The sequence below is a fragment of the Perissodus microlepis genome, chromosome 23 (genome assembly GCF_051167445.1).
Source record: "Perissodus microlepis isolate ML-2025 ecotype Zambia chromosome 23, ASM5116744v1, whole genome shotgun sequence".
NCBI lineage: Eukaryota > Metazoa > Chordata > Actinopteri > Cichliformes > Cichlidae > Perissodus > Perissodus microlepis.
In genome coordinates this window covers 6050405-6286979 of record NC_140482.1, presented here as the reverse complement: position 1 = coordinate 6286979, position 236575 = coordinate 6050405, and the positions used below count along the sequence as shown (strand labels likewise).

At 41.1% G+C, this 236575-nt stretch overlaps 7 protein-coding genes across 15 annotated transcripts in view; 4 read left to right on the top strand and 3 right to left on the bottom strand.

Annotated features, from left to right (window-relative positions):
- LOC146360873 (putative ribonuclease ZC3H12C) overlaps nucleotides 1-8785 on the top strand; it is a 22279-nt gene extending 13494 nt beyond the window's left edge. For all 3 annotated transcript variants that reach the window (XM_084920800.1, XM_084920801.1, XM_084920802.1), the window contains exons 2-6: nucleotides 1424-2295; nucleotides 2413-2552; nucleotides 2738-2972; nucleotides 3225-3331; nucleotides 3760-8785. In XM_084920800.1, the coding sequence (XP_084776926.1) occupies nucleotides 1493-2295; nucleotides 2413-2552; nucleotides 2738-2972; nucleotides 3225-3331; nucleotides 3760-5366 (2892 nt within the window). In that variant the 5' untranslated portion in view covers nucleotides 1424-1492 and the 3' untranslated portion in view covers nucleotides 5367-8785. The remainder of the gene's footprint in view (nucleotides 1-1423; nucleotides 2296-2412; nucleotides 2553-2737; nucleotides 2973-3224; nucleotides 3332-3759) is intronic.
- A 279-nt stretch (nucleotides 8786-9064) lies between these two features.
- Nucleotides 9065-31775, bottom strand: LOC146360872 (radixin-like). The gene is made up of 15 exons (XM_084920803.1): nucleotides 31587-31775; nucleotides 29033-29126; nucleotides 18954-19037; nucleotides 18477-18572; nucleotides 17449-17571; nucleotides 17113-17264; nucleotides 16870-16953; nucleotides 16502-16648; nucleotides 15518-15614; nucleotides 15259-15422; nucleotides 14737-14867; nucleotides 14163-14323; nucleotides 13905-13997; nucleotides 13059-13295; nucleotides 9065-12038 (listed from the first exon to the last, which is right to left on the bottom strand). The coding sequence occupies exons 2-15, from the start codon at nucleotides 29042-29044 to the stop codon at nucleotides 11874-11876; spliced, it is 1746 nt and encodes a 581-aa protein (XP_084776929.1). The 5' UTR covers nucleotides 29045-29126; nucleotides 31587-31775; the 3' UTR covers nucleotides 9065-11873.
- Nucleotides 31776-43472: 11697 nt separating this feature from the next.
- On the top strand, nucleotides 43473-86885 carry mcf2la (mcf.2 cell line derived transforming sequence-like a). 5 transcript variants are annotated; one of them, XM_084922664.1, is made up of 33 exons: nucleotides 50553-50797; nucleotides 62405-62488; nucleotides 65010-65124; nucleotides 67318-67408; nucleotides 74418-74531; nucleotides 74732-74848; nucleotides 74970-75119; nucleotides 75208-75332; nucleotides 75447-75561; nucleotides 75639-75758; nucleotides 75984-76175; nucleotides 76264-76455; nucleotides 76547-76700; nucleotides 76858-76910; nucleotides 77021-77100; nucleotides 77219-77285; nucleotides 77380-77495; nucleotides 77583-77652; nucleotides 77770-77862; nucleotides 77957-78049; nucleotides 78131-78256; nucleotides 78984-79205; nucleotides 79296-79388; nucleotides 79466-79544; nucleotides 79663-79738; nucleotides 79842-79948; nucleotides 80159-80251; nucleotides 80981-81055; nucleotides 81609-81683; nucleotides 82438-82547; nucleotides 82662-82774; nucleotides 84020-84123; nucleotides 84285-86885. In XM_084922664.1, exons 1-33 carry the CDS (start codon nucleotides 50725-50727, stop codon nucleotides 84362-84364), a joined length of 3567 nt encoding a protein of 1188 aa, XP_084778790.1. In that variant the 5' UTR covers nucleotides 50553-50724; the 3' UTR covers nucleotides 84365-86885. The 5 variants fall into 5 exon arrangements, with proteins under 5 accessions (XP_084778786.1, XP_084778785.1, XP_084778789.1 ...); XM_084922660.1 differs by lacking the exons at nucleotides 50553-50797; nucleotides 81609-81683 and adding an exon at nucleotides 43473-43626 and having other exon boundaries at nucleotides 80162-80251; XM_084922659.1 differs by lacking the exons at nucleotides 50553-50797; nucleotides 81609-81683 and adding an exon at nucleotides 43473-43626.
- A 251-nt stretch (nucleotides 86886-87136) lies between these two features.
- cab39l (calcium binding protein 39-like) lies at nucleotides 87137-107960 on the top strand. 2 transcript variants are annotated; one of them, XM_084922667.1, is made up of 10 exons: nucleotides 87137-87822; nucleotides 91071-91122; nucleotides 97892-98023; nucleotides 98304-98468; nucleotides 98862-98980; nucleotides 99102-99270; nucleotides 99774-99833; nucleotides 103976-104041; nucleotides 104194-104337; nucleotides 105886-107960. In XM_084922667.1, the coding sequence occupies exons 3-10, from the start codon at nucleotides 97922-97924 to the stop codon at nucleotides 106063-106065; spliced, it is 1005 nt and encodes a 334-aa protein (XP_084778793.1). In that variant the 5' UTR covers nucleotides 87137-87822; nucleotides 91071-91122; nucleotides 97892-97921; the 3' UTR covers nucleotides 106066-107960. The 2 variants fall into 2 exon arrangements, with proteins under 2 accessions (XP_084778793.1, XP_084778792.1); XM_084922666.1 differs by lacking the exon at nucleotides 91071-91122 and having other exon boundaries at nucleotides 87142-87822.
- A 69-nt stretch (nucleotides 107961-108029) lies between these two features.
- Nucleotides 108030-115132, bottom strand: cdadc1 (cytidine and dCMP deaminase domain containing 1). The gene is made up of 11 exons (XM_084922665.1): nucleotides 114372-115132; nucleotides 113825-113925; nucleotides 113512-113689; nucleotides 112630-112927; nucleotides 111519-111725; nucleotides 111325-111425; nucleotides 111072-111121; nucleotides 110290-110459; nucleotides 110009-110198; nucleotides 109641-109689; nucleotides 108030-109514 (listed from the first exon to the last, which is right to left on the bottom strand). Exons 1-11 carry the CDS (start codon nucleotides 114469-114471, stop codon nucleotides 109408-109410), a joined length of 1551 nt encoding a protein of 516 aa, XP_084778791.1. The 5' UTR covers nucleotides 114472-115132; the 3' UTR covers nucleotides 108030-109407.
- A 793-nt stretch (nucleotides 115133-115925) lies between these two features.
- On the bottom strand, nucleotides 115926-125195 carry rcbtb1 (regulator of chromosome condensation (RCC1) and BTB (POZ) domain containing protein 1). Its single transcript, XM_084922134.1, has 13 exons — nucleotides 125092-125195; nucleotides 124058-124346; nucleotides 123437-123587; nucleotides 121798-121964; nucleotides 120826-120984; nucleotides 120635-120742; nucleotides 120358-120500; nucleotides 120034-120097; nucleotides 119779-119905; nucleotides 119545-119671; nucleotides 119212-119363; nucleotides 118986-119116; nucleotides 115926-118220 (listed from the first exon to the last, which is right to left on the bottom strand). The coding sequence occupies exons 1-13, from the start codon at nucleotides 125175-125177 to the stop codon at nucleotides 118080-118082; spliced, it is 1845 nt and encodes a 614-aa protein (XP_084778260.1). The 5' UTR covers nucleotides 125178-125195; the 3' UTR covers nucleotides 115926-118079.
- Nucleotides 125196-134706: 9511 nt separating this feature from the next.
- LOC146360867 (fibroblast growth factor 14-like) lies at nucleotides 134707-206435 on the top strand. 2 transcript variants are annotated; one of them, XM_084921299.1, is made up of 5 exons: nucleotides 134707-136051; nucleotides 171735-171845; nucleotides 177504-177607; nucleotides 198901-199099; nucleotides 199208-206435. In XM_084921299.1, exons 1-5 carry the CDS (start codon nucleotides 135376-135378, stop codon nucleotides 199354-199356), a joined length of 1239 nt encoding a protein of 412 aa, XP_084777425.1. In that variant the 5' UTR covers nucleotides 134707-135375; the 3' UTR covers nucleotides 199357-206435. The 2 variants fall into 2 exon arrangements, with proteins under 2 accessions (XP_084777425.1, XP_084777426.1); XM_084921300.1 differs by lacking the exon at nucleotides 134707-136051 and adding an exon at nucleotides 163730-164474.
- Nucleotides 206436-236575: the final 30140 nt, after the last annotated feature.

Sequence of the window (236575 nt, the reverse complement as noted above, 5' to 3'; positions counted from 1 at the left end):
CTTGTGATGGAGCATTGTCCTGCATGAAAATCATGTTTTTCTTGAAGGATGCAGACTTCTTCCTGTACCACTGCTTGAAGAAGGTGTCTTCCAGAAACTGGCAGTAGGACTGGGAGTTGAGCTTGACTCCATCCTCAACCCGAAAAGGCCCCACAAGCTCATCTTTGATGATACCAGCCCAAACCAGTACTCCACCTCCACCTTGCTGGTGTCTGAGTCGGACTGGAGCTCTCTGCCCTTTACCAATCCAGCCACGGGCCCATCCATCTGGCCCATCAAGACTCACTCTCATTTCATCAGTCCATAAAACCTTAGAAAAATCAGTCTTGAGATATTTCTTGGCCCAGTCTTGACGTTTCAGCTTGTGTGTCTTGTTCAGTGGTGGTCGTCTTTCAGCCTTTCTTACCTTGGCCATGTCTCTGAGTATTGCACACCTTGTGCTTTTGGGCACTCCAGTGATGTTGCAGCTCTGAAATATGGCCAAACTGGTGGCAAGTGGCATCTTGGCAGCTGCACGCTTGACTTTTCTCAGTTCATGGGCAGTTATTTTGCGCCTTGGTTTTTCCACACGCTTCTTGCGACCCTGTTGACTATTTTGAATGAAACGCTTGATTGTTCGATGATCACGCTTCAGAAGCTTTGCAATTTTGAGACTGCTGCATCCCTCTGCAAGATATCTCACTTTTTTTGACTTTTCTGAGCCTGTCAAGTCCTTCTTTTGACCCATTTTGCCAAAAGAAAGGACGTTGCCTAATAATTATGCACACCTGATATAGGGTGTTGATGTCATTAGACCACACCCCTTCTCATTACAGAGATGCACATCACCTAATATGCTTAATTGGTAGTAGGCTTTCGAGCATATACAGCTTGGAGTAAGACAACATGCATGAAGAGGATGATGTGGACAAAATACTCATTTGCCTAATAATTCTGCACTCCCTGTACATGTGCATATATACATGTGTATATATATATATACATACATGTATGTATGTATACATGTATGTATATATATATGTAATATAAATGACACATTTGCATTTGAGTACCAATGTGTGTATCATTAGCAGAGAAGAAAGTAACGTTTTCTTCTGTTTCCCGTCTTTAAATGCTTCTTCTAACTGGTCTCAGAGTTATTAGACTTTAGTATTATTATTATTATTTTATTTACTTTGTCTTCATTTTTTAAAATTCCCTTAGTTTCAGTCAGCTTCCAAAGTGGGTTTGCTTATGTTAGTTTATCTTAGCTACATGGAGTCGTCTGACAATCATGCAGACTATAAAATTAAAAATATGAACCAACGCCAGTCAAATGTAGTCAAATCCAGGAGCCAGGATTTGACTACATTGGGCACGGTTTGACAGCTAAATCCATCTTTTATCTACAGTTTACTCACTCGCTCCACCTTTCTTCCTTTAGGCACCAATGAGTCAAGTTTTGTGAGTGGGCAGCAGTCAGCCCAGTGTGCTGGATGTCTGTGACAGACCCATGGGTCAGAAGGACCATGTGGAGGCAGGTTCAGGCCATATCCTCGACCTGGGGCTGGATTTGGAGTATCTACACGTAGCGGGGGGTGACCGGCAGGCTGGCGGCGCTGACGGGCCCCCTGCTATGGAGGAGCAGGGGGAGAGCACCGCTGGCTCCCCTCCACTGACCGTCCTAGAGGAAAACAGTGGGTCCGACGCAGAGGGCGAGTCAGCGTTGACCTCCAGCTCCACCCTCGCTCCAGGTACCGACTCGGACGGAGGAGACGGAGGGTCGACTCACAGTAAGAACACCCACCAGCCCCTCTGCCGGACCCAGTGTGTGGACTTAGGCACCGAAGGCCCTCCCGAGCCCCCATCTGAACTTCTAGCAGAGCTTGAATGTGACGCCCATGCCCAGTCCACACTCGGCTCCCCATCCGAGCACCTGCCTGAACCTCCACCCAGTCTGTCTGCTTCAGAGCCTGGCTATGAGGCTGGTGGGAAAGAGTACCAGGCTAAGCTCGAGTTTGCCCTCAAACTCGGCTACTCCGAGGAGACGGTGCGACTGGTGCTGTCTAAGCTCGGCCCTGACACCCTAATCAATGACATACTGGGAGAGCTGGTCAAGCTGGGCACCAAGTCAGACAGTGAGCAGCCGGCTGGATTATTAGCCTCTACCTCATCCTCTTCATCTTCCTCATCCTCCTGTGGATGTTCTGATTTGCTGGAAGGCCAGAGGCCAGACTCACCCTGTCATTCAGACTCTTTGTGTGACCAGGACAACCTGCGGCCAGTCGTGATAGATGGCAGCAATGTAGCCATGAGGTGAGCTCTATTATTATATATGTGTATATGTTTGTCAGTGGAAACTGCTGTAAAGAAACACATTAAAATCATAAATGTTTATTTACGCTGTCTTTTACCTTTTCACCGTTTTCACAGCCATGGCAACAAGGAAGTGTTTTCCTGTCAGGGCATCCAGCTGGCTGTAGATTGGTTCCTCGAGCGCGGCCATCAAGACATCACAGTTTTTGTGCCTGCGTGGCGGAAAGAGCAGTCCCGACCCGATGCCCCTATAACAGGTCAGTAGAAGACGCGGTTTAACTAAAATCCATTTTTCTTAACTGCTTATCCACCTTAGGGTCGTGGGGTGATAGGCCCCGAACACATCAGCAAGAACTCACAGGGCTAAAGATCCAAAATAGGTAATAATGGTTTTCTAGCACTGCATTTCCCCCCAGCCTTACTATAATCCTTTCCTTCACAGATCAGGACATCTTACGTCGCCTAGAGAAGGAAAAAATCCTGGTGTTCACGCCTTCACGGCGTGTCCAAGGTCGACGCGTGGTCTGCTATGACGACCGCTTCATTGTCAAGCTGGCCTATGAGTCAGACGGCATTATCGTCTCCAACGACAACTACAGAGACCTGGCTAACGAGAAGCCCGAGTGGAAGAAGTTCATAGATGAGCGGCTTCTCATGTATTCCTTTGTCAATGATAAGTGAGTAGGGGAGGATGTTATGAGGACATTCATAACTCTTATCTTTGAATCAGAGTGATGTTTAAATAAATAAAATCTCACACTCTGCTATAAAGAAGGCATTTTTCACTTTGCTATATGTGGGGAATCAATTATATTCTGTGTGCCTCTTTTAAAGCTTCCACACTTGAAGCAGCTTTAAAGAATGTGGATGGACACCATCGTATTTCCTCTAATAGCGAATTAATGCTCTCATCCTTTCTAATCTCGCAGATTCATGCCGCCAGATGACCCTCTTGGTCGTCACGGCCCCAGCTTAGACAACTTCCTGAGAAAAAGGCCCGTCATGCCTGAGCAGAAGAAGCAGCCTTGTCCATACGGTGAGAAGAAAGTCACGAAATACACGTCGAAATAACGCACATGAAACATTTTGTGCTTTTTAAGAACAACGTAATAATTTATATTGGATTAGAATCTCTCTCACAGTGTGTGGTGACATTGGACCTCATTTGCAAATGCGTTAGTGGAGACTTTCTTATCCTGCAGAAAGTTATCGTCAGATTTATGACGTGTGCACCAGCCCATTTGTTTCTCACCTCTGTGCATATGCTGCTAAATCTAAATCAGTTGAAATACTGCCACACTGCCATTTCTCTATATTTCTCTGGATCTGTATATTTACCAGGAGGTGAAGTGGACAGAGCGGTGATGATGTCGTGCAGTTAGTTAGTAAATGAGCTCCCCTTTCTCTGCCCACTCTGTGTGTTTACTTGTTTACTGAAGCGCACGTTGTGTCTCTTTGCTTCAGGAAAGAAGTGTACTTACGGTCACAAATGTAAGTACTACCACCCGGAGCGAGGCGCCCAACCACAGCGTGCCGTGGCTGATGAGCTGCGTGCCAGCGCCAAGACTTGCGTCGTCTCAAAGAACCAGGGCGACGCCGGGCTGGTGAAGAGCCACAGCGTGCCAGCTGGCAGCATCGACGCCAAGAAAGGCGTCCCGAAAAGGCAGTCGGACCCCAGCATCCGAGCTCTGTCATACAGCGACGCTGAAGAAAAGCTGCTGGCCAAAGGGAGGCTGGAGGTGCAGAAGAATACTGTGTGTGGCAGCAGCAGTAGCAGCTCCACTAGCGGTAGCTGCGGTGGGAGTATAAGCATGTCCCCGGCCCCAGGAGGCCCACCATCCACTCTAGGTCTCCCACAAGAGCAGCAAGCGAGACCAGTGATGGCTCATGGTCACTTACCAGCCCCCAGCCATGACCTTTACCCTCACTGTGAGTCTCCAGACTTAAGCTACTATTCAGTAACACGTGCTTACACTGGCCTGAGTCTCTCCTCCAGACGGAGCCCAGACTGTCGCTTCCCCAATGACACAGACCTGCGGCTGGGCTCAGCCGGCTCCGAGTGCAGCAGCGAAAGCAGCGTCAGTTGCGGCAGCAGCTGCGACTCGTACGGCGAGAGGCAGTGTCCCGGATGCCCCCCGGACCCCTTACTGGAAGACGCTGTCCATTTTCCTAATCCCCACAGCCGACTGTACTCCCATCATGCCACATCTAGCCATGAACTTTGTGGCCTGCATCCTGCCGAATACACAAACATTCAGCACAGCCACACGCCGAGCACAGGACTACACCCTTACCACCTGAGCGCCGCACGCGGGCAGAGCTGCGCTCATGATCCGCCTCCACTAGAGGCTCCCCCAAAGCGGCCCCTCTACCCCCTGCCCCCTCATCTCCAGCACCAACCGCTGACCGCACGGTCCAGCTGCCCAGGCGACTACCACTCTCTGCCGCAGTCCAACCCCGCACCCCCTGGCTCACCCCTTGGCCGCTGCCTCGCCCCAACGCGAGCAGAAAGTGTGTCCGACTCACACCTGTACGAACACCTCTCCACACCACACCATCGCCACAGACCAAAAGCCCTGCCCAGCTGGGACAAGTACTACAGGCAGCCACCGCTGCCGCCATCCAGATACGAGCCGCCTACCTACCAAAGCCTGCCAGACACACGCCAGTCGTCCTGGCACACTCCTCCATGGACACAAGACGGCTACGGCCAGCATCACTCCTCTCACCCAGCTCTCCACCCATCCCCAACTCATTACCTCAGCCACCCACCGCCCCCAGCCCACTCTCCTTGCCCGCCTCATCCATCCAGCACCCCTCTCCCGCCGTACCCACCTCACAGCTCTCACCTTACCGTGCCGTCTCATGCCCCTCCCTCCTACATGTCACAGCACCCAGAATCCCCTTCGCACAGTCGCTACGGCGATGCAAGGGAGAAAGTGTACATAAACCTGTGCAACATCTTCCCCTCGGAGCTGGTAAGCCGGGTTATGGCCAGAAGCCCCCACATCACAGACCCCCAGCAGCTGGCAGCTGCCATCCTTGCAGAAAAAGCCCAAACAGGCTACTGAGGAGGGAAGGTAAAGACGAGCTAAGTAACTGCTTCGCATAGCAACACTGGTAAATGGACTGGTACTTGCAGTGCGCCTTTCTACTCAATTTAAGCACTCAAAGTGCTTTCTCACTCCCTCAGACTTCTGATTGGTAGACGACCTGCTCTACCACCTGAAACACAGCCGTCCTCACACTGCTGGGATTACACTTTCAGATTGTCTGTGAGGAGAGCCGTTTCATTTCTTATATTAATAATCGAACAATGCAAAAGTCTCCAGGACATAAAAAGCTGAAGATAATCCAAATCCAGGTCTGGTCACTGTGCAGCAACAACTTTTACCAGGTGTGGAAAGAGAGCGAGACACTGGACGAAGTCTGTGATTTTGACTTAACCTGCGACAAATGGAGATGTGTTCTAGACCCCGCCCCCCAGCTGTTGTTTTTATTTGTACTGTAGCTTTGCATACAGGACGTTTATACAAGGGCACCTTTGGTTTTACACCCAAACCATAATCTGGTGAGTTGGTTTCACAAAAATACATCGAAAATGTGATTGAATTTAAGAGTTATTTATACATAAACACACATTATGTGTATTGTACACTGAGTCAAACGGAGCCACCACACGGACCAGGTCTTGTCCTGTGTCAACTGTCATCGGGTACTCAGTTATCACTCAGTGGTTTCAAACTTCTGTTTGTCCAAGGTCTGTTCCATGAATTTCTGTGTGTCTGTGTGTGTGTGTGTGTGTGGGGGGGGGGGGGGTGTTTGTGGATTTTTGTTCCCATGTTGGTAAACACGGGAAGATGGTCATCTTATTTGAGATGACGCCAGTTTTTTGGTCAGAGTTGTAGCTGCAGAGATGGGTGACCCTGTCGTGTGTACCTTAGTTTTAGTAAGGGACATCTCTCTCGCTCTTTCTCTCTGGCCCTTTCTTTTGGGTCAACTCTGGTATCTGCTACAGACAGAACATCCAGCCACCGGTAAATAAACCATGTACATATTGTAAATATATTTATCAGATCCCTCTGCTGTGCTTTTGGCTAACAGCGTGTACTGTCGTCTGTAGCAGATCCCAGCTGAATCCATGCTTGACAGAGAAAACCTTGTTTGATACAAATTGTATCATTAACTAAGTCGCTGATGTTATATACAGTACATGGACTCGATGATCCGTATCTATCAAACACTCTTGATGTATTGCTGTATGATAAAAGTGCAGTGACAAAACTTTTGTTCCAATCAAAATGTTCCAACTTTTAATCTTGTGGAAATAGCTTTGAGACAATTATTTCAAATATATTTTAATCAAAAGGAGTTGGGTGCCTACTATGTTTAGGCGTCGCAGCTTCGTTACCTTTTGGGTTTAAAGCTGGCTTATTGTTTTGTTTTGTTTTTTATACAGGAGCTCTGGTTAACAAATACTTGCTGGGTACTCATCGGAAAATAAGAAAAGGTTTAGGTTTCAGCGTGAGGTTTGGGCCAGTTCATGTTAGGATTTTTTAGCCTCTTCTTTAAGTCAGGATATAATGTTAAATTATGCTTTAAATAACATAAAATTGGGGCAAGGACAATTTATTGTCTCTATTAAAAGGGACCTTTTATGCGAATTTCCAGTAATGTATTTTTATTCTGGGAGTCTACTAGAGTAGCTTTGCATGATTTGTAGTTCTTAAAAAACAACAACAATAAAACAAAAAACTATCCATACAGTTCATTCTGGATCTTAGACATTTTTGCTCCCTGCTCTTTGAGGCTCCTCCTCCCTAAAAGGCTACTTTGTTCTGATTGGCTAGCTCTCATCAGACTTTGGGAAACAGAACCCAGTGCTTGACCATATTAGGACATCTTCCAGAGTTGACGTCAGCTCAGCAGAAAAGTAAAAAAAAAATAAAAATTTTTTTTTTAAAAATCAAGCATCGGGAGCAGCCTGAGGCCTGGAGTTTATGCTAGCAGACAAGTGTATACAGTGACCTCAGTAAAAACATTGATCATGTTTAATTGCAGTCAACATTGTAGCAGTGTTTATGTATGGCAGAATATAAGGAAAAGCGTAAAAAGGTCGCCTTTTTTTCCTGAGTTGAGTGCACAGACCCCAGCCTTGTTTTAAAGGGGACTTTTATATTTAGGTCTATACGAAATCCTATGGCGGCCATTTTGAATGTATCCAAAGTTCTACTGAAGCTCTAGTCAGAGTGTCTGCCATAGCAAACCGGTGTGGTCTTCATGTAACAATAATTCATCACCTCACTAGTGAATTATTTGAAATAACGATATAAAACAAATTTAGCAAAGGTTAGCGAGCTAAGCTGCTAGCTGCTTTCTAGTAGTCAAATGTTGAAAACTTCTGTCTGATATTTTAATACAAAATATTAAAACTCCTTTAGCCTCAGTGCATTAGTGCCTGGTAGCTCAACAAATGAAGACAATATTTCAGTTTCAGCATTTGGAGGTTAAATTACAGCTGCCTTGGCAACCCGAGCACTTCCTTAGCTAATGCTAACACTTTTTTCTATGCGTTCAAGATGCTACCTGCCTGTGGGACTATTGAGGAAGACATACTTCTAATAGTAGGATGCAGCATTAAGTAAAATGTTCACCGACTTTATATTTTTTTTATTTTCCTTTCAATGTTAATGTTGCTGGAGTTCTTCAGAACACAAGTTTGGTTGTTTTCTGTCGACTGGAGGCCCTAAACTGTAAAGTTCAAAATGGCCACCGAGGAAGTAAAAGTCTAGCACTTGAGCTCATCGTACCATTAATCACAAGCCAGCTACATATAGCCCACTGGTTTCTTTCCTGTCCAACACATGCTGTTGATGAGAGAGAACCTCTGTGTGTATTGAAGAAGCGCCTTCTCTCTGGCCTCCTGGCACTGTGTGTCAGCGTGGCACCTGAGGGTGGGCCCAAAGTAATGCCTCTTCGTGGCATTGTGCTTATGACACATCCAATAATCTGAACTATGTTCAGCAAACTTTTATGCATGTTTTTGATTTGTTTAGTTTCTGCATGTGTTCTTGTTTAATTTATGTACATATCCGTGTTCCTGAGAGGCGTGTCTTGCCGTTATTGTGATGTAATGCTAGTTGTTGTTTAAGTGTTGTTTTTAGGTTTAACTGTACACATAACAAGCTTTTTTCTTTTTGGTGTGTGAATTTTTCACTTATTGTCCGGTCTTGATTTCTACAACACTGGATATTTACTTGTTGGGATGAAGAAGCCTGTGATGGATGACGTCCCATTTTTCTCCAACTGTTGTTTCCTTTGGAAGTGCACTCAGCCATATATAGCAATATGCTGACTTGCGGATATCATAACTCTTACCTATTATTTCACATAGTATTTACATTGTGCCAGTAGAATACTAAGTACTTCAATATTGTAACACTTTCTGCTGTAACTGTGATTATTCATTAAAGAGAGTACTGCTATAAAAGCTGGTGAGTCACAGAGGGTCGTTTTAAGTGTTTTATAGCACCATTGTTGGGTCGTTACTCAGAAAAAGTATTGTATTACACAGTAGTCTGAACTTTTTTTAAAAAAAGTAACGAGTACATTACTTAATTACTCCCTAGAGAAAGTAATTATAGTACTTTGTATTTCAAATCATGTTAATGAATGTCACATAATTACCATTGCAACTAAAAATAATTGATCTGATCCAAGTGTGCCACTGTATATAATCACAAGTATGCAAAGTGACCAAAACACATGCTGAAAATTTAAAACTTTTATTTGTGAACCAATGAAATAGACCAAAATCCACTTGTGCCTTCTATCTTACAGAGTACTAACATGAACATAAGGATGAGGAGGAGGGGGGGACTCCAAAACAAAAGCAAAGCAAATCATGACAGCTGGTGCCAGAGCAGGCGTCATCACAGACACCGGCTTCATTGGAGGGGACAGATGCGCCAATAACTGCTGCTGTGAAGAAAAACAGTCTAACTGAAGCCTTGTAGCATCGATGTGGAGGGGGGGGGGGGGGGGGGGGAAGAGATATGTCAGCAAGAGTTTTCCCCTCCAGTGAAGCTGGCCAATACACGATGCATGCTGCTGCTTTACGGTCTTTGAACACATTACAAAAAAAAAAAAAAAAAAAATGGGCTGGAAGCGCAGGATCATTTTTTTCACCTGCTATGGCAAACACAATAGTAACAACGGACACTGAAGTTAAACACAAAAGACAGGCTTATGTCATACAAATGTGTTACCGTCAAAACTCCAGGGCATTTAAAACAAAACAAAACCCCCCCGAAAAACTACCTACACCAGCTGTCAAGTATAGCAATAACATACTATAAACATATTCATCATATTGTTAATAAAAAAAAAAAAAAGGACAAAAACAAAATAAAATTAATGTTTACTCATTTCAAAAATGCACCCTGGAACATGTTTCCCACACCACAAAAGGTGGACTCCATTTGTTGTCTTATGTTGGATATGAATTGAAAGATTTCAGGGAACTTTTGACCTCCCCTCTACTTGAATTCCATGAGTCATGATAGGGAGGTCTGTTTGCATTAAGAGCTTCCAGTAAATCATCTCTCAGTCCCATTATTCTGCTGCACATCCTGAAACTGTCTCCTTGAAGTCAACATTTTGGGCTTCTTTAACTCACAAGAGCCTTTTAAAACCTCTGGAGTTCAGAGTGGTTCTGTGGACCGAGCCCACTATCGCTCGCCGCTTCTAAGAAGACCCTGAATGCTTCAATGGACCCTGGCAGACTGACCTACGCTCTGCACAGAGCACACCTTTATCAGCAGCATTTGTTCACTTATCTTCCTCATTTTTTGGGAGTTTTTTTTGGGGGGAAACAAAAAGCAATAAAAAAAACCAAAAAAAAAAAACCAAACAAACATCTGAGCAAGGCCAGGAGAAACTGCTGTGTAAAACTAGCTTGATATGTAAAAAATAACACTTTTCTAACCAGATTTCACATGAATCCTCAATATTTTCAAGCAATCGTAACCAAAATACAGCCAGAAAGTAACTGACAACACGTAGCCTGCCCGGGAGCAATGCCGCAAAATGTAACAGTAACCAAGTAAAATAATTTTTGTTCATTTTTTTCTCATTTTATTTTGGGAGGGAGGGAGCATCCTAAGTGTTTGACTGTCAGTCACCACTGTTATTATTACTGAGGTAGAGATTTGTCCCGAACTGAGACAGATGTTTTCATAAGCTCCCCAGCCAGAGAGGTGCCAGGCCTCAGCTTCCATAGCTGAACGAACACACACACACACACACACACACACACACACACACACACACACACACACACCATTGGACAGGCGGAGAAAAGGCCCGGCTGCAGTGCGGTTCCTCTGCCCGTCCTTATTTTCGGTCCCTGGGATCCTCTGTGAGCTGGCAGGCAGAGAAAACCATCTATGGTGACTGGGAATGAAACACTGGGACGCAACGCCTACACTACCAATTAGCTTATCTTCACAATACTTTTAAGCTTGAGGGCGAGAGCTCAAAGTGGCACAAGTTGATATCCTATGACTTCTGTAAATTTAAAGAAAAACATTTTGTTTTTCCCTTTGTTACCTTTGCTACATTCGTTCGTCAAAACCTGCCATGTGACAAGTTGGGTGGCTCTTTCCCCTACGAGGGTCAGTTCAATTTTATTCACAGAAATATCTTATATCAAAAATTGCAATTATTGATTTTAGCCTGTAATGACACTATTAAAATACTGCAGTGTTATCTTTTTTTGTATAAATCTATAAATGTCATGTTTAAACTATAGTTTGACTTTAGTAAGTAGAGTTAAATTCTCTCTAACGACTTAGAGATGGTGAGAGTGTTAGAACATCTACCAGGTGATATGCTTCGACATGCTAATATAGAAGTGCTTTGACACCAAATGAAAACAATGACCTAATTTGTCCCTAAACTCCAGTCCTTATTTGTAAACCTGGGGTTAAACCCGGCCTCAACAGACAACTAAAAAGATGGGCATCATCAATAAAACGAATCAAACAAAAGCAGAAGGAAGAAACGTAAAAACAAGAAGAGGACAGAAAATCTTTTAACTGGAAACATAGAATCATACTAAAGCTTTGCATACAAAGTTTTCAAGCGAAAGAAGAAAACAACAACAACAACAACAAAATCGCTCTATGGCCATGTTTACCCAAAATTAAAAAAAATAAAAAAAAATAAATCCAACTGCTTCCATTTTTGGTTTTTACAGTTTCACTTCCCCCATTCGAGTAAGAGGTACAGATGATCTCTCCAACACGATAATTTGCTTGTTCAGAGTGGCGTGTATGCAGCTCCACATCAGGGAGAAATCCAAACTCAGATAAGGAAGTGGAGCAGGACTTTGGCAAAATTGGATAAGATGATTTCTTGAGACAGCCTGGGTGTTGGGGGAGGTGTTGAGGGAGACTCGATAGGCTTACGAGGACGGAAGCGTCAGTTGTCCATGAAGACAAAAAATCAAAAATTAAAAAAAAAATAAAAAATCAAGCAGCCGTTAAGGAGAGCGGGGTAACCCTGAGGTGCTGTTCTCACATAGACTCGAACTCGTCGATGCGCTGCTTCGTGTTGCCCTGTCGGATCTGCCGCAGAGTTTTGTATTTGTCTCGGCCTGCTTTCACGTTCTCGGCGTGCAGCACGTCGTTCTGGGTCTTCTTGGTGTCGTCTCTGGCTTCGGCCAACTCTGAACTCAATGTCTGTGAGAAGAGAAGAGAGGATAACAGGTTGAGGAGGGCGAAAGAACAGGAGGAGAAGACGCGGCCCAAAAAATAATAATTAAAGCCAAGAGGAGAGAAAACTGTCTGATGATCAGGGTGGCACAGACGTTGCAGACAAGACAAACGAAACAGGACGTGCGCGGAAGAGAAAACGGGATCACGCACCATTTCAAAACTAAACATCTGATTGACGCAAAGCCACTTATCTTTAGCTTTTGGTTCTCTGTGTGCGATCTTTAGTCTTCACTGACAACTAAATCAAAAGCGTGTTTGTCTCCGCTTTATTGAAAACAACACACAAGCAGGGATCAGCAATGGCTGGACCAAAGTATGTTCCTTCAGCAGTCATCTTTGGAGGAAGCCGATACAAAGTGCAGGCCTGGGTGTGAGGTTCCTGCCTTTCTTTATGTAAAACTATTCTAACTCTTCTTGCATTAGCTTCAGTATTAGTCCTGGCCTATGCAGTAGCCAGGCTTCATAGCAGTCTTTGGAATTTACTTAACAATATAAAAACTATGATTAGGTTGGACATTATCCATCTGATTACTTAATTTCCAGAAAGTCTGTTTTAAAGCCAGGCTGCAGTATAAGCCAGCACATCTCCTGTGACAAGCAGGAGTTTAAAGAAGAACGGACACAGAAGTATGCCTCATCTTACCCTTATCTGCCATTTCTTGGCCCGTGTTTCTTCTTTGCAACAAAACTGCTGTTATAAATAACAATGAGATGATATTATTTTCTGTTTGTGTATCGCAAACCTCCTTTGGTTACATGAAACTACAGCTTATTTTGTATATATATAAGTTTGTTCTAAAATTAATCTGGCAATTTTTGGCTTTAGACTTCATTTCAGCGCAAGATGCACACCACAGTGGTGGAATTTCTTTATATAGGACTAGTTTTGATAAAGAGTAATATCAGGCTTCTTGTGGAGGCTAAATCTGAACAACGAGTTGTCATTTTAACCCTGCCCTAAAGGTTTTCACTTCTTGCTCCTACCTGCAGCTGCTGCTTGACCCTCTCATTCTTCTGTGCTTCAGTGACGCGAGCCTCTTCGCTGCGGAGGTCAACATGGCTGACGCCCTCATTGGAGAGCTCGGCGCTGGCCTCTGCGTGGTTCTCATCGTGTTCATCGTGCTCGTTCTCAGCATGACCGCCCGGAGGCGCTGGCACCACCGTCATGGCGGTCTTCAGCTCCTCCTTGGTTTTCTCCAGGTCCTGCTGGGCTGACAGAGCCTGCAGGTGGAGGCACGAGGAAGGAGAGATTAGGACAGACAGCTCACGGAGTCACGCTAGACAGGTGAGAGCAAAGGATGCCACACAGAACAGCTGTGGTTAAAGATCTAGGCCATCAGACCAAAAATAATCACAGTGGCATTAAGCCTAATCTGCATCCATCATGAACTGACCCATCTATGCAAAACTGCATGATCATTTGTAAAAGAAACTCATTACAGGAAGGAGTTGGGGAAAGATTTAATTATTTAGATTAATTAAAAACACATTTTTTAAACTATGTAAATATTAACTAATGTTTAGTGAAGCCAATCAAAATGTAGACACCATCTCATTATGAGTGATGTGGAAGACAAGCGATGGGTATGCTGTATGGATCCATGTAAAATAGGATTCCCGATCACTCTAATCCTCCATCACAGTGGGTGTAGTAGTCCATACCATTTGATTTACAAATATTATGATGAGAAATATTAAAAATTAACCAATTTAATTCTTGTTTCAGTGTCCACTGCTGGACAAAATTCAGTCACATCATGCACAAGTTGGAAAGTTTTCCACATGTTTATCTCATCTGGTGTATGAAGTCATCAATGAAGTCTGCGTTACCTTGTGCTGCCACTCTGTGGCCTCATCCTCTTTCTTCCTCTTGGCATCTTCTAGGAGAGAGATCTTTGCTGTGAATTCAGCCAGTTCAGAAGCCTGCAATGAAAGCAGTCCCTGCTGTTACTCATACAGAAGAATCTATGGCTTCAAACAATCCGAAATAATCAGACAGACACCAGAGCCTTGTAAGTGCAGGAGCATAAAGCATATACACATATGACAGTCTGGCACTGCTCCCAGCATCAGTCAAACAACACACACCAGTTGCTCTTGAGTCTTCTGCTGGTCTGCAGCCTGTCTGGCCAGCTCCGCCTTGGCCTCCTCGGCTGCTTGTCTGTCTCGCTCCAGCCGCTCAGCCTCCTCCCTCGCTTTCTTTCTTTCTTGCTCGAGCTCCATGGCGCGGCGAGTCTGTTCCTCGAGCTCTGTGGAAGAGCAGACGCGAACGTGTCATAAATAAGCTCCGATTTATGTTGTAAACATTCAGAGTCCAACCTCAGAATGAACTCTGGTGATGGCAACTGAAGACTTTAATGTAAAACAGAAGCTGCAAGAGCGCAACTTATAATTAATTAATTGTGTTTTGAAAGTTTCCTCTTATTTCAACTATTGAAAAATGGGTTTCTAAATAAGTTTTCGTGTTTTTAAAATGAAAAATAAAAGCACAAAAGCTTTGCTCAATCTTTATATATTCTGGTCACACAAACATAATGAAATATGTAATTGGTCTTGATCTAAAGCCCTAGAGAGATTCTCCAGTTTGACATACAGGAGGGAAGGAGGAAGTAAGAGCTACAGTAAGAAAACGGATGAGAGAATGAAAAAGAAAACGGGATACCTCTCTGAGCTTTCATCGTCTGCTCTTCAATCTGTTTCAGCCTCTCCATGAGCTCTTCTTTCTCACGCTCTATCCTTTCCTTCTCTTTCTCTGCATGCTCTCGCTTCTTCTTTTCATTCTCCAGCTGGGCCCTGAGACGGTTGCAGATTACATGTTTCAGATCACTTTTTGTGTATATTTTAACTATGAAACATCTATTTTAATACTGTATATATACATAGATGAAGTACTCTCACCATGATCTGAATTAAGTTAAATGAAGCTTCAGAATGAATACATGAACATGCCTCATTTTTGTGTAGCAGAGGAGACACTGCCCTCTAATGGAAATGCTCTGCTGTAGCAGTGACTCGTCATCAGTGTAAGCCTTGGTCTGATACAATTTTGTGCATTTGTTTTAATGGGAAAGTGATAATCAAATGTTATCAAGTCCTGGCACACTCAACATGCATAGCTTTGTATAATGACATGGAACAAAAAAAAAATGTATGTGTATGTGGCCAAGTCATCCCTCTGCAGTACCTCTCCATCTGTTTGTGGTGCTTCTCCTCCCGGGCTTGAGCTTTCATCTGCTGCACCTCGATGGTGTCGGGCTTTCTTCTCCTCATGTACAACTCGTGGTTACCCATACACAATGCCAAAATGCGCTTGTTGATGCGCAGACGTGGGGCATAAAACACAAAGTCCTAAAGGCATGGATAAAAGAGAGCAAAACAGAAGCGTGTGAAGCATTTATATAAAGCTGAAGGATGAATATTTGTGGACTGAGTGCGACACTCACAGGTGCTTTCTTGTCGATGGGTTTGATGACAAACTTCTTGTCATTGAAAGAGATGTTTCGAATCTCACTCCAGGGGAATCCAATCTTTGGTGTCAATCTGGATGAAATATCAAAAAACTGGTTAATTGTGCAGACTTTTAACAGCCTGTTAAAAGTAACCCAATACAACGTGGTATAAAATTCAGCCAGCAGATGGTGCCCAGTATAAACAGACCAGCTTACAGGAAATGATGACACTGAAGCGTCTTTCAGGTCCTATTACCATTTATGTCACACAGCTAGATACACTTGTGATGTATTTTCCCCCATGAAATACATCACAACTCTAACAACATCAGAGCTAAACAACCACTTGTTTAGAGGGGTCTGTCTGATTAAATCAAATTGATTTGAGTTTAACAGTATGTGCTCCGTGGGCCCATGAACCAAAATCCACTGGGTATATGAACCCTTTGTCAGTGAGTTTGGATTATTAAAGTTGTTGAAAATCTCTTAAATATATTAAATGCCACACTCAAGATTCAAACATTATGAATATTAATTTTTTTTTTTAAAGCACCCCACTAAATGTTTCCAGAGTGGGTTGCACAGTTATTCCTGTCAGCTAAGCTTCTAGAAAATCTGACGTTTTTTTTCCATTTCATATTTAATTCAATATGAGTTTTGATCTTGTGATGAGGCTGTGTAACACAGCAGGTATACCAGGCACGTCGACACACATCTATCAGTTGATTGTGACACACTGTGTAGTAACGCCTCCAACTGCTCACTGTTCAAGGCTGTTGCTGTTTAGCAACCAACTGCAAACCGCAGCTCTGAGGCTCTTTGTCTGTGTGAGGAGATTCATGCAAAAACTTCCACTTGGTAATGTCAAAATGCTGGCCTCATACTGAGATTAAACAAAAACCCATCAGCACTACAAGGCTAATAGCTGTAGAATTAGTCAGAAAATTCGTTTTTCCAAGGATTATGTATATTCCTTACTTGTCCTCGTGTTCGTAGATGTTGAGTCCAAGAGCATCCACGCCCAGCCATAGCTGTGTGCCCTTCTTGTTTTTAATCTCAAAGTAGTTGACTCCATACATCTCCAAGTCTTGGGCGATTTTAAGATACTCCATCATTGAGTCCTCTCTAGAGTAGAGAAAAAGAGGCATTATATTATATTATGTTTAGAAATTTAACACAATCACATGTTCAAAACAATAGCATTCAGTTAGCGTACATTTTCTTCTAGAAGAAGAAAAAAAGCACACATTCGAATTTAAGTTAAGTGGGTTTAAATCTTTGGTACTTTATGGCAAATCCAAACATGTCTACAAAGGGTTTCATCGTGATAAAGGTCTGACACACACCTGAGCATTCCTCTGTGTTCTTCGTGCCAGGTCTGTATCCTGTCCTCCCATTGCTCCTTAGTCAGCTTGTGCTGCTCCAGGACTCTACACACACACACACACACACACACACACACACAATGACGTTCATCTGAAGGAATGTCAAACAGCACAGAATTGCTTCCTCAAAGAGGAAATCATAAATACTCCAGCAGGCAAAGATATAGATTTTGAAAAATGAAATATATATATATATATATATACCTCTGAGGGAGCAGTCTGTCATGAGTAAGGTACCCAGCCTTGTGCACCTCTTTGTTATAGTCTCCATACTTGGCCTGGACAGCGTATGAACCCAGCAACACAGCCGTTTCTGGGGGACAGTAGTTCTCATCATTCAGGATGGCCTCTTTCACCTGGCAGAAAATGTGTGAGTGACTTTAAATTTACTCAACACTGTAAGATTTAGTTAGCACTTATGCTGAGAACAGAGCAAGCTAAATAATAGTAACATAAAAATGTGATATTTTGAGGTTTTGAAAATAACTGGAAAAATAATTATTTGCTAAAAGTGTTGATGTCCTGAGTGTGTGGAGTTACCTGCAAGAAGAAGAGTCTCTGGGTGATCTCCTGGATTAGTTCCTCTGAGACATCTTCAGGGAAGAACTTGGCTCTGAACTTAAACTGCAGAGGACTCTCTTTCTTTACATCTTGCTGGGTCACCTGGATTCAAAAAAATAATAATAGCTCCATTAAGTACTGGAATTGTTCAATACTATTTTTCTGTAGCCTCTGCCTTTTGTCTCTGTCTTGCTCACATGCTTGTTGAGCGTGAGGATATTTTTTTTGTAATGCACACTTGGAAATGTAGAGACACACTGTAATAGCAGGGGTGCTAGGACTGGGGATTGTTTTGGGGTGAGTGAAAGAAGAAGCCTGTTGAAAGACCACATCTGAGGCTTCAGTACCACAGTACTGCTTCTAGGCAAATACCAGACAAACAATAGACACAGACACTGGAGGAAACATGAAAGTGAGAGCTAAAGAGAAAGACCGCGACAAACAATTTAAGAAAATCAGTTGAAGTCCACGCGCTTAAATTAATAATAATATTAATAATGGAATTTTGGTTTTAAGCTTCTCCATCAATCGATCTTCTTCCCCTTATCTGGGGCCAGGTCCTGGGGGCAGCAGCCTAAGCAGAGAAGCCCAGACCCCCACCTCCCGTCCACCTCCTCTAGCCATTCTGTGGGAACACCAAAGGGTTCCCAGGCCAGCTGAGAAATATAATCTCTCCATTGTGTTCTGGTTCTGCTGTAGGGTCTCCTCAGGTTGGGACATGCCCAGAACACCTCACCCAGGAGGCATTCTAGTCAGATGCCCGAGCCACCTCAACTGGCTCCTTTCGATTAGGAGGAGCAGCGGCTCTACTCTGATCCCCTCCCGGATGGCCGAAATCCTCACCCTATCCCTAACGGAGAGGCCAGCCATTTTTCGGAGAAAGATCATTTCCGACACTTGTATCTGCGATCTTGTTCTTTCGGTCACTACCCAAAGCTCGTGATGATAGGTGAGGGTAGGGACATAGACCAAGCTTCTACTTTCCCACAAAACAAAGTGATATTTACCTTTTTATTGAGTTTCAGCCATGTGATGTAGCCTTTACTGTCCACATACTGTAGTCCAAAGAACCACACCTCTCGCAGGCCCACAGTCTTTACCACCTAAAAGCAGAAAAAAAGAAAAATGGATTTTCAGAGTTTATCCTTCCTTTTGATAGCGTTTTTTCTTTGATGTCTGAGAAGTACAAATCTGTGATCTGTGGTAAGTGGCAGAGACATTTAAGAGAGAAGGGAGACGACTGTTAGAACTTAAAGAAATCATATTTATCTTCTGCCTGTTTAACAAACTGTTGTAGGGAGCGTTTTTGATTTCAGTTCTTATTATTCTGGCACTGACTAAACTCTTTCTGAAGGCACCAAAAATTCCTGTGCTGGGAGGTGGGGACTGACAGTATAAGAATACAGGAAACAAAGTGTCAACTTCTCAAGCACCCACACTCCTACCTGCCAGGTTTTTGTCCTCAAAATACTTTTTTTGCTCACCTGGTCAAACAGCTGTTTTCCTGTGGTATTTGGCTGGATTGCAAACTCCAGCTCTGCATCCATGGTGGTCACACGGACATTGATCTAGGGGGAAAAAAAAGAAGAAAAAAAAAAAAAGGGGAGGAAGTTCACTTTTCTTGCAAATATTACACAAGTGAAGACATGAAAATAAGTTGCAATTATTCATGTGTGCGTGTTATTCCCTTTTTTCTGCTCCTGTTTTAGGCAGTTAAATACCACTTAAACCTATGAGTTTGAACAAATACTTTAACTGCAAGAACAGGTCAAGAAATCCCTAAAGAACAATTTTTTAAGCGTGTTATGGACAGATGAGATTCAGAGGAACTCGTGAAGCACTAGGGAGGTGGGAACCAAAAGCATATCTATCTATATTTATCCAATCAACCAGTCTTCTGAAAGACAGCTTCTTCAAACTGTTGTACAAAATAAAGTGTGCAACATTCAAAGAATTTATGCACTTTATGCGCACGCTTCATCTCATGTGCCTGACTATGCCACTAGTCTAAACTAGTCAGCAAAGCAATCAAATGATAACTTGATCCACTTGCGCTCATGATTTAAATCCTACTGAAAACTTCTGCTACCATCTTAAGTGAGAGATTCACACGAAGGGAAAACTGTACAATACTTTATCACAACCAGTATTCAACTTCCGTCTGTTTAAAGTGAGGTGGCTCACAAAACACTGAGGCAATACTGGCAAAAAGTATTTTTTTATACAACCTTTACTTTTCACACAATAGTTATGGTTCTCTTAGAATACAGGATGTGGTGCACTGCACGTATGCACCAGTACTACTGACAGCTCGTGTCAAGTGCTGCTTTCCAACTTTTCCTCAGTTGAGCAAAAATATTCCAGGAAATTGCAGAATTTCTAAAGAGGACAATAGAAGAACATTTTCCCCCATATGTGGGCAATGTGTCAGATCCTTTCAATCCTACCCTCTCAGCACTCTGCCAGTGAGTGAAGCCACACCTTTTCAAGGCAAAGACCTCTGTTGGGGTGGAGCAGAGGATAAAACTCAGTCATTGGCTGTTCCTCTTTAAGCAGCACTGGCAGTAGGCCTAGAAGCAGCTGATGGCACAGAACAGAGCGGGGTTGACCTCCGTGGCATCTGACATCCTTCCGTCCACACCTACTCATATATTGAGCCGTGCATTGCCTCAGTGGTAGTTAACAGGACGAGAAGAGAGACGGAGGAAAACACAGAGTAGAGAGGAAGACGAGAAGCAAGCTGAGAGGCGGGGTGCAAAAAGCAAAGTTTAGCAAGAACGTGAAGGGAGGAGAGAAAAAAAAAAAGAGCGTGGCTATGAAGCGCAACAGGAAGTTTGAGAGATGATCTGGGGTATACTCCTTTTGAGATTAAATTACAGCGTTGTTGCTGTAGATGAGAAGAAGAAGAAGAAACTGAGGGAATGAACCATCCTTTTCCTCTCAGTACTTATATATAAAACCTCAGGAATGCTTACTTTGCATTTCTTTTTCTCCCCTCTTGTTTTTGACACACTCTCCTGTCTTCATCTTTTTCACTCAATATCCCTGCAATGAATAATCCGTCGAAACCAGCACATAACTGGACCCCCACATGGAACTCAGCCCATAATGTATCTTGCTGGATCACCTCATTAATTACCCAATAAATACTGCAGGACATGCCCACAATATAGATATCTTGCATGATGTTTTGTTGTTTACGTTTTGTTGCACTAAAACACAAATTTAGTCTGCTTTGCACTGAAATTTTACTTGGTTGTTGCTAAAGATGCATTCAAGGAGGATTTTGCATATGTATGCAGAATCCTCTGGCTTCTACTGCCACAATTAGGCGATAACGTATCTAAAAGCTGCTTGACAACCACAATTAAACAACAAAAACTAAAGGAGCATGTGCTACTGACTTCCAGGGGTCAGACCAGTAAAACATGCAAATCACAGTGAGATTGCTTATTGCTGTACAAACAGGTAAAATTTCAAATCCAGCCTTCAAAAATTCTTGTGTGGAATGAAAAGTCTTTACCACTACTATCCGAGACTACAGATGAAACATGAAGAGAAGCTCTGAATGGGACTTGACTATGTTTAGTGACTGAATTAAGATTATAAGTTCACAAATCACATCCATCCTTTTCTTCTTTTGTGGTTGCGGCTTGAAATTTATGGAACGTGAAATGTTTGTGCTGCAGTTCATTGAGTTTTCTATCGACACCGGGGGAAGTGTTTTCAGTCCAAAATACAAAATCCATCACGAGAGGGAAGAGAAAAAAAACAAAAAACAAACAGACTCCAACAAGCTGAGAACACAGTTCAGTTCAATTTCATTTATATAGCACTAAATCACAACAACAATCACCTCGACTTCCTTGAGGCGACTGTTGCCGAGTCTCTCAGCTGGCTTGGGAAGCTAGACTACACTGATGACTATTTACATATTAGGGCACAGGAGGGTAACAATAAGACAAGGAAGGAAGACACCAGAAACACACGTTTACCAGAATAAAGCAGAAAATGACCCAAAACATGAATTAAGAGGGGGGATAACACAGGAAATACTGAAGGGATGAGCAGAATTCTAGAATTCCAATTAGTAGCTAGAACAAAACAACCAGGCAAAAATAAGAAACATGAAATCTAGTGAAATCTACACAGAGCACTTAAAAATAAGAATATCAAACTAAAAGATCAGTATTTTAATAGGAGAATATGGAGGGATTCAGGGATGCTTTATGAATGGGGTCACTATGGGAACTTGACACCAATGGCTGGGATCCAATAACATAAGCTACTTATGACACCACAACCCTGTCAACATTTCAATGTAGACACTAAGGATAATATTACATGAAACAGGGGCTACTGATATCCAGCTCTTTACCTTGCTTGGCTTTGCTTAGATGCAGATACTTCAAACAATAGTCGGTGTTGGGAAGGTTACTTTTAAAATGTATTCCACTACAGATTACATGCCGCAAAATGTATTTTGTAACGAGGAAAACACGAACACAGTGTACAGTCGAGTCTTAATAGCTTACTTACAACTGGGCTACACTGCCCGTGAGGCTACATTCTTTAAGGCTATGCCTGTAACACTCTGCCTATTGCATTCATATTAAATAATTTTTTGAACAATAATTCGACAAAAAAAAAAAACCCAACAACTTCTTCACGTCATTATGTTGCCTGCAAGTAGAGGTGACATGGGCTGTGAGATTGAGACACAGGCATTAGAGCCTCTTAATGCGTGTTTTGTTTGGGTTTCCACCGGCATGGAATTACCAAAAATAGAGGGGACAGCCTAACATACGAAACAGGAAAAGACCGCTGTGTAATCCATTTATTGAATACCACATTTTAAACGGTAACTGTAACGGAATAGTTACTCATATTTTGTATTTTAAATACGTAACGCCAGTACATGTATTCCATTACTCCCAAACACTGACAATAGTAACAGACTGAAGATAACTCAATTTTAAAACAAACTAATGTGGACATACTGAGGTTAAGAGTTTTAAAAGATGAAAAAGAAACAAGAACACTCACTGATTTTTTTTGATGTAATGTTTACTTCTGTGTGCCTGTCGATCTGATCTCCCTTATAAAATAACCTTTGTATAACAATAACCTCTTCCTGTTACTGAACATCAATTGCATTTGGATAACTGTAACTAACTAGTTAGGTAACATTTGGATCTACTCTTGCAGGTGCACAGATCTAGCCACAAACAAGGTAACCACAGCAACATAATCTATTCATGGTTCACTGAATATAGACTTTGTGTTGATTTCACTGCCTTGGTGACTTTATAAGAAAAGTTATACAGAATGTAGTGCTAAGTTTGAGTTTCCAAAGGACTGGAATAGACTGTGAGTTCTCCTCTGTTTGTGTGGGGCCCGCCATCAGCCACGATAGAGCCAACCTTTGTGCTACGTGTGTGTGTGTGTGTGTGTGTGTGTGTGTGTGTGTGTGTGTGTGTGTGTGTGTGTGAAAACATAGCAAACCCACAGGGTGGAAAGAGGTGGAATCCTTTATGGACCAGACGGTTAGTTAATCCTGTCTCTCGTACAGAGTGGGGGGGGGAGGAGAAGAGGGACAGCAACATGCCAAAGCAATGACACAGCTAATCAGACACTGACAACTGACATGCCTTGAAGGAGTGACTTTTGCAAGCCTGTCCTTAAACAACACTATTTGGTGACACAAGACACGCTGACTGGGCAACCTGTCCTTAAAAGGACAGTGTTAAGCATTTAAGGAAAGACCTGGAATGGGAATAAATTCCAAAAAAGGACATTCACAACAATCAACACAATCCAGGTACTCAATTCCATCACACTGCCATAAGAGGATGCCTTGCAAGCATGTGAACTGACAGGCCTTGAAAGTTCCTAAAAGCACAACATAAACACTAAAATTAGTATGACACTGGATATCCTCTTGATGAGTCAAGTTCCAGTTGGAGCACTGGCCCGACATGTCTCAGAAGCAGTTCCAACATCTAGCGGAAAGATTTTAGAAGCTTCCAGTAAATGTTATACTGGAAGTACTAATACTTTCATCATTCCTTCTTTTCAGTTCTCTTTCTTACTACTGACCTAAAAATATTAACTACTAGTTTTACTTGTGTTAAGAGGAGCCAATAATGAAATAAATGATAAACTGGTACACTGACACTAGCTTTAACCTCAGTGCACAGCGTCCTTCTGCACAGATGGACAGAGAAAGATCTGCCTGAGGTTGGACAGCAAAATCTTGTGAAACAATGTTGGCTAAAGATTTTCTTATTCAGGAAGAAAGGGGGAAAACAAAACAAAACAAAAAAAGTGGCTTAAGTGGTCTAGAAAATTGAAAAATGTATATAATTGGAAGTAAAGTGTGGTAATCACTGTTGTGATTTTCCCATTAAAAACCCCCCAAAAAGATCCAAAAATCAATCTGTAATCCAATCATGAAAACTGACTACCTTTCCAGATATCAGAACAGGCAACTATACAAGTCAAGCAATCAGCTGGGAGTAACCAGCTGATTGTGGTGGACTGCAGTTTGCCATCTTCTTTACTTTCCCTCAGACCTAGTCAGTTGTGTCAAAAAAGTCACAATGCTTATGGTCCACACTGAGACCAAGATTATTTGACAGAATAATTCAGCTTTTGGGAAAATTGTACAAATACTTAACTTGACTCCTATTTATTTATTGAAAGTTGCCTGAATATGACAACCTGGTGGGGAATCAATTTGGAAAGGTGTGCACTCAAAGACAAGCAGGAGCATGATCTGTGAAATAGACCGCATCACAATAATCATTTTACTTCGATTAATATGATTTAGTCATAACTGAAAGTGTAACAATTTTATCAATTGCACTGCGCTGCTCTTGCTCTCATCTATAAAAACTAATGAGCACACATGATCAGACTGGCTGCTCAATACAGAGCAGAGAGGCTCAAATTACAACACACATACAGAGAGTGTGATTTAACTAACTGCTGAGGACATGCTATTAATAAGCACACCTGAGTGCTGCTATAATATAATACAGACACCAATATTTATCACTGTATCTTGTTAAGTTTACAAGTTGTGAAGAATCCAAGAGCTCTATCATTAGTGTTTTGTTTAAAGGAAGATGCCATTTTGGGATGTTTCTAAATCCTCCTCTCAATTTCAATTGCAAAGACAAGTTCTCACTCAAATGGGCCCCTTGTTAAATGTACAGCTGTTTAGTAACTGTAAGCTGTTTAGAGGAGCTTTGCTGAGAGGCCTTAAGACACACACATCAATCAGTAGAGCCGCTAATCTGGCCTGCTGGGCTCCGAGCAACTGTCTGTCCCTCTGATTAACCTCCCCTGCAGAGTAAGACAGTCCTCAACGGAGGAGTGGAAGGAGGCGTGAGAGCGGATAAGGAATCAAAACTACCTGCAAACAACAACATTATTGCTTTGGGGGAAGAGAAGGTGAATGTTGTGTTGCAAGTATTATTTATTTATTCGTTGTACGAAAGAGTGAGAAACTTGAGAAAATACAATAGAGGGAAAATAAAAGCTGGACCTTACCCTACTTATTATTGACCTAGCACAGTTTCAGAAATAACTGCCATCTGTGCCAAACGTGCCTGAAAACACATTAGTAAAAATTAAAAGACTCCTTTGCTGGTTCTGCTCATCTTAATTTGATTGTAATACTGGGATTTCGAATTGAAATAGGGTCAGCATCAATTTCAAAAGTCTTAATTAAGCCAACCAATTAAAGTCCAAAAGTTTCAAAGTGCTGTTATCACAGTTTTTCCAGCACCAACTCCAGGGTTTACAATACTCCAGTGTATGTGGCAGTATCACAAGCCTAGCCGCCAGTCAGGCATACGCTAAGCCCTTGCGGGGCTGGTGTTAGTGTTATTGGTGTCTTCATGAAAAGTGGTTCACTAGTTTGTGAAATACATTCCAGGCAATTTAACACAAGAGTCTATTAGGACTGACTTATTTTTTCCAGCTGGCCTCAAACTGGCTACACCATGAACTACAGCTTTTGGTACTTATATATATATATATATATATATATATCCTCTTGTCATAACCCCCCTTGCTTTCCAACCTCTTAAAATTCCTAAAGACTATCTCTTGAGGACCACAAATTCCTGCTTCCCACATTTACAAATTATTCCCCATCCTTCTGGCTGCTTCCTCTCCTGACAGCCCCTTAGCAGTGTGATTATATTTTTCTCTTAAATCTCTGCTCCTCACTGTGACAGAGCCAGGATGTTGACGTAGACTGGGCCCCCCCAAAGTATATAGCAGGCCACCTCTTCAGCAAACAGGAAAACAGCTACAAGCTAGGAAACCAGTGAGGGCCCTCTTCCTTTCCCCTCATGATTACCCTGCCCCCAGCACAAAGAGTACACCAGGCAGAGAGAGTAGGATATAGGTGTCAGTGGAACTAGGAGTGGGCGATATATCGAATGTATGTATATCGATATATACTCGATGTATCGCAAGTTTTTCCACATACGATGGTTAAAATGGCTTTATCGTAACCATTGAGTATAAACTGCCACCGTAATATTCCCCAAACCGGAATATTTTTTTTATCATCTTCTGGCATACAAGCATGCGTGTTTATATACTACCAGATAGGGGGGAAAAAAAAATATGATGACAGCGGGAGTTTCAGACGAACGACGGAATGAGACTCACTTTCGTTTGGATTTCACAAGCAGGATGTTGAACAAAATGCGGTAATATGCAAAACATGTTGTAAAACTACTGCAGCAAAAGGTAGCAGTACCATGAATTAGGGCTGTGCGATATGACCAAAATCTCATATCCCGATATAAGACTTCTATCGTCCCGATAACGATATAAATCACAAATATTTCACATTTTCTGAAAATTCTGTGAATCTCGGGCAGCTCGACTTGCGTGAAGTGTTTCCAGCTGGTGTTTTAACCGATGTATGAAACTATACATTTTTAGACATAAGTTGTAACGGCCTCCGTTTTCTTTGTGAGTATTTATTACACGGCGTGCTGCGGAGAAAAGCCTGTTCTAACGTTTGAGTCTAAGGTTTATTTTTTAGCATCTGACGGCTCTTTTTTGCTTCTCATCCGTAAACACTGCATACTCTTTCACGTGATTTCGTTTTTTTAAAGGTCTCAACAGGATCTTGAGCTTTATTCTGAAAGGTTTATGTGGAAAATAAACAAGCGGACACGCGATGGTTTTATCGTCGTTGTTGCTAACGACAACGCATAAAAACAGGCTCTTGTCCGTCCATAGTGTGGTTATATTAAATATAAGAGAAAGAGAGAACTTTAAGAAATTAATATAGCCACTAAAACGGTGAAAAAAATATTGCCGTAAAGTTTATTTTGCGACACCACGAAACAAACGATAACGTAAAATGAAACGACAGACGTTTTCATATCGTCATCCGATATATATCGTTATATCGAACAGCCCTACCATGAATTTATTCCACCAGCTGAAAAGTCATCCACTGCAAAATTAAGACTGTTTTAAACTCAGCATGTCAACGTCCCGTCACACACCAAAGAAAACGTTAAATAAACCAGCTGTGATACCCGTGACTGTTCTTAGTCAGTCGTTTTTATAGTCACCGTCTAGACTTGTGTTTCGGTCATTTGAGTTTATCGCATTTTTTATTTTACAATTTTTATATGTTATGATATGAAAAGTTGAATGAATGATTTGAATACCAGTGCAATTTTGGGAACTATATAGTGAATAATAACATTTGTTTTTGGAGGTTATTTGAACATACCGTGATATATATCATGTATTGTGATATGACCAGAAAATATTGTGATATTAGATGTTCCTCATATCGCCCAATTAGGGCTGAGTATAAGGATACTTAACCCGATTCATGATCAGTTAATCACCATCTATTTAAAAATAGCTATATTAACTGATCAATGATTCTTCAATTACCATAAACTTCACTTGCAGCCTTGGTGCATTTTCTTAAAAACATTGTGTCAACTTTATCGCTAAAAGTAACTTAATGGGGCGTCCACATGGGTGACTGTAAAAGTCTTACTGTGAACAAAAACATTTGTTTCCGTTTTAAAATAAACTTTGAAAATCTGCAGAGTCCTGTGACTGAAAATGTACTCTCTTCCAAGTCAGCCAACGCTGTCACTGACCCCTGCAAATATTTTTAAGCTTGCGTATGAATACTGACATTCAGATATAAGAGACTGTTCCAAAAGGTTTTTATGTCATACACTAGTCCCAGAGGAGGTCATGTCTGACGGACCCTGCTTTTGTTTCCTCTGTTTATTATGTCAGCGCTTCCCTGCGACAAGCTGCACTTTCTCTGTCAGATATTGTCTTTGACACAAACGTCACTCTCAGCAAAGTTGGCATGCTGTCCCAGAAGCCGTTTTTGGGATTTTGCCCTGGTGACTCAGGGGACGAGAGGGGGAAGTGAAGGATGACATCAGTGCCTGGCTGTCCTTCTTTTGTATCTTCCTAACTCATCCAAGGACACACACAAACACCCACTGCCTAAAGAGGCAGACAAGAGATGTGTTTCACTTGTGGGACGGCCTGGAACTCGTTGCCATTTCCTTGGAAAGTTTCTGATGCAATCTTCAGCAACTGGATTTTGATTTTTGTCCAAGCAAGACACAGAATGCAAATTTAGTCGAATTAGGCAACTAAAAATACAAATTACACAGTAAACCTGCCATAAATCCCTTACTGTGCAGGGAAGACCACAGGGTTGGACACTGATTGGATGCCAAAATGCTGGCTAAATAAATACACTGTTAAAAATTATTAAAAACGCCACGGAAAGACAGAAGTGAAACTGAAAGTCAACTTTTCTCTGACAGTTACTACATGAATAGTTTGTCAACACTTAGAATAAGGGTGACGGCTGTCTCATGACTTTGTCCAGTGTTGAGTAAACCTGCATCATTGGTGGGTAGACTACCTAAAAGTGGCATAACTCGGCATCGTTTAATATCCCCAGACTACTTCCTGCTCTTGCCAAGTCTGTTCATGATGGAAAAGCAGCAACGGTGAGAAGCAGACAGCCATGAAGGGACTGCATCAAATTGGTTTTGTTTTGGCGTTGTTCACATCCTAGGAGTCTGGCATTCTCTCCACCCTTTAAGCAACAATGGCAGCAGTGTTGCAGTTGTGAGGCCTGTGGGCCAGGCAGTTCACTTCACACTCTGGCTGTTGTTTACTTGAAAGAGGCGTATGAGGAGTGGGAGCAGCCGTGGGGATGAAACTGCCACTTTTCAGATTATTCAAAATGAGGATTTCGGTAGCAGAGCATGCCGACTGTTATGACAACTCACAAGCAGCTCTAAAGAGTCGGTTTACATGAGCAGAACTAGCAGGGAAGAAAAACAAGCCTCTTTCACGTGCCTGATTCATATCATACTTCCTAAACCAGCCACATTATGTCGATCAAACAATCAGATTTAAGTGGCAAAAAAATAAGCAGATTTTCTGGCTTCTTCCCCTAACGCTGCATTACTGTAATAATCTGTAGACAAAAGCAGCTTGAAGTTTACTGTCAGTTCCTTACCGGCTTAGGCATCTTTGCTTCCTCTCCTCCTTAAACCCAACAGCTGAGAGGAAAAACCCGTCACTGGACGGCAGAAAGACCTTTACCACAGGACCTGAAAAAAAGGAAGAAAACATTTTGTAACATAAGTCCCCAGTGTTCATGGGTGAAACCAGAGACATTATTATAAAGAGCTATTGATTCCAGTCACAGAAGACCAAATCTAGAGCAAGGAAGCATGTAGACCTATTTGCACTGACGCATGACGTTATCATCCCAGTCTAGCTGTAGGAATTTGCGCTTATTGATTTTTTCGGTTAACCATATACATAAAGTAAAGTACATAAGTAGCCTGGGTTTTGCCCAGTGATCTCACAGGATGAGCCAGAGACCTATGCAGCACTAGAGGGTTAAACAGGCCTTTGTGGGTGGTGGCCAGACTGTATATAATGTCACATAAAGTCAACGCGAGCGTCTTAAGCATTTTCCTTTTATTTTTTGGCCATTTGATAACAATGGCAATAATGGTTAAAAATATTTTCATCACATTCCTGGTGATTTCCCTTTGTTTAAAAAAAGGCCCAAAACTCTTTAAGCGGCACCAAAATTATTATGGATAAAAAACCCTAAAATAAAAGTTATAGCCTTCTCACTATTCATTTATACAATAGTTTCAGCTTGATTGGAGGGGTTGCAAAACTGGCTTCAGTGTAACCAGGCTGATTTCTACAAAAAGTCAAAACTTCTAAGCAACTGCTGTCTGAGCACAGTATTTATTTTATTGTTTTTGGTATTCTGTAACTCAACAATCTGACAAGAAACACTACCATTTAATTTCAGCAAACATCTGTTACATTTAGCCAACAATATTTTCTAAATGTGACAAATTAATATAATGAGAACAAGATTATTCTGTCAAGCTCTAAATTTAGTCCTGTGGATGACAAAACTGTACACCAGAAAAAACAGAAATAACAACCAAAGGAAAGCACTGAAAAACACTGAAAGGAATAGTATTGCTAAATCTGTTAATGACAACAAGCCACAAAACCCCCAAAACAGCCATAGGCACAGTGATGCGGTTTTCCATTCAATCACAACATGCAAAACCACTTTTCTTAAGTGTACATATGTTAACTATTGCAGAAGTGCAGTGAGAACACTGCTTTAAACAATTCTGCAGGAGAGAAGGCTGTAAGACAATCGAGACATTATGCTGCGACACATAAAATAAAAAAGGTTTACATGACAAAGACCATGCACTCTCATGTCAAAAGAACTGATAGGACAAAGAAATATGCCAATCAACAGTTTTCTTGCTGACATCCAATAGTGATCATTTTCAGATGGTGAACTACAGAGGGCCCCATCCATTCATAACCAGATTGCTTTACTTTCTTCTACTATGGACTGCAGAAAACAAAGCAGGGGAGGCACAATGTAAAGCAATGTGTCACAGCACCAGGTATACTTTACTAGAAACACAAGTCTAAAATAGAATGGTAATGACCCATGATGAACTTAAATAGGATAGTGAAAACATTCAACTCAAGAGTTTCTCTCGTGTGAATCACACGTAGGAGTTTCAGTATGGTTTAATGGTATGAAGCTAAACTTCGTAAAGTTTAATAATACACCCCAGCCTGACTGAATGGAGAACTGTGCATCACGACTGGCATAAGCTTGCTAAACGCCATTTAATACAAACGGAGAGCAGCCAGGTGTCTGGCATGGGTTTAAAAATACTTTTAGCAGCCATTACATTTTAGTCTCAGCTATTTTGTAGTGCAGGTTCAGGATACAAATCGACTAGCACCACCACTCTTCTCAGTTTTGGAAATTAAAGAAATTATTAGGAACAATGATAGTTTCCATATACAACTGTAATCGTGCGATACGTCTGCTTTACAGAATGTGCAATGTAAAAATAAGAATTTGTAAAACCCACTGAACATCGGAGCTGTAGCGTTTGTAGTCCTCATAAAGTGAAACCCACTTGTAGCTTGTGAGCAATTAGCTTTACCCGCCGAGAGTTGTTGGCTTCCGTTACGTTGAACTATAACCAAAATTTAACGCCTAAAATATTGGCTACACGAGCGTTGCACAACGGAAAAATAAGTCAGAGGCGTCAAATCCCAATTTTAAAAATTTATCTTAAAGGAACACTAACATTAGTCACTATACCCCCCCCCCCCAAAAAATGGTCTTCATGAAGCCCAAAGTTTGCGCGTTGAAAGGCTGACATTATCAAGCTAGTGGGTGTAGTCCGTATAACGGGACGAGCCTAGCCGACTGTTGCCTCGCTCGCGCTCGTGAAGTTTTAACGCCTTAAAAATGTTAGCCCTCATTTATTCACCACACTTGCCACTAAAACGAATAAATATAAAACAAATATCTTAACAATTTCCGACTTAAGACTACGTAAAGCAGAGTGGGGTGCGTTTACACACAGTTTAAGGGGCACAACTTGACAGAAGTCGGCCCTTCTGTGACACATGAATCGGTCGAACACGAGGAAATCCGCTGCATCAAAGTTGAAGAGAAGCTCCTCTCTTTTTGGGGAGAGGCAACTCACCGGGGGACGATGTCTGTCTTTAATTTGATAGAAGAGCCTCGTATCTTCAACTGTAGCAAAATATTCACGATGAAAAATGCCTTTTTACTCCGGGTGCTTGTCTCTCAGTGCGTCTGCCGTCATAAATTCCCGCAGACATGGAAAAACCCTTCAAGTCTAAACCATAAGGCGATTTGGGGGGGAGTCGCTGTAGAGTCAGCCAGAATAAAGTAACACAGCTTCCGGGCTTAACTATAAAAATAAAACTACATAGTTAACTGGGCAATATTATCATAAGGCGGTTTACATCTGTCGATATAGACCCTTTACAGTTCATGAACATACTCTTAGATTTGATATCTTCCGTAACTTTGCATATAAAACAGCCAACATCTTTCACATTGCAATGATCCTGAATATTTAATACTTATTTTAAACTTAAGTTTGATTGTTTTCTTTATTTTTCTTTCTTTACTTACTCTATTGTTCGATTAGGTTTTTTAAAGCATGAGTCTGTACATTATTTTTTTTCTAGACATAATGTGCTTTCCCTTTTTTGTTTCTGTAGTTTCCTGTCATATAGCTAAAGTTAGCTGACAAAAACAAGGGGAAAACCACAACAAAATTAATGAGGAAAACATGAATAAACACAGAAGGAGTAATTAATAGTTAATCATCCCCCCACAGTCATTTTCCCTAATGTATCCATACAAGTGTTTCCAGAAAATTTAAATATGTAAGAGAATTAGGTAGCCTGCAGACCGCTTTCAGCCCTTCAGCTCGAACTTTATTTTGAAGAAAAAACACAAATATCCGCCCATGTCTGCAGTTTTCCTCGCAAACCTGACACAGCTAACTGTAGAGATGTACAATATGGCTGTCAGTGGCCGAGGATCAGATGGAAGAAATGTATGGGGCATGCACCGTGCGATGAGATGCATTAGCGATGATTTATGCCAGTGTAAGCCTGCTCCTGTAGGTTGTTCCGATGGGAATCCAAATGGCACTTACACATAGGCTTTTGTCCTGTTTTATTTAAATGGCCTGCTCGTCTTCTGCAGTTTGAAACCTCCTAGATCAGTGGTATAGCTCCCCACTCTGGAAGTATGCATCAGTACATTCGTTTCAAAGTTTTGTATGTACTGCAGAGATAGTCCCAAACACACCCAGTCTGCAGTCACAGTCTGAGCTGTTCGCAGAACTGACTCAACCATCAAGGACGTGTCCTTTTTATGTCCTTTTTGACTAAAACAGCTATGAACTGATTTTTAGTCCATACAAATGGATATGGACGGATATCTAAGACTTCCAAACAATTGTGATGTCAAGCCCAGCTGATAACCTTTATCACTTAAAACTGTTTCCATCTATCTGTCCTGACACCTATCTTTGTAAAAAGATGACCAAAAAAGTATAAAATGCATCTTGATCATTAATTATCACTGAAAAGTTTGGGCTCCGAATTGTTCTTATGTTGCACAGGAAAATGAAGTTTTTGATTTTAAACAATCACACATTGACGACAAATGCTGTAAGTCACAGCTAAACTGGGATCAATAACCAAATATAATTAATAATTTTTAATAGAACAGCTGCTAAGTAGCTACATAGTAGTGCTACTGCAAATTATGTTAACCATCTGATACCAAGTAAATAGAGGGCCAGTATTGCCGAAACCATTAGTTTTTAATTATAAAGACAGTTTTTATAGAGAGCAATGTGTCCAGATTTATGAGATGAATCACCATCAATTTGCAAATTCTGAACACATTTTAATGACCACTAAATCATTGTGATTTTTACTTTCCGCAATCCACCAACTTATATCTAGTCTTCCACATCCTGATCAGTCCCAGTGGAAATCTTAACTTCAGCTCAGCCTTCCGTCTTTCTGTCAGTCTCACTGCTTCCAAACCACACAGCATACATCATAGCAGGTCTCACCATCTTCTAAAACCTTCCCTTTCACTCTTGCTGCTATCCTTCTGTCACAAATCAACCCTGACACTCATCTCCACCCATTGCTTCCACTCTCTTCTTTACCTCTCTTGTGCAGTGTCTGTTGCTTTGGACAATACAATATTCAATGTAGACATTATAATCTATGGAATGAACAGTATGTTAAAAATTGTGTATAATTATTTTGTATTTTTTGAGTAGTGAGAAGTTTTAGGCACAAGTGTGTTTTAATTTTTATCCCCATCTTTCATATTTTCTCCACAGAACAGAAAAAATACAGTGTGTCAAAAATATACAATATTTGTAGTGTTCTTTGTATTTTTTATATTCTGAACACTTATTTACAATATCATTTTTGTAATGTGACGTGGGTCTTCTGCACTGAATTATTCCGCCACTAGATGCCATTGTGTCCCTGTTGTTGGTGATCTACGGGGTAGGACACTTGAGCAAATCCTGCAAAATCAGCTGGTAGAGTGAATGAATGGAAATATTTCATATGCATGTAGTCCCACACCAAGAGGTGCATCCTTCGAGGCCGACTCACAAAGACTAAAAAATAGACACATCTGCTAAAAGTGAGTAATACTTTGGACAACACAATAAAAATCTCAGTTCGCGCAGTCACCTTGGAATTTATTACTGGAATAATGTCAACAAACATAATCCAGGGGACAGGGGTGTGTAGAGTTTAATCTGCTGCAAGATGAAGAAGGAAAAATGAGAGGAAGAGGAGGTAGCACTGGGACTTGGCTGGGTCCTGTTAATTGGCTTGGAGTGGGCGGAGCTGCTGGTTTGCAAACTTGCAGGTAGGACGTAACTTTCATCACAGGCATGCCCGGTATCGTCAGCTTACTGCGTATTTTATTCTACAAGTGTCAGTATTGCTGTATATCGGCGAGTTTCCTTTCCGGACGCTCGGAGGCAGCTCATCTGTCGGTAGGACAAATTCAGTTATTCTTCGAAAGTTTGGCATCCCTTCTTCCAAAAAGTGCGCAGTCCTCAGATTTGATTTCTTGGATCCTCTTAGTCACCACCTTAGACTGACAATTCGGCTCACACTGAGTGACTCATTTATGCACGAGTGTGAGTAAAATATGAATAAAATGTAAGTAGGAAAAATGTAAAATATAAGTAATTGCAAAGTGCTGTGCAAAAGTCTTGAACCACTTCTCAATTGCTTCAGTTTTGTTTCTAATGAGCCAGAATTACTTTTTAAAAAGTGCTCTTGAGCAATAGTTCAAGACTTTCTGATGGTCTTTCAAAGTTTTTCTTTGGACATTGGTTACTTTTTCACTCATTTTCAATCCAGTCCTTGTACCTGACCATTGTCAGAGGAATGGTTTTTTCTTGTAGTTTGTTTGTTAAGCCATGAATCATTCAAGCATAAAAAAGCCACCTAACTTAAGGCGTGGACCAGTGTTTAGAGGAAACGGGAGAAGTGGAAGACAAAAGAAGCAGAAAGGTATCTGAAAGTCATGTCCTTAAGAAATAGGAAGATATACAGCAAAGAACTGACACAGGACCTGACAGATGCATATGGTCCTTCAACACATCCATCTACTGTTCCCTGAGGACAAATGTTGTCAGTGGAAGAATGGCTGTCAAAAAAAAAAGGCTAAGGTATGATAAATTACAAAAGAAGTGTCATGAAAATCAGGGGCAACAGGTCTTATGGAGTGTTGAATCCAAACGTGGTTCAAATCAGATTGTAGATTGCATCTACAGCCATCTGTAAAACACGGTGGAGGCTGTATCATGTTTGGGGCTTAGTTTCATCCAGTGATGTTGGGGACCTTGTCAAAACTGAGAGATCCTCAACATCACAAAACACAGAAAAGTACTACCAGTAAGTAATGTCAGATTTTGATCCACCATGCTATATCATCTGTTGTCCGACTGACAACAGCTTCATTTTTCTGCATCGACTGCCAGTGCAGTAAAAGCATTTCTGGATAGAAAAACACAAAATGAACTCCCCATAGGCCGGACCTCATCATTATTGAAGCAGTGTGGGATAATCTTGACAGAGAACACAATAAAAGGCAGAAACATCCAAAGAAGAGCTTTGAATGTTCTCCAAGAAGCCTGGACAACTATTCCTGAGTTGAAATGATTAGAAAGCTTGCCTATTTTTCTTGAAAAATATTTGGAGAACCCTAAAAAGAATTCATTTTGGGACTCCATTCATGTGTGTTGTGATCTGATTTATTTCGCTATTATCGCCTACTTTTTTCTTTGCATTCAGGTGTACAGTTTGTTAAACCCTGGCAAAGTCCAGTCTGCCTGGCTTCCCTCCTTTTGTTCCGAAGACCAATATTAACCATGGCGGGAAAGTGAAATTGAAAGTGTGTTTTCTTGGGAAAACACATGAGCTTAAAACTGCCGATGCCTTTATTTCCACAAGCTCTGGACGTCCCCACCCCTCACACCCCACCCCAGGTCATGTCTGTGAACCTGGTTGTTAAAAGTGTCACATTGTATTGCATGTGGAACTCGCCTTGTCTTTATTTAGCTTGGCTTATTACCACGTCACAAGATCTCAGTCCATATGACTAAGAGCATGCTGTTCTATTGTCAAAGCAATGAAAGGAGCCTCTGTCAGGGGGGGACTGGTAATTGGAGAGGGAATTGACCAAATTTGCTTTGATTGTTCTACCAGAAGTCATCAGAGCTGTGCGTGTGTGTGGTGAAGAGAGGAGTCTGTGTTGCTGTAATATAGATCTCACCTGCCAGAAAACAGCCTGAAATTCTGACATTGACACTGTTTGATCTCACTTGATATCATAACTGAAACTAACCACTTCAGCTGAAGCAATATTTGCTTATAAAGTGCTGACTTGTGCTTTTAACTTGAATCGGTCAGCAGATCCTGACATGGATCACTGGATGTGTCGGTTTAAGGAAGACAGTTGTTAGGCTGGGCTTCCCACACAATCGTGCGATCAGTTTTAGACAATAACAACAGCATGCCGTGCCGAAAAGCCCCCGAAATCGAGTCTGTCATAAATAAACCGGGCGACCTAAGTTGAACACAAAATGCAAAAATAAACTGCTCACTGCACAGCACAGCTTAATGACAAGATAAAATTAGCAGTGGTAATGTCATTAACACCACTGAAGGCAGAAGTGTGTGTTTGCTACACAGAGGGATGGATGGTTTAAAATTGTGTTACGCAATTTCAAAACTGCCTTGTGGCCTGGGTGTCTCTTCCTTCCTCCCCCTCCCTCTCTGCTGACCAAATTAAATGGATAGTGCATCAGCCGGTTTCTGTTCTCACCATTTCTCCTTCGTTGTTTCACCTAAACTGCTGCTGAAGTATGTTCACAGTTTATTATTGTTGCTGTTTTCCTTTTTAAAAATAATTTTTATTTAAGCTGCAGATCTACTTGTTGTTCTTTTCTTTTTGGTAACGTTCAGCATCTGTGCCACTTTTTAGGAGCAGTCACGTACATGTGAGGAGGACAGTCTGCTGAGGTTTGGGTGTCCACGATAAGGATGGGGCAGGGAACGTCTGTTCCAGAAGACGTAGAGCAAGCCGTGGAGGTGCTGTCGACGATCAGCGGTAAGGAGAGCCTCGCGTTATTGGACGCTCCATCGCACCACATTACTGCTTATCACGTCTCATGTCATCTCATCTGTGGTTCTGTTGAAAGCAAAATGTACATTAACACATCTTTATAGTCTTCTCCAGGTATCCAAGTTAGCTTTTTCAGTCCTTTACATATGATATTTTGTAGAGAAGTCAATCTGTGCTTATTTATATTGTTCACAAATATGCACGTAGTGCTCGAAGCCAGTTTGCTTGAGAGGTTAGTCACAGCATTTATGAATTCTAAACAGCAGGTGTTGGAGTTAGTCAGCTGGGGCCAGTTTCACAAAAGCAATTTGCCAGCATCTGCAATTGATGCCAGTGTCCTGTCTCACAAATCATTGTCATTCGCAAATTACAGATACCGAGTTCACATGTTCACACAGTTGAGCATTTCACTGGAGCAGTCAAATTGCTAATTATTTATTAATACAAATCGCAGCTTATGTGTGAAGCAAATCTCGTGGTTTATTAAAAAAATAAATGATTTAGGAGCTTCTAGAAAAAGTAGGAGAACTGCAATTCTGCCCAGATATACTATATTTAATGAGTTTACACCCAATCACAGAGCAGACAGTTTGGCAGGATTTGCAGCAGATGAGCAGAAATACTAGAATCTATTGACATAATTTGCTCATATGATATTTTAAGACAAGATAACTGCGAAGAAGACTTTATTTAGTATGCCTAATGCAAGATTTTGTTTTGGTGAAAGGAGCTCTGTTTTTGAATACTTGTGCTCACGATTCACAGTGCAAAGTGATATTCATTTATCATGTACACTGGGTGTTGGTGCAGTGCCTCAGTTCATCTATAGACAAATGAGGCGTGAATGACAAAAACAAAACAAAAAGAACAACAAAAAATACTATTAGGCTACAAGAATTTGCCACAAAGGGGACATCAGTTTCCGTGCCACCACAGTGTAGTTAATGGTCTCAGCATTGCTCCTCTTATAAAGATCGTCTAGCTTTGCTACTGGTTATTAACCCTGTAATGCCAAATGTATCATCTTTGATACATAGTTTGTTTAGACCTCTACATCAGCAGTATGATGAGATTTATTCATTGCTTTTTTTAGTCCTAACTGACCTACATGTTTATGTTATGTTTTAATTTAAGACAAACTGTGAGCACATATTGCACAGAAATGCTGGATGTAGCACAAATGATACAAATTCAAACTCATATATGCAGTTAGATTTTATTTGTGATCAGACTATTCAATAAACACTCTGGTTTCACAAGAAAAACAAATAAATCATATATTTTTGGCAAATATTTCACAGTTCAGGCTTTACAGGGTTAGGTCCTCTGAGTTTACCCAGTTGGACTAAACTACCTGAGCTAGATACACCAATTTATTTTAGTTTACACAATTGTAATAGGAGTTGAATATGCAAATTTAAAATAATTACTTCACTAGCTTTTTAAATTTTAGATTTATTTTAATTTCAATTTCAATTTTTTTTTTACATTTATTTAAATTATTTTTTTCAATTTCAATTGTCATCTTCAAATGACGGCAAGGTGGTTAGCACTGTTGTCGCACAGCAAGAAGGTCCTGAGTTCAATTCCACCATCAGGCCGGGGTCTTTCTGTGTGGAGTTTGCATGTTCTCCCCGTGTTTGCGTGGGTTCCCTCCGGGTACTCCGGCATCCTCCCACCGTCCAAAGACATGCAGCTTGTGGGGATAGGTTAATTGGATAATCCAAATTGCCACTAGGTGTGAATGTGCGAGTGAATGTGAGTGCGAATGGTTGTCTGTCCCTGTGTGTTAGCCCTGCGACAGACTGGCGACCTGTCCAGAGTGTACCCCGCCTCTTACCCTATGACAGCTGGGATAGGCTCCAGCACCCCCCGCGACCCTGAAAAGGATAAGTGGAAGCGAATGGATGGATGGATGGATGGATCTTCAAATGACTTCAGCTATTGACTTGGTAATGGTCTTTAATACACGCCCTGTACCTCGTGCTGGACATAATGTTGTCTAATGTGTTGAGCCTGCAGCCTTTCTTTGCGTATTTAACTCTGCTTTTGCTTCAGCTTAAAAACTGCGCTCCTCTTATTTGGAAATGTAATGGTTACACAATAAGGACATGAAAGGTTGTAACATTGCTAAATATTATACCAAGTAATTGTCCCAAAGTTTCCAGGAGCACTTAAGTCGGACAATGGCCTTTACCAGGAATAAGGCGGGATAATTCAGTTTGTTGTCAGTGTGATTACGTCTGCAGACGGTTTCAGTTAGAGGGAATAGGTTTTTGATCTTTTGGATTGCTACTTGATTCATTAATAAATCTAATTGTGCAGAATGCCACATAATGAAAAGTGCATGACCACCTTTTGCTTGCGCGCTTTGTACTTTTTAAATTGGGAAATGCTTGTGCGATTGTGTGATGATGATTTAAGTGAAATAAAGGTAATGCGATACTCTAAAGGTGGTGGAGATCTTTGCAGATGGCACCAGTGTAATTTTAGTTTCCTTCCCTATCACCGGTACCACAGTGCCACAGTCAGAAGCTCCCATTGTCTGAGCTGCATGCTTATTAGAGCTTTTTGACTCCTCACGATCTATAAATGAATAATAATAAAAAAAAAAGCAGTTGAGGAATTTGGTTAAGAAAATGAAACTATGTGAGAGTTAAGTCCTTGTGTTGGATAGAAGTGGTGAAAAACACTGTGGTATGCTCATAAACCACTTGCTGCTATAGTAAATGTGTAGCAATCAATGCTACACATTTACGTGCAAGTATACTTGCACGTAAATGTGCAGTAAATAAATAGTTTGAGTTTACGTTTACCTCCAAACGGCAGGCCCAGAGTCAGTCTCAGCCTGTGATATATGACACCCGTGCACGTATTGCCGAGCCAGTTGCAATTAGCTGGAGAGGGATTTATGTCTTAACCCACCCTCCGCCCCTCTTTTCCTGCGATAAACGCAGCCCAGACATGGAGTGAGATAAATAATCACACACTCTGCAGTCTAATCGAGGAGAGGAAGAGGAAGGCAGCTTAAAAGACGCCTCACGAAAAAAAAGAAAAAGAAAGAAAGCTCAGAGAGATGGTACGAACTGCTCTCTGAAGGAAAGATGTCTCTATTTGAGATGGTTCAGGAGAGCCAAGAGGTGTTCAATAAACTGCTCCACAGTCTGTCTGTATCCATCAGCGTGTTGACCCGACAAACACACCACAGTCTGAGCCATCAGCCGACCTGGAGGAGAGGTTAGTGTTAGAGTGTGTGTGCTGATTTAAAGTCTGTATTTGGTTCTCCTTTTATTAATTGGAGTTTTCTCACTCTCACGCTAACTGGACGTGCTGTGTATGTATGATGTTCAGTGGTTCAGTCTCTGCTACTTAAATCAGTGTGACAGGATGATAGGACAGGATTTCCTACCGCTAACGGGGAGATTCCCTCTTCTGTTTTTCCCTCCTTCTTATTCAAGCATAATAAAAGAACCTGCCTGTTTAGTTTCCTGCTGAGGTTACAGTAAGTCCACAGTTGTCTGAGGGACTCGAAATTTGACCAAATGAGCTACAAAGGGAAACAAACATGACACGCTTTACAAATGATGCATGGTGTAGCTCGGTCCATAACTTTTTCTGTGCTGTTTACAACAAGTCAGGGTTATTGGGAACCTGGTTTAATTTAAATATCAATATATCCCAGAAAAAACAATTTTTGGTTTTGCTTTAGTTAGAGGCTAAAAGATAAATGACTTGACACCAGGTTTCTAAATAAACGCGTCAGATTTCATTGCCAGAGGTTTCTTCTTGTTAAAAGGGAGGTTTTCCTTTCTACTTGCTTACAAGGGATCGACTAATTGTTGGGGTTTCTTTCTATTTTTGTAGCGTCTTTATAGTCTAAAGCTTATTGAGGTAACTGTAGCTATGATTTGGTGCTGTTTAAGTAAAATGTAATCAATGCTACAGAAAATATATGAATATCTGACTGGAAAGTCCTCATTTAACATATGTAGTTGAAATTGTAAATTTGTTCTGCAGATATAATTCTTGATAAATTGCTAAAATCTCCTCTTTTTTTCTTGTGACCCATGACACTGTGACTTTATCTCTGCTGGGTTTGCATTCAGCATATATTTTCTCAATGCATTATACCAAAAAACTTTTCTTTTTTTAAAAAAAACCAAAACCCATCACTATCTCAGTCAGATACACCCTCATCTGTCTGTCAGTAAAACAGTAAACCAAAGCGCTAGTCACTTAGTTATCTTTTAACCCTGGCAGACCAGCTGCCACTTTAATGTGTGCTCTTGAACGCAACGCTCTTTGGTGTTTTGACCTTGGTAACTGATTAGCTGATAAGGCTGTGAGTTGCTAATCGACCTTAGGTCGTAACACACCGACGGTAGAAATGTGTGTAGTTTAAAAGGAGAAGCCAAAGTCAAGGGAACAGAGTAGAGCTGCTACATTCATCATGGCTACTAGTCTTTGCTGTGGCCGCCAAACAGTGGAAAGAAAAAGGAATCATAAGTCCACACAGACAGGTGAGTGTTGCCTGAGTGGGAAAAATTAGCTTCTTTAAAGTTTGGAACATTTTCTTGGGTCATAACTTGGTTAAGAGGTCATTTCAGGGTCACAGTTAAGGAAAAACCAGACTAGAAACAGTAATGTTTCTCAGAGAATTAGTTTTGTTGTCATGCAGATTAATTTAGAGGTTTATCTTTTAACCCCTTCACTCTTCATGTGTTACGAAGATGTGTGACTTGGAAATGCTGTGGATCCATTTCTGCTGTAGGGATACTGGGAGTTAGTCTCTGCCTCAGAGTTTATAGTGCAGGCTAAAGTAGCATATTCTTTGATAATAATCCATGTGGTAAAATTCAAGCTGAACAATGCTGACGACATAAAAATGAGTGTTTGTGAAGTTGTGATAATGCAGTTTTTAACACAAATGATGCACTCGAGTGAATCAAGTCGCTTCTGTGCTGAAGGAGCCAGGCTGACCAATCAAGCTCTGGCTGGACTGTGACGGTGACTTCTATTTAAATTTTGTTTAGCATTCATGAGGTTGTGTTTTTTCTCTTAGTTTTTAGTCTCAGTTTTATCCCAAAGAGTGTGAATCTGTAGATTTATGTCATGTTGACTTTTTCTAACACTGAACGGTGAGAGCAAATTGTCAGAATAGTTTTTTATTCTCTGTACTCAGATATTCAGTCATGAATGTTTCAACCTTGATTCTTTTGTTTTTCAGCCGTCCTGTTGTAAATTGTGCTTGGGATCACTGTCCTGTTGCATCATCCAGTTAGAGCCAAACTTTAGGTGTTGGATAGATGGCCCCTAAAATATTTTGGTATGCAGAGGAGTACTTCTCCACCATAACCCACCACCGTGCTTGACAGCCGGTATGATCTCTTTGTGCTAAAATGTCATTTGGTTTTCACCAACATGACGCTGTGCATTACGGTGAAACATTTCTACTTTCATCTCATCAGTCCAAAGGACATTGTTCCAGAAATCTTGTGGTTTGTTCAGATGTAACTTTGCAAACCTAAAACGTGCTGCCACATTTTAGAAAGAAGAGATTTTCTCCTGGAAATTCTTCCAAATAAGCCATACTTCAGTCTTATTTTTTGATTTTTGCCGCCATGACCTTTAACATTTAAGATATTGACAGAGGCCTGTGAAGTCTGGGATATAGCTCTTGGGGGTGTTTTTGCAGTTTTTCTGAGCATTGCACGGTCTGGCCTTTGGGGTGAATTTGCCGGGACATCCACTCCTGGGAAGACTCACCCACTTTTTTCCAATTGTGATTAATCTTTCTGATTAACTGCAGACTTCACATTGTTTGGAAATGGCGTTTTAACTCTATCCAGACTGATGGGCAGCAACAGTTGCTTCTTTAAGATTATTGCTGATGTCTTTCCTCCTTAGTGTTGTGTTAACACACACCCGAAAGCTTCAGACCAGCAGAAGTCCAAAGCTTGCTTTTAATCAGTGAATCAAGTGTATTTGTCTAGCAGCACTTGGCTAATACTTGCCCTCTATTCCTATGAAAGCAGTAAATGTGTATTTAAGTTTAACACAGTGCTTCTGCATTTCAACACAATGTAATATGTCATGCTGTTTTTCATCTGAGGTTGTATTTACCTAATTTTAAGCCCTGTTATGGATCTGATAATATTTATTATATCCACATAATTAAACCATAGAAATTAAAGAGGGTGCGCTTTCTTTTTACCACGACTGTTTGTACAGAGACTTTCTCAGTAGAAGGGAGGGGCTGAGGAAACAAGACGAGTGTAATCACTCAAGAAATGTTGACCGGTGTGCATATGAAAGAAATAGGGAGGGTCTAGAAATACAGCAGAGGATTAGGGAAGTGATATTCTGCTCCGTACCTGTGGAGATGAAGACGTTAAGCGAGGAAGAGGAGAATGGACAGAGAGTCAGGATGAAAGAATGCGCAGGAGAGAGGTTTGTCTGTATTTCGCTGGAGGAGATGGAGAGCTACTACAGATACAGCCGCTGCTGTCAACGGCTGCACAGTGAGTTTCGCAGAGGTGTTTCTGTAAGATTTAAGGTGTTCTGCTTCATGTCACTGAGCTCATGTAAGACAGGAACCTGGAGTTGTAATGTCACAGATGACAACTTTGAGCTACAGTTGGGTTTTGAAGTCTATTTTGGACATCAGAAATTCACTTACTGCAGCACACAGGTATAGGCCATTGCTTTTGCAGTGCAGGTAAATTGCAAGAAATGTAAAATAAGAAGCAACAAAAATGTGCCCCCTTTTTTTTTTTGCAAATGATGCATTTTCTCTTAAATGCTAAATCATCTCTTATGGAATAAGTTCCTGCCATTTTTAATGCCTCACGTTAGCATTAAATAGCCTAACCAGCCATCAGGGTTTAGAATGGCTTTTGTAAAGGTTTCACGGATTTCTTAAAATATTCACAAGAGCACGATGTTTAGTTTCTGCAGTGCTCTCAGGCTGCTCTGGAGAAAATCAGAACACATGACAAAATGAAACTAACCTTGCGCTCACAAAGTTAGTGGGTTCATTATAGGTTGACTTGGCTAAATCTTGGCTTCCCCCTCTTCACAATTTATTTTATAATAATAATAATGATAGAAGATTTATTTCTGCTGTCTTGATGGTCAAGCTTATAATTCACCCATAGCTGACCAGTTCATCTTTAGTCATTCGTCATACTTATAACTGTGTGAAGAAGGGGAATGAAGATGCACAAGAAAACATGGCAACACTGTCAAATGGCTCTTGAGACTCCTTGTTAGAGGAAGTACATGTGGCAGAAAGCATTACAGTATCTGCTTGGTCCTTATTTACACAAGGTGGTTCAGTAAGTTGGCGTCAGTACTCGAAAGTCTACGAGGTTGACAGAGAAAGGAGAGGTGTGTCTGTGTGTGTGTCTCCATCCAACATGTATGCATGTGGGAAGCGTGCAGCTTTTGATATTTTTTGTGTGTGTGTCTGTGTGTGTTTTTGATCTTTGCCTTTCAGTGGTATTTCAAGTCTATTTCGGGCCATTTTGATATGTATATTTTTAGTACAAGCTATTCTCGAAATACTTTATCACAAAGCTAGTGCTGTGTTTTGTTTTTTTCCTTCTTGATCCTGTTTTCCACCTTATTGTAGCTTTATCAAGTCATATTTCTATCCCCTGTCAAGATGGAGTGTTGGGGCCATTCGTCCAATGTCAGGATTGCTAAAGTTCTCTAAGATACAAAATCACAGCAGATATTCAAAGGTAGTAAGTGCTTGAAACGCATTTGCCACAATTGATAATCAGCTGTTTTCTTTATTACTTTATGTGGGAATTTCTTGAATCATTTCTTGTAATTTCTTGAATCCTCATGACAGAGATCAGTCTTCCCCTTAAGTACCAAGCCTTCCTCTTTCATGGCTTGTCTCATGATTGTGCAGCCCATTTCCCCCCCCCCCCCAAATAAAATCTCATTTAACCATTCAGTTCAGTTTAATCCAGTTTTATTTATATAGTATTAAATCACAGCAGTAGTCACTTCACTTGATATTGTAACATAAAGAACCCATAATAATAGAGACAGACCTCAACAATCAGACGACCTCTTATGAGCAAGCACTTGGCGACAGTGGGAAGGAAAAACTCCCTTTTAACAGGAAGAAACCTCCAGCAGAAGAGGGGAGGCCATGTGCTGCGACCGGTTGGGGGCAAGGGGAGAGAGACAGGACAAAAGACACTGTAAAAGTGAGCCAGAGATTGATAATGAAAAGAAGTGAGTAAAGAAGAAACACTCTGTGCATCATGGGAATCCCCTAACAGCCTAGGCCTACTGCAGAGTAACTAAGGGAGGGTTCAGGTTCACCTGATCCAGCCCTAACCATAAGCTTTGTCAAGTTTTAAGCCTAATCTTAAAAGTAGAGAGGGTGTCTGTCTCTTGAAAGTGGGAGCTGGTTCCACAGAAGAGGGGCCTGAAAGCTGAAGGCTTTGCCTCCCATTTTACTTTTAAATACTCTGGGAACAACAAGTAAACCTGCAGTGCGAGAGAGCGAAGAGCACTAATGGGGTGATGTGGTACTATGAGCTCTTCAAGATAAGATGGAGCCTGACAATTCAAGACCACGTATGTAAGGAGAAGGATTTTTAATTAGATTCTTCATTTACCAGGAAGCCAATGAAAAGAATTCAATATGAGAGAAATGTAATCCCTGTCAGTGTATTGAACCAAACAGTCCAGTTGGAAAATGTAAAAACTTCCTGTTATGGGGCAATACTGAGGTATAATGGGAACGATGTGAGTCTTCAATTATTGAAGTCTTCAAAGCAATAAAAGATAGCAGCAGTTTAAATGCAGTCTGTTTGATCAGCTGTAATGTTTTATTGATGTCTGAGTAAAATATTTTAAACTTGTTAGGTAGAGAACATAGTTGGCTTGCTTCACTCAATCGCTGGTTGTAATGCTGCTCTGCAGACAGCTCAGAGATTATGATAAACAATGCATCTGGAGCTCTGAAACAGTGGGATGATACCATGTTTATGTCCTCTGTGATAGGCTGACTGATATATCAGTTGGATGCCATAAAATACAGTCATATGAACAGTTAATTGATTAAATGAACCTGGCAGCAATACGGCACATCACGTTTTTACATAAACGATCTAACATATATAAACAGTGTAATGAGATAAGATAAGCCCCTCTTGATTGAAAGTGTGGAAATCCAGGTGTTGCAGCGACTGGCCCACTTAGGCGTTGATTTCTGCAGCATGAAAGAATTCCAGGGTGATGCTACACTTAACAGAAAAAAAGTAGCTTTAGCTTGCTGATGTTATTACTTTGTTCATAAACAAAAAAAATGTTGTGATGACTTCTAGGGGAATTTTAAATCTGAGTAACGTTTTCTGTGGAGCTAGTTTCAAATTGCTTTATCTAGAACTGCTCGAGTGATATTGAAATTTGCTTGAAAACGTGATGGTATGGCCTGCACTGCCATTGAAAGGCCTTAGAAAGAATAGCTTCAGAGATAGGGGCTGAACTGTAACACAGATTCCCAATTATGGGGTGTACTCAGGGCCAGGTAACTACATAAATTAGATGAATGGCTTTGAAAATATTAGAGCTTGAAAATGGAGGGAAAAGTGTATAAAAAAATGGCATCCTCTAACAACTTCAGTTTGACTTTTCTAGAAAGATTTAGTGTCTGATACAGCCTAAATGAGGCTGTAGTGAATTAGTTTTGCCTTAAATATTTAGATCACGTCAGCTTTTATCAGTGATATGCGCAGCTGTTTTTAACGAAGTTCCTTAAATCTCTTGATTCTCGCTGATGAATACTGATCATCACAGAAGTCACAGGTCAAACTAAGGGCTTGATATGCGTGCATTTGTTTCCTGTAGAGAAATGCACGCATAGCATGGTGATAAATTTTGCTTTGTGCTGGGATAAGTGCGACATCTATCACCATCTACAGATAAAATTGATCCTTTTGGCCTTCAGCCTTTAACTGAGCCACACGGCCTGCTTTCTGTCAAGTTTTGGTTGATGTTGAGTAAATACTGTCCACCATATGGAGAAGAGGTGACAGAAAACAGCAATGTGGAAAGTGAAGGAAGGGAGAGGAGTCCAGTGGACATGTGAATGTCTTTGTTTTTCAAACTGAATTTGTTAGTTTTGTTTTCTGTGCTTTTACACTGCGGACATTTATAATTCGGCGATCGCTTCTTAAATAAACAGCCCAGTATTTATCAAACTATAGAGATGTTCGCACCTTTTTATTTCCTTACTCTGCCTCCGCTGCTTTTTTGGGCCTATGAGTCATTTCACAATTGCCGTCTTCCTGTTTATGCTGTAGCCGGCCTATAGTGTTTGATCTCGAAGCGGAAGGATTCAATACTGTTCTCTTTGTAGGCACGGATGCTGGGGAGGAAAGTCTCAAAAAAATAATCAAGCTGTAAGTTATTCTAGCTGTAGTCTGCACTGCTTCCCTAATGCACACACATACAGGTACAACTAGTCTTCCTCTGCAACCGTATGCACACACTGATGTCTGCTCTGCATCCCATGTGCACAGATGCACATTTCCACAATTCAAAATTGACCCATTTTTTGCTTTATGGCCGCCATATTTTGCAGGCTGTTTTTCTTTCTAAGCCGTAATTTCAAAGAGGAAGTCCTGGAAATAACCTGATTTAAATTTGATTTGGCTGCTGCTTGTTTTTGATGATATGACATTTTCAAAAAGAGAAGCATGTGATGAAGTTCATCATGTGCTGATTTCAGAAGTTGGGAGTGTTTAGTCAGGCGATTGAGGTTATCAGCGGTTTTGGCAAGTTAACAAATTACATTACCAGGATCAAATACACAAAGACCAGCATTTTAAATAAAATGACCTTATTAGACGTCTAATATAATAATATTTTATTTATATCGATATTGATTAATAGATTGATAGAGCTGTGCATAGAAACACACCTTCTAGCACAGAACAGATGTGATACATATATGCAGTACTCACAGCTTTCCTGTAATTTCTCTAAGTAGTCTTAAGAAATAGTTCTGCAGGCTTCTTGAAGGACATTCAAAGCTCTTCTGTGGATGTTTCTGCCTTTTGTTCTGTTCTCTGTCAATATGATCTCACAGGGCTTCAATAATGTTGAGGTCTGGACTCTGGGGAGGCCAATCCATGACTGATAGTGTTTCACTGTGTGTTTTTCTATCCAAGTTTGCTTTTACTGCATTGGCACTGAGTTTAGGATCACTGTCGTGCTGGAAGATGTATCCCCACAGTAACAGCTGTTACAGGAGCCACCATTCACATATCAGTGAAAAAAACTGAAATGAAAGGTAATCAATATACATTTAGGAAATCTAAAGGCAGCTCACAATGATGGTGATAACTTTGCTGCGGACTTCATGTAAATTGTAAATGTTAAGGGGTGGAGGTGTAAACTGATGATGAGTGGGTGAAACTGCATGCATGATAAAGTGGTAGAGACAGGAAGTGAGCTATTAAAAATCCTCTGCCTTTTCCTGTGCAACAGCCAATGTGCTCTATCTTCTAAATCTGACATGATGTAAATGTACACGTACGCCCACAGGGCTCCATCCTGACACAGCTTCCTTCATGTATGCCAGCTCTTGAAGGACCTTTGGCCATTATTACACGAACATGTTTTAAAAAAGGCTCCAGCCTTTCATTTATTGATAATCTCATCTCAGACGAGACTGAGATTCATGTTTAATTTAATATTATTGTCAACCTTACACAACCATCATTTATGTCTATTTTGTGGAACTTTCACCACTCTCTCTATGATTTCTACCTGCTGAAATATTTTAATATTCGGCCTAAAAAACTTTTATAATTATATGTCTGGCCTGGTGTAGTGGTTGCGTGCGCTAGGAAAGTGAACACATGGCGTCCCCATTCCATTCATATGACATTATGACACTTTTTATGTAACATGAAAATTTTTTACTGCTATAATCACCAACAATCAGATGTGGCACAGCCCTAGTGTGGACTTTAGCCTTTGTAACCTTTTACATGCACAGAAGACTTTATAATAGTCTAAAGCAGGAATGTTGAACTCATTCAGAAGTTTAACTACATATTTAAAATACCTGACATACCCTAATGTGAGAAATATAATTACAGTTTCAGCAGAAGGTCTCAGTCTTTCTATGTGATGGCAACAGCATGAACACATAAGTTAGTAAAATGAAAGAAAACCTTCTCCTGTCATTAGAAAACTGTACTCTTACTTCACAAAAGTTGTCCTTCTGTATATTTTAATTTCAGGCCAATTACAAAAAGAACAACTTTAATTTAATCTATTACTTAATTACTTTAGTGTGGTATGAACGACTATTGTGGAGGTCTTTACCAGTAGGAAAAGCTCTAAAAAATGCAAAATCTATGCCCTCCTTCACATTTTCCAAAGCTAACCAGGGTCAGACTGGAGTCTTTGCCGGGCCGATTTTGGACCCCGAGCCTTATGTTTGACAGCCTTGCTCTAAAGGAAATGAGATAAATGTACAGTCACTTTCTGGCAGAGCAGCACATATTTCACTTTGAAAGAAGATACTGTTTTAAGGAGTTAATGAGTGTTTTTATCACAAATTTGAATTGATTACATTTGTTTCTCAGATTTTTTTGTATATAGAAATGAAGAGTAACGTAGCAGTAGTGGTAAAATAAGGCCTTAAAGGGCTGCTAAAGCATGTTGAAACCCACTAAATCTGAGACTGTTCAGCGGACGACCTTTCTGAAAACTGTACATGCTTGCTGTCGTCTGGTTGTGCTGTTGTGTTTGCCTCAGCAAGGCTGCCTTTACGTGAATTAAACTCCCCAGAGTCGAAATTTTCAGTTTGTGTGTGAGAGTGAAGCAGGGGGTCCCCCTGCTGACCCCAGTGGCATTATGTGTGTCTTTTGTGCCTGTACGATGGTGCGAGAGAAGCACAAGAAAACAGAGGCTTCCATTTCAAAGCGTGTTTGTTTTATTTGCTTACATTTGTGTACATACTCTGCTCTTGTTTTAAAGGAACCGGGTGCCAAAATCTGAAATTACATTTAAGCTAATTTATGTCTGTTTGGTTACACGAAGAGGCTGAATCAGGAAGACATGCAGAAGGGGGGGGGGGGGTGTAAACAGACTCCTAAAAGCTGATTAGCATTGGCCAAGAGATCCTTTGTTTACAGTGAATTTAGATCATATTACATACTGCCTGATATTCAAGACAAATATTACTGAAGGTAAATTGTACACTTAGTACAATTAAAAAGTGAAAGTATAATAATTTGATGATGATAATAATAATAATAATAATAATAATAATAATAATAGACTTCCATGTTCTCTTCCATGTTCTCAGCCAGGGGGCGGGCTGGATGCTCCAGAAGCTCCGCCCCCTGGCTGGCACAGACAGAGAGGGTGTGTGTGAGTGTGTGTGTGTGTGGGGGCTGTGCTGAGCAGTGACAGCTCAGTCAGCGGCTGGAGCAGAATGGACTCCCGTAACTTCCACCGAGATGTTCTCTGACAGAATATGCGGCCGTGCGTGAGCGTGTTTTAACTCTGTGTGTGTGTGTGTGTTAGAGGCGGGGAGGTGGACACACACACATGCACTGCCTAAACAAACAATGGCATTGAACAGAGTGTCTCAACTCTGCCACGAAATCACCAGGCTATGGCTGCAGCTGAAGATGATGACAGGTAGAGTGTGTCTGTATAAATGTGTGTGATTGTCTGGTTTTGGGCAAAGATAAGATTGTGGGAATTCTGCAGGTGTGTTTCTCTTTGTATGCATTTAGTTCTTGCTCTGTTGACTCAGTGCAGTTGTTACCTGTGCACTCTGGTATCAGAGGTAAACCTGGTGAGAAAGGAGAGCCATCTGTCCACTTAAGATCTTAGACAACAAAAAACAGACTAATGAGGGTAATAACTGACTGAGTTAGCCAATCAGACTTGATCATCATCTAGTGAAGACTGTAGCAGCCCTGAAACTGAGCCGAAGCACGTGCAAGATTGCTGAAAATATGTCTAGAGTAACCTGGTGTAGACCTAAAGTGTAGTAGATCCTATCCTCTGCACACAGAGGATTTCAACATGTTGCTGCTATGGTAAATGGCAACACATTGTCTTAAAAAATGTTGCTTTTTTTCATATTGATAAAACTAATGCAGAGATCAGCAGGGAAGTGAACTTTCAGAAAATAAAGACTATTGTAATAAAGGCTGTTGTTGTGGTAGAATAGAAACCTTTTTGACACATAAACCCATCAAAGTTAAGGCTGTGTGAGAGATCACTCATGTCATGAGGAGCTCTGCTGGTGAGGGTAACTCAATTTATGAATGAAGGAGATGAGTGAGCATGGTCTGACATTGATTTTTGTCTCACTGCACAAAGATGCTCTTACTGCTAAAGGCACTATGGTCCATCACACGGTTACATAATCGTTACAAAAAGTGGACAGTGCATTTTGTCCCGAGGTCCTGTTTGTGCGTTGAAGTGAGGTGTGTGTGTGTGTGTGTGTGTTTATGCAAGGTCTGTTTACCCACAGTTACAGTACTCAGTGGGGCACGCTGACAGCATGTTAATCACTTTCGTCCCATTAACTAACACAGTGCGTTTCCTCTTGTCAGTTGGAAGCAGCGTTGGGACAAAACGCTTTTGAGACTTTGAATGTCAACATCTCCTCCCCCTTATTTCCACCCTCTGTGCGTGATTGCGCGCACGTCATTTGACTCCATCTCATCTATTTGGCCTTTTTTTTTTTGTTTGCTCTGTTGTGGAATAATGGAAAACTAAAAAAAAGCCGCAGAGTTTATATGAATCCATAGAGATTTTGGTCGAGCCTTTTATGGCCCCTCAGGTGTGTGTGAAAAGTAGTGTTTGTTTTGTGAGCCTGTTTCGTGTTGCTGTGCAGAGAGTGAGCGTGTTTGATCTGCTGGCAGATGGGCTGAAGTTATCTCACGAGCTTAGCCCGTTCATGCACGGGCAAACACATCACAGAGGTATCAACCTTTCCTTTCTTACTTTTGCCAAGTTGAGATTAGAAATCGGCAAGTCGTGACTGTGTCCCCACAAGGCCACTGATATACGTGTGTATGTCAGTGCCTTATGATCTCAGAAACAGGAAGCATTAACATCGAGTTAAAATCCAGTGTTTGCGCTGGATTTAGCAGCAGTAGCTGCTTTTTTATAAAGTTGATTTGTTTGATCCTAGAGTGGCGCACACACACACACACACACACACACACACACACACACACACACACACACACTAAGCAAAACATATTTAATACAGTCAAAAAGCTAAATTAATCTTTCATGATCTCAGTGAGCAGGAGTTTGGGTTAATAATAAAATGCAACATATTAAGTGTATTGAATACAAGTGACACATTTGTCAGGCTAATACAATTTCGGTCAGCCTTTGGGACCTCTTGCTGTTTAATATTGCTTAGAAGATGCACCCCGAAATCCCAAAAAGTGTGTGTGTGTGCGTGTGTGGTCTAATTTTAATGTGACTTTTTGGTGAATTGACAGGCTTCTGTGTGTCTTTGAATGCAGCTTTCTATCTAAGCTTGCAAGCATTAGCTCATAACTTAGCACTCATTTCCATATCATTCAAATATGATCGCTTCTGACTCCAATAAAACGCCATGGTGATGGCCCGAAGGCCAGACTTCAGCCTTGAAAATGGGAGTCCATTAACAAACTGTTGATGTTCTTGTGGCTATGACCATCTGTTTTATACAGTCTATGACTTTTTGGTAAACATTTCCCATTCATGTAAAAAAACCCTGCAACTTTGCATTTGTTATAGTTATGTTACAAGTGCTAGAAGGTACAGATAGTGCATTTTAATGCGATAACAAAAAAAAAGGACACTGACACAAAGGCTCAGTCTGGATCCTGGACTTCCCGTGCTGTTTTGGTAGAGCCATTACTGGCCAACTCTTTTACATACTACACCGCAGAGCTTGTAGCCTCTTCTGACACTGCTGAAAAATGCATTCTGTCATACATGTAGTGCAAACTCACTGTCCTGGGTCAGGAAGAAGCAGAACTAAATTTCTGCCTCTTCAGCAGGCTCTACTAAGCTTTAAAAAGCATTCTAACTTCCTCTGAAGTATCGCTGACCTTTTAATCGTGACCCATTCGGCTTCAGATCAGATTTCTTTGCTAGCCAATATCACGGCACTGGATTACTCTTCAAAGTTGACTTTCCTCTGCGAATATCAGAGTTGAAGGGCTTTCGTCAAAAGTGGAGTATTAGACACCTATAATCACATGTAAATTATACTAAAGCATTCTGCAGAGTCATACAACCTTGACTACATGGAGAAACTACACCAGAGAGGGAAAAAATATCTGGAATCTGTGATGACTTAATGATGCTAAATCCATCTTGAAGTGAATCTGGCCCAGTGTTAGTGACTTTTAAGACTATTCTAAGAAATAAGGCTTACTTCCAGGGCGTGATGTCATTATATTTAAAAAAAAAAAAAGAAAAAAAGTGGTGGTGTTAGCTTTTCTCTGCAACTGGAGGGTCCTTTTCAGGCAAGTAAAAACACAGGGCTATTGGATTCCTTCCTTACTGGCTGCCTCCTTCTTTTTCTCTCCTAGTATGTAATTTCCCCCCCTTTTTTTTCTTCCTCCCCACTGTCTTTCACTTCTCATGTTCTTTGTTCTGTGTAGTGTAATGACTGGTAGCTATGGCCAGAGGCAACTAAAAAGGGTTGCTGTTATATCTGCTGGTTTTGCACTCAGCTTGTGCTATTACTGTATGTTTTCTTTTTTCCTCTCTAGTGGTGGGGAGAGGGGGAGAGGAAGGGAGGAGGACCTGGATTTCAAACCCACAAAATTGCGAGTACATGCTTTGTAGTTTAGTGAGGTGCACCACAGATTTACCGACGGCTCCCAGCCCGTTTGGGAGTTTCTAGATTCTGAAATTCCCACGACGGAGCTCAAGTCTGTAGCCAAGATCAGGTAATGTTTGTCACCTGGTGGGGTTCAGGAGGGTCACGTCAATTACTGAGCCACCTAGATGGCTCAATTATTCACAAATTACCTTATGGAATGGCGGGTCTGGTTCATGCTGACGCACTCAGACACTCGAGTCATTTCACACTGTTGCACTTGCTGCAAAAATAAAGGAAAGACATGGTCTGGTTGTTTTAACAGCGTGTGAGCGTAAATAGACTGAAATTACCTTTAACTAATAGGTGAATTCCTTTTCTTGTACTTGAAGGTGGTGCATAAACCCATTTGAAGCCTCAGCATTTTTTTATTTTGTATTTTTTGGAGCCAGACGTGACCATATGTGGATGAGAAGGTGGTGTGCTAATGTTAGCAGCTGGAACTAGAATACTTCCATGCTTGATTGGAAAGGAGCATCAGTGGGCCACATGGGTGCAGTTCAGTCACACACATGCTAATTAGTGCTAAGTTAACAGACTGATAAAAATAAGTTTCACTTGTCAAAGCCGATGTACATGTCCTTGATGCACCGTGCAAAAGTTGACGCTTTGCACGGTGCTTGAAGCTTCCTATTTTGGGCGCTTGCACTGAACAGCAGAAGCACATTTGCTGAATAAAGAACGATTCTGCACAAACTTGTCTTGACGTCAGCAGGCAATAAAGGGCTGCATTCACTTGTGTAACACAAATCAATATTATTATTGTTTCTTTAAAAAGCTTAATGCTGCCTGAAAGGGTACGTGTGTGTATTCATTTGCAGATTTTTGCGAGTGGCTTGAACGCACTTTGATTCGGTGCAGAGTGGGAACCATGCCTGAGAGGGATTGTGTGTCCGTGTGTGCGTTGTGATGGCAGCGCAGACTGTAGACAGAGGGACAGTAGTGTGTTGTTTTGCTGAGATGATGATGCCACCATCTATTCAGTAGATTGGGGCTCACTGCCAGTGACCGAGTAAAGCCTAAAGCCATTGTTCTGGATTTCTAACTGGACTGGACTCAGAGGACATCGCTTTCGTCTTCTTGGCCTTTTTAAGTTGAAGATTTAATCTTAAGAAGATTTCGCCAAGAAAAAGCTTGTAAAATGTACATTTGGTGATTTAAGGTGGCTGCAAGCGATTGGTTTGGAGAGTAGGTAAAAAATAAATCCAGAAATTGATATATTATTTTTTCACCACCAGTGAAACTATTTTTTCTTTACACTCCTAAATATAAATAACTTGTACACAAATCCAGTCGTGATAACCCTTTACAGCCAAATGAAACAGTTGCAAACCTGAAACATGATATGTCGGACCACCTGTGTCTGTAGGGTCTCCTTGGCAGGGCGTGGAGGTCCTGGAAAACACACATGTTGTTCAGCATTGGCAAATGTAAATAATAAGTAATAGCTCTATTCAGTGAAACCTAGGTGCTCCAGCTGACTGAACACTTACAGCTGTAGCTTCAGACATCAAATAAAAACATGTTTTTTGACCTGCTAATCTTTCTTGAGCCCCGGTAGTTGAAGCTTTGGGTGTGGGGATGGGCACCAAATTCACATGCATTCCAGATCACTGTTGGCCCTGTGACCCAGTTGTTTGGCACGGTGTGTGCATGCCAGCCCTTATCCTGTGTTGGGGTGTGTGTGTGTGTGTGTGTGTGTGTGTGTGTGTGTGTGTGTGTGGTAGAAGCACCAGAGCAGTGACAGATGGAGCGTTGGTAAACCCAGACTATAATGCCAGATAATAAAGCTTGGATTCCCTCACATGTACACACACACACATACACAGCTGCAGAATGGTTGTGTTGCTTCTCAGCATGTAACTCACACAAATGTGCACACAACTGGCCATCTCTCTGAGCTGGTATTTAACACCAATGCAACAACTTTTAGCCCTGCATGCCACGCCCTCACCGGATTCCCCTACCTAGTGCCTTCGAGTCTACATTCCAAGTCGGTCCTTTTCCATTTGGTGCATACCATAGCAGCAGATGCAGAGCTTAAGGTCTCAGTGACGTGCCTGAGTGCTGGTGGACATGTGTCTCAGTGAAATTCATCCTGTCTGCTTCAGGTTTTCCATCACTTTGATCCTTTTACAATCTAAATGATTAATTTTGTGTTAAGAATCTAAATCAAGTATCACTGGTCCATGGTTGAGTTCTTTCTCTTGTTGCAACCATAAACACGTAATCTGAAATGTACTAAAAGTTATAAACTGCATACTAGAAGAAGGTTAAAATGGGGTTAACAACATCTATAGATTGCAGCATCAACAACCAATCATTTACCAGTTTATCTGTAATGATGAGGGCAGCACAGAATTGGCGCAGGCTGAGATTTGAGCCCTAACAAAACACAGGCACAACATTAGGCGGAACAAAAGGTTTAAATGTTGCATTTTAAGTGGGACATATGGCCATCAGTGGACCGTAATAATACTTCTCCATTTGCTTATGTCTTGTTGTGTCTATCTAAGGTTCTCTCTGTATGTTGTGCACCTCTGTGTCCAACCACATCCTGGCTGTTTTTGTTTGCGCAGTCCTCAGTGAGGGTCATGTCTATGCACTTGTGTGTATAGTCACGTGTTTTTGACTGCACTCCAGTCAGCTATCTGGCTTCCTGCGGCTTTGAGCTTTGACAAGCCATCGATGCTGGCAGCCGTCAACAAGCAGAGAACAGCTGGCTGCCGTCTTTGAACCGACAATGTGTGTTTAGTGATGAAAACCTGTAGGAGCATGACTGCAGAACAAAGGAACAGGATGTGTGTGTCCATCTGGGTGATGGTAATACAATGTATTGGCGACAACAGTCTGGCTATTATAGGACTTAATTGGGCTGCTGCCTTTCATTCTCCTCAGAGTTGGGGTGACATGTTATTAATCCTGAGAATCATTTCTCATATGACAGACAAATAAACTTTTATCTTAATATGACATTGCGAACTTCCCCACACAGTAAATACAGTAAGCATAAAAGGAAGCTAAAGTTCAAACTCATGTGACAGTCTTCTTACTCGCATGTACTCTCTTCCTTTTTTAAAATATACTCCAATATATTTAGACTTTAAACTGCTGCCAACTGTGTCTGCTTATTTTGCTTTTGATTTGCACATCTGCAATAACCGCAATAACTCTATAGCAACAGCAACATTAATTCTTATAACAACAACAGTTTTACGGTTTTCATTGTGAGGTAAATGCTCTACAATAATACAGAGAACTCCAACAATCATCACCTACGGGCATGCATGTAGTGACCGGGCGAAGAAACCAAAACCCCTTTTGGTTGGGGCTCAATAACCTCAGTTTTATCTGAATTTAGGAGCAGGAGTTCAGGGGTCATGTAGGTCTTTATGTCTTTAAGGCAGTCTTGCAGTTTAATTAATCGTTGCGTGTCATCTGGCTTCGTTGAAAGATAAAATTGGGTGTCATCTGCATAGCACTGAAAATGCATGATGCCTTGTAATAATATTGCCTAAGCAAAGCATGTATAATGTAGATAGAACTGGTCCCAGGACAGAAACCTGTGGAACTGACAGAGCTGCCATCAAGGAGAACAAAACTATATGAACAAATGTAAAAGAAAGTTAATAGCTGTGATTTGAAAACATAAGCTGCGGCATGTGCAGCAGGTCAGTACTTTGCAGAATGTTTGACGCTTGAATAATATTCACGTCAGTGTTCTCCTCCCAACACTGGACTGTTTACAACCTTTCAGATCACGAGACTCCACATCATCTGTAGTGTGACGGTGATGCTGAGAGAACATGCTCAACATCGCATAATGTTGGATGCTGTGTGTTTTATGGTTTTAAACTGTGGCGCTCCTCCTGACCCTCTGCCACAGGGAGATCACATCCACGGTATCGGCTAGCACCAGGCCAACACATTAAATATGTAGGCATGTGTAAAGAAACCCTGTCCTCCATTTCATCTTATTGAGACGAGAGCACCTCTACAGTTTTTTTTCCCCAACTGCTTCCTTTTCCCTCTTTTCACCCCTTTAAATCCAGGTCTTTTCCTCCCTCATATATACAACCAAGAATACAGCTGGAGACATTTAGGAGTGTGAAATGATCCGATTTAGTAGACCGCAACTGCAGCTGCATATTAATCCTGAAATGATGCGTTCATGCAGCACATATGTCTTCATCCGAGTTGTACTTAACATTAACTTAAAAGTTATTTTAACTGCTGAATAGAGCCCTTTAGAAATACAATACACTTGATAAAAGTGAATAATGGTGTAATATTTTCCTAATGCATAAGATTGCTGGGATACATATTATTTGTCCTTCAGATAAGCCCCTGAGAGAAGGATGAATGAATTTGGGAAGGGGTGTCAGAGGCCTGGGGGGAAGGGTACAAGAGGGGGGGGGGCATTCTTTCGAGGCCCCCCATAATCACTATTTGTGTTTGGCTGCCTTGTCCCACTTCCAGTGTGTGTGTGTTGTTTGGTGGGTAAAAGGGTTTCGCTCGCAGCCTCGCCACTATAGTTTGATTTCATTCATTCCACTGAGGACAAAGCGAGCCGTTTGAGAGTTTCAGCAGCAGTGAAAAGCTGCCCGACGCCTGAATGTCTGATATATCTGCACCATAGTTCACAAACCATGAGCACTGTGCAGGTTATTTCAGCTAAATGAAATTGTTCTCTACAAATTTTCTTACATTTTCATAAAAATATGAGGTTCAATTGGGGGAGAAAAAAATGTCTTACAAAGTAGATTTTTGCATGCAGCAGGAAACTATTTCAAGCATTTAAAAAGGCATCTTCTTAGTTGGACGATCACTTACTGATGCTTTCACAGCTACTTTACTGACTTGTATTTAACACTAACAGCTGCAAGTACTCATCCTAAGGCATGGCTAATGTAGGAAATGACCGACTAAAGGAGCTTTAACTCCATCTGGTTGAAATGGCAAATCCATCCATGAACTGGACACACTGTGACATGAAGTATTGCAAATCGCATGATCGCATCGCTTGAGATTTAGTCTGAGAGTTGGTTTTATTTTGAAATAAAACCAACTCTCTTGCTGTAAGGTCAAAGATGCGGACACTTGCACGCTTAAAGTATATTCAGAGTCAGAGAGCGCTGCACATGTCTTGCTGTTAGTCAGAGCTTGGGCCTTAGCCAGAGCTTACTGCCTGACACATTGAACTGACAGCTGGCCCAGTGATCCCACAACACTCAAACACACACTCTGACATATGACAACACACTTGCTCACACACAGTTTGCCTCCTATACTGTATATCATATACAAATAAAACATTTCCTTTTGGATCCCCACCTCATTATCTCCTTTGTCCTTCCAGAAAACAAATTGTTCTTCATTCAGCACTCATTGCTTTGCTCAAAGGCACCATGAACTCAGATTTTAAAGCACGCCCCCTTCCTCTTTGTCTCTGCTGTAGTAGAAGCTAATTATATACAGTTTCTGGGTTTTTTTGTGTTAAATTACAGAGTGGTTGATTTTTGCTGGAAGCTCTGTGGTGTGTTTGAGTCTAATAAGTGGACCTGGATTAGTGCCAAGTCAACCATCTCTCTTTTTCCACTCTTAGACCGTTTACTTTTATCTTCCTCTGTCCTTTTTTTAAGCTGTTTCTTCTTCTGTCTTGACCCAGTCTCTGCTCCGATTCTCCTCTTCTTTTGTTGTTTTTTTCTGCAATAATCACTGCTTTTTTTTTTTTTGGATAATCTCCTAAAATCTGTAAAGCTTTACCTCTGACTTTACCAAAGTGTGTGTGAGTTATTGCTGTACACCCCCAGGACACCATGTTCCTTCCTGACCAGAGTTACTTACAGTATACTTAGTGTTTTACTTCTTTAATAATTTTTAAAGCAAGTTCCAAGAGCATCTCAAACACCCTGTGAACAGCTGCTCATACTGTAACATATGTTGACTTCACAAAATACATGAGACGTACAATCTGTAGTATGACTCACTGTCTAGCCAATCGTATGCTGACACAATGTATGTAGCATTACTGAAGCTTTAAGCTCTTAATCCCAGGGGGTTGCTGCATCATATGGAGCTGCTGCATAGACCGACGGTGCCACAGATTAAAGAAGGAAATGACCAACAAACATCAGCATGCGCACAGTTTTTACAGGTAGTCTGAGGATATTTGTGACAAAGAATGCCAATTATGTGATCACCTGCAGTGCTTTAGTCTGGTATGAGTGGATTGCTTTGTTCTCTGGTGTGGTCATTCTGTCTTATTTTCCCACAGACTAAAGGTTTCATGCTGTTACAGACTGTTTTTAGTTGTTTGGCTCAAGTGACTCACAAGTCCTGGTTTATGACCGCCTGATAACATCGCCGATGGCCTCAGCTGCACTTTGTGTTTACCGTAAAATGACGCATTCACACTTTGGTAATTAACAATAGACTCGCTGAACATATTGTTGTGCGTTAACATCTTTAATAACTACAGGATTAGATTTAGAGATTTAAAGAGGGAGCAAGTAAGGCACATTTCTAATGTGACATCAGATGCACATTGCTTAAGAGTTGTGTGCCATATTGGATGTGATAGAACCACCGGTTGCCTTGGGAGGCTGGCGAGTGGTTCCTGCAGTTTGCCGGCTCTTGCTGGGTGAAATCAGTTGCAGAGATGGTGCTTAACCAAAAACCTTCTAGTAATTGCTTTGATAGCTAGCCCATTGTTACGGTGGCCTGTAGTTTGTCAGGTTTTTTTTTTTTCATGTTTCATGCTGCAAACAACTCACTAACTACTAGATAAGTAGTAGTAAAACTTGAAGTTGAAGTTGTGCTTCCAGTGTTTCGAAAGGGCAGCTTTTACCATCAGGGAGGGCAGCAGGCCAGTGTTTGTAGACAAGCCCGTCACTTCCATTTACACTATGACCGCAGCAGCATGCTAGCGACCACAGCGATTACAAGGAGGTTTTTGCCATTTGGTTTGGAAATGCACATTTTTCCCTACTGACTGATGGCAATTAGGCAGTCACCGACTGGTCTCCAGGTTTGTGTGACGGGCATTATTCACATTATCCTACATTGCCATCATAATTGTCACATGTCCAAAATGTTAATGCCGCATGTTTAGCAGTCACATGTGTCAAAAACCTCCAAAAATGGGCATTGCACATATGAAAGTGCCTTAAAGCTCCATTCATTCTAATAGAACCGGGGGTTTCTGAAGCCAACTATATAGAAGTCTATGAGAGCATGACCTCAGTTCTCACTAGTGGTCTGCTAACACTGCAAATTTTGGTGTAACCAAGTAAATGCAGTGCTAGTATTGCTGTTCCCAATACAGATGTCGATACTTTTAACCTATAAAGGCTGCTTAGTCAAAAGATTTTGCTATGAATTATGAATGAAAAATATGCTCACTATGTCATGGTCATGGTAAATTATGGTCACCTTTGGTGTAAAATAGAAAATAAAACAGAGTGTGCTGTTGTCTATGGTTAGCTTGTGATTGTGAGTTGGAGACATCCAAAATGTTAACCTCACGGTGGCCTATTTCCATCTTTTATATGCAGTTTGTTATCAGAGAGAAAAGTGGAGCTTTTAAACCTCATCCATCAGGACACTTTCACCACAAAGCTTATCCTAGATGAGATTAAAACAGTGACTCTTCTAAAGATCCTATAATCAGTCTGGTGTTGCAATTTTTGGGTCGATGGTCCCTCTAAAAAAATGTGAACAGTTTGTTTGGGTTGCACTTGGATGGTAATTAATGCATCTCACTGCCAGTCCACACCATACTGCTAGTAAACCTTGCCACACTTTGCTCACACCAGCCGCGGTGCCAGCATTTGTCTGCACACACTCAGAGACACACACACACACGTAGCGATGCTCCATCATACACACTTAGATGACATTAGAAATTCTCAGTTTTCATTCACAGATGCACACATGATCGGACACAGTTAACAATCCAATCCCTGTTTTTGGCATACATGGCTCACACATGGCAACCAAATCAGAGGGGGGAGAGTGCTTTTTCTCTATCTCTCTGTCTCTACATGTCTCAAAGGGCTAAATGAGATTACTGTAATCCAGCCTGACCACAGGACAGAGGAAATCCAAATGGTGTTTACTTCATCTCCAGTCTACATTACTTTTACCCTTTTTCACTCTTTCTCCTTTTTGGATTTTCTCATTTTACTCCCTCCTTTTTTCATGTGCCCTGCCCTCTTTATTTCGCCCTACTTCCCATGCTCCTCCCCTTTTACACCTTCCACATATATATTTATATATAAACACACTTAAAAAAAAAAAGTTCAGCTGTTGGTTATATTGGCAAAAGAGTTGACAGTGCATTTTGGTTTGGAGACTTTGTTTTCTAACATGCTGTTTTCTGTTTCTTTGTTTAGATGACATCGTGCAAAAGGATGATACTCCTATGTATGCAGCACAAATCGGCTCTGAACTCCAGAAACAGTTTGCCATCCTGCCAGGTTGGTTTGATATTATACAGTGCACAAAGTGGCAGTTAATTATTTCAAGACATACATAACTTTCTCCTCCTTTTGATATGTAAAGAACATGCGAGTAGACCCGGCACTTTGAATCAGCTTATACATGTCAGTGACTTAGTGGTGAAACTCATGATGAACGAGTGACCCCAGAGAGATCTCGGTGTCTTTCCAAATGTGCAGCATGGATTAGATTAAACTGGACAATTGAGTTGCTAACAAACACATTCATGTGTGTGAACAGGGGAATTTATGTCGGGGCAGAGCTAATAGGGGTTATAAACATAGCGCAATTGGCCCAACTCTTTAGAGTCTAATTATATCTTTGTGTCTGTGTAGCTCAGTGAAACGCAGTCCTCTCTCTACTTGCGCTCTTCTATGTAACAAAACTGTTGGTGCAATTAAAAAAATATATAAATGTCTCTGGCAGCAAAAACACTTCCAGGACATGAAGGCGGATATGTCCAGCAGATTCCAAAAATAGTTCCGCTCATACTTACATGACAGCCAAAGCGACACTTTGTGAAAGGCTTTTAACCTTTTGATAATTTATTTGCTTCTGTTTGTGTAGTTACCAATATTTTAACTCATAAAATAAAAAAAATAAAAGTTTAAATAATTTTGATTTCATTGAAGCGTAATACCTTAAGGGTTTTGCTTTGCGCTGCAGATATATTTGGACCTTTCTGTGTCTGCAAAGCTATAAACTATATGTGGGACCAATTTACTATCCTTCACACTCGGGGAAAATGTTGATGCAGCACTAACAAAATTATTATGACCGTGTGCAATGAACTATATTATTGTCTTTGAAATTGGGACAACAATTGGGCTTCGAAGATGGGAACAAGGTCTATGTCTACTTGCAGTCAGTTGCCATGTTGAAAGGGACTTTGTTCCATCAAGACGCTGCTAAAACGGCAATAAGACGGAGTCAGATAGAATGGGGTCTGTGACAATATGGCATTAACTATGATTGATTTTCAGAAATTGCAAGTCTGTGGCTTCAGAAATTCTTCCACAAATATTGACATAGTTCCTGCAAAATAGTTGTTTAACTATAAAATGACTCAGACGCTCTGCAACCTTGCTCTTATACCAGAATACAACCAGCTGAGTTGAGTCCTCTGTTGCAAAGACACGTGACACTAGCAGTATGTTGACTTTTTTTTGTTTATAAATTAGATGACAGTTATGTGCAAACCTTGATCTGTCTGTCTGAGAGTGATTGCAGTGTTTCTAAATCAGACTGCAATTGCTTGGCGACAAGTTGCCTTCCACCAGGGAACCTGTGTAATCAAGCTCAACTTTGTAAATAGTTGTGTGCAACTCAAAGTAAAGAAATTCAATGCAATTTTGTCTTGTTATTTTTTTCCCTGGTTGCAAGGAGGTTGTTGTCATATTTTTACTCTAGTATGGAGGTGGTGTTTACTTAAAAACAAACAAACAAACAAAAAAAAACAAAGCAGGCATGGCAGGAAAGAACTGCTAAGAGAAGGAAAAAAAAAGGGGGAAAAAAGAAAAATATTCTCATTCATTACAAATCAGACTCATGAAAAACTGGGAGAGAGAGAGAGAGAGAGAGAGAGCAACGGCCCACAAAAACGCATGCATCACATGGTACCTGCCCCAAACAAAGGAAAAACAAAAAATCCCAACATGACCAAAAAAACTCATTTGAGACAACATGATGGAGTAGTGTACAAATCCACATGAAAATGCAGTGAAACTCTAGGGGCAGATTCAACCAGAATAAAGAAAAAGAGTTCTGATCCCAGCTGGTCCTGAACCCCTCTGTGGGACCCCAATGTGGTAAAAACTTGTCAGTTACTGATGATAGGTTGCCTGCATGGCTTCTATCTGGGCCAATCATAACCAGCCACTCACACAAAATGCACACAAAGCAACATGAAACAAACATGTCAGCACAGAAACCTACTCTTAGAGCTCTGTATTGGGTTACCATGACGATACTGCCTGACCAGTGACGGCATGTGAATAATTCATCGCCCCAATGTTCTGCTTTGAAACTTGACCTGCCAACCAAAGAGAAGTGTGTGTGTGTGTGTGTGTGTGTGTGTGTGTGTGTGTGTGTGTGTGTGTGTGTGTGTGTGTGTGTGAGAGGTCCTGTTTATTTTTATAAATGTGATTTTTGCTCCCTCTCTCCTCAGCCAGAGGGGTGGTAAACAATCACATTAAGGCTCCTCTTAATGCCTTTCTTTCATTCTGAATTAGATCCAAAATGAATTTGCATGACTTTCCAATTATGGAAACAGGACCATATGTAATTTATGATTTTTACCCTGCTGCACTTTATCAAGCAAGAAGTGGGTTTATTTGTGTCTGAGTGTATTTATATAAAGGAGGAAAAGTAGGGCAAAAATGAACCGCTACAACATAACTTTCAAGTTTTCAATCCAGCTGTCATCAAATCAATTAAAAGCATTGACAACACCAGGTCGACACCGTGCCTGACATTTCTGTGATTCCTGTCTGTCTCCAGGGGGGCGAGGGATGAATGGAAGCCCCGTCATTGTCTTCCCAGAATTCCCAACTTTCAGCGAGCTAGAAGAGGAGGAGCTCCAAAATGTCCTCAGCTACCTCACGAGTGTCCCCAGGTGAGTGTCTCTCACCCCTCCCCTCACACATATGCTGTGCTAACAGAGCTTGAGGTGTAATACCAGGCGGAGCCAACAGATGCCAGCACAACACCAAAGGCCTGACTCGAGGAGAAGTGACACAAAAGACACAAAGGTTTAGAGAAGAATGGAAGACTAAAGAATAAGTCACTGATAACTGGCAAATCAAAAATTGAAACTGTACTCTTTGATGTGGATATACTAACAGAATTTTTGTTACAATGTTAAAACATTGCTCATATGAACTCATATAGTAGAACTTAGGCCTGATGAAAGGTTTTGTATTTATAGTTTTTGTATATTTCTACAGTGGAGGTTTATTTTCCTAACTAGAATATTTTTTTTATTTATCTGTTCTCATTACTCCTCTGTCCTCCTTCTTTATGCTCCCTCTGCCCCTCCACCCTCTCACCTCCCCTCCCTTCCTTTCACCTTTCCTTTAGTGCTGAGTGCAGCACTCCCATCAAGCACAGACATGCTCTCACACACATAATTAAAGAGAGGAGAAAGGAAGATGCAGCTGTATATCTATCTGTGTGTGTGTGTGCGTGCGCGCATATGTTTGTGTGTGTGTCATGGCGGCCATTCAGTGGATCATCACCTTTCATATAACAGACACACGCTCACACCCCTCCCTCTCTGCCCACCAGCTATTTTGCACCCTGCTGCCAATCGGCTGAGCTCCCGGGTATCCGATTGGCTCTGAGCGGCAGAGCTCGGCTTTAATTGGCTGAGGGTGGGACGCGGGTGGTGGAGGTGCAGAGAGAGAGGCAAAAGGAGGAGGGAGATGCTCTGTGAGGATGTGAACGGTCACCTCGCTCCATCCGCGAGCTGCAAGCAGATGATTGTGGATGCACCGACTGGACATTGACATCAGCCGAATAGGGGAGAACTGAGGAAGACTGGACTATATTTGGATGATGACATTGGATTATTGAGGATTTTTGTTAGATTTCTTTTTCTTTGGGCTCTGGAATATCAAAGATTTTCTTCGCCCGGCTTTTTCATTTATGTGGATTGAATCTATTTAGCAGTAGCGATGGACTGAGGATTTGCCGCTTGCAGCGTCCACTGGGTAGTGTAACGCATTGCTTTTCTTAACATCTCTGTGTGTGATGATGAAAATTGGCTAATAATGACATCCAGATGGACCGACTCAGCAGTATTTGTATGGTTGGCCTCACAGTCGGGGTGTGTGTGTGTGTGTGTGTGTGTATGTGTGTGTCAGGCTTAAATATTCATCCTTCCTGCTTGTGTGTTTAGGTGTCAGGATACACGTCAGCTTATCCAGCAGGGACCTTTGCAGGAAAAAGCCATGTACACACACAAACTAGCTTAATGAGGCTGCTACATATGGCACTGCCTGTGGAATGAATGGCAAAATTTTTCACATGCACACATGCTAATGCAGAGCCAAGGTTGCCATGGTAATCACAAGGGTCGCTCTCTAATCGCCACTGAAGGCAAATGATGAAGAGGCAGTAGGTAGCAAGGTTTGAACAAGGGATACTTGACTTCCTTTGGCCAGGGGCCACTTGTGGAAAATGACCTGAGGCTAGTGGGGAGTACAAATATAATTTAATACCCTTTTTACCCTTTTTTTTTTTTCCAACTAAGTGAAGGACTGACAAAAGGCCCATTCAGCAGCTGCAACTGCATTTTAACTGTAAATTTGACATTTTTAAAAGGTTATATAGCACTAAACAAAGAAACTGCAACCTCTTCAGTTTTTTCCTTAGCTAATCAATGCTTTTGTATTATCCTGTGTCTACAGTGACCTACAGTGGGCCTGATTTGTCTGTAAGTTTCCTAAACCTCCTAGATAATAGACATAACCTATGCCATAATCTGTCAGCCAACAGTGAAACTGCCTAACGTATTCTTGATGCAAGCTGATTTGGAATTATTTTTTATAAAATAACTCAATTATTGCTTTAGCTGGAGCTCAAGGGCCCTCTCGATAATGTACAAGCCACCGCTGTGGAGGGCAAATTCTAGTTAAGGCCCCTTTTTTGGGGATATTCTGGTACCAAATTCAGTAGTTTGCCTTGTTATCGAGGCCTTGACTTAAACATACACACCCTCTTTTTCTTTCCTGCACACACAGGAAAAGCAAAGGTGTTTTTCTGTGGGGATTAACAGTGTGTGTATGTGTGTGTTTCTCTCCTGTAGTGTGGAAGCATCAGGAGTGGGTTTCATCCTGGTCATCGACAGACGGCTGGACCGATGGGCTGCTGTCAGGGCCACCCTGCTCCGCATCGCAGTAAGAACCTACTTGTTTGGTTATTTATTTCATTTTTGTGTGTGTGTTTCTATGTGTGTGAGTGTCGGAGGAAGATGGGAGAAACTGTCCTAGGACTTTACCGAACCAATTTTTCTGCATGCATCATTTGCTGACAAAATCCCTCTGATGACTCCAAATAGCTGTTTTGGAGTGTGTGCATTACTCTGCATGTGCTAATGCTTGTTTTAGTCCAGATCTGTGGGTGTAGTTGCTGGTATCAGCTGTCCGTGTGTATAATTTTCAGCTTAGCAGCATTTAGAATAATAGATGTTTTGGAGTTTTTAGTGTTTGTGAAATTGCGCATGCAGTAAGTGGTTGTTTTACCTCATTAACTTCATATGCACTGGGAGCTTGGACATTTTCCTTTTTCTGCATGTTGAAATGTGGCAGGATGAGGTTAAAAATAGCTTATTATGTTAGAGTGGGTGGTGGAATCTCTGAAAGTGCACTCGTAGCCTTTGTGTACGCTGAGACTTACTCAAAAAGCAGAAATAGAAGGTCCACGCAGTGCTGGCCATGAGTCTCATTCTGTAATTGTTTTTTAACCATCAGTGTATGCTCCATTAGCCTACTAGCCTACTTACTTCTTGGTAACTTTCACAACTCTATAAGATGATAAACTGAAGAGAGAGTGTGACATTAAAGAGGAAGGCAAGAGAGGGGGGACTAGTAGTATAAGAGAGGGGTTATATATCTTATTATTATAATAATACTTAATACGCATGTAAATTAGGCAGACTTGGTAAAAATAATCAATAGTCATGAAACTGAAATGTCCATACTTATTGTCATTTCTGACAATTAAAATTAAATGACATTAATACCATTATATTATAAACTGTTTGTATTAAATTCAAGTGAAACTCAATTCAATTCAATTTTATTTTTTCAGCATCAAATTATAACAAGTCACCTCAAGGCACTTTAAATAGTAAGGAAAAGGCCCTACAATAATACAGAGAAAAGCCCAACAATCAGAGGATCCACTTTGAGCAAGCGAGTGGCGACAGTGGGAAGGAAAAACTCCCTTTTAACGGGAAGGAATCTCCAGCAGAACCAGGGAGCAGGGAGGGAGGCCGGCCAAAATAAGTAAATAAATCGCTCCTCAGTAAAATCTAACATGTTGTGCCTGAGTTTTACCTTCCATCTTTTTGTCCTACCTACTGAGCTGAGGTCTGTGAGGTGACACGCCACAGCACTAAAAATCTTAGATTTTAAGACATTTGAAGATGCCAAGGTGGGAATTTAAGTATGTGTCTTTTTGCAGATCGACTGGTAGCAATCAGCAAGATGTTGGCCAATAGCAGTGTTCTCTATTTGGCTTTTCTTTGAGACAGAACTATTGCTTGGGCACCGACTTTAATTTTTCGTACTATACCATGTTTCACTTTGGTTTTCCCTTACTTAAATTTTTTTGTAAGCTGTCATCTGTAATCAGTACTCTATCTGTGAATCGTATTAACGTCGGCCAAAACAAGGATAAAGCTTCGCCACCCCCTTCACATCTGTTGTCAGGATGCTCTTCCTGTATTGTACCTTTTACCATGTCCAATGTATGCAAATTTATGCAAATGTATGCTAATTGGGCACTGGTTATCATCAGGCTTAACGGTTTTTCCATGGTATCTCTTGAAAACTATCCCCACTGTGGAAATAAGTCATTATGAGGCTGCTGGCTTTGGTAACTGAACGCAAAGTCAAGTTAACCTACACACAGAAAATATCCAGTACTAATAATGGTAATAATGAACCATTATTCCAGTCCATTGGCTCATTCAGTGTCCTGAAACAGGATGTTGATGAGCTGTGGAATTCCATGAACCAACAATCAATCTGCTTTATCAGGTGTAAAGCTACTTCAAGGTGCAAGCAAAACCACAGAGAGGTTCATCGAAACAAAAATGTTTTTTGAAGGAAAAGTGTGAATGTAATCATTGAGTATGGACTAAGCGCTGAAATCATATTATCTAAAAATAATAGTTTAATGTTTTTATCAGTAACGTCTTACTGGCAAGATGTTAACATTTTAAAAATATCCAGAAGACTGGCACCTGCTCTAGGAGAGCTGGGCAGAGCCGTTGAAGGCCTTAACCCATCAGCAGGACTGATATCTGCTCTTTTATGTGAGGAGGAACAGAATGAGCGCTGCCAGAGCTATAAAATTATCTCCAGCAGGACACTGGTGTGAATGTCTCTGACCAAACAGTTAGAAACAGAATTCATGAGGGCGGCCTGAGGACCTGAGATCCTTTAGTGGGCCCTGTGCTCAGTGCCCAGCACCACATAGTGCCATAGAATACCACAACTGACAGGTCCACACTGGCACCCTGTGCTTTTCATAGGTGAGAGCAGGTCCACCCTGTCCAGACATGAAAGGGTCTGGAGAAGCCATGGAGAAAACCTGTAACATCGTTCATTATGTCTTTGAATTCAGCTCTTCTAACACATTAAACAGTCCACGCGGGTGTAGATATTCAGCATGTGTTTTTTCCCATTGAGATCTGATGTATTTTCAAACTGTTCCTTTAAGTTTTTGTGCAGTGTGTAATTCTTTTGCCATTTTAGTCTTTTTTTAGGCCCATAAATAATGTTTGGCAAATGATACTCAGGTCTTAGTGAATTGTACATGTATGCTTTATGTATGTACATATAGGTATCCTGGAAATGACAGTCATTTAACTTAACACCACCATCTGCTTAGCTTCACTTCTACTCTCATGTATGAGCTGCAAACAGTGGTTCAGTGTATCGTAAACTGTGAAGCCAAAACCACCTTACTGACTAAATAATGTTATAAAACCACTTCTAAATTACCTAATGCATGTATTTCTGTATAGTGTTCTATATTCAGTTTTCATATCAGACAACATATGTGTTCAGACTGATATATTTGTGTCCAACCTTTATCAGTTAATAATATCAGCTCAGTGAGACATAGCTTTATTTGTGCAGTCCTTCCTGGAGCCTTGAGATGACCTCCTGTAAAATTCCATTTTATTTATAACAAAACATTTTCAGTACCACCACCGCATTTACACCACCACCACACTTCCAAAGCTACACAGTGAATAATCTTTATATATTTTCATTTTGGGTCTTTTTGTTCCCAGTCTTCTCTGTCTTTAAATTAAACAAAAGATTAAAAAAAGAAGAGAAATCAAGCCAAGATGACAAATGTGGCCTCCTATAATTTAGAGTGGTGGTAGAGTTTATCAGCGTGGTAGCAGAAGCTTCTCTGCTGGATATCCCTTCCTTCCTTTACCTCTCCCTCTCATTACCTCGTCTCTTTTCCCTTTGAATCATCCATCACTCCATTCCTCTGTTTAGCTCTCACCCCCCTCGGAGTTGCCTTCCTCACTTTAAAAAGGATTTTTTTTAACTCAGAAAGCTGAAATGTGTATTTTTATATTCAGTGCGGTGAAATGCTTTTTTTAAAATATATATATATATTCATGGCCTGCTCCCAAAAAGAATGATGTAATGGTTTGATGTAGTGGATATTTTGTGTGAATAAGATTCCAACTGGCAGTTTCAGCTGTTATGTGAATGCCTTTTCATGTTTCATGTAGGGAGGGAGGTAAAATATAAAAGGGTATGTCAAGTCCACACTGGAAGCAGGCAGCATTATAACCTAACCTGAAGGCATGAAGGCCAGGTGGTGAGACCGACTGTCTGACATGATCTCCTCCTCACTCGCCTGTGGTTGCATGTCCTTGCTGGACACGCCTGTTTTGTCCACTAGCCAGTGGCAGTCGGCCTCATTGGAGAATGAAAGTTGTTCATCGTCCCGTGAGATGCTCTATTCGTGAAGGCTGCTCAAGGTCACGTGCTGCCATTTGCTGGTTTGCCAGGGGGAACAAGGGACGGAAAAAAATAAAGGAGTGGGCAAGTGTTAGTAGTGTTACTGCAAAGCAAAGGCACAGATGCTCTTAGGCTGCTTTGTTGGTGCTTTCACCATCTAGACACAGTGCTGGGTTGTAAAATTAAGGTAGTGAGCTCATTGGATAGTTTGATTTTGATATTTATCAGTGCAGAAATAATTGGTTACTGTGAAGAGACACTCAGGTGTTGGGTTTAAAGATTTAAAGAAACACTCCACTGCCCTAGAGAGAATATTATTGCTCATGTCTGAAGTGTTACTTTCCTTTTCCCCCCACTTTGTGTAGTGAACATGGAGGACAATCTTACCATATATGCAAATGCCAGAATTTATCTAGTATTCTGGTTAAATTATGGGACACCTTCATGTCTGCTGCAGCTCGTCTTTGTGATTAGGGGTAATAAATACACAGGCATGCATGCATACGGAAACATTGCTGCAGGCGGAGGATGCAGATGGCTCAGTCAGCCGGTGCCAGTGAGAGGCTCGGGTTTGTTGCAACAGATCGTTTTTAACATCAGCTAAAAAGGCGTTCCAGTAAATTTCAGCACTCTCCCTGTCAAGATCTCAGCTGAGTGTCTTTGTCACAACTGGGACATTGTTCACGTCTAAAAGTGAGAGCAGTAATGCAGGCGGAGGAGGGGGGTTTGAGCACGTGGTGGATGGAGGTGGTTTAATATGGTGGCGGGCCAACTCCCGGGAGAGCAGTGTGGATGTGATTAGAGGACATGACTGAAGTGGTTTTTCCCGTTCCACCCATCCTTCTTCCCTTCCATCATCCCGTTCAAAAGAAAATTATATTCTAATTCTTATCATTTATTAATGCGCGCGGAAAATGTCTGTGCGTGCGCGTGCATGCATCGCTTTAATGTATATGCGGGGTATCGGTGTTCATCTGTCACGGGGAGTGCACCGAGCAGCACGTGTATTGTCATGTTAATGCAGAGCTACAAATTAAAACAGGACCTCTCAGGGTTTATTGAATTTAATGACCTCCAATTACACATGCGCTGCTCACTGATGTCTGGATGGTGTGTTATTGATGAGGGAAAAAAAAGGAAAAACTAAAAAAATACACAATGCATCATTTTTTTCTGTAGTTAACATGCACTGTCAACTGTCATTAATCCCAATAGGAAGCACTGTATGTAAAAGATATGCAGGCAGTATGGGTGGAAAGATGCTGTGTAGAGTGAGTGAATTTTCCAACCTGGCTGTCTCTCATCAACATCACAGCAAGCTCTGTCTTTCTGTGTGTGTGTGTGTGTGTGTGTGTGTGTGTGTGTGTGTGTGTGTGTGTGTGTGTGTGTGTGTGTGTGTGTGTGTGTGTGTGTGTGTGTGTGTGTGTAAGCCAAAAATAAATGACTGGAAGAGTAGAATGAGGCTGCGGCACCGGGAACACTCTTAGACGACTCCTCGTCTACTCTGTCTTTCCCGCTAAGGCTCTCCACGCGTTTCCATGACAACCCAATGCAGGCATTTCATGACGATGATGTATGCACGCTGGATGTGTGTGAGCGCCTCTGTACCAGTGCAGTCCTTTTCCTTGTAGACTAAATTGAAGCCATGCTTTACGGATGACTTATTTATCATAGGGCTCGTACTCTTTGCTGCGTGTTACCAGTGATTCCAATGAATAAGGCAGCCGTGGCGCTATTTTGTACAGACTGTCGTCACACACTCACTTTTGTCAGTGAATAAATCAACTAAAAATATTCCCAAATAACACAGGGCGCTGTATTTAGATATCATAAGTGCATGGCTCAGTGGGTTAAGCCTCAGCTGAAGTTTGATCAGCAGAAAAGACATGAATTTACCAAGAAAAGCAGTGTCAATTAAACCAGTTCTAAACCAAAAAACAACAGGAAAAAAGCTTTAATTTTTAAGCATCATTATCTTTCAGATTTTCTTTTGTCAGCAGATACAATTTATGGTTATGCTAAAAATGTCATGAGCTTGTCACAGAGCTCTAAGCTTGCCTCTGGTGGTGTGTGTGTGTGTGTGTGTGTGTGAGCACATGTCATCCTGCATTGATTTACGATGTCTAACAGGGCGGAGCAATTCACTCGGGGATTTAGAGGAAGCCACAACCGATATAGCCTTTCAGCTGAGTGGCCTCCTGAGCCGCTGCCTGTCTGAAGGCAGTTCTGTGTTTTTAACCTGCTAGTGTGGAGGTGGACAGACCAAATGCTACTGCTACTCCCCAAAGTCACAGGACTAATAACATTACATTGCAGTCACAGCTTTCCAGGTGAGAGCTGCTGCAGGGGAACTGCAGTGAAGAAACGCAGCAGATTTATTAGATGTTAAATGCTCTTAAATCTCTTTACTGCTGGTTTGGGATTGCAGCAGTGGGACAGTGGGCACAGATGTGAGGTTTGTTTAATGCCTCACTCAGGAGCTGCACCGTTAAACCAGGGCTTTGCCTTTATTACTGTCAGGATCGAGAGACTATACAGTTGGACTGGCACAACTGTGAACCTTATATCTCACAAATTTACAGTGTGTTAAAGCCAACTTTGCTTTAGGCTATGAGCACAGCATTGCTTCTGAGGTAGTTTTATAGCGAGGGCTGTTACAGGGACTTCAGTTTAACTGAGAGCCTTTTTCTGTTCTGTTCGGTCAAAGCCTCTGTGCCAAAATTTGCAGCACTTCATCTAGCAGGCACTCATCAGATGAACACACTTGACATGAAATGCATTTTATCTTGTGCACCTTGCTCTTCTTCATGGCTTCATGTCATAGATTCGATTTTAACCCTGTTGACACCAGTTTGAACCGCTGATACAAAGCAGGATGGATCCATGCTTTCATGTCATTTATGCCAAATTCTGACCCTACAGCAGATATGGAGAGTCATCAGAACAGGCAACGTTTTTTCAGTCTTCTATTATACAATTTTGTTAAGCTTGTGAATTGAAACCTCAGTTTCAAGTTTTGATTGTGGTCTTCTGCTGTTGTAGCCCGTATCTTTCAAGCTTTGACATTCAGAGATGCTCTTCTGCACACCTCAGTTATTGAAATTTCTTGGGATCATTTGTGGGTGGAAGTAAGCGTAAGGTATTGATCACTGTCTAATCCGACTCCCTGTCCTCCTTTCTCTGTAAGGGTTCATTTCCCGGGAACTTACACTTGGTTCTGGTGTTGCGTCCCACTACTTTGTTCCAGCGGACTCTGTCGGACTTCCTGTTCAAGTTCAACAGGGATGAGTTCAAAATGAAGGTATTCTATGACTTCATGACCGCAGCACTTTGTCTTTACGTAATGGCTCCCTTGTGAGTCACTGAGAGCACAATTATTATTTTAGCTAGTGTAGAGCTGTCGTCACTGTTGTAACTTATGTTTATGTTTGTATTCATCTCAAAATAAATGTGTGATAGTATTTCATTTAATCAGTTTGGGTGTGTGTGTGTGTGTGTCAGGTGGTGATGCTGAGTTCTGTGACTGAGCTCCATGCATATATCGATCCAGGACAACTAACCAAAGAGTTGGGAGGCACACAGGAATACCACCATGACAGCTGGATCTCACACCGCACTGTATGTACACACACATGACTATTTTGTCCCCGATTTCTTTAAATATATATATTTATATATATATGTTCTGACTTATTTTTTCTCTGCCACATACATATGCATACATGTATGCCCTCCACAGGCCATTGAGGCCTTCGCCCTCATGGTGAAGACCACGGCTCAGACCTTGCAAGCGTTTGGCACTGAGCTTGCAGAGACCGAGTTACCCAACGATGCTGAGGCCACCACCATCCTGCTGCAGACGCACACACTGAAAAAGGATATGATGAAGGTTGGAGATGCTTTTCTGTTTTTGTGGCAAACTTCTTTTTCTCTTTTTGTTGCTTTTAGAAAGTTTTTAAAATGGTTTGAATTTCCAGGAGGACCTGAGGGTGGCGCAGTCACAAGGAGGACGGCTGCTGGATTGCATCAACGAGCCTCTCAAAGCAGACCCCGAATACAACATGACGCATGATGAACAGGAAAACTTGGCCACTGTGCAGAGGTGGAGGACTAAACTGAAGGATGCATAAATAAAAATGAAGTTGCCCCTACATGCATGAATAAATGTCCTCTTTTGTCTCCCATCGCTTCTCATTTGCCTCCTTTCCCCTTTCAGACTCCTAGGTCAGCTGGATGAGACGGAGATGGCATTTGACGACTTCTGGGAGCGCCACCGTACCAAGCTGGAGCAGTGTTTGCACCTCCGCCATTTTGAGCAGCACTTCCGTGAAGTGAGTCAAGAGTCACCCTCTCATCTCCAATCCAAATCTCGGAAAATGACGTGCTTATCAATCCCTGTGCTCCTCAGGTGCGCGCCCAACTCGATGTGACGTCCGAGCGATTGTCAGGCTTCTCCGAGGTCAGCGTAAGCCCCGCCCATGCAGAGCACGTCCTCAGAGAGCTCAGCGGCCACGAGGATAAAGCCCGAGTAAGTACACACAATTGCACACGCAGTCTTGCTCATGTGGTTCAAAAAGACATGCTCAGCATTATCTGTCCTCTGTTCGTGCAGAATCTCTATAGATCTTCAAAATGCTGAATACCAGTATATAATATTGTGTCCCGCTCTGCTGCTGAGGCAGAATTCTGTATATTCTGACTTATAATAAAGATATATTCCAATAATTGCAATTGTTTTGGTGTGTTTTGAAAGGACATCTTAGACCTCGCCTTGTCCTTGGTCAGTGAAGGTGACAGGCTGATAGAAAACTCCCACTACGCCGAGGACTCCATCAGGCCAAAGTGCACCGAACTGAGAGGAGTGTGTGAGGAGATCAGCTCCACTCTGAGGAGCAAAAAGAGCCTCCTGCTAAGAGCCATGGAGCTCCACCACGCTCTGGAGGAGGTAAGAGTGTGAGGAAGTCTTCATTAATCGTCCACAACAAATCCGCTGTATCCTTAGAAGCACTCATGGGTATTTTCCCCCCTCAAAGGCGTCGCACTGGTGTGAGGAAGGCATCTTCCTGTTGGCTAACCAGCCAGTGGACCGCTGTCAGTCTCAGGACGGGGCAGAAGCAGCTCTACAAGAACTGGAGCGATACTTGGATACAGCATCCCTGCACACCCTCACTGACCGCAGCGCCATCTGCTGCCAGTACGAGGCGGTGCTCAACTCTCAGCTCAGGGTCCGTGAGAAGATTTTCAGTTAAATTTTTTAATGTGTGATACCTTTATCATATTTCACATTGAGCTGCAATATTTTCCATCCTCCTTTAGGACCAGATAGAGAGAGTTTTCCAGAAGCAAAGCTCTGTCCAGGAGATGTTCGAGAAGAGACGCGTCAGCCTGAAGAAACTCGCCGCTAAACAGACGAGACCAGTCCAGCCAGTAGCTCCAAGACCTGAAGTCAAGTCACCGCATTCTTCTCCCCGTAAGTAGCCATCTGTAATTGGTTTAAAGAAGAACAAGTGCCAGGAACTGATGTCAAACGAGGTATCTTTTACTCATTTAGTGGTGGTTTGATTAGGATGAGAAGGACGAATCTAAACTTGGATGAAAAAAACATAATGATGTTTTTTTCTAATCAGATCTAGAGAGAAAAGACAGGAGATACTCTGCTGATAATGCCCTCTCCAAAAAGGTAAATTCTTATAATTTCTACGAATGTTGTATGATACAATAAAGGTTTTAAGTGGGTGATAAATACTAAACATGCATGACTGTGTGTGATTTATTTATTTATTTTTTAAGGTGGAGTCTCCTGTACACAACGGTGGCACAAGACATGCTTCTCTTTCAGAAGAAGAAGAAAACTTGGCAGTGCTTCGCCGGTAAGGGGTCAAAGTTCTTTCCCCAGAGCCCTAGATAGGAAAGCAATTATTTGGCAATCATGCTGCTTGTTCTTTGTAGTCCGCATTGTATTTTGTGTTGTGTGTGTGTACATTTCAGTCACGTGATGAACGAGCTGCTGGAGACAGAGAGAGCTTATGTCGAGGAGCTGCTGTGTGTGCTGGAGGTGAGCGTTGTCGGTGTCGGTAATGATACCGTGACCTGACATTAATTGGTGACAAGGCTGAAGCTTTTACTAAATGTGTGATGTTAAAATCCAGGGCTACGCGGCAGAGATGGACCACCCTGCCATGGCTCACCTCATCCCCAGCAACCTGCACAGCAAGAAGGACATCCTGTTTGGGAACATGCCAGAAATCTACCAGTTTCACAAGAGGTACACTTTTAAGCTAATTGATTATATATGTGGGTGCTTTACAAATGTTGTTCATAGTTTGAGTATTTATACCTCTCTTTCCTCAAGGACATTTCTGAAGGAACTGGAAGCATACACTGACTGCCCAGAGCTGGTGGGCCGCTGCTTTTTAGAGCGGGTGAGCACTTTTATTTTCTTGTACATCGTCGTTTTGACAGGAATCGCATCAACAGTAATGTTTCCGTCAACAGCAGTTGAGCTCGTACTGACTTGCTAATGATTGTTTTCGCTGCAGATGAAGGACCTGCAGATCTACGAGGCTTACTGCCAAAATAAACCTCGCTCCGAGAGCTTGTGGAGACAGTGCTCCGACTGTGCCTTCTTCCAGGTCAGCCCTCACAGCTGTAGCACCGCCTTCCTTTTCACTGGCTTTTAAGAAATATAAAACTTAAATCTTAACCGGCTCATGTTTTATACACCAGGAGTGCCAGAAGAAGCTGGAACATAAACTTGGATTGGACTCCTACCTCCTTAAACCCGTCCAGAGAATCACCAAGTACCAGCTACTGCTTAAGGTTAGCTCTGTTCATGTATTATGTACACCTGTTATGTAAGAGGGGGAATGACTCACTGTTTTGTTTTTTCAATGTTTGCAGGAGATGTTGAAGTACAGCAAGGGCTGTGATGGTTGTGACGACCTACAGGAAGCGCTGTCCTCCATTCTTGGGATTCTCAAAGCCGTTAATGACTCCATGCATCTCATTGCCATCACAGGATATGAGGTTAGAAGAAGTACACTGCGTTTGCAAACTTTGCTGGAGGTGGTCAAATCATTTCAAACTGACTTGAATGGGATATCTAGCTGTGGGAAAATGGGTTGAGTTTGCAGTTTCGTGCGTTCTTTTAAAATACAGAGCAGGTTAATTATTCTTTAACAAGAGCTGCTGGGGTTTACAGGGCCTGGGCATGAGTACACCCCAGACTCTCAGGCCCTCTGCCAACTCTCTTCCCACTTTTCTTCTCTGCTTTTTCCATTTTCCCCTCCAGGCTAAAACGCTTCTTTGTTTTTTAAGTACATATAATCAAATATCTAAAAACATTAAAGGCTACAGAGCTGAAACACGGCTACCTGTGCAAAGGTGCAAAGCCAGAGTCAAAAACAGTTGCAATAGCTCCATCATGTGGCCAGTTTCAAAACTGCAATGCTGCAAAACTTTAACCAGGGGTGTGAAACATAAGGTCCAGGAGCCAGAATTTGCCCAGTAAAGGTTTTAGAAAATGTGAAGGAAGGTGTAAATGTTTTAATTGATTTAACTGTATGTATACTGTACTTGTCCCACTGACGAGTAATAGATAAACAATTAAATGCCAAAAAAGTAAATTAACAAAAATGTTCTGCTTTATAATTACAGGACAGTTTTGGCAATAAGCTACCAGAATTTTTTATTTATCGGCTTTCAGAGAGGTTGTGCAATGCAAAAACACGCATCTGTCTTTTCACCCTGTTAGGGTAACCTGTCAGAGCTGGGTCGTCTGCTGATGCAGGGCTCCTTCAGCGTGTGGACCGAGCATAAGAAAGGTCATGCCAAAGTGAAGGACCTGGCCAGGTTTAAGCCCATGCAGAGGCACCTGTTCCTGCACCAGAAGGCCCTGCTCTTCTGCAAGAGGAGAGAGGAGAACGGGGAGGGCTACGAGAAAGCTCCATCTTACAGCTTCAAACACTCCCTCAGTGTGAGCCTGCTTGCTCCATTTTTAAAAGGAAGGTCGATGCCGTGCCGTAGCAGTAAAGATTTAGTGTTTAAGTTTTCTATATTCTTTCAGATGAGTGCGGTGGGCATCACAGAGAATGCCAAGGGAGACAACAAGAAGTTTGAGATCTGGTGCAACTCGAGAGAAGAAGTTTTTATAGTGCAGGTAAGGGCGTTCGACCTGCTTTTATTAATCATACCTTTAGAGATGAGGAATGATTGTCCGCACTTGTTCTAATCTAGGCACCGACGCCGGAGATTAAAACGGCATGGGTGAACGAGATCCGCAAAGTTTTGACTCAGCAGCTCAAAGCCTGCAGAGGTATTGTGAAAACTTCTTTCTTAACTTTTCCAGAAGTTTTTATTTTATTTTTTAAACCTATTTTATTCCTTTTTAATACTTTTTGTTGTTGTTGTTGTTGTATGTTTGTATGTTTTAGATGCCAGCCAGCAGAAGAGCTCAGACTCTATGTCCCCAAGTCCCACCAGCAACAGCACTACTTCCATCTCTCTCAGGTTGGTGGCTTATATGTAACGTAAGGACTCATTAGACAGATTAGAGATAATAAGGAAAAAAAATCACACATACGTCTATTTTTTTCCTTTTTTCTTTTTGCAGCCCTTTCCGTAGCAGCGGTCAGAAGAACCAGAAGAAGCAAGAGGAGAAGAAGACTGAGCCAGCCCCGACCTCTGACAGCAACTCGTCATCCTCGCCGAAACACAAAGGTAGATGTTTGAGTTAAACAGCATCTTCGAAGACAATAACACTTTTATCTAAGTCCCTACTCTAAGCTGTGCTCTAAACTCCCACTAAACCAGGTTCTTTTTGTCTTCATCTATCATCTTTCTCTCTCCTCTCCACTCCCCTGTTTGGGGCTTCTTCTCTCTTTTCATGGCTGCCCTTGTCCTGCACTCATTTCAAATCATTGCTTCCAGAAGAGCCGGTGACCAGTCCGACCACTGACAGGTCCTCAGTGGCCAAAAAGCGTTTTACTTTGCAGGGCTTCAGCAATCTCAAGAGTCCCAAAGGTAACATTAGCGAATGCAAACATTTTTTTTAAAGGAAGGATAATGCTAAGAACAGCTCAGCGTGGCCCGTCACAGTATGTCGTTTGTCAGTGATGAAAAGTTCAATTGATTATCAGCAAGAAACACCCTTCGCTATATAAACTAAGAATACTAATATATTAAATAAAGGCTTTAGAATCCAGTTCTGAATGTGAGCCTCTGTCTGAGCTTTTACCCGGTGCCCAATAATTAATCGGCCTCCTCCAGTCTAACCTGCTTCACGGCCTAATGGAGCACACGTGATCCCCGATGGTTATGTTGGAGACAGTCTGCCTCCTGGTGGTAAAAGTTTAACACGGCCTTGTTGCACATGCTCACTTTGGCCTATCTGCTACAAGACTTTTTGTTTTTTTTGTTTTTTTTAAATAGCTCTACTGATTTTAAGACGACCTTCTTCTGATTGGCTGCTCTTCTAAAGCAGGAGTTTGGACAGCAGCTGAGTTGTGCTTGTGTGCTCACAGGGTTTAGCTTCATGCTTATCTTTACCTTTGACCAAATTTAATATGAGTATCCACCACTGTAATGGTGTGTGTGTGTGTGTGTGTGTTTGGCTATTGATTAGCTACGACTGTTCACATCATGTACAAACTTCTAACGTTAGTGTTAATTTCTTGCTTCCTTCTCACTTCTGTCCTCCCTCACTTTCCTTCTCTTCTTCCTCCTTCACATCTTTCCTTCCTGTGTGGCCAGGCTCGACTCTGAGCCCTGAGCACAGCTCCAAACGCCACCTGGTAAAGAGCGATCCCACACCGTTTGGGTTCAAAGGTATATTTCCGCCCCATTATGAGGGAGCATTTCATTTTAGAGGCCATCTCACTTGATCACGATGTACTCCTGCTTCGATTGTCTCCATAATGTAGATTTGACACATGTTTCGTTACAAACGGCGTGTAACGTTGTAGCAACCCATCGGTCCATCAATATAGAGGCTGTTCTTCATCCTCTTGCTGATCATAGAGACTATCTGCATGTCTTCAAATGAGTAATAGAAGCAGCTAAAATGGCAGTAATATATTTGTATTGTGTTGCTTTGTTTGCTAAAACTGCCCAATTGGAATCTGGTGCATTTACGATTTAGACCAATGAAATGTTTCCAAAGGCTGGTTTGAGTTTCACCCATGCAGATAGTCGCACAGCAGAGACCAACTTTGTAACCTTCATCCACAGGTCATCATCATCATCATCATCACTGTTACATGTCTGGTATCTTGTGCATTTCAGTGATGCTTGATCAGCTGACCCGTTGTCACCAACACCACAGGCTGGTTGTCACTGATTTTTATTTTTTTCATTTTGCTGGCCATTTCTTCCCCTTCAGAGCCGGCTCCCCACGTCACTCTGAGCAGAGTCAGATGGATGAGCACCTCTAGTCTGTTACAGAGCAAGCGGCGAGGTACAGCGCTGCTCTGAGCATCAGCAGCCACAGTGGGGTGTTTGCTGTTGTTTGTGGGTGCTCGTGATTGATTTGAACTGAGGTAAAGTGTCGCAGCGTGTATCTGCCGTAGGAGTCCTTTAGCCTTTTACTGCGTCTTACTGTCTTTTTGCACATTGGAGCGAGATCTAAAGATTCAAGCTGACTAAATCTGAAGTCTCAGTTCTAGGCTAAATCTTTTTGCACGGTGCCTACTCGACCTCAAATCAATCATTGCCCCTTCTTCTGCTTTCGGGTGTTTTTTGCTTGTTTGTTTGTTTGGGGTTGTTGTGGTGCTGTACACAGTACGCCACTTCAGCAACTATTTTTTGGCACTGGGAGTCAGAGCAGCCTTGTAACAAATGCAGGTGACTGAAATCTGTTTTCTGATCACAGGTCCTCCTTTTCTTTCTGTCTGATGATCTTCTCTGTGACGTTTGGAGGAGTGTGTGTGGTTTTTGTATCTAAACAGATAAATTTTTCATAATCTGATCGATCACATTTTTTGGGGGGGAGGGGGTTACCCTCCACACAGGAGATTTGTGTGGCTTTCGCAAATATTTGATCCATTCATGTCATTTTTCTGTACTTCACTATTGAGCTCAAACATCTAATCTCACTTGATTTAACATGGAGCTTTGTGATAAAGATCGACCTCACTTCTCTCCTTTTGCCCCTTTTTTTGTCTGTGTGTTGAACTTTTCTCTCTCTGATTTTCCCATCATCCAACCTACAGGCTGGAACAAGGCGTCTCTCTCAGCGGACGCCTCAGAAGAGAACGATGGGTACTCCAGCGGCGAGGACCCCATGAACTCTGACCCCGAGGACGAAGTAGGAAAGAAGCTGGTGAGCCTGAGAATGAAGAATTATTATTGATTTGTATTTTTATTTCTTTTTTAGCTTTAAAGTTAAAGCGTGGTTGTAAAAGTTGGTAAAGTTGTTAACATTTGATCCTTTTAGGCTCCAGGAAAGTATACTGTGGTAGCAGACTGCGAGAAAGCGGGACCTCAGGAGCTGTCTGTTAAGAGTGGAGACATGGTCCAGCTGATCAGAGAAGGAGAGGAGGGACAGTGGTAAAAAAAACAAAAGCAACCAACACTTAATTCAAATGGATTTTAATGGGACCCAGATGCATTTGAGCTGATAGGGAAGAAAGAGTAACTCAAATAACCACTTGTTACCAGCAAGGTGTGCAGAAGAGCATCTCTGAATGCACATGTCACACCTTGAAGCAGAAGACCACAGTGGGTGTCTTCTGGAGCAAATGTGTGACGCTATAGACCCAAGATTGAGGAATGTTTCCAGGACCGTGTCGAATCTGTGCCACAAAGAAAGAGTAAAAGTTGGTAATTTGTGACTGCACGCACTTCTCAGTATAGCCGCCAAATTTAAGGGCTCCAAATGCTAACACTGCTTTTAAGCAGACTACAAATGGACTAGAATAAAGAAAAGCTGATGGTATACACATCTAATTCTGCGAGGGAATATAATCTGAACTTTCATTCTTAAAGGAACAAGTTCACTCTGCTTTCATGATGTGACACATAACATAAATATGATAGTGAGTGGTACTTTAATCAGGCTTTTCTTCTATGACTGAGCACTCAAAATGCTTTTTACTACAAACCTCATTCTCCCAGTCTCTCTCTCACGCACACACACACACACACTAAGCACTTTGTCTAACATTCACACAAACACTCGCACTCGGGAGAATTTAGTGCTCGTACATGTAAATGGAGAGTAACTGTCATAGGTCTTCTATTTCGATCTTTGTTTATTAGCCACAATGTTAAAACTTCTCACCAAAACTAGCTGTAAGCAATCAGGATACTGGGTCGAATTGTGGAAATGTCCTGTGCTGTATGGTACCAGGATCCTTTGGGTCTTGTTCAGGGTGAGGTACAGTCAGTGCATTCCAGAATTGCTCAATCAGAATGGTATCTAATCTTGTCACAGCAGTTTTTAAATTATTTTTTATTTCATTTTGCTGTGGTAGGGAGCTGTATCCAGATGAGGGAGGCTGCTTTGCCCTGGGCGTGGGGATTGGAGGGGTTTGGTTGGTCGGTAGCAATGCTTACATATATGATTGATTGATATACCTTTATTAGTCCCACAAGGGGAAATTTCATGCTATGTGTCATCAGCAACCATATAAATACCAGGATCCAAGATTTTCTAACTAAGCATTGCTTTATAACAAGATCATCAGTGCTATATATTACACTTACAGTGGTTTTAATGTTGTGGCTTATTAATGTAAAATGTCCTGTAATTTTATCTCAAAAAATATATATATTTATTTAACTCCTTCACAGGTTCGTAAAGAACCTTCGCACCAGTAAGGAGGGCTGGGTGGCAGCAGCAAACCTCCTCAGCCTCATCTCAGAGTCCAAGTCGTCTCAATCACTCAGCAGCTCAGGTCGGTTACAACGAACAGGAAGTACACACATTCATATCTTTCCCTTAACGCTGCAGTATGGGTACCTGTTGCCTAGCAATGCGGCACAATGACGCTATTACTCTCCCCCCTGCAACGTCTGGCTCTAACAGAGCATTGCTGTTTGTGTGTTTGTCCTGCAGATGGCAGCGTCTCTGGGAACCTCAGCACTTCTTCCAGCTGCAGTGAGACCTACACCAGCTTCTCCGACATCAAACCCTGACCTGAGTCAGGTCTTCCCAGCTTTTTTTTTTTTTTTTTTTTTTTTTTTGTTAAATCACTGCACCTAAAATCATTTTGTACAGGTGGAAAATGCTTAAAAAACAAAGAAGAAAAAAAGCTGGAGTTTGGTCTGACAGGAGGACAGTCACCCACGTCACAGTTTCTAAATCCATCTGAAAACCAAAACTTTCTCTGCAGATCAGCCAGCGCTGGCTAAGTGCTAACTGCCCCCCTTTTTCCAGAGTATTTAGAAGAACTGCACTGTCATTTAAAATTGTTTTTATATTCAAAGGTGTCAGCATGTTGGTAGAATTTAAGTATAGATATTTTTTTTTTGCCGTTCCTTTGAGCGAGAGGGAAATATCAGGGATATCTGTCATTCCTCGGCACACAAGTCATGTGACGTATCACCTCCTGCGAGGCCTTCTTTAAAGCTAAATGTCCGCAGTCTAATAACTGACTGAACAGGCAGTCCAGGCCTAGTGATTATGTAGCATTAATGTGGAGAGGTTAGAAAGGACATCTGCACTAAACACGCGCCGTCTGCAGAGGGGACAGAACTGCTGGTTAGTCGAGCCCCTTCAAGTCGATGACGACATCGCAGCACGGCGACAGATTCTTGTGCAGGAGGATGTTATGTAGACAAACACCATCAGACCCCCGATAACGCTGGCTTTGGTGTCAGTCGCTGATCGCACACTGTGAAAAGTAGCAGGCGGCCGCAAGAGGAAAAATGCTTTCAGTACATCTGGGAGGAAAAGTGAGCAGGTTGATTGCATGCAGGTGTTTTGTGTTGTTGAAGCTACTAAAGAACGCTGTATTCCTCACACATGGATAATGAGCTTCCCTTAAAAGCTGTTTTTATGATATTAAGAACCGCACGCAGTCACTAGGTGAATGTCAACAACAGTACAACCTGGTGGTCAGGTGTCTTGCACTTCATTCTAAATGAATCTTTTTCCTCCTATGAGGGATTGAGCAACCCGCCAGTGCACTGCTCTGGATTTTTACCTCTCAGGAAGACGTTTCTGTAGGCAGACAGGTGTGACTGCATACCTGTCTTTGTGTCCGTGTGGGTGCGCACGCACACTCACCTGATTGTTTGTGTTGACAACAGACAGCAGTTCGATCAGAGTTTTTCAGACACATGTGCAGCCTCTGCTCAAACAGCCGTCGCGGCCCAAATCTCAGTGTTCTGAATGTGTGTCTGTTTTTTGTGTCACCGTGCTCACCTATCTTTGGTCTACACCGCAGCAACAAAAGCAGGCTTTGTCCCCCTCCTCCTCCCCCCCTCCTCTCTGTGCAACCAGCCCTATTCAAGCATGTGACAGTAGCTGCTTCTCCGCAAGCTGGGTTAATAATACCACGGCCCGGACCTGCTTGACATGTTTGGCCTGAGAGCAATACTTTGTGTACTTGACACCAAAATGTAGCTGAGTAAACGTCACAGTTAAGTAACTAGTTTAGAAAATGTGATACGTCCACTGTTCTCATGTAGATTGATGCCAACCGCCTTTGACGACCAGCTGTTCTGCACGCAACTTCTGAAACTTGTGCTATTCTGAACACTGAATGACACCTTGCTTTTTAAATGTTTTTTAAATATATATCCCAGGATTTTTACTGTATCCACGAGGTACACTGTAAAACAATCTCTCCTTTTTCCACCTGCGTTGTTGAATGTGTGACACTGTTTCAAACAGGAAACCAGCTTGTCCACCTGCTCGACAAAGCCATGATTAACAGTTTTTTTTTTTTTCTTTGATTTTTTTTTTCTTAATTGGACTAAAATCAGTGCTTGTGATCGTGATTGGCTTCTCAAGAACTTGCTGAGAAGTACTTTTTTTCTTTTAAGATCCTCCCACTGAACGTAAAGGAAGAGGAAACAAACCAGTTTACAGGCCTTTCGATGTCAAACTGTGAGCTAAACTGTGGCTTGCATAGCTGTGCGTCCACGTGCTGAGAAATAAATGTTACACTTGTACAGATGTGTCCTCTTATACCTCACACTGTTCCCCCTAAAGAGCATGTATATTGTTAAGAGGAGTCTCTCTCTTTCTCTCTGTATATCATCACTCTGTGTGGCATGTACTTCATAAGCCCCATGCTGTAAACCTCCTGGAGAACTATTTTTTACCTGTTGTACATTGTGAGAGTTTATATTCTGCCCTCTTGAGAAAGCTGACATGGGCACTAAAGTCGTCAGTTTTTTGTTTTTTTTTGTTTTTTTTTGGTCACCCAAATAAAATCTTACCGTGTAATTAGTACTTTTTCGACTCAGAGGCTGGAGACATGAGAAAGGATTCTATTTTTTAAGTTTGTTTTTATGCAGCACATTGCAGCACCCACTGTCTTTATTTTCCTATTGCACATCTACTGAATATGCTGTTGATATAACAGCATATTACGATTTAAAACTTGTTACAAGACATATCCATGTACATTTGTAAATATGTAATTCTGACTTGTATGTAAATTGAAAAGCAGCTTTAATAAAGTCTGAAATGGTTTCCTCTATTGAATTTAGCCTTTTTCTCTATTATTATGAATTTTAAAAATATCTTTAATGGTTAGCTGTTTATTTTTGAAGTCAGCTAAAAACAAAAAAAGGAAGAGAGAGAAATTGACAGTGGAATTAATTATTAATTGTGATCCGGAAGTGTAATTTCAACCACATGGTTCCTTTCCTCCAATGGGCTTTTATTCCAGTTTAGACTATCATGATTCAGTCTAGGGTTCGTTCCAATAAGTACTGCTGCCGACCTTGAGGTCTATTTTCCGCTTAATTTCCCTCTTGCACGTAAACCCTACGTCGCCAAAGTAGTTTTCAGATGTATTTCCTGGTAACTGTATTAAATATGTGCTTTTGTGAATATACACGATGCAGTAATACTTCAGTCAAGGCCGTAAGTAGCGCTTGAAGTCGGAGGATGTGAACGAGAATCAGCCGCGGCTGGAAAGATACAGATTTGTCAAGCTAGCAAGCGTGAGCCACACAGGAAGTGACGCGAGTTGCACTACAAATTACAAGTTTTTATGAAGCCCAGATGCAATAGAGGACTTCTTGGTTGAATTCATAAATACAACCTTATTTAAATTTCTCCATCGATGGCGTCCACTTTAGTTTACAGCACAATCGTGCTTCTCCTCCACCCTCCAAAGAAACAAGGGGCCGCCGATTATTTTACTACGACAGCGCAATCGGGAAGTCCTTAATCTCTCCGTTCTTGCTAACTTGGCAGCACACTGGAAAGCGACCAGATGGAATTCAGCACTGCCTTCTTAACAGATTCCACACATTTTAAATTGTTTCGTACACATTTTTAGCCGACTTTTGTGTCGACAAACAATCCTGGCGTGAGCACAGGCGTCTATCTGGGAGCTTCGGCTGCGCTGTGAACCGGGACAGAAGCGGTCAAGACATTTACAGATCCCCCCCCCACCAAACATCTTCCCACTGTAAGTATTATTTCTAGGCTCTACTGTCGAAGAGCAATAGCTTTCAGATAACCTAATATGACTGCCCTTTGTAACTTAAGTCGGTGTTGAAACGTCGGTTATGTTGATGCGTGAGAGAGCCCCAACGTCCTTTTCTGCAGTTGTTCATGAAATGATGCAGACAACTGTGGGTAGCTTTGGAAATCTGTCAAACAAAAAAGAGGGGAGTTTGGCCGGAGGCGAGAGGGGTGTAGCCTTGTTAAATCACATTGTCTGGCACTGTTAATGCGGCCTTGTGTGCTGTTTACTGCTGTCAGCGTTATAAGCTCTTATTCCTCTAAAGAGGGTAATTAGCGAGGTCTTTAATTCCTCGGGAGTTCATATACAGTGTGTGTATTTTGTTTTTGTTCCCCCCCCCTCCTCCCTCCTTTATTACTTTAAACGACTAGGACCAGGTTAACTCGAATGATCACAATCCAACTTCCGGGTTTGGATTTCAAAGTAAAATGCTAGTCATAAAGTCTCCATTGAGTCACTGCTTTATGCAGCTATAAACCTTATCAAGATCACAGTTTTGGCTAATTTTATTTTATTTTTTTCATTTTGTCATATGGCTTTTAACCAAAGACACTTAAATAGTGCCAATAGTTCCAATTCACAACAACAACAACCATAAGGTGCTTTATATTCTAGGGAAAAGATCCTACAAATGGGAAAGATCAGACAACCCCTTGATGGACAAACACTTGGTGACAGTGGGAAGAAAAAACTCCTGTTTAACAGGACGAAACCTTTGGCAGAACCCGGGTGAGGGAGGGGGCTGTGATCAGCTGGGAGTGATAGGAAAGAGAAGAGAGCAGGACAAAAGGCTAACTATAGGGAAAGAGAGCCTGAATTTCATAATTATTCATGTTTAAAAGGTAGTTATTTTGCAAAGTGAATAAATGATTGACAAGTTAAATGTCTGTTGAAATAATAGTTGCACTGATACTATTGCATGGACATTAGTAACCTACGAGCAATTAAATGACGTTCCCCAGTGGCATTGGCCAATGTTTATGTGCTGTATCAGATCAGGTCTGTGCCAGATAAATGTTCAAAGACAGTGTGATAAGGAGCTCAGAAACTTTAAATCTAGTAAGATAATCTGGAACAGAGATTATTTTGTTTTCCTGACACTGAATGAAGAATAAATAACAACAAAAAATGAAACAAAACAATATTAGCGAAATTTATAGATTATTTTTAAAATATTGCATTCTCCTAATAATGCATCCTTAATTGCTAGTTCCAGCCCTACATTTATCTTTGATGCTATACAACACTTTTTGACGTAGATTCTTTCACAAAGGTGTCTTCCATACAGTCTCGTTTCATGACTCACTCTCGTGCTTTTAATTTGAAAGCGGGCTACAATATATGCTTTACCATTATGAGTAAATCCACTGGCCTTGATATCTCAAGGTAAAAGCTTCTCATATAAGCTATTTCACACTTGATTGCAGTATTAACCTGTAATGACTCTGCATTTAAGTACAGCAATCTTCATATTGTCCTGAATAAAAAACTTGCACATTATAGTTGTGATTTCTCAGACTGTTACCTTTCACTACCAGCAGTCCATGTGAGCCATAAAGACTCCATCTAGTCTGGCTGTCATGTCCTCTGTGTCTTGCTTCTTAGTAGATCCACCAATCAAATGCTCAGGCTTGTTTTTAGGTTAGTGTCTGCCACCCGTAAGTAAGTAAATGTGATTGAAAAGGAAAGTTTGCCTTGCTGACAAAAAAGTCCCCACTTTAAGTATTGCAGTAGCTTTTCACAGCCATTCTTGATAACAACTGCTTCCTCCAGCCAGACATGCAGAATGTGCTAACCACTGAGAGCACAAAGACCTAAGTCAGTCTTAAATGTTACAGATGTGCCCTGTATGCTTCACTGAAGTGCATCAAGTGCAGTTGGGGATCAGAGTTTAAACTAATATCAGGTTGGTCCTACCTAACAATCGCTTTGTAAGTGAGATTTTGCTTGATGATGTCTGGTCTTTCACTTTGCCTTTCCTTGTGAATATAATTGAAGCAAACAACTCTTTGTAGGCGGAGGTGGGCATAGATTCGATCGTGGCTCAAAGAGTTGGCAGTTCATCTTGTAACCGGAAGGTTGCCGGTTCGAGCCCTGGCTCGGACAGTCTCGGTCGTTGTGTCCTTGGGCAAGACACTTCACCTGCCGCCTACTGGTGATGGCCAGAGGGGCCGATGGCACGATATGGCAGCCTCGCTTCTGTCAGTCTGTCCCAGGGCAGCTGTGGCTACAACTGTAGCTTGCCTCCACCAGCGTGTGAATGTGAGAGTGAATGAATAGTGGAATTGTAAAGTGCTTTGAGGGCCCCGAAATCCATTAGTATTATTATTATTTCTCTGTCAGGATGCTGACAGAGAAATTTCTCTGTCAGGATGCTGACAGAGAAATTTGACCAGCTTTGTCAAATTAACTTAAAAAGGCCTGAAACTGTGCTGCTATAAACTACAACCTGTGTGTCTTCACTCTGATCTTACGACTGATAGACGTGTTCCAGCTTCGTCAGACGTGAACCTTCCAGTCAATGCTTTGTCAGATTTATTGCAGTTGATGTTAATCACTTAGCTAATGCCAACAGCAATAATTCATGCTGAACGAGCGGGTTATTGTCCTTGCTGCTCCTCCTTCAGCGCTTGCATTCCTGTTGCATGTGTTAGTTGTACACCATGAATGACTCACATTCTAGGCAAAAATAATAGGATGTCACCTTTCTCCTTCATTGAAAAGGCTGTGGTAGATTCTTCGCATTGTTAGAAAACTTCTAGGCTTAATTAAATGAATTTGCCAAGAATTCCTGAGCACAAATTATCAAGTGTGTGACGAGCTGCCCCACTGCTTCCCCCTGGTCTTACCACAAGCCACGAAATGTCCAGCTTGTATTCCCTCTTCTGCCGCCTGAGTGGCCTGTAGGTGTGACAGATCGCTACGTCACCGTCTCTCCAGCTCCTGTCGTGGATCACTATCTTGCTGCGCTGGAATGTCACCGATTAGTCATCAGAGCCGCCCACTGCCATGCAGTTTGTTACAGTGAATGTTACTATAATCCAGCGCTGCAAAAGGAAGCTGTTTGATGAGGGCAGTGCCAAGAGAGTTATGACTAATATGACTGTTAGTCATTTTTTTAAATGTATTGCCATATGACACAAATTATTTAAAAGTGATTACTAATAGTTTCTCTGTTCGGTCTTGTTTAGTGTTTAAAAGAGAGCAAGTTCCTGCCTGGGGATCTGCCTGAAGCACTGATTCGTAAGTGGGCAGCAGTTCTGATATATTTTCTGGGGTTAGCCCATTAAAGGCTTGACATTAAGAGTAACTCTACTAATTAATTTGAAACAAATCAGCTAGGGTCATTAAAAATCTGATCAATATTTTTGCTTTTCTGTCTTTTGCTGTTTTATGTAAACTAGAGTTTATTATTTGATTTCTGATATATACCTTATTAAAGGACCTTTGCAGTACTCTAACCGAGAGGAAATAACAGCGTTAATGGTAGTTTGTGTATCAGTGATATTAACAATTCACAACAACAGCTGCCTCATAGTGTTTAAAATTTTAAGGTAAAGGTCTAACAATAAAAGGATGTGGTTAAAATGCCAAAATGACCAAATAATGATATCTGTAGTGGTCTTAAAGATCCAATATCAGTCAGGCTCTACTTTTATATCAGTTAGACAATTTGTAAGTGGTAGCATTATAGTGAAAATACAGTTGACCCTAGTATTGAACCTTGAGGGAATCCATACTTTGATAGTGAGGAGAGACATTTTTCATAAGAGCTGCAGTTCAATGATCAAACATTCAGTGGTCTACAAAAGGATTGCATAGTTCAGGAAAACTACACAACAAATAAATCTTTGATCAGTCAGATATGCATGTAGTGCATTAGGAAGGGAGTTGAATCAAATGTACTGAGTGACTCCTCAGCACAGCGGTGGTTAAGATGAGAGTAAAGGCCCATATGTCTGCAGCAGAGGTCATGCTTTCAGATAATCCAAGAGAAATCTGCTTATGGCGAGAATGTGCCGTCGTTCGGTGCTGTGTCTACACTCGGCTGAATATCGTGTCAGCGAGGCAGCACGAGAAGGCAATCGGCCTGTTTCTGTCAGGTCCTAACATAATTAGATTATCAGTATACTTTGATATGTCACAAGACGAGCCATACCCCTGATGACAGTCTTTATTGTATTATACCATACTATACCGATTTGATTTGGTTTGTACCTTAGGAACATAACGCAGGGATCTGATAAGTTTTAGAGCATGTGATATGAGTTTGGACTGAAGCTGAACAAATAGTTTTCATGTTCAAACGGACAGGCAAATATATCAAAGACTACAGACTGAACTCTAAAGATGATGTTTTTCTTATAGTGAACTGACTATTCAGCCAAAGAATCTACACAATGAACAGCCTTGGATTTGTATTTTTCATTCATTGGTTTACTAAAATAAGAGCCCGATAATCAATATTCCAGTAAATTATAGATTTAATATAAAATATATATAATATAAAAAAATAACTGTTTAGTTAAGCGATTTATCCTTGCAGTTACAAGACTATATAAAAGAATTGCTAAAGAGAAATTAAAGGATGCATTGTTTTCATGGAGTAGCAGTAGAAACATTAAAATATCTCCTTATTTACTTCTTAAAATATTGATGATTCTGATGCTGTTTTATGCAGGATTTATGGTCCTGCGTTGGTGTCCTAATGTGATGAAGAGAGAGGAATTGTGGGAGTCTGTGCAAATTATTTATATTTATATAAAACCTCTAATACTTTTAAAGGAATTCACTCGCTGTTTGAACCACACTGCTTACATAGGCAAGTTTAAATGGGGGTGCCAGTCCTTTAGAACAAGAATGCAAGTATGTCTGTGTAGGTTCTCAGCCAATCAGGTCGTGGCACTCTTAAGCGCTACTAATGAAGGCAGCTGAATGTCTTTTTGGTTTATGGAGACCTTTGACCTCTCATCCAAGAAGCTTCTTCAGCTCTAAAACCGATGGGGAGTCCCAGATGTTTAATCCCTAGTGGCATTGCCCCCCTTGGGGAGGTGGTCCTCAGAGTCATTGACCCATTCTGTAAAGTTATTAAGAGTCACATGAGACAAGATGTGAATCAAGGCATGGCTCATTTACCATCAGATCAAAAAGAAGTCCAGTTTCCTTAACTGTTTTAAGGGGACATACTGCTGTGCTGCAATGACAGATGCAAGCATTATTAACCCTGTTGCACATGCTTGTACCTGACTGTTGAAATAATGCCTCAAAATCTTTTTGAAATTATACTCCCTGTTCTGGGTAACCTTTACTTATATTCTGTACATCTGTATTTGGATTAAAGCTCATTTAGATTGCGATTAGTTGAAAAATTCATATTTGGGGCAACAAGGAACATCTCAGGTAAGCTTATACCTAAGCCGAGCAACTCGCAGTGTGCGCTCGAGCCCAGCGGGCACAAGATTAATTCCATTACATAACATTTAGTCAGTCTTAAGAAGGGTGCAAGTGAAAATGAAGACTTCAGAGTAATCAGCTGCTTAAGCTTTCCAGGACTCAAAAGACATGTTATTAAATGATTAAAAGGGGCCCTTTAAATATTCTTTAATAATCAGAAACACTTAGTTAGAGCTGCAGGAACAAGGCCGGGCTGGGAGCACTGCTCGACTGGTTATTACCTGACGCACTAGCCTACAGTGTGATTAGATTAGAAAAGCAGGAAGGCGTTGTTTGCAAGCATGGCTCCCCTCTTTTCATGAGCAATTCCTCATTGCCAGTTTATCCTTCGACAAATATTGACCTGACTAAAGTTTTGCCGTCATGATGTCATCGAAAGATAAAGTGAAACTCAAGTAGCCTTGTTATGTTTGTCACCTGTTCCTGGATGGACTTTAAAACAGCTCCCTTTTCACCCACTGCACACCTTGGTATTCAAATGACATAAACCAGCAGAAGAACATTTTTCACGGAGGGGTTGGTATTTCCAGGATTTCATAGACATACCAAAGTGCACGGTAGTGGATGCAGATAGTATAATACTAGTGTATTAAATATGGATATATTGAGGAAGCTCTTATTGCTGGTAGGCAAATAAGGTAATTTAAGGATTGTAACAGTACGATCTATGTCATATATTATGTTAATATAAAAGCATGCCCATACCTTAAATACAGCCTTGCTGTATGTTAGGTAGGTATGTTAAACCATCCATTTTTAGCAAAAAGCTAACACTGATTTAATGGACTAAAGCGTCTCTTCTGGTCTCCTTGAGGACCATTAACCTTCTGATGGGGGTGTGAATAAACTATTAGCAGCTTCTTGACAATACAGTTTGACTTTCCCTTTGATAGGAGGCATGATTTTTCCATGTCACTGCGGTCTCCCCTCTCTGTGATTCAACTGCCTCCGAATAAAGAATCAAAATCAGTAACACAGAACATTTTGAAGAACTGATTATAAAGAACACGAACATAGCTGAGCGGGGGCCGTGTCAGCTGAGATTTTCTTTTGTAAGGTGAAAACCTCGTGATTCCAATCCAGGCTGTTTTCTTGTTTTGTTTTGTTTTGTTTGTTTGTTTGTTTGTTTTGCAGGCGTCCAATCCCCCGTGCAATTTCCCCTTTCCTGAATAATGTGAAAGATGACATTTTACCTTCAATGTTTCTTTCAACTCCTACCTTTTATCAGTCTGAGGAAAGCACTCACTGTTCTGCTCAAATACCTCTGGAATGCATCAGCTTACTTTTCTTATTGCGACAACGCACCAGGATCTGCAGCAGCTGTAAACTGTCGGCACCTTTTATGACAACTCTGTGAAATGTAAGTTGGCCGTAAGTGGCCAGCACGTGTTTTTATAGGGGAAGGATTGAAGTAATAACTCTGTCGGCACACCTACACGGATTTGTTTTACGATCATCAGGGGAAATCAGCCTTTACTGTCACAGCTCTTTATTCTCCTGGTCTTGTGATTTGAAGTGGCCCACACATCTGCCAGGCTAAGTGGCGTTTGAAGAAACCGATACTCTGTGTGTGTGTGTGTGTGTGTGTGTGTGTGTGTTTGGTTAAGGGAACTTCCTGTTGTATTTGATAATGAACAAGTCAAAGAGGTTTTTGTAGCTCTGTGGAGAGGTTTGTTTTTTCCCTTGGAGGGTAGAAAACAGATGACCTAAGTCAGAAACTTTTTTTAATAAACAGTCTCAACAAGTCAAATAAATATCCATAGCTGTATGTCTCACATAAGGCTCTGTCATATCAGGCATCAATGCTTTAAAGTTTTAGGCTCCTTTAAGCTTCCAGTATGTGACACTCGACAGTCTCCAGAGATGAGTTACTGTTCTAATGTGCTTTAGACGGGCTCATTTGAACTTATACTCATCTCAAGCTTCATACTTTTATTCCAACTTATTATAAAGGAGTAGATTCACTTACTCTCAGTTCTAAATAAGCTTTATTTTGCATTATCGAAGCCTTGATGTAGCCTCTCAGTTCATTCCAAAAGCTGTTGTCTGCCTTTAAGACAACTTTCTTCTGATTGGTTATCCCTGTCAAACAGGAGGTTTGATGAATAGGTAGGCGTGGCTTCTGTGCTCACAGAAGCATCATATGGATTTATGAAAACGGCCTTGAACGCAGTGCTCAGAGCTGTCTGAAACCTGAGCTTTTGGCTCAGGGGGATTACTTGTGCACAGACTGACCTCATTACTTTAAACTTTGTTCATGTTTAAAAAAGACATCCATCATTATAACTGTAGAGATACAAGATAGGATAAAAAAGGACAAATTAAAATAAAAGCTCAGTAGGTCCAGCTGAAGCAATATTCTCCTCCAGAAAACACTGTGCAGGTGTTTTTCCAAGGACTTCCATGGACACGGTCACTTTACCTGCTCACTGTTAATGCTTTACAATGTATAGTGTAGAAGGAGGCTTTAACATTCAGACAATTTGGCTGCTAGCATCAGTTCTAGATGAATGTCTTGTGAGCCAGTGGCCGAGGAGACGGGGAAGGGAGGAGCAGAAGTGTTTTGTGAAGAGGAGAAGAAAGAGAGGATGAAATGAGTGAAGGATGGAGCAGATGGAGGGAGGAATGACGGTGGGAGTTAGGGTTAATGCCCTTTTACATTCCCAGATGAGGATTAGCAGTCACAAGTTCTGTGGCTGTTCCTGACCTGGCCTGGATTTTGAAGGCCACTGCTGCCTCCTGGATCCCTTAATATGCTCACAGACTCTGTCGAGATGAGAGTAACTAATATAACTCAAGGGACGTGAACGAACTACTATGCTCCATACCAGCTCCATACTGTATTTTGTTGGTGTTTACTAGGGAAGCCTTGCATGATTCACCTTGTCCTGCATCATAGCTCATCCTCTGACCAAAAGGAGCAGATTTAGCTCCCTTCTGCCTTCCTTTGAATCAACTTTTTCCTCTTCCTCATAGACTGAATGTTTGAACAGCAGGTTGCTCACATTGCCCTGTTTTTAGTGGTTAAAAACATAAAAGGTTTGATTCTAAAGCTTCCTGAAATAAAGACGTTTTTAGATTTTTCTCTGGGCAGGCCAGTTTTGTCACATTGTTGCAATTAGCCTTGAAAAATCTGAGTTAATCCTGAATCCTCAGGTATTTATTTGCTTTATTTTCTTTCGAGACAGGATAGCAGTTCATGTCAACAAATAGCTGATCCGAGGCACGTTGTATTTTTAGCTAAAGACACTATAGTATAAGAATGAGGACTGCAACAATCAGAAGATCCGAGTGAGAAGCACTAGGTGATGGTGGGGAGGACGAGACCTCCGGCAGAAGCAAGCTGAGGGAGGGGCTAGTATCTGCCACAGTCAGTTGATTGGACAAAGCAATGCAACAGTAGCATGTAAATGCAACAGCAGTGAAAAGTTTTGAATGGGGAACGACTGTAGCAGCACGAGTAAGGAATGGGTTGAGTTCATGTGGTCCAGCTCCAACTATAAGATCAGTCAAAAAGGAACTGGCTGTGTCATAATATGACGGAGATGTTATGTTACGGTGCAGTTTGGACTCCCCTACTTTTGAATCTTAAGATTATTTAAACTGTTATTAAATTACAGAAACTACTGACTTGACTATATATACCTACCTATAGTAGATAGTTTTTGCAACAGCACTTTGGGACACATTCAAAGTTTTAGCAGTTTTCCGGATTTACTGATCTTCAGTTCTTAAAGTATTGATGGACTCTTGTTTCTCTTTATTCAGCTGATTGGTTCTTGCCATAATATGATTTCTAACAGGCTGTCAGATGTGTACCAACCTGACTTCTAGACATGTATATGGTGTTGGAATGTTTTTCAATGGTAGAAGAAGACTACTCAGATTGTTACTTCCCTATCAGCAGCATTTTTGTTATCTTTTCATATCAAACAGATGGAGCAAGAACAATGTTACACAGTGAGTCAACACAGTGTCATCAGCCCATCTAAAGATCTGTATGCGACTTGTAGGTGCAGTACAGGGTGATGACGGTTTCCACAGACACACGGCTGCAGTTCGCAGGAATACATTTATTCGTGACGTTTCAGTGCCCTTCATGTGGCAGATTATTTGCGTTGTACCTCTCCTACGCACCTGCCTTGAAAAATGTTTTTGCTTGGTTGGGATGCACGACTTGGAGCTGGAATCACAATCGGTGCTGCCTCTGAATGCTTCTTGGAATATTTATATTGGAAAAATGATTGAAAATAGTGGTTTATTCATATTTAATCAAATATAAATATTTAATAAAAGTGAGCACAGTATATTGTTTGCCCACAAGAGGGCACTTACAACTTTATAGTCATCTCTGTAATGCACTACATTAAAAGTGGAATTTTTGCCAGTAAGCAACACTGTAAACTGACGTTTGTGGGAAGCACTGAAACTTTGGCAGTTTTACAAGTCTGGTAAAAATAGATCGTAGCTTTTATAATTACAGGCTATTATATTGTAGCTTGAATTGATTCATCAGTCAATAAACAATACATTTAACACTGATTGCTGTGTTTCACAGGTCCCAAAGGCGTGTGCACACGTGTCCATCATGCCGCTGTTTGGTAAATCACACAAGAGTCCCGCCGACATTGTCAAGACGTTGAAGGAAAACCTGGCCATCCTGGTCAAACAGGACAAGAAGACAGACAAGGTAGGGGAATCTATTTGATTGTGTCTGTGTGCGTCTGTGTGTGTGTGAATGGGTGTCCAGAGGCCCCAAGGGTGGGAGCGTGAAACAGCCTGCGCCTGTCATCTTCTGACGCTTCACTGTCAAGACTCTCTCACACATGCACACAGGGGATCAAAGAAGAGTCACAAGCCAAATTCAAGCTCACGCTCTCTTTTCCTAATGATAGTTTCTACATGTTATTCCTCTAAATGATGCCTTCTTTGCCTCCATCCTTCCTCACCTGTAGTTTTCTGTTCTACAGGCCTCTGAGGAGGTGTCTAAGTGTTTGGTGTCCATGAAAGAGATCCTGTATGGAAGCAATGACAAGGAGCCCCACACCGAGACTGTGGCCCAGTTGGCCCAGGAGCTGTACAACAGCGGCCTGCTGATCGCGCTGGTAGAAAACCTGCAGGTCATAGACTTTGAGGTAAGCAGAAGAAAGTATCACAGATGTGCTGCAGAAGCACATTTGTGATAAAGCTGACACAGAAACGCGATAGAAAATAAACATCCATGAGCAGTTACTCGGCAGAGGAAACTTAACAGCTCTTCTAGACTTTTTAAGAAATGCTGCATATTGTTGCTGTAGTTTTGCAAGATGTAGTGAAAATAATGAAATTCGATGGTGTATTTAAAAACCTTGCACACTTTTCTTACCATTAGAGGCCTCCTCTGACTCCAACTCATAAATTTAAGTTACTTTAGGTTGTAGTACTGCTTTTAAAACAACTTTTTTTCCTACTGTACACAATTAATTTTTAACGTGCTAAATGTTACAGATGCTGTTATGTGGTTAGTTCAGTTTTACGTGTGTTTCCAGGGGAAAAAGGACGTGTGTCAGATCTTCAACAACATCCTCAGGAGGCAGATTGGGACGAGGAGCCCCACTGTTGAATATTTCTGCTCCCACCAGGAGGTCCTCTTCATACTGCTGAAAGGGTGAGATAAACACACAGTGCACGTGCTGTCCTCAGCCTAATGGCGTCTTAACACAATATCTATGGCTTCTATGACGAGGAGGGGGTGATGCGTTACTCTCTCTCTCTTGCTGTGTTTGAAGATATGAGATGCCCCAGGTGGCGCTAAATTGTGGGATCATGCTGAGGGAGTGCATCCGCCACGAGCCGCTCGCCAAGATAGTTCTCCATTCGGAGCATTTCCACAATTTTTTCAACTACGTGGAGATGTCCACCTTCGACATTGCTTCTGACGCATTCGCCACCTTTAAGGTAACTCTCTTTCTTCTTCTTTTGGCTGTCAGGTCAGGTGCTAGACTAGAGCCAGACTGGACTTTGACAACAGTGTTTGGATTTGGATTTAGTAAACCAACATCCCACACAAGTATCATTTGAATTTCTTTGATATTTTTGTTCCCCACATAGGCCTAGAAAAGGCAAATTTGTTTTCATGTTTTGTTGAGGAAAAGTCTTAACATACGCTGATTTTTGTAGACATGTGACCGTTGACCATGTGACGCTAACTTGTCAGCTATTTTGAAGTGTGATAATCGTAATTAAAACTGGAAAGTAAACACCTCCAGGAACCTCTGGCAACATTTGGGGAATACATTTTTTTTTTCTGAGCAACTGATGGTTGTATTGCATCCAATACGGGAGACAAATATTGGGCAGGGTGCGATTGTACAGTGCATACATACATGTATGTATGTAAAAAGTGATCGGTAACATTTGAATCCGTTAGCTAAGATGCATTTTTCTGTCTTTGTCCACAGGACCTCTTGACGAGACACAAAGTGCTTGTGGCCGAATTCCTCGAGCAGAACTACGAAGCTGTGAGTGCTTCGACTTACAAACACATTTGCACATCTGCAGCTCCCGAGAAGAGATTAGTCTGGGATGGCTGTTAGCCACCACACATATTAATGCACATTAGCCTTGCTATTTTGAATTTTTAGCAATCGTTAACCCAAACCACACACAGAGGTCAGTCACTGAGCTCTGTTTGCAAACACTGTCCACTGCTCTGAATGACTCTGCATGAGGAAACCTTACACGGAAGCACAGCGAGATCAGGTATCAGTCACCGCAGTGCTCACTGGCCCAGTCACGTCACACACAGGCATTCACGAAGCCTTGTGATAGAGTATCCAATGAGCAGTGAAGGCAGATTAAAAAACAAAAAACGTAAATTTATAGGAAAACTGCACAGCCTCTCTAAATGTCATAACGTCTTTCGATACAAAGCTCCGCTCTGTGTCCTCAACATTTCTAGGCAGAGGGGCCCCTCTCACGAGCAGGGTCCCCCCAGGGCTCTCAGCCTGTAGAAACCCACACAAAACCACCTTTTCACCCAGCATGTGTGCCGACGGCCTGTCAGGAGATGTCACTGCCGGCTCAGTAGAGTCAGTGATCAGGCTAAGCCACAAAAAAACCAGAATCTGTCATACTGATTAGATTTTAGTGGTAAACCTATGACTGCACAAGAGTTTCTTGTTCTGTGACATAAGCTTGGTGACATACTCGTCAAAGTCTTATAATGCTGTTTGCACAGGCACTTTAAGTTTTAAACTAAACATCATCTATTCATACTTCAATTTAATCCCACAGTTCAAAGCCAAATATTGTAAAACAAACCCAGTAACTGATAATTGATCCATGTGACTGTGAGAAGAGGGAACGCTGTAATAACAATGTGTTGATCTACTCAAGTCAAGTGTCTAGAGTTTGGATGAATTAGAAGAAAGGGGTTTCTTCTAATTCATCCACTTCCTCTTAGCTACATATGTCACATTTTTGCAGGTCCAGGCAGTTCTTGTCCTTTTGGATGCAGTGCAGTATTTTCATTTGCTTTAATCGATCTCATTAGATGCCTTCTGGGCTAAAAGAAAATATACCAACAAGCCGAATTACCCATGTGCAAACACAGAGTTAAACAACTTCTCCATCATATATGCATTTGTCTCAACCTAAAACACACAGGCAGATATTTCTTTAAAATAACTACATTCAGATAAGTGTTGATACTTGTCTCCAAGTTTTCCCAAGCTACAGAGTGTGCATAAACATATTCATCTAAACTACTAAGTCATTTTCCTGTTTGAACTCTTACTTAAATATTCTGTAACTTATACAGAGGCTATTGTTACATTTCAGATTTTCTTTTTTCCTACCTCACGATATCAGATATGTCCCCATAAATTATAAACTCCTGTATAATCTAATATTTGATTCAAAAGCACCTCCATCATATTGCTGATTACTTAAACATCACCGGGAAAGTACGTGTTTGACCCTATGCAGCCATACATTCAAAAGCCAAGCGATAGCACTGTCTTCATCTAGGTTCAGATGTTTTAACAGCCATCTGGTGCTAATTTATGCAAACAACCAGGTTTCTTTTTTAAATTTTAATTTATTTATTGAGTTTTATTTACCTTTGCAAAGAGGTCAAACAACCATACAGACAGCAGGAAGGAAAGAGCAATTGTAAGTCTAGAATATTTATTGAGACTAGTTGTGCCATGCTCCCAGAATACATTCGGAACATTGTGTGCAAAAGATAACTCGTCCATCAACTTGTGGTATATCGGAAAGATTACGCGTAGGAAGAGAATGTGGAGCTTTTCATTTAGTAAGGTCAGCTTGACACAGTAGTAGCAGAATGTAAAAAATCAAAAATCCAACATCTATTGATATTATTATTATTATTATTGAGTCCACAAAGAGCACAACAACCATTTTCCATCACACCAGCAGCTCCTTTAGGATCTCCAGCTAACCCAACAAGTGTGTCTTTGGACAGGTTCAGACCTACAACCTTCTTGATTCACTGTGCTGCCAAACTGTTTTGGCAATTTTGAATAATTGTTGCAACAAAATGATTGCACTGCGTGGCTTTTCAGGTTGGTAAGCACTCTCTCTAGTTTATTGCCTAAGCACTTTGCAACTTTTAAAACTAGAAGCTGCATCCACAGACACTTTTTCATTAATGGTCACACACTCAGGCAATCCTACATGGATATTAGAGATGGCACGATACCACTTTTTTATGTCCGATACCGATACTGATATCATAAATTTGGATATCGGCCGATACCGATATGAATCCGATATAGTGTGTTTTTTAATCAGTAAAACAGTTTTTTTAATATCTTGCTGCATTTTGTATAAGTTCATACTCAAGTTTAAATAAACAACAACACTAAAGCTATTCTGTTATACCTGTATGTAAAAAATACACTGCACCCAAAATATTTCATAGTTTAGCAATACTGATCAATCTAATAAACTTAAACCTACTCCATCCTTCCTATTCTGGTATTTTAAAGAGTACTTAGCAGAAATATTAAGCAACCTAACTAATAGGGTTGCAAACTCCCAGAAAAAAATGCTTAATCGACGTAATCAACTTTAATTTGATGCAGCGTGAAAAAAAAAATGCACAGAAATAAATTATTTTTCAAGAATAATTAAATAGATTCAACATCTTTCTTCCACAGAATTGCAGACTGCACAGATGGTATCTTCCCAAAGGAAAAAGTACTATAGCTTACTAGGGTATATTAGACTTAATAGTTAGTATATATACAGTAATGGACTTCTATATATTTTATATAAGATTAAAACTTTGGGTGTAAGATTCAGATAATTATTTAATAAATGCTGGACATTTTAAATGAGAATAAGAAAGAAAAGTATGTCTTTGTGCCCCCTTTTCCCTGTTAATGCCCTATCGGCCCCCCTGGCTAAACTTTGCTAGATCCGCCCCTGCACAGTTACCAGCCGTCAGCTGCGTAGAAAAGGATCCTGGTGTAGAAAGTAATATTAAATAAATTCTAACAACAGCTTATCAAGGTTAAACGTGCTGTTGTTGTTTAGCCGCCGGTTTCCTCTTTCTGGTGCAAAGTGGGCCAAAAATAAAGAAGAGAGACGGACTCGCGACTGAAAAGCCGATCAGCTGATCATTAATCAGTTTCACGATTGAAGTAGCAGCAAGAAGAGGCAGTCGCTCCATATATCGGTTGTTAAGCTTAACGTGGGAATGCTTTACAAACATTCAGAGATGGACTTACACATTTGCTTTACTTCTCTCTGGGATAACTTCCTCAGAGATGAAATGCTGGTGAGGCTACAAATACACACAGCCGCTCTATCACGTGACACACTGCTCCGACGTGCTACGGTTATGAGCCGAGTTACGCCGTGTCGCAAGTTTTGTGAGGTGCTTTTTTGATATTTAATGGATCGGATTACATTTTTTATTTCTCTCCGATATCCGATCCAGTAATTTACGTCAGTATCGGACCAATACGTAATATCGGATCGGTCCATCTCTAATGGATATCAGGGTTTACTTGGGTTCAGTGTCTCGCTAAAGGAAACTTAGAAGCTGGGGATCAATGAACGGCCTTTGGAAGAGTAGCCACTATAAACAAGGGCAGATTTGAACCCAGGTCTTTGCATTAGCCTTATGACATATGGGTTGCCTGCTAAACCCAGTTAGCTAAACCAGCACTCTGCACTAATGTTTTCAAAGGAAATGAGCCAGGTTAAACTTAGGAAGCAAATGGAAAGGTGTCCTAAACACAGGAGAGTGGGCATGTTAAACCAATGATCATCCCCAACCGGTCATGGCAGATGGCCGCCCCTCCCTGAGCCTGGTTCTGTTGGAGGTTTCTTCCTGTTTAAAGGGGTTTTTTTCTTCCCACTGTTGCCAAGTGCTTGCTCATGTCATGTGTAGTCTCTCTCGATTATTGTAGCGTCTTTACCTTACATTATAAAGTGCCTTGAGGCGACTGCTGTTGTAATTTGGCGCTGTATAAACTTTGCGTTCATATTTCCATTTGGAGGAAAAGCCCTCTATTTACAACATTTATCAGATATTGTTTGGAAAAAGTATTGTCCATATAGAAATTTCCCAAAAGTTTAAAATTTGATCTCAGATTGTTTCTGCGTTTTGTTTTTTTCACTGCAGGTGTTTGCAGACTATGAGAAGCTGCTGCACTCTGAGAACTACGTCACCAAGCGACAGTCTCTAAAGGTTTGTCTCCAACCTGTATTGATTTAAATTCCTACTTAGACTTCATGGGTTTTTTGTTTTTTGTTTTTTTTTTTTTTGGGGGGGGGGGGTCTGCACAGCTGGCCTCTCTAATAATAATTTGTCACTTTGTTTCAAAATGATCCCCCCTCCAGCTTCTGGGAGAGCTGTTATTGGACAGACATAACTTCACGGTCATGACGCGGTACATCAGCAGGACAGAGAACCTGAAGCTGATGATGAATCTGCTCCGAGACAAGAGTGCCAACATCCAGTTTGAGGCCTTCCACGTCTTCAAGGTAAACAAACAAACAAACAAAAAAAACAGCAGATGCATTTAATGAGAAATTTGGAAAGAGAGAACATATTTCTCCCATATTGGCTCCTCTTCGTTGGCTTCCTGTTAAATTCAGAATTGGATTTAAAATCTTTCTCACATAAAATCTTGAATAATAAGGCTCATATTATCTTAAAGACCTCATAGTACCATATTAGCCTAATAGAGAACTTTGCTTTCATGTCGATGTTTTACTTGTGATTGCTACGATGTTTAAAAGCAGAGCCTTCAGCTTTTAGGGTCCTTTTCTGTAGAGCTAGCTCCCAGTTTGTTTTCGGGAGACCTCCCTCTACTTTTTAGATTAGGCTTAAAACTTTCTTTTTTGACAAATCTTGTTAGAGCTGGATCAGTTGACCCTGAATCCTCCCTTTGCTATGCTACAATAGGCCTAGACTGCTGGGAGCTTCCTATGATCCACTGAGCATTTCTTATTCACTCACCTTGTTTCACTTTCTTTATACACCACTAATATATTTAGTGTTTAGTAATTAAACTCTCTGTTCTCACCGGACATGGCAGATGACCACGCCTCCCTGAGCCTGGTTCTGCTGAAGGTTTCTTCCTTTTAGAAAGGAGTTCTTCCTTCCCACTGTCGCCAAGTGCTTGCTCATAGGGGGTCGTCGGATTGTTGGAGTTTCTTTCTAATATTGTAGGGTATTTACCTTACAATAAAAAGCACATTGAGGTAGGGCTGTTCGATATAACGATATATATCGGATAACGATATAAAAACGTCTATCGTTTCATTTTACGCTATCGTTTGTTTTGTGGTGTCGCAAAATAAACTGTTTACGGCAATATTTTTTCATCGTTTTGATGGTCACTGTAGTGGCTATATTAATTTCTTAAAGTTCTCTCTTTCTCTTATATTTAATATAACCACACTACAGACGGACAAGCGACTGTTTTTATGCGTTGTCGTTAGCAACAACGACGGTAAAACCACCGCGTGTCCACTTGTTTATCTTCCACATAAACCTTTCAGAATAAAGCTCAAGATCCTGTTGAGACTTTTCAAAATAAACTTAATCACATAAAAGAGTATGCAGAGTACTTATGGATGAGAAGCAAAAAAGAGCCGCCAGGTGCTAAAAAATAAAGCTTAGACTCAAACGTTAGAACAGGCTTTTCCCCGCAGCACGCCGTGTAATAAATACTCAGAAAGAAAACGGTGGCCATTACAACTTATGTCTAAAAATGTATTGTTTCATGCTTTGGTTAAAACACTCGACTCCAGCTATATGACGCGCAGCTGGAAACACTTTACGCAAGTCGAGCTGCCCGAGATTCACAGAATGTACAGAAAATGTAACATTTTGTGATTTATATCGTTATCGGGACGATAGATGTCTTATATCGGGATATGAGATTTTGGTCATATCGCACAGCCCTACATTGAGGTGACTGGTGTTGTCAATCTGCGCTGTATAAATAAAACAAAACTGAATTAAAATGATGTAACTCTAAGTGATTTTTTCCTCCTGTCTTGTCCTTTTTTTGTTTCCCCAAGGTGTTTGTAGCAAACCCCAACAAGACTCAGCCCATCGTCGACATCCTGCTCAAGAACCAGACCAAACTCATCGACTTCTTGAGCAACTTCCAGAAGGACCGCACGGACGACGAGCAGTTCAACGACGAGAAGACCTACCTAATCAAACAGATCAGGGATCTGAAGAAACCGGCTTCCTAGAGAAGCATTCCTGCCTGCCCTGTACTTCAACTTTTTATTAATAGGAAGACATAGAAAAAAAACACATTAACAATAACGGTTACTCTATTTGGAAAAAAAAAAAAAATCTTTGAGAGGTCATTTGTCTTTTTTTTTTCCTCTTTGTCAGTTCATTAAAAACTTGTGCAAGAGTAGTTCTTAATCACTGATCTTTTTTTGTATTTTTTTTTTTAAATCTCATCTGTAGCATGTAGTGCCACAACTCATGGTGTTGGAGGCAGCTGATTTGCCTTGTTGGGGGAGAACCAGGGGTTTAAAAAAAAAAAAGCTTCAGCCAAAATCCTCCAGGTGGATGAGCATTTTCTTTAATCTTATTAGTCTCTGCTTGCAAATGAATTTTGTAAATTTTTAAAAGTAGTGGCTGCAAACCAGACAAATTAACAACTTTTTGTTTTCTTGGGAGATGTGTGGTGAGGATGTTGGTGTGTCTGGTTAGGACCAGGTGAAGCGTATTTACAGCGTGAATATCTTAATCAATGCATTCTTGGTCATCGGTAAAAGCAATTTTTTTTTAGCCAAATGACAATGGTAACGCTCAGTAGCCCACAACAGTGTATTGGGGTATTCTAGCTTAAAAAATTAGAGATAATAGTTAAGGGAGGAGGCGGTAAGAACGGAAAAAAAAACAACAACTTTGTATTTCAAAAATTATAGTAGCAGACTGGGTAGGAAAAACTCATGAAGTTACTAATTTACAAGTAATTCTGATATTTAAGGGGAAAAAACTAAAGTAATCTGATATAATTAAGAACATTAAACATGTGATTTTATTGAGACGTGAATTTACGAGGAAAAATGTGTCATATTAGGTCACATTTGTGATTAGTGAATTCTAAATTTCTATGATCTTTTTTTTTCTCCCCTATGTTTACATCTATTATGGCCCTGATCAGATTTTCCATCATATTTTCATTTGTGCGAGCTAAAAGTCAGTGATTGTTTCTTCACTTTAAAGCTGAAGGGGGGAAAAAAAGGATTGGATTGCATACAGTCCAAAAGGCCAACGTCGCTTCAGTGTGTCACACCAACGTGGAACAAGTCTCGTTGCCGGTCTAAAGGCCGAGCCCACCCGTGCTGTTCTAAATTACTCACAGGTCTTGAAAACAAGCTGATTTCAGTCACTGTTGACTAAAAACAAAAATCTTAAAAACAAGAAAAAAGAAAATGACAATTTTGATCACTGGTTCTCTTTGCTGGTGGCTAATAGCACTTTGTATGATTTTAAATAATAATAATGGTGATTCAATTTGTTTGAAGCTGATCGCTGTTTTCACACTGCTTGATGTTGTTTTTTTTAATATATAGTGTCATTTCTCATGTACAGTTTCTGGTTTGAGTGCCATTGTGAGGGAGAACATGAGGAGGAGGCACTTTGCTGTGTGGATGCTGTAGAGCTGTAAAGATAGCAGTTTTTTTGTTTCACTCCCTTTTCTGTCTGTACTGTAACGGATGTTTGACTCTGGTTTGGTTCTGACGTTGTTATCAGAGGACGAGAAGATTCAGAGGTGCCTTTTTTTGTTTGTTTTGGTGTGTTTTCCTTTCTCTGTACTCGTTTTCTTTCCTGTATTTGCAGTATCTTTTTAGGGGGAGCTTAATTATTATGTTGATGAAAATATGCTCTGATAGAACATATTTGTTGTGATTAAGCAGTGAACCTCTTAACTCACTATATCAGAGTTCCTTTTGCCGTTTGACACCTTTTAAACTTTTTTTTTTTTTTTTGCTCATCACTTGCCATTGCCATAGTAAAGTCGCCGGCAAACAGAACGAGGCCAAAGCCGACCAACGGCAGGATTCAGCGGTGAAACATAACTGTGAAATCAAATAAATGAATAAAAATCCACTTTTAGTTCAAAGCAGCTTCGATTTCTTTCTGTAACTTTAAATCAACTATGAACTTGAAAAAAAAAATGCAGAGACTAAACTTGAGAACAATGTGATTTTATTTCCCAGTAGATATCTGACAAGCATTCACAGAAATGTTAAAAACAAAGTGAAATGGAGTCATGATAAGTCTCCTAATTAGAGCCCAGACTTTCCTTAAAGGAAGAAGTAAACACATTAAAAGCTGTTTTGCTTTTTTTTTTCCTTAAAGAAAAAGGAAAACAGTTTGTTTTTTTGGGATGACAAAAACCAATACCAGCCATGTTCACATGCCATAGGTTGTGACGGTATATTGTGATATCACACGAGATGCAAATGTAAGCCAACCAGCTTAACATCAGACTTGAACCAGTTGTTTTACAACTATGAGCAGATTTAACCATTCTTCACGATGTCCTCTAAAAGCAGCCAACTTGTTTTTTTCCCCACTTCGATGCTGTTGTACAACATTCACAACAAATAAAAAAAAAAAAAGAGTAGATGAGAATGCATGCTTTGTGTGTGTATGTGTGTGTAAGAAAGTGTGTGGTATTTTTCAGATTATGCTGAATGGCTCCACAGTTACTGCCTTTTCTGTGATTCGGACTCAAGTTACAAAAACACTTAAACCTCTGTTTACTATACCTGAACAAAAAAAAAAGAAGAAGAATACAAACAGTGTGTTCATGTAGAAAATTAAAGTTGGTAAAGTCGAGTAAATTCCTTCACGCTCCAAAACCAAACCTTTGACCGTCCTCTCTGCTCTGCAGGATCACTTTTTAAACTTTCATTCAAGCATTATCCATATCCTCAACACGCTTCACTTCAGTGCATTTGGCTTGCGTTTAAAAACAATAACATCCTCACAGTGTGAAACACATCTTTCAAACACTCTCACAGCAGCTGCCTTCAAAATAAAAGCATCAGTAATTTATTTCAAGCCGTTCTGTGCCGTGAGGACAATCCTGGACAACCAGGAGCTACATATGTTGTTAATCTCACACTTTTTTCATTATTTAGATTTTTATAATTAGCTTTCCCCCCTCCATTTGTTTCAAAAACAAACAGATCTGCATATCACAGTTTAAATAACTATTTTAAATAAATTATTTCTTTGTGGTATCTTATAAACGCTTAAAAAAAAATTGTCCATAGTTTCTGTACCTATTTTTTAATCTTCGATGGATCTATTAATCCGCTCTTAGTGGTGTCCCTTTGAGGTCATTATATTGCATTGATTTCAGTTTGTTTCCAACTCTCCACTCATGTAATGACCGGACTTGGAAAAGATACATATGTGTAAAATCATATGTGCCACAGATTTGATGCTCATGAAGGAAACAACATTTAGCTCTATTTATTACAGCTGTGAACGATCAAATCTGTGGCACGCAAGCTTAAAACCTGCCTCTGTGCGGGGTGTTTTTTAGGTACGTGGATTTATCGACGGCTCACAGCAGGTGATTCGCAGGACATGCTGGTGCACAGCTTCTTGTTGCTGGGGCTCTCACTCTCAGTCTGTCTGCTGTGCTTTCCAACACAACCGTCTGCAATAAATGGCACTGTGGTTAAAACGCGAATCAGCAAAGGAAAATTGGCTGATTCATAACTCCTTTCTGTAATTTATCTGTGGAGATGGTTAAAAAAAAAAAAAGGCATAGGGTGCCACTTACTGGCAAGATGAAAAGGTGGCGCTGAGGACACTGAAGGGCTTCTTTGCCACTGTGAGGACAGATAAATGTCAGATTCTTTAAGGACATGTTAGCCTTATCTTCAAGAAGCAAGACATCCCGAAGTTGCTGAGTCAGAGATCCCCTTTATGTACCAGAATAAATTAACATACATCTCCCTTTTCAACATATTCTCCGAGTCTACGTTTGCTATGTTTGCTGAAGTAATGACCCCTTTCTGCAGCCTGGACTTTACTGTAGCTGCAGAAATGTCTACATTGATGGAGGTTTGATATACTCCAAACATCAAACATAAACAGTATGAAATAAAAGGGAACAAAAACAAAACAAGAAAAACATTGTGGACTCACTATGAACTTGCTGATGTTCTTTAGGGTGCCAAATCGCAGGTAGGAAATATCTCCCTTATCTTTGTCCCGGTCCTGGTCAGAGGTGTATATGTGTGTGATACCGGCTCCTCTGATCAGAGGGACACACTCATCACATGGACACTTGGTTACAAAAAGCATGGTTGGCTCATCCGGTTTGATGTCTCGCGTCCTGAAAGGAGGAGGAACACCTATCAAGCCATGATGAACACTGATTTTCTGCATTCATGTTTCCACTCCTGCCATTTCTGACAAGTTCTGACCTGAAGGTGAGGGCGTTCTGCTCTGCGTGGATAATGTATCTGTATTTACGTCTCTGGCGATCCTCCTGTTTGGCGTCCATCTGAGGGTACTCGGCGTACTGCGAACCTGCGGGGTAAGCGTTGTACCCACAGCCCACCAGGTCGAGACACCCTGTTCCATTACAGCCAGCCTGAGATGAGGGGACAGATCAAAATACTACTTAACAACATCAGTGTGGGTGTTAAATCTATCGGTAGCACTGCTTTAAATGATGAAATAAAGTGTTCTTAATTCCATCTGCATTATACCACGGGCTGAAAAGCAGCCCCAAATCACAACACAGCCTCGACTGTGTTTTACAGATGAGTGTGGACACTCACTGTTGTACCTGTCTCCTGACCTCTTCCACACTGAGCTCTCTCTCTCTTTGTCAAAAAACACTCACTATCTCAAACTGTCCAGAGAGAGCAGCCACTACTGGGGAACGTGTTAGGATTTATTTGAACATTTTGGGCTCATCATCATGACATTTGTCACAACTGCATCCACCCACACTGAAAACCTCAATGCGTTAATACAATCATCCATAAATGGATTTATATAATCCAATTTCGTGCAGACAAAAAACAAAACAAAAAAAACACTCCTTCTTACGAGCCTGATGTTATTAGATTTTGTCAGTTTGTCACCTTGTAATCCGGTGTCAAATCCTACCCGAACCGGCACACAGAAATGCCAACAGTCTACTCTTGTGATGAATTAACGAGTTAAATCAAATCAAAAGGAGAATAGTTGAGCTCACCGACTGTCCTTTGGCCCAGATCACAGTGCCCACACCCACTTTAGGATCCTCTGAAATGACAGTTATGCATGTATAAGAAGCTGGAAACAAATAGCAAACTATTGACAGGGTCGTTGTTAGAAATGATCATAACCTTTACGACATCACTCAGGAAAAAGTCCTGCAGCCAAACAGCAGTTGTTATGATGCTTGTTAGGCAATATGCAATAGAATGTAGAAGAATGTAGTGTGTGTTATGAATAACCAAACACACCTGTCCTGTAGGCCAGTAGCCTGGCCTGGATCATGCAGTGACGAGCCACTTCTTGGGGAACATCTTCATGACAAGGGGGCAGTGGCACTGACGACTCTTCCCTGGCTCACAGAAGGGACACGATCAAATGAGCGTCAAGTACAAGCGCGTGGCGATGTCTGTGCTGAAAACAGATAAATTTGAGAGTTTCTAACCTGTAGAAGCCGTAGTGTTGCTGTGGCACCCCGGCAGCCACTGCAGCTAAAACTTCCACAAGCTCCCTCATGTTGTTTCTCAGGCTGGAGAAGTAAGGCTCCACACAAAAATTCTCCAGGCCCATGTGCTTCAAAATCTCCTGATGCTGCTGGGACTTACGAACCAGGAACTGTCTGGAGAAATCCTTCAGGCATCTCAGTCGTTCTCTGGAACGACACAGAATACTTCTTATAAACGGGCTGAAAATCCAGCTGTGGTCATCCAGCAGTTTCGCAACTTGAGTTTGATTCACTCAATAAATATTTCTGCTCAGTCTGGTTAAATTAAAGATGAAAGAAGTTCTCTAATTATTTCTGCAGAATAATCTTTGCTTTTTGCCTCATCTACAGGTTTTCTTGCCCTTTGATGGCTGAAGTCTGACCAGAGGTTAAACTAGGCTGCAACGGAGTTCCAGCACCTTTAAATATTAAGTAAAAAATAAAAATATATAGTGGGCGGCTTTATACATAATAACATCAAGCGAGTTTATTCTTAATTTCTACCTGCCAAACCCCACACTTTAATTCTGACCAAACCTACGTCAGGAATTTAAGTGTCAGGAAAGCAATAACCGTCCTGCGACTGTTGTATTCAGAACCACACAGCTGAAATAATTTGGTTCTATACATTTACTCTGCTGTCATGAATCAGATACAGATTTCAGGTTTCTCTCTGCCACGTCATTCTCATATTTAAGTTAATTCTGCAGTCACTACAGTTACAAAGCAAACAATTATTTTGACTTCATTTGTTTTGATGCACTTTAGCACACTACACTGTAATATAAATAATGATGTGCACATTTATTTTATATTGGTTGACACTGATTTATGAAAACTGGACTTTTTTTCCCTCTGTTGTCTTGGGTTAACCATCTGGTGCTCTCATCAGCTGAGATTTCTGCTTCAGGTTCAGTTTGTTTGTTTTTTTTTTGGTGCGTGTCGAGAACCTCCTTGGGTTTCCCTCTAAAATATACCAGGCAACTGAGTATAACTTATTAGAAAGAGAATTCAGCACATAGCTCAAAAGTGCTGCTCTGCAGAAGCAGATACAGTAAGTACAGTAAGGTACCTGTTGAAAAGCTCCTCCGTGTTCTGCTTTGGGTCGTCATCAGTGATCCTCTCTGTGAAGTCACAATTTCTGGACGTCTCGGTGACAAACTGTGCCAGGCCGGGTGCCAGCGGCTGCAGCAGCATGCAGATGTGAGGACGGCTGTTGGACTTGAGCTTCTCTACTGCTACAGCGTCTAGTAAAGCTTCCTCTGAGATGAAGTGAGCTGGACCGCAGTAGCTGGGATTGTTCATAGAGGTGGACTTCAGAATGCTGATCTCAGGGTCCCCGGGCCAGAAGGAGATCTGACTGACTCCAGCTGGAGGAGGAGAGCAAACAGCATTTATCCATCTTAGTTAACTTTGCCCGGGAATGAGAGAACAGAGCTCCAAAGTTCAGCAAACTGCTGATGTAGTTTAATGCCGATAATGCAGTTTACAACAGTACGGCAACACCTGTGGGACATATTCAGTCATACGCTCACAGTAAATAAATATATCATTATGGTGTCAAAGTCTGTCCTGAGTTTCTAAGTGTGTTCACTTCTCAATGTGTCATTCCTCCAATCTGATCATAAAGAGGCTGCTCGCCAAGTCTTATAAAACAGGTCCACTTCAAAGTAAATGAAAGTAAATGAAAGAAGGTGCTGTACCAGAAAGGCTGCAGTTATTCTGACTACAGTTAGGGTGGTGCCTCAAAGTGACAGCACTGTGGTGGACTCCAAAACACACAGAGGCTGGAATGTGTAAGGGTGAGACAACAGACAACAATGTAGTTCTGCCTGATCAAGAACATCTCGTTATTTGAGAGTGTGACACAGAAATACATTCACGCTGCGTGTTGTTTTTAGGCTCCCTTAATGCCGTCTACTCATTCCTGCATCATGCCTCCTTCTCCGCTCACCGTTAATGATCATCTTCAGGCAAGTAGCGCAGGGTCTCCTCGAGAAGTACAGTTGACAGTCAGCCAGGCGGGCACCATGTTGGATGATGGCTGCCTGTCCAGCGTGGAGCTCAGCTCCTGAACAATGAAGTCCCACCACTTTGCTTTCCCGCACCACCACCAGACCCATCCCATGGAGCTGAAGCACAGTACAGCTACAGTTATTAATTTTACACACAAGAGCTAGTAAAGATGGACATGAATCGCTCCACAGAACTTGATGATTTTTTTCCCTAGATTGCATACATCACTGTGTTTTTATATTCAAACTAACCTGATTACCACCATCCTCCTCTGTTTGCTCCTGAGGGAATAACTCCATCCATAAACTCAGCAAGGTGAAGAGGTTTACCTTTGACAACCTGGGACCATGACCTGAAGCAGAGACAAAGCTGAATTAAGCCATCTTGTGCACAATGCTTCCCTGAAAAGCTGCAGTAACACATGCTTGGATGAGAATATATACCATGAAGATTACTAATGTTTGCATGGTTTAAAGGCTCCACCGAAGCTAACTTGGCCTGTTGACTAAGACTTAGAAAAATATAACATTTATTTCAGATACACGCAGGTGAAGACCTATGTCTATTGATCTGAGGATGGGGATTTTGCCATATAATGTGAATAGGATAAGATGATCGGCCAAGTCTAAGATAAATATATGCAGCATTGTGTAATGTGTAAATAAAGGCTGTCAGCCGTGGCCATTTGAAGTGCCTCTCTGGTAAACTGTATCTCATGAAGCTGCGGTTTTGTGGCATGACAGAAGGGAAAAATATGAAGCTAAACTACTGGAAGAACTCTTCCTCCAGTTGGCTCACCTTGTATTTTGCTGTCAGTCTGGGTGCTGCTGTCTCTTGTTTCTCGACACGGTTTGGACTGGCCCGGATCGGCTCGGTTCCATATTTGGCTTTCTTCCATTCAATCGATCTGTCAGCTACAGAAAACGATATAATACGTCGACCCGACGTTCAGCAAGAGAAGAGCCGGATGAAGCTTTCTTTTGGTATCCTTTTCACTGTTAAGTTGGATAGTCACACGAATACTATTTTCAACCGACGCTTTCAAAATAAAAGCCCAAAAAGACACCGATTTGGTAAATAAAGTTGCACCAATAAAGAAATTCACGTACAAATGTGAATTTACACTTCAGAATAATTTCATTTTTTATAACGACTAGTTAAAGTCACGTCGAAATCCGATTAGTAGCGGTAACTCTTAGCAACCGGCGACTTCTTAAGTTACAGTGTTACAGTGCTAACATTACTAGCACTAACTCGCGTATTACGATACAATGATTCTTAATAAAACACTGTACAGCCGATAAATACTTGGACGAACGTAACTTCATGTATTTCTACCGCAAGCAGAAACTGCCTCCCTCTTATTTAAAGGAGAAGGAGCCGTTCTTCTGTGACTTCGCTAGTGGACGGTATCTTGACAGTTCCGGATTTCTTCCGGAAATATTTTCCGACGCTGTCATATGGGCGGGGCCAATTGCTTGGCTCGCAGCACGCAACAAATTACAAATCATTTCAACTGCTAAACTTAAGCAGTTAAGTCCATACACTTTTCCGAGCCCGTACACTCACGTGCAAGCACGTTGCTCTCATACTCCACAGAGAGCAGTGGTGCATACGTGTGACATCACTAACCCTTACCTTACGTTGTCTTAAAGACACACCACACAATTGTGACTGTTACAAAGCGTTTTTGAACTAAAAATCAAGAATGTGGGATACTGTTTGTCATTTTTATTGATAAATACATTTCATTTTTATACATTTTATTAATGAAAAATCTACTAAAATTTCACCAAAATGTACCACTTTTTATAAAAAAAATTTCCTTAAATTATATATTCTTTTTAAAATCTCACATTCCCATCTATAATTTTGATTTATAGATGTTATATCATTCTATTTGCATGTATATTTTTCACGTTATCATTTTGCCATAAAACATAATTGTTTGCTTCAAAGAGCCAATAAAGAGCTAGACCAGGGGTGTCAAACTCAAATACACAGTGGGCCAAAATTCAAAACTGGAACAAAGTCGCGGGCTAACGTTAATATTTATTGAAATATATTTATTCCTCCAGATATAAGAATGAATCTTTTCTTATGGACTCAAACACGTTTTGCTGAAAAACTGAATATGGAACAAGCAAAGCTTAATACTAAACAATATACATATTAGCTGTATAATACCAGTAGGCCAGCTCTGATAGTAATTTGGTATGGCTTCGCGGGCCAAATGTAAGTAGGCTGCGGGCCAAATTTGGCCCGCGGGCCAGAGTTTGACACCTATGAGCTAGACAATAAAAAAAATACAAAAATATACAAGAACAAAAATAGTTATGACAAGTGAACAAATCAGATTTAAGAAATATTTATTTCATCACAGAAATATATAATCCCCATAGCTAAATTAAAAAAGTAAAATAATACAGTATGTCTCAAGTATGTAACAGCAACAGAATAATAATGCATACCCCAAACACTGCAATGCTGTAAGCTGCATATAAGCATGGACCTAATGGTTTTATAAACTTCTCCTAAACGATGAAAGTATAACAAAATGTGTGTGTGTGTGTGTGTGTGTGTGTGTGTGTGTGTGTGTGTGTGTGTGTGTGTGCGCGTGTGTGTGTGAGTGTGAGAGAGAGAAAATACAATATGCAAATCAGTTTTACTCTTCCAGTTTAAATTACTTCATAAAAAAATGAAGGAACAGCTCATAAAAAACAAAACAAGCAGAAACTGTAAACCTAGACCTCATTTCCCGAAAACAATGATATCCACAGAAGCTCTCAAAGCATCCTAAATTACTTTCCAGCCTGAACTGAAGCTGTGCTTAATAATAAATAGCAGTTCTGCTTTAGTTGGAGCGAACAGAAACTCCTCCTCAAGCATCTGAGTACATCAAGAAATAGAAACCTATCAAGGAAATAGAAACTGATCTCACATTGGCTTTACTGGGAGACCGCATGGTTGACATGTTGTCCTAAAGGCTAGGACACACAGGGAGTTTTTGGTCATCAGACGACAAAGTGAAAGAATGAAAAAAAGTGCTTCAAAGCATTCCTCTTGCTTTAATATGCAATGTATCCTGTAGCTTTGTTTAGTGCAATTTCTGCTCCATATATAGAAAAACCTACAGAAACTAAGATGAATTCCTCTTAAGTACTTTTGTAGATTTATTTTTAATTTGCCCGAACACAGAAACCAACCTGTAATGATGAAAATGCTAATAATGCGGAAACCTGAGCAAGTTTCCACAGTACAACATGCCTTAGATACAACACATTTTACTTTGCAATGGAAGAAAAAAGGAGCTAATATCGTAATTTTACCAAAGACGGTTATTTTTCTTAACTGAAAAGCGCAACTTTCTCAGTCTATATATTCCATAGATTTTTGAATAAGCTTAAAAAAAATCAACCTCTTAGTTTACGGAATATAAAGAAATGACTGTAGTGCTGCAGAGGAAATGTGAGGCAGAATGAACACACCTAGTATAACAGGTTTTAACTTCCCAAAATGTACAAAGGACATTTACCAAGCAAGCAACTCATAACAAACCACAATAGGCTCTGCATCAGCTGTGTATGTCATGTATATGTGTATGTATGAGTTTGTCTTTATCAATCAGTTGCGTTGAGTTAAATACAAAGAGCTGCTGAATACCAAATTAGAGCCTGACTTATATATAAGATATCCAAGGCCAATACAGATATTTGGTGATTCAAAAATCTTATAGTCTGATACATTGGTCAATATTTTTTTTTCATTTCAGAGAAACTCAACAAATCAATTTCCCTAAATTGCTACGTTATTTACTCTGCTCAGATCAGCTTTAGGTGCTCCAACAGGTAATGCCAAACTTACCCTGTGTCAACTATGCAATGTCAGCAATCATAACATGGTAGAAGGGTCTTTCTCCCATCTCCTCGTTACTTTCTTAAGTTTTCCTGTATGAACGCAAACACTAACAGACTGGCAATTAGCCAATGCAATCAATTCACCGATAAATTGGGCTCTACTGCTAAGTGTGTGAAACATGTTTACATTACAGTGTTCATCTCTTTAGATTTCGTCAGTAGTTTATTCCTTCCAGATCTTTGGTCCCTCACATGAACTTTTCCAGAAAGTAAATGAACAAAGCAAACGCTGCTGAGAAAAAATAAAAAAAATTCAAGTATACATAACATATGTAAAGAACTTCCACAGAAAAGGCGCCATGGGTTTGGCCAAAGTGCTCATTTTAGATCCACAGATAACGCAGCTTAAAATCCAGTTTAAGCATCTTGTGAATAATGCTGTTTAAGTGCTTCTTTAAAGTATATATAAATAAGTATTTCAAGAAGGGCCTCCTCTTTTGTCGTGGATGGGATCAACAGGAATGTGAAAACTGAAATAGTCACTGTGGTGTTGCATTCTGCTGCTGCACAAGCAGCATGACCAAATCCACTCGGTCATTAGTTGGTTTTTTTCTTTCTTTTTTAGGTCGCAGGAGCCTAAAAGTACCACTCAGTTCTTGAAGGCTCCACAGCGGCTAGCTTTGCTGATAAACTCCTTCAGCATTGCTCCGTCTACCTGCCAGAAGGCTTCGGTCTGAGTTACCTGAGTCAGGTGGTTTATACAAAACCTGAAACAAAACTCTTCCAGGTCCTGGAAAATCAAACAATAGAAAAATAATAAGGAGATTAGATTGCAAAAGAAAGAACAAACATTCCGATGCTTATTTTACAGGGTGTTAAACCTTGTAATCCCTGACAGTTTTCCTTTGCTGCTATACCATCGTGCAGACTTGGGCAGACTGCCATCACTCTCAGACAGACTGGTGAAGGTTTGCAAATAACAGCTGTCTAATATTTAAACACAGACTGATTGTCAACATGTTGCAATCACCGTGTGAGTGCGCTGATCAGTGTAATAGAGGACCCGACTCGACTGCTTGCATTCTTCTACACAGCAAGGTTGCTGAGCGGCTGCTGTGAAATTGCTGCCCTGCAGCAACAATGTCACGAATTTTGGAAGAATTTCTGTTCAGGTGTCTGAGGTTCTGACTCTGAATGTGTGCAGTTAATATAAATTTCTGTTTATATATGTGTGCACGTCCTTCATTTTGGCCAGTTTATTACAGTTAATCACTATATTATCACAAACAGATTGCATGTAATTGCAGCCTTGACCCAAGCTCAAACTGATAGCAGACTGACTGTCGTATTGCAGTTTTATTGCACCCAAGTCATTTTTGAAGATGGACACCAACTGTGAGTCGCCGCAGACCTGATCCACGTCTTCAAAGCAATTATTTTAAAGGCAACAAGATCACAAGCTCATGGCACACAAACATTTTGGTCGTCTGGTCCAAAATGTGAATTTATCTACCACCTCAGCTTATCCACCTGACAAACCTGTTTATAACTGTACCTCTGCGTCGTATCGTATGGCGGCAGACAGCAGGGTGAAGGCGTTTTCCACAGTGATTCCTCTCTTGATGATCTGCTGACACAGGCGTTTCAGGCGGTTTTCACAATAAGAGGTGGCCAGGTCCAACAGGCCTGCAGCACAACACACAAACACACACACACAGTGTCAAAAAAAACATCCTTCTACACACTCTAAGAACATATTTAACAGTTGCATTCATACTAACCAATGGCATCCTCAGGCGAAAGGTCAACAGTGTCTGTGTAAAGAAACTGCAGGAAGGACCTGTAGACGGGATACGAGAACTGGCCAATCTCTATCACTTCCTGCTGATCCTCCGTCCACTGGGAGCGAAACATTGACCGGAAATGCTCGCACCTAGCCACGATAAAAATACTTTATTTACAATGTATACAAATGGTCAAATAGTCAAAACCTGACATGTTAAGGGCTGCCAACAAAAAAATCGCAGGCTGCCTTCACAGCCCTGAAACAAAGCACAGCTACCAAATGCATCAAGGCTATCTTTCACTTATAGCTATGTGGATAATAAACACACCTGATCTTCAGCACAGCTTTGTGAACGTGGATGTATTTGCCATCAACACTGAACTTGAGGTCAGCCGTTTCTGGACTGTCGAACTCTTTCCTCAGAGCCTCTGCAACCGTCAGGAAGTCATCTTGCTCTAGAAGAAAACCCCCCCCAGTAGTAACAGTTCTAGTACTTAGACAGCTTTCATTTTTGTTTGTTTTTTTACACAAATAATCCACAATTTGTTGTCTCTTCTCTCACCCATAGACATGAGGCGCCACATAACGGATGGCGTAGCGAAGCAGGCAAAGACGTCGTCTGTGTTGGTGAGGTGCGTGAGGTGTGGCAGGACAATGGATTGGCCCCGGCACTGACCCCACATAAAAACCTGGAGGAGGAGTGAAATGATAATGCTCCTGGATTTTTTTTTGTCTTTTTTTTTTTTTTTAGAATAAAGAATTCCAGAAACCAAAGAAATACAAGACTGTGCATCACTTTGAAAGATGAATGCTATACCTGCCCACTTTGGGTCTTGGCTGCCGACGTGTGTGTCGAATGGCATGCTGCCACCTCGACGACCCTGCCAAATGAGAGACATGTTAACACAGGGAAGCTTTTCCTTCTTAATTATTGTACTGAAACATGTCAAAAGTCTGAAAGCTGTTTTGCTGTGGCATGATTTGCCCCAAAATATCTACAATTAGGGAAAGAGCATTGTTTTGTTTACTGCAGACGACTACTTAAGACCAGGAGCGGAGGCAGAGGTACAGAGGGAGGAAATGAGGACAGGAAACTAAATATTAACAGGAAACGTCCGACACCCTTCCCTCTCCTTCCTACCTCTCTTTGTCAGCCATGATGTGCACAGGGCTGAGGTGGTTGCTCTTGGTGCCAGTTCCCAGTTGACCATAGGTATTTGCTCCCCAGGAATATAGCAGCCCTTTATCGGTTAGGGCCAGGCAGTGTCCATAGCCCGATACAATCTGGAAGGTAGGGATGGATTTAAATGCGGCTGATAAAAAAAATTACCCAATCAGATGTAAGCACAAATCATGAGTCATCCTCAAGGCAATTATTGACATTAAAAACTCATTCATGTGGTTGTTGGATGTCTCACCTGTTGAATGCACATCCCTTGGAGTGCAGCGACACGGCAAGGTGTTAGCTGATTTCCATTGTTGCCAATTCCCAACTGCCCATTTCCATTGTAGCCCCAGCCGTAAACCTAAAGAGGAATAAAAGCCACCCTGTTTACCACATCAAGTTCAGATTTCTCAATGAGATCACTAAGAATTTATTTAACATCACCTCTCCGTTGTCGACAAGAGCCATAGAGGAGGTTTGCCCACATGTGATGCCCGATGCATTCTTGCCCTGCAGGCATCCGGTGACCTTCCTGGGGTAGGGTTGGTTGGCTGTGGAGCCTGAACCAATCTGGCCACAGTTATTATATCCCCATGCAAAGACCTAGAGAGGATTGACAATGTTGTAGTGTGAGAAAAAAACACCTTTCTCAGAAGGATGTTATTGACGCTGTACTCAGAGTTGTTCTGTTTGAGTAACATCTCAAACAGAAAAACTTGAATGTACATGAACAAACTGGGAAAAGGATGCAATACTTAACGTACACTTAGTAACATTTTAAATGGCAACAGCCTTTCCAGCTTACCACACAAACAACCCCATTAGCTTTAATGCCGCTGGGTTAAAGACAAGCTTCTTAGTGTGACACTAGCAGGCCTCAAGGTGGCAGGTCAAGGTATATATGGGTGACCCCCTTAGGGCTAAACTTTTTATTTAGAGTGGTACATAAAGAATATTCTAATTTCAGTCATATTTGATGATATTTTATTAAATTAATTAAATTATGTATGCCACATATTCCTTTTCATTACCTACTATTGCCATCCCTGCTCTTTTCTTTTGTTGTTTAAGAGTGAATGGAAACTGTTTACCATCCAAACATGAATTTTTTATTTATATAGCACCAAATCCCAGCAGCAGTCACCTCAATATGCTTTATATTGTAAGGTTACGACTGTACAATAATAGAGAGAAAACCTAATCGCTCAGCTGATCCCCACTAGTAAGCACTTGGTGACAGTGGGAAGGAAAAACTTCCTTTTAACAGGAAGAAACCTCCAGAAGAACCAGGTTCAGGGAGAGGCATCTGCCAGGACCAGCTGGGGGTGAGGGGAAAAGAAGAGAACAGAGGGAGACAGGAAAAGACACGCTAAACACATTTAACGGTGATTAAAAAAAAATAAAAAAAGGACTTGCCTCTCCATCCAGAGTGAGAGCCATAGAGTGATGTGAGCCACACGACACCTCTTTCACTTTTTTGTTCTGCAGGTTAGCGGTGATCAACACCGGGGAGAGTCCCGGGTTGGTCGACCCATTCCCCAGCTGACTGTAACCATTGTGACCCCATGCAAACAGATGTCCATCTGCAACACATAAAAACAAATTTAAGCTGTCAATGCTATACAGGTGTTGGTTATACAGTGTCTGAGTTTCTATTTACGTTATCAGCACATTTTTTAGTTCAGGTAAACCCTTTCATGCATGAATTATGACAACCTGAATCAGGATTTTTTTCAAGTATTTTTAGTCATCTTTAGGTATGAAAAAAAGATTTCTGAACTTTTTTTTTTTTTAACATTTACTTCTTTTTTTTTTTGTTTACATGTACAGGACCTGGAAAAACTAGTCCATGCATTCATCTTTAGCAGGCTTGATTACTGTAACAGCATCTTTACAGGTCTACCTAAAAAATCAGTCAGACAACTACAGCTCATTCAGAACTCTGCTGCTCGAGTCCTCACTAAGACCAAAAAAGTGGACCACATCAGTCCAGCTCTGAGGTCTTTACACTGGCTGCCTCTCCGTCAGAGGATAGACTTTAAAGTTCTGATGCTGGTCTATAAAGCTTTGAATGGTTTAGGACCAAAATACATCAGTGACCTCCTGACCCAGTATGAGCCTTCCAGATCCCTCAGGTCATCTGGATCCGGTCTTTTATCAGTTCCCAGAGTCAGAACCAGACATGGAGAAGCTGCATTCAGCTTTTATGCTCCATATATCTGGAACAAACTCCCAGAAAGCCTCAGATCAGCTGAAACACTCAGTTTATTTCAATCCAGGTTGAAGACTCACCTGTTCTCAGCTGCATTTGAATAAAGCACAAAATCCACACTGTTTTACTTTTAAGCTTAAATTTCAAAACTTACATTTTAACTACTTATTTTATCTACTGTTCCCTTTTTTTTTCATTTTAAATCATGCTTTTTATTTGTTTTTGTTTTTTAATGTCTCTGTAAAGCACTTTGAATCACCTTGCCGTTGAATTGTGCTATATAAATAAACTTGCCTTTTCAAAGGGTTGATGTGTATACATCGATGTGTATACATTGTATGTCCATCAGTTGATGTGCATACAACTGATGTGTATGGACTGACACATCAGTGTCCAATGTAGTGGTTTATGTGCAAGTTTACCATCAACACTGACACAAATACAAGAAAACAGCCTTTGAATAGCTGTCCACTGTAGTAACCACTATACGTGAAAGGGTTAAGCTCATATTAGTGACATTTCCACTGTTCAATAGAAAAAAGTCAACCTATCTGTAGAAATTGACCAATACTGAGCACATGACTATACAGTGAAATGTTTATGCAGCAGGATGAAAACATTATGCAACTTGTGGCCAGTATGCAATCCACTGATATGAACTGCTGAAACCTGCCTGTCAAGACATTTAATACCAAAGTTTTTGAGTGGAAATTCGTTTTGGCCTAACTGATGCAAGCAAGATATATTTGCATTACACTCTGAGCGCTCTGTTATATAAGAGATGTGAAAAGATTAAAAAAAAAAAATAAACACACACACATATATATAAATAAAACAGCCTACCGTCGGTAGCCAATAGGACATGAGGTCCGCTGCCATAGCTCAGACTGGCTACCTTCTTCCCTCGCAGGAAGTCCAGTTTCTTCGGCATAACAGTGCTCAGACTGTCTCCTGTACCAAGGCAGCTACTGCAGTTTAACCCCAACACAAACACCTGGAAACGGTAACACACATTTCAAAATACAGTGACACAGTGCAGATATACATTTAAAGCTGTGTTGTAGGTTATCAACAAACACAAAGCAAATAGATGCTCAGTGTGTGACTTATGTGTTTTGACTGAGATCAGCTGTGCTCTGGTATGGTGGCATTCAAACAGGAAAGTGAAAACAATGCAGGATCTCCTGCGGCATATTTTTTCTTTCCACACAAAACACACACTTATGAAATAAACCTTCACGTAAAAAGAGCACTGGAGGCATTTCACACAGCAAACCCCATCTGCTTCATACGTTTTCCTGTTGTTTAAACTTTCACGCAACTACAGAGCAAACGACACACTTCATGTAAAGTCAGAATTAGATTCAGGCACAAATATAAGGAAGACGAAACAAGTACAATCATTCGAGTGCTACTTAAAGAGCTCATATCATAAACAGAAACTATCAAATGTGCACTCCTCACCTCATTTCCATGGGTGATATAGATTGCTTCATTGGCAGTGGTGCCAAAGACACAGGCCTGTCGCACTGTAGCTAGTTCCTGAGCACTCAGCAGGTAGAACAGGGGCCATTTACTGACATCCATCACCGCTCCTGCAAAATTCAGTCTTCCTAGCTGGGAAGGAGGAGGAGTCAGGGATGATCGGGGAGAGGAGGAGGGCACAGGAGGGGGATGACGAGGGGAAGGGAGGACCCGAGGAGGAGGCGATGGTGGTGGTGGCGTGGAGCCAGAAGAACCATCCCTGCTGTCGCTTTAGACAAGATAAGAAATATATTAAAGATAAATAGACAAAGTTTGTTTTTTAAACAGTTACATTACTATAAAGAGGGGTAACATTTATTCTTCTTCTCTTGAAATGCTCTGACAGGAAACTCAAGAAATGACAGGCAAGTATTTGGCAAGTTCAAAACTACATCAAATAATACCTGTATGTCTTGGGAAATGCATCTCAATCTCATGTAAATGAGGCATAGCATGAGGCCAAAGCAATAACACATAATGTTACTGCTAAGCTCTCAACTCCTGAGAAAAGCCAGAGAGCTGATATTGGATATGGCTGATAAGCAGGGGACGTTTTAAATTGTTACATTTTTTTCCACCTTAGCCAGCATAACAACAACAACAACAATAACAATAATAATAATAATAATATTAGCAATAATGGTAATAACAACAATAATTTAAAAAAGAACAAAACAAGCATACTCTAATTTACTGCTCCCCTTTTTTTCAACCCTACGTAGAAAAACTTTTAATTTCACTCCTTAAAGGCACCACAGCAGCAAAGCTAACTGCGAATAAAAGCTTGTGATGATCGGAGAAGCTAGTAGCTTAGTTAAGCGCTTTCTTGTGCTCTTCCTACCTAAAACATCGCTCCATAACAACGAGTCGACTGAGAAAAGACAAACAGACAGCGACAGCGTTACGGCAACAACTTTAAGAATAAAAACGACCACTTCTACAACGTGTAAACTCGTGTTAATAAATACATTTACCTGAAAGAAAAATCGCTCGTCCGGTGTTTACAGTAGCACAGCCGCCGAGCCGCGTCGAGAGTGGTCAGTTGTTCTTCTTTGCGCATGATACGCGCGGTTGATTAAGCGGGCGCGTAGGAGCACCACTGCCCCATCCGGTCCTCAGTTAAATAACACCTAGATGTAGACGTGCACTTACCAGCCACAGATGGGGATAACGCTCACGGCCCGAACCAAAGCCGCAATTCCCCTGTAATGAAATCGATCTTCAACGAATTTATTTATTTATTTATTTTCAGTGTTATTATATTTAGATGTAGATTATATTTATCTACAAATACTTAAAGGTAGATATACTAGAACAAGTCAAGTTTTTGCAGGTGACAACGAAATAATTATAACTTAAGCAGTAATTTTAGGTCGTGTATGAGTAGTTTTAAGCATCACTCGACTTACAGGAAAGACGAAATAATTATATTCTAAGTATATTTAACTAGTGCCAAAATTCTGGGTATTTTGCAGGAAAGGAGACATATATTATACTGTAAGTAATTTTAAGTACCGCATAAGTAATTTTAAGTATGGTGTAATTTGTGGGAAAACAAACAATATAAGTGCACTGGACTTTTTGGGGGGCAGGCTGTATTATGGAGTGGCTTTACTTGGTCTAACTTCCAGGTACTTCCAACTTCTGTACCCTCCTTTAAAAGTTATGTTTGAGCTGTGATTGTGCAAGAAAAAAGTTAGACTAGGCTCCATCACTGTGAGGTCACATAGCCCTACACATTTTGATAGTACTTACTTTTTCTTGTTACTTGGTAAGGGAAAACTGTCCTTAGCACAGAATAATCAGCATTACTTAGCACTTAGTTCCTCCTACGCACATCAGCATAACTCAAATTAAATAAAGTTTTCAAAAAATAAAGCCGTGAAAAGGCAAGATTAATGACACGTGACCCTTTTATTCTAGTGTACTTACCATGAAGTCTTTGTCGACAAATATAATTACTTTGTAACTTCAAATAAAATAACTGAAATTCCTTTAAATTACTGAGGAATTGTGCAATAGTTGTGGGCCGTATTATTACGTTACCCAGATGGGCAACAGCTCTCATGGTTCTGTAATGGTCTGAGGTCGACTGGGGCTGGGTGCTCATGTATGTACCAGCTCACTCCTGGTGGCTGATTGGCGAGGCCTGGCGCCTGTGGCCCGGCTGGGCCCCTTCCGGGGGGTGGGGTGCCCTCAGGCCTCTGGCCTCTGGCCCTGAAGCTCGGTCCTCTCTGGCACAGCTGGCTGCCGGCAGAGCCCGCGGGCACGCCACTGCAACCCCCTCTGGCCTCTGCTCCGTAGCTGCTGGGTGACCTCTTGTTTGGGGCTCTACTCAGCTCTTCCCAGGAGGGTGGCACGGTTCCCCCCCTTTGGTGGTCCTCCTCGGGTCCTCGTACTCTGGGGCCTCTGGATGTCTGGGGCCTGGGTCTCCTCCATACCTGCTTCATGCCCTGGGGGACGGGGCTATGGCTCCCCACACTCCCTAGCAGAAACCTTTGGAATACAAGCATGCTGATCCACACAGGTATGCACACAGGTGTACACACGGGTGTTCACAGACGCGGACTACACCTTTCTTGGCTGCTGCCTCAAAGCACATTGTGCGCTGTCTATCTTGCGTGCTGCACAATAGCGTTTAATATTTAGTATCTACTGTTATCTACTGCTAGCTAGTTTATTGTGATGGTGCTGTTTTTATTATGTTGCTCTTTTTTGTTTGTTTTCTCTTCTGTTTTTTTTCTCCATACAGGTGATCCAGGTGTTTTGTTTGTTTTTCTTTCTTTCTTCCCCCCTTTCTCACCGTCTCTTCTCCCCTCTGGTTTTCTTTCTCTCCCTCTCTTTCTTTCATTCTTTCTCCCTGTCCTATCCCCCAGTCATGTCTGTCCCGTTTGTAGCAACCGAAAATAAAATTAAATAAATACATAATTATAATAAAGGTCAATCAAATGGACCAATATGGCAAGGCCATGATGATCCACTTGGTAAAATAAATCCGCTTGGAATCTTTCTTGGCCTTAAGACAACAATTCTGATGGCTAAAGATCCAAACGGGACAAAAAAAAAAAAAAAGAAAAAGTAATGGTCTGAGGTCCGAAAACATACCCTTTACAGTCCACACTGTGTGGTACTCCTGTCAGCTAAGAACAGGAAGCTGGAGCTACAATTCACAGGCTCACCAAAACTGGACAAGTGGAAAAATGTTGCCTCGTCTGATGAGTCTTGATCTCTTGACAATAAAGCTGACTTTGACTGATACTCACAAGTTAAGATTTCTTATTTAAATCCCCATATGTGGGGAAAAAAACTGCATATAAATAAAACATTATTATTCAATTTCTGTGAAACCCCCCAAACAACCAGAAAACGTGTCCTGTCTCAACCACCTTGTAGTTCCTGTTTATGAACAGTAGGTGGAGTACTGGCACACACTGTAGCGTTGGGCTTTTAAGGTTTAATGCGCTGCAACAAGCGGGGTGCTTTCCAAGTGAACAGCAGAACATCGAGGCTTTAATACGGGGTCAGTTCAGTCTGATGGAGTATAAAAAACGCATTTGTGGTTTGAAAACAACAGACTAAACTAAAATAATATTCACTGAATGATTTTGAAATTTAGATTTTCAGTGCCATAATAATGCCTCCAGTGGACCACCAACAGGTAGTTGGCCAGAAGGAATATAATTTATTTTTCTTTTTTTAAATACTACAAAAAAAAAAAAAGGGGGGGGGGGGGGAGTTTTATATCAAAAGGGAACGTGAAGCCTTACAGATGATATTGTCCAATTAGGGTTCCCCTTTTCATACAGTTGTGCTCTATTCTGTTACTTAGTGGTTGGTTATATGATATTCCCTGGATGGATGCAGGCCATGTTGTGTTTTTCTCTCTGAGCTAACAGATCAATACATCAGCAGGCTCAATGCTAACCCAATTCTCAATAGCATGGTGCCCATGACACGCTCCAGGGGCAGTCTAAAAAAATCCACCATTCAAAGGAAGTGTCACTTTTTATACAGTAATAGGTCTTTGCTTTAGCCAACACATGATGTATTTCACTACTTGTGTACTTCCGTCGCTCTTATCTGCCACCTACAGCTGTAGAAAGCTTCTTTCATAAATATACCCAAACGTTGTCTGTGTTGATTGTCAGACATCCAGGTCATGAAAAGTCCATTTGGGCTTTCATCAAATAGGCAAAGATACACAATAAAGAAGGGAGAAACAGAAGGACAAGTGGAACAACATTGTTATCCCAGCAGGTTTATCATAGAAACTCAGGTGAATCTTCTCCAAGCATGACTTCCCAGTGCACTTTAGACCCAGCCAGCCACTTAGACAAAAACTGGTTCATCCCAAAGACAAAGCAAACAATGTTGCGTACCTGTACAGTGCAGCAAGGACTGCTCAGAACTCTGCACCGGAGAAACCAAACAGCCAAACATATGCTCGACCTCATAAACACATGGCACAACATAGAACAGCCACTTCGACAGGACGAGCTGTACGTCTGCATCTGAAGGCCAAAGGCCACTCTTTCAAGGATGCCAGAGGAGTTAGAGTAGCCATGTATGTCCACTGTGAACAACCATTTTTGAACAGAGGGGGTGGATTACAACACCAACTGTCTGCCACCTACAATTGAGTTTTGAGATCCCTTCACAGGTGCCTTAACGCCCATTCATATCTTGCGTCAGGTGATCTCATCAGGTCACATGATAGGTTGAGGCAAGGTCTCACAATGGTTTCATCCAAACCCACACCCTTTTTCACACCTTGGTTCATGTAATGAGGCACATGATCAATAGTGGGTCAACGACCCTCTTAAAATACAGCTCCCACTAGGGCCTAAATAGCTGGGACTCTCCACCATTAGGTCTTAGAACTGAAGAAGCTTCTCAGATGAGAGGTTGAAATGTCTTCAAGAAACTTAAAGTCCAGTCGCTTAGAATACCCCAACATTATTAATGTTTCCCCAATTAAGCATAGTGATATACCTGAAACATACAGCATAAAAACCTATAAATTTCAATCAAATATAAAAGGAAAAAAGTCTTTTCAGAGGCATTACTGCAGTGTCATTGCTGTCAGATCCAAGTGAGTAAAGATCTACAGCAAAGTCGGAATCTTAAGTGTCAGCTTTTTTCTGATTTAAACGATCTCTTTCACTGTTGTAATTAAGTCACCTGTCTTCTGGTTCCTTTTCTTATTGTGAATCCTCACTGGCTGTGTGCGTGCCACTCTCTACATGTCTGTCTTTTGCTTTCATACTTCCTCTTTTTGTCCCTTTACTCCTCCTAACTCTACTCTCTTTCTCTTCTTCCTTCCCCACTCCTTTTACTTTCCCTTCTCCATTGTTCTTGGTGTTCTGCATTCATTGCATCCTGTGCGCAGATTTCTTAAATCCAAACACAAACACACACACACACACACACACACACAGTCACGCATGCTCTGTAGCTGTTGTCACTTTCAGCTGAAGCAGCTCTCTGTGCGCAGGGATGATATTTTGCCCTTTGATGACAGCAATCCCATGCTACAGCACTGAAGCCTTCAAAATAAAACATAGTGGGAACAGAGAGTGAAAATAACATTTGCCAGACCTCACCCATGCTTCAGTAATAAGTATGTATGTGTATCTTAAATAGGTGCAGCCATATAGCTACAAGTCTAGAGACAAACAAGCAGGAGACAGGGTTGTTTGTGGGGACCATTATACTGGACTCATTTGCCAATACTGCATTGCAGTAGAGAATGAGATTTGTTCCAGAAACTTCAGTGTTTGGCTGTAATTGCTTATCTGTGCCAGCACAGAATTTCTCTCTTCTCAGCATGTGCCTGACAATTAAAATAAAAATGCAGATGTCTTCTTGCTCAAACGTACACCAAGCTGCTTGACTGTTATAGTGCAGTGAAAGGACTAACTCCCATGTGTAGTGTTACGTGAAGCAGTTTCACCCTGGTTCTATTTTATTCCTCGGGCATCCAGAGACGGCACCGGACTCAGTAGTCATTTCACAAAACCTTTATTTATCTTCAGTTATGCATGCACCTTATAGAAGCGGAGATGTGCAAGGCCGGTGTCCCTCTGCAGATCTTCACTTCTTTGTTTGTTACAACCAGTTTTATAGAAGCGACCCCATCAAAAACCCACATGGTGTGTTGTAAACCCTGTGTTTGTGTATGTATGTGCGAGCACGTGAGTACCTGTGTGTGCGCGTACCTGTGTGTATGTGTGTGCACGTGAGTGAGTGTGTGTCTCTGTATATGTGACTTCCTGCCAGTCATAAAAGTCCATCTCCCCTCACCCAAGCTACACCAAATTCCTCTACAAAACATATTACAAGCACTGAGACCCCCACTCTGCATCCACTGGGCCATTGGCCTCTTGTTGTCTTACTTTTACAGCTAAGCATGTGGAGAGTCTCCTGCAAACCTACTTCTAAGTTATGACAAGTTCAGGCCTATAGCTAAACCAAACTAAAACACACAGACATTCACCAATCTACAGCTGGACCCCCTCATCTAAGCAAATTTAAGCACACTATATTCTAATTATGTTTTCTTTTACTCACAGTAGTAATAGCTTAAATCCAGCACAGCATTAATTCAAGCAAGTACCAAAGTCAAGCCTGGGCAGCCCCGACAGATCGGGTGATCTCAGTGCCAGCCAACATCAGTTGATGGTGCAACTGCACAATGTTGCGGTCCTGGATTTTGCTGAGTATTGTTTGGGATTCTTATTTCATATTTTCCCTTTTGTTTTCGATTTGTTCCTTGGTTCTTGTATTTTTATTTTTAGTTCTGGTTAGTTCCCTTATTGGTTCCCTTTACCTTCCTCCCACTGTCTCATGCATCTGTTAGCCCCTGATTTAGTATGGAGTCTTGTCTCCGTTATGTTTCTTGTTTTACTTTGAGAGTTGTTCTAGTTTTGCTTCCCCCCTTCCTTTGTAACTGTAATTGTCCCCCCATTCTGTCTCCACCAGTGATTGTTTTTATCTGTGCTCCGCTCCCAGTTGTTTCTTGTTGAGCAATCAAGTCTAGTCTTTTGCCTTCATTTTCTCAAGTTGTCCATTGTTGCTGCCCTGATCTAGTTAACTTTTTCACAGTGAGTGCAATATTCTGCCTCCAGTCTCCTATCATGACACACATTCAGTGTGAAAATCTCATATAGGGCATGGTGTTCAAACGGTTTTACACTACCCAGAGTTCTTGGGTATCTGCAAGCTGCTTTGCAACCCACCTTCCACCAACCAAGCTTCTCCTGTTCTGCTTGGGGAACTGTGTGGAAGCCATACTGCTGGCTGAAGAAAGAAGAGGAGGAGAAGTGGCTGGAGTTTGGAGGCACTGAGTTGAAGCCAGGCAGGAGGAGCAGATGATTCATGAATGTAGTGAAGGAGGACATGCAGAGGACTGGTGGGACAGAGGAAAATGGGGTTAAGGTGGTTAGGTGGAGGAAGATGATCCATTGTGGTGACTCCAGTGAGCCTTCTTCTGGTAAAATATCTAAAAACAACAACCAGGATTTTTTTTGGGCTCCACAGAAAACTACCAAAATGCTGAAACCCAGGATTGAACCAGGGACCTTCAGATCTTCAGTCTGACGCTCTCCCAGCTGAGTTATTTCAGTGTGTTTAGCACCAATATGTCAAATAGCCAAACTGCAAAATATAAATGACTGCAGATGGCATTCTTCTTTTCACGCTAAATATTAAATTATTTATATTTGATACACTCATTGTGGGGAAATGACCGGTAGTATTTTTCTGATGATATGTAGATGTGAAAGGTAGATAATGATCATGTGCAGCTGGGGCAACATGTCCCACTGCAGTACTTTCAATGAAGTCTACATTTGCAAACTTTCAATATAAAATAGAAAGAGCAAACGTATAGTTATAGTTATTATATTCTTTTGATTATATGTTATGATGAAGCAGGTTCTTGTTAACAACAGTTGTAAAACAATTCACAGAAAAATGAGAAAAATACAAAATCAGAACACAAAAATACTTATTCTTATAATACATAATGTGGTTTTTTATTAATAACGGGCCTTTTAATGTATATTAAGTTGGAGAAAATTGTCAGTCATCCAACCTTTGATCAAGTATAAACACCTCTGTAAGATCTGTAACCGAGAAACATCTTGGGGCTTAAAAAACATAACCAATAATAAATATCCTTAAAAGTGCTTAAAATTCAAAATGCGCTGGAGAAAGAGTAAAAGCCCCAAAACAGAACCTTGCAGAGCACCCGTACTCAGAAGCAGCCCTAGAAAACGATGGAGAAATATTTATTCTCAATTTGCTGAGGATTTTTGCTTTGTTTTTTGTTTTTTTCTACAAAGAAAGCAAAATAGTTTTCAGTCATTTGAAAAAAAAAAAAAAAGCTGGGACAGTAGCTGGAGCAGGAGTAGTATTGATGAATAGTGTTAGTATGCTGTAATAATAATACTGTAATAACCAATCTGGACAGCTTAATGGTGTAGGATTAAAAAGTCAGTGAACTCCTTTAAGAACAAGCTATTAGTCCAAATGGACGATATCTATTATTAATAAAAACAGCCCAAGTTGAGTTGGGGATGTAAAAAAATCAGGGTTTGATCCATGAGGCTCACAGATTCAACTCATTGAAGGGAAAAAGGCAAAACAAGCAGAGAGTCTGGATGAACTTTCTTGGGGTAGCATAGCCTCATAAATCCAAGCTCTGTGTGTCCAGGCAAGGACATTGAAGAAAAAAATCCATTCCAGGGAAATCAACTGAGCATTGCTAATCATAAACACGCTTCCATGCTTCCAGAACAGTCTGAGCTTCATCTGGATGTCTGCTCTCTTTTCCCTCACCTCCTGTGCAGTCTGTCTGAAGCCATGTGGGGTCAGCTGAGGCCACCACCCGGCAGCAGAAAATGTGAACGACTGACCTATGGGGATAAGGTATCTCCATTCATCATACAGGATCCAATAGATAAAACCTTTCCAATGAGAATGTTTTAAAGAGATTTAAAAGACACTGATGTGGACTGATCTCAGACTATCTTCAGTGATCAATTGTGGATGTAAGGTTTTAAAGGGCAAAGACTGCAATATCTGACAACTTTAGACTGTTCAGTATGTTTGAAGCAGTGGTGCAGACGGGTCAGCAATGGAGGATTTATTTTAATCATGACTTCATACATATGCTAGACTTCATATCTTAACCTACAATGCTTCTATTTCTTTTCTAAAGTATGACTTCTTCTTAAGTTACCAATCTAACACCTTCTTTCCTGTCAGCTCCGAAAGGCGGATTTAATTGCATCGCAAACATCAAAAGCATTGCATAAAAGTTCCCCACCCCTCAGTAAAAGTGCTGTTTAAGGCTTTTAAATTGACCCATTCAAAGGCAAATGAGCCACAAAGCTATCCAGAGAATGGATGGTGTGTTTTAAAAGCCTCCCAAGAAAACTCTAAACACTAATGTGTGCACTGACTCTTATAGTTGTTTTCATTTTAAATGATTTCTCTCAGAAAAATGTAGACATAGTCAGTGTTTTATGAATTACATGGACATTTTAGTCACTGACACAGCAGGATAACGAAGCGTTATAACGATCAGTTTCCCTGGCCTGTGTGAGTTTGACAGGCGAATGCGGATTCAGCACTCTGGACAGCGCCAGCTCTCTCTGAATACAAAATCACTGCACCATTTTTAGCCGGTATTCTACAGGTCCACATATCTGGAGGTTCTGGAGAACTGAACGAGCGAACCACACAAGAGCAATCGTAGTCTAAGTTTCCTATAGACAGCAGGTTATACATGAGCTAAACGCCAGCCCACTGGTTTTAAACGACTCAATCAACAGGTGTGTGCATCTGGCAGCAGTGAAGGCGATATTAAACAGTCGGATATGTGAGTTTAGAGCAGCCATTACTGGGTACAAATAAACAGCAGACAGACAAAGGCAGGCGGTGGTTTCCACCAATCAGTGACCTCGTGTCACCCCTGCCTCCAAAATGTTGCTGATTGCGGTTCTGTGTTAGAGGCAATCGGAGACTGACGGTGTGGAAACCACGTGTCTACACTTACTGGATGCTGCTTCTGCCAGTACGCCCGCATCAAACTGCACGAGGAAACCGGAGGTGCCTTCTCCCTTCAGAACAAAAGTCGAAGGAAAAACACCAAAATACTTGAATTATAAAGAGGATTGATTTGTTATTTTTTAGTTATTTTATTTGTGTTTTCTGGGAATTGTGCTATAGCTTATACTACGTTGTTTAAGGTAAATTTTACTAAAACAACTTTTTAAAAAAAAACTTTATAAACGGAATAGGCTTATTTAAAAATCTTTAAACAAATGTCCTGTTTTATTTATTTCTTCTTTTCTGATAGTATTCATTTCATTCCTATGAAGGAGTATTGATGCCACATTAAGAAAAAAATATTACAGTTGTTGTTTCAAGACAAACTGTTGCTGTAGCCTATGTAATAGTGAAATCCTACTTCTGAATCGACAGTTTCCTCACATGAACTCAAAAATGGTGAAAGGGGGAGGGACTTTTATTTTGGAATTACCAAGCGGAAAAGATGTTTTGCTTAATTGGGTTCGGCTTTGCAACTGATTTGGCATCGTTAGTCAGTGCACCTCCTCGCGCCCCGCCGGCCGCTGGTTGCCTCGAGCGCAGAAAGACTTTGAAGCGCCGAAAGAAGCGCGTGAGGACCAGGAGCCAGACTCGGGTCTTCTTCTTCGTTTACTTTCAGTAGTCACAGACACGGCAAGCAGAACCACAGTCCAGCAGCTCCTGTTTATCAGGAAGGTGAAGAGTAGGAGGTGGAGGAGAGGATAGGAAGGGGAGACAGACAGCACCAGTGTCTTGGCGCATTGGAGCTTATGGATTATTGAGAAGTGAAGGCCAAAACGTGGATCAAATATTTATGAGGACTTTTTAAAAAAGAAGGAAAAAGACGGAGCGGGGTAGCGCAGAGATTCCCCGCAGTGGTTCACCTGCCCGTTCCAGTGCCGTGTGTGCGCTCTCACTTGACCAGAGACCAGAGAAGCTGCTGGGTGAAAAAAAGGACTGTGCATCTAGCGCGTGCGTGCGTGTTTGCCAGTGTGCAGCGTGCTGGTGTGCGCGTTTGGAAGGGAGCCCCCCTGCTGCAGTAGCCTACTCGCTCGCCGCGCGGGTACAGGGATGCCACCGACTTGCTGACGGACCCCCGGTATCCGCACCCTTCCCCTCCTCCCGGACGGACGGACACATCGACCCCTGCCATCCCCACTAATATGCAATGGTTTTTTGTGCAGAAGCCGACAGCTGCCGCGTACCGCCGACTTCACGCTAGCGCCGCCGCATGCCTGTCCGTCGCTGCCGCTCCTCTCCCCGCGCCGCGCGGCAGACGACGCCATTTGAAGAGGAGCGCTTGGGGGCTTTCCACGCCGCGGCGGCCGGGCAGCAGCGACCGCTCCTCGGCTGAGGACCGCCGGCAGCTAGGGCAGCCGGAGGCGGGGACCGAGGAGACAAGCGCCGCGGCGGTTGCTCTCTTCCTGCCGCACGGGGACGACGTCGACGCGGAATACGTGCGGTTGGTGGTCTCCGAGCTCGTGGGGGAACCGGGCGAGAAAGCGGGCGAGGAGCCGGGCTTCCTGCTCTTATTCTTGTCTATGGTGCAGGTCGGGGCGGCCAAGCACCGCCGAACTGAGCCCAACAGCTGGCCGGCTCTGCTGGCATGCAAACAGGGGGGCGTATCAGCCCCCATGCGGTGGGTGAATTTTAGGCTGCCGCATCCGGAGCGCCTCTCGTCCCCCACCTCGTCTTCCTCCACTCCTGCCTCCTCCTCCTCCTCTCCCCCCGTCTCAGCCAAATCCATGCGGTTTATTTGGAACAACATTTTCAGCAAAGGATCGCATATGCTGCAGTGTCTTTGTGGCAGGAGCCTCAAGAAAAACAAGAACCCAACTGGTGAGTTTGTTTTGTGCGCGTGTGTGCGTGCGTGGAGGTGACAGAAGAAGACTTTATTAGGTGTTCTGTTTGTGTGTGTGTGCGTGCGCGCACGAGCGCGAGCCTGTGTGTGAATTCCCTCCCGAGACTGCACTGTTCGAGCGCTCGCTGGTGTTTCTCCGCAATCGTGGTTGTGCAGCAAGTGAGAGCGCCACGGGAACGGTGGGGGTGTGGGTGGGGTGGGGAGGTGAGGTGAGGTGGTAGGGTGGGGGTGCTAACTTATTAGCACAAATACTGAGTATACGGTGGCAGTGCGTGCCGACAAAAAAATAAATAAAATTAAAGGAAAAGCGTGCCGTGCCGTGCGTGGCAGAGATGCTGCAGACAAATCAAGTCTAATGCAGCATGCAGACCCGTTCAGGTTCCAGTACTCTGCATGATTAAACAACACATGGCCTTATTTAGACTTCCACTGTGGATATACAGTGCATGATGTGGAATAGGAAAGAGTCCCGTGTCTGTGTGTGTGTGTGTGTGCGTGTGTGTGTGTTTTCTATTTCAGTCACATCTCTTCTCCTGAGATCGAAGTCTGAATGCGATGCTGTGCACAGCAGAGCTTCTTTGGAAGGGGTAGGGGTGTGTGGGGAGGACCCCTAATACTGTATGTGCGTCAACTTTTTTTTTTCATTCAGGTGAGCCGAGAGTTAGCGCTCCTCGTGCTCACGTGCAACATGTCCACCTTCAGGGATGGGTCTGTCACACAAAGATGCAAAGATTTGAAGTCAGTGGGAGATGTGATTGAATTTACCAATTCAGAGAGTACAGAGGGCAGTCTTGCAAACTCAATTATCAAACTTAATTAGTTTGCTTTTTGTGTTTGTTTTGTTCCAGAAGATTCCCCTCTGTGTGGCTGAAAGCAGAGCAGAGATTGACACTGGCATCACTAATGAAGCAGACATTGTTGACTTTATTGGCATATTGACATTGCACCAGAGAGCTGGCCCATGTGACCTGCACACAGTGTTGAGAGGGCAGTTAAATGATGCATGCCCTGTAGTCAGATATTTTCAGTGAACACAAGCGAAAGTTTATTCAGATTACTCATCGCTTTGTCACTTTTTTTATTCACCGGGCATTTGTTGAGTACTTCATTGGCTCATGAAATGACAACAGGTAGTAATAAGGAGTTAACAAGTGATCTCAGGTGTCAGTACGAGTGGTAGTAAATTGGAATGTGCACATTTGTAATCCCATAACTTAAAAAAAAATAGATTATGAGTCACCATAGATAGAAACTGAGAGGGGAGTTCATTTTACATGCAGTGTCAGTGTCCAGATTCTGCAGCTGGCCTTTTTTTTCCAGTGTGTCTCAACAGCTATTCATCAGTTAAAGGAGCAGTACACTACACCAGTCAAATAGACAGAGGACTATTTGAAGGGGTGATGTATGACGTTTTTCACTCTTTGTCACTATCTGCCTTTGGACAAAGTGAAGGAAGGTGCTGGTGCAAATAGTAGACTGTATCTAAAAGATGGACATAGCCACCAGTGACTTCACCCATTGGTTTTGTCATTTTGGAGCCTCAGTGTTGGCTGCTGCTGTGAAACTTTCTGGCGTCAAAAGTGGCTGTTTTTGAGTTCTCATCTAAAACTAGCAAGCTTGGTTAGCAAGATGTATTTGTAAACACTACAGGTGCAACACACAGACAGATAGAGGACTGCATAAATATAATGATACTTGACCAAAAGAATCTAAAACGTTAGCAGCAGCTGCATACAGAATGTTGATATCGTTCTGTCCTTCTACAAAGTCCTTTGCAACAGTGAGGTAATATCTGAGAGTCCACTGAGCCCACAGAGTGAAAAAATATTCAGCTCTGAGAAGAAAATTGACATGCACAGCAGATCTTCAGAGGGTACGATGAGGTCAGCCATTAATGCTGTGTCTTCTCTTTGTCCCTGAATGCTAAATGCTCATATCTTTTTTTATTGTTTGAGTGATTACAAAGCACTGTCCCCTTTTTGGTTTGGAGCTGATGTGTGAAAAGGACTGGTATGCAAAAAATTTCAGCACCATGGACAGCAACCAGCATTTCAAACCTAGGTGCTGAAACATTTTTACAAAGTGGCTGACCAGAGTTATTAACAGTTATTTAGAATTTAGCTGTCATCGCTAGGCTATTTCATTGGGTTTTTTTTTTAGATGTTTTGTTGTATGTGTAAGCATCAATAAGTCCCTGCTTTTTAGTTTGTTATGTTTTCTGAAGCAGCAAAGAAGAAGTTTAACAATATTCAGTTTAATATATATCCTTATCCCATTCTGTCCTATAGAACAGCATACTGTGTTAATCATATTAATCATGGAGATAGCATGCTGTGTGTAATAAAAGCCTAAACAGAAAACATTGTTGTGAGTTTGTGTGTTTGACTTTGAAACAGAAAGCCTTAGAAAAAGACAATATATGATCTTAAAGCTGTAAATATTTCCAGCATTTTGTTAGGTACACCTTGTTGGTACCTGTTTGGAGAACCTGTTGCCTTAAGGGCTACCGTGGCTCAGGGGGTTGGGAAGCGCATCTGTAACCGGAAGGTCGCCGGTTCGATCCCTGGGCTCTCTGTCCTGGTTGTTGTGTCCTTGGGCAAGACGCTTTAGCCTACTGGTGTTGGCCAGAGGGGCCGATGGCACGATATGGCAGCTTCGCTTCTGTCAGTCTACCCAGGGCAGCTGTGGCTACGCTTGCCTCCACCAGTGTGAGAGTGAATGAATAGTGGTATTGTAAAGCGCTTTGGGTGCCTTGAAAAGCGCTATATAAATCTGCTCCATTATTATTAGGGCTTAATTTTTCATGGTACAGATTCAACAAGGTGGAGAAAACATTCCTCAGAGATTTTGGTCCATATTGACATGACAGGGTCACACAGTTGCTGCAGATATTTTGGACATACATCTCTCATCCATGATGAGAATCTCCTCCTCCACATCCCAATCCACCACATGCTCTGTTGGACTGAAATCTGGTGACTATGTAGGCTGTCTGAGTACAGAGAAGTCATTGTCGTGGTCAAGAAACCAGTTTGAGGTGATTTGAGCTTTGTGGCATGGTGTTTTATCCTGTTGGAAGCAGCTATCAGAAGATGGGCACCCTGGTCATGAAGGCATGGACATGCCCAACAATATTCAGGTAGGCTGTGGTGTTTAAAAGATTCTCAGCTTGTACTAAAGGTCCCAAAGTGTTACACCACTACCAGCCGCCTGAGCAGTTGATACAAGGCATGCTTTCAATTCAATTCAATTCAATTCAATTCAATTCAATTCAATTCAATTCAATTCAATTCAATTCAATTCAATTCAATTCAATTCAATTTTATTTATATAGCGCCAAATCACAACAAAAGTCGCCTCAAGGCGCTTCATAGATACAGAGAAAAACCCAACAATCATATGACCCCCTATGAGCAAGCACTTTGGCGACAGTGGGAAGGAAAAACTCCCTTTTAACAGGAAGAAACCTCCGGCAGAACCAGGCTCAGGGAGGGGCGGCCATCTGCTGCGACCGGTTGGGGTGAGAGAAGGAAGACAGGATAAAAGACATGCTGTGGAAGAGAGACAGAGGTTAATAACAGATATGATTCAATGCAGAGAGGTCTATTAATACATAGTGAGTGAGAAAGGTGACTGGAAAGGAAAAACTCAATGCATCATGGGAATCCCCTGGCAGCCTACGTCTATTGCAGCATAACTAAGGGAGGATTCAGGGTCACCTGGTCCAGCCCTAACTATATGCTTTAGCAAAAAGGAAAGTTTTAAGCCTAATCTTAAAAGTAGAGATAGTTTCTGTCTCCCGAATCCAAACTGGAAGCTGGTTCCACAGAAGAGGGGCCTGAAAACTGAAGGCTCTGCCTCCCATTCTACTTTTAAATACTCTAGGAACAACAAGTAGGCCTACAGAGCGAGAGCGAAGTGCTCTAATAGGGTGATATGGTACTACAAAGTCATTAAGATAAGATGGGGCCTGATTATTTAAGACCTTTCATGTTGTTTATACCAAACTCTGCCCCTTCTATAAAGCCTCATCAGACCAACATTTATCCAGTCTTCTCTTGTTCAGTATTGAGGAGCCTGTGCAAATTCTTACCTCTGTTTCCTGTTGTTAGTGGACAGAAGTGGGACCTGGTGTGATCTTCTGGTGCTGTAGCATATCTGTTTGATTTGTTGTGCATTCAGAGATGCTCTTACCAGACCTTGCATGTCACCGGTGGTTGTTTGAGTTTTTGTTGTCTTCCTCTCAGCAGTCTGGTTATTCTCCTTTGACCTCTTGTGTCAAAAACATTGTCAGGCCACTGTTAAGTTTGACTAATGTCTAAAGTCTTGTAGTTTTAGCCGACTAAATATCATGAGATTAAATCCAAAGTTGCCTCAGTTGACTAAAACATAAAGTTCTGTATTGGTGAGAGTTGCTTCACATGGTTTACAAAGCATCTTCTTTAACTTGACATCAAACGTGAAATGTGTCCATATGTCTGCTTATCTCTTCTTTCTTTATTAACATTTTGTTGAGTGTTTATAAAAAAACAAGGAGGATGGGAGCTTCAACTTATTTGCAGGGGGGCAGATCATATTGTGCATGTCTAACCTTACTGCCTCTGTAGATTAATTCTCAATTGATCACTTCCCACAAGATATTTAGTTCTGATTGGATCTCGTGTCACCAGAACATTTTCATCTTTTTTAAATTCATTGTCCATAGTATCAGTACAATTGATCGTAGTTTTTGTACGTGCATTAGTTTTTATTTACTTATCGTCTTGTTTTCATCAGAAAAAAGTGTCACTGATGAAAACTATGATAAAAGTTATTGGTTAACGAATAAACTTTGGCTCTTTGAAAACTACAGACAGTTTGTGAAATACTGACGACACCAGCCTAACTGCCACCAACAACCATGCCACATTCAAAGTCACTGAAATCGCCTTTATTCATTTTAAACTTCATCAGGTTGCCTATGTGGCTAAATTGATCGAGTTGCTATCATGCAATTGGCTGATTAGATATTTGCATTACCAACCATATAAAGTGGTTTCTGAATCTATATTTATACTTTATCAATAAATGAAAAAGGCTCGTCTTATTAGAAAACACTCATTTAGTGTTTGGCTCCTGAATCTTACAGATTAAAGTTGAAAACAAACAAAACCAAACCAGTTTTGCTGTGCTGGCACAGGTGAAATAGCTGGTTTGCTAATAACTGCAGAGCATTCACAGCTTTAAATCCTCCCAAAACGTCACAGCTGGCAATTTACAAAGTGTCACATGACTGGATGTGTTTTGTTTCCTCTGGGCGCTTTGTTCCTGCTTTAATTCCTTTTTATGTTGCGCTCCTGTGTGCTCATTTGATGAATTGGCTCGGAGCAAAGCTTGCTGGGTTTATGAGAGAGCGTGTGCATTCCTGTGATACACAAGCGGGGACTCTGACAACTGAAATGCTCCTAACCAGAGCAACCCTGCTACTTTCACGCCCACTCTTTTTAGGGGTGTAAAATGTTATTAAATGCATACATTACGAGTCACAGCTTTGCTTTCAAACAGTTGACGAATAGACGAAATACATAATCTGCTATACATTTTTTGGTAAACTTGTGTCGAATACAATGTAGCACTAGCTGCTTCCAATAACAGGCATGCTAAGTTCATCAAAAAGTTTGTAAGTGGATGCAGTTAATCACATTTTTCTGCAACAGCAGGGCACATCACACTATTTGTGTTTTGTGTGACAATTTAGTTTATTCTGCCATGGAGAAAATAATCTGTTGATCTGTTGTAACACCAAGCACAGTGTTGTATAAATAGCTGAAATGAAGTGACTGCAAATATTGAATTCGGCTTCAGAAACTCGGCTTCTGCGTGTGCCGTTTTGTCATATGAGGCAATTAACCGAAGAAATAATATCTCACCCACCCACACGCGCGCAGCGTGAACGTAAAGAGGAACAGCACTATGTATTTAACACTATCTTGAGAGACATGAATTCCCACCAGTATCCTGCTGCAGCTCAGCCTGCAGATTTATAGCAGCCAGCACTATTTAGCTGTCTCCCTCTTCTTCAATTAAAGATAACATATGAACTCTTGCTCTTGTTCTCTCTATGTGCGTGCATTTATGTTGGCTGTCAAATACGGACCTGCTGATGGGAAGGAGACAGAGTTTAGCTGACTCAGCATTTACTGACCTTTTCTTTTTCTTCTTCTTCTTCTTCTTTTTTTTTTTACCGTGAACTGCACTGTTTAGTGAGGGTCCGCCTGCATGGCTGAAATACAGCTTTGTTCAGCGTGTAAAGATACACGCTGATGCGGGTGATCAGAAGCAAGCTTCGGTTTTGGTTTCTTTATAATTGTAGTTGCTGCTGTTGGATGATGGTATAATATACAATACATTTTGATCTAGAGTTGATTTAGCTATTTGGGATCAAAGCTAAGCAGTGACCTCTGACAAATAACCTAGTTCAAAAGCACCAAAACCTGCAGTTCCTCCAGTAGCCACTTGAGGCTGGCGCTCAGTGTTAAAATGTTTGCAGCCTGGTATTTTATTGCTCTCTAGCTAATTTCCCCTCATCTCATTACAGGGATCTATTTTTAAAAGTTAATTATGGCTCAAATGCACCACTTTGTGGGTTCTAGCTGTGTACTGGGATTTACATTAGCTAATTCAAGCCCCTGAACTGGATCTCTCAGCTGTGCTGGTGCCTTTTGGAACATCAATCCATCCATTTAAAAACAAAACAAAACACTTAACCAGTTCAGTGGGGTTAAAAGCAGGGTGTAAACCTGCACGGCAGACCCAGTCGTGTTCTGTACGTTTTTTATTATTCTGTGCACATCAACACCATCAACAACCAGTCAGGACCCAGTCCCATATTTGGCATGATTGCTGATGCCATGCAGGTGTGCTCGCCTGCCCTGCACGGCCCCGCAGACCACGCCCCACCACACAGGGTATACCCTGGTCACATAGACAGTCTGTTGGAGGGCTAACACACTTACACCTACAGCCAGTTTACAATGTTAAGCTAACCTAATATGCAAGACTTTCAACAGTGAGAGAGGAAGCAGGAGTGCCCAGAGGTCCCACACAGGCATAGCAAGAACATGTAAACTCCACACTGCCTAAATTTGAACTCAGAACCTTCTTGCTGTGATGCACTAACCACTGCACCACCCTGACACTCCCTATCGGTAGCATTTTAATTAAAGATAATTAACAAGACTTCCTATATGGCAGCAAGCTGACCAAGAATTTTGAGCTTAAATTTTAGTAAGAGAAATTCCTATATTTGATAAAGTCTTTTAGTTAGTGCTAATTAGCAGGTACCTGTGAGTGTGCGCTGCATCTGCACAATTTAAAGATCCTCCACACTAATCAAGGCTGCTGATTACCAAGCCCTCTTGTCCAAATATGGACACTAATGGCTACAAAAAAATTAAGACGCTGAAAGGTTTACAAACGGTCTACAAACCTGTAGTTATGGTCACTTGCCATTTACCATCCTTTATATACAGTCTATGTGTTAAATGATTTTGTTCAAAGAATGGCACTACAGGCCATATAACTGATATCAGGGACTAAATTCAACTAATGCATGTAGAATCAAGGCCATGGAATCAAATACTTGAGTTTAGTGATTCGGTTTGGCCTCGCTGTCAGTGTATATGTTCTGACAGAAAGAAGCTGAGTGAATGGTGTCTGACTACTGAAAAACGTCTCCACCAGCATCTGTATCATTCATTGTTAAGAGGAATAAAGCACGGTGTTACTCAATGTCTCGTGTCCCATGTGGCGTGACCCAGATAGAGACTTTCACCTTTTATAGCACACGTAGGCGTGCGAGTCCATGCATCCACATAGGCAAGCTTGCTCACCTTCTTCGGAGAGTTTCCATTAAGGCGTCTTACTTTATGTTTTATTCAAACTCTGGAGTATAGCAGCAGGGTTCGTGCCAACTCAGATCTGTCGCTGTAAGCGAAAGGGTCACATATACACAAACACGCATGGACTACACACGCCATCTAAATATATTGCTTTTAAAAAGTGGTTATGCTGAGATCTGCCTTTAAAATCCACCTTCGTGTGCGTTGTTGAATCAACTGAATTGTGTGCTTCTTTCTCTGTTCTAGTTGCGCGCTGTTATGTTGTCCAAAGATGATGAGTTGGCAAAATAGTGACAGCCGTAGTGATGTCAGTCCTCTACGGTCACATGGAGGGTTTTGGTGCAGTACTCTAATATCCCCCCTCATATGCATGTATGAGTGTGTGTGCGTGTGTGTGTGTGTGTATGTGTGTGTAAGGATGCTTATTAGATCATGGCGTCATTGTCCAAACACACTTAGTCTGCAAAAAGAGGGATGACTTTGCTGGTCCTTTCGTCTGGACTCATCATATATGCCATACCGAGCACTTGCACTCACTCACTCACTCACGCACGCACGCACACACACACACACACACACACACACACGCACACACACGCACACACACACACACACACACACACACACACACACACACACACACACACACACACACACACACCTTATATAATCAGGCTAGATTTTTGGTTAAAACAAAACAAACTTATATTGCAGACACAAGCCAAGCGTTATGCAACATTTATGCCAGAACTATAGGAATAAAATCTGAATATAACCAGCTGGGTGCCAGTCGAGTCAAGTTCTGCTCAATGACATGGAGTGATTCAGATTGATGGCAATTTGCATTTTAAATACTCCAATTTTTTACAAACTTTCAACAATCTCTCGGAGAGTGATTGCAGTCAGTCCAAGCCAGGCTGCAACTGCTTGCATCAAGGTTGCCTCCTGTCAGGCGACCTGTGCAATTGCCTTGTGGTCAAAAGTTGTCATGAGTGTGCAACAACCTCTGGGGTGGAAACAGTTGCAAAATGTGAAAACATTCAATATAATCAGCTGGCAGTCAGCAGTTCTGTGTAGCTGTAAGAAGGTTGCTGTCCTATTTGACTTGTGTGATCGAGCTGTTAGCTTGCTCTGAATTAGGGGTGGGTTTTTCAAGCTAAGTCAGACCAGTGTTGGATTTAATGTGAATTTGCTAACGTTATCACAAGATGGTGGCTCACGATGTCAGCCTTCTTGTTCTTAGTGCTTCAAGAATATTTTTATTTATTTAAATATCAATACTTGGTGTCTCTGTATCTATACAATGTTGCCATGCAAAACACTATCCTCTATCAATTTTTCCCCGCCCCTAATAAAAATGTAATTAGGATGTCTTTAAAAAAGACTCACTCTTGATAAAGATTGCAGCCACACTGCTAACATCTTATGTCAAGGACAGTGTCTTCACTAAAAAGGAGGCTTTCATTCATGCTGTAAACCAAGACAGTGACTTATATAATCTTATGAAACATCTCAGTTCTGCTGCAAATCCTGTGTCATTAGATTTCTGCCTGGATAGGACAGCAGAGATGTGGAGGTAAATAAGTGTAGTTATTGCAGGGTGTCAAAAAATCGTTTGAGAAGCTAGTGCTGTTAATTACAGTGGAGCAGCGGTCGCACTGGAAAGACTATAATTTTCAAAATGAAGCAATGAGCGAGTGAAGAAAGGTGAGGATGTGTGTGTTTCAGCGTGGGTGTAGGAGTACCCACATGTGTCTGGACTCGGCTCCAGGTATCCGTCACAAGAGAATGAGCGCCCAGTGACATTTTTCCAAGTGCACTTAAAAAAGCAACAGGGCATCAAAGGCTCCACTGAGAAGTGTTTTCACAGACTGAACGATAAGGAGCAGAGAGGCACTTGACGGCATCTCAGTCTCTCTCTGTGACTGGCTACATAAAAAATGTTTAATTGGTGCGGCCGGAGCTGCCAGATACACTCGGTCACTGTTACCATTGCTCAAGTACAGAAGGACAAGACTGGAGGAATTCTGTATTTTTCTAAAAACACCCCAAATCAGTGCAAACCCACATTATGGTCTTCATCAATAGTGCCGAAAGGACAATAAAAACTTTCCTTCCATTAAAGGCGACTCTAAACATTTGAAAAGCCCTCCTGTGTTGTTTGTTTTTGATGGCTTTTCAGTCTGTAGCTTTTCTTAGCACCTCTCCTTGATATCTCTCCCTTTGTTCTACCTCTCAGTCACACACTCGAGCTGACTTTTAGTCTTCTCTTGTCTGTGGTAACCTTTTGCTTGATGACAACCCTGCATGACATAATCACCATATCTATCCCACTCACAGTGTGTGTGTGTGTTTGTGTGTAGCACTAGAGAGAAGGGTGCAGAGAATTTAAGAAGTACGTTTTCCAAGTAAGTCCAATGGGCTGGTGTTTGCAGGTGTGTGCGCGCCATGGACTTTGAATTTATATTGAAGGTAGCGGAGAAGAGAATAAAGGCTGCTTTAGGCAAAGCTGAAGCAGGTAAGCCACTCTTTGCTCTTTGCAGTCATAAACATACTTCTATGCTTTGCATAGAAGGTTTTAGGAGGATTTAAACTCACCCATTAGATCTTTACAACAACTTTGAGAAAGTTGGTTAGAAACAGGCCAATCACAACTGATCACAGTCTTGACTTTAGTTAAAAATTGATCACAAAGTTATTGTAAACCAGAGTTTTTAAAATATATTCATTGTTTTGTGTTAAATTTACACGATTATTGGGAGTGTAGAGATGAAATAGCAGATTCTTATGTATTTCTCTTGTGTAAACTTGAAATTGTGACAAGATCAAACTTTTTTCTGTGGTGCATGTTTTGTGCCATGTGAGCAATCAAGAATTCAGGAAAGAGTCCAGCATAATAACACAAATGTGTCTGATGTGAATAATCCCACCGATCTACATTAATAATATTAATATTAGGAGGTATTTTAGTGTCTGGTCTTGACCACGACGACTCAAAAGGACACACACTGTCCTTATGCATTTGGACCAAGAGCACAGAGAACACAGTTAGATGCACACAACACTTAAAATGCCTCTTGTAGTAATTGATAAGTCAGGCGTCGCTCTCTAACGTCTGCCTGGAGGTCTCTGTTATATAGTTGTCGATGGTGTGTCAGTATGTGTGCATCTAGCGGACAGATGAGGTCATCCACTCATCTGGTGCTTGATTCTTTGCAAAGTTGTTTTTTCCTCTTGCAGTCGCTTGTTTTGCTCTTTTTGAGCCACATCAGGCTTTGGGAACACAGACGATACTTGTCAATTGTAAAATTTCATTGTTTGCTGTGGTCTTTACGGGATTTGCAGAATACAGTAGATTTATCTGAGCATTAGAGTCTGCTGCTTGTATTTCTTCTCTGTTTACTGAAGTAAATTGAAAGCTGAAGAAAAGTGAAAGCTTTTATGAAACGGTATTCTTTAAACATACTGTTATCTAACTCTAACTGGGCAGAAGGATCTTGCTTTATCGAACATGACTTGGAGCTATTAGGCTATGCAAAGTGAGAATTTTAAAGGACTTGCTTTGAGAAAAATTATATTGAGTTATTATCTGATAAATGTTCTGCACCGGCCATGAAAAGGTTGCACCACTGCCTTCAGCTATTATCAAAATAAATCTGTTAATAAAGGAATTGTTACAGAGTGCGTATTTTTAGATATATCCGATTTTCTCACTCAACTGAAATCTCCTTTTTTTTTTCGCCACAGAGGAGATTTACTCTCACATCGGTATTGTGTCACAGTTTGAATTGGATGCAGTCCCATGTTAGCCTCACAGGCTAATGCACCATGCTGCTGAACTGTTCACATTGTCATTTTTAGAGGGATTACCGTACACACAGACATGCCACATGCACATATTTCTATAAAAGGTGTTTCCTTTTATGTAACACTGTGGCTAAACCAGATTTGTGTGTGAGGTCTTTTTAGTGTCACAGCAAGGCTAAGTCATGTGTGCAATAAGTGGAGACTCCTTTGTTTTTGTGACTTTGTGGCTGTAATTATGGTGGCTGTAGCTGAAGAGGCAGAGCGGGTTGTCTTCTAGCTGGACAGTTGGTGGTTTGAACCCCAGTCATGCATCCTTGGGCAAGATACTGAACCTCTAATGCATTCATCGGCACATAAGTGCATGTGTAAATGGATGAATGAAGCATGTGGTTGAAAGTGCTTTAATGAAATAAACCAGACAGTAGAAAGACAGTAGTGTGTAAAAATGTTCCCACTTAAAACAAGCATGCTAGGGTTGGGCGATATGTAAAAATATTCCAACCGACAATCATCAGTCCAGTAATTGACGATGGGCAATACATTTGCGCATGTGCAGACTTTTTGATGGTTTGCAATGTAATCATGCATGGACTGATTTGGGCGTTTACAACACAGAAATCCAAACATGGACGAACTAATTTCCTCCCAAAAATAGGGCTGTCAGTGTTAACACAGTCATCACGATTAAAATCTTTAACGAGGGCACAGCCTATCGTCGATAGTCGATATATTTGTCCAATCGCCCAACCCTAAAGCACGCATGCAAAACTATTGCTGGATTCATCAAACGTCCTCACCTGTTAGTGAATCACAATCACTGAGTAATAGACCAAATGATTGTGATTCACAAAGGAACATAAGATCCCAAAACTTTATACCACGCTCAACGAGGCAGAAAAGCAAGATTAATGAAGAAACAATATTTCCTGAAAAGAGCTTCCTGTACATCCAGCCCCTGGAACCTCATAGCGCAGTGAGGGTTTAAGTCAGTGTGAGCATGCACAACAGCTCCTTTCTGCCATTATTATCCTTCTTGTCAAGTCAAAACCTTGCTAGCGTGGATTATGACGTGTGCCTGTGATGGGACCAACCTAATTCATCCATCACTAGCTTCTGTATCTCACATTAGGTGATCAGGATATGCAAGAATTGGGTCTGAAATCAAACTAAGCTTGAGCTGTTCAAAGCTGACCTGAGTGCATTTAAAACATCTCCCTTGTTTAGTGAGTTCATGCAAAGGAAGAGCAATCTATACAATGTCTTTCACATACCTCCTGTAATGGAAAACATACCCAATAAAACTGTTTACTTCAGTCCACTTCTTTAGCCCTAGTTGCTGATGCCATGCTTCTACTTTTCCAGCTTCTACACAGTGCACCGGATGATGTTGCTCTGCAAGCAAATATATTTCATTTAACTGGCTTTACCTTGAGGTTAGCCTGGCATAATTTGGTTAGCTCCTCATCCAAGCATGTCAAAGGCTCCAGAAAAGTCCAGCTGAACACAATAATTTGATTGTGGTACACTAAACAAGTTGTTGAACGTAAACATGCCAGCACCCAATCCGTCAACCTCTTAAATGTGTTGGGGCTCATAAATCTCATAATATAAATCTCATTGCCTGCTTCATCAATGCATTGATTTTCTCTGCCTTCCTCAACAAACTGCTGTGCTGTCCTTTCCTTTAACCGCCAACAGGTGAAGCACGAGCTGAAGTTTAGGTGCCTCATCCAAGTGTTTAACCACAGCTGCCAAATCGAATTGTTCTGATCAATCCGACTGCTCACGACCTACTCCATTAACTTTTCTAACATAACCACTGTAGATTGTGTTGAAATAGCACAATGACCAATACTTATCAAAGGAGTGTCATCATTCCCATGACTTTGTGCGTGTAGCAAGTGTTTTTCATACATTACAGGCTTGAGGAAAAAAACGAAAAAGCTTGTCTTGAGCAAGAGATCCCAAAACCTTATACCACAATCAAGGAAAAGAAAACTCAAGATGAAGGAAGAAATCATTTTTATCACAATTAAATTCAATTTGCCTCATACCAAACAGTTTGTAGTACAAACTATAAGACATATATCTCAGTCAGCGTCAATTAAAAACATGGCGAGAGGCAATTACCACACAGACACTGTACACCCCCTTAGGGCACTGCAAATGGATATTGCACTGCAAGTCACACCAAAAATTACAACCCTGCAGGCATAATACTGTAGCTACTGCAAGCCAGAGCCCTCGGCACATATGCAGGAGAATTTCTGCATGAAGAAACTGAAATGAGGAGGAAGTTCAAAAAGGCTCAAATCTCTCCAAAAGTCTTTCTTTGAGAGGTGCAATAACTGAGCTGGTGAATGTTCTGCCCTTTTGAACATGGAATGTGACTCTGGTAGAAACATCAAACAAAGAAACAAAAAAGGTTTAGCATCAAAGCTGGGGCCTGCACTATGAAGCTGGATTAGGGGTCTAGGAAGGTAACTTCATGTTGACATAGGGTTACAAAGGGTTTTCATTACTTACATCGCCATGGTAACTCATGCTGCAGACCTGCTGTAGATAAACACGTGTTACTGAATATGCCATCAACCTCGGTGTGCAATTAGTAAGAAGATATATAGTTTTAGGGACACTAGTTCTCCAGGTTTTCTGAAGCTCTTTCTGTTTCTTTGGACATTTATTTTCAGTCCAGTCTTTGTACCTGACCACTTTCACAGGAATGCTTTTTGTTATTAAGACAATTAACAAACCTATGAATAATTCAGACAGAAAATAACACACCTAAATCAAGGGATGAACCAGTGTTTCTATACATAACAGAGAACTTAGTAAAGAAGCTATTTAAAATGATATCTTTAGGCACTTTGTATCTGTCACAAAACACATTATTTGTTCAAATTTTTTTAGTTAAATGAAAGATGAAAAAAAGTAAATTCTTTGTGGAAAACATGGATGCTGCTTCCTATAGTCTAAAGAGGAAAGAGAGCATCTGGCTTGTCATTGGTGCTCAGTTCAAAAGCCTGAATTACAATGGTATTGTGGTGCATTAATACATCTATTGCAACAACATGGCTTAATAGTAGAAGAGTCCTTGATCTGGCTTTCCTGCAGTCCAGACCTTTACGTAGCTGAAAACATTTAGCACATCATGAAACCAAAAACATGAAATCATTTCCGATCAATCCAAATCAATCCTCCATCAGACAGGAACAGGACAACATTCCTCTCCAAAAAGTTTCAGCAGCTGGTCTCCTCAGCGCCCAGATGCTTATGGACTGTTCTTAAAAGAAGATTTGATGCTACACAGTTGTAAACATGGGCCTGTTGCATGTTTTTGTAAGACATCTCGCTGCCAACAAATTGAAAATGATTTAATCATTTTCTTAAAATGCCACATTTTTTTAGTTGGTAACTCCACCTCTCCCAACTAACTACAAAGAACTGTGAGCTAAAGCAACTTTTTTTATGGCTTGTGGCTGAAATTAGACCTTTCGTCACTCAGTCTACGGGCTGCCTGGAGCTGCTGCTGAGAAAAATAAGCTTAAGTTCCCACACAGCGTGTGCATGGCAGTGGGTGGCTCTGAAAACATTCTCCATTGTTGAGCAGCAAATGCTTAACAAAGTATTTTATCTTTTTGTCATATTATCTAACTATACACTTTGCTCCCATTACTGAAAAGTAATTTGTGCGTCTTGTTCAGTAAGCCTTGCATACAGACGTGTATGAAAGCTAAACAAAAAAACCACTGTTAGGGAAAAATAAGGCGTCTGTCACTGCAGTCAAGCCGAGCTCTAATCTCCTTCAGTGGGGAAATTATGGAGCACGCAGTTAACGTATTGTCTGTCTTTCAAGCTGCAACAAGCAGAACAAAACCTTCAATGCATAATAGTACAGATGGAGGACATCAAAACTAACCCGAGTTTCCAGCCTTTTGTATTCTGCCAGAGCATCTGAGCATTGTGAACACAGTGAAACCTGCCTGAGATGTGACTGACTCATTTGCAGACAGGCCAGAAAATTACAGTGATGTAAAACTTCTCAGAGCAATGAGAAGAAAATCATAGCCATTAGTCACTAAAGGTCCACAAACTGTTGGCAGGAGGAGCTGTGGGTAGGGGGCTGAGGTTTAGTGCAGGTTGGGGGAGTGCAAATCAGTTTTACTTTGCCTTCTGAAGTAAATGGATTAGCATTGACAGATATATTAGATTTCTGCGGACCAGTCTGCTCAGGAGTATAATGTTCTTCTGGACCACACAATAATTTTACTGTCCATCACTGCAGCAGGATCAACAGGAGGGTACACTTTTTTCACAAAATGGATTGATACACGAAAGGGGAGCGTGAATTGGAATGTGTAAATGATATGTGCTGTAAAAGGAAAAGAAGCTTATACATGGAGGAGGCACCAGTGGTCACTCAGGGATCACATTTTGGCCACAGAAAGTGCAAAACATGGACGTAGCTTCTCAGCCACTTGAGGCTGGCTTCAAAAGTGAGTTTAAAACTGGAGTTTCAGTTTTAATGATTTCCTGTTTATTGTGGTAAATACTTATTTTGCATCTTTTTCTGTTTCTGTACTGTAATTGTCTGCTCACTCATCATTAGTTTCACTTGTGTCCAGTCAGTTCTCTGTAACTCGGTCAGTCCCCCTGTCCCCCATTCCCCTGGAGTAATTTCACATTACAGAAGAAGTTCTTAGATTTTGGTGTTACAGTCCTCACAAAACACATTTTTGGCCATAACTTTGGAATTCACCAGCTAAATGATAAGTGTGTGTATGTTTTGTATTCAAAATCAACTTAATAGTGACATCGTGATTTTATAAGTTTGGTGCTGATACTGAATTGGTAAAGCTAAGCTTAGGCTCCCACCGTGTGCCCTTGTTCTGTGCAGCTGGAAATATATGTTGAGCATCCATATATTAAAATCTGTAGCTTCATCCATATCTGAGGGATTGTTTTCTGTCACTGTAGATGACAAATGTAGATGTAGATGGAAATGCACTTTTTTAAAATCAATTCAAAGCCTTTATACAGTGGGATGCAAAAGTTTGGTCAACCTTGTTAATAGTCATTATTTTCCTGTATAAATCGTTGGTTGTTACAATAAAAAATGTCAGTTAAATATATCATATAGGAGACACACACAGTGATATTTGAGAAGTGAAATGAAGTTTATTGGATTTACAGAAAGTGTGCAATAATTGTTTAAACAAAATCAGGCAGGTGCATAAATTTGGGCACTGTTGTCATTTTATTGATTCCAAAAACTTTAGAACTAATTATTGGAACTCAAATTGACTTGGTAAGCTCAGTGACCCCTGACCTACATACACAGGTGAATTCAATAATGAGAAAGAGTATTTAAGGGGGTCAATTGTAAGTTTCCCTCCTCTTTTAATTTTCTCTGAAGAGTAGCAACATGGGGGTCTCAAAACAACTCTCAAATGACCTGAAGACAGAGATTGTTCACCATCATGGTTTAGGGGAAGGATACAGAAAGCTGTCTCAGAGATTTAAGCTGTCTGTTTCCACAGTTAGGAACATATTGAGAAAATGGAAGACCACAGGCTCAGTTCAAGTTAAGGCTCGAAGTGGGAGACCAAGAAAAATCTGGGATAGACAGAAGCGACGAATGGTGAGAACAGTCAGAGTCAACCCACAGACCAGCACCAAAGACCTACAACATCATCTTGCAGCAGATGGAGTCACTGTGCATCGTTCAACCATTCACCGCACTTTACACAAGGAGATGCTGTATGCGAGAGTGATGCAGAGGAAGCCTTTTCTCCACCCACAGCACAAACAGAGCTGCTTGAGGTTTGCTAAAGCACATTTGGGCAAGCCAGCTTCATTCTGGAATAAGGTGCTGTGGACTGATGAAACTAAGATTGAGTTATTTGGGTGTAACAAGGGGCATTATGCATGGAGGAAAAAGAACACAGCATTTCAAAGAAAAACACCTGCTACCTACAGTAAAATATGGTGGTGGTTCCATCATGCCGTGGGGCTGTGTGGCCAGTGCAGGGACTGGGAATCTTGTCAAAGTTGAGGGACACATGGATTCCACTCAGTATCAGCAGATTCTGGAGACCAATGTCCAGGAATCAGTGACAAAGCTGAAGCTGTGCCGGGGCTGGATCTTTCAACAAGACAACGACTGGAAACACTGCTCAAAATCCACTAAGGCATTCATGCAGAAGAACAAGTACAACGTTCTGGAACGGCCATCTCAGCCCAGACCTGAATATTATTGAAAATCTGTGGTGTGAGTTAAAGAGAGCTGTCCATGCTTGGAAGCCATCAAATCTGAATGAACTAGAGATGTTTTGTAAAGAGGAATGGTCCAAAATACCTTCAAACACAATCCAGACTCTCATTGGAACCTACAGGAAGCGTTTAGAGGCTGGAATTTCTGCAAAAGGCGGATCTACTAAATATTGATTTCATTTCTTTTTTTTGTGATTCCCAAATTTATGCACCTGCCTGATTTTGTTTAAACAATTATTGCACACTTTCTGTAAATCCAATAAACTTCATTTCACTTCTCAAATATCACTGTGTGTGTCTCCTATGTGATATATTTAACTGACATTTTTTATTGTAACAACCAACGATTTATACAGGAAAATAATGACTATTAACAAGGTTGACCAAACTTTTGCATCCCACTGTATATGTTATGACAGAGTGGGGGCAGACATGGACGTGGCCAAGTTTGTTTCTTCTCTCTTCATTGTGTGCAGACACACAGACACGAGTCAAATCGTGACATCAGATGGTCATGAATAATTTAGCAGTGGTTTATACATCAACTTCATTTCACTGACTATGCTTTTTTGTGCATTTAGTCAGTTTTTTCTCTTATCCCTGTAAGAGTTTTATTAAATACAGCATCAGATATCATGTGATATGTAAGATAAAGGTATTCGTGAACACTGGACTGCAGGTGAAAGCTAGAGAATACCATTCCCTATATTTCTTCCCGCATTTTTTTTAAATGCATATATATTTCATATCTCTCTGCCACCTCCACTCAGCTTTCAGCGTCTTCCTTAATTCAAACTCTCACTTGAAGGAGTTCTCCTTTCGCTCTTGTTATCTCTCTGCACCCCCCCCCCCCCCCCCCCCCCCCCCCACACACACACACACACCTCCATCTTCTCGTGTAGTTGGGACTTTTTTTTTGGAGGGGGGAAAAATCTGGAGTGATTATGTAACTGTTCTGATTCAGAAGCCTTTCCATTTTCAGCTGTTACCATTTTTTTGCGTTGAAAATCAACGCTGATGAGTCGACCCTCGGGTGGTTTGGTGGTCTAGCGGTAAGCACAGCTACAAGAAGTTGCTGGTTCAAACACACTGCTCTGTGTGGAGCTTCTCTGCTCGACTGCTAGGGTCACTCTGATCATCTATAATCATTCTAAATTGGACGTAAGTGTGAGTGTGAGCATGTTAGCCCTGCGATGGCCAGCTGAACTGTTCACCCAACCCAGCTCCAGCCTATCAAACTGGATAAGCAGTTAAGAAACAGATGGATGGATGGGTGCATATGGGAATGCCTCAAACCAATGCCAGCCCACATCAGTTTATGGCTCAGCTGATGCCCTTTTGGGGATCCCATTGACAAATCTCCTATGTGCTTGAAACTCCCCATACTGTTACATCTGCAAGCTCTTTGCAGACTCACTTCTCAATTTCCTGCAGTTTAATCAGCGTTGAGTCTGTTTTTATTGATATCTGCTCTGGTCTGTGCCTTGATGCTGATCTCCCTGCAGTTTGGCTTGCCACATATGGACATGGAAGAGTGGTGAGACCCAAGAACAAAGCCATGCCACCAAATATAAATTGCTTTTGGTGCTAAAATTTATTTACTGTCCTATATGTAGCTATTTTTATATGTGATATAATGTGCAGGATTGTTTTACTGGTGGTCCATTTTATAAACCATTTTCATTTGTCTTGCTCGTACAAGAGCTTTGATTAAGTCAGCCCAATACAGTATCAGATACCATCTGTAATGTGAGATAAAGGTCTAAAATTAGAGATGGAAACTGGACTGCAGGTTATTCTGTGCTCCTCTCAGTTAATGAGCTGGTACTTTAACCAGCAGCCATACAGATAAAGAACATGTGGACCTGATTGGAGCATTTCAGGTAATTCCAGTGCCATTTTTCTTTTTCAATAAACACTTGGTAACTCTATGGAAATTGGCATGACTAATATAAACTTTACTGCCACTACTTCATACTTCAAAGTGGCACAAATGGCAGAAGGCTTTGAATGGCATTTCATGGGAATATATAGGCTAAGCTAAAAACTGAGACATCACTATGTAATCAGTGTGAGAGTGTTTTGGAGACAGGAGTACTTGATCTTGGGGGTAGTTGAGTTAGTTGCTTTTCAAGTTTGTCAAGAAAATCCGCCATGACAACAGAGGGGGGAATTGTGTGTGTGTTTTTTGTGTTTTATTGTTTTTAGTGGTTTCATTCAAGGTTATCCAGACAATTTTTCTATTCTATGATGTATGCATGATACAGTGGACTGCAAAATGCTGTAAGTAATGGCACAACATGAGTGTCAAATCATTGTACGCATGTTTGTGTCTGTGACTCTGTCTCTTGTTGTGATCAGTTTCTGTGTCCTTTTTCTTCATTAGGTTTCTATTTTTCTATTTTTTAGAGAAACATAAAAAATTTACATCTCTTGCACATTATCTGCTAGCTACATTTGTTCTTTTCATATGTCAAAAATTTTGAGTTATTACCTATTATTACAATTTAGCATATTTGATAACTATCTGCTAAACCAGTATTTAACACGTCTACAGAATATGCATACTAATGAGCATTTGTATACTATAAGAATAGCCTGAAATATATGGGCCGGGCTATATATTAGCTGATACTGACATTTACTACAACCGATAAGTGAAAGTTTAAGAAATAAAGAACAGATGAGAAAAACACCCTTCAAATGTCTTATGAGCAATCGGTGTGTTCCCAGCTCCCAAAACAGCAGGTCTGTTCCTGTAATCGACCTTAAGACCTTTGCTGTTGATCAACAAATTCTGAGTTGGAGGAAAAGCGAACTTTGTAGCTGCTCCATGCACCTCTGTTGTGCTACACAGAGAAAAATCTGCAGTAAGCCCTCAGAAGTTGTATTAAAATATGCAAGGGGGCACGAGGTGTACTAGACCATATTTGTTTCAAGGCTTTTGTAAAAAAAATTTAGATTAAAAAAGTAAAATAATATATAATATTGTATTATTTAAATTGCATTAATATTTTACATATAAAAATAAAAGCCTTTTCACAAGCCAATAAAAAAATGTACATAGGCCAGTAAAACGCTGAGCCGCTGACCTGAGGGTAGTTAGCCGGGACACTGAATTATCATCGATATTAACATGAGATTTCAGTCACTGCAGTGTCTTTATAACCCTGCGCTTCTGGCGCTAATTTTAAGTTTTAAAGCAATAACAAAACCTCAGAATCTCAATCCCCCTAACCCTTTCCCTCCACCCTCCTTCAAAAACTTTAACGCTCGCTTTAACAGCCCGAATGACAAACTATTATGACAGGAACAAAAATACTCTGTGTTTTTATTGCGTCTGTCCTTGTGATGCACATGTCCCTGTGAGTTTTCTGACATCCAGTACATGCAAAGTTTCTCACTGGTCTTTGTGCTAGCGAGCAAAAGAAAGAGAGAGAGAGAGAGAGAGGCTGCTGAATGCTTAAAAAAATTGGGATGAGATGGGAATAGGTATAACAAACAGAGAGAAACAAGGAGGAGGAGCGCTAGAGACACCAGAGACAGCAGAGATGGAAGGAAAAGGGTGGGGGGGTGAATGAATAATTTAGTCCCCCCATTCCCTCTCTTCTTCTCCCCGCTATGTTAGAGATGTTACAAACACAGATGAGGAGAAGAAAGGAGAGGATAAGAGAAGAGGGGAGATGGGGACAGGGGAGGAGGAAAGGAGAGTGAAAGGTGACAAGGAAAGGACCAAAGGGAAGCAAGGAGTGGAGACAGAAAGAAAGTGGCATCTTCTAATGGTGATTTTTTTCCTTATGTCTAACAGCAGCATCGGCGTGTGTGTGTGTGATCATGTGCTTGTGTTTCAGTGTTTGTGTGTGCGCACAGGAGCGAGGCGCAGCAGCAGCAGAGAGGAGAAAGTCAGAAAAGCCCTGTGATTAATGTAATTGATGCCAGATGTGTGTGTGTGTGCCTGTGTGCGTGTTTGTTACCCTCTCAGCATTCAGCAGGTGTTCCCTCCCTCCTTTCGGAGACCCACCTGCGTCACTAATCACTCGTTACCTAGGCAACAGTGGACTTCCCCGCGCCTGTGCCTCTGCGAGTGTGTGTACGTGCATGTGGGCGGGTGTGTGAGCGCGAATTATGACTCATCCTGCTGAGTTCAGAGCGGCTATCCTCACACTCCCGTCTGGGGAACACCCACCCACATCTGTTACCTTCCCTGTCTGTATCTCTATCCCCTCATCGCTCCATCATCCTCTCTTCACCAGCTCTCTTATCTCCCCTGCCTCCCAGACTCACTGATATTAATAGCTCTTTGATTCTTGATCTCGACACTTGGATGCATTATTTACCTGTTGCTTTGATCAGAGCAGGAGAGAAAGATCAGTCAGCGCAAGCAGCTGTAGTCCTCATGACGGAGCCAGGCAGGCAGATAGAGCGCCACCTGCAGAGATTTTTTAAGAAGTGATTCCCGAGAACCGCCTTAAGTGTAATGCTGACTGATAAAATAGCCTCAGATGGAGGTTATTTTAACTGGTGTGTCCAATTAGATTGTGCTTTATGACCATTTGTGCTTTTCTGCAGTGAAACTTTGTGTTTGTGGCCAACAGTTTAACCGTCCACCCTGCAATCCTGTGCAGCACACCCAACTCTAACTATAGGAAATACACATGAAGCAGAAATTGGGAATCAAGATGTCTTAAAAATGAATCTCTGTGTTTTTGTTATCATTGTAATTATAAGAAAAAACACTATTTTCACATTTTATGATATTAAATCAGTTACTTCTGATGTGCATGCCATAAACCATTAACCCTGTTATCAAAGCAAAAAAAGACATCAAAAGTTTAATTAAACTTTATAATTCATTTATACGTTTGTAGGCAGAAACTTTTTCCCTATTTCCCATCTTATTCCCATCTTTTCAAACTTTGGGTGTTTTTTCTAAGAACTGGGACACTGTGAAACAATCAACAATCAATAGGTTTGAAAGCAAACCCTTCTACTTCTTGATTTGTTTTAGGATTGTTTCATTCATAACTAATTTGGGAACTCTGTTTTAACGTTAGAGGGATTTGATGTTGGGTGCCGGGTGATAAAGTTAATGTTCAAGTTTACCCCGGAGGTGCTGGATGGGGATCTGCGTGTATCAATCAAATTTTGCTGCTTGTTATCTGACCCCAAAACACAAACTTATGAGGACATGATTCTCCTAAACATTGCTACATGCTGTACAAGAAGCAGTAAGGTCTCGCTTCATTGAAGTAGCGCCCTGTTCAAACAGTTAAAATGCCACTAAAGGAAAATAAAAGTGCCCTACAAGAACCAAAGGAGCCAGCTTCACCCTTCCACATCCAACATGTTCAACATGTTTGCGCGCTTCTCTCAAGGTAGTCGAGCAGTTTTGGTGGTTTGTTGCCAGAACTGTACAATAATTTATTTTTTCTCTCTTTCTTGGCAGCACTTTGGTGTTTGTGTCTGAGAACAAACACCTCAAAATGTCACAGGCACTCTTCTTCTGTTAGCATTTCATTGCTAATGTTTTTGAGGCAATTAATTTCTTTAATGACCACAGATTTACTTTTGTAAAGGGGTTTTTTTGGTTGCAGTTTGAAGCAACCATAACTATAGACATAAACCGTGAGAAAAGCTTAGTGCAGTCACCACCAAAGTTGAGCTTTACTGCTGCAATAAAAAATACATTTTCATCCCTGTGGTCATGAAAATGTCTTCACAGCAGATGACAGAGAACATTATAATGAGAGTGGGATAGGGAAAAGTTGAGGTGAAGGAATGAGGGGTGAGTGCCGGTCTCCTTTAGTGCCCGTAGAGGGCGCCGCTGCCTCTGAGCAGGCTGAGAAGAACACTTCGGTGTGTGGAAAATATTGAGATAACAGTGTCTCTCAGTGTGTTTCCTCTCAAGGAGAAGATTTTGAATGGATTTAGAAAGAAAGAGAATCACAATGTTGCAACCTATAGTTTATGCATGTCTGGTGTGTTTGTGATCTTGTGTTGTCTCCCTTTGACTCTGTTTCCCTGTAAAGTTTTTTGTTTTTTTGAGGGTGTGGGCAGTGGAATAAGTGGATGAAAGAAGGCGAGGCTTTTCCTTTTTGAAGCTTCTGAGCAGTGTCCCACCTCCCTGGGATGTTATAAAAAGCAGCTGTGGAGTTGAATTTTAATGGAAATGTAGCTTTGATTTATTCATGACTCCCTTACTTGAAGTGACCTGGATAAAAAAAGAAAAAACATGTCATCTTCACGCAAGTACACACCAACACTTTCTTTGCTCTCTTTTTTTCTTTTTTTCTTGCTGTCTTGGAGGAAAAAAACAGAGAGAAATGCTTTAATGGCAGCGCGTCATCACTGCCAGAAATTTCAGAGATACCTGCTGAAATGGGACAATAGATGCAGGGTGACGACGTCATGCTGCTGTTGGATCTTGGGTCTGTTAAGCACAGTTAAATATAACATTAGGACAATGTTAAGGACACAGTGGCAATGACACAGTTTGATCTCTCAGAGATGAAAGATCTGATAGACTCTTCAGGACTTCATTAAATCATTAACGTTAAAGGTTTTACAGTCATTTGAGTTTTTCTCTTACTGTTAGTCATCATGTTAATGAAGGACTTCTGCTGCACTGGTCCTTCGCTTAGACAGGCTCTGCTGCCACCTAGTGGCAATGAGGACTAACATACATCATATTTCTGTGTTACCTTCTTAAAAAAACACTGTGTGTGTGTGTGTGTGTGTGTGTGTGTGTGTGTGTGTGTGTGTAAAACTCCCACACACACACATGCAGAGAGAGAGACAGAGAGGAAGCAGGGTGACAGAGCTGTCGCTGTCTCTGGTGCTGAAATATTTTGGTTCAAGTGTTCCTGACCTGCTTCTGACGTCAGGAAGCCTCACAGCAACATCCGATTATTTTTTAATCACATCCCACTGCCCTAAAGTCATTTTTTTGAATCCGCACAACAAGGACAAAAAAAGACCTAAGACAGGATAGCACTTTCATTATTATTGCAAAGTTTTATAACAGAGAATTTTCAAAGTAAGATAAAGAAACTATAGTAAAAAAAAACAAGAATAATTAAAAACATATATATTTTAAAATGAACACAGTAATAATTTTAGCCCCAGACTATACCAGAATCAAAAGGATTTACCTGCAGGGAAAAATGAATACTATCAAGTATAGTAATTACCATTAATCACCAAACTGCACCTTATGGTTGCAGGGCACTACCAAAAGCACCTTGTGATTCCTGGTTAAATTATGAATATGCAAAAGCTAAATTCAACTGAATTACAGCTGCGTGTATTTTCCTCCACACTGAAGTTTAGCCCAGCATATTTAAAGCACACGTTGGTATCACTGCTGCCGCATATCTGCAGAGAACTGCACCGTGCCAACTTGATCAAATGTGTCGTTCTCTGATAAAAAATTGAGGTTCTAGCCGGCGCGTCTTCAAAGACCCACGGGTCCTAACCCCACGGCCCTGTTACTCATCGTAAAGACAGATAGACTGGCGACGGTTTCGGGATTTTCTTTGATATCAGTTTCCCCAGAAGAAAGTGGGGGAAATTCATTTCAATGCTCTTTGTGTCCAACTGGGTCCCAGCCCAGCTCTTTATTCTGGAGAGATGGCTGACCTACATGCAGTACTGAAAAAGACAGATTCAGGCAGGCTTGTGAAGTTTAGGCAAAACATAAATTTTCAAAATAATAATAGTGAGTTTCACTGTTTGGGGGGTGATTAAATGTAAGGTGTCCTTATGGTGCATTTACCTGCTTAGAAATAGAGGTGTGACGTCAGCGCACAGGGTTGAGTTACAGCTGTTACTGCCCCACATGCTGTCACATTGTGGGTGAGTATCGTGTAGTCCGTCCCGTGGTGTAACCTTACAGCCGGAAACCTGCACCTGTAATATATATATATATATATATATATACAAGCATGTGCACTGTAGGCGAACCACACAGGCAAGGCTGCCCCACAATTTATCAGGCTATCAGTGGAGCCCAACTCTTGCATTTTTAAACCACTCATTCAGACAGCCTTTCCTGAGCTGAATACAGACAGCGGGGATATGTGAGGTGGTAATGAGCAGAACAGGCTTCACTGGCTAAAGCACTGTTCATTTTTTGCCAGTATATAATGAAATAAGTAGAATGAAGCTGGTGAATGTGAGAAAAAGCGGAACTGAAGCCAGCACAGCACTTTATGTCTTTAAACATATCCACGTCCATAGAAAACACTTGAGACATTAATGGATATAAATCAAAGGTGGGAAATTAAATTTAATCAAGGGCCAGACTGGCATAAAAAGAAAACAGCCCTCCAGAATTTTCCCTTTCTCGGCTATAGCTGAGATTTTACAAAGCTGATACCATAAATCTACCTGAAAGTTGACCCGTACCTCACTTGATTACTTAAGTTACTTGACTGAGCTACTTCTTAAACTCATTGCAATGTACAGATCACAATTTAAAGACCCAAAGTGTTTGCAGAGAGATTTTTTTATAGCCAAATAGCAACCGTATTTTGCATCTTAACGGGTCAAGCAATGTATGCAGATCCTAAATTGAAAACCAGCTACTGCTGTTAAGTTCCCTGAAAACCAGTCACGAAAATGCTAAAACCAGAACGTTTAGCATTAATGGCTGTCCTGTTGAGGGCTGACAGCACAGTGACACCGTAAACTCCTATGTAAACAGTGGCTGTGCATTTAATTAGAAACATTTTAAATAAACTATTAGCCACAAATCTGGGTTCAGCCTTACAGCAGGACTAAGGCGCGCGTAAAGGACCGTAGAAGTTCGCAGCTTGCATTTACCTGCGTTTTATTTCAGAGTAAAACCCACCTGCTGCCGCTCCAGCCGGTGACGTCGTCCCCTCCTCCCCACCGGCCCGAGGATGACCAGTTGTTTTTGAGAGCGCGTGTGTGGCCGCTCGCCCGGCGCGTGGCTCCAGCAGCCGTGTGCTTTCAGGCAGAGAGCGCTCGCGCTTTCAAGCGTCAAATAACCCGAGGGTACCAACGCGAGGACATCCGGTCATTACCTTCAAAGTAACAAGCGCCGTAACTGACGCTGAAGCTTTGACACATACCCCAAATGATAACTTAACGGGACAGTTTCCCAACTGGAAGCCTAAATTTATTTATTTATGCTTTTCTTAAAGCGTTAACAATAACAGCTTTTCTCAATTAGGCGTAGAAAAAAATTTAATACATTAATTAATTAATTAATTAAAGGTTCAATAAAACAACAAAACAAAACAAACAAACAATAATTACAGTAAATAAGAATCAGACTATTGCAGGACAATTTTAACAATAACGCAACGCTTAGTTTGATTACACTGAAAGGCGAGCATAAGTCATTAAATGTTTTTTTTTTAAATAAATAAATACATAATAAATGTTTTTACAAATTTGTGCCATTTTTTCCTAAAATGTATAAAACTGACCCCTTGATGGCAGCAACAGGTTGTTAAATCACGGAACAATCAGAATAGAATAACAGAGTCAGACTTGAATAATAATAATAATAATAATCTTTTTTTATGATCTAAATATTTGTATTTTCTTTGCCGTCAAGTGGCTCATTAATGCGCACAACCCTTTGGAACCACAGAGAGGACTATGAGGCTTTCACTTTGAAAGACAAACCGCCCTCTTTCCGGTGATGCTCCTTGTGACTCTCGTTAGTTGCACACAGCTGGATGGGCTCGCGCCGGCAGCACGCGCGCCTCGCGCTTCAGTCAGCGGAATACAAACGGGCGCTTTTCAGAGGAGAGGACGCAACTGCTTTCTGAGGCACTGCTGTTTCTTTCAGATATTTTCTTTAATTGCCGGTCTCGCCCGTTGACCATGGGAGCACAAACTGACGAGCGGGGTGTGAAAAGATTGTTTGGAGGAGCCGTTCAGTGACAGCTGCTGTTCCCTGACTGACAGACAGACCGGTGAAACGTGACGGACAGGTAAACCGCTGTGCGTTTCAAATCTATGGCCAGAAGAATATCGGCAGCAGAAAATATGCAGTAACGTGAAGCGGTGTGGTTTATTATTTTTTATATATATATATTTTATTTTTCTTGGACTTTACCGCGTTGTGGCTGAAGTATGGGGCCGTTATAGCCGGTAAAGGGGAGACTGGAGGTTTGTGTCTGGTTTCGTCTGCGCTCCGTCCCCTCCGGTGGACACAACTGAAGAGACTGGAGACGAGGACGGAGACAAGGCTGTTTTTGTATCGGCTGAGCCATGGCAGCGGCAATCGCCAGCGGTTTGATCCGGCAGAAGCGACAAGCAAGAGAGCAACACGCCCACCGACCGACTGCTCACCGGCGGCGGAAGAGCCCCGGTAAGAAGCAGGGGCTGTGTAACGGGAATCTGGTCGACATCTTCTCCAAAGTCCGGATATTTGGATTGAAGAAGAGGAGGCTACGGAGGCAAGGTGTGGAGGAGGGGGGGGTTGCACATGCATGCACACATACACACGGTTGCAGGGACGCAAACCTATTGATACGCACGTGCGCGCGCGCTTCTACACACGCATGCGGGTATACACTTTTACGCACGGCCACATTTTGTGCACAATCTCCTTCACGTTCACGCCCTGGCAGGCTGGGGCACGCGTATACGCACGCGCAAGCACCCCGAACATGCAAAAATACACACTGCCAGACCCAGTCTCTCTCTCTCTGTATCCTCCATCTCTCTTTCCCCTCTGTAGTGTGACACACACTCGGGCGCACTGTCATGCCTTGTTGTGCCCTATGGTTCAGTAGTTTCCAGGTACATCCATTATTGAAGCCGCAGATTAGTCTGTCTAGCCTCTCTCTCTCTGCCTGTCTCTATGTGGACCTCTGCCTGACTCTCTCATTTTCAGCTCATAATTGAAAGTGCCTTATCACCAAGATCACACTTTGCCTTAACACTAGCAAAATGTCAGACAAAAAACCCCAAAACAAAACAATGACAGCAACACATTAACCCTTCTTTCTTGTTTCCTCCCTATAGAGAAATATGGAAACAAATTTGTGTATGTGGAGGTAAAAAGAAACAAAACAAGAAAAGGGAAAAAAGTAAGGAAAATTTTCCACCATTCAGCTCTCAAGGCCCACTCAAATCCAAATTAACATCATTGTTACATCATGGGACGGGCTCTTTGCCACAAAGGGAAGTGATTACACGTAGAAGTGAATGTAGATTAATGAGAATGTTGTGATGGTGCGCTATAGAAAGCATTCAATAGCAGAGACGATAAGTGCTGTTGTAATCAATTGATTGTGTGAGAAACCAGCAGGTGACAGCGTGCGGGAGGGGAGGGGAGAGGGAGGCAGGAAATGAGAGGAGGAGGTGGGGGGATGATATGGAGGGGTGGCAAACGTGAGGAGTTGCGCCGATATGAATTTGTTGTCACTGGTTTGGTCTGGTGACTGATGGGAAAATTTGTGGGGGATTTGAGAGCCTGATTCCAGAGCTCGGTGGGAGTTGGAGGTGGTCTCACTTCTCCATTGTCCCACCCGCTCCCACCCTTCTCTCGTCTCTCTCATCTTATTTTCCTATGTTTCCTTCTCGTTTCCTTTCTCACCTTGCCACCTTTCATCCTTATCTCCTTTCTTTCCTAATCGTCTTTCCTTTCAACTCTCCTGTCCTCTTTTCTTAATTTTCTATTTTTTCCCACCTCGTGCTGACATTTCTCCACCTTTCACCTCCATTTCCTCAGAAATTTTTCCCTCCTCTCTTCTTCACTTCCTTTCTTCTCCTCCTCTTCGTCATTCCTCCACCTCCTCCCCCACGCCATAATCTTCCCCACCTGCCTTAGATCTTTTTATCTGTTGTTCAAGCTTCACCTAGTCACTTCCTGTGCATTGTGGCCTCCTATCCTTTCTCCTCATTCCTCCCCTTTTTTCCTTTCCTCTCTTTATCGTCTCCTCAGCGTACTGCTCTCCTTTCCATTCAAATCTCCTTCCTTGCTTTCATCCCTCAATTTCTTCTCTCTCAGTCTCTTTCTCCTACTTTCTCATTTTCCCCTTCTTCATTCTTCCTCACCTCCTTTAATCTCCTGCCCTTTGGTTCATCACCCCCACCCTCTCCACCTCGTCCTGCGTCCCTGCCTCCTTCTCTTTCCTTTTAGGTATTCCTGTCTTTCCACCCGTTGTTTTCCCTTGCCTCCCTCCATTTCTGTGTTCTCAGCTGTGAGAGCTGCTGGTGGAAGCTTGGCAACATCCATAGTATCTGTGCTTCGTGTGTGTGTGTGTGTTAAAATGAGAAAGATTTGCCAACATCCCCTACTGTCTTCCAGAGGTTTTGTGAAGGAGACACATACACACCCAACTCACAATGATCCGCAGCCTCCATTACTCAATAACTCGAACACACATGTTATATCTGCGTGCTTCTTACTGCTGAAAATGTGATATCTGACCAAAGCGCCTTCTCGTCCACAGTTATTCTTTGTTAGTTGTTATTATTAGTAATTAGACATCTGAGCAGAGAACTCATCACACTGGTGTGGGTGGATTTTAGTCAACAGTCTTTAAATCCTGCAGTGAAATCAGCTTCATTTAAGAGCTGCTGCCATCACTGGAGGATTTGATTGCCACACGACGGACAAGCAAATGAAAAAACAAACAAAAATAAAACAATTGTTGCCAAAAAAATAAAGAAATTTTGCTTTAAAAAAACATTCACCTGCTGCCATGCAGGATCAATGTTTCACTCTTAACACACTCTCATTCTTGGCTTTGGGACTAATTAGAGCAGATGCATTGCATACAAAATACATTGTTTCAATACATTTTATAAACAAATATTTCCACAAATAAAATACTGAATATGACACTTAAAAAAAAAAAAATTACCGCTTCTTCAGTGCGTCACATAAAGTTAAACAGCATGATTTACTGACTGAACCTGTCTGTAGCGGGGCAGTGTGCTTTGATTTCTGTTCTGTGGTGACAGGCGGATGCTGGGCAGGTAAAGTCTTATTTTGAATCATAAATATCACAGCTGTCAGTTGGAATCATGTTTACATTAAAGCATGGGACTCACAAGAGTATGAAACAAAAGAAAAGTGCAGCTGAAGCGAGGAATGTCTTGCGTATAGAGACGCAACACGTGTTTTCTCCATCATTTAAAAAAAGCATTCAGTGTTTAAAATGATCATGAACTTTGACAAGTCCAGACATTGCAACAAATGGACCTTGGTTTCATTTTATCAGACAACACAAAAGAAATTACCGTCTACAGATATGATGAGCAACAAATTATGAATGGATTCATCTTTAATCTCTCCTGAATCCAATCAGAAGCAAAGTTACTTTTCTTAAGGGAGACCATTAAATCTGTGCTTGCAATTAGTGATAACATGCATGTGCGTGCACAGATCTTTAATTTCTGGTTAAATTTTGCTTCACTTAAAGAGATATAGTTGCTTTTTCCAGTTGTTTTTGTTTCTAGTCATAAAAAAACAGATTTTTCTTTTAAACCTGTAAGTGTTTTATCCAGGACATAAAAACCTGACCTGGCATTTACTCAGGCCTTGCAGTAGGAATGTTTTCTCCAGGCTGACCTCTGATCACGTGCAGACCCTCTCCCAAGAGGCAGAGCCTAACTAAAAGGCAACTGAGCTGCTTCCATGTTGCCACATGAACCTGAATCTGGACTGAGTTGCTCTCAGTAAAACGGATTTCCGCGGATCAGGTGCCAAATTGCCAATATTCTGCCACATTTTAAAGCCGGTGACTGACTGTCACCCACCGCAGCGAGGGGAAGCTCTGTGGCTCACTCTGTCACCTCTGTTTGCCCAGATTCTACGTCTGTGAAGCTGCATGTCTGCACAGGGTGTTCCCGTGCTTTGCAGTCAATGCATAATAAGAAGCAGTATTGATAATCAATGAAGGACGGTGCTCTTGTCAAGGCTAGAAAAGCCTGTGAAGAAGTACCAGCACAGCGCAGCATTGAAGCAACGATGAAGATGTGGCTCAGACTTCGCATAAAATTTGATCAGGCTGTCTCATTATGAAAAAATTCAGGTTAAGGACTTGTATTATTTATATCTCTAGATTCATATAAATGCCCCCTTTTCAGCAGCGCCTGTTCCTCTAATCACTAATCACGTTGATGCAAATGAGGATGAAATTGGTGCACTCGGCTTCTGGACGTGAATTCTTCGCTCGGGTGCTTTTGTTTGGTGAGACGGCGTGTGCGTGTGTGCAAAGAAAAAGAGAGAAGGTCTTCAAGCGTCTCGCTTGTATGAGACACTTGTGTTGCAAACCGTATTTTACGCCGCATGTAGACTCAGACTGGGGCGAATTAACAGACAATACGACATGTCAAATCAGCGTGGCAGCCTGATTGGCTGACTGATTGAATCAGATCACATCATGGAGAAAATTTAGCTCTGTGTGTGCGTGCGTGTGCGTGCGTGTGTGTGTGTGCGGACTGGGGAATACCCTTTCACTGGAACAGTCTGGAATCACGAGACTGTTGCCATGGCAACCCAAGAATGGGAATTTCTCTAGCAACAGACAGGATGGAGGGGAGATACTGGGAATTGTGGGAATGTGACCTCGACGACAGTGGGGAGATGACTGTAGCAGCGGCTGCTTCGTACGGTGGGAGAAGGAGTGAGTGGATGAGCAGGTGACTCTTAGAGGGTTATTGATTTTTTGTGTGTGTGTCTTTTTTCATCTTTTATAGCAGCGAGTTATGCAAAGACCAACATTCACCACTTTTAAATACATGAGTGTATTGTTTTCACGCTAAACTCCTGAAAGCGTGGTGTTCAGGTGAAGGCTAACACAGTTGAATTCGATCATCTTATGGAGTTAGGTAGGCTGTTATATACAGACGGGGAACAAATGAAAAACTCAACAACAAAATTATCAGAAAAGATATTTGTTTATTTAGTGTTTTGACCATGAAAGACCATGAATGATGATTTTTATTTGGGGGGGGGGGTGTCTTCCAGAGGACTTCTGTCACTTTTGCTTCACCATCTGTTCAGAACTTTATATTCTCTCGCCTGTAAATAAGACAAAGCTAAAGAGGAGCCATGTTGCTGGTGCAGACTGTGGAACTGGAAACCGCTAGCTAGCACCTCTTTCTTGACGACTTACGTCACAACAGATGGCAGCCTTGACTGATGTCTTTCAGCCACAAAAAAAACCACAAAACATTTCATGACTCTATGATCTTCCACGACGACCATTGCAGCTGACGACAAGCCCGAGCCGAGCATAATGAGTCAGTCCTACCATTCAGTGAACCCTCACGTGCAGCACGGAGGTTGGAAGAGATCACTCCCATCAGGGTAGAAGCGTTTCATCACAGGATAGAGGGGATCTCTCAGAACAATCTCGGATTGATTTGCTGTGACCTTTCAAGCGAAGGCAGTGGTTAATCAGACTTTTTCTGCCACACCTCAGTAACCCAAAAAACACACACACAGTGGGGGACACCCCACAGTCTGAGAAGCCACGTTAGCACGACTCATTTGCCACCCTTCTGTAAAAAAGGAGGTTCCTGCACTCTTCTCTGTAGAATGGAGATTAAGTTTAGACGTCACACATATTGTGATTTTTGCAGCCCAACTTGGAAATAAATTGTTCTGTTAAACAAATCGCCCGTCCTTGTAAATTCCCATCGGCAGAGTCACAACACCAGCCAGAAAACGTGTTCTTTTATTACATGCTGCCACTGAAATCCACCTGCTGCAGTATATCCATATCAGACAGGGTTTTTTAAAGCCTACCGAGAGACAGATGTATCAAGGCAAAGCCCGATTGAAAGGTCTCATCTGTGCCTCCAGGTTTAGCCCTAATGCAAAAATAAATTTCACACTCTGTTTTATTAATGCATTTTAGTTGATGGCACACCATGGGGGGAAAAAGATGAGGATGAGAGACAATAAATTAAATTTAGCAGCTGTCTGAGAATACGCGTCACGCGAACAAGGATAGATTGAAATGTGACTGATTTCAGCGTCTCTGAAGCAGGCGCTGTGCTCCCTGACTTTAGATTCAAATGTTGAGAGTTATATGGGATCACAAAGCAAAACGAAATACCCAAACCGTCAGCTGGAAACATGTTTACTTAAATGCATGATTTATTTATTTATTTTTTTACAAGAGAGAGGCAAGAATAAAATGGATTTCCACTGAGGAGCGTTTGAAAGTATCTATTATATTATTTAGAAATCTTTAGAATAAAATGCGATCGATCATTCCCTTGTGATTTCATAGCCGTCTCTATATTCTAACTAAGATTTTATTACAGACGCCACTGCATATCGTGCTTGGTTGTGTGCTGTGAATTTTTGCAGTTCAAGTGCTGGTTACAAGCGTCATGGCTCCTCTTTCCTCCTTCTCCCCTGCTGCACAAGATGGATTCTACGCAAAGATGGAAAACACCCCTCTCCCTCTCTGTCTCCCTCTCTCACACACACATGGTCCTCATTAACTGGGTCACTCGCAGCTTTTTTTCCCTTCTCTATGCATTAGGGTATACCTCCACAGAGTCCCTCTCTGTCTCTCACATACATGTTCAAAGGGGATTCCCACCCCTTTTTATAGCTGCGAAGTCACGATGTGTGTTATGCAGGGAGAATGGGCGTAGTCACGCGTGTGTGTGTGTACGTGTGTCTGTATGTTTGTGAGATGTCATTTTAGATAATCAGCTTCAGCAACCACTGTGTGTGTTTGTGTGGATGAGCGTTGTGCAGAGGGAGAGATGATAGAGAAAATAACTGTTAGTACCTGTCGAAGAAGCGCCTAAATGCCTAGAGTTTCGTCCGATTTTCAGTCTCTCTCTGTCCTTCTGTGACTCTCTCGATCTCAATCTTTGTCTAGTGAATCAGTCTGTTGTCTGTCTCTCAGCTGCTTTACATGTCCGTTGTCATTTCGTGCGTTTCCACCCTCTCCTTCAGGCCCGCTGTCACTTTTGTCATTTTGTCTTGTTTTAGTTGTTCCTTGTACGCATACAGGATGCACGGAGCCAAACGGCGAGAGGCAAATGCAGCTTCTGCTTAATTGTAGCGACATGAAATAGCCGAGAGCACAGCCTTCTGTTTGCTACATTAGATGTGCTTTTTAATTATTGCAGAGGTTTCAAAATCTGCGGTGGTTATTCAGTATTTCCGTACGATGTAGTTGAATCTGAGCTTTAAAATAATATGGGGGGGAAAAGTGCTTGAAATAAAGAGAAATCATTAGAGCAGACAGAATAGCACGTGTATACAAAGATGTTGGTAAATCATGACAGAGCACAGTAGACACAAAGCTATTTAAGGCTGCACTTTACCATCAAAGGTTCAGAAATAATTTATCAATGTTATTCAAGTGGAACAATGACCACGAAGGACGGATTAGTCCAAGAATCCTGTAATGGATTGGATGTGCTTGACTAGTCTCTCCACAGGAAATCCCTCAGGATGCAGGAGGCTTCATGTGGTCACATTGTCCTTCTTTTTAAACTGTACTGTACCACAAATACATCCTCCGAGATGTGCGCAGGATGTGAGTTCAGAGCAGGAATTTTCTACATAAATCAGCGTTGAAACGGACACAAATCACCACTTGGTTTTGTCTCGTGTTGCTTAACGATATGCACGGGTCCTTACAATGTGCGGCATGCTCTGATTTGAAGATCAGCTTGTTTTTTCAACTCTTCCTCTCTCTGTCTTTTGTCTGTGTTTTGTGGCGTGTAGAACCACAGCTGAAGGGCATAGTGACCAGGTTGTTCTGCAGGCAGGGCTTCTATCTCCAGATGGGCCAGGATGGAAGTCTGGACGGGACCAAAGACGACAGCACCAACTCCTGTTAGTAGACACGTTACACACCCACACTCATGCACACACTGGAAGACATCATAAACAATCATGTGTATATAAGAAATAAAACATCTGGAGATATTCAGTCATAGTCAAAAGAAAGTACACCCTCTTTCAGGTCTAAGGTTTTATTCATAAGGACATAATGAAAAATCATCTGTTCCTCAGAAGGTCTTAAAACTATATAAACATCATATATAATATAATATGGCAACAAAAAGAATTAAGTAAAATAATTAAGTGTCTTTACTGCTTCCATAGGAATTAAGAAGGTCAGTATCAGACAGGTGCTGCTAATCAAATGCACTTGGTTAACTGATCATCAGCAGGTGTGAGCACCTCTATAAAAGCAGAAGTTTGGGAAGTTTGCTGGTCTGTTGCATTCAGGTGTGTGTTTATACAATACCAAGATAGAAAGGGATCAGCAATGATCCCTTTCTATCAGTTGCTTTCTTAGAGAAACAACTGTTGCTGCCTGTCAGTCTGGGTGGGGTTATAAGGTCATTTCCAAACCATTTGAAGTTCATCATTCCACAGTGAGACCAGGTTGTTCAGTAACCTAGAAAACATTCAGCATAGCCGACAGTCTTCCCAAGAGTGGATGTCCTGGCAAATCCACCCCAAGGTCAGAGCATGCAATGCTCAGAGAAACTGCAAAAATCCCAAGAGCTACATCTCAGAGTCTACAGGCCTCAGTTAGCGTGTTAAATGTTAAAGTTCATGACAGCACAATGAGAAAAATAGTGAACATGTAAGGATTGTTTGGAAGTGTTGCAGGAGAAAGCCTGTTCTCTCTAAAAAGATCATGGAAAGCATGGATTAGGTTTGCAAGATTACATCTGAACAAACCACAAGACTTCTGGAACAATGTGCTTTGGACAGACCAGACCAAAGTGGAGCTGTTTGGTCATGATGCACAGCACCACGTTTGGGGAAAACCAAATGCAGCACAAACACCTCATATAAACCGTCAAGCACGGTGGTAGCGTACTGATAATTTGGGCTTGTTTTGCAACCACAGGATTTGGGTGCCTTACAGTTATTTAGTTGACCATGAACTTCTCATGGTCAACTAAATAACTTTAAATAAATTTGATTTCTAGAATCAAATGTGAGGCCATCTGTCCTACAGCTAAAGCCCCAAATCGGATGATGCAAAAGGACAATGATCACAAGCACAGCAGCAAATCTGCAACGGAAAAGAATCAAGGTTGACTCGATTATAAAGCTGTGGTGGGATCTTAACAGAGCTGTTCATAAACAAACGCCTGCAAACCTCAAAGAACTGAAGCAATGTTGTAAAGAAGAGCGGACCAAAGGTCACAGAGGAAATGATTACGATTAAGTTGCTACTAAAGGTAGCTAGCTACTGAGTGGGTGTACTTTCCACACATTACTTCTGCATTTTGGCTTTTGTTAAATGAATAATGACAGGTATGTTTCAAATATGTTTTCAAATCATTTTAAGACTTGTTAAAGACCATATGTTCTTTTTTATTATGTCCTGATATATAAAACCTTAAATTTAACAGAACGTGTATTTTCTTTTTACCATGACTGTACAAACAGCCCAAATGTGTATTTCTGTTGTGGAAAACAGTGTCAAAGGTGGACAAGGCTTTTTCACAGTCTGCTCACAACAATATGTTACAAAGTTTGTTGCAGTTCTTATTCTACAGATTAGTAGCATGAGGTGTAATGCTATTTTTATGTAAGAAGTCTATACGAAACTGCTTTAACGTAAAGGCCAGATTGCCAAAAGAGTATTTTATTTGCTTTCTTACAACATCTGCTCATGGCAACTAAAACTACAGATGTGTTTGTTTTTCAGAATTTACATTATGTGGAAAAAGAGCTTCCTTTAAACTTTAGGTGGCACGCAAATTATCGTGAATGCCACACATGCCTCAATGCATGAAAAAGCATGAATTTATTTATGTAAAACCTAATTAATTATCAAAAACACACATTAATTAAAAGTATCTCATGCATGTGCTGCTGCATAAACAATACAAGTAAATTGGAATTAGACTGAATACACATTCAGTGACATCCTCTCTGAGTTTTTCAGGCTGTCCATGAACCGCAAACGTTTACATCATAAATAGTTTCTCATTCGTGATCGAACTAGCATTTTTAACACAATGATTAAACATTTTATTAAGATGTGTAAGAAAAGCTCTCAGTTCATGTATGTTCCCTTATGCTTCTTGGTGGCAAAACACCTTTTTTAACATTTAAGCATCATTTGGATCATATAGAGGTCAGAGCCATTGCTAATAATTGGCCTCCTGGACAGACAGTTGCACACTCTTGACAGGTGCATGTACGCAAGGCACGTCAACCAGTATCTACAGTAAATAAGATAGAAATGAGAGGAGCGTTTTAAACCAAATCTATTTCATAGCAGTGTAAAAACTACTGACACTGTTTCTCAAGGCTGCCTGGGTATTTAGAGATGACGTGTCAATCTCTCGACCATCATCTAATATTGGGGTTGGGGCACGTGTTTTTTTCCCCACTGTTAAAGAGGAGAGTCCATTGGGAAAGAGAGAAAAAAAAGACAAGATAGATATTCAATAAATATTTTACAGTAGTTATAAGTGGTTAAATAGAGGTTCCTCAGTTTGCAAGGGAATTAGTAACATGCTCTTCAGCTTTACCGTTCAGTCACAGTGATCTGCACTCAACAGTTTTTAACTGGTGGCAATGAGTGAAGCTGCAGTCATCAAAGAAGCAATGAGACATTAACAGAGTGTTTATCATTGCTCCATTTGGGACATTTGACATTTTCTTAGAGCTGACCAAATGTTCTGGGACAAGTGGCTGCTCTTAGAGTTTATTTTATTTATTTTTTAAGGCTCACTTTATCGGACCCTCTTCGCCCAACCCAGCCCCCCCGGGGGAGGAGCGGCAGATGGACAGCTTATTGATTGATGTAGCTTTGTTGTAATATTCTGATGTACTGGGCTTAGAGAAAATCAAAAGCTAATCAGTAATCACTGCGGCGTGCCACTCACTCATCCAAAGTGTCCTTTTCACATTGGCCGAGCCGCCTGAGCTCTGCGGTCCACCTGTTGCGGTAGTGTTCTACTTATTTACTATTATTATTTTTTTATTTCTTTTGCCAAATGTCCTCACATCTACATTAATTTATTTATTTTTAACATTTCTACCACAACGAGTCTGCAGTAAGTAGATGAGACAAAGCTTGTTGCCAAGCTGCAATTTATTTATTTATTTATTTTTCATTTGTCTGGTCAGTAACATTTCCTGATGCATTTAAAGGGACAGCTGTCAGCACCTCTGATCAGTTTCATGTCTTCATGTTAATGAAGGCTGTGCAGCACGATGGTGGCTGACTAACTGTGGTATCTATCAAGTCTGATTCCTCGCAGGTGTGCTTGGGCATATTTCCACTGTAAATGTTGGTTGAGAAATCAACAACCATTTCTAAGAAACCTTGATTAATGAGGGCTCTGATATCCCAGGTGTAATCAGCCTTTGATTACGAAGAAAAGAGCACATCCACTGTTGTGACCTTCATTTTAGGTCATCGTTGCTTTTTTTATGCTTTTACGCGATAATGTGTGCACTCGTTTCCTTTCTAAAGGTCTCAGCTGTCGAAAAAAATACTCCAAATGTTAGTCAGCAAGTATCTATACCTAAGGGTAAATACAGTATACGGTTGATGGATGCATATCACATCAATAGGTGTTCATTGCCTGGCAGTCATATAAAACTTTCAGCAGTTGACAGTGAACTCTGTGGATTATCCAGAGTATCTGGGACATTGTCGTAGGAAAAACACAGTTGCTGTTGGAGGCAGAAATCTCAGAGGCGGATGTTTCGAAGCTGGGCCTCAAACTCACAACATGAAACGACGACATCTTTAAGCTCGAGCCGTGGGACGCGGCAGCTAATCAAAAGAGGAGTCACAAACGCCCGAGACAATTATACCGGCAGCGATAGAGGAAAGCATCCGCACAATAAGACAATAATGTAAAGTCTAGAACTGGATTCACAGAATGCAACGGAGAATGAAAAACCTAATAAAATGCTTTTTTTTATTAGCTGGAGAGGTTCAGGTAGGTGAGAGGAAGCGAGGGAATGGACAACAGACTTCAAACACTAATGAAACTTAGATATGTAAAATAGTATAGCTGAATAAAATCAAAGGTAGACATCATGAGTTAAAAAAATGCTGTGGATGTTAGGTTACAGCTAATCTAACACACGATTAGTTTACGTTGACCTGAGGAACCAAAGCTGTTTATTACATTGAAAATTTGCACCCGAATATTCTCCTCTGTGTACACAAAGAAAGAAGGGTTCACCTTAAATCTTGCTTGATGCTGTTTGTGTGTCGGTGCTGTCAGCACGCAGATCACACGAGTTAAATGTGGCACCACTTTAGCCGACCTCAGTGAGAGACAGAAGAATTTTAACAACCTTGAAAGGTCATAACTGCCGATGGGCGTGATTATTTTCATCTTTTCATATCCGAGGATCTAGATTAAAAAACTATATCCAAATGGAAATCGTGAGCATATTGTGGGTGATTTTTCATGCCCTGCCTTTGTCTTTGCGGGTTTATTTTAAAATTGAAAGATTTGCTGCTTGTGATTGTTTAACTGAAGTGACACTCAAGGCCTGATTGGGTTATTTGCTCCGTTTTTGCATCAATTTAATTTTAATCCTGATTCTCTCGCATGCAGAATCCATTACTGTCTTACTGATGTTTGTAAAGCAGTTTTGGTAAAATTGAAGTCACTCTCATAGAGCTAAGAACATAATTAGAAAGCACAGTGATAATGGAGAGCCACAAAAATGCCATAGGTTATTTCTTCTTCTTGTAAACTGCCTAAATGAATTCCTTAGTTGACCCCTCAAAGAGTAAATAATGTCATCTACTGATATTCAGGTTTAAATTTCTGTGTATATGTTGAGTTATAATTCTAGATTATTTATCTATTATTCAGTTTAAGAAAAGAAAACAAGATAAAAGATGCTACGTGATTGCAGGAAGTGAACAAAACCACCGGTGACGCTAGCCCCCGGGCTACATGGGTGCAACCAGCCGTCTGTTTCTTTACCGTCACTGACTGCCGTTCTATTTAAATAACACTGACCGATGGAGCTGAGAGGTGGACTGTGCCTCTGGAAAAAATGAGAAGTGGCTCATATTAAAATGTCACAGAGCCCTTGGTTAAGATATCCTTATGTCCTCCACCTGATCTTTATTTTGCTGGTGTTCAGATTCAGATTTAACAAACATTTTTTACTGTCCTGCAATGCTTTTAAGAAGACTTTGGTCACAAAGTCTTTTATATGTTAAGCCGAACAATGGATGATTTTTTTTGCTACACAAATAATATTTCTTATCCAGTTATATTAAATATGTTAATAGACACCTATGAGCACTGGTGTTGGGATAGAAGAAAAGAAATCCATCTCTCTTCTGTAAAATTCAGAATTTAAAAGCCCTGCAAGCAGCCCCACGAGACCGTGGAGGCTGCTTCACCCTTCACCAGCTGACCAAACCAACTGAGCAGTTCTGAGAGCACTGCATTTCAACAAGAGACACACAACAAGTGTGCAGGAAGCGCAAACACATGAACTGAGTTTGTCTCCTTTTGTCTTCAGCTCTGTTTAACTTAATTCCTGTGGGTCTGAGAGTCGTGGCCATCCAATCAGTTAAGACCGGTCTCTACATCGCAATGAACGGAGAGGGTCACCTTTACTCCTCGGTGAGTGCATGCACACACACAGACACACACACACACACACACACACACACACACACACACACACACACACACACACACACAGACACAACAAGAAATGCTTTGTTTCAGCTTCTTTAATGCGTGCGGCACAGCACAGGGAGCTTTAACCGATTACAACCGGTATTACGGCGCTTTCCTGTTTTTTGTGCATTGGGAAACAATGCTCAGGAGAAATTGTTTAGCTTACTTAGGGATCTGAATTTATCAATGACAACTTCTCGTGTGATTTTAATTATTGAGAACTGGACATATTATTGCTTTGAAAAAAGTCAGAAGGCTTTGCTTTGTCTGCAGGGAAACTGTGAGCTGAGAGATTAGTCTGTTAACTTTAGCTCCGATTAAAGTGGTAAATTACTTTGCTTGAATCTGGTCAAAAATAGTTTGGGAAATAAGCAGAGATAGTTTTTAAGGTGTTATTTCATTATTTATTCAAACTTCATATATTTATTTGACATTTGAATAATAAAATGTAAAAAGAAATTGTCACTTTCACCTTAATCGTTTAATTTGGTGGGGAAAAAAATCTGTTTTTTCCTCTTGGCAAGCAAACAGTAAGAAACAACAGGAAAAATTAATGTTTTTCAAGGAAGGTAACACAGGGTTATTACGTTTACTGTGCATGGATTGGTTAAACTTGTGATTTCTTTTGTCATTTTTGCTTAAATGTCTCATCAGTTATCAAAATGAGGGCCTATTATTTCTGTGAATTACCTAATGGGCTCCTTGACTAATTTCCAGAATAACATTTGGATCTAGTGACACTCTTTAAAAGAGCCAGATGTGAACTAAATGAATCACCGTCCGGCTAATGTGACAGATATTTTAAAACATATATCATCACCTTCCACACTGACGTTATATTGTGTGGAAGAAACATGAGGGGATTTTTTTGTACAGCCCTGCTTAGTTACCAGGTGTAGGGACTGTTTGGACTGTATCCAGGAACCTTGGTCTTGATGTGGAATTTTTGGCTCGAAGGACACATGAGCTTATGCTGTGGTTAGGCGTCCGTTATCCATCTGTCCGTGTCACAAGAATCAGTACGCCTCCTAGAGTTTCAAAGTTTTATCGGTCGTGCACACAGTGATCAACCAATGCGTCTCGACTCAAATTGTGCTCAAGGTCAAGGTCAAGTTTGTCATTTTACAGGCACTTTTCCATTTTCACAAGATTCACTTTTCCTCCTAGAGTATTAGTCATATTTTACTTTCACACAACAATCATCTCATGGGTCCTTACCCAAACTAAGGTCAAGCTCAAGGTCATATTTGCTGTTTTAGCTTCTGGTTTAACAGCATAACTTTCTTGCACACTACTTAGAGTTTCTCCAAATTTTCACACTTGATGCACTGAACAATAGTCAGTTGAAACCATTTAGCAAAGATTCTCAGTGTCTATGAATTCTGCATGCACATAAGTACAAAGAATGAGCTTCATGAAAATACTAAACAATGTGATAGCTTTAAATATCACTTTGCACACGTGTTGAATCCCACATATCCTGTTAGATGGTGATGAGCATGATCTTATTGGTCATGATTGTGGAGGGAGTGGTCTTATTGGTTGCCTCCCACATTAGAAGGGATGGTTGGAGGGCCTCCCTATTACCATAACCTAACATCAGTATTGGGACCAGTGCTCTGAAATGCTTATACATTCATGTATTTTCATGTTTATTATGGCTACAATGTTAAAACACTTTCCTTTGACCTCAATTTGAGTGTTTGTGAGCCCCATTGACTTAATAAAGGACTTTTGATTCTCATTAGCTTGTGCAGTACTTTTCACTTCTGTTCTGCACTTCACACATTACAAAAACCTGTGAATTGTGATAGATCGTGAGCTGTGTGAGCCACTACGTCACAGATCTTCTGTATTCTGCTCTGTGTGACGGTACACTGATTAAAAATCAGATGCAAAGATCACCAACCCAGCATGTGTTGGGGAACTTTACTGAAATCTGGCTTTAAAATATGAAAATAAAAAAACATACGCTGTTGTTCTATAAAGCTGGCAATGAACTGCAGCTGATTAATTCTTAAAATCAATTAAAAAATAAACTGTAAGGCTCGTCAGAGTTTTGATTGAGAGACGAATACTGAGTCAGAGCCAGCGGTGCATAATAGCACAAAAAGCTTTTTTCATGTCAGAAGATAATGTGAAAGACCCATTTTTTAGGTTTTGTGGGACAGAAGATTGGAGACAGTTTCATTAGATAGAAAGAGAGAGATGAAAAGAGAGATAAATTGCTTTGAATAGATGCCAGTGAAGCATATTAGCCTGATTACAGACGAGTATGCGTTCAGTCGGTCTTTTATTATTTGATAATCGTTAGATTCTGTGTCCTTTCCAGAAGCATCTCCTTCCTGAACATAAAAAATTCAGACAATGAAAAAAAGAAAGAAAGAAAAATCTGAAAACCTTGTCGAATAATTGAAATAAGAAAGAGACATGGAGAACAATAAGAAAGACATGACAGGGAGACGGCAGAAGAGGTGAAGAGCAAGTGGAGCGGAGCAGGATGGAGGGGATGTGAGGTAGAAGAGTGGCGGCGTGAAGATGTTTGAGCAGAATATGAATTATTTCCATGCTGACTCTTCAGAGAAAGTTCAACCTCTTCCACTGACGTCCCCTCTTCTGACATCACCCTTGCTTCCTCCCCTTCATTTCTTTTTTTGGTTGGAGATGACAGGAGCAGAGGAGGAGGGGAAAGGAGGTGACGGGAGAAGGAGAGAAGTAAGGAGAGGTGATGGAGAAAGAGAGAGAGAGGGAGGGAGGAGACGGGGGAATAGAAATGGATGGCGGCGGAGAGGAGAGGCAGAGACAAGAGAGATGAAAGGAGGGAAATGAAAGGGAGAGGTGAGAGGAAAAAGGGTGAGGCCAGTACATGACAGAAAAAAAATGAAAGGAGGAGAGGGGAGAAGAAAGAATAGACTTGGATGTGAGGCAGAAGAAAAGAAAGTGGAGAGAAAGTAGGGCAAGGACAATGAGGAAAAGATCAAGAGGATGGAGGAAAAGGGCTGCAGACAGAAAATAAGAAAGGAGGGAAGGTGACACAGAAGAGGTGAAAATGAAGTGCATGTAAAAGGACGAGACAGTCAAGGAAAAATGGGAAAGGAACGAGAGTAAAAGTCGTAAAAAATGACAGAAGGAGGTGGAGAGAGGAGATGAATGCAAGAAAGACAAGAAAAAATAGAAATATATAATGTAAATGTGAGGAAATGACATTGATTAAATAAGAAAGAAATCTGGAAATGAAGGAGAAAAGGGTAAAACAGAGGAAAAGACTGAAGGGAGGGGACTGCAGACAAAATGAAATGAGGTAAAATGTTGTGGAGCTAGATGTGCAAAACACAAATGAAAAATGTATGGAGAAAAGGGGAGAGGATGGAGAGGGAGGAGGCGAAATGTTTAGGTAGAAGGGGGAAAAGGACGAGAGGAAAAAGTTGTAAAAAAAAAAGACAGGAGCAAAAACAAGCCTGTAGACAAAGGGGGTAATCGGGAAGAGAAAGAACGGAGATCTGTGCTGCTCTGCTGGGCTTTCTCAGCCTGTCGCTGAAAGTCACAGATGCATGAGGACTTCCTGTAAATAATTGAAGAGGGGGAGTCCCCCCCTACATATACACACTCACACTCAGCATAAATCCCCTCTAAAGCTGCATAGAGGGAAAGTGAGCATGTTTGATCATTTTCCAGCTCTGTGACTGATGTGCAGACAGCTACAAGATAACAAATATATAAATTATATACAGCAGGATGGGTTTATTGTGATGTCAGCACTGCTTGATGCTTAATTGGTTGCTGCAAAGGTCCTGGCTGTTGGAGTGCCTCGCACTGGTAGTGTGAACCAACCTGTAGAAATACTCATTAAATGTTATAAGGGTGCCATCACAGTTCATTTTATCCTGCTCTGGACATGAGCAGCGATGTTTAGCTTTATGTATTTGGTAATTGGTTGTTTCAGGTTCACACTAACCAAAGAGCTTTATTTTGGACACAGTTTGGTTTATCTTTCATCCCTCTTGGCTACATATGAATTGGACTCCAGTGCCTGCAACTTCAACAAGACATGGTGCACTTGTTAGCAGTCTGTTCTGTAACGACTTCAGAATAGACCAGCAGTCCAAAGCATTTTGCACTTGGAAGGACTTTTACATTACAGCGTGTTTGCTAGCAGGTGTAAAAACATTATCTTGTAGCCGCAGTTGTGTGAAAATGTAAGCAACCCTTTCAAACAGTGCCTGCAGAAAAAGGTGATATATTTCAAGAACACCACAAGGAAAATCAGCTTTTTCTACCATATATTAATTAAAGGTTTTTTTTTAAGACAGATATCAATACTTGGTGATTTTAAATTCTGATATATCGGCCGAAGGGTGCTTCTCCCTGCTCTTTGTTACGTTTTACATTTTAATTTATCACCTGTTATAAATGCCAACACTGATATACCGGCAAATAGCTAATATCAGCGGGGCCAATATATTGGTTGACCTCTAATATCGACATATGGAGAATTTAAGTACATCTTTGACATAAGACTTATGTGCTTCCTAAATTCCTTTTTTTCAAGGATGCCTTCTTGTTTCTTCCATATAAAGCCTGTATTAAATACTCCACAACAATTAAATGTTTAACTATGAGCTATTCAGTAACCGTCCATTTTTTTTTAGACATTTCTTAGGAGAATTGTTGATTCTCTTAAGGTCATTATCTTGTTACAAGGACCACCTCTAGTTCAACTTTAGTTTTTAGACAGATGGCCACACATTACCTCTTTAATATGATAGAAAGTCCACAGCTGTGGTAATGGCTGGGATCTGGTCAGTCCACAATAAAGCAAAGCAAAAGTGAAGTCTAACATTTCCAACACCACGCTTGACAAGTGGTAAAAGAGTCTTCTCTTAACAAAGCTGTCTTTGGTCTCTGCCAAACATGGGTATGGTTACTGTGAACACAGCAGATAATGTGCCCAGTACACATTATTTCAAAAGATCTTTGATGTTTGTAGGGCTGTCAAAAAAGAAAGATAGTCAGATACTAATTGATACTAAAAACTGTCGCTTTAGATCAGGGGTGTCGAACTCCAGGCCTCGAGGGCCGGATTCCTGCAGGTTTTAGATCTCACCCTGGGTCAACACAACTGAATCAAATGATTAGTTCATTACCAGGTTTCTGGAGAACTTCAAGACATGTTGAGGAGGTCATTCAGCAATTTGGATCAGCTGTGTTTGATCAAGGACACATCTAAAACCTGCAGGACACCGGCACTCGAGGCCTGGAGTTTGACACGTGTGCTTTAGATACTTACCAGCAAACAGAACTGATACCAACAGAGCCGTCTTCGCTTCTTCCAGTCAACACAACCTCATACAGCATTGCTGCAGACAGACACACCTGACCTCACTAACAGCTGAACACAAACACGAACAGCTAACTTTTTTAATGTTGGAATGTTTAATGAGGAATTCTAAGAGGTCAGTAAATCTCCTATTTCAATGACATTGAAGTATTAAACTGTTATCACAAACATCAGCCTGTCAGGCACACGTGTTAACATTAGCCATTTCACTATAAGCAATTATTCCACAATCATATCGGCCATCTCTTAAGGTATCATTAAAGTAACGGCAGTGGCTAATAATAAAACAGTAATGTTAATGTTGAAGCTAGGTAGCAAACTATCATTGAACTTTTATCTGTATTTTCCTATCGATAAAGACCCACACCACCCACTGCCATCCGTACTACACCAAAGTACAAAGACATTTTCTGTAATTTAATGAAAAGGTTATATACTAAATTCATAATTACAGAACAGTCTGAGCAATGATCTATCAGAACGTTGTCTGTAACACACATTTAATCATATAGTTTCACTGGACTGGCCCACTTATCATCAAGTGGACTGAATGTGGCTCACGTTGTAAAAATGAGGTTGTCAACCCTGCTCTAGACCTTTGCATAGTTTTTTTTAATTTTAGAAAATGTTAGTTTTGCTTACCTACCATTTTTGCTATCTCTATTCTGATTGTAGAATTTACATAAATTGAATAGAAAATTGATTTGATTTGATTCATGCGTGCTAAGAGGCCTAACAGTTCTCAGATCTTTCCAGTGGTGACACATCAGTAGCACGCAGAACACCAGACCCCAGATGAAACAGGCTTCAGATGACGGTCATTAAGGAGGATCTAATCACTGGCACCTAATATAAAACTCCTGATTCTGATTTTGTAAATCTGAAGGTTACGTAAATATAACCTTTTACATGTTTTCATGTGACAGAATGACAAAAAAACAAAATATTTGCTTGTCTAAATAGATTGAAAAGGCCACAGTTTCTACAGGATGTGTTTCTTTTTGAGTATATTTAAAAATTTCTAGTCTCTTATCCGATATAGTTTAAATAACATTTATTTTGTGACCCATTAAGCATCAGTGTGTGTGCGCAGTGTGATGGACTAAACTAAACAGGAGTCCAGTTCAGGTTCTTGCAGATGGAAAAATAATTCCATCGATCTCAACTTTCATATTCGGAATTAAAAGTGCCAGAACGATTCACACGACTTCACAGCCTACATTATGCATTCAAATCCCTGAATAAATGTGTCTCATTTGTCACTGAAAACAAGGAAAAGGACATTTTTGAAGAAATGTGAAGTAATGTAATCAATTTTAACACATTTTCTTCTGACGTGTCATCACTCACAGTTCTCAATTGTAAATGAAACTGAATTTTCTTCTCCAAATCTCAAAACATATGAGATGTAAAATGTAATAATGTGCATTTTGGGGTTGCGTGTTTTTTTTTTACTCTTTAAATGTCAAAAAAGACAAAATAAAAAAAGGAAACATTTCTTTTTCCCAAATTGCTTTCAGTATCCAAGCTGTGTATGTTGATTACATCATCCTCAGACATTTACATTATTCCTGGTATAGTGCATTTTCTTTGCAGCTTCTTCCTGGATGTATGCTGCTCTCCTCTTGGTGTGTTTTTTATCCTCTTATTGCAAATTGTTAATGATATGCTGCAAACTTAGTTATACATAGTGGCTCTTATTAATCCCAGATAACCATCATCTGGCGGCTGTGTGGTTGTGCACGTATGTGTGGTTTGTGTGTGGGTTTGGGAGTGCGTGCGCTCAGCTAACAGATGGCACAGTGTGCAATGAGCTGCTATGTGATAATTATGGAGCATGCTGGGGGAAGTGGAAAAAAAGTGCTGATGAGTTTGGGACTGTGTGTGTTTGCGTGTGAATGAGGACGAGAGTGGTAAAAGAGTGCGTCCCTGCGCAGAAGGGTGAATATTCCACGCATCGGTATGTTGTGTGTGCGCGGACGTATCAGGGGTGTTGGGTAGGTGTAGGTGTGAAGATGTCGGCTGAGAGGTGAAAGAGGAAATTGAGTTTTTGCCTTTTTTCTTTTTGCAAAATCATTGCACATTTCCTGCATCACACTGCTGTTACTGCCACACTGTGTTCTTCTACCGCTGCTGTATATGGATGAGAAAAAAGACAGGCAATATTACATTAGGGATGGCTTTGAATGTTATTTCCTGTTGATAATACCTGTTGTGACACACAGCAAACAAAACAGAAACATTTTTCAAAGGTGAATATTTTCATACATTTTACCAACAGGCCTGTAAGGAGGTTTTGTAGACATGGTAAGTTAATCACTTTATATACATTTTCCAGCCATTTTTTTAGTTACACCTTGTGTAATAAGGCCAGGTTGAACCCCCTTTTTTATCTTCAAGCTGCTTTAATTCTTTGTTGCATATATTCAACAATGTCCAGGAAAATTTTGCTCGGTGTTGGCATGACATGATCATACATTGCTGGAGATTTGTCAGCTGGATCCCAAAGGTGCTCTGTTGGATTGATCTGGTGACTGTGGAGACCATTTGAGTACACCGAACTCATCATCAGAGTGGACAAAGTTTTCCTAAAGTTTTTTGGTGCAATTTTGGTTAGCTCTTGTGAATTGTACCTTCAGTCTCCTTTCTCAGCTGACAAGACTGATACCCAGTGTGGTCTTCTGCTGCTTTACCCCATGTCTAAAGCAGTCTGGCCATTTTCCTCTGACCTCTGGCACCTCTTCTCAATTCTGATGGTCGGTTTGAACTTAAACAGAATCTCTTAACCACGCCTACAAGCCTAAATGCACTGTGTTGTTGCCATGTGATTGGCTGACTAGGTATTTGCATTAACAAACAGATGTATTTAATAAAGGGCCTCTGTATGCTAGGTTTATGTAGGTATTGGCATTAGGTGTGTGTATCTTGACAACTGTCCCTGAAAGCTCCTTTTTTCTCCCTTTTTTTCAATTTGTGTTTTGCTGACTGTCCACCATCAAAGATTAGAAATGCAAATGTAGTCCTTCATGCAGTGAAGTCTCAGTGAATCGAGCCCTGGTCTGCTTGTTTGGGAGTCCCCTGTGAGCTTACACACCATCTTGTTGCTGCTCTTCCATCTTTGTCTTTATACACCCCTCTTATTTTTTCAGTCGCCTTTGTGTCCAGGTATCACTAGGTGATAGAAACATATTGGCGTACCAATATATAATGTACCTTAAAAGAAAAGGACAATGGTATTTAATGAAACTGTTTAAAAAAAAAATAGATGATTAGGAGCATTTTTAAACAAAAACACAGAAAAAAAATACTGAAACTAGCCTAATATAAGTCTGTGAAGGTTCTCAGTCATCCAGGTCATTGTAGTCAAAGGAGCTTGCAAAGAAAAGCGTCTGGACTTCTTTAAGTTACTTGAAGACGTTTCACCTCTCATCCGAGAAGCTTCTTCAGTTCTAAGGTCAAATGGTGGAGAGTCCCAGATATAAACCTAGTGGGAGTATCCCCCCACTTTTGTCCCTCTGTGGGGGGATACTAGCCTAATATAACATAAATAATAATAAAATACTTATATAAATTTGTAAATTAAATAAGGGACTAGTAAGGTAGAAATTATACAAAAGAGAAAGTACAATCAATAGAAAATAGAAAAAGGTCAACTAAAGTAAAAAAGCTCAGTGAATAAAAATGTAAATGTAATACATTAAGGTGGTTTTGGGACAGGCCATTTGTTTGGCTTTGAATAGCGTCAGTTTCCAAGTATAAAAGCCATTAATGCCCCAATAAAATCATTCACTTTTTACAACAGAGGCATTCTGCTATTATATACACAAACATTGTAATATGTGATACACGTTTCTCAGATCCATATCACACGATATTCAGTATACATACTAATTCTACACATTATATACTATAGCTAATGGTCATCATACACAGCAGTTCATGACAAGTTTATTATAGTTAAAACTAAAACTAGATATGAGAAAGCATTTCAGTTTACCAAAATAAAAATGAACTGAAACTGAAACATTTGTCATCACACCTTACCTGATGAGGCATTAACAGACACGTTTATTAGTCATGAAACATTAAAAGTTATGTTTTTATTCCAGCAGCTGTATTGATTTTCCTATATCTTACCTCTGCGATATACCCTCCACACAGTAATACTAAAAGAGACTAAAAAAATATATTGAAACAAAAAAAAAAAGATAATAATAAAGTGTAATAACTGTTGTTTGTGATAAGGAAACTGCACCATATATAAAATAAGTGAACAGCTGGAATACAGTCAGTGTGCTACTTTAAAAATTAAACTCCAAAAATCTAATCTTTGACTCTCTTTTTATCAAAAGTTTTGTATACGTGCAATTTATAAAACTGCCTTTTGAGATTCCTAAGCTGACTAATAACATATAATTATAAAGATTATAGCATTTAACAAAAGTAGCATTACATGATAAAATGTAGTTATGTAGGGAAGAAAAACAAATTAATGACATATGATTTAAAACATGCTACATTAAAAAAAAGTAGCGCTGTAAAAATAAAATAAAGTAAAATCAGGAACACAGTAATTGTGGTTAACTGATGGGTTTTGACATTTCAGATGTTGCGAAGGAGAGGCTCCCGATGCATAGGAGAGAAGTCTAAAAAAGGCTTTCTCTAATGGTCTCCAAGCTGAAAAGGAAAAAGGACGGATTCCTGGTGTCACAGCAGCAAAGATTTCAGACGTGTGTAGAGAGAAAGAGATCAGGGAAGTAGTGAGGGGCAAGTATGTGAAGGAAGAGCCTGTGTTTAATGTGTTTAATGCAAAAGACTTTAAATCAGCAGCTTTAGTTCCAGTTATCCGATGCTGCAGAGATGAATCTTGTATTATTTCACGGAGCTGTAAGTAATGATTATTTCATTATTGATCAATATTTTTTAAAGGTTGTTTGCAAAATAATTGGATATGCTCAGAAAGGCATAGAATATTTATTATTTAAGAGCATAAAAAGATCATATCATTCTTTTACTTGAAACTAAAACAGTGAGGGTTGTCGTCGTGTTCTGACGCTGGGGTTTGGTGATGTTGAACTTTTGGTTCTTTTTTATTTCTTGAATCTCGTGTGCTCTTGATTTCATTGTTGTTCTAATGATGGTGAGTTTTTGTTATTTTTGTGAAATTATTTAGCTGTGTTGTTATTTGAGAATCACGTTTGAGTCTTTTGGTCCGTCTCTTTAGTGTTTGTGTAGTTTCTGGTTATTTGCTGTTTTGATAACTAGCTTTCTTGTGTGCCTTGTTTCAGCTTGACCTAATATCTGTCTGCTTGTCTACATTTGTGTTGACAGGCCTATATTATGACAAGTCAACCAAAGAAAATCTGAAATTGTCTCTACTCTCTATTAATCAATTGGTTTTTGACGATGACCTCTCTCAATCTCACATAAGCTTAAGTCAATTATTATTAGATATAAAAGCTTCTTTTTTTTCAGCTGAAAATGGCTTTGCAGGTAGTCTGCCTTTCCCACTGCCAAAAGTAATGACTTAATCCTTAACTCCATTAATGTGGTGCTTTCACAGACTATTGTCCGACCAATGACAGGCAGGTCAATTGAAAGCAACCAGTCGATCTGGAGCGCATAGCTGTCGACAAGAAAGTCAATCAAGTATGAAAATAGTTGGTTACTAATTGTGTGACGGATCTATCGGGTAATTATTTGTCTCAGCACACTGTTAAAAGAGTTCTTTTCCATCCGTATCTGCAATGTGGATATTTTTTCCCTTTTTGGCTTCTCTGCACAGCTCTGCGACATGTTTCAGAACAAGATGTTTTAAGCAAACACCAGGGGTGTGTGTGCTTTGTATGTACGTTCATGTCTGTGTATCTGACACACGCCTGTGTACGTAGGCGTGCGCTTCCATTCAAAACGCAGTTGGTACAGCACTCAGACAGAGTGAGTCCTGTGATGTCTACATCCAGAGAGAGATGAGAAGGAAGAGGAGTGGCAGAGAGAATAAATGTTAGCCATGTGAGTCATGACACACGCACAGATTTTCTGGTAACTAGAGAATAAATTAGTTACTGTGGAGCTGTGGAGCCTCTTCAAAGACACCACTCTGTGAATCATGACATTGAAGTACCACAGGACAGGCTTCACACTCTAATAGCAGGTTTGAACGTTTATAGAAATATACTGTCCACGGCTGATGTTTCAGAAAGGAGTGATATGCAGTACTTGTGGCAGTTTTTCCAGTGAATCTGCACCTTTTTGCAGAAACTCACATCACTAAAATGGAGGCATAGAGAAATCTAAAGAAACTCAAAACACCCCTGGGTCAAGGACAAGAAATATTTTTTATCAGCTTGGAGACAATTTTGCAGACCACGTTCAACATGTGTGAATTAGATTCTGAGAAAAGGGATAGTTCTGTGATGGGGGATCCTAAGGTTGATTAGACTTTGGTCAAATGAAGTTGACCCAAACAGAACCAAACAAGAAAACATCAACACCACATTTCAGTATAATTCAATTCAATGAAGTTTTATTTATATAGCTCCAAATGACAACAACAGTCGCCTCAAGATGCTTTTTATTGTAAGGTCCCTACAAGGACCCTACAATAATACAGACAAAATCCCAACAATCAGATGACCCCTATGAGCAAACACTTGGCAACTGTGGGAAGGAAGAACTCCCTTTTAACAGGAAGAAACCTTTGGCTGAACCAGGCTTTGGGAGATATGTTATTTTAAAGTATTTTACTTTGTCAAAATGAACAAGGTGAAATGGTTTATTTATGCCTTAACGACTAATGTACAAAAAATATGAAATGACTCTTCATTAAATTACCTAAAATTTGTACACGAGCAGCCCATCATGGATTGCTCAGTCTCCAAATGCAGCGATTAAAAGACACATTTTGCTAGGTGTCTAAATGTTCAAATTTGAGCTTTATACAAGTGATGTTACTTATACAAGCACTGCCTTACAACTAAAACATACTGCTGGAAAATGCTGTCTGTAGAAGATCCCACAGAGTTTGCTAAGAGGGTCTCAAGAGAGCAAGAGTGTTCAGAGGCTTTACCTGACGAGCACCTGTAGGGTATGAGAGATCAGCGCAGAGAACTCCTTATCTTTGTAAGCTCATTAAAGCACTTGTTGACCTCATAAGAATTACAAGTAAGCCTGCTTACCAGTTTGAGTTATGTTTTCATATTTGTTCAAAGATTAAACACTGCCAGAGTTGCAGCTTCAGAAATAAGGCTAAAATATTTCTCTCACCCCATTGGAATATGTTTAAGGGCCATATTAATTTAATGGAGTGCACAAATAGAATTATAGTCAGATATATTCAAGCCTTGATGGTGTGCTTTCCTTACTGGCTTTGGTTGAAGCAGCTGTCTCGCTTTAAATCTGTGTTATTTTGTCTGAGTTATATGCAGCTTTAGTCCTGTCTGAGTTTGCAATTGGTCATCTGGTGCCAGACCAGAGGTGAACATGCAAAGTAAAGAATGAAAAATGCCATTGTAGTGCCATTTACTGTGACTGCAGTTGTTAGGCTTAGTGAAACAAGATAACCAATGATTCTCATTTCCGGTTCCATATTTTTTCTTCCAGACACCAGAGAGTTCAGTGGAGAAAATCCTGATTTATCCTATGCTAGGCCTGGGCCTTGGTCTAGCCTAGAGATAGGCATCTCCAGGCCTCGAGTGCCGGTGTCCTGCAGGTTTTAGATGTGTCCTTGATCCAACACAGCTGATCCAAATTTCTAAATGACCTCCTCAACATGTCTTGAAGTTCTCCAGAGGCCTCGTAATGAACTAATCATTTGATTCAGGTTTGTTGACCCAGGGTGAGATCTAAAACCTGCAGGACACCGGCACTCGAGGCCTGGAGTTGCCTACCACTGGTCTAGCCTCTCAGGTATCTCAGTCATCCTGGTCATCGTAGTCTAAGGAGCTTGGAAAGAAAAGCAACTGGACTTCTTTAAGTTTCCTTGAAGACATTTCACCTCTCATCTGAGAAGCTTCTTTAGTTCTAAGAGCAATTGGTGGAGAGTCCCAGATTTTAAGCCAAATGGGAGTGTCCCATAAAGCTTGGGATCCCTTCCCAGATGCCTTAACACCTACTCACAACCTGGGCTATTTGACCTCAGTTAATCACATGATAGGGTGGGGCTAGGTTTCCCAATGGGTTCACCTGAAACCTTGATTAGGGAAACCTTGGCTGATTGGGACCCACAACCCTTTTCACACCTTGGCTCGTGTGATTAAGTAGAGGATCAATAGGGGGCCCATGACCCTCTTGTGGACACTCCCATAGGGCTTAAATCTGGGACACTCCACCAATTGCTCTTAGAACTGAAGAAGCTTCTCAGATGAGAGGTGAAACGTCTTCAAGGACGTAAGAAAGAAGTCCAGATGCTTTTCTTTCCAAGCTCCCTAAACCTTCTCTCCCTTTAAGGCCATCCTACCTTTTTTCTGATTGGCTATAACTTCCAAATAGAAGGTTTAAAGAGAAGGTGTGTGGGGCTTCTTTCCTCATAGCCATACCTGTGTCCCTGAGATGACCTCATTAGCGATATCTGCTGTTGCTGACATCATGCAGGGTCAAGACTAGAATCTGTCTGAAATGGAGCATTTGCAGCAGGCCCAAGCATAGGCTTTTGGATCACATTACTGTTACAATTGACCTTATTTTCAGTAAGAGGGCCACATTCAGTGTGATGGGGCCATATTCAATATGAACATCAACCATTGTAATAATATAAATATGATAGAAGAGAAGGAAAGGAATATTTAGTCCTCCCTAACAGGAGCCTGTGCTGTGGTTTTTGCTGCGCCTCTAACACACCTGATCCAATTAAGAGCCACACATTTTCATCACAGAGTAATTGGATCAGGTGTGCGGATCTGAAGTGGTTGAGGAACACTGTGGTGTTGCTGACATGCTGAGAGCAACGCTGTGATCTGAATCAGATTTATGCTGTAATTCAGTATGCCTGGGCTGGAGGACATCCTTTCAAGTCTCTTTCCCAAGCACACTCCTCGCTCTTTTGTTTCCTTATGCCAACACTTTTCTTTCCACTCCTCCTCTTCCTCCTTCTCTGTGGGCTTCTTTTCTTTAGGATGATTTGTTTACCCACAATTCCCGTGGGTAATTAGCTCTGTGATAATAACTGGTGTTGGAAACAAACACACCCACTCACTGAGCAGTGCACACAAACAGACACACAAACACGCGCATTGGGATGAAAAACAACTTTCTTGAGCTAAGTCGCATTAAGTCTCGTTACAAGGAGAGCAAATTCACGTTAAAAAAGGGGGAACAAATACGAGCAACGTGTCTCAGCATTTGGTAATAATAAAACTACAATTTTTATGATGTTTGAACCGAATTAAATGACCGTAATGTTGGGTGATAATCACTGCCATTAACTTACTTAGTGTCTCGATAATATAATATTATGATCATTTTGTGGTGGTTGATTCGATTTTACACCGGCAGCAATTAAATAGAGTTAATGATTTTTTTTTGTTATAATGAAAAACATGACACTAGGCTATTCAATTAAAAATAATAATAATAAAAATAACTTGATTAAGTAGACATTTAACGAGGACGTTTGGAAGCTTGTTTCCGCCACAGAAAAAAGTTGCTATCCATAACCTAAAATTCGGAGTAAGGTATTTTTTTTTTTTTTTTTGAAAATATTTTTATTGAAAAAAGAAAACAACAGTACTTGCAGTTACCGAAATACAATCAACCTTTCTTCATTTTCCTAAGTAAATAAACTTATATATATATATATATATATACATATATACACATATACACATATATATACATACATATATACATACACACATATATACACATATGGAAAAAAAAAACAACGCCCCCCCCAGTCCCACCGGAGTAAGGTATTTAAAATTTCGAGTTGATCAGTCAAAATTTCGAGGTAGCAACTTGAAATTTTGAGTTAGCTCTCCCAATCAGGAATATCTGTACAGGTATGTTAATTCCTTGTTATTGGAAGCATTAGATGCCAGCTGTCCAACAATTTGGCATCATTTGCTAGAAGGCATTCAAAGCTGAAGAACCTGGTGTTGATTAAGTCATGTTTGTTATACACTGGTAGCTCACTCATGCTGATGATACTACCTGATTTTGAGCATGCATGCATCTGTGCCATCTGCTTCTGAGTAACAAGGAAACAACCTGATTGGCAGAGCTCATCTGGAATTCAACTTATCAACTCAAAATTTTGAATTGAGGATGTCATAAGAAAATGATAACCGGAATAAGGTGGGAAATTTTAACTTTTATCTGAAAAGGATCTTTGTGTGAATCATAATATCTTAGATCTTGGTACTGGCATTTACAACAACCACTAAGTGAAAATGAAAAGAGCAAAATAAGACAAGAGAGAAACACCCTTCAATCATGTTATCTGTGATGTCATTGCATAGTTTGTCCACAAGAGGGCACTCTGCAGCTTCCCTATTCACGACCTGTAATATGAATGCCAGAAACGCAACAAGAAGCTGATCTGAGCAGAGCTGTGCAGAGTGTTAACAAGTAAATACATAACAACACAAAACATACGGCAGAAAATTCTGGTTATGTTTTGTTTTTCTGAAAGAAAAAATATCGTCCGATATATCAGAATATCAGATTTTTAAATTCAGAAACATTGGAATCAGTCTTAAAAACCCTATATTTTTATATTTGGCTGTAATTTGTGTTTACATTCTCTAGTTAAATTAATTTAGATCGATGACAGAACGGTTTGGCTCGTCTCCATATTGAATGGAAGACTGCTGCCGGGTCATTTTGAAGTAATGGTGTTCACATTGTTTTCATTCACTTTCATAAAGTAATGCATGTTACTGAACTGCAGATTATTTAACCTCACTCCCGCCTGCTGTCAACAGTTTCAAAAGGATTCATGAGAAGACTGTAGTTAAGACTGATCCATCCCTCTTAACTTGCTCACTCAGTCTTTAGTCTTTTAGCCGACAGTCCAGGACAAGCAAATCATGAAGCCTGTGAGTCATGTAGCAGGTGCCACAGCCACAGGTCTGCACTCTTTGTCTTCTTTTAACCTGTGTTTGATTCGGCTCCCTTCAGCAGTACATGTTCCTCATTCTACCAAATCAATAAATTATAGGCTTTGGTAAAATGCAGTAATTACTTACAGTGGTGTATTGTTGCCCGTGTTTCTACTGGGAAGTTCCCAGTGGCCAGCAGTCAAGCTGTGGCAGCATTATCAGCTAGGTGCCAAGCTCTGTTATTAGTGCAGCCTTACGCTGAGCCAAGACTTTAGACTGCTTCTCTCTCTCTCTCGGTCTGATTTTGAATTCCTTATTTTTTAGGTCTTTAATGGATGACGGACAAAGTGCTGCCTGTATCAATTTAGTCTGTTTTTGAGCAGCATGTTTAACATGTTAATGGGCTCTTCTCTCTCTGATTATGGCTGGCCTGAAAAGCGGCGTCTGTTCAGTCTAGCATGCGTGTGTGTGCGTGCTATTCAAAAAAGATAACAGTGTGCATGCATGTGTGCAGTGTGTGTGTGTGTGTGCACTTTCTCTAAACCTCTGCAGAGCGCAGAGAAATGACAGCGTTAAAAAAAAAAGGAGAGCGATGGGAGAAATACAAAGATAAGAAAAGGGAGCGAGAGTAAAAGAGAGAGAATCCCCTGCTGTTTTTCCAATCAGGAGGCGTCGTCCTCCTCACTTGGTGATTTATTCTCTCTCCCCTCTTCTTCATGTCCCAATTTCCAACCTCCCCTCCACCCCACCCCACCCCACCCTTCCATTCATTCTTTCTCCCTGTCTTTCTTTCTGCGGGCAGCCCGTGAACATAGCTATTTAGAAATGACGACAGAAGCACGTTCGAGGCGGGCCACGCTGTTAACATGACTCACCTGTAAGGCTGTGAGATTTTCATATGAAGTCTTTCTTCTACTTCACTTCTTCTTTTCATTTTTTTGTCTTCTGAAATCATACTGGACTAAATATTGCTGCTGCAGACCATCAGACATCAAAGATCTTTTATTTTAAAAGCAGCATTAAATGATGTATGACCTTACTGACCGACATTAATAAGTGTCTGGCACCACTCCTTGCGCGCCCCGGCAAAGATCACCCTACTTAACAAATGAATAATGAATACAGGGTGCAGGTCAAGACTACATATATATATTATTAAGCTGGTGTTTTGCAAGAATCACAAATAGTCAGCTCTGCGGAGATGCTCTTTATTTAAAAGGAAGCCATCTGATTTGCTGCGCTGTGTTTGTGTGCTGAAGGGGTGTCACTGAGATTGCCAATAAATAGAGCATTCATTCATTATAATCTGCCTTGTTTCGTCACCAGCCAATCATGTAGTCACATTTCACATCCCAGCAAGCCCTCCTGCACCTCCCTCCATTCATCCCCTAGAGCCACAAGTGTGTGTTTTGCATTGGCAGCATCTCCCGGCCGTACCTTTAAAACCATATCACTTTAAATGTCTTCCTATGTTAGCGTGAGTGGATGTTGCAGAGCACCAAATGCATCATATTGTTACTGTGTTAAATTACCAATGCAAGTGTTTCTCTCTCGCTAGTGCAGCCCTCCCCTCAGACACACACAGACATACACCCACCCACCCGCTGACCCCTCCCTCTCAGCGCTGGTTGGTTGCCACGGCTACCGTGTCGCCACTCTTCCTCATGTTGCTATGAGACTCGGACCGACAGACCTGAGCTGAATGACAATGTGTCTGTGGCTCTGGCAAGAGGCCCACAACAACCAATAAGAGACAGTCTAGACAAACACTTCCTAATCTGGGGTCTGGGGACCTCCGGGGTGATTGTTTGGGTTTGCAGGAGCCTTTGCAGCCAAACGAGGTGCAGTTTATTAACGCTTTAGTATTATTTTTATTAAATTATTACTCCAGCACCGTTTTGTAAATTATTGCGTGATTGATATCTGTGCTTGATTAAGACAGGAGTGCTCTTGTTGAACGAGGAGGAATCAAAATGAATGCTTGGATTAAAATTTTACAGTAAAACAGAGGTAGTTAGAGCTATCGTAGTCAATATATATCAATATATATTCTACGACAGTGGGCTGCTGACCATGAAAAAAGCTCCTCACATAATCAGAAGAATTTCACCAAAGCTTTTCAGCCTCCTTTAGCTCACTGTTTTGGTTTTTAGACCCTCAGTCACTCCATTTCCAGCCACACAGACACAAATCATCTCCCTGTCTCGGTATGTATATTAATATGTAATCTTGGTTTTCTAATCATCTCTCATGCTTTGATATAATGACTGAAAATCACTCTAATTTCCCCACAAGGGCTATCGAAGTTTAATCTTATTCACAGAGTAAAAGGACATAACAGATAAAGTGAATACCGTTTTGGGAGCTTCTTCTTTGCTTCTTCCGCATTTGAACCTCAGAACTATAGAAACTCCCAACCATTATTCAATTAACTGATCGGCTTTAAAAAACAGCAGATTAAAGAACAGCTGTTGTATTATTCTATTAATTTATCACGAGAAAATGCAAAATGTTCTCCCATTCCTGTTAACCCTACAGTTTTAATCAAAAATGGACTGATAATGAGATTAATCATTAAGTGCAGCCCTAAGGGGAAGCGCGCTCTCCATAAATGATTTCATGCTGGTTTGGTTTGATATTACTTTTATTTCTACCCCAAACATAGATTTGATTTGCCAAAGGCGAGTCGTTCCACCGTCATATACATATTTTACAAACTAACAAACTACATAATACAACAAAGAAGAAAAGTACTTGTGTTGCTAATCCTCTAATAAAGCAAAAATAAGGGAATGAAGAAATAAATGCAAGAAACATATTGCTTTTATATCAGCTATGATATCAAAATCAGTTCTGTAGTATGTACAGGACATACACAGTGGTTTCTCCCACGGTGTACAACTAAAATAAATAAATATAATAAATAAAGTCCAGGTTAAAACAGAGAGCTATAAGATTATGAGATTATGGGTAAAGAAAAAAGAAATATCAAGAATATGCATTTCACAGGATATATGATCCCTTTAAAGCCTGAGCCAAGAGATAATCGCCTGAAAATTCATATTTTCTGAAAATGGAGTTTTTATTGAGCCTTCTGACAAATTCAAAAAGCTAAATAAATAAATATTAATTTGCATGTATGAGTTTTAATTAATGAGGTTCATAAAAATGTGAGGGTCATAAATGTTATGTTATTATGATAAACATGTTAGAATATCAAGTAAAAGATCCGAGTAGAAATTATACATCACTAAAATTGTTGTATCTGAAGTTGTATATGAAGGCATTGTTACCAGTGCTTATTTGTTGTGGTGCATTAATTTTGTGATGGCTAAATGTTCAAATACAGTGGGATGAAGACTTTAAAAAGACAAATCTTTTATGTGTGGCTTTTTTCCTGCCTGGTTTAAATGGGAGTAAAAGAAAATAAACCAAGTAAGCCAAACTATTATTTGAAGGACTGATGTAATTTCAGAGTTGATAACAAATATATATATGAAGCACTTTGGTTCAACAAGCAGAGCCTCCTGATATGTCATCTGCAATTATTCTATGAGTCTTTTTAGTGTTTTTGTCATGCCTCCGTCCATTCACCCCCAATAGGTAACAGCAGATGGCCCCGCCCCTCCCTGAGCCTGGTTCTGCCGGAGGTTTGTAGCTGTGAAAAAAGGAGTTTGTCCTTCCCACTGTTGCCAAGTGTTTGCTCATAGGGGTCATCTGATGGTTGGGTTTTTCTCTGTATTATTGTACCTTGCAATATAAAGCGTCTTGAGGCGATTGTTGTGATTTGGTGCTATAAAAATAAAACTGAATTGAATTGAGTCTGAAAACCCACAGAAAAGAGTAACGTTCTATCCCAGCCTGCCTTTTATTCGTACTCGGCAGTGCAAGCGCACACCGGGGAGAGACGATTTTTCTCCCCGTAAGAATAACACCTTGTCTCTAGGCTGAAATATGCTCCGCTGGAGGCGCCCGCATCCATGGAAAAGAGTTTTGACACATAACAGCAGAGCTGATGTGGGTGGGGAGGTGAGATCTTTGGGGCTTTGTGTCACCGGAATCTATCTGCTTTTTCTTTTTATCTGTTTAGTTTGCTGTCGGTGCACATAGCCAGAGCGTCAGGGGAGAACGAGAATGACACGGGTTAGAGCAGTACATCATTCAGGCGGTGCTGTGCTTCTACTCTTTGTCTGCGGCTGGTCAATATAGGGTTTTTCTTTCTTTGGTTGTTCCTTTTTTTTTTCCTACAGAATCTGTTGCAAGAAAATAACACCAGATCAAGCATAAGCAATGAGTCGAAAAGGGACAATTTGTGAGGAAGTGAGACTTTACAGATAATAAACTTTATTAAAGTCTCACGCAGACAATAGCAGCAAATATACAGTGCAAAGTAGTATCTATACATAAAGCACACATAATAGAAAACCGTATTAAGCTTGAAATGAGAGAACAAGACAGTTAAACCATAGAAATGCAGGCAGTATAACATTTATTGCAATTTTATTGGAATTTACTGCTCTAAAGTTTTCACATTTGCCCACATTCACAACAATATACACAGAGACATCTTGGTAGACTCTCATTAAAAACTTTTTCTTTTTCCCTTTTAAACCGAAAGCAAATATAACACCACTGTAAATTAAGTTATCTGTAACAGTGATGCATACATACACTATGTGTGCAGCTATTTCGTCAGTTCATTTATTTTATTCTGATACCATTTCAGTTCAGAATTTGGTTTAATAGTGTAGAAAAGATAAATATTTCATGAGTTCAGCACTGCGAAAGAAAACGTGGCTCACAAACTGTGGTAAAGTAATGTGATCGATATTTTCTTATGTCTCTGTCTCCCTCAGGAACTGTTCACGGCGGAGTGCAAGTTTAAGGAGTCGGTGTTCGAGAACTACTATGTGATCTACAGCTCGATGCTCTACAGGCAGAAAGAGTCGGGTCGGGCCTGGTTTCTTGGCCTCAATAAAGAGGGACAGGTCATGAAGGGCAACAGGGTCAAAAAGACCAAACCAGCAGCACATTTCCTGCCTAAACCCATAGAAGGTAACAAACTGGGCTTTTTATTTTCACTTTATATATGTATACATAGACGTATATCCTCTGTCTCTCTTCACGCTGTCCTTCTGCTTTTCCTTTGCTCCTCCCCTGCAGTTGCGATGTACCGAGAGCCTTCGTTACACGATGTAGGAGAGGCAGTTCCTAAACTGGTCGGGTGCCCGCCATCCAAAAGCACAACCACTGAACCGGTAGTCATGAATGGCGGCAAACCAGTCAACAAACCCGACAAGGAGGCGACATAACCCCGCTCCCTGTTTTCACCTTGCCTGGCTGACGGGAGGCCAGGAGAAGCCACAAACTCGCCCCCACCCCCACTGCTGTGCTCTCCAAAAAAACAAAAACTGCAACAAAAAAGGTAACAAAACGAACAACAGTGGGACCACACGTCCAGCCTCACCAGGGGGGCCCGTAGAGACCACGCTGCAGTTGACGGCGGGGGGAAAAGGGGAGAAGGAAGACAGTAAAGTCAGGCTGATGTCTGACTGATATTTCTGAACGAGGACAGTAGCATGCCCTCATCATATGGCAGAAAGCAGGACTTAAAATCTAAACAAAACAAACAGAAATCTGAAAAAAATGACGTCCTCACCAGTATTTTTCTGTGACAATCTGTAAGAATGAGGCTGTCGTCCCTCCCGCACCCTCTTTTTCCTTTTCTGTTTTTTCCTTTGCCTGGTTCGCTCGCTTGCTGGTGGCCACAGACACACATGCACGCAGCGAAGCCTCCCCACAGAAATCGACCGCGCGTTCGGGTTCGATCTTTGAGTAAATAAGGAACAGATTAAAAGCATCAGCAAACATTGGGCGAAGAGAACACCTTAAACCAAACACTGATGATTCAGAGGACGCTTAGTCATCGATCAATTAAGATTTGGCACAGGACATTCTGTACTAAGCACACGGGGACATGTGCTTGGAAATTGCGAATGCACTAAATACAAGGTAAACGCACCGGTTCACCTGTCCCTACTTTTGATCACATAATAAAGAGAGACTTGTCATTTATGACCACATAGCTTAAAGCATGTTTGACTTCTCAGTATTCTTTTACTATCTGTTTCTCAGTTATTATTCTAAACAAACAAAGCACTACTGATTTTTGAGCTACACTGCTGTACAGACGTAAATCAGATTTGAGTTTCTACCTCTGTGACTTACACCCCCCACCCCTTTCTTTTGTTTTGGTTCCTTTACAAATGCTATGATTTCCACATCGCTGACATAAGTGCAGCTCAGGAGAGGAGGAGGTCGGCTGATAAATGAAGAGTTTAGGCATCGAGTTGCTCAAATCAGCATGTAGCTGAGTATTGAAAGGAGAACGATTTACACAAATTCCTTGTTTGTAGCAGCACGGAGAGTATTGGAGGCATGCTGGTGTCTAAGCAGCATGGTAGCAGTCAGTGTTTACATAGAGTAGCAGATATTCTAGACTGGTCGGATGGCGCTATAAGCCTGGTAAAACTTTTATTTTTATTTTATTTTTCAATTGCCTTCCCATGTACTTGAAAACAAAAGCAGGAATTAGGAATACTGAACAGGGTAACTGATGTTAAAGCCACTGTGTGTAGACTTGAACATCTCTCGCTTGACTACCCCAGTGTGTCGGAACCAAGGCCAGGTCTAGATCGGGAAGTGTTGCCAAAAGCCAGTAAAAAATATGGATGTAGCTTCTGGGTCTGAAAAACGAAGCAAATGCAGAAGTGCCTTAGAAACCTGTACTCTTTTTAATGGCCAGCAGGGGGCAACTCGTCTGGTTGCAAAACGACTTCTGGCTGTATAGAAATCTACGGGAAAACAGGCCTTGGCTTTCTTGGTCTGTGACCCCTGTAAACACTTACCTGATGACTTTATGTGCTTTCAGGTCACGCTAAATAAAACACCATTTTCCATTTTGTCAATTCTGGTCATTTTTAGAGTTAGGATGATTACCCTGGTCAGCTCATTGGCTAACTGCTGGTGATTGCCAAGTTACTAGCCAGTGAGCAACTGATCCAGTAAACAACAGCCAGATCTGCGCCTTGTTGTCACCAAGACGCAGTGACGGTAAAAACATTCAGCTTGAGGCTTTAAAGCAAGACTTTACTGAGCACTGGGGGATGTAACAGTGGCTAAGTCCGTCTTTTATACTGGCTTTGGTATTGCCAAGGGTCTTTTGCATTAGTCGAACATTTAGATTCTTCTGAGAATTTAACAAAAACGCACTATGAAGTTGGTTCAATGAAAAAAATTGCTAAACACAAATTATAAACAATGATACAAGTGTACTATCAGCTAAGTATACTGCAAGGGTCCGCTTAAGTCCAAGTGACAGACTTCTGCCATCAAAGGGCGAATATGAGGCTCTGCGTTATAATTAACTCGTTCAGGGTTTTCACAGGTCTTCGTGTCTTTATTATCAGTTTTCATTGTGAGTTTAAAAAAATAACCTAAACTGTAGGATTATAACAGTGAGTCAGTAAACAATGATTTAGAGTTATTAAACACATTTTAAAACCTCTCAACTCACACAAACAGAAATTAGGCACAACAAATCAGCCACTTCAGTTTTAGTCATAATAGCATTAGCGGGTCCTCTTCAGTGAGCCAGCTTTAGTTTCATAACAGATTGTGTCTGGTCCAAGTATAAGGACTTCAAGGTTGCAAAAGGTTCAGTCATCATAAAATAAAAATTCTTGTTATCAAAAAAAAATGGCCCTGAAATTCTTATTAGTCACTAGTTACCTCTGCCTCAATGTTTAAGTGCCATTGTAGCTGAGTCCAGAAGTTTAGTGGTTTTTAAACATCAAGAGCCACAAAATAACTCTGGGCTGGGCTGTGTGATGAATGAGCTGGGAAAGAAGATGATGTTTGTGAAATGTCGGGCCGACAGTAATTACACGAACGAAGCTAAAATGAGGCACTTATAATTAAAAGTAAGAAAAAACCTCTCAAGTAATTTAGCCTACGATATGTTTTATAAGGCTTATAGTGTAATCTTTGTAATGTAAACTCGTTATCCGAGAGCTAACAGATTCCAAATAAATGTGGTGGAATAAGGAGAAGAAGATTTTTCTCTGAAATGTTTACAGTGGGCGTGTTAAGGTTATTTCCAGCTTTATTTTTTTTTTAGCTTTGCATGAAATACTGTTCAAAATAATGCTTATTTGCTGCCCTTTAGTTAATCCAGTGTCTGAAGGCAGTTGTTTTAGCTCCTCCTTTAAGCCAACTTCCTTCTGATTGGCTGCCCCTCGTTTACTGGTTCCAGAGCTGTGCGCCTGAGTTTTTCACTCCTGCGTACACTAACCTCTTTATTTGAAGCTCCGACCATGTTCGATGTGAACATACTCCACTGTAACAGCATTTGTATATAACAGATTATAAGGAAAAGCATGATCGGTTCCCTCTAAGTCTATTAAAATATGCAGCATGTGTTTACCTTCCACCTCTGGTTGCAGATCTGTGTGTCAACGCTGGATGTGTGAAGATCCGAGCAAACTGCCTATCAGCGCTGCATAATCAGGCAGGAGAAATGTTTGTTTTTGGCTGTTACATTTACACACAGTGGCTTTAAATCAGCCTGCGCAATGGCCTTCAGAAATCTGTGTAGTTTACTTAAAGTGTGGGAAAAAAGGTAGTTTCTTTAGAACACAATAAAACCCCCCACCAAACAGCATGCATCAATCCCAGCGTTGAATAAAGCGGTTGTAAAAATCGAAACACTCGAGAATGACAGTACAAGGTAGAAAATCAAAGAGATCAAACCAAATAGATTCCCCCCGCTTCGCCCTCTCACTGTGACTGTCAACATGGCGCCAGTCTGTTCTGGGCCTGAATCCTGTTCAGGCTGCCAGCCTTTCTGTTTACTCGTCTTTCTTGTGATGGCAACACTAGATGCCAATTAACTCCTCGAGAAGTTACACTAAGTAGTTGGTCACATCGCTGAGATCCAACACTTCAAATTAGTGTTCAGTGACAATGAGGCATGCAAATGAATATCTTCTGCGAGGCTCAGGATTGCAGTGCGTCTGCTTTTAATCAATGAAAACAGACACTGTGCATCTCTCTCCCTGTTGCGTTGAGTCCCAGTTTTTTGGGGGGAACAAGCGCTTTGCACGTTAATCACGCGACTGAACCACTGTTCAGCAGCCTGCCGACACGAACCAAGCCCAATACCTACATCAAACGAGCGCTGGCCCCGAATCTGCGGCCTCAGCAACAGGTATGTGTCGCCATAGCGGACGAAACGCAGAGCTGGTGTAAAAGCCGTCTCGCTGCGTTGTGCAGAAGATCCCCTCTGTGACTGAAGAGACTGTGAAAAACACTAGACAGCTCACAGTGTTTATAATTTTCAGATTTTTTTTCCTCACATACGCCACGTTTTTTCTCTCCTTCCCTGATCTCATTAGCTGTTGCCTTCATGTTCCAGTATGTGTGGCTGACCAGCGTTACATAAACTTATCCAGTCTATGTGGTGATGCAGGTGTAATTTCTCAGCCCTTAAATGCTGTTTTGAAAGAAAAACATTAGTTAAAAAAAAAAGAAGTCTTATTGAGCCAAATGAAAAAAGAGAGAGATGTTTCTTTGTCATGTCGTGTTTCAAACTGTAATCTTGATACTGAAAATCTGCAAGTACATGTGCAGGTTATGAGGTAAAAAATATATATACACATATATATATATATATATATATAGCTAGCTAAATGAGTGCCTCTCATTCATCTCCAGCTAAGAGAGCTGTGAGCTTACAGGGCGGCTGTAGATTTGTGTTAAACCCTCAGCCTTCCTGGAATTCGCCAAGGTTTACTGAAGATTTCCCCAAATTCTCAGAGTGGTTTGACTCCAGCTCTGCTCTGCCTGACGTTACTTTGGATATTGTTGATAAGGAAGACGTCTTTGACTGGTGTTGTGCTCGTCTCACATCGAAGAAACGTGGATGTATCGTTTATTGACTACTCGTCGTGTCGCACTAGGGGTTAGTAATAAAAAAAAAGGTTTAAAAAAAGAATAAAAATAAAAATAAACCCTGACAATCAGGTCTGTGAACTCCCTTTTTTATTTCTTAATGTGTCCGGTGTTGCCTGTGTCAAAGCAGAACCTTTTTAATGGCGCTATAGAGGACGATGTTTTTGTACTTAACAACCATTAGGAGATACAACTGGTAACAAGGCTCCAGGACAGCAGCTGCTTTTCATTGAATTATTGTCAAGCGACTAATTTGCGCTTCGCTGCTGGCAGAGGGGAAAAAGATCGACTTAGAGAGGGAACCGAACCTTCCTCTATTCAGAGAGCTTGTTAGGTTACCAGCAGGGGTCCCATCCTGTGAAAGCAGCTATTAAAGATCTACGGGACATGCTCAAGAATTAATGATGGCTGAGGCCACCGAAAAATGGCCCGGTTTCCTGGCTACTGACCAAATATAGACCTTCAATAGTGTTTCCAGGCTGGTAATCACAGCTCCTGGTTCAAACAACGAAGGCACAATTACTGTCAGCTTCTCAGTGAGAGATTCCTCTCCACCAGGTGGGTAGCCGGGTAGCGGGGCTACAGTCACGAAACGTCTAGCAGGCGTCTCAGCACAGGAAGAGAGTATCTGATTTAATTAGAAGCGAGCAATCGCGACAGCCCGGGTCATTTTTAATTTCCACGTACCAGTACCGCTCGTGTTCTTGTGGCAGGTACACATGTAGCCATCTTACTTTGTCCTCTGTGAACTGTAGCTTCTGGAAAAAAACAAAACAAGACGAGACATAGCAGGGCAAAAAAGAAAAAAATGCTTTTGTGACTCGACCACTGCGGTGCAGGTGCACTTTAGAGACACAGGAACATGTAATGGCTAGCACTGTACTCCTGATGTAGCCTGTCTCCCTCAGGTTTCTTTTTTTCTGTTCTACTTTATTCCTCTTACAAAAGACTGCCTTATTACATCTGAATCTGCAACGAGACAGTAAACGCACTCTCCTCCCAGCTGTTTCTTTCTCTGAACACTCTCATCCCACACACGCAGCAGATAGTCACTCCTCATCCTATTTTACTTTTCAATTATCCTTTGATCCCCTATCTTCTGTTCACTGTAACTATGCTAGCTTTCGCTCTCTGCTCGTCTTGTAATCATGCAGCCAGAGAACTTATCCCTTCACAACCACCCCCCCAATTCCTGGTCCTCCTCCACCCTCCCCAGTCTTTCTCGCTCTCTCTGTTTGGACAGTTTCACCTGTTGCATGGTTTTCAAAAGAGGAAAGACGACGGGGGCTAATGCATGTGGTTATGTAGGAAATGTGCTCTCGAAACAAAACATTTACAGCGTAGCACCGGTGAAGCATTGCCTCTGGCTCATCCCTGCCGTCGGTTAGCACTGGTCATTTATTAAGTATTATAGGATCAGTTTCCAGTGGCATCAGAGAAGACTCACAAAGAAATATTGTTGTTTTTTTTTAAACACTATCCATCATTGCAATTTCACTAATATTGTTACACTAATGCAAGTCTTAGTCTTAATACTTTAAGCAGGCCATCAATATTTAATTCAATGCCTGACAGTAAGAAACGTTACAGTTGTGACATGAAAATAAGATTGTTGAATGAGTGCCTTTGCTTTTAATAGTGATGGCAGATTAGAGATTAGGTTGTTTTAGTTAAACTGTTCCCCCTATTCCTAAAACACAGTAATCTTCTGTGACTCGAAAATAGCAAAGCCAGAATTGACTCAGAAGATTTTCTTCCTCACTCAGTGGCTGGATTGTGGTGTGTGAGTATACTCAGAAGCCAGGCTCTAAAAAAACATCTTTCTTAGTCAGAATATATCATCTCTATGTTACCTGGCACCCAGCTGGTGCTGCTTTTTCTTAAGTCACAAAGACAACAGCTTTTCATGCAGTTAGTTATTTTCTTTTTACTTTTTTAAATCAAATAAAACATATTTTATGAGCCAATTAGTGACCAAACTACCCAGGCTTTTCCCACTGATAGCCATGAAACAGCAAGAGCGTGTATATACATTTATGTTTGCTTTCAAAAGGAGATTCTTACTAAGTTGAACAGATGTAACTCACATAAAAGCAAAGTTAAGATGAAGAATAACAAAACCACAGCCGGTTGTATCTCCCCAGTGCAAGCCATGCAGGCTATGAGCCAAAAGCAAAGTGTAGCTCGTGCTAACTTTAAAGGAGATTCCTCTGTCTGTCAGTAAATGTACAGTTACCTTTACATATATAAATATATATATATATATATGTATAAATATATCTTATGCAAACAGAGTTTGTCTGCACTGTACAGTTTGTGTCCAATCCATTGTATACACAATGAAAACAAAGATATTGAATAAAGGATTTATAGAAAGGAAGCGTGACTGGGCTGATTCATTGATTGATTTTAAATGCTTTGATTGATTTCTCACATTTCAGTCCACTGTGTTTGCATTCATTTATAAAAGCCCCTTAATAGTGGGGAGGGATCGATACACCACCACTGCGATATTTTTTTAGACTGGCAATATTGTATGAATACGGGGGACATCAATTATCTGTATTTTTATTTAATAAATTAAAATACTACAAACAAGAGGGCTCCACCATCCTCAGGTAACGTAAACCATCAAACGCTGGAAACACTTAGCTTGACAAAGCAGTCTGCTAATTCAGCACAGGAGTATAAACAGGACAGCAATCTCTACAAAAAGTAAACAAATAAATAAACCAGTGGTCATTGTAATTAATATGTTCACATTCTACAACCAATTGCAACTCATTTGGACTACAAGGTTGCCTGGAGCTTGAGGGTGTTGCACACTCATGACCACTTTTGATCACAAGGCGATTGCACAGGTCGCGTAAAATGAGGCAACCTTTCTGCAACCAGTTGCAGTCTGACTTGGGCTGACTGCAATCGCTCGCAAAGAGTTTTTCGAATGTCTATTTTATAAATGCAGACAGATTGCCAACATGTTGCCATCAGTCTGAATGAAACCTTGTCTATGAACACAACTCGAGGGGACCCGACTCAACTGTTTGTATTCTGGTGTGAAATGGGAAGGTTGCTGAGTGCAAATGTAATAGTTAAATGTGAATTTCTGTGTGTGGAGACAGCAACAGATATGTGAGTTTTGAGTTAATTGCTGAATTATCAGAAACAGATTGCATGTAATTGCCAACTTGACACATTCAATCACAGACTGACTGTGTTATGGCAACATTTACAGCAGGTTTTACTAACAATCTCATTTTTCAGCCAAAAAATAAGTGAAGTGAGATAACGTTCTTATTGGATAAAACAGATATTGGTGAAGTTTACCTTTGAGGACATTTTTTGTAGGCGATAGATCACAGTATATGTTACTGCGATACACAGGATATAAAATTGCAGTAATATTTTATTGTGACTGTCTGATGATTCCCACCTTCATCTAGAAGAAGGTGAAAATACAAAAGCCTGTTTTGCATCATGTCTGAACTAAAATTCTCCTGCAAAACTGCCTGTTTCACTTTTTTTTAATTATAAACGCTTGGTCTCTGGTGCTCAGCCTGATGCAAATGCTTCAGATGCAATGCTTTCAGACCAGAAAACACTGGCTCATTCAAAATACAGCGATTCGGAGGTGTGGGACCGGCCTAGACGTCAGTATGTGTGAATACTTTTGAGTCATCATCATGAAAGTAAGATGTGGACTACGCAGACATCACAGAACACCTGCCGCTATCTCGATTCTGTTGTTCCCCGAATTTCATTAAGCGGTGATCAGTAAATGTCAGAAGAAGTGGTTTTTCTCCTTTACGCAAACCAGTCTTGTATTTTTTTTTTTGAGAAAAAACGAGACAAAAAGAACGTCTAGCACGAGAATTTGAATTTGCTACAAACCTATAATTAATTAAATGACCTCAAACAAATAAACCCAGAGCCTTGGGGGCTACTTGCTTCCTGGCTGCCAGATCAGCCTTGGAGACAGATACACACACACACACACACACACACACACACACACACACACACACACACACACACACACAAAATTACCATCACTCAGTTTCTACAATGCAGACTTTAATGGAAGTACCACTGAAGTGCTCCACTGTCAGACAGATAGCTGGAAAGACAGATAGACACAGACAGATACTGCAGGTTGACAGATATTACACACACACACACACACACACACACACGTTGCATCACCTGCCTCCTCTAAATAGCAGATGAACAAGCAAATACTGTAATTAAGTGGATATAATTATAATTTGCATATGTAAATGTAATGTAAATGAAGTGTTCTTTGAAGAATAACACAGTGCTTAATTAGGGGTTAGCTCTCCAGCTTTAACTATAGCATTAAAAAACTGCAACTTCAGCTCTCCTTCAAGCTGAAACTCGTTCTAATTCCACGCAAGTTTCTTTTTAGAACTATGATTAAGACTCTGGACTTAACTATATTTCTTCCATCACACCATAGTCATTTATTATTATTTTTTAGGCATTCTGTTGCACTATCTGGAATATTCTCATGTGCGCAGTGACATTGAGGCTTTCTTTCGTGGTGAAATCAGAGGCCCCCTGCATAAATTTAGGCTTTAACTTCCGTGCTTTCATGGTACCGCACTGTGTAATTCATCACTCTGCAGATAAATTCAATTAGACTAGTTAAATATGAGCAAAGCGATAGTAAGATCAGATTTAGCTGCTCGTTTGGATTTCTTCCATCTTCATGTATCTGTAAGCGTGGACCTCAGCATGGAGCGTTTTATCTTGTGAGGACGAGATAACATATCCTGCTTTATTGATATTACCTTACCTGGAGGAAGTGTCGTCTGCATTCTGGAAAGATCCATCTTCCTCTTTTTCGCGTTTATCGTGGATGAAGTTGATGATGAGGCCTAGATATATATAACCAAGGGTTTTGATCATTATACATTTCAGTTTATTTATGAAGCTCGTGCTTGTTTTTAAGCGTTAGTTCTGAAAATATTAAGTGACAACAATGTGGAAAAAAGCCAACAAAGAACCCGCCAAACACTACGATTCCTTGGATGGCCATTTAGGTTCCCACAGCCTCCCATGCTAAAATTCCCAACTCTGAAGCAGCAACAAAGATGTTTGCAGACTGGTAGGAAAATAGAGTTTGGCCCCTGTAGCTAATTTCCCCTTTAATGAAAAATATCTATAAACTTATAAATCTATAGACTATTTAAAGTGGTCTTGATGTCATCATCTATAGCAGATTATCTGATTATCTGAAAGTGGTGAAAAAAGAAAGCTATCTGGCACTTCCGTTGATCCATCTATTGTGAAACCTTCCACTGTGACTATCGGAACTGGTTCTAGGAATAGTAAGCGAAATTACACAAGAACTGCAATCAGTGGCAACAGGCCTGATGGAGCAATGAATCCAAATTGAAAGGTTTTGGTTAAAATTGTCTTCAATATGTACATAATATCACAACAGTGTCTACAGCAATCTCTAAAGCATGGTGGAGACTAAATCATGGTTTGTGCTGCATTTCAGCCTTTGGTGTTGGAGATCTTATCAAAGATCAAGAGATCAAAGGATCAAGCACCAGCTTATTTTGTCAGCATGACAATGATCCCAATCATGGATTGGCCTCCCCAGAGCCTGGACCTCAACATCACTGAAGCAGTGTGGGGTCATGTTAAAAGGGAATAGAACAAAGGGCAGAAACATCCAAAGAAGAGCTTTGAATGTCCTTCAAGAAGCCCTAAGATTGTTTACAGATATGACAACCTCTGTTTTTGCCTTATATACTGTATTTCCACATATAGGTAGCCCTAGTTCCCATTTTTCTAGCAAAATATGAAGAAATGAGGGGCGTGTGAAGCATTTTACACAGAATTGTCTAGCCCCTTTAAATTGTATTAATACCATCTCTTGGTGGCGCTGTCACTTGGTGTTCGCTCGCTCTGCGGTAGAGTATCACTTCCTGTTCCTGCTCAAACACAGTGGTGTTTCTGAGTAGCTTATTTGCTTAGCAATTTAATTAACAACTTTTAAATACATTCTTCTTTCATAGTATAATCTTCACGTGCTTCATCCGAAGCACACTTTCTGTGTACTCACTACCTAATTTATAGCCAAAGTATTCACTCACTGTCTCTGTACTGTTTCGCTAGCTTAGCTTAGCTCGTAGCCGACTCGTTAGCACCATGGCTACTTCACCTGTCCCTCCTGCACTTTCTTGCTCATTGTGTCAGATGTTTAGTTACTCCTCGTCCTCCTTTAGCAGTAATGATATCTGTAACAAATGTAGCATATTTGCAGCTCTGGAGGCCAGGATTACTGAATTGGAGACTCGGCTTCGCACCCTTCATTCACCCGTAGCTAGCCAGGCCCCTGTAGCTGGTGCAGCCGAAGATAGCGTAGGCCCCGCTAGCTGTTCCCCGGCAGACCCCAAGCAGCTGGGGAAAGAGGGCGGCTGGGTCACGGTGAGGAGGAAGCATAGTCCTAAACAGAAGCCCCAGGTACACCACCAACCCGTTCATGTGTCTAACCGTTTTTCCCCACTCGGTGACACACCCGCCGGGGGTCAAACTCTGGTAATTGGTGATTCTGTTCTCAGACATGTGAAGCTAGAGACACCGGCAACCATAGTCAATTGTCTTCCAGGGGCCAGAGCAGGCGACATTGAAGGAAATTTAAAACTGCTGGCTAAGGGTAAACGTAAATTCAGTAAAATCATAATTCACGTCGGCAGTAATGACACCCGGTTACGCCAATCGGAGGTCACTAAAATCAATATTGAATCGATGTGCAACTTTGCTAAAACAATGTCGGACTCTGTAGTTTTCTCTGGTCCCCTCCCCAATCAGACCAGGAGTGACATGTTTAGCCGCATGTTCTCCTTAAATTGCTGGCTGTCTGAGTGGTGTCCCAGAAACGATGTGGGCTTCATAGATAATTGGCAAACCTTCTGGAGGAAACCTGGTCTTGTTAGGAGAGACGGCATCCATCACACTTTGGATGGAGCAGCTCTCATTTCTAGAAATATGGACAAATTTATTAAACCCCCCAAAATATGACTATCCAGAGTTGGGACCAGGAAGCAGAGTTGCAGTCTTACACGCCTCTCTGCAGCTTCTCTCCTCCTGCTACCCCCCCAAAACCCATCTCCATAGAGACTGTGTCAGCTTCCAAAAAGACAAAAAACAAACTAAAAACCAGCAACAAACAACTTAAACATAAACAATCAAAAAGAAAGAACAATACAGTATCCACATCTGAACCAAAGAGTAAAACAGTGAAATGTGGATTATTAAATATTAGGTCTCTCTCCTCCAAGTCTCTGTTAGTACATGACTTAATAATTGATCAACAAATTGATTTACTCTGCCTTACAGAAACCTGGTTGCAGCAGGATGATTATGTTAGTTTAAATGAATCAACACCCCCGAGTCATTCTAACTACCAGAAACCTCGAAGCACAGGCCGAGGGGGCAGTGTGGCAGCAATTTTTCACACCAGCCTATTAATTAATGAAAGACCAAGACAGACTTTTAATTCATTTGAAAGCCTGATGCTTAACATTGTCCACCCCAGCTGTGAAACTCAGAAACCAGTCTTACTTGTTATCATCTATCGTCCACCTGGGCCTTACACAGAGTTTCTGTCTGATTTCTCAGACTTTATATCTAATTTAGTTCTGAGCTCAAATAAAATAATTATTGTGGGTGATTTTAACATCCATGTAGATGCTAAAAATGACAGCCTCAACATGGCATTTAGTCTGTTATTAGACTCAATTGGCTTCTCTCAAAATGTAAAAGAACCCACCCACCACTTTAATCACACTCTAGATCTTGTTTTAACATATGGCATAGAAACTGAACATTTAACAGTGTTTCCTGAAAACCCTCTCCTGTCTGATCATTTCCTGATAACATTTACATTTACAATAATTGATTACACAGCGGTGGAGAGTAGATTTTATCAAAGTAGATGTCTTTCTGAAAGCGCTGTAACTAAGTTTAAGAATATAATCCACCCACTGTTATCATCTTCAATGCCCTGTACCAACACAGAGCAGAGCAGCTATCTGAACGCTACCCCAACAGAGGTCGATTATCTTGTTAATAATTTCACCTCCTCACTACGTACGACTCTGGATACTGTAGCTCCAGTGAAAACTAAGGTCTCTAATCAGAAGTACCTGACTCCGTGGTATAATTCTCAAACACGTACCCTAAAGCAGATGACTCGTAATCTGGAGAGGAAATGGCGTGTCACAAATTTAGAGGATCATCATTTAGCCTGGAGAAATAGTTTGCTGCTTTATAAGAAAGCCCTCCGCAAAGCCAGAACATCTTACTATTCATCACTGATTGAAGAAAATAAGAACAACCCCAGGTTTCTCTTCAGCACTGTAGCCAGGCTGACAAACAGTCAGAGCTCTGTTGAGCCAACCATCCCTTTAACGTTAACTAGTAATGACTTCATGAACTTCTTCACAAATAAAATTTTTATCATTAGAGAAAAAATTACCAGTAATCATCCCACAGATGTAATATTATCTACAGCTACTCTTAGTACCATTGATGTTAAGTTAGACTCTTTTTCTCCAATTGATCTTTCTGAGTTAACTTCAATAATTACTTCCTCCAAACCATCAACGTGTCTTTTAGACCCCATTCCTACAAAACTGCTCAAAGAAGTCCTGCCATTGATTAATTCTTCGATCTTAAATATGATCAACCTATCTCTAATGGTCGGCTATGTACCACAGGCCTTCAAGCTGGCTGTGGTTAAACCTTTACTCAAAAAGCCATCTCTAGACCCAGCAGTCTTAGCTAATTATAGGCCAATCTCCAACCTTCCTTTCATATCAAAAATCCTTGAAAGAGTAGTTGTCAAACAGCTAACAGATCATCTGCAGAGGAATGGTTTATTTGAAGAGTTTCAGTCAGGTTTCAGAGCTCATCACAGCACAGAAACAGCTTTAGTGAAGGTTACAAATGATCTTCTTATGGCCTCTGACAGTGGACTCATCTCTGTGCTTGTCCTGCTAGACCTCAGTGCAGTGTTCGATACTGTCGACCATAATATCCTATTAGAGCGATTAGAACATGCTGTAGGTATTACAGGTACTGCACTGCAGTGGTTTGTATCATATCTATCTAATAGACTCCAATTTGTGCATGTAAATGGAGAGTCCTCTTCACACACTGAGGTTAATTATGGAGTTCCACAGGGTTCAGTGCTAGGACCAATTCTGTTTACATTATACATGCTTCCCTTAGGCAGCATCATTAGAAGACATAGCATACATTTTCACTGCTATGCAGATGACACCCAGCTCTATCTGTCCATGAAGCCAGATAACACACACCAATTAGTTAAACTGCAGGAATGTCTTAAAGACATAAAGACCTGGATGGCCGCTAACTTTCTGCTTCTTAATTCAGATAAAACTGAGGTTATTGTACTCGGCCCTGAAAATCTTAGAAATATGGTATCTAACCAGATTCATACTCTGGATGGCATTACCTTGGCCTCCAGTAACGCTGTGAGGAACCTTGGAGTCATTTTTGACCAGGACATGTCCTTCAACGCACATATTAAACAAATATGTAAGACTGCTTTCTTCCATTTGCGCAACATCTCTAAAATTAGAAATATCCTGTCTCAGAGTGACGCTGAAAAACTAGTTCATGCATTTATTACTTCCAGGCTGGACTACTGTAATTCATTATTATTAGGATGTCCAAAAAACTCACTGAAAAGCCTTCAGCTAATCCAAAATGCTGCAGCAAGAGTACTGACAGGGACTAGAAGGAGAGAGCATATTTCTCCTGTTTTGGCTTCCCTTCATTGGCTTCCTGTTAAATCCAGAATTGAATTCAAAATCCTGCTCCTCACATACAAGGTCTTAAATAATCAGGCCCCATCTTATCTTAATGACCTTGTAGTACCATATCACCCTATTAGAGCACTTCGCTCTCGCTCTGCAGGCCTACTTGTTGTTCCTAGAGTATTTAAAAGTAGAATGGGAGGCAGAGCCTTCAGTTTTCAGGCCCCTCTTCTGTGGAACCAGCTTCCAGTTTGGATTCGGGAGACAGAAACTATCTCTACTTTTAAGATTAGGCTTAAAACTTTCCTTTTTGCTAAAGCATATAGTTAGGGCTGGACCAGGTGACCCTGAATCCTCCCTTAGTTATGCTGCAATAGACGTAGGCTGCCGGGGGATTCCCAAGATGCATTGAGTTTTTCCTTTCCAGTCACCTTTCTCACTCACTATGTATTAATAGACCTCTCTGCATTGAATCATATCTGTTATTAACCTCTGTCTCTCTTCCACAGCATGTCTTTTATCCTGTCTTCCTTCTCTCACCCCAACCGGTCGCAGCAGATGGCCCCGCCCCTCCCTGAGCCTGGTTCTGCCGGAGGTTTCTTCCTGTTAAAAGGGAGTTTTTCCTTCCCACTGTCGCCAAAGTGCTTGCTCATAGGGGGTCATATGATTGTTGGGTTTTTCTCTGTATCTATGAAGCGCCTTGAGGCGACTTTTGTTGTGATTTGGCGCTATATAAATAAAATTGAATTGAATTGAATTGAATTGAACTTAGGTTAAAGGTTTGGTAACTGTGAATGACATGTATATAAAAGATGCTTAAATTTAAAAGTTTTAGCACATGTTTAGACATATACAAATAAATAGCTGAATGGATAAATTATGAGTGGACACAATAAATGTGTCTCGACCCAACCCCCATGAAATCACGCTGGCCACCAGCAAAAGTAAAACTCCATTATTCACAAAGCAAAATGGCAGAGCAGTAATCTCTTATTAGAAAGCAGCCAATTATAGCCAGAAAGCAAAATGGCATTTTGTTATCACGTAACACGAAATGTTTCGATTTCCCGTCCTTTTTGATTAATTTCATTAAAACAGCATCGAGTTGGGATTTTCGGTCTCTTATCTGCCTGCCACGCACACGCACACACCCCACACACGTGCAGGAATAGTATGCAGCATGTGTGTTTGAGGTGGCAATGAAAACTCACTTGAGAGCCTGTTTCTGTCTGCCTCATTATCATCAAAGACAACAGGCACTCCAGCACACACATACATACACACACACGCACACATACACACACACACACACAGGCGTGCGTCATAGACGGTTTCCATTGCAATCATGGCCACTTGAAGCTGCAATGCCCCTCTCCGCTGCTGCTGCCTGTCACGTGAAAACCTTGCATCCCCTAAGCTGTCAACAACTGTGAAACTGAGCAAAGGAGGGCAGCCCGGAGCTTTAACCCACAGTGTTTGTTTTCAGTTCCCCGGCACTGTTCTGAGGTAGGAATTTCCCGAGAACAGAGGAATGTGCGAACCATTAATTTCACTGAAATATGAAGTATGATGGAGCAACATTGTGAGGTTTTCACACAACAGCTGCATTATATAATGACAGTCTGCGGTTTCATTATATCCCCATGGCAACCAGGCTGCTGTCAGTCACTCTGAAAGGTTAAGATCAAACCCCATACTCTTTTTATCAACATTTGACTGATGTTGTTTTCTCTCCCTCTCTCTCTCACTCTCTGGGCTCTCTTTAGATTATCCCAGGACACAAAAACATCCCAGTGAGGCCCAGGATGATGATCATAATATATAACACACTGCTACTCATGTGTATTATTATCCAGATTCTTCGTTATATTTGAAAACCCAGTTTTCATTGACAATCTAAGCCTCCTCTGACCGAAAGCATATAGATCAAAGTCTTCAGAGTGGCACCTGTCATACAGTTGCTGTCACTCACTCTTTATCATCTCTTTGCCGCTCTTGCTCTTCCCCACTTCATTCCCCTTTTTTACCCATCTTTCTTCTCCTTCTCAGTCGCTGGTCCTCCCTCTCTCTCTTCTTCTTCATAATAAGAAAAGGAAAGGAAAAGTTGATTGAAGAAAGAGAAAGAGGAGAGGATGGAATAATTCATCTCTCAGGTGATAAGGGACATTTGATGGACACACACACACACACGCACGGAGCAGGGTAGGGTAGCATCCAGCCAAGCAAGCATGCTGTCTGAATACTGATCAGCCAATCAGAGGCCATTTCTGCCGGGCACCAGAGATACTTGTTGGCAACCATGGCAACTGAGAAAGCATCATAGCTGAGAGGAAAAGAAGTGCAGCTGTGTGTGTGTGTGTGTAACAGTATATAATGTTAAAATGATCACTTCCACATTGTTTGTTATGAAACTTTCAAAGTTTAAACAGAAGCGCACGTAAAAAAAAATTTGTAGTTGCAAGTGTTGCATTTCGATGTCGCATATGTGATGTCTTGATAAATCGAGCAGATATTTGAAGTTTACACAGCAACATTCTCGCATGAAAATATCTTAAAAGTTTATTTTGTGACCCAGAAAGAGTAATATTTCAAACTCCGCCACTCTGTGTTCCGTGTTGACTGCCTCGTTTGAGTTTTGGGCGAAATGGATTCTGGGATATTGCATTTCGTCATTTCGAGCTGATTGGAGACCAAAACAGCCAATCGGATTTTTTTGCATCCAAGTCTGTGATTGGCTGGTTTTGTGGCACACATATAACAGTGTACCAGTGTTGCCAACTATATTTAGCAAGTTTTCAGACCCCCTTAGCGACTTTTTTTTCTAAAAAGCGACTAGCAACAAATCTGGCGACTTTTTCTGGTATTATTGGAGACTTATTTATGACGACTTTTTGACGTGAAAACGTGTATCGCTCTTACGCTCAACAAGCAGCAGTGCTGCCGTGGGCACCTCGCCGTGCCAAAGCGCTCACAGGTGGATAGTCCTCCCCCAGCTGCTATCATGGCAGGAGACGTTCACACACCTGTGCGTCCAAACGGCAAGTGAATCGCGCATGGGCGAAGCCGCTGCTCCCGCACTGACTGTAACACAGTCAGTTCTTCTTTTACTGTTATGCTGTTTTGTGGATCACAAGGTTTTAAAACTCTCACACACAAAGTAACTCCACCAGAGTGCCAGTTTCGGGTCACTTTTGCCGGTACAGGCCCGGATAAAGGAGCAGGGTTGGAATTGTGACAATAATTGCTAAAAGAAATTTAATTTGTAGTTCTAAATAAATTCTAACTGCATTTAGGACGTTTTTTACTCACTTTATGTCTCTTCCACGGTGTTATTTCTCTCTCCAACAAAGTAGGTTACAATTACATTAGCATGACCAATTATGCAAATTAGGCGATGACGTCATTTGGCGACTTCTAGCGACTTTTCGACAGCCAATAGCGATTTTCCTTACTGAGGAGTTGGCAACACTGCGTTGTACAAAAAGAGTTGAGCGCGCACGGGCAGAAATGTTGAGAGCGCGAGCAACACATTGCGAGCGAGCGCAAATGCAAAAAGTGAGCGAGAGGGGCTGCTATTGTGTGTGTGTGTGTGTGTGGATAATAGCAAACACTGAAATACATTTCTTGCACGCAGCAATGAATTTTGTTCACTCAAATTTAGCTTTTCTTCGCTCAAAATAAATTTCTCCTCAAAATGCAACACTTGCAACTGCAATTTTATTTTACGTGCGCTCAAATTTTTTTTACGTGCGCTCAGAATAGTGGCACAAAAATAACGCCATACAGCTCCTCCAGTCTCCTCCTCCCACTCTTTAGAAGTGCACGGTTACTTGTCAGCATCAAGCATTACTGCAACCGGAGCACCAAGGGGCAACTTGTGCCTGTCTGTGCAACACCAGCCACCTCAGAATGGCAGTGTTTTACGCCCAGGGATGAGAACGCGCTGTTACAATTTTAAAAGAAGGCAGTACGTCAAAGTGTTTTCAGTTCACTCTTTCCCACAGGTACGTGTGACAGCTAGAAGCGCTCAGTTTGCGCTCCAGAATATTTGGTTTTGCCGCCTTTAAAAACCAAGTTCGACATCCCCAATCCACTGAGACCTATTTAATTATTCAGCTGAATTTAAACCTAAAAATGATTTGAAGCACAATGAACTCATTTATTTGGAAATGCTGCTGCAGCTTTCTCCTGAAGAAAACTTCAGACTTTATTTCCACGTGACATCACTGCTCTCTGTGATTTGGTGCACGTGATCAAACCTGTTGCTGGCTTCAGTCTGGACAGGGGGTCACGCTTTGATGACTGCGAAACATCCCATTATCTGAGAGGCTCTGAAAGAGAGAAAAGAGAACAAAATTAAAGACAGAGAGAGCCTTTGTCTGGACTGCTTCGGCAATATTGTTCTCAACTGTCATGCAAATGAGGAGCAGTGGACTGAGGAAAACATTGGGGAAACGGACAGAGTGGGAGGGAGAGAGTTATTGAAATTTATTATTCCATATGGAAGCACCATTGTTCATCATTAAAAGGTAGATGTAACGCTGGAATGGCTAACGTTTATCCTCACTTTCCCACAGCATACCTAACAATGAAACGCACAGTAAAATGAGTGCAATTAAAACATGGCACTTCCTTTATGTGTCCCCCAGTATTTTGCACATTTGGAGATTATTATAGCACAGAACCGCTTCATGCACAAACAGCCTTATTTACTCATCCAATCCCCAAGATTTAGGTTTCTCTGCACACCCCATCCATGCTGGCAGAAACACTCTCTCACACAGCAGTGAGTCACAGGGAGGTTTTCACAGTAATCACGTCCACTTCAAGCCAATGCATCACTTATCATCTCTGTTGTGCTGCGTCGTGTTTAGCTTTGACCACTGAACACTACCCACTATTGTACTGCCAAACAGACAAACCACAAGTATATTTACCTTGAGAATTTGGGGGCACGAGCGGCGTCTTTCACCCGGCACTTGATCGGGATCAGCTTGGTCATGAACTGCATCCACTTTCAAAGGATGAACTGTAAGCCAGGTGGAAATTTGAAGGATTATTGAGTGGAATGTTATCCTTCCTTTAACCCTCAGTTGTAATATCCTCGGATTAACGTTTAACAAGTGTTTCCTTGAATCTTTTGGATTAGCCACAAAGCCCGAGTAGTCAGAGTCTGTCCTTACTACACAAAAAGCAGCACGTATAAAAAGAACTGTGTTTAAATTTACCCGAAAAGAACATCCAACAATGTAGTTTTCTTTTTTCTTCAACTGATTGCTTTTTAGGTCGAAAGTGAACCAAATCTTTCACTACAAAAGTACCCAGTTGGATTAACACTATTAATCCATAAAGGCATACATTTGCAATGACGGAATAAAGGTACTTCAGTGAAATGACCTAAAGAGTAGTGAAACTTGTAGTGAAACAAGCAAAGAATAATAAAGTCTGCAATCGCTGACTGTACTGAATAGAAGCTGTATTTTAAATGCTTATTAGTATTCATTTTTTAAGAGGAAGACTGTTCTAGCTTTAGCTCCAAAGAGGTTCAGAGAAGATTAGAAGAAGAAGATTATTTAACCTATTCACGACTTATTCTGGCCTTCTGGTTTAAGGTAGAATTACCTTAAACCTACATTTCTTCTAATGCCAGCAGGGGGCGACTCGGAACAAGTCCAATTGTATATGGGAAAACTGCCCTACTTGTTCATGGTCGACTCAATGATTGCATGGTGTCCAGGTTCTTTGGAGTCCAAAACAAGCCCAAATCATTACTGCTCCACCACCCTGTCTGACAGTTGTTTTGAGGTGTTTGTGCTGATATGCTGCTTAGTTTTCTCCAAACTGTGGATTATGGCCAAACACCTCAACTTTGATCTCATCTGTCCAAAGGACATTGTTCCAGAAGTCTTGTGCTTTGCACAGATGCAACTTCATAAGTCTGTGTTCTTTTCAGAGAGAAGGGATTTTTTTTTCCAGCAACCCTTCGAAACAAGCCATACTTGTTCAGGCTTTTGTTATTTTCACTGTCATGAACTTTATCATTTAACATGCTAACTAAGGTCTGTAGAGTCTGAGATGTAGCTCTGACTGCAGGGTTTAGCCCACTTTGTTGACAGATGACCTTGTGCTTTTAAGCTGTAATCGCCTACCCAACATTTTATTACACAAGCAACAGGAAAACCCGGGGAAAATATTCCTTTAAACTCCTAAATTGTGGGAGCAAGCACCTGCTTTATGTTTGGATTTGTGCGAGTAGGGTTATTGGTAGTGATGTGTCGGTCGCGAACGAAACGGCTCTTAGATCCAGATCTTTGAAGTGAATGATGCGAGCCGGCTCCTTATTGGGAGCCGTGGGTTTTTTTCTTTCTCTCACCCTCTCTCTTGCACTTTTTTGCCGCTTCACTCCGCACACGAGCCTTGCTGCTTAGCGCTGGGAAGAGGGGGGAGGGGCGGTAGTTACACTCACAGTAGCACAGGAACAGAGCAGGAGGGAGAGAGAGAGAAAGAGAGCCAGGGACAACAACGTCACATTAGAAAGGTATCTGGTTGTTCAGTGATGATGCGACGAATCCTACTTCCAGGTCTAAAGTAGTCTGCGTTTAATATGGCTTTTGTGTTGTTAACATGTTTAATGTTATGTATTTTCTTCTATTTGATCTCAAAAAGCTCCTAAAACAGTCAGTGATCACTGCTGACCTCCCTGGCTTTTATTACCGCTAATCATTTATTTAAGCTCAGTTTTTAAAACCTTAGGATGTAACTACAGCCCAGCCCATGCAGCAGTATATGAATGACTAACCTCGTATTGTGGATGGATTATCTCAGTTGTTCTCCTGGCTGAAGTTTGGTCCTTTTACAGCATCCTGCCATGCGATTACATTTGTTCCTGACCACCGAGAACACTCACGTTAACTTTTATCGAGTGGAAAAAAGTTAGCTTGTTCATATTATGCTAACATAGCTGTGTCGCTAGCGGTCACGTAGCACATCATTATATACCAGCTAGCCAAACTTCAGTAACCCTACAAACGTCACTGCTGTTTCGTTTTCTGTCTTCATTTATGTTGGAAGTGATAACAGAGCTGTACGTTTGAATTTGTTTCCAAAACTCCGCAGTCAGGACATGCTATATTGTATTTAGATAGAAACTAGCGAGCTAACTCCCTGCTAACTTCTAACTCCGTTAAATGTCATAAATTCCGTTTTCATGGATGCCTGGATGTTAAACTCAATTATTACACCTGGTAGAGCAGAACGCTGATCATTTTATTAAAGATGAAAGACTTTAGACAGTTTTTCAACTCTCAGTAATGCCATAGTGATCGTTTGATATATGGACCTGCAGCGGAGTTTAGACCCAGACACGGCTAGTGACGTCAGACTGAACAATCGGATAGTAATCATCCACAACTATTTTCAGTTGCGGATGATAAAGGATTCAGAAAGTTTATTCATGCAGACCCATATGACAGAGAATGTGCATCTTCTTTTTGTTTTCATATTTATATTTAATTGTGTTGTGGTTTGCAGCGTTTTGTGTTGTTTCACTTTAAATTTGTTTAAAAGGAAAAAGCTGAAAATTTAAATAGTTAAAAGTTGAAATGTGACTAGTTGTTTTTTGTATTATATGATTTATTTATTACATTTTATGTGGAGTGAATAAAAAAAGTATATTTACGGTGGCCCGTAGAGACAAAGCAGCACGTACAAACTTCAAAACACGTAAAAACTCAGAAGCACATACAAACTCCAAAACATGTACAAAGCACAACAGAAGTGCTCCAGGATGCTAGGCGCAGTGTTGAGCTTTTGTTACCTAGAGGCTACACAAGCCAGGAAGTACCAACGACCGGATTTGGTGTGTGGTAGTAACAGGTAAATGAACTTTTTTTTTTTTTAATTATTTGAATATATATGAGTGCTTGTGTATAAATACACAAACAATACACATATGCTTTCAATTGTGTAATTTAAATGATCTAGGTAGCTCTGTTTTGAAGTTCAGTTAACACTAGAAATGTGTTTTGGAGTTTGTACGTGCTTTGTCTCTAGGGGCCACTGTATATATTTATATATAAACATATATATAAATAAAACCACTGGGTTTTTTCTGTTTGTTTACATTAGTAATTCCTTTTGTGCATAATTTTATATCGTTGTTAATAATAAATTAATTAAAGCAACAAAATAACCTGAAGAGCCGGTTGGGAGCCAAAAGAGCCGGCTCTTTATAGTGAGCCGAGCCGAAAGAGCCGGTTCTCTAAAAAGAGCCGGAAATCCCATCACTAGTTATTAGATAGACCGATGGGGGGGAGAATAGAGAAAGGGAGGAGTGGATTATTACGAGATTTTGAAGGGCACCTCGGCAGGTTTAATATTGAAGTTAGAAAGAAGCCTTCAATATCAGAATTCATAAATATTGCATTTCATTTCACTGTGATTTCCCTGGCTGGCTCTCATCAGACAAACACACACCAACATCCTATTATAATTTGAGATATTCAAATCTTCTATCATTGAGCTGCCTCATCAGCGCTTAACTCACTGATAAGACGCTCAAACAAATTCTAGTTGGAGTGCTTGGCTTTGTGGGGTCTTTAGCAAGTCTCAGTCAGGGGGCTTCCCAATTTAAAACATCTGGAATGTGTGTATATTCACAGTTATGTGTATGACCAATCCACTGCATTCATTTGCATTTCTTTCCTGGAGTTTATGAATATTCCATGCAGTAATATACAGCAATTTCGAAAAGATATATATGAGACATATAGAAAGCAGGTGTGAAAATGGAGCTGTTCCACCAGTAAGAAGACCTCATTAAAAACATAGTTGACCTCTATAATAAAAATGACAGAAATATGCATATGGAAAGACGTGCTTTACATCTATTCATGTAAACATGGAGTGAATTTAATGTTTTTTTTTTCTCTCTAAAAAATCAACAACATAATTTTCAACAAGACTTGTAGTCAGCCTGGGGTGAGCAGTTAAGTGTGGTTGGAGGAGTGAGCACAGGGAAAACAAAGGCAGCTCTATATATTCCCAGCAATGTTTTATTGCTATTGTTATTATTATTATTGATTTCTTTTTAAATTCATTTAGGAATAAAATCAATTTATCAATGGGCGGATGGTGTTTTTTCCCCATTAGTGAGCACTAATAGAATTGCAGCAGCTTATGTTAATAATCATTTACCAAACAATAACTCATGGATGCATGCCTCGTGTGTTGCACTGGGAGATAAGAGATGTTGCAAATGTCATTTTGCACATGAAACGTCCTGCATCCAAGGTGCACATTAGAACAGGATGAGACGGGCGCCTCTGCCTTCTTTATGGCTCGAACGACGTAACAATGTTTGCCGACATAAATCTGTTACAGTGGAACAAATGTAAAGCTGTGCCAGCTCAGACATGCTGTGGGTCACCTCCTTAATGCCCACTGACATCTCGAGGACTTCTTCAAAGTGCTGTCACACAAACAGCGGACAGCACCTCTTAATGAGTGCAGCAATTTGCAGCTTCTCGAGGATGAATTGAGGGTTTGTCTCCGCTGTGGAACGATCACTGTGGGAATGGGCAAGAAGAGCAAGATGGTTCCAAGTGGAAAAAAGAACCAACAACAGGTAAGTCAGCGTGTTGGTTCATTCACAAAACAGCTGAGCTATAGCAGGTAGGAGCCATATCGAGCGTCTTTTTTTTCCCTCCCCACATTTTTAGAGAGGGGCTTCTGAAGTCACAGCTCCGTGGATTGAGAGAAAGAGGGAGGGAGCACTTCCTTTGGAGATTTCTGAGAATAGGCCCGCTTTATTTCTGTCTACCTCTTTACTTCTGCGTACGAGGGGGAAAATGGACTGGAGGAGAGAGAGAGAGAGTCAGGCAGACAGAGAGATCAATGCCTGACTGCAGCACAAACAGCAAGAAAAATAAAGTGTTTTTCTTTGCTGTTAGGGAGCAGTAGGTGTGTGGGCTTGGTGACCTTGGCAACCGGGAAGTGGAGCACAACATGATGCGTGTGTGTGTGTGTCACGGGCAGGGGAGGAGGTCAACATTTCCAAACGGTAAAATCAATAGTTCTTCACTTACAGACGCGCAACGTGTGTTTTCAAAATAAAAGCCGCTCGGCCCTACATTCGAGCAGCTACTTCAGGCACACAATAGGTAAGAAGCCTTTTAGCCCGATGAGTCAGATGGTTTTGTCAGCTGATGATGATGATGTGAGACACGTCGAACCTTCCAGCAATTTCACCCGTGGGTGCAGCCGCCACTCAACCATTTCAGCCCGTTCACAGCAGGTAATTATCCAGATGTGTGCGGGGTTTGTTGTGCCAAAAAGTGGTCTTCTTCCAAACACTAATTTCCAATGTTTCCGTGTGTTTTTATTTTTTATGTGCAGTGTCTTTACTTATATTGGTTAATATACTTTAGTGAGCAGGATTTATGACGAGATCATATATAAAAAATTGTAATGACCTGTTTTCCAAGTATCTTATCTTATCTTAGTATGTGTCTATTATTGTATCTGCATTATAGCCAATCTGGTCCTCTTTGGCCACTTATAATTAACTTTACAGAACTACTGTTATATTTGTTACAATTTCAGCTAAAGTCTTGGCCAGATCACGCTTAAAAATAAATTTTTAACGTCAAAGAGATTTTTAAACTGGATAAATAAAGGATATCTAAAAGTCACTTTGCCAAAAACTAATTGTGGCATTCTTGTGACACGAATATTGTTTGTGGCTCAAGATGACTTGATATCATTCATGACGGATACATTTCACATATATTTCCCATATTACTTACTTACAGCAGTTTAAATACGGACAACAACTTTGGCAAATACCGGAAATCAGTTTTTGGCACAGCTGTTACGCAATTAGGTAAAATCGTAGAAAAGGAGGGGAGGGGGAAATAAAGAACGTAACTTTGTTAAGCTGCTCTGGTTGACATTTTTTCTGTTGTCAAAGCCATGAGATTATTTGGGGCTTTGGAAGAGGAGGTAATACATTAACAGGTACACTGATCACACTTTGTCTTCAAAACTGCCGGAAACACAGCATATAACAAATCACTGCCTCTCCAGCAGCTAACACATGGAACCATTACGGAGACAGTCAGCAGCATTTATGGGCCTTTGTGTCGAGCTGTATTACAAGAAAATCAACTTAACAGCACCTGCAATACTTTAGAATGATGGACTGCTGTTCCGCATAATCATATCAGCCTAGGAATAAGACTGATGTTTAAAACTGTGAATATCTCTGGCTTAATACTTTGAATCCTTTAAAACCCTTAATGCTCTTGTTATTTATTTATTTTTATTAAATACTTTGTAATCTAAAGTGTTTTGGTCTTCAGTGAGTGTCACTCTGAGTCTGTACCTAATGCAGAAAAGGTGGCAGGAACAGTGTAGGACTAATATTACATCTTAGTCACACCTTTGGCTTTTGCTGTGTTACATGTTTGGATTATAAACATGAGTGTACCGCCTTTTTCATTATGTAAAATAATGTAAGTGCTACACTTCCATCCATTCATCCATTTTAATTAAATGCTAGGTTGTAGCATATCCAGGGGCATATCCAGGATTTTGGAGGGCAGCACAGATGGAGCCAACAACAACAGCTTGGTTATGTGAAAAGTGGAGGTGTACTCGAGTCTAAATATTATTTGTTTTATGTAAAAGTGGGGGAAAAGTATTTAGAATATACATGAATAAAAGTTATAGAAGCTTAGTTATATAATAAAAATACAGTCAGTGTATCGAAAGTAAAAATACTCATTATGTATGATGGCACAATTGAATTGGATAATAATTATTGATCCACTGATGTCTCTTCAATCATGCAGCAGTCAATGATTTTGATTACTTTTATAGTTTAATCTATGCTAATGCAATTAATCTGCAAAATAATAAGTAACCTGACCTTTAAAATAAATGATATGGAGTAGAAAACATAATATTTGCATCCAAATATAGTAGAGTAAAAGCAGAAATCAGCAAATGTAAAAACACTTAAACATGTACTTCAGCAAGGTACCTCTGTAAATTGACTCTATTACGTTCCTGCAGGTCCTGTCCAGGCTCTCATCCAGTGGTGTTGGGCACTGTATAATTAACGGTACTCTAGTCCAGTGGCAGACATACAGACACACCACTGAGAGTATCCCAGTTGTCATAGGGTGAACGGTGTGGAACACCCTGGACAGGCTGGCAGTCTATCGCAGGCCCAACACGGAAAGACCAGAATTACCAATTAAACTCACAAGCATGTGTTTGGACTGCACAAGGAAGCTCGAGTATCCAGAGGGAAGCCACGCAAGCATGGGGAAGAACATGGAAACTCTACACAAGAAGGTCCCAGATGACTGGTGAATTCAATCTCAGGACTCTGTATTGGTGCAAAGGACACTTCTTCTTCTTCTTCTTCTTAAAAAAAATCTCACTGTTGTTGCATACTTTTGAAATAAAAGGATCAAAGAAGGTATTCATGCCCCATCACCTTTTTTTTTTTTTTTTTTTAAAGGTTTCTTCCTGTTAAAACAGAGTTTTTCCTTTCCACTGTTCAGGCCAATTGCCTGATCATATGAGGTTGTGTAATTGTTTGGGTTTTCTCTGCATTATTTTAGGGTCTTTGCCTTAGAATATAAAGCGTGTTGAGGCAACTTTTGGTGCTATATAAAAAAACTGAACTGAATTGAAATTAATAGGATTGTTATGGGGAGCATATCAAAAGCAAGATCATTGTGGCATGTTTACCTTTCTTGAATAAGTAGTAAACACAAAGCTGAGGTGATGCAATTCCTGTCTTCAGTCATAAACAACTTCAAGCTCTGGACAATTGGACCACCTTCTCAGAAAAATGAGTGTAGGTTTCAGATCTAACCAGTGTCTGTTTGACTCTGAGCTTCGACATTAATGTTTTGATTTAGTGCCTTTGTACCCCAGGAGAATAACGCACAGAGAGTTTCCCCCTCATTTTCCACTGCGTGATAATTAGCAGCTGCTGTACAAACTAGACATGTGTTGAATATTTTCTGAGTAAACTAATTATTAACCAAATGAATTCGTGTGCTTATTCCCAGGACGCCATGCCAAGAATGTATATTTGTCAAAATGACCTTTGCGCTTGTCTCGTGTGCACACAGATGTATCATCCTCATGTATAGCCCTCGGACTGAACAGTAGAGGAACAATGATGACATACCATCTTTTGTTTTCACTGCTTAAAATATGCGACAGATAGGCAAAACAAACCCACCCTTTTCCTCCCACGTCCCTCTGTCTGTCGATCTGGCTCTCCCTCTGTTTTTGCTGTCTGTCAGCGTTGGAGACGATGGCATTTCCAGTCTGCAGACAGCTTCTCCCATCAGGCCTCATGACTGACGCTGGAACTCTTGTGCATGCGCATGAATACAAGTGCGATAATAAACGATTCTCTGCTCGTACTTTAATGTGTCCATCAATCCATTTCGCCATCTTGGCTGAATAAATATCTTTAAAGCAGCTGCGGCTTGCCCCGCACAAATGTCACACCCAGTAACTGAAATCGCACTGGCTTAATGGGCGGTGGTGTCAATCAGCTGTTTGTCCATCCAGCACTTTGTTCCACTGCATTAAATCTCAACAACCTTTTTTTCACTAGATGTCATGAGTGTTGGGATACAGTATCAGAGTTCCACTTCAGATTTATAGCAGTGAATATTGGGCAACCTACTGAGACTAATGCCTATAGAAAGAAGTTGACTTTTCAGAGACAATTCTCATTTTCCCACCATCACCAACACTCTGTGCACCGGCTGTCTTCATGACCTTTTTGAGAGTATCACACCTGGAGAGTTCACAAGATGATTTGCCTCACACGCTTTACTCTGGAATATTTGAACAGCGAAGTTGCATCATTCCCAAATGAGCACATGCACAGCGCTGATAAACCGCAGGTGGGAAACAGCAGTGAAAATGTCACCAGTGCTTCTTCAAGCTCCAGAGTAAAGGAAGATTTGAAAAGGAATGACACAAAGAGGGTCGTTTAAAAAAAATCTCTATTCATCAAGTGCAATCAGACAGTCCAATCATTCATGTCCTCCATTTCACAGGCACAGTGTAAAAGTGCAACTCAATCAAAAGTCAGTCAGTGCATTCTGGTATTCATGCAATGTCCATATATAGCCCTAGATCTATATTTAAACAGTTTATAATTTCATTTTTTATATTTTTACCAATATGTTTGATAGTTTTGGACAGTCCCAAAAGATATATAGTCTCCCACCCAGCCTCAGCTACATTGCATCTTTTTCGCACAGACTGTAGATCTTTTGAAATTTTTAATAATTAAACACTGCTCACTAATTTATAACTATCGACCCTGTCTGCACATATGGGTGGCATCACAGTTTAGCTTGTGATGTTTTTTTTTTTTTTTTTTAATCAATCTAATTTAATTTACAATAATACAGAGAAACCCCAATAATCAGACAAACCTCCATGAGCAAGAACTTGGTGAGAGTGGGAAAGAAAAACACCCTTTTAACAGGAAGAAACCTCCAGCAGAACCAGGCTCAGGGAGGGGCGGGGCCATCTGCTGTGAGCGGTTAGGATGAGGGGAGGGAGACAGGACAGATACGTTGTTAGATTTATAATTAAATATGGATGCCAAACAAAAGCGTGGCAATAAAGAGGTTGATGTGAAACTTCAAATATTTAAAAATCTGTGGCAAGAAGACAACAGGTACAGTATAACACAAGCACACCATCAACTGTTCACTGTTCCAGAGGAAATGTCTTGGCTTCCTCTTCTCCCTGCTTTCACTTTTTTAACAGAAACAGGAGGAAGACAGAAATGTGAGCTTCTTAAAAACTCCAGCTGTATTAAAAAAAGCAGAGAAAGAAAGAAAGCTCACATCAGTGGGACAGCGAGAGGAATCTGTCACAGCTTTGCACAGCAGGGCAAATTGTTTTCAATGTTGTAGCTCATTTTTCATCAGGAGGAGTGAGATAAGAAATTATTTAAATTCTGTAAAAGTCTCTCACCAGATCTGAACCTAAGATACTTTATATCAGGGGTGTGAAACATAAGGTCCGGGGGCCAGAATCGGCCCAGTAAACACCCTAATTTGCACCCCTGGACTGCTTTGGAAAATGTGAAGGAGGACATAGATTTAGGACTTTTAACAGTGTTTTTTAATACATTTTTTTTAGCTTTTCCTGCTGACAAAGATCTCTCATGTGGTCAGTCACACTACAACAAAGTAATCAAGTAATACATAAAATGACAGAAAAGGGTTTTTTCACATTCTAGTATAGAAGTTGCAGCTTTTTCTGGGTTGTCAACAAAAAAAGAAAAAGGACATTTTTCACAAATTAACAAAAACTTTCTGTTTTATGATTACAGGACAGTCGATGTGTGATGAGCAACCAGAACCTCTAAGGTCAGAGTTGTGCTGACATATTTCTTTAATTTACCACAGCATTATTATTTTTATCATGTCAAAAAACTGAAATGTACTTCTGAAATTATACTTCTTTTTCTTATATTAAGACAAAATGCATACCAACACAAAGAGCAGTGTTTACTGGTTTGGCCCACTTGAGATCTATCATCTCACTTGAGTTTGACATCCCTGCTCAACATGGACCATCTACAAGTTACACCCACAGGAGCTTTTCAGCCATGGAAGCACATGCCATGAAGCTCCCGGCACACGGTTTTTGTGCTGATGTTAATCCCAGTGGAGGTTTGGAGTTCTTTGTGTCGCTACAAAGCTTTGTCACTGTGGTTCCTAAACATTTCCACGTTGCAGAAATACCACTTAAAGCTGGTGTGGAACATCTTAGAGGGGAAAAAAATTCACAAACTGATTTGTTCCAGTGGTGACATGCTGTTATAGCACCACACTTTAATTCACTGAGCTCTTTAGAACAACCCATTCTTTTACAAATGTTTAAAAAAGGTCGTCTAAATAGCTGAATTCAAAGATTAAGATGTGTGACCCAATAGTTTTTGTCCATAATGTTTACCGCAGATGAGGTTTATTACTTATCAGTGACACTATCAATGTCACAATGAGCCCTAAACCAGTGGCATGCTTACTCTGTATTTATTACAGGTTTAGCATGTGAGACTGTAAGGCCTTATAATTCACTGTAGTAGGAGCAGCACACTGCAGCCATGAGCATAACTTGACAGCTCCCAGCCAAGACTGCATTGTCACGGCTCTCTGCAGCCTGTTGACAGGCAGCTCTGCTGTCCTGTGGACACTGAGGAGCTACAGCACCATCCACAACTGAAAATCATTTGATCCGGGGGTGATGGCAACTCAGCTGGAACTGTCGACATGTTGTCTGCTCCACGTGTTGAATAGTCTTCCCTTGTCTGAACGGTTGGCCGCCCACAGAGGTGGCCTGATTCTTTTCCAGGCTGAAAGTGAAGAGGGCGATATCATCAAAAATGAAAAGCTGAAAGTACTCATTTAGAAGCGGAAAACACCGTCCTCTCCTTCGAGTTTTCCACCCAAATCTACCGACCTCTCAGTTGTTAAATCAACACAGCACATTTGGACTAAGTATCAGAGGAACCAAACAAGGTCTCGCTGCTTTTTCCAAGAGAAAGAGACGTGGCTGAGACAGCTGAGACAAGGGCTTACTCAAAGAATCCAGAAGTGCCAGCGATGGTACGGGTGCGTGAGGCTTGCTTAAAATTCAAAATACAAAAGTACAGAGTGAAGCTGTCAAGAAGTAGATGTGTGCAGTAGAAGGGTAATGCAAGCGAGAGAAGGAGCAGAAAATATAGTAACCCTGCTGCAACATGAAGAAATCCAGCTGAGCTGAAGTAAGCTCACCTGCCCAAGTGTTTGAAGGTGGAAAGCTGGTGAGATGAGAGGCAGAGAAGAAGCACGTAAGATGGAGCAAACACGGATTAACAAGTGCAGGTGAAGGGCTCCTTTAATACCCGAGCGTCTCTTTATGAGTTATCTCCCGAGCCTTCCTCGTTCTGGTCTGAAGTTTTGTTTCAACCTTGTTTTTTTGGTTTCTTTTGCTGGGTGTGTTCTCTGATCTGATTCTCTCCCAAAAAATTTAAGCTGTCAGCAACTGGAAGACTCAAACGAAATCATCCCCCCTTTCTAGTGTCCCTTTATGTGTTGTCTTTAATATAATGTTTGTCTTTTTTTTTCCCCCTTTTGAGGAACTAAAGAAATGTACACCTTCTCTTGTGAGACTTCAAAGAAAAGAAGGAAGCGCTGCACATTCAGAGTAACTCTGCTGCAATCTTTTCTGGTTTCCACACACTCCCACCTGACTGACACTGACAGCATTTACTACATCATATGTGGTTTTCAGCAATGATCAGAATGGATGCTAGTCCTATGTTTTTAACCACACATTGAATTTTACCATTTATCATTTATGGTAAAAAATGGCAAAAATGGCAGAAAATTACCAGGATATTTCTCTTTTTATTCTTTTCTTTAAAAATAAATATTTAATTTTTTAAGCTCTCAGATGCTTTCTTTTTCCTCTGCACGAGTTAAAACTTTCACAGTTTTGTTATAATAATAATAAAAAATTTCTTTTTAACAAAAGAAACAAAGTAACAGTTTTTACATAAAACATCAATATGTCAAAAATGGTGAAATACACCTTTAAGGCCAAACGTTTTCATTCGAGAACAAGATCCTTTTTCATGTTTTTCTCCTGTGATTTTTTTTTTAGAAGTGTTTCTGGAAGTCTCGAGCAGCTGAGGCAAGGTGTGAGTGGGAGTCAAAATGTCTGGGAAGGGATCTCTGTAGGTGGCTGATATCAATGTCTTTAGATCCCTTCTAGGGTGTTTCAGCCCCCACTCAAAACTTACATCAGGTGCAGGGCAACATATCACAGAGATTTCACACCTTGGCCTTGAAGATGGGAATGACCTTTGCCTTTTTTGTGATGACCACATCCCAACAAGTCACAAGAACACCGCATTTCACACAAGCTGTCACAAAAGGTTGTGACACGTGACAGAACACTTGGAGAATGTTTGTTGCTTTGCACTTCAGGGCCACTGTGATATTTTTACACCATTTAGCTGATTGTTTGATACTGAAGACACAACGCCAACATCGGCTACACAACGAAACGAGAGGAGATTGTTATTAACAACATTCCTGTGTGCAGCACTTGCCACAGCAATCTGCTTTGTGCACTTCGTTTGGGCTAATTTTGGAACATAATCACACTCGGAGGAAGAATAGCAAGAAAAAGCATTCCCAGTGCTTCCACTTCTTCTCACACTTAATTAGACGGTCACAATTAGGGAGACTCTAACCTGGGAAACCACTTCAAAAGGTGAAAGTTTTGAGCTGGATGAGGGGACAATTACCGCATCCTCAGCTTGGAGCGCGTTTTCACACCTTGTTCTGTATCCGGGCAAAGCTCTCAGACCTAACTGTGATCTGCCGGGCTAATTAGCCTCATTAAAATCCAACAAATGCAAATGTCCAATTAATTCAGCACTTCTATCTTCGAGACTATTGTAAAAGCAAACTGTGAACAAAAGGAGGTGGAGGTCTTGGACGTGCGGCCTTCAAGGAGCAGAAAGTTGTAGCGGCTGTGTTGTTTTGCTCTCTGCTGCAAACTGGGGTCCAGCTGGCGGTCATCAGAGACAATAGGGATCAAAAGAAGAGACAGGAATTCAGCCTTTTTTTCTTTTTTTTGTTGAAAAGATTCTTTCAAATACACCTGCTGCCAGAAATGCCATTAAAATGTCAGCTGTCTGTTCCTGGTTTGACATCACACACATACAGGTTTTTTTTTCTCTTTCCCTGCCCTCCGTCTAGCCTTAAAACACCGGTGGAAGGTCAAACAGGGCTTGAGTCGGTCACAGGAAAATGAAGCTTTTCCTTTAATGACATTCACAGAGGAAATAATGAGGAGCACGGAGGAAAAAGAACGGCTGGCAGACTATTCTTCAGATCGCATTCATGCACTTGCAGCGAGTCTTGTGCATGATGGGACACGACAATATGCTTTGTTTCCGCAGGTCAAACTGAGTTTAATTCCTCTGCGGAAATGGAAGGGGCGTTACATGCTGTCCTTGTGGATCCATTATTTAGTGAAAACTGGACCCCAGATTGAACTAACTGTCCCACTATTACCTATCAACTTTGGAGTTGTAGGTTGATGTTAAACAGAAACTGGAGCAAATATCTAAACACAACATTATAATTAGTAGAAATGTATCAGTCAGATCAAATAAGAAGAATTAAAAGCAACTCTTTCAACTGCCTCTGTGCATGGTAGGCAATGCAAACTTTCCATCCATAGAGCTGGAGCCTATCGCAGCTCTAACAGAGTGAAAGGTGAGGCACACACTGCTGATATTCTCCATGTGTATAATTCATTATACCAGCCATGTGCTTTACAAAGTCTCTGACATTTTTCCATGTAGACACAGCTTGACCTTGCACCATCATGTGCTTAGCTGTGATGCTACTCTCCTACACGTGCTGCAGACAGTGCTGAGAGCACTGTAAACATTAGTAATAATCCAGCTATGTTTTTTTTAACACACAATACAGCAGCAATTCAAGTTGTTCATCAGTTTCAGCTGCTTTGGTGTTAATGAAGCTAAAAGCAGGCGCACTAGAAGGGAAAAATGCCACAACCCCTAAAACAGCAGTGGTTTTTACATCTGGAAGCTACTAAAATGTTTTCTCTCCTCATCTTTTCTGACTGTTTTTTTTTTCAGTAGTTTTGCATTTGGCTAGTATCAGTGTCACTACTGGTAACCACCTACAGAGGTTACACAGGTAGTCCAACTCCTCCAGGATGGTGCATCAATATGTGCCATTGCCTGAAAGTTTGCTGTGTCTCCATGGAAGGGCTGTATAAGACCCTTAACCCATCAGCTGACTGGTATCTGCTTCTTTGTGCAAGGAGGAACATGATGAGCACTGCTAGAGCTACAAAATGACCTCCAGCAGGACGTTGGTGTGAATGTCTCTGACCAAACAATCAGTAGCAGACTTCATGAGGGTGGACTGAGGGCCCTACGCTCACTGCCTGGCACTGTGGAGCCCGACTGGGATTCGTCATAGAATACCAGAATTGGCAGGACCACCAGTGCAAAATGGACTAGCCTGCTGCATGTTTTCACTCTGTTTTTCAGTGTGTTTTGATTCAGCCCTCTGTAGGTTGATCATTTTCATTTCTATCAAACACTATGGCATCCTTTCATTCCCAGTTTATATCAGAATAGATATTCAGCATGACTTTTTTCCCACTGAGATGTTTCAAATCGTTCCTTTATTTTATTTTATGTTATTTTTTGAGCAGTGTATTTGTGATAAAACAATGAAGTATCAGCATGTCCAATATTTCAGTCAGGCCTAACCAGCATTGAAGAACATCATCATCATCAACAATGAAATTCAATCAGCCTATAAAAGGCCGTTAAAAATGTGAAAGGAGAGATTCTACTAAACACATGACTTCAGTGCATCCGTGGAAGATCTGACCATCACGTCTGAGTGACTGTGAGCCCTGCGGCTGCTTAAAGTAACAGACGTGACTGTTGGGGCCAGCTGGATCTATGTGACAGCTATTAGAGAAGGTTCACTGCACATAGACAGATGTGAGGATACACAGGTTTGAAAAACACAGCATGCAAATAAACTCACAAATACAATTGTGGATTGGTCCTGTATTAGGTACCAACACTGAACAGTTTTTCTAAAACTGTGAAAATGTATTTGCTTTAAAAACACCAGTGTACAAAGAATGAACCAAAACCAGGCCAGTGTTTCAGGGAGGGCTTTCTCAATAAAAAGGTCAGCAATGAAAAGCTTTCTTTTCTGAAGGGAAAATGACATGAGGGGCCTTGGGAATACTGGGAGAAATGTCTGGAATGATCAGAAACCATTTCGATGTCATAGACCGGGGCTGACAAACACATCTGCGGGCTTAGTTATAACCAATACAGACATGTAGAGAGGAAGGAGCCCAGAAAAGGAAAGAAGAAAAGAAAAAAAGAATGCAGATCTGTCTGTTCCAGCTCAGCAGTCAAGCCTCTCTGCCTCTCTGTACTCCCGCTTCCCAAATTGACAATTTCCTCAAAGTGTTATCTGCAAATATGAGAGGCTGTTTTTATAAAGGGCTGACGAGAGAGCGCTCTGGACAAGAAAACAGGTATTGACACACAAGTATACAGAGCATTCCAGCAAATGTCTGAGCAAGTGACTCGTGGAAAGAATTGGTTTTTCAGAGGAAAAAAAAAGGAAAGCACACAAATAGAAAGAGGCCACATGGACACTGTGTGTAACAGGATCTCGGGAAGGGGGATCTTTTTTTTTTCAATCTGTCCCACAGAAAAGGTAGGGTGTTTAATTTCTTAATAAAGAGCAGCTGAAGTAATCAGATCTTGCACACGGGCACGCTCAGAGAATCTGAAGCCACACAGAGCTGGAAAACAGAAGCTGTTCCTCCCTCTAGTGGTTCAGCTTTTGCATAGTTTGTTCTAAAACATAAAGTGAGCTTATTACATGGGTGAGACAACGAAAACCACTTCATTGTCCTTTTGGTCTAAATTTCATCTGCAGGTAAAAGTCTCTTAGCTGTTCACAAATTTAGAACTAAATCTAATGGGGAAGCTCAGAGTTGCTGCCTCTGAAACAAGCTGCCTGCTGAACTAAAAGCCATCTATATATCTATATATATCTATATCTATATCTATAGATATAGATATATATATATATATTCACAGATGGTGATTTCTGCAAGTGTTCCTGAGCCCATGCAGGGATTTCTGTGATAATGCTCCCTGAGGGCCTGAAGATCACAGTAACTGATAGTGATTTTTGGCCTTGTTCCTTGCACACAGAGATTTCTCCAAGTCTTTGGACTCTGAGGATCATTATTCAAAATTCTTCTTTATCTAAAGCATACGAGTTTATTTACATTCAAATAAACTGAATAAAAATTGCAGTTCTTATTTTTATTATTCGAGGAGTCTGAAAAAGGTCATGCTCAGTGGAGCTTTTACTGGAGTGCACTTTTCTCGCTGCGTCTCACTGCTTAAGACATCTTCTATTTATGGGCTTCTTTATCCAATATTGAAGATCCTACAAGACCTCAGTGTGCTCCCTTATCCCACAGAATAAGAATAGAAACGGGTAGAAAAATAAAGCTGAGGGTAATCGTTGCGACTTGGGGACTAAACTTCTGGTTAGCAGGTTGCTTATTCTTTGTTCTCTTTGTCTTCAAGCTTAATCCAGGAGGCTTCTCGGTCTCCTGCATGAATTATCTGCAATAACAGTTCCATAACACACTTCTGGGTCATTTTAATTAAACGTGTTGTTCCACTGTTTATATGGCAAGACTGTGTCGCTGTCCTTGGTACTGAACTTAAACACACTCGTGACAGAAACTCTTTGATGCCTGTGATTGGGCAATACCGTCACCTCTCGTCCTCTGATTGGTGGAAACGTTAACTGTGCTTACTATATGTGGAAACAAAAACCTTTGTTTTAGTCAGTTATGTAAGCACTTTTTTATGCACACCTGTTGTCAGTAGCTATAATAGGTAAAACTATGGTTAGCCACTTTATTAGGTATACACCTGGGAAAAATGGCAATGCATCACAACACAATCAAATAAACCCAAAATTAATTTAAAAAAAAAAATCAAAGGGTTTTTAGGACTGGTCATGTCTTATTTGAT

What these genes read in the sequence shown, in the direction of transcription:
- LOC146360872 (XM_084920803.1), bottom strand. An exon ending in GAACACAGAGGAATGCTCAG is followed by an intron (nt 16,649 to 16,869) that starts GTGTGTGTCAGA and finishes TCTCTACTCTAG; the next exon opens with AGAGGACTCAATGATGGAGT. An exon ending in CCACAGAGTGGCAGCACAAG is followed by an intron (nt 13,296 to 13,904) that starts GTAACGCAGACT and finishes CTCCACCTGCAG; the next exon opens with GCTCTGTCAGCCCAGCAGGA.
- cdadc1 (XM_084922665.1), bottom strand. Translation starts at nt 114,471, where the DNA reads ATGGAAGAAAGCCAAATATGGAACCGAGCCGATCCGGGCCAGTCCAAA. An exon ending in GCTACTGGCCTACAGGACAG is followed by an intron (nt 111,122 to 111,324) that starts GTGTGTTTGGTT and finishes CTGTCATTTCAG; the next exon opens with AGGATCCTAAAGTGGGTGTG. An exon ending in GCCACCTTTTCATCTTGCCA is followed by an intron (nt 109,515 to 109,640) that starts GTAAGTGGCACC and finishes CATTTATTGCAG; the next exon opens with ACGGTTGTGTTGGAAAGCAC.
- cab39l (XM_084922667.1), top strand. Translation starts at nt 97,922, where the DNA reads ATGCCGCTGTTTGGTAAATCACACAAGAGTCCCGCCGACATTGTCAAG. An exon ending in CCAAGCGACAGTCTCTAAAG is followed by an intron (nt 104,042 to 104,193) that starts GTTTGTCTCCAA and finishes TCCCCCCTCCAG; the next exon opens with CTTCTGGGAGAGCTGTTATT. An exon ending in AGGCCTTCCACGTCTTCAAG is followed by an intron (nt 104,338 to 105,885) that starts GTAAACAAACAA and finishes TGTTTCCCCAAG; the next exon opens with GTGTTTGTAGCAAACCCCAA.
- rcbtb1 (XM_084922134.1), bottom strand. Translation starts at nt 125,177, where the DNA reads ATGCGCAAAGAAGAACAACTGACCACTCTCGACGCGGCTCGGCGGCTG. An exon ending in CTCTTGTCGACAACGGAGAG is followed by an intron (nt 120,743 to 120,825) that starts GTGATGTTAAAT and finishes ATTCCTCTTTAG; the next exon opens with GTTTACGGCTGGGGCTACAA. An exon ending in TTCGCCTGAGGATGCCATTG is followed by an intron (nt 119,117 to 119,211) that starts GTTAGTATGAAT and finishes GTTGTGCTGCAG; the next exon opens with GCCTGTTGGACCTGGCCACC.
- LOC146360867 (XM_084921299.1), top strand. Translation starts at nt 135,376, where the DNA reads ATGCAATGGTTTTTTGTGCAGAAGCCGACAGCTGCCGCGTACCGCCGA. An exon ending in GAAAAACAAGAACCCAACTG is followed by an intron (nt 136,052 to 171,734) that starts GTGAGTTTGTTT and finishes TGTGGCGTGTAG; the next exon opens with AACCACAGCTGAAGGGCATA. An exon ending in AGACGACAGCACCAACTCCT is followed by an intron (nt 171,846 to 177,503) that starts GTTAGTAGACAC and finishes TTTTGTCTTCAG; the next exon opens with CTCTGTTTAACTTAATTCCT.
- mcf2la (XM_084922664.1), top strand. Translation starts at nt 50,725, where the DNA reads ATGGCATTGAACAGAGTGTCTCAACTCTGCCACGAAATCACCAGGCTA. An exon ending in AAGAAGTTTTTATAGTGCAG is followed by an intron (nt 79,389 to 79,465) that starts GTAAGGGCGTTC and finishes GTTCTAATCTAG; the next exon opens with GCACCGACGCCGGAGATTAA. An exon ending in ACTACTTCCATCTCTCTCAG is followed by an intron (nt 79,739 to 79,841) that starts GTTGGTGGCTTA and finishes TTCTTTTTGCAG; the next exon opens with CCCTTTCCGTAGCAGCGGTC.